The sequence below is a fragment of the Pezoporus occidentalis genome, unplaced genomic scaffold (assembly GCF_034315485.1).
Source record: "Pezoporus occidentalis ecotype Australia unplaced genomic scaffold, CSIRO_AGI_Poc_V1 ctg324, whole genome shotgun sequence".
Classification (NCBI taxonomy): domain Eukaryota; kingdom Metazoa; phylum Chordata; class Aves; order Psittaciformes; family Psittacidae; genus Pezoporus; species Pezoporus occidentalis.
Genome location: NW_026915202.1, coordinates 104,764 through 346,352, shown reverse-complemented (window position 1 = coordinate 346,352; position 241,589 = coordinate 104,764). Strand labels below are relative to the sequence as shown.

The 241,589-nt window shown below is 47.4% G+C and overlaps 14 protein-coding genes, 2 long non-coding RNA genes and 11 gene segments (V, D, J or C); 10 read left to right on the top strand and 17 right to left on the bottom strand.

Moving 5' to 3' along the window:
- Positions 1 to 3,165: 3,165 nt before the first annotated feature.
- Positions 3,166 to 5,732, top strand: LOC134168825 (olfactory receptor 6N1-like). Its single transcript, XM_062628873.1, is given in 2 exon segments — positions 3,166 to 4,328; positions 4,331 to 5,732. Coding segments are annotated over 2 exon segments (948 nt in total). The 5' UTR covers positions 3,166 to 3,544; the 3' UTR covers positions 4,495 to 5,732.
- Positions 5,733 to 9,221: 3,489 nt separating this feature from the next.
- Positions 9,222 to 11,260, top strand: DAD1 (defender against cell death 1). Its single transcript, XM_062628871.1, has 3 exons — positions 9,222 to 9,528; positions 10,385 to 10,534; positions 11,074 to 11,260. Exons 1-2 carry the CDS (start codon positions 9,288 to 9,290, stop codon positions 10,513 to 10,515), a joined length of 372 nt encoding a protein of 123 aa, XP_062484855.1. The 5' UTR covers positions 9,222 to 9,287; the 3' UTR covers positions 10,516 to 10,534; positions 11,074 to 11,260.
- Positions 11,261 to 15,192: 3,932 nt separating this feature from the next.
- On the bottom strand, positions 15,193 to 23,155 carry LOC134168810 (M1-specific T cell receptor alpha chain-like). The segment is given in 5 exon segments: positions 15,193 to 15,553; positions 16,026 to 16,131; positions 17,294 to 17,341; positions 17,771 to 18,034; positions 23,043 to 23,155. Coding segments are annotated over 5 exon segments (507 nt in total).
- A 12,766-nt stretch (positions 23,156 to 35,921) lies between these two features.
- LOC134168822 (M1-specific T cell receptor alpha chain-like) lies at positions 35,922 to 57,234 on the bottom strand. The gene is made up of 7 exons (XM_062628870.1): positions 57,164 to 57,234; positions 56,281 to 56,590; positions 39,478 to 39,533; positions 37,853 to 38,134; positions 37,675 to 37,737; positions 37,205 to 37,324; positions 35,922 to 36,582 (listed from the first exon to the last, which is right to left on the bottom strand). The coding sequence occupies exons 1-6, from the start codon at positions 57,213 to 57,215 to the stop codon at positions 37,206 to 37,208; spliced, it is 882 nt and encodes a 293-aa protein (XP_062484854.1). The 5' UTR covers positions 57,216 to 57,234; the 3' UTR covers positions 35,922 to 36,582; position 37,205.
- LOC134168813 (Ig heavy chain V region 6.96-like) lies at positions 43,788 to 45,252 on the bottom strand. The segment is given in 2 exon segments: positions 43,788 to 44,677; positions 45,038 to 45,252. Coding segments are annotated over 2 exon segments (399 nt in total).
- Positions 46,019 to 47,139, bottom strand: LOC134168819 (Ig heavy chain V region C3-like). The segment is given in 2 exon segments: positions 46,019 to 46,669; positions 47,013 to 47,139. Coding segments are annotated over 2 exon segments (390 nt in total).
- LOC134168817 (immunoglobulin heavy variable 3-11-like) lies at positions 48,302 to 49,282 on the bottom strand. The segment is given in 2 exon segments: positions 48,302 to 48,796; positions 49,194 to 49,282. Coding segments are annotated over 2 exon segments (399 nt in total).
- Positions 51,499 to 52,414, bottom strand: LOC134168818 (Ig heavy chain V region 914-like). The segment is given in 2 exon segments: positions 51,499 to 51,936; positions 52,332 to 52,414. Coding segments are annotated over 2 exon segments (396 nt in total).
- LOC134168816 (Ig heavy chain V region C3-like) lies at positions 52,996 to 53,852 on the bottom strand. The segment is given in 2 exon segments: positions 52,996 to 53,429; positions 53,783 to 53,852. Coding segments are annotated over 2 exon segments (399 nt in total).
- LOC134168814 (T cell receptor alpha variable 9-1-like) lies at positions 55,096 to 56,156 on the bottom strand. The segment is given in 2 exon segments: positions 55,096 to 55,633; positions 55,855 to 56,156. Coding segments are annotated over 2 exon segments (414 nt in total).
- Positions 57,235 to 57,991: 757 nt separating the features above from the next.
- Positions 57,992 to 58,764, bottom strand: LOC134168823 (uncharacterized). Its single transcript, XR_009966675.1, has 2 exons — positions 58,386 to 58,764; positions 57,992 to 58,287 (listed from the first exon to the last, which is right to left on the bottom strand). It is a non-coding gene; the product is annotated as an uncharacterized LOC134168823 (long non-coding RNA).
- Positions 58,765 to 58,773: 9 nt separating this feature from the next.
- On the top strand, positions 58,774 to 59,201 carry LOC134168821 (feather keratin Cos1-1/Cos1-3/Cos2-1-like). Its single transcript, XM_062628869.1, has one exon. The coding sequence runs from the start codon at positions 58,869 to 58,871 to the stop codon at positions 59,169 to 59,171; it is 303 nt and encodes a 100-aa protein (XP_062484853.1). The 5' UTR covers positions 58,774 to 58,868; the 3' UTR covers positions 59,172 to 59,201.
- A 679-nt stretch (positions 59,202 to 59,880) lies between these two features.
- Positions 59,881 to 61,009, bottom strand: LOC134168820 (T cell receptor alpha variable 1-1-like). The segment is given in 2 exon segments: positions 59,881 to 60,376; positions 60,916 to 61,009. Coding segments are annotated over 2 exon segments (375 nt in total).
- A 63-nt stretch (positions 61,010 to 61,072) lies between these two features.
- On the bottom strand, positions 61,073 to 62,384 carry LOC134168812 (immunoglobulin lambda variable 9-49-like). The segment is given in 2 exon segments: positions 61,073 to 61,642; positions 62,275 to 62,384. Coding segments are annotated over 2 exon segments (615 nt in total).
- Positions 62,385 to 65,677: 3,293 nt separating this feature from the next.
- Positions 65,678 to 66,771, bottom strand: LOC134168844 (T cell receptor alpha variable 4-like). The segment is given in 2 exon segments: positions 65,678 to 66,090; positions 66,662 to 66,771. Coding segments are annotated over 2 exon segments (465 nt in total).
- Positions 66,772 to 67,647: 876 nt separating this feature from the next.
- LOC134168809 (T cell receptor alpha variable 1-2-like) lies at positions 67,648 to 68,830 on the bottom strand. The segment is given in 2 exon segments: positions 67,648 to 68,129; positions 68,726 to 68,830. Coding segments are annotated over 2 exon segments (366 nt in total).
- A 1,605-nt stretch (positions 68,831 to 70,435) lies between these two features.
- On the top strand, positions 70,436 to 86,953 carry MPP3 (MAGUK p55 scaffold protein 3). Of its 4 annotated transcripts, none has more exons than XM_062628865.1 (19): positions 70,436 to 70,466; positions 71,534 to 71,644; positions 72,336 to 72,454; positions 72,952 to 73,029; positions 73,660 to 73,740; positions 74,238 to 74,375; positions 74,487 to 74,568; positions 74,891 to 74,976; positions 75,441 to 75,515; positions 76,271 to 76,467; positions 77,260 to 77,324; positions 78,421 to 78,441; positions 79,964 to 80,005; positions 80,717 to 80,881; positions 81,457 to 81,537; positions 82,657 to 82,750; positions 84,017 to 84,098; positions 84,798 to 84,920; positions 85,442 to 86,953. In XM_062628865.1, the coding sequence occupies exons 2-19, from the start codon at positions 71,620 to 71,622 to the stop codon at positions 85,619 to 85,621; spliced, it is 1,734 nt and encodes a 577-aa protein (XP_062484849.1). In that variant the 5' UTR covers positions 70,436 to 70,466; positions 71,534 to 71,619; the 3' UTR covers positions 85,622 to 86,953. The 4 variants fall into 4 exon arrangements, with proteins under 4 accessions (XP_062484849.1, XP_062484848.1, XP_062484847.1 ...); XM_062628864.1 differs by having other exon boundaries at positions 85,439 to 86,953; XM_062628863.1 differs by having other exon boundaries at positions 84,017 to 84,125.
- Positions 86,954 to 87,251: 298 nt separating this feature from the next.
- LOC134168808 (ras-related protein Rab-18-B-like) lies at positions 87,252 to 93,951 on the bottom strand. Its single transcript, XM_062628866.1, has 7 exons — positions 93,786 to 93,951; positions 93,656 to 93,711; positions 93,399 to 93,460; positions 91,336 to 91,408; positions 90,305 to 90,423; positions 89,389 to 89,455; positions 87,252 to 88,970 (listed from the first exon to the last, which is right to left on the bottom strand). The coding sequence occupies exons 1-7, from the start codon at positions 93,848 to 93,850 to the stop codon at positions 88,795 to 88,797; spliced, it is 618 nt and encodes a 205-aa protein (XP_062484850.1). The 5' UTR covers positions 93,851 to 93,951; the 3' UTR covers positions 87,252 to 88,794.
- Positions 93,952 to 94,039: 88 nt separating this feature from the next.
- On the top strand, positions 94,040 to 99,402 carry DUSP3 (dual specificity phosphatase 3). The gene is made up of 3 exons (XM_062628861.1): positions 94,040 to 94,229; positions 95,947 to 96,173; positions 98,128 to 99,402. The coding sequence occupies exons 1-3, from the start codon at positions 94,108 to 94,110 to the stop codon at positions 98,331 to 98,333; spliced, it is 555 nt and encodes a 184-aa protein (XP_062484845.1). The 5' UTR covers positions 94,040 to 94,107; the 3' UTR covers positions 98,334 to 99,402.
- Positions 99,403 to 101,956: 2,554 nt separating this feature from the next.
- Positions 101,957 to 108,360, top strand: SOST (sclerostin). The gene is made up of 2 exons (XM_062628859.1): positions 101,957 to 104,712; positions 107,348 to 108,360. Exons 1-2 carry the CDS (start codon positions 104,493 to 104,495, stop codon positions 107,767 to 107,769), a joined length of 642 nt encoding a protein of 213 aa, XP_062484843.1. The 5' UTR covers positions 101,957 to 104,492; the 3' UTR covers positions 107,770 to 108,360.
- Positions 108,361 to 130,491: 22,131 nt separating this feature from the next.
- Positions 130,492 to 135,134, top strand: MEOX1 (mesenchyme homeobox 1). Its single transcript, XM_062628885.1, has 3 exons — positions 130,492 to 131,224; positions 133,914 to 134,086; positions 134,912 to 135,134. Exons 1-3 carry the CDS (start codon positions 130,780 to 130,782, stop codon positions 135,032 to 135,034), a joined length of 741 nt encoding a protein of 246 aa, XP_062484869.1. The 5' UTR covers positions 130,492 to 130,779; the 3' UTR covers positions 135,035 to 135,134.
- Positions 135,135 to 152,978: 17,844 nt separating this feature from the next.
- On the top strand, positions 152,979 to 164,654 carry ETV4 (ETS variant transcription factor 4). 6 transcript variants are annotated; one of them, XM_062628846.1, is made up of 12 exons: positions 152,979 to 153,035; positions 153,109 to 153,199; positions 153,330 to 153,377; positions 156,030 to 156,083; positions 159,108 to 159,234; positions 159,784 to 159,942; positions 160,338 to 160,582; positions 161,942 to 162,016; positions 162,106 to 162,174; positions 162,531 to 162,700; positions 163,058 to 163,159; positions 163,663 to 164,654. In XM_062628846.1, exons 1-12 carry the CDS (start codon positions 152,991 to 152,993, stop codon positions 163,882 to 163,884), a joined length of 1,407 nt encoding a protein of 468 aa, XP_062484830.1. In that variant the 5' UTR covers positions 152,979 to 152,990; the 3' UTR covers positions 163,885 to 164,654. The 6 variants fall into 6 exon arrangements, with proteins under 6 accessions (XP_062484830.1, XP_062484829.1, XP_062484832.1 ...); XM_062628845.1 differs by having other exon boundaries at positions 153,106 to 153,199; XM_062628848.1 differs by lacking the exon at positions 153,330 to 153,377.
- Positions 164,655 to 166,455: 1,801 nt separating this feature from the next.
- Positions 166,456 to 178,918, bottom strand: DHX8 (DEAH-box helicase 8). The gene is made up of 23 exons (XM_062628844.1): positions 178,783 to 178,918; positions 178,397 to 178,482; positions 177,770 to 177,842; positions 177,421 to 177,506; positions 176,739 to 176,848; positions 176,328 to 176,639; positions 175,913 to 176,057; positions 175,289 to 175,492; positions 174,624 to 174,711; positions 174,215 to 174,312; positions 173,545 to 173,692; positions 172,988 to 173,169; positions 172,406 to 172,600; positions 172,019 to 172,204; positions 171,339 to 171,549; positions 170,829 to 171,010; positions 169,954 to 170,094; positions 169,507 to 169,662; positions 169,211 to 169,348; positions 168,663 to 168,791; positions 167,469 to 167,665; positions 167,197 to 167,376; positions 166,456 to 166,717 (listed from the first exon to the last, which is right to left on the bottom strand). The coding sequence occupies exons 1-23, from the start codon at positions 178,910 to 178,912 to the stop codon at positions 166,498 to 166,500; spliced, it is 3,597 nt and encodes a 1,198-aa protein (XP_062484828.1). The 5' UTR covers positions 178,913 to 178,918; the 3' UTR covers positions 166,456 to 166,497.
- Positions 178,919 to 179,617: 699 nt separating this feature from the next.
- NBR1 (NBR1 autophagy cargo receptor) lies at positions 179,618 to 196,923 on the bottom strand. Its single transcript, XM_062628843.1, has 21 exons — positions 196,756 to 196,923; positions 194,783 to 194,845; positions 193,514 to 193,532; positions 193,109 to 193,131; positions 192,382 to 192,597; positions 191,772 to 191,846; positions 190,448 to 190,665; positions 189,207 to 189,371; positions 188,524 to 188,730; positions 187,708 to 187,867; positions 186,922 to 187,209; positions 186,341 to 186,493; positions 185,837 to 185,912; positions 185,431 to 185,541; positions 184,764 to 184,952; positions 184,511 to 184,645; positions 183,900 to 184,257; positions 183,529 to 183,620; positions 182,910 to 182,988; positions 182,227 to 182,332; positions 179,618 to 181,869 (listed from the first exon to the last, which is right to left on the bottom strand). The coding sequence occupies exons 1-21, from the start codon at positions 196,912 to 196,914 to the stop codon at positions 181,693 to 181,695; spliced, it is 3,069 nt and encodes a 1,022-aa protein (XP_062484827.1). The 5' UTR covers positions 196,915 to 196,923; the 3' UTR covers positions 179,618 to 181,692.
- Positions 196,924 to 197,152: 229 nt separating this feature from the next.
- On the top strand, positions 197,153 to 217,339 carry BRCA1 (BRCA1 DNA repair associated). 5 transcript variants are annotated; one of them, XM_062628851.1, is made up of 23 exons: positions 197,153 to 197,273; positions 197,937 to 198,036; positions 198,546 to 198,599; positions 198,925 to 199,005; positions 199,500 to 199,588; positions 200,588 to 200,730; positions 201,349 to 201,457; positions 202,342 to 202,387; positions 202,866 to 203,008; positions 203,480 to 206,716; positions 207,336 to 207,421; positions 207,892 to 208,063; positions 208,507 to 208,639; positions 208,826 to 208,992; positions 209,458 to 209,783; positions 210,445 to 210,532; positions 211,670 to 211,747; positions 211,938 to 211,978; positions 212,768 to 212,851; positions 213,274 to 213,328; positions 214,484 to 214,557; positions 215,052 to 215,112; positions 216,154 to 217,339. In XM_062628851.1, the coding sequence occupies exons 2-23, from the start codon at positions 197,957 to 197,959 to the stop codon at positions 216,255 to 216,257; spliced, it is 5,451 nt and encodes a 1,816-aa protein (XP_062484835.1). In that variant the 5' UTR covers positions 197,153 to 197,273; positions 197,937 to 197,956; the 3' UTR covers positions 216,258 to 217,339. The 5 variants fall into 5 exon arrangements, with proteins under 5 accessions (XP_062484835.1, XP_062484838.1, XP_062484837.1 ...); XM_062628853.1 differs by lacking the exon at positions 197,153 to 197,273 and having other exon boundaries at positions 197,860 to 198,036; positions 201,352 to 201,457; XM_062628855.1 differs by lacking the exon at positions 197,153 to 197,273 and having other exon boundaries at positions 197,860 to 198,036; positions 203,480 to 203,635.
- Positions 217,340 to 217,376: 37 nt separating this feature from the next.
- LOC134168804 (uncharacterized) lies at positions 217,377 to 218,992 on the top strand. Its single transcript, XR_009966673.1, has 2 exons — positions 217,377 to 217,818; positions 218,409 to 218,992. It is a non-coding gene; the product is annotated as an uncharacterized LOC134168804 (long non-coding RNA).
- A 5,510-nt stretch (positions 218,993 to 224,502) lies between these two features.
- On the bottom strand, positions 224,503 to 241,221 carry RND2 (Rho family GTPase 2). Of its 2 annotated transcripts, none has more exons than XM_062628842.1 (5): positions 241,119 to 241,221; positions 239,657 to 239,744; positions 228,423 to 228,532; positions 225,461 to 225,595; positions 224,503 to 224,752 (listed from the first exon to the last, which is right to left on the bottom strand). In XM_062628842.1, the coding sequence occupies exons 1-5, from the start codon at positions 241,194 to 241,196 to the stop codon at positions 224,504 to 224,506; spliced, it is 660 nt and encodes a 219-aa protein (XP_062484826.1). In that variant the 5' UTR covers positions 241,197 to 241,221; the 3' UTR covers position 224,503. The 2 variants fall into 2 exon arrangements, with proteins under 2 accessions (XP_062484826.1, XP_062484825.1); XM_062628841.1 differs by lacking the exon at positions 241,119 to 241,221 and adding an exon at positions 239,849 to 240,042.
- Positions 241,222 to 241,589: the final 368 nt, after the last annotated feature.

Below are 241,589 nucleotides of genomic sequence, written 5' to 3'. Positions count from 1 at the left end.
ATGCTCCGGGGGATGCCAAAGAAGGAAACTTTAACAACATTTCCAAACATGTGCCATACCTATGTTCTTTTACTGTCTAGACTACAAAACTAAGAAAGAGCACGGAAGGAGGATGATATGCAGTCATTGTTCCCCCTGACAGTTCTCCCTATAGCCTTCCATTTACTGCTCTTCCTTTCCTTTTCTCCACCTCTTCTTACCTGCTCTGGCTCATGGGAGGTTAAGTTATTATGCACCCATATGTGAGGCTGTAATTCTTTGAGTGTAAAGTCCAGGTCTCCAGAATAGGACCACAAATATTAGAGGTTATACTTCTCTTCAGCCAGTAGCAGGTCCTTCCTGGCTCCCAAAACCCTGGGATGTGGCGATAACCTGGACTCACCCGATCCACCCTCAAGATCGCTAGCAGCCGCTCTATCGGTCAGCGAGTCCCCTGCTTGCAAGCCCTACCTGCCAAGGGGAACTACGCTGTGCACCAGACTTCTCTGCACACCTTACCAGCAGCCCCAGGCCACGCATACGACTTATAGGCCCCCTAAATTACACACCTAAATCCCAAGCATACCGTTTTTCCGCAGTCCACAGAGGTTGTTGTCTGCCCCCGCAGTGAGCGGACGAGGAGCAGAGCTCCTCCAGGCAAGCAGCCTGGGATGCCTAGGATGTCCACTCCTCCCCTGATCCTGCAGCCGAGCAGAGGTCTCCTGGCTGGCTCACCAAACTGATACGCAGATTGACTCCACAACTCGTTAGAGTTGTAACATAGGGATGCTTTATTCAGCGCTGAGGCGCATGGGGGCTTCTCCTCCAAAAGCATGCGCGCCCCCCTTTGCCGCTCAGTTCGTTTATATTCCTTATAATGATTACCTAAACGTGAGATTGCTTCACGCCTAATACATATGCAAAACCTATTCCCATCTAGTATTATAATTAGTTTTCTGGCATTCGTCCCATTGGTGCACCTGCGCAGTGCCTCCTGGTGGTGGTCGTTAGGGGGTCATGAGGATGAAGGCCTGTAGTTCCTCTTCATCACCGAGAGTAACCTCTTGCTTTCACGCAGACTCAGTAGGGTTTCGGCTCCTGTGCAGACCTCAGGTTCGGTACAAGCCAGTTTTATGTATCTTAAAGCAGAAACTTGCCAAGTTTGTAGATTTTGTTACCCTGGCTATCTTCTGTTCCTTTTCTGTCTAAAGGTACTGTTTGAACAAGAATGTCTTAAATATTAAGCTATGAATCTTACCTACTGCAATTCTGCCTAGCAGCTGTAACTCCTGCAATTCTGCTTCACCATTCTAGCAACTTTGACTCCTACAGTTCTGCTTCACCAAGCACAGCGACTGCTTAAGCAAGCAGGCACAATGTTAACCCTTTATTTCCCAGTATCACTTCAGTTTCTTCATGTTCTCACAGGAAGGGTTTGTTAGTCAGAGAATGACCACGTTCAGAAAGGCTGCATGTAGCTGTATGGTCCTAGAGAATGGGCTCATCCTCTTTTTATCTGTGTTGCACATGGACTTGTGTGGAGATGCTCTGTTCCTTGAGAGGCAAATTATGCCAAACACAATGACCTGAACCACTCCTCAAGAAGGCTGAAGGAGAGTTCTTAGAGCTTCATGTACTGGCACAGGCATCTGTAGAAAATGGGTAACATGAGGCATTTTCTATGGAGGTGAATTGTACACTGAGATATCTACTTTGAGTAGTGCCTATAAGATATATTTCATAGAATCATATAGTGGTTTGGGTTGGAAGGGACCTTAAATATCATCTAGTTCCTATCCCCTGCCATCTGTATGCCTGTTCAGCCAGTCAAGAAATTGCGTCCTGCACTGTCTGTCACTCTGTTGCCTATACATAGGATCTAAATAGGTATAGCGAGTTTCATTTTCTTACAAAGGCAGCTATTGCCAGTTTAGACACATTATTTCTAACCCTAACTATTCTATGATTCTATGATTATGACATGGGACAATTGAAGAGGTCTGGTAGATAAGACAGAGGACCTGGATGAGATGCTCACCATTCTGGAGTGGCAAATAAGTAGCAAAAAAACGGAAGTTAGAAGTGTTTTGTCTCCTTAACATTCTACTCTCAAGGCAGTTCTTTGACCTTCTAAAACTTTCTTATTGTCTGAAAAGAAACATTACTCTTCAGAGCCTCCCACAGCCCCAGTTTTAAATGCCTCTAGGAGAAGTGCTAAGGGAGTTATTCTGCAAATGATGAAGGGAGATGCCAGGTTTTGCTTTTTTTTCCCCAAGGGAAAAATTACATGAATCACGAATCAATCTAGAGCTTTCCAGGCATAGGGAGGCTTATTTACTGAGCAGGTAGAAGGACTGTACAAAAGATGAAGAAGGAAAGTCTCATAAGATTTCGTAACAGTCTTTGAATATGACATGGTGAAAGCCTGGTGATGTTCTGCACTACCTACACCCATCCACCAAGAAATGGGAAATGAGTGAACATGGTAAGTTATTTCAAGACCAAAAATTAAAGAGGAACAGCTGTGTTAGATGTTTCTTGGGAAACAGATAGGAGTGGGAAAGGTCATTTTACACTTCTGCATTTACAATACTTTTCTGCATCGCTTTGCCTTTTCTTAGTTTCCTTCCTTACGAAAACATCCTGGTTTAAAACATAAAAACCTCTTTCATTTTCAACTGCCTCGTGCAGAGAGAAAAACAGGTCATTTTAGTTCTTCCCCATTTCTCATAAAACTCATGAGGAAGAAAAAAAGGGTAAAAAGATACCAGGAACCATTTTCAATGAACTGAAATTAACTTTCTTTTTAAAAAATAAGGCTATAAAAAAGAGGAGTCATTATTCTGATGCTAATACAATACTGGCAAGAAAAAAAAAAGTTTTTGAAAATAAAAATGTTTGTACGTCATGTAATAAAATTGATTTTTTTTAACTTTCCTTAGCCACAGCTGATCTTTCCGAGGATCTCTGAACAGAAGAGGTGGTTTGGTTCAGATAAAAGCAAACAATAAGCAGGACTTACTTGTGCCCACTGAATATCTTTAAAACCAGCTTTATATACCAGAAAATACAGTAAACGCTGAACATTAAATACTTTTATCTTTCCAAGCTGGTAACAGGAGAAAACTTTATTACCTCCATTACTATCTACTTGGCCTCAAAACATGGTTGTTTTATGTTTGGGAAATCGTGATAAGCTGCAGTCAATAAACACTTGACTCTTACAGGAAAACGGCATCTCAAGAAATGAAACTGAAAGCCACAAGAAAATTAAACATTTCCACTGCACAAGATGCAATCTATGGTCGAAATTCAAAGCAAATACCTGTGAGTGTAGAAATTATTCTCTAAATACTCACTGCAAATTGACTTTTCCAAATCTCCAAAGAAAGTCAGGTCCCTGGCATTCACTGAGAGTGTGCAGTACCAGGCACAGATCCTTCTCATTTCACATGAAGCCTGCAAAGCAACTTCCTTTATTTTATTTTATTTTTCAACATCTGAATAATAGTTTAAAAGCAGATTAAGTTTTTATGTTAAAGACTTTACTGTAACTGTTACACTCATGAGAACAGAGCAAATGAATAAAACAGCCGTCCTGGAATTCATCATTCTAGGTTTCCAAAGTATCCCGGCAGTACAGTTTATCCTCTTCTTGATGTTTCTAGTGATCTACATTACAACTGTGTTAGGGAACCTCCTGATCATGGTGCTGGTTGTGACTGATCATCACCTTCACAATCCCATGTTCTTTTTCCTGGGGAATCTGTCATTCTTGGAGACCTGTTACACTTCCACCATCCTGCCCAGAATGCTGGCGAATTTCCTGACAAACAAGTACGTTATTTCACTTCAGGGTTGCTTTTTGCAGTACTTTTTCTTCACTGGTCTAGCAGGTGCAGAATGCTGTCTCCTGACTGTCATGTCTTATGACCGGTACATCGCGATATGCAAACCATTACATTATACAACGATAATGAATAACCGGTGCTGCCTCCAGCTAGCAAGTGTCTCTTGGGCTAGTGGGCTGTTGGCTAGTGCCACAGCCACCTCTCTGGTGCCACAGCTAACGTTCTGTGGCCCAAATGAGATCGATCATTTCTTCTGTGACTTCACACCAGTGGTAAAGCTCTCCTGCAGCGATAGCCATTGTATTGAGCTTGTAGAATTCATCTTGGCCTCCCTTTTGACACTACCCCTGTTTCTCTTGACACTCCTATCTTATGTGTACATCAGCAACACTGTCCTCAGGATCCCATCCTCCGCAGGAAGGCATAAGGCTTTTTCTACTTGTTCTTCCCACCTCACTGTGGTGACGCTTTTCTATGGGACCTTGATGGTTGTGTACTTGGTACCAAAGTCAAACAGGCTGAGAACCTCCACAAAGTGTTCTCTGTCTGCTACACGGTTCTGACTCCACTGGTCAATCCCCTCATCTACAGTTTAAGGAATAACAACATAAGGAAGGCTCTGAGGACAGCAGTGAACAAATACAGCATTTTTCATAAGGCATGAACAAGCTCTTGTCAATGATTATGTGAAACTGAAATATCAGCCTTTAGAAAACTTCTCATCTGAACCTAAAGTTGTCTTTTTTCTTGAAAAGGAGACAAAAGGAGTCATGTAAGGAAGCGCACTGGCTGCTGGACTCTTGTGGCAGCTCCTTTTATTGGACTAATTAATGTATGCCAACATCATAGAGCCATCATCATGAAATCACGGAACGGTTTGGGCTGGAAGGGACCTTAAAGCCCTGCCTCAACTCCGTGCCCCAGTGTAAATTGCAAACGGCTTAACTCACGAATTTGTGCAAAACTGGTTGAAGAACAGGAAAATCCCTCAGTGTTGTGAACAGATTCTGCCTTTAATGGTAAGCAACAAAGGGATTGATATAATTCAAGGAACCACGTCATTTTAATCTGATGAGAAAAGCCATGCTGAGATGCTTGTGCAAGCCAAGACTTAGTGCTGGATACTGTCCAAACCCCTAAAGAAAATGTGTACAAGCAATCAAAGCTGCTGTCTCAGATGATGTTATCACAGACTTGAGCACATTTCCATGTCATTCCTTCCTTCAACTCTCATAAAGATGCGCTTCTAAATCATTTTCTTTTCCTCGTAATTTCACAGGGGATCTTCCAAAGAAACACTGCATTCTTGATGGAAGCTTTCTCCAAAAAGTCAAAGTGGGATAAAAAAGCAGAAAGAATTCATGAAGAAGGGTTAGCAGGGAAAAAAAAAAAAAAAATCAAATCAAAAATAAAATCCTGACAAATGAACCCCAAACCATCCCCCCAGGAGACATGGACTGCTGGTACAGCCCCTCCCGGCTCACCCACATCAACCTACTGCCCTCCTTGGTGTTGACACTGGTGCAAGCAAGCCCCTGAGGCCCCAGCCCTGCTCCAGCTGCTGGCACACAGACCCATTTACACACAAAAACAAATCCACAAACACATATGTGTGATGTACATGCCCAGAAACCAGCCTTAGATACCCACGCAGTAGCTGCATAGGCACCATGCTGAGATACCCTATGCAGTAGCTGCCCCTTGGATCCTCCCATCTTCACTTGCCACATGCACACAGCCACACACACAGAAATGGCCCTCTCAGGTGATGTCCAGACCTCATGGGCTCTGCAGGGTTTGGCCTGGTCCTGCTTTTGAACCCTGGAATATGTCTGATACCTGGACAAATGTTACAGCCACTTCAATACCTGCTTCACAAGTCGCTTACCCTTCCCATGCAGGCTGCTGGCCTCTCCAGTTCCTGCCCACATGGGGCCCAGTGACCCTGCTTGCTGGCACTTAGACAAAACTTTAATCTTTAATCAACGTTTAACCAATCTTCCACCTCTGAGCTGCCATGTTCCTCTAGGGTTTCAACAGTTAAAGCACACTGTGCTGCAGGCCACAGAGGGCACAGACACTGGTAAAGCTGAGGTTAGGCTGTATCTTAAAGATAACACAGGTATTTCTAATCTCATTCTGTGGCTGGTTTTCTCAGGGTTTGCAGTTTTCCATCAGGAAGTGAAGTCCCACACATGTTTCTCCTCAGGCCACCCTGCTCCTTCCATTTCCCCACCTCTGACCCTTCCTTTATCCATCCCCTAATATCTTTTCTACAGCCCCTAAATATGTTTGCTGGCATCCTGTTAGAAGTCCCCTCAGACTGCCGGTGCTAAAGTTCCTCAGCCCACAAGGGGCCAAAATTAAAGGCAAAGCCATATAAGAGAAACTGCAGGTCAGAGGCTATTGCAAGACAGTGTCTCCTGCTCCTGGACAAAGCCCAAAGCCAAGGACAGCGACACAGTGCAAGGACCCTTATCATTCAGTGCTGTGGCTTGGTGTTGTCTGAAACACCTCGGTTTGGGTCTGTGCTCCTTTGATATCACATTCTCATACATCACAGCAAGCAAAGCGGTTTGCAGCTTTCTGCTTTATCTCCTGGTAAAACAGACAGTATGTGGTTAAAAGGGCCCCAGGAAGCAGATTAACCTGAATGAGATGTCATGCTGGCAGGCTCCCAGGAATGAAAAAGTGAAAGTGAAAGCCAGCAAAGACGAGAAGCAGGCATTTTCTAAGAAGGCTGGAAAATTCCCGGAGCAAGTCTTCTGGAAATGCACATTAAAGCATATGAAGGAGAGGAAAGGGAGTGGAACAGTTAACATGCAGTTAACAGTTAACATTTTACCAAGGGTAAACCAGGCCTGACCAATGTGATTGCCATCTCTAAGTATGGCACTATGGATGGGGGGAGCAGTGGCTGTCATTCACCTTGACTTTAGCAAGACTTTGACACTCTCTTCTCTCTAGGTTAGGACATTGTGCTCTGAGTGGACAACTGGGTAAGTAAAGAACAGATGGGATGATCAGGTCGCCATGTGATGACCAGGCCCAGCTGTGTCTTCAGCCATGCTCGTGCCTGTAACCTGCTGAGAACATCAGCTGGAGGGTCCTTCCACCACATCTCTTAACATTTCTATCACTTCTCCATCTCTCCATTGAGACAGCTCTTTCCAGGGTTCATGTCCTGAGGAAAGTGGAGTTCAAGGGGACCACAGTAAGAGACAGGATTTTTTTTTTTTTAATTAAGATTTTTAATTTCTTTCACGAAAAGAAGGCCCTGGAATTCTTTTCCAATGGTGATAACTAGGCCTCCTGTTTCTGTGCATAGTGAGTACAACAGGTAAAGACAGTGCTAATTAGAGAAGGCAAAAGCTTTGCACATAAAGCCTTTGACACTGCTGTGGGTGGCAGTGATGAGAGAACAGACTAGAATAAGAACTCTTATTGCCAGCACATGAATCAAACTTGGGACTCTGGCCACTCATTGCTTGACCACAAAGACACTTCTCCTCCCTCTGTCTGATCCCCACCAGGATATAAGCCAGAGTCATTGCCTTTCAAAATGTCTTCATTTCCATTCTTCGGGTCAGGCATAATTAAGATGAATGACAATCAAAAGTGATGCTGTTTGTGACTGAAACACACCTCAGAGCTCCCTAATTAGCTACACAATGCTTAAAACTCTACGGGGAGTGGCAGAATGCAGAACTCGTTTTGGCTGTCAGCAGCTTAATGAGCCCCTTGAGGAACGTGGTGCTACCTTCCTGTTGTTTGTAGCTACAACAAAACCTGGCAAGGCGCCTTCAAGAAATGACAGAGAGAAGACAGAGCAGAAAGCAAAGTTACTTGGAGTTTTAATAGAGCCCAGTGTGAGATGCAAGACCAGAAATGTCGCTGGACAATGTTTTCCCACCAGGGCTCATCAGAGCAAAACCTCACAGACTTTGCTTACAGCCAGCACAGCAATCCATAGACTGCATCAAACTTCCCCTACAGAGGTCAAACAGCAATCCTCAGCTATCAGGAAGGTGGTCCTTTCAGTCAGCAGTCCAAATACATGGCATGTGGAATGGAAACACCGTAGACCCACCTCTCCAAACCTGGAGATGCACAGGTCCTGCTCAGTCGTAACGATCGGTGAAGACGCTGTGACTGCAACACCTGATGTAGAGGGTTGACCAACGTACAGGGGGGTTGTACAAGGGGGTCATACAAGGGAGTTGTGCAAGGGGGGATAAAGGAATTTTGCCTTTTTAACAGAAAGCATTGTTTGCAAATACCTGTCAAGCTTGCCATGCAGTACCAGGACAATAGGCTATTGATAAGGGGGAGAAACAGACTGGTAAGGGGAAGGAACAGTTACTTAGTTCCAGTGAAGACCAGCTTTGTGGTTTGGACTTTGACCAGACTCCTAAAGAGCATGCATGACGGCTAGAGGTGAAAAGTTCAGGCTCGAGGAAGACTCATTTACTTCATCTTGAAGACCCCTACTCACAAGAGGAAGACTCATTTACTTCATCTTGAGACTCCTGCCCATGACCAGAGGGGGCACTGCACAGGCGCAAAGGATCTTCTAGCTCATTAAAATACGAAGCGTGGATAGGACATGAATTGTGCAACCTTATGAATATGTGCAACTTTAGAGAATAAATGTAGAGGGAAACAACACTGAGGCACGCATGCCTTTGGAGGAACTATCCCCCATGCGCTGAATAAAAGCATACCTACTTCACAACTTTAATGAGTTGTGGAGTCTATCCACGTATCACACCCACTGCTGACACATTCATGAACCACAAGCCAGGCTCCATCCTCAACCACACTGGCTCATCTCTGGAGCCAAACACATTCAGGCCTAAATGTGGCACCTCATCCTCCCTTACATTAGGCACTGAACCCCCTCCTTCTCTGCTCTGTGCGATCAAAACCATGAGGTTAATGCCTGCCCAGTACTTAGGCCTATGATGCTTCCCTCCAGGGAAGTCAAGACAGGGAAGTCAGCATCGAGGCACCAAAGGAGTCCCTTCCTGGAGAGCTGTGCATTGTACCACACTAAGCAAAGCTCTGCTGCTGCTCTTGACGGGCACAACCCTGCTCTGGGTCAGCCAAACAAGAGGTAAGGGCTTGCCAAGGTTTTTTCTAGACTCCTTTTAGCTTGAACCTATTTCAGCTTGACCTTGCTGGCGGCGGCTGCAGCCGCTCCTTGCCCATCGCATCGGGGGCTGAGCTTCGCCTCACGCCCATGGCCACCCGGGACCCGCTCCCTCCCCGCGCCATGCCTCTCGCACATGCGCACTGCGCCGGCAGCGCCTCCCAGCTCCGCCCCTTGACGGACCCGCGCCTGCGCGGCACCCTCCGGCACGGCTGCGCGCTGGGCTTGCGCCTGCGCAGTACCGCCGCGGCCCGGAATCACTGCTCGCAGCCGCTTCCGCCCACCTCAGCCGGGCCGGCGGGACCATGTCGGGCGCGGCGGGCTCCGGTGCGGCGGGCGCGGGCTCGGTGGGCTCGGTGGTGCGGCGTTTCCTGGCCGAGTACGGCAGCGGCACGCCGAGCCGCCTCAAGGTGCTGGACGCCTACCTCCTGTACGTGCTGCTCACCGGGGCGCTGCAGTTCGGCTACTGCCTCGGCGTCGGCACCTTCCCCTTCAACTCCTTCCTCAGCGGCTTCATCTCCGCCGTCGGCAGCTTCATCCTCGGTGGTCAGTGCCCGCCGTGGCCCCGCGCGGTGTTCACCGGGACCCCCTCCGCGGCAAAGCCGGAGCCCCCCGGCCGTCAGAGCGGTGCCTGGAAGTGCCCGTTTGCCTTGTAGGAAACGTAGGATTCCCTCAACCCGGCAGTCGGGGAGGTCCCATAGCACCCTCCGACACCCCTCGCTCCCCCTTGTGCTGCCGGAAGCCCCTTGGCTCCTGCCCCACAGCAGCTGTGACCCTGCAGGGGTCCTGCCCGTATGTCACTCCCAGGGTGTCCTCCCTGGCAGTCAAGGAGCCCTCCTTATTACTACTTTATATTTAGTAGTGCCCATGGTGAAATTCCAGCTCTACCAACGACTTTTTCAGGGTATTGCTCACCCATAATACTCCCCAAAACCACCGTGCACCAGTGCAACCCTCCTCAACGCACCCAGTGGAGGACACAGAGATATCCCTGTGTTCACCCCAAAACCACCTTGTGTCTGTGCAACCCTCGCCAATGCACCCAGTGGAGGACATAGAGATATCCCTGCATTTGCCCCCAAACCACCTTGCACTGGTGCAGCCCTCCTCAACACACCCAGTGGAGGACATAGAGATATCCCTGCGTTTACACTAGTCCCATCTAAGCCTGTTCTTCAGATTCGCTTGGCCCCCCTGATGGTGTAGTGCTGTGGCAGAATTGGTTGTATAAAAGCCCTGCGCAAATCCATTGCCAGTGCCCTGTTCATCTTACAGTAAAGATGGAGATACCTTTTCTTTTGGTACCCAGCTGGAACGGTGACCTAGACTGGAGTGGGCTGCCCCAGGACAACTGTGCTTCTTTTTCTGGTCACTAATCTCTTATTCCTTCTCTACCACACAGTCTGCCTCCGGATCCAGATCAACCCCCAGAACAAAGGCGAGTTCCAAGGCATTTCACCAGAGCGGGCGTTTGCTGATTTCCTCTTTGCCAACACCATCCTCCATCTCGTCGTCATCAATTTTGTTGGCTGAGCCTAGAAGAGACTCTAAGGTACTGATCCATGTGGTCACAAAAGGGGGAACCGCAGGTCACAGGACTGCAGTACTTCTGTCCCTGGGAGAGAACTAGAAAGATAGTGAATCCAGAAGGCCTAGCTCCCAGCTTTGTCTTGGCCAAGTACAGTAAAGCTTCTGGGTTAGGATTTATGGCTTTCTGGTTTCATGCGTGTACTTTTTTTTTTTTGGCTTTAATCATTTAGAAAGCAGTTTAACTAAGAGTATTATGTAGGCTCGCTCATGTTTCTCTCTTATGAGATAAATACGCTGTTCTTTGAAAGAGAGGCTTTGGAAGCTGGAAGTCCTGGGCTCTTTGGGTGAGGATTATCCTATTTGGAGGCCATGGAATGGCTGGCGTCTTAAGTCTGGAGTTTCTCAGCAGATGAGATCAGGGAGTTTGGTGCTGGAAAATGGAGGATGTGCCCTGTTGTTACTGTTGCAAGGGGCTATAAGATCATTGGGGCCTGTGGGGTATTTCCTCTCCCATTGCAGAAGCCTTGCTCACATTGCCTTTATTTCTTTCTTTCCTACCAGGTCTTGAGCTCTGATGTCAAACTTGGCATTGGGAAGTGCTGTTCCCCAGCAGAGTCTTACCTACTTCCTTGGTGGAGGAAGGAGACACAGGGCTCAAGATTTCTTTCCCTCAGACTGCCCTATGGAGGGGTCTGCTGCCTTGTTACAGTGACTGTAATCCTTTCTGTCAATAAAAACCTTTATGATACTGCAGTCTTTTCCCTATTGCTGATCAGTACAGAAGTTCTTCTGACACCTAAGTTCCCTCTCAGGCACAGCTCCCTGCCGTTTACATCTCTCCCTCCTATTCTACCCAGCAGGCTTTTTTCTGTGCCCCAGTTTCAGAGGGAAGCAGGAAACAAGTCATGGAAACTCGGTTGTCATCCACTCTTTTCATCTTCCTATTTCCTGCCCCTCCAAACCTTTGACTAGAGAATTTACTGGTGTTGCCTTCATGCATGAGGCTCTATCCTTGCTTCAGGCTTGTCCAGTTTGCTCTGCAGCAGAAGCACTGGATAGGTAAAATATATGTTGAGGCAATGTGAAAAGAAATGTTTGTCTGCTGGCACTCGGGAGATCTGATATGGGATATGGGATCTGATAGCTTCAGCCTCAGTGTTAGATTATGGCTTCTCTTCACCACCTTTTCCCTTCTAGCATTTCCAGATGTGCTGCAGCCATTAAACCTGTAAAAGTGTGAAACCTGGGGCTCCTAAGTCTCTTGCCTATTATAGGCTCTGAAGAATGAGGTATGAGGGAGCTGGGTCTTTACTGTCACGAAGGATGCTCTCTGGGTCTGGTAGGAAAAGAGAATTCATGCCAGCTCTGACAGCACCATCTCCCTCCAGCCCCAGGCATTAAGCTGGGTTTGTACTGCTGGGGAGCAGGCAGGGAACATGACAGCAGGCAGGTCTTGTAAATGAGCCACCGCGCTCTTTCCCATAAGAGAGGCCCTCAGTCAGGCGGAGCAGAGCCAGCGTGTCCACAGGAAGCAAAGCAGAGCCCCATGTCCACAAGAGGCAGAGCAGCTCCGGCTCTCCCCTTTGCCACTGCTGTTTGTGAGCTGCTAGTGCCTCCCTGTGGTTTGCGTGACTCAAGGACTCTTCTATGGCCACTTCTGCTTAAGGACTACATGGAGCCTGTGGAAAAGGGGAAAAAGTGGGGATTCTGTAGGGTTCCTTCCCCCCCAGCTAATTTTTACCAGCTTGCAATGCCACTAGTTGCCATGAACTCAGCACTAGAATGCAGGTCCCATTAGAGCTACTTCCACATGTGATTAAGTTTTCACAAGTCTGTAGATAACTTGAAGCTTTGCTCCTTACATAGACCATACTTTGGTGGCAGATGTCAGGGTCTTTTCTCCAGCAAAACCCTAGAAAGGATGCAAATTCACCTCCTACCCATAACTAGGTATTAAGGGACAGGAGCTGGTGTTGGGAAGAGGGTGGTATCTCCTTCCTTGCTAATGTGAGAGGTATCTCCTTCCTTGCTAATGTGAGAGGACTCTGGCCTGCCCCATCTTCCTCCCTTCTCTTTTGAGTGAGAAGTGAAAGGATTTTCCTGCACAGATTCACTGACTGTATAACAGGGTGCAGAGGCCTATCAGCAAATTCACAGTTCTAAGATCTCTTCCCCACCCCTTACCATGCTTTATAATGTATTTTTTCCCCTCGTTTACCCGGCCCACGCTATAGATAGCTCAATCTTTCCTGCCATGCCCAGAACAACTTCCCCCCAGAACTAAGAGCACCAGGCTGTGGGGAAGGGGCAGGAAGGGAGGGTGCCTTAACCTCATTCAATATTGGCTTGTGGCCTAACGTCTGCTGTTCTTTTCCACACGCATCTCCTCCTCCCTGCCACGTGTCACACCAGCCCTGCTCCCCTCGCCCCCCGTTTTGTGCTCCACTTTCCAGAGGAAGTGGTTTATGTGGTTGAGTGTAGAAGAGCAGCAAAAGGTGACCCAGATCTTGTTTGTGGCATCATGGAACTGGTGGTGCAGCCTCTTCCTGCCCCACCTGGGCTATCAGACCCCTTCCACATCCTGCCCTACTGTGTTGTTTCCTGCCTTTGCTTTGCACTGCAGGCTTTCTTTCTTGAAATAAACAAGAAAGAGCAAAGTGGTGATGATATCTCCACTAATATCTCTAAAGTATATTTAAACTAGACCTACAAATTCAGTGTTTTGCAGATCGTGTACTAAGAGTCACTTCAGTCAAAACATTTATCTATACACCCATTCCTCACTTGGCAAATCATATTACTGGAGTCATTGAACCTGGAAAAGGCTGAGATGTGGAAAAAGAGGCAGCACACTGTTCCTCTTTGACCATACAGCTAGGTGCAGGGTTGAAGTGCAACACAAAACATTTCAGATGGATAAAAGTAGTGAGGATGGAAACCCTCCTTCCCTGAAGGCTTCTGGAATGTGATTACTCCATTGGAAATCTGTGAAATGTAATGATTTGCTTTGTAATTCAAATCTGGTTTAGGCAGCTTCATCAAGTGACGTGACAGATCTCATCATGAGCAAAATGTAAGCTTCAAGAGCTGCCTGAAATCTCATATTTAAAGAGCTGGAGAGAAATGAGTGGCTGTTGTTTCAAGGGAGAGGCAAGAGAATGAATCCCTGAGCATCTGTACCCAGAAAGTTTGAAGAGGTCAGTAACTCTGTCACCCTGTGACCTGCTAAATTGTCAGGTGGCAGCACTGTGGCAGGAGACCAGGAAGACTATTGTGCTGTGGCAGGAATGCTGGCCTGGTTTCCACACAGGGCCGTCTCCCACGTGAAGCACCAGGGCTTTTGTCTAAAAGCATTTGAAGCATGAGCCTTTTCAAAATCAAAGTTCCTTGCAATTGCTGTGAATCCAGCAGGGTGAGAAATACCCAGGGAGGGAGAATCACCCCCATCATCCAGCAAGGCCTTCCCTGCCACTCAGTTTGGACCCTGGTGTGAGGTGTGAGCAAGGTTCAGGCTTTGCAGGAAAGGCTGTGTTTCTTACAGAGCACCCTTCTCATTTCTCCCTCCAAATGCAGCTTGCCAGTAGCAGTCTGAGCCTGGAGACACAGTCTGGACAGTTGGTGTCATTAATGCAAAGCAGGGACCTTATTCTCCAGTGATGCTTGGGAGTGGGGAACATTCAGAGGTAGGACACTTTAGCTTTCTGTGTTCTCCATAGCAGTAGGTATCTGCCTTCAAGAGCCTGGACTACTCCCCTTACTGTGGGCAAGCCATATTTTACCTTTGTCTTCACATAGCGCAAACTCTACCCTTGGAGGAGAGCTGCTTTCCACCATTCCCCACCCTCCAAGCTTCTTCTTACCCAGACACAGCAAGGATGTTCTGGGAAGAGACTCTGTAGATCCCTGCAGTGGATCCCCCTAGTCCTTGGTGGCCAAGTCAGGCTGAAGGGAAGAGTCTGCTGCCCTTTCCCTCCTTCGCCCTAAAGGCCAGGCTCATTCCTAAAGCTCATTGGAAGGGTGAAACAAGTGCCTCAAACTACAGACACAAAAGACAAACAAGTTTCTTATTTTTGATAAGAACTGTTTAATAGCAGCCAAAGGCCCAAAGAAATGCCAAAGACATCAATGTCGTTGCCAATACAATTCAACCAATAGCAGCATGTGATTTTTACATGCATGCAGTGTTTCCAAGGAGCAGAGACATGGGCAGGAAAATATTTCAGTGTGGTTTTATGCAATGATTATGAAAATACATTGGGAAATCCAAGATCATAAAATCATAGAATCCTAGAATGTTTGGGTTGGAAAGAACCTCAAGATCATCTAGTTCCATGGGCATGGGACACCTCCACCAGACCATGTCAAAGATTAGAACTAAAGAAAAAGAACAAAAGTAGTTTGTATTTTTACTAAATGCAAAGCCAAATCTTCAGCTGATTTAAATTCAGAAAATGTTAAGGCCAGATAGACCCCAAAAAGTACTAAAGCTCATTCTTTTGTTCTGTGATAATGAAGTGAGAAGTTCATTGAATTCAGGACTTTTGGGTGACCCGAGTAACTCTCCCTTTGCTTTTCAAACTGTTGCAACTGAAACTAACTGAACCCTAAGAGGTGCATACCTGAAAGCTACCAAAATATGAAAAATTCACATTCAGGTAATATTTAACTTGCAGATTTCAACAAACACCACCTCCAAACAACAGAAATCGGATGTCATTTTAACACCAGTAGGTAAGTGTGATATTTGGTAATTTATAGTTATGCCAAACTGTGCTTTATGCAAAAAGAGGCATTGTCGTGCTAAATGAATCAGGCATCTGGGGGAGGAGAATGCTGGAAATTTTAAGCTTAGGTTTGAGTAGCTTTGAAACAATGCAAATAAAGCAATTTAGATTATAATGACTGGCTGATACACAGATAGCAAGTGATATCTCTTTCAATAGGAATGCTTGTGTGCCCTCTTGCAGATGGTGCTCTGGTAAAGGTTCCTCAGCAGACTTTTTTGATACTTCAGGACTGCACCATCTAGTTACTTTCATTCCTGTAACAAAATAAAGGTGTGTTATATCATTATTTGGGATACAGCGACAAGATTGCAGACCTGAAGTGTCTAGGCAATAGAAGGAGGAGAGACACTAGACCAAAGCTAGTATATCAGGTGTAAGGTCTTAAAGTCAGTAAGCATCAAACATTCCCAGCTGGAGACTGGTCAGGGGATGAATTGAATGGATGAATGCAGACAAGAGAGGGATGCAGAAATAGAAGGGAGGGATATCTAGAAAGAAGGAAAAAGTTAAATTTGCATGTGGATAAGGAAAAGTAAATGGACTTCAGGGGTGGGCAAAAGCAATGATACGGCCAAAGGAGTGGAGGGATTTTACTGTTGGTATACAGAAAGGTGTATGCATAGACTGCATAAACACTTACTACAGAGAGAAGGAACACTCACAGCTAATGAACTGATGCAGCTGTTTTCTATCAGAGGCCTTGCCACCCCCCCCATGCATACTCACTTTTTTTTCCACACGAGTATCGTCATCAGGACGTTAAAAATTATTCCTTTCATTAAAATTATTTTCAGACCCAGCTGTGATAAAGACATCGTGTTCAGGTTCTCATCTGTAAAAGGAACGGAGGATGAAAGTCACAAGAGCACTGAGACATCCTCGCTTCCAGAAAGACTTACAAGCACTCTTAATGAAGCTGTTCTGCTTTGTATGACTGAGCCATCTAATAGGGTAGCTCCTGAGACAGTGAGTGGGACTGTCTCACACTTTAATTTCTTTCAATTGGTGTTTCAAGGGCCAGGTTTTCATTCAATAACCATTTACTCATGCAATATGCAAGTCTGCCAACCATCTAGCTGGCTTTAAATGAAGTGTTTTATAAACTCAGGATGCTGGAGGCATCCCTCTTTCTTCTCCATGAAGTTTTTTAAGATAGGCATGGGGATAACAAGTTTAATTTGATTCAAAGAACACAAAGGCTACTTGGAATTTCTATTAAGCTCAAGTTACAAAGCCATTTTCATTTGCAAATACATTGCTCTATATTGGGGAAGCAGGGAGCTGTCATCAAATAGTCATTTTATGTTTATCACACCCTGTGAAAAGACTGATCAAATCAGCCAAGTTTACTGGTGGGTGTTTCTCTGCAGTGGTGTTTTGGAAACATTTGGCTAACTGGGTTCTTTTGAGCAAGGTTTGCAAAAGCATAGCTATTCTGCAAACAGGGCAAGAGCAGATGCAGGTCAGCTCCTTTGAACTAGCAGGAGCAGCAATTGCCTGGGCCCCAGCACTGGCTAGTATACTCCCACAGCCATGAGCTGAAGGAAAGCTTTCTCAGAGGCACCATATCTTTAGTGCAACCCTGCTTCTGAGCACACACTGCAGAAACCACGTGCTTATCTTTTAGTTCATCAGGTGTTTGTGTACCCCAAAATAAAACTAACTCTTTTGAAGTCTGAAATGCAGACAGGCATCCAGTAAGGCTGACTCATATTGGTACTTTCAGTCATTACAGGATGGGGAGCAGTGTTTGGCTGGTCTTAGCAAGGGCATGTAGGCACATGCTACACCAAATTACCAGCTCAGACCTGGAAGACTACATTAACCCAATGACTTCCAGCTTTGACATTTAAAGCCTCTGGGGCTCTTTCAGAAGTTTCCAGTCAGCTTTTTGCTCCAACAGGAGTTCTGCAAACAGGAAACATTAACCAAAACTTGGGAAGCCATTTCCTTTAATCAGGACAAGCTTTACCCCTCAAATGCTGTGTACATACCTGTCCTGAATTGTAGAGACATTCCTGTAACACAAAGAGCACTGGAACCTGCAAAAAATAGCAATAAATGTAATTAATAACAGAAATGTACTTGCTTGGAAGTTCATAAAGAGAAATCTGCACTGGCTGGATTAGAGTTTCTGGCTAGTAAACCCTCCCAGAAACACATTTCTGCTGGTTTCAGGGCAAGCATAAAACATGATCCAATTAAACTTTAGTGTTCCATTAGACAGAGGAATTTCAAGCTTTATATGCTCCACAGTGTGATTTTAAGAGCTCTTTGCTGTGACGGTACCAGTCTACCAGCCCTTAATCTTGTTTCCAGCAAGGGGGAACAGAGGCAACAAGTCAACATTCCTCTAGAGTCTGGGAGCATAATGCAGCTTGCAGGGTTGGGAGATGTGAGTCCTGATCATACCACTAGCACAGAGACCAGAGTACCACTAACCCTGTACAGACATGCAACAATGCCATTACCACTTTCAGGATCTTCCCCCTCCAGTGCTCCAAATCCCTCGTGATTTGCACCACACAGCATTTCATCTTTCTTGCCCCAGTAGGTTGACAGGTAGCTGGCTTCCTGTTTGTTCTCAGGTGTTGTCACCTCCACAACAGTATTTGTCACCTTATCAGCCCAGTTAAGAGTAAGCTTTTCAGGGGAATGATCTGTGATAAGGCACATTTCCACATTCTCATCATCTTTAGAGGTCAGCCTGTAGACTGAAGGAGATGGAGTAATGTCTGAAAAAGAAGAAGAGACATTAGATGAGAATACACAGTCATACTTCCTGCTGCTTTTAGGGAAAGAAAGATGAAACCAATGAATGTTTCATCATGTTCCTCTACTTGACCGTGCAGGACAAGATTTTTTACTACATTTTCCCTCGAAGAAGAAGGGTGTGGGGAACTGAAGGCTGCAGATAGAAGACTAAGACACCTGGGGTTTATTTCTGTTTTCTTGCTTCAAATTCTGCTAGCAAGTCAGTTAGACTAGGATTTTCCACACATATCAAAACATGACCTGTGGTTAAACTCTCTTTGGCACATTTAGCTTTGTAAACTGGTACCCTCAGCATACATTTCATCTGGTCTAGCTCTTGAAGTCTGATTCTTTGAGAAGGTGCTTTCCTAAATCTTTGCTCATGAGTAATAGTAAAATGTGATGGGCATTGCATTACTCTAATGATGAACAGATGAAATATCATTGAAGGCTTACTGTTCACAACTCTTATCTTGTAGGGCTGAGAGTTTAGATTAGTATTTGCTTTGTGCCTGTTCACACACCACACTGCTAAATACTGTAGAAATACCAAGGAGTACTTAGCTCCCAGATGAAGAAGTTTCAATTTATTCCCATGGAAGAAATCTGAACTCAATCTTGGCTTTTAGAAACCGTCTCAAACCCTTATGCAAGTGTAGCCCCTACCCTGTCACTGAGATAAATGCTTTTCATTAGTTGTCAGCACCTTAAAGAAAATAGCCTGCTTCTTTATTAGCATGATGTCAGAAAAAAGCCTAATCCACAAAGCTTAAGTATTCCTTCTCTGGCCCTTCTACTGAACTGCTCTCTATCTATCCTAGTTTTACCCTGGCTTTGAGGAAGTTAATGAGGCTTCCTCTTTCCCACCTGTGCAGAATACAGGCTAATATATATTCTGACTCCTTCAACACCGTTCCCAACTCCCATCCTCCCAGTTATTGGTTTGGAAATAGATTTCAGTGATGCTTGTTAGGGAAAGGAAGACACGAGCAGATAGAAAGCTTTATGGTAGATCCCTGTATAAAATAGAGATGAACCAGGGTACATCATTGTCACGGAGTACATATATATGAAAGAAATAAGAAGGAGGAATTGATGGAGCTGTTCTGCTTCTCTCTCATAATGAGTATCATGCTTTCTGAAGAGCTACAGATCCAGCTCTCTCCAAATTACTGTGGTTTTCTCCCTTTCAATCTGTGCAATGCTTTTGCAGGCAGCTTCAGCAGCACCTATTTTGCAAAGTACTCATTCTTACTCAGAGTGGCTGCTGCCTTTGTTCTGGTACTAGAGTCTTTTTCCGATAAGGTCCTTTGCATATTTGCACCTTATGAAAGTTTTCAGCTAGTCTTGGTAAATGCCATCTATGATAACCACAGCGCTGTGACCTGTGCTTCCTGTTATTCCATCTGAATGAGTTGGCGGATGCATTGGAGGTGCTGTATCGCTATTTGTGACCTCTTCTTGTAGGAAAGACTGAGAAGGAAATCATGATACTCTGAGCTGTCCACCAAGCCTAATTTCATCTTTACTGGAGGATATCTTCCAGATGGAAGAACAAGAGCTCTTAGAATGCTATTCCTACCCACTCTACAGAGAAAGCCCACTCTGGAGACTGATTTCAGGGAGAAAGCAGTAGAAGATTGTTCCAACATCACACTGAAACCTATGCCTTTTTTCCAAACAAGCTGCAGTAGAAATCCTGAGCTGCTTTAGCACACAGCTTGTATTATGCAGATTTACATCATTCTCCACTCCCTCCAAAGCGAACTTTCTGTATCTCTGGTCAGACCGGAACTGGTGTGACAGAGATTAGATCCTCTTCCCGTTCTTCAGCCTGAGACATGAAATCCCACAACTAGAGTTAACCTGAAGCTGCTGCCCAACTCAGAGGAAATACACCTCCTTACACACTCATACAGGCTAATCTTGACCCCAGAGGTGCAACACCAGTGACTTAATGAGCACTTTAGTGATGGCTGTCCCCAGTGGAAGTTCCAAAAGGTCTGCCAGAGGTCTTTTATGGGCCCTGCATGGTTAGAGGTACTGTGCCACTAGGAGTAGCTTCATGCCTGTGACATTGTCTAAGCCAGCTCTGTGTCATGGGTTTCCTTCCAATAGTTTCATAAACTGTTAAGAGTAGGAACTAACCTGCTGATTTCTCCAGGTATGTGAACTTCTCAAGTTACCCCACTACAAGTGGGGTATACTCAGTGAGAGATACTCACAGAAAACTCCATAGTTTATTTCTTCCCGTCAAAGTTCACACACCTGGAAGAGTGGCACGGAATGGTGCACCAACACAAGCTGTCAGTTTTACATCTTGTCTCCCAGGAAAGCTCCACAGCTGGTGGAACTCCATTCATTGCTCTGCAGAGCATCTCTGCGGCTCTGCAATATCCAGCAGACACTGCAGGAACCAAGAGCTTGCCGGTGCTACGTTTTGGGAACAGCTTCTGAACTGCAGCTCGCTGCTCTCCCAGCAAACATTCACCTTGGCCCTGGGGGGACTGAAGTTTCCCCCTCAACAACTCTGTCCCAAACCTCAGCAATCTTACTTGGTATCACCACGAGCCTGGTCCCACGTCCAAAGGTAAGTTGGTAGCTATTCACAGACACTGTGTTGTTTGCCATAGCAAAAACCTGCATAACACTTCTATCCACCCCAATCTGCCCGAGTAACATTCCTCAAGGAAATCCCACCATTTTGCATGACATACTTCTAATGCATTACACCTTCCTTCCATGGCCATGGCTTATTTTTCTTCCTCCCCACACTACAGCCTCATTAAATGTGGCATTCCATGCCACAAAGAAGAGCCACAAGGCAATTCTCTTTCTACCTCCATCCTTGACAAATCCAAACCACCACCACTTATTAAAAGCTACTACAGTTTCTTTCTCATCTCTCTTCTTCTATTTCACTTACTTGTTTACCCAAGTTTTCACTTACTTTCCCCAGGATGGAGCTTTTCATTGGTCCACACTGATTAGAGAGGAAGTCTACCACTTCTTTAAAAGGAATACTAAAACCATCCCAAATAGCTCCCCTAAGCCAGTACAGTTATTTGTGAAGCTAGACCACAGGATTGTCTTTGTTGAGTCCATCTGAACATAGAGACAGCTCACCTGGCACAACAAGAAGTTTGGTTCCACTTCCCCACGTGAGTGTTTTCCATCCTCCAATATTGACACCGTGTGAGCTGTCTTTACAAAATGGGTCTCTTCCTCCAGCCACCTCAGTGGGTGCTGGAGGCCTTGGATACATTCAAGCATCTATCTGGCTCTGCAAGAACCTATAAATACCCATACAGATGTCCACACACCCTCTAGCCTCTCTTTCTCAATTAGTTTTTTTCATGTTCAAAGGCATGGGAGCAACCAGATTTCATTACATCCACCTCAGGTATCAGAGATGGGAACACCCTGCTCCTTAAGAATCAGGGAAGGCTTTATGATCCCTTGACCCAAAGCCTTGTTCTTGTTCCATACAGAGTTTCCCTTTGCCTTTTCTTATTTTTAAGGCTATCAGTAACACCTCCCTCCCATGAGAACGCTTTCCAGTATCAGGGGGACCGTGCAGCCCAAAAGTGCTGCTACACAGAGCATGGGGAAATCTGTTCCTGAAACTGCGTTTCAAGTTGCACATCCAAGTGCGAGGTTTTGTGCATGTCCAGTATCCCTGAGACTCCTCTGATTACATTCTCTGCACTAAATGAAACACTGCCCATGTTCTCCTTCCCACCTGTAACGTGACCCAGAGTAAGTATGCCTAAGAGGGCACTACGGTGAACAGCCAAGGACTATGGACAAAGCAAACACAGGAAAGATGCACACTCACTGGGTTGGACGGTCAGCCTGGTCCCGGAGCCAAAAGTCAGCTTGTAGGTGGACCCATAATCCCACAGCATTTCCTTCCATAACAAAAAGCCTCTCAAGCCACTTGAGAAGCAGCACATCTCCCTAAGCCTACACCGAGCCATGCATAGGCAGCAGCAGCAGAAGAGTGGCAGTGCTTCCCACTCACTCAGATTCTTGGGAAAGGCTCTTGGATCATATAGTCACAGTTTTCAAAGAAGGAAAGAATTTCTCTTCACACGTTTTCCCTTGCTTCTTTCCCCTGGGATGGAGCCTTTCCTCGTGTGCATTGCTTAGATAGCAAGTCAACCACTTCTTTGAGGGGAATACTAAATCCATCCCAAATTGCTCCCCAAAGCCACTACACTGTTATCTGTGAAGCTAGACCACAGGATTGTCTGTGTTGAGTCCATCCAAACACAGAGAGGAGACAGCTCACCTGGCACAACAAGAAGTTTGGTTCCACTTCCCCATGTGAGTGCATTCCATCCTCCAGTACTAACACCGTGTGAGCTGTCTTTACAAAATGGGTCTCTTCCTCCAGCCTCCTCAGTGGGTGCTGGAGGCCTTGGATACATTCAAGCATCTATCTGGCTCTGCAAGAACCTACAAATACCCATACAGATTTCCACACTACTCCTCTAGTCCCTCTTTCTCAATTACCTTTTTTCATGTTCAAGGACATGGGAGGAACCAGATTTGATTGCAGCCAGCTCAGGTATTAGAGATGGGAGCACCTTACTCCCAAAGTATCAAGGAACAATTTATGATCCCTCCCCCAGAGGCTTTTTCTTACAGGAATGACAAAAAAGGGATGGGAATAACAACACAAACCCAGTCTAGGGTGAGCTCCATCTTCAGCTGGGACTCCCTCCTTAATCTGGCTCTTGGGTCATGAGCACGGTTAAACCTGTGCTTACAAATTCCATTTTGGAGGACTGCTGTTTCTGCCTTCAGTTACACGAGGGGGGATTTCATGAATACACCATCTGAGAGACTCCTCTTCATTGTCTGCCTGGAAATAGCACCGCTGTTCTCCTTCCCTAGGAAAGGTGAGCTCGATAGAACAAGTTTATCTGCAAGGCACCCTAAGGGGCTTTTGGCAAAAGACACACAGAAAAGCTGCACACTTACAGGGCTGGACAGACAGTCTGGTCCCTGAGCCAAACGTCAGCTCGTAGTTGCCGCTATTATAATCGCACAGCATTTCCTTCCATAACAAAAACCCCAAGCCACTTTTGAAGCAGCACATGTCCCCAAGCCTTTGCCCAGCTATGCCTAGGCTAGGAGGGGCAGCAGAAGGGTGGCAGTGCTTCCCAGTCACTCAGATTAAAGTAAGCAGTGCCCATGTTCTCCCTCCCACCTGTAACGTGACCCAGACAGAGTAACTATGCCTACGAGGGCACTATGGTGCACAGTCAAGGACTATGGACAAAGGAAACACAGGAAAGATGCACACTCACTGGGTTGGACGGTCAGCCTGGTCCCGGAGCCAAAAGTCAGCTCGTAGGTGTTACCAATATTCACACAGCATTTCCTTCCATAACAAAAACCCCGCACGCCACTTTTAGAAGCAGCACATGTCCCCAAGCCTTTGTCCAGCTATGCCTGGGCTAGCAGGGGCAGCAGAAGGGTGGCAGTGCTTCCCACTCACTCAGATTCTTGGGCAATGCTCTTGGATGTCAGTATATATTCACAGCTTCCAAAGGAGGAAGGAATTTAATTTCTTTTCACAAGTTTTCCCTTGCTTCCTTTCCCTGGCATGGAGCCTTTCCTCGTGCACATTGCTTAGATAGGAAGTCAACCACTTCTTTGAGGGGAATACTAAATCCATCCCAAATTGCTCCCCAAAGCCACTACACTGTTATTTGTGAAGCTAGACCACAGGATTGTCGGTGTTGAGTCCATCTGAACACAGAGAGGAGACAGCTCACCTGGCACAACAAGAAGTTTGGTTCCACTTCCCCATGTGAGTTCTGTCCATGATCCAGCACTAACACCATGTGAGCTGTCTCCTTAATCTGGCTCTTGGGTCAAGAATGGGTCTCTTGTTTCTGCCTTCAGTTACACGAGGGGGGATTTCATGAATACACCATCTGCCTCACTCTGTTCTCCTTCCCTAGGAAAGGTGAGTGGGTGCACACAGAGGCCAGGGCTGGACAGACAGTCTGGTCCCTGGACAGGTTGATGCCACATTTCACACAGCATCATCTGGCTCATAACAAAAACCCCGCAAGCCACTTTTAGAAGCAGCACATGTCCCCAAGCCTTTGTCCAGCTATGCCTAGGCTAGGAGGGGCAGCAGAAGGGTGGCAGTGCTTCCCAGTCACTCAGATTCTTGGGAAAGGCTCTTGGATGTGAGTACACTTGCTCCTTTCCCTGGCATGGAGCCTTTCCTGGTCCACATTGCTTAGATAGGAAGTCAACCACTTCTTTGAGGGGAATACTAAATCCATAGCCAACAAGAAGTTTGGTTCCACTTCCCCATGTGAGTGCATTCCATCCTCCAGTACTCTTTCATCACTCTGGCTCTGCAAGAACCTACAAATACCCATACAGATTTCCACACTACTCCTCTAGCCCCTCTTTCTCAAACAGCTTTTTCCATTTTCAAGGACATAGGAGGAACCAGATTTGATTGCAGCCACCTCAGGTATCAGAGGTGGGAGCACCCTACTCCCAAAGTATCAAGGAACAATTTATTGCAGCCCTTTATGATCCTAGCCTCCTCAGTGGGTGCTGGAGGAACCAGATTTGATTGCTCCCAGTAGGCAATTTTTCTTCCAGAGGCTTGTTCTACAGGAAGGGCAAAAAGGGATGGGAATAACAACACAATCCCAGTCTAGGGTGAGCTCCATCTTCAGCTGGGACTCCCTCCTTAATCTGGCTCTTGGATCAAGAGCACTGTTAAACCTGTGCTTACAAATTCCATTTTGGAGGACTGCTGTTTCTGCCTTCAGTTACACGAGGGGGGATTTCATGAATACACCATCTGAGAGACTCCTCTTCATTGTCTGCCTGGAAATAGCACCGCTGTTCTCCTTCCCTAGGAAAGGTGAGCTCGATAGAACAAGTTTATCTGCAAGGCACCCTAAGGGGCTTTTGGCAAAAGGCACAAAGAAAAGCTGCACACTTACAGGGCTGGACAGACAGTCTGGTCCCTGAGCCAAACGTCAGCTGGCTGTAGCTGCTGCCATAATCACACAGCATTTCCTTCCATAACAAAAAGCCCAGCAAGCTGCTTGAAAGAGCAGCATCTGTCCCCAGGGCTCTGCCCAGCCAGGCCTTGTAGGAGAGGCAGCAGAAGGGTGACAAGAGACTGAAGGATCCCAGGGCAGGAGCAGAGGTTGCCACAATGCCCATGTGGGATGAGTCCAAGGCTGGGGACAGAACTAAGGGGCACTCCTCAACTTCCTTCCCCTGTCCCCACAGTTCCTTCAGCTTTTCCCCTGGATTGTTGTTAGAGTGGGAAATCTACCCCAGGTTGATCAAAAACCAGTCAGGTGGTGCATGTTCCATAGAGCTCACCAAGCCTGAAAAGCGTCAGGCAGTCTTGGCTTGCTCAGCAAGCACTTTCTGGGCAACACAAAGAGCCTTGTCCCGTCCCAAAGGTGCCTTTGTGGTAAGCACCATTGCTCACACTCTGCTTTCCACCACAACACGAACAGTGCAGGGATACAGGGACACTAGAACAGAAGGACCACTGGAACAACTTTAGTATGGACGGGACCTGCCTCCATCCTTTGCTGGGGTATCAGTTCTCAACAACGCATACATCCATGAGTGCCCAGGCAGAAGAGGGAATTGGGAACAGGCTTCTACAGAATCTTTGATAACAGACATAACAGACAGCACAGAAGCACAAGGCAAAGGGACATGCAGGAAAAGCAAGTCCAAGGGACACCTGGAGACCTGCACAATTCCCTTCCACGATTGGTCTCCATATAACTACTAAAAGCAAGATAAAAATTCAGCAATTCCAGTTTCCAGGACAAGTTGCTGCTTACCTGGTATCACCAAAAGCTCCATTCCCTTTCCAAAAGTGACTTGGTCTGCACTACTCACACTGTGACACATTTCATTACAAAAATGTCTGCATCAGCCCTGCACATGGCCTCAAACAGAAAGAACCTGCATTCATGCCATAGCAAGGCTCCCTGACACAATAAGCTTGAGTCCAGTGTCATTTCCTGGACAAGGGGAAAAATATTCCCAGCTCACTTGGACTTTTCAGTGCAGGGTTTCCCTTTGTCTTTTCTTATTTTTAAGGCTATCAGTGACACCTCCCTCCCATGAGAACGCTTTCCAGTATCAGGGGGACCGTGCAGCCCAAAAGTGCTGCTACACAGAGCATGGGGAAATCTGTTCCTGAAACTGCGTTTCAAGTTGCACATCCAAGTGGGAGGTTTTGTGCATGTCCAGTATCCCTGAGACTCCCCTGATTACATTCTCTGCATTAAATGAAACACTGCCCATGTTCTCCTTCCCACCTGCAATGTGACCCAGAGTAAGTATGCCTAAGAGGGCACTACGGTGAACAGCCAAGGACTATGGACAAAGCAAACACAGGAAAGATGCACACTCACTGGGTTGGACGGTCAGCCTGGTCCCGGAGCCAAAAGTCAGCTCGCCGTAGCCGCTATTATAATCCCACAGCATTTCCTCCCATAACAAAAACCTCGCGAACCACTTGAGAAGCAGCACATCTCCCTAAGCCTTTACCCAGCTATGCCTAGGCTAGCAGGGGCAGCACAGGGGTGGCAGTGCTTCCCATTCCTTCAAATTCTTGGGAAAGGCTCTTAGGTGTCAGTACATAGTCACAGCTTCCAAAGGAGGAAAAAATTTAATTGTTTTTCATAAGTTTTCCCTTGCTTCCTTTCCCTGGGATGGAGCCTTTCCTCGTGCACATTGCTTAGATAGGAAGTCAACCACTTCTTTGAGGGGAATACTAAATCCATCCCAAATTGCTCCCCAAAGCCACTACACTGTTATCTGTGAAGCTAGACCACAGGATTGTCTCTGTTGAGTCCATCTGAACACAGAGAGGAGACAGCTCACCTGGCACAACAAGAAGTTTGGTTCCACTTCCCCATGTGAGTTCTGTCCATGATCCAGCACTAACACCGTGTGAGCTGTCTTTACAAAATGGGTCTCTTCCTCCAGCCACCTCAGTGGGTGCTGGAGGCCTTGGATACATTCAAGCATCTATCTGGCTCTGCAAGAACCTATAAATACCCATACAGATTTCCACACTGCTCCTCTAGCCCCTCTTTCTCAATTACCTTTTTTCATGTTCAAAAGCATAGCAGTAACCAGATTTGATTGCAGCCACCTCAGGTGTCAGAGATGGGAACAACCAAATCCTTAAGAAGAGGGACTGCTTTATGATCCCTGCCAAAGCCTTGTAGTGCAGGAATGGTGGAAAGGGATGGGAACAACACAATCCCAGTCTAAGGTCAGATTAACCATTGAATACCACCTTTCTTTCAGACCACATTTCCATCTGCAGGTGGGGTTTGTTACTGTGCAAGATGTAAATAGAGTTATGCATTTCTACCAGCAAATTCCTTTTATTGCCAAGTCACAAAACAGCCTTGGGACATAACTTTGGGTCATGCTGCAACACGGAGGTTTAATCCGCTTACTTGGCAAGACAGCCCCTAAGGCAAAGGTGAGTTTGAGGCTGTTGTCACAAGAGCAGAGCACTTAAGGCCAATTCTGAGGGTTAGCTCCCAGCTGGTGACACCTCCACCAACGGGGCTGTACTGGCAGCCCCTTCACCTCCACCTTGGGCAGTCAGGATGCTCGCATGGAAGTGAACACTCACTGCGTTTCTGCAATGTGGGTCAGTGGTGGACAGTTTCATTTGCTTGGCTTTTGTGGGCAGCCCTCTGCTTCTGCCCATCTGCTCAGCCACAGGAGGTTCCTCCTTTCACTGTCCAACACCATGGGCAACAATCTACCTCCCTAGAGGCGTTTCACATGACTATCAGGAAACATTTTACCAAACACAAGCTGAGCCTTGCCCAAATTGCCTGGAAGTCCTAAGGTAAGGAAGAGAACTGAATCCCCTTTATGTATCCCCCATGGCTTTCCACAGTCATGCACAGGTACTGAGTACAAGCTGGTCAGTCCGTGTCTGTCTGTCCTAAATCACACCTCTATTCCAGCTGGCTGCTGGACTGTCAGCATCCTGGAGCACCATGTCCAAAGCACGTTCCCCTAAATAGCTGAACTCCACCACACGGAAACACTTTAAAGCATGACAGTACCTTGAAAGAGCACCTCTGCTCTCCTGCCCCTGTTAAAGGTGGCATGGATCTACCAGGTGCACCTACAGGCTGCTCTAGAGGACACTCAAGGGCTTTTGAAATATCAGACACGAGAAGCTGCACACTCACCAGGTTGGACGGACAGCCTGGTCCCTGAGCCAAAAGTCAGCATGTCGGAGCCACTGCCATAATCACACAGCGTTTCCTTCCATTACAAAAAGCCCCGCAAGGCACTTGAGAAGCAGCACATCTCCCCTGTACCCCCTGTACTGGCAGCCTCTGTTCCTTTGTTCACCCCAGCGAAACTGAGAGCAAGGAGGATTATTTCAGACCAAGCTAGCATGTTCCCTTAGCAAAGCCCATCACTAGATATAGCCAAACATACATGATCAAACACCCAGCCATGTCGCTGCTCTCAACCACCCCAAGAAAGGCCTCAAAGAAAGCAGAAAGCACAGGAGCAGTGTTGGACTTACATGGTCTAACAGAGAGTCTTGTTCCAGAGCCGAAGATGGGTGCATAAGCACCAGTTCCCGTGTTCACACAGCATTTCCTCTCTTTACAAAAACCTTCCCAAGCCCTTGGCAAAGCTGGGCACCCACATCCTGAGTACACATCGCTGATTGTCACTGACAGTCAGTTACATCCCCAAGTGAAGACCCCCTGGGATCAAGAGCACTGTTGGACCTATGGATACAAACTCCATTTGGAGGTCTTTTGCTCCTGCCCTGAGCCAAAGACTGTCCTGGAGGAGAGAAGGTGGCAAGTAACCCCATGGCTGAAGAACCATAAGCCCAGGAAGACTGATGCTGGGAACCTTGCTGGGCAGTGGGTAGCTTTACCCACCATGGAAGGAGACTACAATAAAGAGGTGGCACTTACTAGGGAAAACATGAAGTCGTGTCCCTTTGCCAAAGGTGAGCTTTCTGTCATTCACACAGTGGTTTTCAGCTCAACAGGAACACCAGCTCATCCACATCATTACAGAGACAGCCAGCTTGTGTTCGCATGGCCATGGCACAAAATACCTGCCCCTGAGCAAAAGGGCTCAGGACCCTACACTGTTCACCCATTGGGATGGATACTCTTTTTCTCTATTCCTCTCATGAGGACAACTGACATCAATAGAGGCTGCCCACAAAATGATTATAGCCATTGCTCCAGAACCTTCATTGAACTCTGAACATTCACTAAAGTTATTGCTCTCCATGACACGTTCAGGAGAGTACAGGCCTCCAAATAGGTATTTAGATTTATAATGCTCTTTTTTCCCCTGAGGTAAGGTCAAACGTGACCTTCAATTGCCATAGAAGGAAAGAACAATGGAATTTTAATGTCTCTTTCACAGAAAAGGGGATTAGGCTTTCCTCCCCTTACTTCTTCTGGGTTTCTACCTACCTGGTTTCACTGTCAGTTGAGTGCCACTTCCAAATGTGACTTTCCAGTCGGATGCTGAATTCACACAGTGAAACAACGACTAACAAAAACCACACACAACTTTTAGTCCAGACAAGTATATGATGCATTCTTCAAAAGAGATCAAGGGGGAAAACAGATGTCACCCGTCACACACTTCCGACTCCAAATTAGGATGTTGTTGCAGTTGCATTCCTCTGATCTTACCATAGAAATGCAGATAGAAAAGATTCTGGAAAGTATGAAGTAGAAAATCAAGCTCATTATGCTGTGAGCATAACGTAGCTGAAGGTCTTTGGGTAGCTTTGAAGTAGAACAACTTTTGCCCTAGTTAGAACAGGAGAAACTCAGCCTTGCTTTTAGATGTGAAACAGCTATTTGTTTAAAGATGTACCTGTGCCTCTCCCAGGGGTGAGTTTCCAGAAGACCCAGTTGTCCCACAGTGATGGGCAATCAGAAATTGTAACAGAAAAGAAGCAAACAGATCTAAAATAAGCAAAAGAAGCAAAGAAAACAAGCAAACAAAACTGGTAAGGAGAAGTTTCAGCCTTTAACCTTTTCTTTTAAACAACTAACAATAGTTTCTAAAACTTCTCCTGGTCTAAAGAAGGAGTTCAGGCCAATCAGCCTGAGCCTATGGACCAGACCCATAGCAGAAAGAAGCCAAGAAAAAATAAGCAGAAGGAAACCCCAAGAAAAACAGTTGAAGGTCCTATTTTCTCTTGTTTATCCCACTGGAACAAACCCAGTAAAAGTTCCAAATCTAAGCCCCAGAAGCCAGTTTCGCCTAATCTTTGACATGTTATTCATGAACACTAATCTCAGATACATTCCCCCATAGGTTTCATTCTGACTAATATGATGCTTGGCCACACAAAGGTCATTCACTAATCTTGCAGAACAATAGCAATTCCTGACCTGTTCCACGCATGCCAAAATGATAGAGAGGTTCAAAGGGAATTGTTTAGAATGTGCTCTTCTTCCCCATGCCTTTTCCTTCGTATTTGAAAGAAGCTCTTCTGTCTGTGTTTCAAGGAGGGTCTGACAAAAGACCTGAAGTTCTCTGTCTTTCCTAACCTTATTGCTAAGAGATACCTACTGGGCTTTAGCAGCAGCCTGGTTCCTCCTCCAAAGGTAGGTCTTGCTGTGTTTCCTGAATACACACTGCCAGAAGCTCCTTTACAAAATCTCCCAAGCTCTCCTGCCCATTTCAGGTTCCATGGCAGGAGACTCTGGTTACCAAAATGAAACGATGTGTGGCTGTTAAATATCTCCATAAAATAAAGGCTGGGTTGTCTCTTCTCCATCTCCTCGCAGGTTGATAGAGAGCAGTTACCAGAAGCACCTCACTCCCCAGTCCTGAACACAGCATTTCAGGGGAAATGTAACTGAGCAGTCAGAATGCCTGGCTGGGACACCTGAGCAGGATTTCACAGCAGCATAACTTCTACAGGCTCTTCTAGCTCTGTTAATGCATATTAGATAACATCTTTAAACAGGACAGAGAATTCCTGATCCTCTGAAGAGCCATTTTCTTTTCTCTCTGTTTCTTGCTCATGTATAAGTAGCCCTTGAGATACTCTTCAGAAAGGATAACTATGAGCAGAAGAAGAGTCCATTCTTACACTGTGTGCAATGGCTCTCTCTACCAAAGAATACCATGAAGCTCCAGCTGCATGAGCAATGAGACAGTTCTTTAGCTTGGGAAAGATTTGTCACAGCTCTCTGACGCTGCATGCTGACTTACACTGGTTTCATTTGGATGGAATCTCATCCTTGCTTCTTTCGGGTGAGTAGAAGCTTTCCACTGTAGCTACTGTAAGAAGGACTCTCCATAAGCTGTTACTACCAGAGCTTACAGAAACTCCACTATTTTTTCTTGCTGCTTGTCTTTACACCGTATGTTCCAGCCACACTGCCATTTCAGCCTTAGGAGCAGTAGATACGGAAGAAGATCATTATGGACTACCAATTCCAAGAACCGAGTTCTCCAGGACTTCTCAAGGTACTTTTGTTCAGATCATGCACTTACCCGATGTGATGCTGAGCCTTGTTCCTTTGCCAAACTTCAACTGGTCCTGAGCTCACACATCATTTAATTCCTTTGCAAAAACCTTTCCTCCTCTGCAATTCTACATAAACCAAGGAAACGGCAGATCTGTGATGATTTCTGGGCAGGAATGAACCAAGGTGATCCCATCCCAGGCTTACTCAACCCAGCAATGAAAATCTAGGCATATATTTGAAATCTCATTATAACATTCCCATTCTGCGAGCTACCTGGACAGGAAAATGCTTGCACCCTGACCACAAGCCTTCGTTCTTTGCTCTTCATGAAGATTTCAGATCTTTTATGCAGACTAAAATATGAGAGAACTTGCCTTTGCAGTCAAATAATTAACCATACTCCTAATGAATTGCTGTGATAGATATGAACATTTCAGCTGTTCATTGCATACAGTGTGGTCCCACATATATTTAAGTGGATTATTTGTTTAAATCAGATTTTTAGCAATACAGTGATGAAGATGTCATGAATGCAGCCCTACATAGTCCTTTTTGCACCTCATCAGGGCATAAATCACTCACTGCCTTTCAAATAGGATGCAGACCAATTCAAGTCTGTACCTGAATTAACCTACTCATTGTTACCTGAAACGTGACACATCCACTAACTGTGCAAACACAGCTGGGGAATTTCTCACTGAGGGAATAAATGACCTTTAAATCCCCAAAAGCCGAAGTTCATCACAGCATCATCAAGCTCAGGTTTTGGGATGTTCATTTCTGGCACTTACTTGGATGAACAGCCAGCCTTGTTCCCATTCCAAAAGTCACCTTTGTGTAGGCACCTACGAAGTTTCACTGTGATATAGAGCTTTACCAAAATGCTGGCAGGAGGTTTCCACTCAAAGGCAGTTTCTAGCTTTGATGTGTACAAAGGGATCTCTCCAGGTGGTTCTTCTCAAGCTTCCTAGGGCAAACATTCTCATGACAATTTGCTCCTATGAATCCCACTGCTGTGGGATCCTACCTCACCAGCCTAGCACAGATATATCGCAGAGGATAATGTAGTTGCATCTTCCTATGATAACAGCAACTGTAGAAGTCAGAAAAATTAACTGTAGCCATGAAGATGAATAAGAAATTCAAGATGTTTTCTTTGCACGTTATGAATTGTAACTATTCCTTATCCCATAGAGGCATTGGTAATTTTCATTTTAAAACAAGTCGACGATTACACACAGCAATTAAGTATTCCAAGCCGTGACAAAGCCATTGAAATGAACAGCATCTCAAAAAACAGCCATGCATTTGTCTGCTGAGAAAAGGTAACTGGCAGAAAAGTGGTAAAATAAATAATTCTGCAGTAACTCTCTTAAAATACCTGAATATGTGCAGATGTTCTTCAGAGGAGGAAGAACATTTATTCAAACACTTTTGCTTTTCTCATCAATGCAATCTTTCTTCCTGTGTCACATCCCATAGAGAGGAATGGGTAAGCAGGGTCAGCTATAAAAAAATCTGGGCATCCCTTCCAGAATATCTTAGCTAATCAGATGCACTCCAGCCAAGCAACCTCAAGCACATTTACTTGCATTTGGATACATGAGAGGTTTTCAGGCCTTTCATTTCTCTTCTATTGCACACACAGAGTGGACACCAAAGGATAAGCCATTTTGCCAGAGACTTATAGCAAGTGACCATCTCTGAGGCCAGACCTTTAACATCCACCCTCCCCATGACTGATTGCACCACTAAACTTGAGTATGTCTTGTTCAAGAGTATACCCCTTGGTATAGTCATTACTGTGACTTCAGTGGATCTAATATAGAGAAATATTCCAATGTATGGCACCCTGAACTACCAGTCTGATGAACTATTACATACACAGGTTTGTGGCAAAATTCCTGGCTAAAAGCAAAAAGGCTTACCTGTTTCCAGAAGCAGCCAGGTCCACAGCCAGAACTTGATGGCACTGGTGTGGCTTGGTCCTTCTCCAGTGAGAAACCCTTCCACAGAAGATCTCAGAGTTCAAGGGAGTAGAGAGCTTCATCAGAAGAACACAGCTTCTGACTGCCTCTCACCTGTAGCATTCCTGGATGCACCAACTTGCCCTGCAATTCCTTTATCACAGGACACCAGACTCTTTGGCACTTGTGTTCATCCATCTTCCCATCAGCCTCTTATTGCCTGAAGCCAGAAAGTTTGTGCTGCTGTTTCAGACTTCCTCCTTGTGTAGCAAGATGTCTATCCCTTGGGAGGACCCTAGTCTGCTTTAGACATAACAGCTTCTCAGAGCACAAACACATATCTTAATCCCAGCAAGACGTCTTTTGTTCAACCTAGGACCACCAAGTTTCCTGAATAATTTAGAGTTTAAGCTCCCTTAGAACCACTAATGAATTTCAAATGCAGTGCTGTCGATGTTCCCTGTATTCTACTCCATTTTTTCCTGTTTCAAATCACCTCCAACTGCCCAACTGTTTCAGCTTCCATCTTCGACTAAAGCTTCTTTGAATCTCAGTTCAACTATTCATCTTCTTTCACCTGTGCATTTCTGGCACTGGACTTTCTAAAGCCTTTATATCACATAGCAGGGGCTTTCATCTACACCTGCTGGCAAGGCAAGAAGCCAAACGAAGAGCAAAGACTTTTGATTTGTGGCATGTGCAGAGACAACGCCCAGTGCTGGGGGTAGGGGTTTGGTTGTGGTTTGGGTTGGGGTTTTGTTCGTTTGACCTCTTTACTGGATGGCGTCAAACCTAAAACGTTGTAAGCACAATAAACACTTGGACCAGCAGGGAGCAGGAGAGATCAAGGGAAGGCAGGAAGTTCACAGCAATGAGTCGGGTTTCACCAGGCACTTCTTAGTCTTTTGGGGGAACAGAACATAGAGGTCAAAAGATAGCGAGCAGAATGCAGGGATCGCTTTCTTATATTGTATTTTTAATGCTATATAAGATAACAGAAAGATTCAGTTGTACAAGCAGACGTTTAGCATTTACCATTCTCGTGTAGCTTGGTATTGTTTAGAGTAATAATAAGAAAATAATCAGTTTATCTTATTTGAAGTATCTGTAAAAGATTGGATGATGAGAAGGCGAAATAACGCCTGGTTTGCCATCTCAGTTGGCTTTCCAGTGGTCTTAAAAAACTGGCCATGGGAGTATCACTCAGGTCATGAATCCTCTAGTGATGGAGATGAAGGCTCTGGTGTCCTACACCAATGTGAATGAGTGTTTGAAACAATAGAGACCGATGTCTTTACCGGCCTGATAAATTTCTGTAGGAGTCAACATTATTCCTCCATAGCCACACATTTGGAGATCCCATTTTTTGCTTGTGATGTGTTGCAGGATTTTAGTTCTGCCAAAGCTGCAAGGCACAACCAAGGACTACTGAGGAAAATGGCATTCCTTGATTTGCAGAGACACAGAAATGGTACTGCCAGTGTGAGTCTTGCCTGGGAGACTGGGAAAGGTGTGGGGAATAAGATAAAAAGGTTCAGAGTGTCATCAGAAAATCAGGATAAAAATATTAGTGAAAGGCTCCCCCCGATATACATTATGTGGTAGAATGCACTAAATAAGCATTTTACTAGTTTGGGATTTCCATGCAAATTTCACCTATCTTCTGCATAGGGTGAAGGTCTTCCTGTAGGTATCTGAAGGGTCTGAGAGACTAACTTTACAAAACTTAACTAAACAGATCTTACTATGCACTCTGTAGAGGCTGTCTTGAAGCTAGCAGCAACTCAGTGCATGAAAAACCTTCTTCCCCCTTCAGGATGTGGTTAACTTGTTTTTCAAAACAAGAAGGAGTTAATCTTGCAGGGTGTAACTTAGTCATAAATGTTGGCAACAGCATCCTGCCTGCTGCCTGTGAGAGGAAGACGAGTTGAGGAGTGTGTGTGGTGGGGTCTTTTTGACTGCTAACCAGGCTGCTATGGAAACTATCGCTCCATCAAACTACCAGACGTTATTTCCTGTTGGCCTCTTCCTAGTATCAGTGAGTGGAAAAAAACACCGTGTTTTAGACATGCATCCCTTCTTGCTGTGATGCAAAATATCTTGCTGGGATCTCTTCAAAGTGATCTGAAAGGCCAGACCTCATTTGAATCCCGAAGTCTACAATTCATGGCCCTGCTGATGCTTTTTAATGTGCCAATCTCCACTTCATTGTACAAAGTCTACAAAATTCAATCAACAAGAAATCCAAGTTATCAAAACCATATTTCTAATCTTAGTGGTCATCAGGACAGTTGGATTTCAGTAATCATCATCCCAAATTCAGAAGAAAAAGCACAAAACAAACCACAACGTTTTGGCATAGTAAAGCTTTATTTTGGTCACTACCACAGGAACCTAAAATGCACGTGCCATACACTTTGCAGAAGAAATACAGGTTTAATAAAGAAATGCTTCTATGGTTGAACATTATCTGGTTGAAGTGAATCACTTCAGATCCAAGCCAGGTCTTCTCTTCTACACTAGAAAATTATTGTTATTAAAGCTATCTAAGAAACATTAAAGCTGCAAATAGCATCTATTGTGCCTGAACTCTCTCAACAGCAATACATCAGCTCACAGACAGTAACACAATATGCCTGTAAAAGGTGTTTTACAAGTCTATATATGTCTATAATGAGGACTGGATTTTTCAAAGCTATTGAAGTAGGTGAGATGCTTTGAATCAAAAGCTATTCAAAGGGGAGATCAAATTCTACTTAGCGAAAGAATGAGGAAAAATACGCTCTCCTCAGGCACAGAGAGAAAAGAAACAGCAAAGGTGGTTACAACTCTTAAAACTAATTCAGCTAGGCAGGATTCACCAGTATAAAATGTCTTAAGGGGAAGGTGCTGTATTGTGTTCTGGATGGTTATAGTCAGCAGATTTGACAGTGGCTGTTCATCCCATTGTGTTGCTGATACACTCTCCCTCCTGCTTGTTTTCAGGTTCCTGTTGCCTTGCTTCTTCACTGTCTGCAAGAGCAAAGTGTGGTTTAAACTACATTTAAGGCAATTGGACCTACATGCCACTGTTTCATAGCTGTCCGGATAAGACAGGTAGACTCACAAAACTTAAGCTGCAGCTATCTTTTGTGCCTCTTTGGATGCCTTAATTTAAAACTCCTGCCCCCTTCACTCTTTCCTCCACTTCCTCACACATTAGTGCTTTGGAAGCCTTGCTTTTGTCTCCTTTTTGGGGTTTCCTCCAGGCTTTGTGCTCTGCCACTTGAAACAGTCACTGAGATAACCCTGAGGAGCTTCTGGTAATACCCAACCTGCTCTCGCAAAGCAAGTTGGCTGCAGAGAAAATCTGGGGACCAGCCACCAAGGCCTGAGCTTTGGCTACAGAAAGGGGGTGTCTTCTTTGTGATTTGTGAGGGAGCTCTTTAGTTGTCGGGGGTGGTTGTTGGTCTGGGGAGGAGTTTTTTGTCATGGTTTAGGGGGGTTCCAGAAATCTACAGGAGTAACTTAAAGGAAACAGGACCAGATGGAAAGCTATCATTGCTTGTGGGGTTAGAGAGGTACACAAAGGCAAGTGGGCTTTCCTGGCATGTGCTTCCAGTATTTCTACTGGTCAAGCTGTGTGCTTCCTTACCTCAGAAAAGAAACAGCTTGATACTCATGAGTGTATTGAAGGCGATGCTTTTTGCCAGCAGGACTCTTATACCCAATACAGCCATAGAGAGCGTGTTCACTTTTTCCACTTTGGTACCTGCTTAGTGATAGAGAAAAGATGGGAGAGATCATGGTCTAGATTTGGATAGTGTGATATTGGCAGAAAATGGGGGGGGGGGAAACAAACAACAGGTAATAGTTTAAGGGAAAGAAACAGCTACAAAGGAAAAGATAGTAGAGAAACATGGCAACACCAAGGGAGGAGGATGTCTATCTAGGCTGGATTTTGCTTCCTGTTGCTTGTCTGTTACTAAACTAGCTACCTTGAAAAAGCAGGTTGTCTTTGATGAGTACGTTGTAGTCTGATTCCTCTCCCCCTGAGGAAATACATTTCCATGCATTTATTCCCCAACATAGTAATGGAATTCACAATCTATTTGGATAACTAACCTCGTGCAGAGGTGTCTGTGGTGTTGCAAACCTTCCCCATTTCTGGCTCTTCAGCGTTCTCTTCTGTAGCACAATAAAGAAAAGGAGTTATAAACATTATCTACATTTTTAAAAGGATTAAACAAGGCGTTCATATGACCCAATACAGCCAAAGCTGCACAAATGCACAGAATTGTACCTGCCAAGCTTGCGCTGGCTGTGATGGAGCTGCCGTTGAAATTTGCCGTGCAGTTCACCTCTGTGCCTTTTGTCACGCTCACCACCTTAACAGTATTGTACAACCCCTCTGATGTCAAAATGGGTGCACTCGGTTCATATGCGACTTCGTTAGAGGACATGTCCAAGATGATGTTCTTCGTATAGACATTCCTTGCCAAACAAGCTGCTTTCCCAGTGCTGTCATCTTTCAGTTTCTTTGATTTCATCAAAATGACTTGTGGGACAGAACTTTTTTGGATGTCTGTGAAAATAGACATTGTTTGGGCATGATTTGATGAAGATCTTTTAGAAATTTGGGTAATGGACTGTGAACATTTCTTTAAACCAAGAACATTTTGTTGCAGTCAATGGGCTATGTGCTAACCTTCGGCTGAGGGGAAGCAAACCTTTTCTTGTCAGCAGAGGAACCAGAGTCCTAAACTCTTTTGAAAAGGCATAAAACCTTTTACGTGAGAGACCAGAGTATCACATCAGCATTTCTGTAAGTGTCTGAAATGGCGTTTGCTCAGTCCTCAAATATTACCTTCAAATCAATGTAGACTGATGGCAAAATAACAGAATTTGGCAGTTTCCTCTGGTCTTACATTTACAACTGAAGATTCAGTGGCTGGAAAAACAGATCTTTCTTCAGAATGGTAACTTTGTATTCCATTGTCCCTTTGGAATTGGAAGTGGCCTTAAATTGTTCCAAAACAGACATTTATTCCCATGCAAGATATCCTACAGACCTGTACTAGTATTAGGCAGCACCTAAGCAAACCCCGTACCCTTCTGGAATGAGAGCAAGATGGTTTAGGCATGCAAAATTACATGGGACATTTTTGCACCCCTTTTAAGACCCCTGAAATCATCGTCACAAGTCTTAAGGTGTGCACCTGGGTATTTAGGAAAACAAAGATCAACCCAACAACCTTCCCTGCTGCCCCAGCATTCCTGCTCCCACAGGAAAGCGGGGGGTGACAGCCACCTTTTTTGTACATGATGAAATTCCAGATAAAGACAGGAGGAGCCGAGGCTTTTTAGAACCTCTACGTACCTCATCCACGTTTTCAAAGCATAGCCATTTTGGTAGCCAGTTTTCATTTATCCTAAGTGGCCTTGGGTATGCAGCAGTTGTGAAAACTGAATCCCAAGGATATTTAACCTCCTTCCTCCTCTGTCTCCATACCAGCGGAATTATTTCCCTGGTGTGGTGCCAGGGTCAAAAACTCACTTCTCATATCAGAGAGTTAAAGATCTGTCTCAAAACCTCTCTCCACTGCCACTGAACTCTGCATTCCTGCCCAAAATGAGGCAGTGAAAACCCACTGGAGGACAGGACACTTCACACCGGGCTCTCAGAGTGCTATCCAGCCTGGGATATGAGGATCATGGAGCAATAGTGATGTACAGAAGCAGCCCAGTTGTCCCTGTGAAGTCTTCCTAAGCAGATACAAGCTGAGGATTTAGCTTGAAGCCCCGGCCGGAGCGATTGCACTCTAGAGATTATTGCAGCAGAAAATTCTTACAGCGAACCCAAACCATCAGATTCTTTCCCCACCTTAATTTTAACATAGATTTTAGAAATAAAATCCTGTTACTTACTTGGTTCAACCGTGAGCGTGGTACCACTTCCAAACACGAGCTTATGTAAGCCCACACTGGTGATACGTCCGTCAATAACTACCTCTTCCCCGTAGCATTTGAAAGTGGTGTAAAAACAGAAGATAAAAAGCCAGCTATTTGTCCTACTTACCCACGTGTGCAACCCCAAAAGGGTATCCAGAGCCACATTTTCTTCCAAACACGGAAAGGGAAAAACAATCATTGAATAGTTCAGTGATTTCAAAAAGCTTGACTGAGCAAAACGTTCCCAAGTTCTTCCTTCTCTTTTCGAAACCCCGTGAGCTCTGTATTCCCAAGAGAAATAGAAATATTGAAATAATGTTATGTATGTCTCCTGAACGATTTCAGTCACCCATGTCCTTTCTTCTCCTAGATATATTGCCTTTTTTCCTTCTCTGGGTACTTGTACAGAGCCCTGTGTTGTTTATACCACCGTGGTACTCCACGTCCCAGACACAGTGATACGTATCATAACAAAAACTACCTCTTCCTTCTTTTTCACTGCGCAGATTACAGAGGCAGTCATATGACTTCTCTAGTGGTTTCTGAGCCATATGAAGGAACATGAGATGGCTTTCAAAGAATGGTTGAAAATAGTACCCAAAAGGTTGAATTATAAGTGAAAACATGGGGATTACGTGAGGCATCTGGAAAGCCTCATGGAGTTAAGCTGGACAGAAAGCAGGAAAGAAAAATCAGTACTTTTAGTGCTATCCCAAAGCATTTATGAAGCTGCTTCTGGGCTGCAGGAAGCTGTCCACTTTTTCACCTTGCGTTTGGTTTCAGTGCTCAGGAGCATGAGAGATGTACCTTATCTGGTCTCTTTGAGTTGGTGTGTGGTGGTGATTTGGTGCCTTTGTGTCTTTGTGCTGTTTTAACCACGATGAGAACGTAGGCAAAATGATTGCTCTTTGTTAAGTAAAAGCACTGCACTCCTGGAAGTGGCTATTAAAGAGTAAAGGAATTGTTGCAGGTTGATCAAATCCTCCGTTGTTCGACACTGTACGGCACCGTGTTTCCACCTTCAGGAGAAGCGAGTGAGACAGTTTTGTGTGGTGGCTCAGGCTTTTTCAATCACTGTGGTACGTAGTACACACCATGGTAGCCAGTTTTACAAAAACATTTGGTTTTTCTCAGTGGCAGGTGGTGTCTTCTCTTTCCTGTCCTTTGAAGAGCTGGATTTTACTTTCCATCTATGCTGCTCTACTTCTGAACTCTCCAGCACTGATGCAGAGAGGTTGCTATACACTAAAAATAACATTATCAGCATCGCTTTTTCTGGCAGATAGGGTAGTGTTAATCTCTCACTAAAATATTGCCCATACTGGTCAAAAAGAAATAGTGTTCCCATTGAGTTGTTAGAGCTGCTCGCACTTAAAGGTTTGTCTTCTAAGAAACATCAAGAGAGTTAGGGTGAACTATTTTTCTGCCAGTCATTAACTTTCAGTTTAGTTTCATTCCACACTTTCTAACTCTTCCTGGACATTCAACTATTTATCAAGGCCGATTTCATGCTGAATAAAAGTCAGTACATGTTTATGAATGGCTCAGAAGCGATTCTGGTTTAGCTGATGGTGGTTTAAGAGAATCTGTCTTGCTGTGTTACAGTTCCTTATTTACTCAGGAATTTGATTTTTAATATTTCTTGAGTGCCCTTTTTATAAGGGTCTTGGGAGGTTTTTCATGGTTATGTGCACCACTTTTTCTCAGTTTCTTTGATCCTGTGAACTAGATTATTTGAGTTGGCTTGGGACTTCTGATTCATCTATATGTGCCTTTAACTGATTTTGAAGGTGGGGAACATTCAGTTGATTAACTAAAGTTGTTTTTTTAACTGTTTTTTATCTTACTTTAATGACTTTGATTAATGGCTACCTGGAATTGTGGAGGAGTTTCTGAACCCTCAAATCCAGTTCCAAGACACAAAAGGAAATAGCATTAACTCATCCTGCACACAAATCTGTGTGCCTCCATGTCGCATTACTCAGTATTTTTATTTGCATTACTGTTTTTACCAAATACAAAGGTATATTTCTCATTTTTAATCACTGTTTTTATTCCTGCTGCTGTATTTTCCAGTGTTAACACAGACATGTTCATCTGCTGTTCCCTTTATTGTATCAAATTATTTTCTCCTCCTTATTGACTCGCTCTTCCAAGAAACTTGCAGCTGGCTGATGTGATACTTCCAGTCTCTTGAGCTGTTGGCAGGACAAAAAGAAGCTCTAAATACCTCCTGCAAAAGACCTGGGTACTTCTCCCACACCCTTTCCAGTGAGACTGCATCCTCCTTGTCACTGAGATCTCAGATGCAGTTAAACAGCCTTTTTTCATTCCGGTGGCCACAGAAACACACCTGCCTTCACAGCCTCGCACAAACCACACACTTGGATTTGGTTGGTTTAAAAGTTGAGCTCTGCCTTTGGTTTTTCTTTCTCTGACCTGGTCCACCCCCCAAAAAAAGAATTGCAGAAGGTGCTCCAATACGGCCAGTGATGAATTAGAACATTTGGGCTATCAGTGTTCCACAAGATGATACTGAACATAGAATCATAGAATAGTTAGGGCTGGAAAGGACCTTAAGATCATTCAGTTCCAAGCCCCTGCCATGGGCAGGGACACCTCACACTAAACCATCCCACCCAAGGATTTATCCAACCTGGCCTTGAACACTGCCAGGGATGGAGCATTCACAACCTCCCTGGGCAGCCCATTCCAGTGCCTCACCACCCTAACAGTAAAGAATTGTGTCCTTCAGTTCTGCTTCAGAGGAAAAAGTCTCCCTTTCTTCTAGAGAAGTGTCCTGTCATAGTGGGAACTGGTGGAAACAGCCAAACTTGTTTCCAAAGGTGAAGAGGTTTCAGACTGTGAGAGGCCTGAGGTTTGGCTTGAAGCATGGGAAGAAAGGTAGCAGAAGCTTAACCCCTATCCTATACAGCTCCAAGGCCCAATCTGGGACCCTGACAGCAGGTATGTGTTAAAGCCCAGGTGGATTTCGTGTCTCTGTGTGAACGGCACAGAAGTAGCGGGCAGAGTCCTGAGGCTGCAAGGCACGCAGGGACAGAGATGACTTGGATTGCGAATTGTCCCAGGATGTTGTGGCTCGACCTTCCACCGCTGCTGCGTACTCTGCAGCACCCAATGACCACGAAAGGGACACCCACTCGAGCCTGCCTCCGGGCGCCTGACGGTACCACCGAAAGGGGTAATTCTCGAAGTTGAGGCCGTATCCGCGGCAGGAGAGGAGCACGGAGTCCCCGGGCGCTCGCAGCCCTCCGCCGGTCTCCTCCAGCCTGAAGCGCGCCCACATCCCGGTGGATGGAGAGCGCAGGCAGCAGAGCAGGGGGCAACCCCGACCGGAAGCCGTTCGCCCGCTCCCCCCGGCGCCCCACTCCCCGGCACAGCGACCGCCGCCACCCCACTGTCCCCCGGCAAAGCCCCGCCACCACAGCAGTGCCCGCCTGCCCTTCTCGGAGCTGAGCCGCGCCTGATGCCGACACCGGGGCCACGGCACGAAACCTTCCCTCTGCCTTCGGTCTTCCTTCCCCTTCTCTTCCCACCTCTTCCCTTCCCTCTGCTTTTCCTCCGCCAGTCCTGTCCCTCTCCTCTTCCCCAGCCCCGGGCTCGCTGCCCTCCCCGCCGGCCCTCACCTGCCGACCCCAAGGCCAACGCCAAGGCCAGCAGCCACGGGCCCAGCACGGGGACCATCACGGGCGAGCCGGAGAGGAGCCGAGCGGAGTCGGGCTCTGGACCTCTCCTGCCCGCTCCGCCTCCTCGGCCCCTCACCGGGCAGCGCCGCCGCCTCTGCCCGCCCCCAACAGACCCGCCCCGGCCCGGGTGACAGCACAGGGTGTGAGACATGGCCAGAGCAGGTCCTGCTCACCTCTCCCCAGCTCCTCTCTGCCCACACATCCGCTCTGCTCAGGTTTCACACATCTCTGGGCCGCTGACAGCACCCAGACACAATGAGACTCCCCCCGGCTCTGATCCCAGGCACAGCCTGCTCACTGACTTGCCACGGAGACGGGCTGTGACCCCTGCGAACAGGCAGGAGGGGACAGCTGAAGAGGAGGAAGCTGATGTTGTTCAGACGCGCCCCAAGTATCTCCCACTGTGGTCCCTGCAGGGAGCAGTAATAGAGCGCGCTGTCCTCCAGCTCCAGCCCAGAGATGAAGAGTGTCCCAGAGCTGTCATCAGCCTGGCAGGAAAACCTCTTGCGAAAAAAAGGGGCTGTGTGGCTATAGGAGCCTCCCCGGCCTTTACTCTGCAGCAAGTACTGCAGGGGTCCACCCGGACGTTGCCGATACCAGGCCACGTAAACATAAGAGGCATTGGAGCTGTAAGTACATCTTAAGGTCCCGGTATTCCCTGCCTGCCACCGCCCTGCAGACACTGTCGCTTGGATCTCATCGCTCTGAAATGCAACTGAAAAAAAAACAAAGCAGGGGTATTCAGTTAGTGCTTTGCTCTCACTGACACAAGAAAAAGGCCCACAAAAGGGTCAACTGAAGGGGGCAATCGTTGCCAGACAACGAAGTTGCCGAAGTCCAAGAGCTTTGAGTACCCCAGAGAAGAAGGGGGCCAAGGGAAGAAGGAAAGGCACAGAGACTGGCTGGGTGACAAGGAATATTCTGAAACCCTCCACAGGATTCACTGCATCTGGGACTCAGGAGATGGGAAATGGCAGTGCTGGAAAAGGAGCTCTTGCTGGAAAGCCACGACCACCATGATGTGCACAGATGGCTCTCCCCTGCACCTCTCTCCCTGGAGCAGGCCTGTGATGCCACAGCCCACGACTCCACTCAGCTTGTGCACCCTGGAGGGGCCCCAGCAGCTTTCTGTTAAAGCTCAGCTTGATTTATTATCTCCGTGTAAACGGCACAGAAGTAGCGAGCAGAGTCCTGAGGCTGCAGGGCGTGCAGGGACAGAGATGATTCAAGCTCTGAACTGTCCCGGGAGACGTTAGCTCGACTCTCCACGGACTGCGCAAATTTACTGACTGAAGAATCAAAGCTGGTGATGGACACCCACTCGATTCTGCCTCCGGGCGCCCGACGGTACCACTGAATTTCGTAATCCTCGAAGGTGAAGCCAATTGCCCGACAGGAGAGGAGCACGGAGTCCCCGGGCGCTCGCAGCCCTCCGCCGGTCTCTTCCAGCCTGAGCTGCGCCCACAGCCCTGCGGATGCAGAGCGCAGGCAGCCGGGCAGGGCGCAACCACGACCCGAGGCGTTCACCCGCCGGGCCGGCGCCCCCACCCCGACACAGCGACCGCCGCCACCCTCCTCTGTCCCGGCAAAGCCCCGAGCCCAGGGCAATGCCCCGCCTGCCCTCCTCGGGGCTGAGCCGCGCCTGATGCCGACACAGGGGCCGCGACTGCGGGACGAAACCTTCCCTCTGCCTTCCCTTCCCTGCTCTTCCCTCAGTTCCCTTCCCTTCTCTCTGCTTTCCCTTCTCCAATCTTGCCCGTCCCCGTTCTTTCCCTGTCCCTCTTCCTTCCCCAGCCCCGCGCCCGCTGCCCTCCCCGACCGGCGCTCACCTGCCGACCCCAAGGCCAAGGCCAGGGCCAGCCGCCACAGCCCCAGCCCGGGCACCATCATGCGGGAGCCGGAGAGGAGCCGAGCGGAGACGCGCTAGAGCCCGCTCCTGCCGGCCAAGCAGCCTCGGCCCCTCACCGGGGCAGCGCCCACGCCTCTACCCGCCTCCAACAGACCCGCCCCGGACCGGCCCCCCGGTGCCGCGGCCGGAGAAGTGAGGGGGATATTGCGGGAAGGGTGGCGGTGCCCAGGAGGAGCGCTGCGTCCCGACGGAGGCTCCCGGCCCTCGACGTTTGGAGTTACGGTTTTTCTCTTCGCCTGTAGGCCCGAGGAAGGCCGGCTTTCCAGGGAATGGCCAAACAGCTGCCTGCGAATGGGAAGTAGGGAATGAATTCTTTACTTGGCTTGTGCGTGCTTTTTCTTAACCTGTTAAACCGTCTTGATCTAAACCTACGATTTTCTTTTACCCTTCCAGTTCTCTCCCCCATCCTGCTCGGGGCATTTAGTGAGCACCTCTATAGTGCTTATCTATCGGGGATCACCCACAATGGAAGGGGAAAACTGCTACCTGGGAACGATGCAAAGTACCAGACATGCTGGAGGCTGCTCAGCTGGAAAGGCTCTAAGGCTCCTAGTGGAGACCAAGTTGAACATGTCAGCAATGTGACCTTATGGCTTTATTGGGTTTACATGGCAAGGGTTGTGAAGCCAAGCAGGCGGCAAGTATCTGCGCAAGAACACGGCTGCCCATGTCAGACATGGGTGATCAGCCAGCTCAGATTGGTCCATTGCTGGCCAAAGTTAAGCCAACCAGCTAAGCTGGCAGTGCCTTTGTGGAAGCATATTTGCAACAGGTAAAAAGTACTGCACAGCATCTGTGAGGGAAAAAACAATCCAGACACCAAGGTCCGTAAACGAGGTTGAGAAGATGCTCCAGGTGACAGAGCACAGATTCTCCTGCAGCCTGTGAATGGTGAAACAGATTGTCCCGCTGCAGCCCATGGAGGACCCTGTGCGTGTAAGCTGGATATACCCTGAAAGAACCCGGTGCACTTAAAGAGCCCAGGGAAGAGCAGGCTTTCAGGAAGGATCTGTGGCCTTTGAGTGGTCCACACTGGAGCAGTCTGTTTCTGAACGACTGTATCCCATGGGGAGGTACCACAATGTTCATAAAGGACTGTATACTGTGGGAGGGAAGTGACAGCACCTCAATCCAAGAGAATTGCTCTAAGCCTCACACCCCCTCCTCGACTATGGCAACTCTCTAAAAATTGGGCTGGGCGCAGCAGGTTTATGTTAAAGCTCAGCTGCTTTTCCTGATTCCGTGTGTACAGCGCAAAAGTAGCGGGCAGAGTCCTGAGGCTGCAGGGCACGCAGGGACAGATATGCCTCAGACCGGGAATTGTCCCGGGAGACAGTGGCTCGACCTTCCACCGCTGCTGCGTATTCCGCGCTATCCGAGTAGCCTCTCGAGAAGGACACCCACTCGAGTCTGCCTCCGGGCGCCCGACGGTACCACAGAAGCTCATAACTTCCAAAGCGGAAGCCGTATCCGCGGCACGAGAGGAGCACGGAGTCCCCGGGCGCTCGCAGCCCTCCGCCGGCCTCCTCCAGCCTGAGCTGCGCCCACACCCCTGTGGACGGAGAGCGCAGGCAGCCGGGCAGAGCGCAGCCCCGACCCGAGGCGTTCACCCCGACACAGCGACCGCCGCCACCCTCCTCTCCCCGCAAAGCCCAGCGCCCGGGGCAGTGCCCGGGACTGAGTCGCCCCTGATGCCGACACAGGGGCCAACATCGCCGGATGCAACCTACCCTCTGCGTTCCCACTCCTTCTCGTCTTTTGTTCTCCTCTCCCTCTGCCTTCCCTTCCCACCTCTATTTTCCCTCTGCCTTCCTTTCTCCAAAGCTCTTTCCCCATCCCTTCCCTGTCCCTATTCCCCAGTCCTGGGCTCGCTGCCTTCCCCGCCCGGCGCTCACCTGCCAGCCCCAAGGCCAATGCCAGCAGCCACGGCCCTAGTTCGGGCACCATCACGCGGAGCCGAATTGGATCCGAGAGAAGCGGAGAGGGGCACGGGCCCGATCCTGCCCGCCCCGCTGCCTCGGCTCCTCGCTAGGCAGCGCTGATGACTCTGCCCGCCCCCAGCAGACCCGCCCCACGGTACCGCGGCCCCTTCGCGGCAGTTGAGGGGAGAGGAGAGAAGGGAGCTCCGGGAGGGTCGCACGTACAGGAGGAGCGCGGCGCCCCTGCAGACGGAGGCTCCCGGCCCTCGAGGTTTGGAGTTACCGCTTTTGTCCTCCCCGTAGGCGCGAGGAAGGCCGGCTTTCCTGGCAACGGCCAAACACCTGCCTGCGAATGGCAAGTAGGGAATCAATTCCTTTTCCTTCACCTATTAAACCCTCTTGATCTAAACCTACAGCTTTTCTTTCGCCCTTCCAGTTCTCTCCCCCGTCCTGTTGAGTGGGCATTGAGCGAGTGCCTCTATGGTGCTTAGCTGCCTGTCGGGGCTCACCCACAATGGGAGGGAAGGAACTGTGTCACGTGAAAGGGGGAGATTTTCTCAACCTCTACTGCTCGATCTATCAGTGCCCCAGGAAAGCAGAGACCCTTGTGCCCAACCAGGCTCAAAGCATCCTTAATAAAGTGTTCTGTTAACTCAGTCCTTCATGGGTGCCAGCAGTCTCCTGCAGCGGGTAACATCAGGCGGGCAGACCCACTGAGGTGTCCCCCCGATGCTGCCTGTGCGTTTCCCTGAACCAGCCAGTCGAATCGGCCTCCGATCTAGCAGGACTGATCCTTGAAGGGTCTCTGTAATGGGACACAGACTGGCTGGGGATATCTTGGCTTTCTTTGGGTGCTAATGGACATTATCAAACACCAGCGGCTGAGAAAATCACTCCCCCTTTCACGTGACAGCCCTGAAGCAGGTGGAAGAGACTAGAGATCCAGAGCCACAGAGCCCCATGACAGGAGCTTGGAACTATGGAGAGCCCATTTTGTAACAGGTTTATCCCGAAGGACTGCAGCCCTTGGGAAGAAACCGCCCGGGAGCATTTTCTGAAGGCCTGCTGACCACGGGAGGGAGGATGTAAGAATAGAGATGAAGTGTGATCAATTTACCCCCAACCAATCGTCCCTGTGCCACCTGGAGAGAGGATGTAAGGAGTGAAGCTAAAGGGGAAGAAGGGAGGATGCATGAGGACAAGGTGGATTTAGTTTTCGCTCTGCTTTATTCTGCTGCTCACATTTCTGCTTTTATTTTGGCATGTTTCCTTCATTATGCAAGAAAGGACAGGAATCCCTGTGATGAACAATGATAGTCCCTCACTCCCTGCCAACAGCCCTGAGCTCTCACTCGATGTTGCAGCACTCACTCGTCCCACACCTTTTGCACCCCGAGCGGGCTCAGCAGCTTTCTGTTAAAGCTCAGCTGCTTTTCCTGTCTCTGTGCGAGGAAGTAGGGTACAGAAGTAGCGAGCAGAGTCCTGAGGCTGCAGGGCACGCAGGAACAGATATGCTTCAGACCGGGAATTGTCCCGGGAGACATTAGCTCGACTCTGCACGGACTCCACAAATTTAGTGACTGAAGAATCAAACTTGATGTAGGACACCCACTCGGGTCTGCCTCCGGGTGCCTGGCGGTACCACCGAATGCTATATTCCTCGAACCTAAAGCCGTATCCGCGGCAGGAGAGGAGCACGGAGTCCCCGGGCGCTCGCAGCCCTCCGCCGGTCTCCTCCAGCCTGAGCTGCGCCCACATCCCTGTGGATGGAGAGTGCAGGCAGCCGAGCAGGGCACATCCTCGGCACGAAGCCGTTCACCCGCCGCCCGGCGTCCCCGCAACGGCACAGCGACCGCTGCCACCTTCCTCTGTCCCGGCAAAGCCCCGAGCCCGGATCAAAGCCCCGCCTGCCCTCCTTTAGCTGAGCCGCTCCAGAGGCGGATAAAAGGGCCACGACGGTGGGAGGAAACCTTTCCTCTGCCTTCCCTCTCCTTCTCTTCGTTCTTTCCCTCCTTTTCCTCTCCCTCTGCTTTCCATCTTTCCGCTTCCATTCCCTTCTCTGTTCCTTTCCTTTGACAATCCTCTGTCCCCGTCCCTTCCCAGTCACTCTCCCCTTCTCCAGCCCTGAGCTTCCTGCCATCCCCGCCAGGTGCTCACCTGACGTCCCTAAGGCCAAGGCCAGCAGCCAAGGACCCAGCACGGGCACCATCATTCGGGAGCCGGAGAGGATCCGAGCAGAGCCGGGCACGGACCGAATCCTGCCCCCAACCCCGCCGCCTCGAACCGCCCCACAGACCCACCCGGGACCGGCCCCCCGGTGCCACAGCCTCTTTGCAGCACGAGAAGGAGAGGGACGGGGTGGGTAGCAGGGCACAGGAGGAGTGCGGTGCCTCGGCAGACGGAGGCTCCCGGCCCTCAACGTTCGGAGTTACGGCTTTTGTCTTCACCCGTAGGCGCGAGGAAGGCCGGCTTTCCTGGAAATGGCCAAACACCTGCCTGCGAATGGCAAGTAGGGAATCAATTCCACAGTTTTCCTTCACCTATTAAACCCTCTTGATCTAAATCTAGGACCTTCTTTTACCCTTCCAGTTCTCTCCCCCGTCCTGCTGAGGGGACATTGAGCGAGTGCCTCTGTGGTGCTTAGCTGCCTGTCAGGGCTCACCCACAATGGGAGGGAAGGAACTGTCACATGAAAGGGGGAGATTTTCTCAACCTCTACTGCTCGATCTATCAGTGCACCAGGAAAGCAGAGACCCTTGCGCCCAACCAGGCTCAAAGCATCCTTAATAAAGTGCTCTGTTGAGTCAGTCCTTCATGGGCGCCAGCAATCACTGGCAGCGGGTAACAAACGGGTAGATCCAACGAGGGGACCCCCTGATGCTGCCTGCGTGTTTCCTTGAAACAGCCGAATCTCCCTCGAATCCATTGGGACTGTTGGGTGAAGGGTCTCTATAACGAGACACTGACTGGTTGATCACACAGGTCTCGACTTTGGGTGCTCATGGACAAAAACACCAGATTGAGAAAATCTCTCCCTCTTTCACGTGACAGCCCTGAAGATGGTGAAGAAAACAGAGCCCCATGATAGCATCGGGACTGTGGACAGCCCATGTTGGAACATGTTTATCCCGAAGGACTGCAGCCCTTGGGAAGAAACCACCCGGGAGCAATTTGTGTAGGCCTGATGACCAGGGGGAGGAGGACATAAGGGTAGAAATGAAGTCACTGACGTACCCAACCCATCACCCGTGTGCCAGCTGGAGAGAGGAGGTGGATCAGTCAGGAGTGAAGCTAAATGTAGGGAGGATGAGGACAACGTGGATTTAGTTTTCACTTTCTGCTCCTCACATTCTTTTTAGTATAGGATCCATTTCCTTCAGTGTGCAAGAGAGGACAGGAATCCCTGTGATGAACAATGATGGTCCCTCACTCCCTGCCAACAGCCCTGAGCTCTCCCTCATCGATGTTGCAGCACTCACCCGTCTCACAGTTTTTGCACCCTGGGCGGGCTCCACGTTTCTGTTAAAGCTCAGCTGCTTTTCCTGTCTCTGTGGGCCGTACTGTGCAGAAGTAGCGAGCAGAGTCCTGAGGCTGCAGGGCACGCAGGAACAGATATGCTTCAGACCGGGAATTGTCCCGGGAGACATTAGCTCGACTCTGCACGGACTCCACAAATTTAGTGACTGAAGAATCAAAGGCGATGTAGGACACCCACTCGGGTCTGCCTCCGGGTGCCTGGCGGTACCACCGAATGCCATATTCCTCGAACCTAAAGCCGTATCCGCGGCAGGAGAGGAGCACGGAGTCCCCGGGCGCTCGCAGCCCTCCGCCGGTCTCCTCCAGCCTGAGCTGCGCCCACACCCCTGTGGATGGAGAGTGCAGGCAGCCGGGCACGGCGTAACCCCGACCCGAGGCCGTTCGCCCGCCGCCCCGGCGTCCATACCCCGGCAGAGCGACCGCCGCCACCTTCCTCTCTCCCGGCAAAGCCCAGGCCCCGGCACAGGGCCCCGCCTGTCCTCCTTTAACTGAGCCGCTCCAGCGGCCGGCAATAGTGCCACGACGGTGGGAGGAAACCTTTGCCTTCCCTCTCCTTCTCTTCTCCCCTTCCCTCCTTTTCCTCTCCCTCTGCTTTCCATCTTTCCGCTTCTCTTCCGTTCACTTCCCTCTTCCCTTCGCCAGTCCTGTCTGTCCCCATCCCTTCCCTGTCCCTCTCCCCTTCTCGCTGCCCTCCCCTCCAGGCGCTCACCTGCCAGCCCCAAAGCCAAGGCCAGCAGCCACGGACCCAGCGCGGGCACCATCATGCGGGAGCCGGAGAGGATCCGAGCGGAGCCGGGCACGGAACGAATCCTGCCTGCCCCGCTGCCTCTGCCCGCCCCCAACAGACCCGCCCCGGCGGTACCGCGGCCCCTTCGCAGAACAAGGAGAGGAGATATCGCGGGGTGGGTGCGGAAATAGGAAGGCCGCTGCGTCGCGGGAAAAGGATGCTCCTGGCGCTCGACGTTGCAGCACTCACCCGTCCCACAGCTTTTGCACCCTGGGCGGGCTCAGCACGTTTCTGTTAAAGCTCAGCTGCTTTTCCTGTCTCCGTGTGAATATACTGTGCAGAAGTAGCGAGCAGAGTCCTGAGGCTGCAGGGCACTCAGGAACAGGGATGACACAGACCGGGAATTGTCCCGGGAGACATTAGCTCGACTCTGCACGGACTGCGCAAATTTAGTGACTGAAGAATCAAAGCTGATGTAGGACACCCACTCGGGTCTGTCTCCGGGTGCCTGACGGTACCACAAAATGGTATATACCCGGAACTGAAATCCGTATCCGCGGCAGGAGAGGAGCACGGAGTCCCCGGGCGCTCGCAGCCCTCCGCCGGTCTCCTCCAGCCTGAGCTGCGCCCACACCCCTGTGGATGGAGAGTGCAGGCAGCCGGGCAGGGCGCAACCACGACCCGACGCCGTTTACCCGCCGCCCCGGCATTCCCACCCCGACACAGAGATCGCCGCCACCCTCCTCTGTCCCGGCAATGCCCAGCACCCGGGACAGGACCCTGCCTGACAGCTTCGGGGCTGAGTCGCGCCACCTGCCGATAACGGGGCCGCGACCGCGGGTCGAAACCTTCCCTCTGCCTTCCCTTCCCTTGTATTCCTTCTTTCCACTTTCCTTCTGCCTTCCCTTTTCATCTCTTCCATTCTCCACTGCCTTTTTGCCAATCCTTGTCTCCATCCTTTCCCTGTCCGTCTATTCTTCCCCCTGTCCTCTCCAGCTCCGCGCTTGCTGCCCTGCCCGACCGGCTCTCACCTGCCGAAGCCAAGGCCAAGGCTAAGGCCAGCAGCCACGGACCCAGCGCGGCCACCATCATGCGGAAGCCAGAACAGAGACGAGCCCGTCTCCTGCCCACCCCGCCGCCTTGCCCCCCCTCCAACAGACCCTCCCGGGACCGGGCCACCGGTGCCGCGGCCCCGTTGCAGTATGACAAGGGGAGGGACGGGGTGGGTAGTACGGCACAGGAAGAGCACGGCCCCCTGGTAAAAGGAGGCTCCCTACCCTCGACGTTTGACGTTACCGCTTTTCTCCTCCCCCGTAGGCGCGGGGAAGGCCGGCTTTCCTGGAAATGGCCAAACACCTGCCTGCGATTGGGAAGTAGGGAATGAATTCCTTTATTTTTCCTTCACAAACCCTCGATCTAAACCTCCTTTTCTTTTACCCTTCCGGTTCTCTCCCCCGTCCTGCTGAGGGGACATTGAGTGCCTCTATGGTGCTTAGCTGCCTGTCAGGGCTCACCCATAATGGGAGGGGAAGGAACTGTGTCGCGTGAAAGATTTTCTCAACCTCTACTGCTCGATCTGTCAGTGCCCCAGGAGAGCAGAGACCCTTGTGCCCAACCAGGCTCAAACTGTCCTTCATGGGCGCCTGCAGTGTGAAACTGTGCAAGACAGGACAGGAATCCCTGTGATGAACTCCCTGCCAACAGCCCTGAGCTTCCCCTCATCGATGTTGCGGCACTCACTCGCCCCACAGCTTTTGCACCCAGGACGGGCTCAGCACGTTTCTGTTAAAGCTCAGCTGCTTTTCCTGTCTCCGTGTGAGGAAGCACGGCGCAGAAGTAGCGAGCAGAGTCCTGAGGCTGCAGGGCACGCAGGAACAGATATGCTTCAGACCGGGAATTGTCCCGGGAGACAGTGGCTCGACCTTCCACCGCTGCTGCATATGTCGTGGAAGTCGAGGAGGGATTGATGAAAGACACCCACTCGAGTCTACCTCCGGGTGCCTGACGGTACCACAGAACGAAGTAAGTCCCGAAGTTGAAGCCGTATCCGAGGCAGGAGAGGCGCACGGAGTCCCCGGGGGCTCGCAGCCCTCCGCCGGTCTCCTCCAGCCTGAGCTGCGCCCACACCCCTGTGGATGGAGAGTGCAGGCAGCCGGGCAGGGCGCAACCCCGACCCGAGGCGGTTCCCCGATCCCCGGCGCTCCCGCCCTAGCACAGCGACCGCCATCACCCTCCTCACTCCCAGCAAAGCCCAGCGCTAGGGCCCAGGGATCTGCCTGCCCTCCTCGGGGCTGAGCCTCCCCTGACGCCGATACCGGGACCACGACCACGGACGCAACCTTCCCTCTGCCTTCCCCCTTCCTCTCCTTCACTTTGCCTTCCCCTTTCCTGTCTTCCCTTCGGTAGTCCTGTCCCTGTCTCTTTCTCTTCCCTCTCCCCTTTCCCAGCCCCTGGATCGCTGCCCTCCCCATCTGGCTCTCACCTGCCGGCCCCAATGCCAAGGCCAGGAGCCACGGGCCCAGCGCGGGCACCATCATGCGGGATCCGAAGAGCAGCTGAGCGAGGACGCACTCTTGCCCGGTCCTGCCCGCCCCGCCTCCTTGCCCCTCGCCATGGCAGCACCGACGCCTCTGCCCGCCTCCAACAGATTCGCCCCGGACCGGCCCCCGGTGCCGCGGCCCCTTTGCGCCCGGACAAGGGGTTTGGGGATATCGCAGGGAGGGCCGCGGGGCACAGGAGGAGCGCTTCCCCCCGGGCAGACGGCGGCTCCCGGTCCTGATCTCCCACCACCGCTGCAGCCCTGTCCCGGCCCTGCCAAGCCCTGCCGAAGGGGGTCGGGCTCCATCCACCCCAACCCGCCCTGGCCCCGCTCCCATTCGCTGCTCGCGGGGACAAATGAGTGCGGAAACAACCTTCCGCAGCCTTGTCGCCTTGCCCCACACTCCTTTCTGCCGCTGTGAGGTCCCCCTTCCTTCTGCCATTGCAGCCCCTTCGAGCTGCAGTTCATCCAAGGTCTTGCAACTTACTATTCTTTGTTTCGTGCTTGGCCATAAAGCTGTCCTGTGTGTGATCAGTAACTTGGCATTCTGTCTTCCGTGCTTTCTACGCAGAGGTGGACAGCTGGAGATGCTGCTAGAGATTTGACGGGGCTGCAGGGATCTGCTGGGGCTCTCAGGAGCTGAATCTCCTTGTCAGCCTTCTCAGGATGGTTACTAATCCCATGGACATCAGGGTCCACGAAGCTAGAACTGCTTCATCTTCAGCTTTCTGCATATTTGCCCTGCCTGTACCCTTGTCACCCCTGTCTCTCATCACACTATTCTTCAGTTAGAGCCCTGTTACCCCCTTGTTACAACTCTAAACCCAAGAGCCGAGTTGAAGGTAGTTGGAATTGCCAGGTCATTTTCACTATGCTTGCTTTAGCTTTTCCAGAGTAGACTTTCTGCTGACTGGGATGTATGTGGGAGGATATCTAACCATATGCAACACAGAGAAGGATATCCTGCGTAGTGCTGAAGGCATTAAGGTAAAAGCTCCTTTCCTGTACCTTGGCTACAAGAGGAGCAAGAGGAGGGCCTGTGGTCCATCAGGTAGCTGTGCCAAGGGCTAGGGCTGGGTTGAGACCTCAGAACACTGTCACCCCAGCAGACTGGGGTGTGCAGTATCAGGTGTTGGACAAACCAAGAGCAGGTAAGGAGTGATGCTGCAGGTTAAGTCCAGGGAATGTCGATCATTTCCTTTAGAAGTGTTGGTTTCTGTGTGAGGAAAGTTGTGTCCCCGCTGATCTGCACAGTCCCATGATCCTGTGTTTCTAAGTCCCTGGTCTGAATACCCCTGCTTAGATGGGGGCCTTTGACAAAAGTAGGGAGTAATTGGGCTGGGAGATGTTGGAAAGGTTAATGTAAGGAGAGGATCATTTCAGGGACAAAAGCACTGCCAAGGCTGGAAGACGCAGAGGTTCACCCCTCCTATGCTGTTCTTCGCAATGCAGATTTTGCACGAGTGGAAATGTGGCTTAGTTTAATGTGGTACTTCAGAGCACAGTAATAAATCGCAGTGTCCTCAAAAGAGACATTTGCTATTTCTAAGGGGGCTGTTTTATTTTTGTAGACCACCACAGAGAACTGGCCACTGCGGAACTTGTCATTCCCTGAATCTTTAAATGCTTGTAGGAGAAATTTCAAGGCTTCCCCCGGGAGCTGGCGGTACCAGAAGAAGTTCAGACCGCTGCCACTGTCCTCGATGGTGGACTGGCAGGGCAGAACCACTCGCTGCCCAACTGTGGCTGACACATTGGAGAGGAATTGCTTCGGGGGGTTACCTCCAACAAGACCTGCAAAACAGAAATGTGTCTGCAGAGCAGCTTGCTTCCTTCTCTCTTGCTTTGTGTTTAAGGCTGTTTGCTCCACACCTTTCCTTTTTCCAAGGGAAATTTCAGATATCTACTTCCACCACCCCTCTGCATTACTGCCTGACCTCATCTTGTCAGCACATAGCTGTGCACAGCCTACTAAAAACTGTGGGAGACGATAGGAAGCACATGAATATACTCACCTGTCTGGATTAGCAGGACACATGCTGGCAAAGCCATGGTGAAGATCATTTTTCCCAGCTCCGGAATCCCTGTCCCTCGGAAGATGCTTAACACACTAGAGAGCAAGGCACAATGAAATCGCTGCTTCCTGAAGAGTGTGCCAGAGTGTGTGTGACAGTCACACCTCTGCTGTGAGGAGGGCAAGAATGAGGCCCATTCGCCTTTGTTTTCGCGGCATAGAGTGGACAGTCTCGGTGCCTTCCTGGGTTCCTGCCCGGAGCTTGGCTCCGGAGCCGCGTGCGGGGGATGCAGCGGGGCACGAAAGGGGGGTCCGATGCCGGTACCGGGCGGAGCAGCAGCGCCACCTCCCGGGCCCGGGCGCCGCTGTCCGCGCCCCCGACACACACGCCCGGCCCCGCCCGCGGCGGTTTTTGCTCGGCCGCCGCCCCGGCTCCTCTCTCCGTGCTTGCTGGGCGCAGTAGTACACCGCCGCGTCCCGGAGCCGGGGCCCAGAGAGCCACAGCACGTTGGACCGGCGATCTGCCGCCACCGAGAGCCGCCCCGGCGGGTCCAGCAGCGCTTTGGAGCCTTGAAGAGCGCTCACGAGGAATGCGGGGCCTCGGCCCGGGACCTGACGGTACCAATGGATGAACTCGTAACGCCCTAGGTTGGGGTGTGAGCAGTTGATGCTGATGCCGGTGCCCTCGGTGGTCTCTGCCCACGGGTCCTGCTGCACCTGGGCTCTCCCCACAGCAGCTGCCAACACATAAGGAAAGGAGAAACGTTGTCAAAGATCACTGAGATCCGATTTTCCCACAGGGTTAGCAAGAGTGGCAGTGAGAGACCAGATGGGGACACGTGCCCATCAACAGGGATGGAGTGATCCCGGCATGGGTGGGAAAAATACACATGGAGAGAGAGAGGATGAAAGGTGCATGGGTGGGTGGATGGAGGGAGAGAAGGGACGGGGGAGTTGAGGGTGCCTACAGTGAAGGATGGAGGGCTGAAATCCGAAGGAGAATAAATGCTGAATGCAGAAGGGGGTGAGAAGATGGAATAAATACAGCGTGCAGGAAATCAAACTTCTGCCCAGAGCTGTGAAAGAAGGGGAGAAATGGGGGACGTAGTGGAGTAGGAAGAGGGTAGGAAGTGGGGGACGTGGTGGAGTAGGAAGAGGAGACTCGGAGGGTTTGCAAAGGGGGACGAGGGGTGTCAGAGAGGCAGGGAGGGGGAAGGAGGCGTGGAAGGAGCGGGAGAGGTTGGCGCTGGGCTCCCCGCGGAAGAGCCCGGGCACAAACCGGCCCCGCCACCGCCGCCAGCCCCGCGCACCCAGGAGCACCGCGGCCAGCCCCGCCAGCGCCGCCGCCCGGCACCGCCGCATCCCGCCGCTCCGCCGCCCGCGTCCTCCCTGCCCGCTGCAGCCCCGGCTCCGGGCTCCCGGCTCCTCCTCTCCGCCACCTCCGCCCCTTCTCTCGTCCCCTCCCCGCCGCCAGCTCCGCCCCGGGGCTGGGTCCTGCGTCGGCTTTGCTGGGGGTCTGAGCCGGCCTGAGGGTGCTCAGCGCCTGTGCGCGGGCAGAAGGGGGTCTTCGGGGAGAGGGACTGCCCCCTCTTCCAGCAAGGACGCCCATCAGGAACCAGCTTCCACCGCTGCAGGAGATGGAGCAGCTTCTCGGAGCTGTTTCCCAGCGTGGGGGCTGCAAACACCAGCCACGGATTTCCTGCGCAGGGCAGAGAGAAGGCTGAGCTCCTGCCTTCCCTTGCCCCTCTGCAGTCCCAGCGCAGTGCCTAGAAATTCTCTTGTGGCAGAGGGAGTGTGAGGAGTCCTGTGCCCATCGGCACGCAGGGCTCAGGAAGGCCAGGGCCGCTGTGGAATCACAGAAAGCAGGTCGGGAGGGACCTCCAGGGGCTGCTCGGAACAGATATCGTTAGATCAGGTTGCCCAAGGTCACATTCACTCCAGCCTTGAGCATCTCCCATTACTGACATTGCACAACCTCCCTGGGAAACGTTTTCTCATCATGTGGAATGACCACAAACGCTCTGACCCTGGAAACCTGCTGCTCTGTCCTGCTAATGGGCAGAACAGTGGAGCGTGTCCTCACTATGAGCAGGACATTTCCTCCTGATGAGGGGCACACAAGGACACAGACACACAGCTCATGCACATCAGTGTAGAATTATGTACCAATTCTTTTCCAGTGTGTACTCAGACATGCATGTGGCACATCCTCATAGCCAGGAACCCTTGGGCTTCCTTCCTGCCGAGAATGGCTGGAGCTTCTTCCTGAGAAACTCGAGTGACCCAGACTAATGTCACTGGCCTTCTAAGGACGCATCCAGCACTTGAGCTAAGTCTTCTGCCAGGACTGCTGCATTCCTGACTCAGAAATCCCAAGGCCTTTCATGCCTGTGCTCAGAAGAAGCCTTCATTGGGAAACAGGCATGGCCCAAACCTGGAAATGAAAAGGCAGCAGTGTTGGAAACCAAAGCACAGCCCATATCATTAGCTGCAATGGTTTGCATCAAGATGAGCTTGTCAGATAATTGTTACCTCTGCAAAGGCACCTCTGGTCCTGCGGCAGTGATGGGCAGATATAAAAGGCAGGCCAGGTCCCTGCTCTCTCATCCACTTCTCTTGCCTCCTCCTCCTTGAGAACCAGGTGAGTCTGAAGCCCCTTGTCCTCCTCCTAAAAGCGCGGTCTATCCTCAGTGAAACTCTCAGCTGATGTTAGCCTTATCCTGTGCTGGGGCTTGCAGCGTTGTGCATAGATGAGAGAAGTGGGGAGAATGTCTGCCTAGAGAAAGGCTGGGAAGTGGCTGAAGGGGCTTTTGGTTTACAAATTCCAAGAGACCCTCCCTGTCCCAGGCTGCTCTATATCGGCAATGGAGACCCTGTGGCACCTGGCGCAGCTTCCAGCTGCCCGCTCCTTATTGGCTCTTTGCCACAGGAAAGCCAGGCTGCTCCTCATCCACCCTTGTGCTCATCCTCTGCTTGCCCCTGCCCTGTGTCCAGGTGAAGCTCCAACACCCAGACATGTCCTGCTACAACCCGTGCGTGCCCTGCCAGCCCTGCGGCCCGACCCCGCTGGCCAACAGCTGCAATGAGTGCTGTGTCAGGCAGTGCCAGAGCTCCACTGTTGTCATCGAGCCTCCTGCTGTGGTGGTGACCCTGCCCGGCCCCATCCTCAGCTCCTTCCCTCAGAACACCATTGTGGGCTCCTCCACCTCCGCTGCCATTGGCAGCATCCTCAGCTGCGGTGGAGTGCCCATCAACTCCGGGGGCTTCGACCTCTCTGGCATTTCCCGACGCTATGGTGGCAGGAGGTACCTCCTCTGATAAACGTGCTGGGAGAGCCCCGGGAGACATCTGCAGGAACTCAGGGCATGGTGCTGGATAGAGGATCGATCTTCTGGATGTTTTCAACACAGCTGAATGAGCTTTCCTTTCTCTCCCTTCTCCACAGCCAAGAACCGCAGACTCTTGGCTTTCCCCAGGGATCCCTGCACTGGTGCCCTCCACTCGGTCTTTGTTTCCCTCTTTTAACTCATTAAAGTTCTGCTTCACTGGCAAGCCTGGCCTCCTTGTGGTCCTTCCCCTGTGAGAGCTGCTGTTTCACCCTTCCTTCAATATGCTGTCACAGAGGCACTGTGTTGGCTCAGCTTTTGGCAGCAGGCTGTCTTGGAGCCGGCTATTACTGGCTGTTATCTTCTCACAGAAGCCAATCCAGCAGCCCCTTCAGTACCTGTACCTTGCCAGGTAAACCAACACACTATCGTGTGCAGAAACTGGCACAGAGGAACCTTGGCTGCAAGGCAAACTCAGCCACCTCTCGAATAACAGAAGAGGCAGCCGAAAGCTCCCTCTTGCTGCAGGCTGTTCCAGCACTGGTATGCAAAGCACCAGGACAAAAAATGCCAGCACAAAGACGCAGGAATATTCACAGTGTACCCACATCATTTTCAGCTGCTTTCTAAAGTGTTGGTCCTGTGTTTTTTCAAGAGGGTATGTCTAGAGACAGGTTCACGACTACGTCACTTATGTCCTAGTCTCAATGATTGTAAAATAAAAATTCCCTACTGTACGCTGCTGCAAATCTGGCATGTCCAGGACACAGAGTCCCTTGCTGCCATAGGAGCTCATCTCTGTGACACCACCCCCTGTTTAGGACCTGGGGATAATCAAAGATCCCCCCAAGACAAACCCTGCCTCCCTGAGTTATTGCACAGCTGGGGCAGCTGCCTGCACCACGGTGTCTTGCCCAGCACAGAGGTACAAGGCACTGTCGGAGAGCTCGACCTCCTGCAGCTTCAGGAGGCTGTATTTCCCTGTGGTGTTCAGCAGCGTGCTGAAACGGCCGCTCTGCCTGGGGCCAGCAACTGCCTGATACGAGATGAGCTGTGGGGCTTGGTCTTTCTTTTGCTGGTACCAAGCCAAACCTTGAAAGTTGGACGCCTGGTATGTGCAAGTTGTTTGAAAGGTTTCTCTCTCCTTTACTGTGACTTGTCCTTCTTGCTGGGTGAGTGTGATCTGCCCCATGGTGCCTGCAAGAAAGGAAAGGTCAGCAGCTCTGCAGGGAAAGGCTCCAGGAAGCAAAGAAGGAATGGATACAAACCCAGCTGGTGAAAGCTCCCTTCCCCTTGCCCGCCAGGAAAACACTGATGCCTGGGGATGCAAAGAGGAAGAGCAATTTTGGGCAAAATGGGACACCCTATTAATGTGAGATAACTGCAAAGTGCCTGGGGCATCTTGGACAAGATCTGCTACCTTGTGTTGGAAAGGGAGAAATGTGGGACTGCAGAGCTGGATTTGATCTGCTATGGTGACAGCAAGTGAATAGGAAGAGATAGGCAGAGAGATGAAGGGGAGAGAAAAGCAGGAGCAGTAGCATATCTCTCTGTACTAATCTTGTTTCCAATAGGAATGGCATCTGGAGAGAACGTGCAAAACCACAAATGGGAGGTGATGCTTCCCAGCTTTTTTCCCGTTATTCAAGAGTAGTTCTTGGCATGACCCTGATAAAGCAGGCAAGGGTTCCCTGGGGAGAGGAAGAGGCAAGTGCTTACAGAAGGGCAGGACTTACCTTGCAGTTGCCCCAAGAAAACAGTGAGGATGAGATATCCGAGTTGCATGCTGAGATCAACCTGCCTGTTTGCTGTCACAAAACCAGCTCCCAGCCCCGAGACGAGAGAGCTGCCGGGAACGGCTCTGTTGGGGCAGCAAAGAGAAGCGGGGAAGCGTTGTTGCTCAGCCGCCTGGGAGCAACGCCTCTCCCGCAGATGCCCCAGGACAGATGAACACTGCCGTGCAGCAGTGCAGGCTCTCTGGCTCCGGAGCCGCTTGCGGGGGATGCAGCGGGGCACGAAAGGGGGGGCCTCGACGGGTCCGATGGCGGTGCCGGGCGGAGCAGCAGCGCCCCCTCGCGGGCCCGGGCGCCGCTGTCCGCGCCCCCGACACACACGCCCGGCCCCGCCCGCGGCGGTTTTTGCTCGGCCGCAGCCCCGGCTCCTCTCTCCGTGCTTGCTGGGCGCAGTAGTACACCGCCGCGTCCCGGAGCCGGGGCCCAGAGAGCCACAGCACGTTGGACCGGCGATCTGCCGCCACCGAGAGCCGCCCCGGCGGGTCCAGCAGCACTTTGGAGCCTTGAAGAGCGCTTACGAGGAATGCGGGGCCACGGCCCGGGACCTGACGGTACCAATGGATGAAGTCGTTTAACTGTCTATTGGGGTGTGAGCAGTTGATGCTGATGCCGGTGCCCTCGGTGGTCTCTGCCCACGGGTCCTGCTGCACCTGGGCTCTGCCCACAGCTGCTGCCGACAGGAGAAGGAAAGGACAAACGTTGTCAAAGATCACCGAGATTCGATTTTCTCAGAGAAAGGATTAGCAAGAGTGGCAGTGAGACAGAGCCGGACCAGAACAGCTGGAACACGTGAACGTCAACAGAGATGGAGAATAAAGAATGAACAGGGGTTGTGTGGCTGCAGGGTGTAACTGTGGAATGCAGGAAACCAAAGTTGTGCCTCCAGAAGCAAAGGAAGCAACGAGGGGTTTTAGAGCAGGAAGAGGAGCTTAGAATGGCAGATATAGGGAGAGATGTGTCATAAACTGACGGGATGAATGGATAAAGGGCAGATCAGGAGGGTGTATTACAGGTCAGGACAGAGGGCTGTATTCAGGGCAATAAGCTCTGAATGCAGCCGTGAAGGAGATGGTGCATGGAAAAGCAGGCGCACATGCAAGCAGGCTCGTAGCGACAGAGGCAGCGGAGAAATAGGGCGAGTAGGAAGAGGGGACTCGGAGGGTTTGCAAAGGGGGACGAGGGGTGTCAGAGAGGCAGGGAGGGGGAAGGAGGCGTGGAAGGAGCGGGAGAGGTTGGCGCTGGGCTCCCCGCGGAAGAGCCCGGGCACAAACCGGCCCCGCCACCGCCGCCAGCCCCGCGCACCCAGGAGCACCGCGGCCAGCCCCGCCAGCGCCGCCGCCCGGCACCGCCGCATCCCGCCGCTCCGCCGCCCGCGTCCTCCCTGCCCGCTGCAGCCCCGGCTCCGGGCTCCCGGCTCCTCCTCTCCGCCACCTCCGCCCCTTCTCTCGTCCCCTCCCCGCCGCCAGCTCCGCCCCGGGGCTGGGTCCTGCGTCGGCTTTGCCGGGGGTCTGAGCCGGCCTGAGGGTGCTCAGCGGCTGTGCGCGGGCAGAAGGGGGTCTCCTGCCAAAGGGGTTCCCCTAATCAGGCAGCACTGTCCTCGCAGCCTGGTACCTCTTGGGAGCACGTGCACAAACTCGTGTTTTGTATCATTAAAAGCTTCAGCTGAAATCTGATTTGTGTAAGACTCCGGGGACTTGAATATTTGCACTGAGGGATTTGACTCTGTGACGCTGTCGGTGGAGGTCCCTGAATATGTCAGATGAATCACCCTGCAAGCTGGTGACTGTCCAGGACATGGACACGCTCGATGGGCACAAGGGTCTCGTCATTCCTGGGACACTGATAGGCTGGTGAAATATAAACGGTTCGAGGATCCCCCCCTTGTAGTTTGTTGGAATGCAGGACGAATATGGACAAGAAGGACAAGCACTCCACAATCCTTTAGATATAAACCTTTGACCAAGTCTAAGACCAAGGCTGGCTCCAGGTGCACCCAGCCCCTCTAACATCTGAGGATCAGCTGGAAAGCAAAGGGGTCTTTTCTGAACCTTGTGACTCAACAGAAGGGTCTCTCTAACACATCTTGTCCACCAGCTTAAGGTGATCACACGATCCATGACACTGAGGTGCCCCATGCAAACGCTCCCAGGGTTGGTGCTAGTGGCAGTGTCCAGAAGGCATCGGCTCCTAACGCATCTTTGCAGACTCCTTGTAGAACAGCTCACGATGGTGGAGCTCTGTCCAAGATATTTTTTAATTAAAGCACCAGCATGTGTTTAATCTGCCTGAAGGGGTAACAGACCTTTCCCTTTCCCTACTGTAGGCTGCTGCAAGTCTTACATGTCCAGGACACACAGACCCTTGGTGACAGAGGAGCTCATCTGTACGACACCGCTCCCTGTTTAAGAGCTGAGGATGATCATAGATCTCCCCTCCAGCTCCCCTTAGTAGAGCATCAGGAGCCCAGGGGCTTGGCCGTAAAGTTCATTTTTATGTTGGTGTCTTGGCTTACTCGTTTCCGACACAGAGGTCTGGGGTCTGGCTTCATCTACCTCATGAGTGTGGTTTCCTGTTGTGTGTTTCTTCCTTGCACAGCTGGGGCAGCTGCCTGCACCAGAGTGTCTTGCTCAGCACAGAGGTACAAGGCACTGTCGGAGAGCTCGACCTCCTGCAGCTTCAGGAGGCTGTATTTCCCTGTGGTGTTCAGCAGCGTGCTGAAACGGCCGCTCTGCTTATGGCCAGCAACTGCCTGATACGAGATGAGCTGTGGGGCTTGGTCTTTCTTCTGCTGGTACCAAGCTAAGCCGTAAAAGTTAGCGCTCTGGTAAGTGCAGGTGGTCTGGAAGGTTTCTTTCTCCTTTACTGTGACTTCTTGCTGGGTGAGAGTGATCTGCCCCATGGTGCCTGGAAGAAAGCAGGAATGCCTGCACCACGGTGTCTTGCCCAGCACAGGGTGGACACAACCTCGGGCAACACAGTCTGTTGTGAGGCATCCCTTCCTGCAGCTTCAGGAGGCTGTCCTTTCCCTTGTGATGTTCAGCAGCGTGCTCTGAGATGCAAAACAAGAGCAGCTGCAAAGTATTGGTGGACAAAGGTCCCTGTCCCTGTTCTCCAGCTAAGCCACATTGATGGGAACAGCAACACAATGTTTTGGGACAGGAGGTTGAGACCTCAGCTCACTGTGGATCCGACAGCACAAAAATGCCAATTACCCCCGAAAGGGATACCCTGGTATGTTTCAGCAAGTTGTTTGAAAGGTCTCTCTCTCATGCTGCCTGCAGTGACTGGTCCTCCTGTGCTGGGGACACCTCCAGCAGTGTGAGGGGCATGGTGCCTGCAAGAGGCAAGGGAGAAGAGTCAGCAGCTCTGCATCAGGAGAGGAAGGCTTCTCTGTCTCATCTTTTCTATGTCAGCTATATCAGAAGGAATGAATACAAAACCACCTGTGTGAGCTGATGTTTCCAACATGTGCCCATCTTCCCTGCAAGGAAAACAGGGTCTTTGATGCCTGGGGAATGCTTACCCAGCGGTTTCCTCAGGAAGGCAGCAATTTTGAGGTACCCAAGGAGCATGGGACACTTCCTGCATGTGTGACAGAGACTCAGAAACCCACACGTCCCCACCAGGATAGCGGAGCTGTCAGAAATGACTCTACAAAGGGAACAACGAATGATATGGGGAGGGGTAAATGCTGCTGCTGAGCACAGCTGAAATGCCTGTGCTGTGGTCTTGTCTCCTCCAGTAATGACACATCTTGCTTCTGCAGATGCCACCTTCTGCCATTCCACTGCGAGTCCGTCCTTAGCTGATGCCTGTGTCCTCTCCCACCACCCTCAAACCCTTTTCTGGAACAGGTCTGAGACCTCCACACCCACCCTATGGCAACCATCGGCGTGACCTTGCTCTTGTCAGACTTTGGGATTATTTTACTTGTAAAGGAGATTACCCAGACCTGCTGCAATAGGCATGGTGTCCAGCTTTGATTTTGCCTCATGCACACCCATTTTGTGTGAACAGGCTCAATGTCCAAAACCAGACCCTGGAGCTTGGACCCCAACAGACCCTCTCTTTTTCCTGTAATGAGAACACGATCAGTTGAACTACTTCTGCCCAACCCACAGAAGCCCCAGAGCTTTCTGCTGACACAAAATCCACCAGCGATGGCTAGTGCCTTTTACCTTCTTAGCAGTGGGCTCTCAAAGACTTGCCTAAAGTTGTCAGGGCACAGAGGCAGGGAGCTGGGCAGTGGGATCCTGATGCTCAGCGTGTGGAGTGAGGCTGTGCTTCCTCCTGTGCCTGTCTCTGCCTGAGGGTGTATTAGTGCCTGCGTGTTTGCATTTATGTGTGCATTTGCAACTGCACACGGGACAGGGAGTGTCTGCTAGTGTGTGTGAACAAGTGCATTTCTGTGTGCCTATTCTGCACGTTTGTGAACACGTATTTGCAGGTGAGCAAGTATGTGTGTTGTGTGCGTTTCCTTCTGGGCATTGTACTGCTGGCGGCCTTTACAGAGGAGACAGTGGATGCCGCGTTCGCCAGAAAGCTCCGAGCCCGTCCTGGAGAACCAAGAAGAGCCTTTTAGGAAGCACCCGACTCCCCTCCCTGCCCTGCCGAACCCGTCCCGAGCGGGGCCCTTTGCTGCGCCCAGGAGCACAGACCCACAGCAGTCACCGAGGAGAAACGGTGCTGAGCCCACACAAGGGCACTAAAGGCACCTGGGGCGCCGCCTGGGGGCCCCGACGGCTCTGTCCCACCCCTCCGACACACGCACCCGGCCCCGCCCGCGGGGGTTCGTGCTCTGCCGCAGACCCGGCTTCCATCTCCGTGTCTCGTGGGCGCAGTAGTACACCGCCGAGTCCCGGAGCCGGGGCCCAGAGAGCCACAGGACGCTGAACCGGCGTTTTGCCGCCACCGAGAGCCGCCCCGGCGGGTCCAGCAGCACTTTGGAGCCTTGAAGAACGCTCACGAGGAATGCGGGGCCACGGCCCGGGAGCTGACGGTACCAATAGATGAACTCGTAAAGCCCTATGTTGGGGTGTGAGCAGTTGATGCTGATGCCGGTGCCCTCGGTGGTCTCTGCCCACGGGTCCTGCTGCACCTGGGCTCTGCCCAGAGCCGCTGCCGACACAAGGAAAGGACAAACGTTGTCAAAGATCACCGAGATCCGATTTTCTCAAAGGGTTAGCAAGAGTGGCAGCGAGACAGAGCCGGACTGATACAGATGGGGACAGGACCCATCAACAGGGATGGAGAGTGATCCCTCCATGGGTGGGAATTTGAAATGGACACACGGAGAGAGAGGATGAAAGTCAGGTGCATGGGTGGGTGGATGGAGAGCGAGAGAGGGGACGGGGGAGTTGAGGGTGCCTACAGTGAAGGATGGAGGGCTGAAATCCGAAGGAGAATAAATGCTGAATGCAGAAGGGGGTGAGAAGATGGAATAAATGCGGCGTGCAGGAAATCAAACTTGTGCCCAGAGCTGTGAAAGAAGGGGAGAAATGGGGGACGTAGTGGAGTAGGAAGAGGGTAGGAAGTGGGGACTCGGAGGGTTTGCAAAGGGGGACGAGGGGTGTCAGAGAGGCAGGGAGGGGGAAGGAGGCGTGGAAGGAGCGGGAGAGGTTGGCGCTGGGCTCCCCGCGGAAGAGCCCGGGCACAAACCGGCCCCGCCACCGCCGCCAGCCCCGCGCACCCAGGAGCACCGCGGCCAGCCCCGCCAGCGCCGCCGCCCGGCACCGCCGCATCCCGCCGCTCCGCCGCCCGCGTCCTCCCTGCCCGCTGCAGCCCCGGCTCCGGGCTCCCGGCTCCTCCTCTCCGCCACCTCCGCCCCTTCTCTCGTCCCCTCCCCGCCGCCAGCTCCGCCCCGGGGCTGGGTCCTGCGTCGGCTTTGCTGGGGGTCTGAGCCGGCCTGAGGGTGCTCAGCGGCTGTGCGCGGGCAGAAGGGGGTCTCCTGCCAAAGGGGTTCCCCTAATCAGGCAGCACTGTCCTCGCAGCCTGGTACCTCTTGGGAGCACGTGCACAAACTCGTGTTTTGTATCATTAAAAGCTTCAGCTGAAATCTGATTTGTGTAAGACTCTGGAGACTTGAATATTTGCACTGAGGGATTTGACTCTGTGACGCTGCCGGTGGAGGTCCCTGAATATGTCAGATGAATCACCCTGCAAGTTGGTGACTGTCCAGGACATGGACACGCTCGATGGGCACAAGGGTCTCGTCATTCCTGGGACACTGATAGGCTGGTGAAATATAAAGTGTTCAAGGATCCCCCCCTTGTAGTTTGTTGGAATGCAGGACGAATATGGACAAGAAGGACAAGCACTCCACAATCCTTTAGATATAAACCTTTGACCAAGTCTAAGACCAAGGTTGGCTCCAGGTGCACCCAGCCCCTCTAACATCTGAGGATCAGCTGGAAAGCAAAGGGGTCTTTTCTGAACCTTGTGACTCAACAGAAGGGTTTCTCTAACACATCTTGTCCACCAGCTTAAGGCAACCACGCAATCCATGACGCTGAGGTGCCCCATGCAAACGCTCCCAGGATTGGTGCTAGTGGCAGTGTCCAGAAGGAAGTGGTGCCAAATGCATCTTTGCAGACTCCTTGTAGAACAGCTCACGATGATGGACCCCTTTCCAATATATTTTCTATATTTTTATTTAATAAAGCACCAGCATGTGTTTAATCTGCCTGAATGGGTCACAAAAATTTCCTTACTGTGTCCTGCTGCAAGTCTGGCATGTCCCAGATGTGGAGTCCCTTGCTGCCAGAGGAGCTCATCACTACACCACCACTCTCTTTAGCAGCTGAAGATGATCGTAGATCCTCCCCTCAACCCCTCCCTGTGTTATTGCACAGCTGAGGCATCTCCCTGCACCACGGTGTCTTGCCCAGCACAGAGGTACAAGGCACTGTCAGAGAGCTCGACCTCCTGCAGCTTCAGGAGGCTGTATTTCCCTGTGGTGTTCAGCAGAGTGGTGAAACGGCCGCTCTGCCTGGGGCCAGCAAGTGCCTGATACGAGATGAGCTGTGGGGCTTGGTCTTTCCTTTGCTGGTACCAAAGCAAGGCATCAAAGCTGGCACTCTGGTAAGTGCAGGTGGTCTGGAAAGTGTCTCTCTCCTTTACTGTGACTTGTCCTTCTTGCTGAGTCTGTCCCATTGTTCCTGGAAGAAAAGAGGAGGCAGTGACTGTGCAGGGAAGTCCTCCAAGGTGCAAAACAAGAGTGGCTGAAAAGTGTTGGAAGAGAAGGGTCCCTGTGTAACACAATGTCTTGGGACAGGAGATTAAGACCTCAGCTCAGTGTGGATCTCACAGCACAATAACATCAATTATTCCCCAAAGGGATACAGCTCAGAGGAGAGCTCTCTCATAGGAGAGCTGTGCTTCCATGCACGTCTTTGGTCTCCACTCTCATGCTGCCTGCAGTCTCCAGGGACAGCTGCCTGCAGTGCCTGGCCCTCCTGTGCTGGCTCCAGGACACCTCCAGCAGTGTGAGGGGCAGAGCAGCAGCGAGAGGCAGAGGGAGATGGAGAGTTGACAAGAAGGGCTCTAAGCTGATCAGGAGAGGAGATGATGCTTCTCTGTCTCATCTTTTCTCTGTCAGCTATATCAGCATCTTGAGCAAGAATCTACAAAACCACCTGTGTGAGCTGATGTTTCCAACATGTGCCCATCGAGAGCTCCTCCCTGCAAGGAACTGTTGGGGTGAGGGTCTTTGGGAAGAAGAGGAATCATCCCGTCAGTCAAAGCCAATGCTTACCCAGCGGTTTCCTCAGGAAGGCAGCAAGGATGAGGTACCCAAGGAGCATGCTGAGACCAAGCTTCCTGCATGTGTGAGAGAGACTCAGAAACCCACACGTCCCCACCAGGATAGCGGAGCTGTCGGAAATGACTCTACAAAGGGAACAACGAATGATATGGGGAGGGATAAATGCTGCCGCTGACCACAGCTGAAATGCCTGTGCTGTGGTCTTGTCTCCTCCAGTAATGACACATCTTGCTTCTGCAGACGCCACCTTCTGCCATTCCACTGCGAGTCCGTCCTTAGCTGATGCCTGTGTCCTCTCCCACCACGCCCACGCGCTTATCTGACTTGGTCTCTCCTGGATCCTACACGGTGTAAAGCCCCAAGCTCTTGGCAGCTCACACCAAGGCTCTCCAGCTCTCTCAGACCTTATGTTCAACAACCCCAAACCCTGCAGGCACCGAGTGACCCCCTGCAGTACAGAGTTTTGGTCACAGGATAGCAGCAGCGAGCCCTCCCAGTCCTGCAAGGCTTCCCATCCAGGGCTTGACTATGCTTTTGTGACTTGAACCCTTGGCTGCGTTGCCATAAAGACTGCAAAAACACCTTTTAATTCATCCCTCCCCTCAAAAAAAGAAAAACCAAAACCAGGCACAAAATGAGAAAAACTTCCCCAAGCGGCATCTCATTACTTCGGTAACAGCCGTTTACATCGCGGCTAAACCCCTAAAAAATAAAGGGAGCACAGAACAAGTGCAAAACCCAAACAGTCGCAGCCCCCGCAGCCCCTGTTCCGCAGGCTGCGGAGGATGGTGCCACGTCTCTTGCTTGCCCTCTGCTCTTCTTTGACCCTCTTCTATTGCCGTGCTGAGACGGCCGCCCCAGGGCACTCACTGTCCTCGGTCCCTGCCCACACCTTCTCTCCCCACCCGAGACCCCGTCCGTGCGTGCTCCAATGCCCCCCTCTTGGGATGGATCCCTCTATAAACAGAGGCAGAAAGCCGCCGCGGTGTTCTTCCAAGGCTTCCAATGGCACAGCACACCCAGCTGGGAGAAGCAGGTGCCTGTGCTGACCCGCTCCCCCCTGTACATTCAGCAAAGGAAGCTATGGATGCCGGGGGCCAGGATCAGCCAAGCGGGCTCCCGGCGCGGACCCGGCCGGGCTGGAGGGAGAGATGGAAGGAGGGAGGGATGGAGGGAGGGATGGAAGGAAGGAGGGATGGAAGGATGGAAGGAGAGAGGGATGGAAGGAGGCAGGGATGGAAGGAGGGAGGGATGGAAGGATGGAAAAAGGGAGGGATGGAAGGAGGGAAGGAGGGGGGGATGAAAGAAGGGAGGGATGGAAGAAGGGGGGGATGAAAGGAGGGAGGGATGGAAGAAGGGAGGGATGGAAGGAGGGAGGGATGGAAGGATGGAAAGAGGGAGGGGTGGAAGGAGGGAAGGGGGGGGTGAAAGGAGGGAGGGGTGGAAGAAGGGAGGGATGGAAGGGGGCTGGGATGGAAGGATGGAAAGAGGGAGGGGTGGAAGGAGGGGGGGATGAAAGGAGGGAGGGATGGAAGAAGGGAGGGATGGAAGGAGGGGGGGATTAAGGAGGGAGGGCTGCAAGGAGGAAGGGCTGGAAGGAGGGAGGCGGTGCGTAGAGCGGCTCCCAGGGCGCATGGGCGAGGGATGCTGCAGGCTGCCGGGACGCGGGCGCCGAGGAGCTGCTCTGCGACCCGCAGCACCCACGGGTCCGCACTCGGGCTCGTAGCCGCAGGTAACGGTTCCCGGGCGGCAGCGCTGCTCCCGACGCGCGGAGCGGCTCCGTGCCTGCAGAGGACCGGCCCGGCGCCATTACGCAGGCGGGCGGGGCTGGGCCGGGCGCTGATGCTGCCTTCGAGGCGCGGGCCCCGATGGGGTGGGAGCCCGCGGGGCCGCTGGGGTTCACCGGGGGTTTCCGACCCAGGCCTCGGGCTGTGCTTGGCAGAAGCCCTCCGAGCGGCGGAGATGGGGCCGGAAAGGTGCCCGCAGAGCCCGGCCGCGCCTGGGGAAGCAGCGCTGGAAGCGGACGGGGGTGCGGGAGGTGCGGGGCGGGCCGGGCCGTAACCTCGCTCCGTGCCCGTCGCGCCTGCGGCTGGGTAGTGAGGAGGATCGGCCGCGCTTGCCTTGCCGCCGGTGGCCGAGCTCGGTGGAGAGCACGGAAAGGTCTCTGCGGAGCGGGGGAGCCCTGCCTGGCAAGGAGCATCCTTCACTGCCTGTATCGCAGTGACAAGAGAAAACAGCGATAAAAGCATCTAAAGGAATTCCTGGGTGTCGGAAGTAGCCTTATGTTGTAGCATCCTTAGTACCTGTGACCAAGGTTAACATTCCTATTAGCTCTAATGATTTGCATGTAATTGTAGCGTGGTCTGCATCAGAATGCCAGAGGGGTGTAAATGCCTTCGAGGCGTGCTTTTAGGAAGCCCCAGAACATCCTGTCATGGCAGCATCTTTCTGCTCTGTGTCTGTGCTTGTGGTGGTTTATTGGTGCTTTTAGATGTCCATTCTGTTTTCTGGCTTTTGAGACAGTTACTTGGGCCTTCTAAAACTGGCTGTCGTGAGAACAGAATAGGCAAGCTTGTGCTCTCTGCAGCATTGGCTTCACCCAAGATACCATCTGGTTATTAGATAACAGCATTTTTGTGTGCTTATTTGCATAGCAGAGCAACTGCAGGGCTCTTCCTGATTCAGGGTAAACTGAACACTTGAGAGAAAGATGTACTAGGAATTTTCTAGTTTCACATGCTTGCCATTTTTGTTTTGAGTTTTGTGCTTGAGTTCAGGTATTACCTTTGCTCATTTCAGGGCTGCCTCTGAATCACAGTCCAGAAAGAAGAAACAATCAAGTTGACTGAAGTTGAGCGGTTGTCTCGGGGATTAAGAACGAGGCCATGCCAGTGCTTTCGGAGGACTCAGGTAACTGATCTGCATGCTTTCCCCAGGCGGGTGACTGAAACCTTGTGTATGTGTTTAGCACAGGAAATTAATTGGAGTTAATTAAAATAGCATTAAGATAGTTCAAGGAGACTTCTTAGTAACTGCCTGAAAGAACACAAGGAAGGTGCAGTATAAAAGGTGGAAATGAGTAAAGCTAGTTCAGGAAGTGCCTAGTTTTATGACAACTCTGTGGAGCCCCTGGATATATGCAAGTAGGCAGGCTCCTATGGGTAACCTTGGACCTCTCGGTATAACACTGGCTTCTGCGCCTGCTTATTAAAGATCAGCCCTTATGTCTCTGCTGCTTGCTGTGCCTCTTCTTCATATTTTCAGAATAGGTGTTGTTAAGCTTCGTTAATATTCTTCCTTTCAGCTTCAAAAACCAGGGATTCGGTTTAAGGCTTGCTAGCCAGCTTCTCCAGTGTGCTACCCAGGGTGGGGTCATAGCTGCTGCTGATACTGAGTTTTAAAGCAGGAGTGACTTTGAGTCTCCCGCATCCAAATGCACTCTAAAATTCATGGAGAGAATAGCTAAAAAAGCAGAATTTAGCTGCTTCTTCCTTCCCCCCCTCGCAAACTAAGCTGGTTGTGTTATGTGATGTCTGCAATAGGAGATCCTGTGAGCCATGCTGTCTACAAAGCTTCTCTTCTGTGCTCAATTTACATTTAGGATTGCATGAAACTTTGGCCCTTTTGACGTCTCAGCTTAGACCAGATTCAAATCATAAAGAGGAAATGGGATTCCTTAGGGATGTCTTCAGTGAAAAGAGTCTCAACTACCTGATGAAGGTAAATGTTCACGTATGAGCATGTGTGCCTTAGGTTACTTATTCTCTGTTCCCTTGATTGATCAACTGTTTACGATGCTAAAGCTCTCTGGTTTTTATTTTAGGAAATCTGTGCTGACCAAAGCATGCAAAAGCACAAACATTAAGAACATTCACTAACATTTAACATATCTTATTTGGAAAAAAACCACCACATTTCTGCCTGGATTGCCACAATGCAGATCCAGTGCCCTGTATCTAAAAAGCAGTGTGAAATGGCTTTGTTTTTAACTTTACACTGCTGAGGTCTGAACAGATTCTCTGGCTGTCTGTGAAACTTAACGTGAGCAAAAACAAAACTAAAGGACTTCTAAACAAACCAAAATAACCCCAAGAGAGGGGGTTCTGACACTTACCTCAGAAAAATTCTATTCCTTAAGTATCAAACTGTTCCAGTGGAGGTATATTCAGGAAGTTTTGTATCTCTCTGTAGTAATACACTTGAATAATCTTTTCCAGATTCATGAAAAACTCCGTCATTATGAAAGGCAGAGTCCAACTCCTGTTTTACACAGTGCAGCAGGATTAGTTGAAGATGTGAGTAAAAGTTTTTATCTCCTAATTTTCCTATTATCTAAGCCAGCTTTTCTAACGAATCGAAGCTTTGGATTGTGCTACGTGGGGATGTATTTCTCATCTTCCCCAGATCCTTGGAATCTGTTGGCTAGTTTCACTCATGATTGATCAAGGAAATGAGAGCTGAAAAGTATGTCATTAAACGTCCAGTGAAGACAGACCCACAACAGAAGAGTGTTATTAATGGCCTTCATAAAGGAGAGGCTGAAGAAAGCATTCCATCCTTTCCTGACAATAGACTATCCCAGCTAAGCATTCAGTCTTAAACCCATTCAGACTTAAACCCTTTACCCAAGCAGCATTGCTGTTCACCTAGAATGGTTTGGGTTGGAAGGGACCTTGCAGCCTAACCATGGGCAGGGCCACCATTCACTAACTCACATTGCTCACAGCCCTGTGGAACCTGACTTCAAACGTGTCCAGCGGTGGGCCATCCACACCTCTGGATCCAGCATCTCCCCCCCCTCAAAGCTGTGATCGGTGCATGCTGCTTTGAAGGATGACAGAAGTTAGCAACACCAGAAACACTTGCAAATATCTGATCTCCTTTGATGGGCTCCTTTAATTTTGTGGTTAATTTTTATTTTAAAGGTAATAGAAGAATTGCAGACTGCACCAGTGAATCACGAAGAAAAAGAGCTGCTTCAGTTGCTGTCAACACCGCATCTCAGGGTAAAAACCCACCAGAGACCTCCATCTGATCAAATGTTTTCTATTTGGAGAAATGACATTGCAGAGTCCCCAAGAGAAAGGAAAAAACCTCCTGCAGGCTGTAGTTCTATTCCACTGTGACTTGTTGCAGAGGCTTTAGGATGCAAAGGGGATTGAGAAGACACAGGGTAGGCCCTTCATGCATAATGCACGTAACTGTCTTCCCTCCTCCCCTTAATATTTCTGAGGGAGCAGAAAAGCAGAGGATACCGCTTCTCAACCTCTGTTCTGTGAGCTTAGTTATGAGTTGTTATTGCCCAGATTTGCTTCAAATATCAACATACACCAAAATCTAGTTCACATGATGGGTAAGATAATTGCTACATCTTTTTTTGTGTTTGTGTTTATGGTGGGAGTGGGAAGGGGGAAGATTAACTTTGCGGTAATGTTGGGAACAGGAGAACTGGAAACTGCAATATGACCCCTTTACATTACTGTTTCTTATTTCCTTTATGCAGGCAATGCTTTTAGTACATGACACCGTAGCACAGAAGAACTTTGACCCTGTCCTTCCACCTCTGCCTGATAACTTTGATGATGATTTTGATGAGGAATCGGTGAAAATTGTTCGCCTAGTGAAAAACCAAGAACCCTTGGTATATATAACATAACCTAGCTCTAGTCATAGAGCTCTGTTGTGCAAAAGCGTTGCTGTGAGTATGGAAGAGATCCTTGAAGATGATGCCAAATAGCCTGCTTTATTTCAGGGAGCTACCATCAGAAGAGATGAGCACACAGGAGCTGTGATTGTCGCCAGGATCATGCGAGGAGGTGCAGCTGATCGCAGCGGTAAATTGCTGAACAAAAGGGGACTGAAAATTGCATTTGTAAAGATTTTTAACATTTTCAAGCTTTTGCATGACACATGTACCATATGCACATAGCCAGCACGATAATCTCTTGCTAAATCTGCATGAAAACAAAATGCCATGTGGAATAAGGGCAAGAGACTTCAGAACGTGTTGCAAATGAGGCACTTAGCTCTAATAGGAAACCCATTAAGCTGGGGAAGGGAGGAGAGGAGGTACATGCTGTTGCCTTAGACTGGACATCAGAGGAGTGGTGCTTTCCATTCTGTAGACTTATTTTAATTTACCAACCATCTTTTCAGGTCTTGTCCATGTTGGAGATGAACTAAGAGAAGTCAATGGTATTACTGTGCTTCACAAACGACCGGAAGAAATAAGTCAGATTTTGGTCTGCACTGATTTTCATTTCAAGACCTTTTGTGTTGGGGTGCTGTAGTAATTACAATAGGCAATGGAATTTAAGCAAGAGTTTAAAGTATGTATAGAGCTAAAAGATGCAATCCCTGCTTGTCTTTTGTGTTAAGTTTTTCTTTTCCCGGTATATTAGTCTTTTCCTTTTGACTTCAGAAATGTGTCATGCTAAAAGTCACAGCATGCCCTGTGAACTGTAATCCAGAAATTAATGCAGGTCCGAATGTGTTCTAGCCGAGTAGTTACTGTGGATGTCTCCACGTGAAGGATTTGTGGGACATCGCAGTAGTCTCTGTAGTGAAGTTAAAGAGTGGATTATGTTGGCCAGTCTAATTTCTGACAAGAAGAGAAAGATGCTAGCTCTAAACTGGAACTTGAATAGTCTGATTTGTGTCCTCGTGCTACTTTCAGAATAATAAAAGCCATTTCCCTCTTTTTCAGGCTCAGTCTCAGGGATCAATAACACTAAAAATAATTCCAGCCATCAAAGAAGAAGATCGTCTAAAAGACAGCAAGGTACCCAGCGTAGTGAAATACTGAGGCATGCCTTTCCATATTCACACGCTTCTGGCACCTCTGTAAATGCAGGATTCCTGCTGTTTCAGTGAGGAGTGTCACAGACACGTGGTTGAACGAAAAAGATAGTAGAGCAGTTCCTTGTTGTAAAATGCAGTGCCCTTTTATTCAGTGGAATTACTCAGATGACTTCTCTCCATCACCTGGGCACATGTTCTATCCATTGCATGTCTGAGATCCAGCCCCTTGGTTTTGTTCGTGTGATCAAAATTGGTGTTTTAGAGAGCTGCTCTCTGCCCATTACCTCTGGGCATGTTGCTGCTTGCTTGAGTCGAAACAGACCTACCTGCAGACCTAGCTGCACGTTCCCCCTCCCGCTGCAAACATCAACACACACCTGACTGCTTCATTTGCCCTCCTTGATCAGCAATGACTTCTTGCTCAACCTTACAGGATTGCTCTGTCAGTCTCCATTTCTACTTCTCTGCTCTCAGTTGCTGATATTTTCCTTGAAGCCATATATGTTCCAGAATGCCAGTACAAAATGACTGGGCATGTGCTTGAAAATTAGGTTCTTTTTCTGCACAAGAGAGTAGGTCCAAATGCAGATGCAGCTTGGTAGATTTCGGTGGTTTTGAGTACCATAAAGCATACAGGAGAGATGAAGAGTAAATGTAGTTAGTAATGTAAGCACTAGGTAAGCTTTTAAAGGCAGCTTTCTCCAAACCAGGACAATGTGTTGCTTTCTTTTAAAGGTGTTCATGAGGGCACTTTTCTGCTATAATCCCAATGAAGACAGAGCTATTCCTTGCCAGGAGGCTGGGCTGCCATTTAAGAGAAGACACGTCCTAGAAGTTGTAAGCCAAGATGATCCCACGTGGTGGCAAGCAAAGCGTGTTGGCGATACCAACCTGAGAGCAGGCTTGATCCCCTCAAAACAGTTCCAAGAAAGGTTTGTTCATGAAGATTACAAATGGTGTCACACTGATTTGCTGCTGCTGCTTTTTTTCCACGGGACACAAAAGGCAGGATCATGCCAGGGGGAATAGCAGAGGCTTAGAGGAAAGTGCTAAAAAGCTCCATCTTCTCCACCTGCATAATAAACTTCCTAGCTTTCCTCACGTAGGTTGCCATTGACTTACGCTTTGTAGGATGAAGACAGAAGCACCTGCTAAACAAACATATATGGAATGAAATGTGGAATAGCAGTCTCTGACTCTCTTGGTTTTTGAAGACACTGTATTTCAGACTCGTACTTTCACAGAATGGTTAAGGTTGGAAAGGACCTTTAGGATCGTCCAGTTCCAATCCTCCTGCCATGGGCAGGGACACCTTCCCCTAAATCAGGTTGTTCAAAGTCCTGTCCAGACAGGAATTTTGCCCATCCTTTATAAGCATGGCAACTAGGGGTTGGACTCTCAACAAGAATGGAATGGAATAGTGGGGGGTTTAATCTGCCAAAAGAGATTGGGTTGGGGAGAAGGGAATAGAAAAAGAGTGCCATTGCTAAAAGTAACATGCTGTTGATTTCTGTGCTCTGAGGCATGAAAGTGTTTTAGAATCTTCTCTCTCAGGCATGGGTTTAAAACCAAAAGTCTTTTAAAATGTTGAATCAGAGACATTTTATATTTTGACAGGAAAAGCACTATTTGGTTCGCTATTTTCACTGCTCTAGGTAGAAGATGCTATAAATTCTTCATCATTCTGAGCTTATGTGACTAAAATGGAATTCTCTTCTCTTTAGACGACTGATTTACAGAAGAACAATAGGCACCCTGCCCAATCCGAGGACTGTGAAGAAACCAGTATGTAAGTCTGTCCTTGAGTGATGTCTTAGTCGATACCAACCTCTCAGTATTTCTCTGCTATTTTAGTAATGATATGTTTGAATGCATCTTGCGTAATCTGCCATGGATTCCATGCAGGGATAGAAGCTGCTACTTGAGAGGATTTGGGTTTGAGCTTTATTCAGTGTTGCTAGCGCCTGTTGTTTTCACAAAACACAGCTGTCCATCTCTTCCTCCTTTCAGGACCATGAGGCCTTACACATTGGTTAGATGCTTTAAAATTTGCCAGTGTTCAAGTGTTTTCTATGGTTTGAAACTTGAAGGCTGCAAAAGCAACCCAATGCATGAGCTGACTGTGAGCTCATAGGAAAATAAAGTGTAGCTTTAAGGCAGATGAAAACCACTGGAGCATTTCAGCCTTAGTGTAACAGAGCTGGTCTTAAGTAGGCTTTAAAGTGATTCTTGTTTATAGCTCTCAACCATCTGTCAGCGAATAAATAGCACAACAATGCTGCTTGTGATGGAATTACTAGTCAGTGATGGAAGGCAGAAGACATTTGGGATTATCCCAGCACATAATGTTCATGTTGCTCTTGGGTATTTCAGCATGGCTATTATTGATGGGTGGGGAAACCCTGTGACTCCCTGAAGCCAGATATTGTGCTAGGAATACCATGTAGACTAGGAATATGGAAATTGTCCCTCCTCAGTAATAGAAGTGACTTTCTGTTCACTTAGATGTGCCATACATGGCACTTCTTGTGAGAAAATACAGGTATTCTTATGCTACAATGAGGGACGATGCTCAACCAAGCATCAAAATAGCATTACTGATTTAAATGAAGCTTTTCCAAATGATTTTCCATTGCATTCAGTGTTAGGAAGCATGCAGTGAGGACTGCTACTTAGGCTGTTTCTCAGACACTTGCAAGACAATGAAGCTGATAGCTGGTTATAATACTGAATTTTAGTACAAAAGTCTTCAGTGGATAAGGGTACATCACTGCATTTCTTTTGAGACAGAAAAGCCCATTAAGCAAATCATTCCTTCTAATTTTATTCAATCATTTGCCAGTCTTTTAATATCATCCCAACTCTGCCTTTCATGCTAACTACAGATGATCAGTCTTCTGATAAAGGTAGGTACTCTCCTAACTCATTTTCTCTACGAATATAAATGACCAGTGCATTTTCTAAGACACTCAGTAAGCAAAGGGAATAGTGGATAGAGCTTGTTCCAACAGCAGTTTCTTCCTGAGTTAATACTTCATTTAGTTTGGATTGATGACCGAGGTAATGGTAACTTCCAAACATACTTCTGATTGGAGAGAAAAGATTTGTGTCTTCTGATATGCATTTGCACATTCTGGGTTTCCGAGTGAGGTTGAAAGAGTTGCAACTTAAATGCAGCCTTTGTGTTGCTATATTTTTAAAAGAATAAGGAAATACTGGAGTTGAACACTTCTGAGCACCTGTATCAATCCAAATTGGTTTTTCTTCGCTGTTCGTTTGGACTGTGTTATTTCATTATAAGCAACTGCTTTCAGAACTGTGTTATTTTCATTGTAAGCATTTCATTTATTGTTTTTTCTGTGTTGTTTTCATGATGAACCTCTGTGTTGGGCTCAGGCATTTTATCACCTTTCCAAATAGCAAGCATTTTCAATTGAATTCTGCGCGCTGTGATTTCTTTCACGCTCCACCTGCTTCTTGAGAGTAATACTCCCAAGTAACAGCTCTGATCTTAGCTCTGGAGAGCTGTATATTGCTACTAGTGTCTGCTGTTAGCGTTGGCATTGCTTGATCGCACACCTGTGTGCAATGACCTGGCTTGGTGCATTTAGTTACAGGTTTAAACTGCACATATATTTGCCTGTGGCTCCTCCTTACAATGAGTAGAGAGAGCTCTGGGGATATTAGAGCACACAGGTGCCTGTATTTTAACAAGACAGGCAGCCCCCTTTCAGGAAGTAGCAGAACTTGGTATTTGGTTGGTTGCAATATAGTGTTTTGCAGCTAAGGAGCATGTTCTATTTGGCATGTTTTAGGGGCCCTGCAGGTGGTTGTAGCTTGAGGAGGGGTAGGTTGGCTTTTTCCTTAACATCGATTTGCATCTTATTTTACATCCATGCACATGACAAAAGCATCAAAGCTTTACCTTTGAAATAAAGCATTAATGCGCAGTGGTAATTTACCTTCGTCAAGATGGAAGGTGTTCAGAGCTCGTATTTCAGTCATCTCTGCTTCCCCCTTTTTAAGCTCCAATGAGATTAAAATGTCGCTATTCTTGCACAATCATACCCATTTAGAAAGTCATACCTGAAAGAAAAAAGCTTTGTGTGTGGACTCTTCTTTTTCACTCAAGTCTGAATACTCCTGTAGCAGCAGCACTGATCAAACAGAATGAATATTGAAGAGAATACCATAAATAACAAGGTGTAATTTTGTGTAATATTGACATCAAGGATGTTTTTCACATACAAGCCATGAGCCAAGGCAATTTATTATCATTAATATCGGTGTAGGAAAAGTGTGTGCATATAACGCAGGATAGAAACCTTCTCCTTCCCTCAGCAAGAAGGCAGGCTCGTATCGCAGGCACTGGTTAAGGTATCTCACTCTCCTTTTTTACCTCCCCCTCCCCTGCTTTTTCATTGACAGAAGACTGTGACTGCGAAGGATATTTCAATGGCCAGTACATAGGTGAGAAACCAGAATCCCTTTTTCCTCTCCTTCCTTTTTCCCTGCATCGCCCCTGCCCCCGTAAAGGAAAGATAAAAGAAAAGAGCACATGGTAAAATAACCTCTGGGTTATTTACATGAGAGTCAGTTGCCCAGATGTTCATAAACTAGATTAGCTCTGTGCAGACTGGACTGTGCATAGCCAACAATTGGCAAATCAAAGTGGTATGAAGGGGGTTTTATTATAGATGGAGTGCTTGGTTTTCTACCTGCTATGCATATTTTTCGTCTCTATAATTAGCACATAGGCACTGATGTGATTATTTTAAGAAACTCATTCAAAGACAGAGTAACTTCTGGCTGAACAAGCTTGAAAAGTGGAGACATGGTTCTTCAAGGATGCTGGCGAGGGACTCTTCATCAGGCACCACAGCGACAGGACAAGGGATGATGGGTTTAAAGTGAAACAGGGGAAGTTTAGGTTAGATCTAAGGAAGAAGTTCTTCCCTGTGAGGCTGGTGAGGTACTGGAAGAGGGTCCCCAAAGAAGTGGTAAATGCTCCATCCCTGGCAGTGTTCAAGGCCAGGTTGGACAGACCCTTGGGCGACATGGTCTAGTGTGAGGCATCCCTGCCCATGGCAGGGGGTTGGAACTGGGTGATCTTAAGGTCCTTTGCAACCCAAACCAGTCTATGATTCTATGGTTGAAGATACCTTTTGTTTTTCTCTACAGCTGGCTTACGCAGGAGCTTTAGATTAAGTCGTAAAGAGAAGGAGAACAATGTGAATGAAGGAAAGCAAGCAGAGCAGACAGACACAGCAGAGTTCCTGACTTATGAAGAGGTCACAAAATACCAGCAGCAGCCTGGTGAACAGCAGAGGCTGGTGGTTTTGATTGGTAAGATGCAGAATTGAGTCAAAATCTTTCATATATCTCCCTTTTCCCTTCTAAGAGGAACCCAAAACTAAACACCTAAAGGTTTGTGTTTAGTTTGAGGTTTCTGATGGGAGGTTGTTTTGAGGCTTTTCTGGTTTTGGTCAGAAGTTCTTTTCTTTTAAATGATATTAAAAAAGCCCACAAAAACCGCTGAGCAAAAAAGGCAAAACTCAACCACACTCACTAAATCTTCCTAAAATAATGATGCTCATTTTTGTGACTCATTTTCTATTGGTTCTCACCCAAACATGTGCATGCTTACGCTAGAAATCAAGGGTATCTCCTTAAACCGACTGCTAAGATTACAGCTTCCCTGATTTGGTGCCTGCCAAGTGTTTGTCCAACACTTGTTCAAGGGGGTTCAGTTTGTTTCTTGTATTCTTAAAGCAGAATGTGGCCGCTCATGAGGTCTCTCATGCACAGGTTTCTTCAAGCATGCTGCTGCATCAAACTGTTTGTGTGAGATCGATCGATCTTGTTCTCTTTGCAGTATTTCATTCCACACAGGAACGTGTCAGTCACTTCTATTTTGTTAGGTTGCCTGGGGGCCAGATTAAGTGAACTCAAGCAGAAGGTCGTGTCAGAGAACCCGCAGGAGTATGGTGTGGCAGTTCCACGTGAGTAACATTGACTGGCTTTTGTGTGTCACTGCTTTATTCCATAGGTTCATTGGAATTCTGTCAGCTCAGTTGTTATTTTGTGGGTGTTTTCCCAAGTGAACAGATTGCATTTTTTTGTAGCGTCCGTTAAAAGAATTAGAAACTGAATACAGGAAGAAAAAAAGATTGTAAATTGCAAAAAGAACTCATTTGGAAGACTGGTAACTTAAGATTCAGCCCAAACAGTCCGTGTCTTTAAAAGAGGATGGTTTTTCTTTAGCATATCACACCAGCTAAACTTTACAGAGAGGGGGAAAAGGGAAGGCGGGGAGTAGACAGCAATAACCCATGTCAGAAGTTCTACAAGATTTGCAGTTGTTGCTCAGTATATGTAGGCTAAGAAGCCAATCACAGTGGGAGAGAAAGCAGTGATCCTGCTCTGGAGTTTTGTGGCCAGGCTTACACAAATAATCCATCAATCTTTGTGTCCCACATCGAAAAATTCACCTTGAGGGCACTGTTTCCATGTCACTCCAGACATTTCAATAGCTGTCTGCCAGGCAGGCAGGCAGTGGTAGAGCTCAGGGATAATGGTTAGCTGTATTTAAATAGGTACACAAAAAAATAGCAGACCTCACTTTTATGGCCAGGCAGAGGTGCGTGGAATGCTCCCCAAAGCTTTTCCTGCTCCAGTTATTGAAAGAAATGACATCAAAAGGGAAGGGACACACAGAATTCTGCAAGTTCCACAGTCATGTGGGAAAGAGGCACTCGAAATTCAGAGGCAGGATAATAGAACTTCATGTATTTCCTCTTTTTATTGTCCAAGTTTCAAAGGAAATGAGTCCAATATTCCAAAGAGTTAAGAGGTACTGTTCACTATAGGTTACACTCTGCTGCTTCTACCAGGTTAAGACGTGTGCCTCCTAATTTTGTGTTAGTTGTAACATGCTTGGGAGCAAAGCAGCTTCATTTTTGGTCTTAGAATTTGATTCATATTTTATGTTAACTTGCATTTGCCAGCGTGCAGCTGCCTTGTTTGTGGTCATGAAAATACGACTGGAACTAAACCAGAGAAGATACAGCTGTTGGCAAAGGCTGACCTGTCTCCCATGTCTCGCTTCCATTCTCTTCTAGATACAACCAGGTCAAAGAAAAGTCATGAGAAAGAGGGAGTAGAATACAATTTTGTCTCTAAGCAATCCTTTGAGACAGATGTGCAGCAAAACAAGTGAGTTAACTTTAAAAAACTGGCATAATTGACTGTATTTCAAACCCATTGCTAGTGAAATATTACATCATGTGAATACCTACATCAGGTGTAAAGTTGGACTTCACTGCATTAGGAGGGTTCAGCTTTCCAAGTAAAAAGCTCTTTGTTCAGTCTGGACTTAGCGTTAACTTAGAAATGTAGTAAAAAGCAATTCAGAAATAACAGAGGACAAGTTCAGCTCTGGGCCCCTCACTACAAGAGAGACATTGAGGTGCTGGTGTGGGTCCAAAGAAGGGCAACGGAGCTGGTGCAGGGCCTGGAGCACAAGTGTGATGGGGAACGGCTGAGGGGCCTGGGGGGGGTTTAGTATGGGGAAGAGAAGGCTCAGGGGGTCCTTATTGCTCTCTACAACTGCCTGACAGGAGGATGGAGTGGGGTGGGGTCAGTCTGTTCTCCCCAGTAACAGGTGACAGGACAAGAGGAACCGGCCTCAAGCTGCACCAGGGCAGGTTTAGATGGAGCTGAGGAACAATTCCTTCCCCAAAGGGTGCTCAGGCATTGGAACAGGCTGCCCAGGGCAGGGCTGCAGTCACCATCCCTGCAAGTGTTCACACACCCTCAGTGCCATGGGTTAGTGGTGGCCTTGGCAGTGGTGGAGTAAACGTTGGACTTACTTAATGACATTGAGGATCTTTTCCAACCTCGTTCATTCTATGATTCTAAGTAGGAGGATCATAAGTTAGAATTTAAGCCTGCATATCCTAAGTAGTATTGGTCAGAATTGAATCTAGTGGAGGTAGCATACACTTAGCTGGGCTTACTTGGAACCCATTGTACTGAATGGAGATAAAGTTTTATTCCTAAGTCCACTTTAAAGCATCTTGTAGGCTGAATCTGTAGTATGAAGGACTTTCTGTAAGATTGAGTGTTTCCTGAAAGTACAGATTCTTTTGGCTTCCATCTTCTGGCTTTCCAGAAGATGGAAAAATTGGAGTCCATTTCCTTGCCAGCTTTGTTCTGTTTTCTATGGGAAACATCCTCTTTCTTCTATTAGGCTTGAACATCAGTGAACTAAAGTAATGCAGGTTCTTCCCGTATCTGTCAGCAGTGCTGATAAGCTCTCAATGACATGGGAAGACTATTGCTACTAAGCAACCACAGAAAGAAAACACACACTACCCCCCCCCCCCATTTGACTACTGTGACTTCAGGAAACAGCTGTTATCTAATGTTTAAGTTCAGTATTTGTTGTGGATGCTATTTAAAAATGTATTGCCTTTTTAGATTTGTGGAACATGGAGAATACAAGGAAAATCTGTATGGTACCAGTCTTGAGGCAATCCGGTCCGTGATGGCCAAAAAGAAGGTTTGTTTGGTGGATGTGGTACCTGAAGTAAGTTCTACAGCTTATTTTAAAGAAAGCAAGCATTTCTTAGTAGGCTGCAAGCTTGAGTAACTGATGCTGGTCACTATCTGTGGCTACTTGCCCTGCAAAGAACAATGATGCTCTTGGGACTTGTGTTTCTAACACGTGGCCTGGTTGCTAGCGAAGTGGAATAGGGCTCTTGAGAAAGAGCAGTGCAGGGTTTCCAGCTCTTAAATGCCCATTGCTATAGCCTTGATGACACTTTTCAATAAAGTAAGTTCTCGCTGTGGGATTTTTCCCTTGCTGTAGGAGAAATGTGCATCACCTCCTAACCTGTTCCAAGTCCTAGAGAAAATACTGAGAGCATGGATAAGTATTTTGTTCTTGTTCATCCCTACCGCCTCAGAAGCATTACTGGGGTTGTAAGCAGTGCCAGTGTACCTACTCTTAATCCTTCCATACTGGGAGTTAATCTTTGACATTTTGATTCAGATTTTGTGCTCCAGGAAACATATGTACTCCTGTAAGCTAGGCAGGACGCTGACATTAGCCTGTCTTTAGAAGAGGCAAAGATCATTGTGCTCAGCTGTATAGGACACAGGACTTTGCAGTGTGTACCAGTGAAACTGTTGAACCCAGTTTGAGTAGGCTTTGACAGATAACAGAAAACATCTGATAACAAAAGGTATCTGTTCACAGGCAGTAAAGCACTTGAGGACTCCTGAGTTTAAGCCTTATGTTATCTTTGTGAAGCCTCTTGTTCCAGAAAAGAAGAAACATGTCCTAAAGTCTCCCATGTCAGAAGAAATCTCAGTTCCTCTTGTAAGTATTCCAACTTTCATCTCTTCTTTCTAGATATGAAAGAAGTATTTGAGCTAGCATGTGTCTGATGTGGAAGGCCTCCTCTTCTGCGAGAGTGAGAGTGGGGCACTAAGTGGGTCTTAAGATGGACCTTAGAATGAGATATTTGACTCCCTTGTAACTTAACTATAAGCAACATGAAGCAAAGCATCCACATGGATTTGTGTACATCAGTCTGGGCTGCAGCAGGAGAAGCTGCTACTGAACTCAGGTAAACTAAGAATCATTTTACATTTCTGATGAGCAGTCCCATCAAATGGTAAGGGCAGCCACCTACTCCCAACACCTCCAGAGTGACCCTGTGTATCAGGTGCACTCAAAGTGCAGTGTATGGATGTCTTACAAGGACCAAACCGAGCCTGACTGCAAACTGGTGCTGTGTAAATGGGAACAAAAATACTGGAAGTGTGTAATGTCATTACTTTGGGTAATTAAAAAGACATGCTCGAAATTTCATACCATCTTCTCATGTTGATTAGCAGGATGAAGAACAGCAGGAAATTATTAATTCAGCAGCATTCATTGAAGAGCAGTATGGCCATTTAATTGACACTGTACTGGTGAAAGAAGATCTCCAGAGCGCTTGTAATCAGCTGAAAACTGTGTTAGAGAAACTAAACAAGGATTCATTTTGGGTGCCAGTCAACTGGGTTAGGTCATAGCTTGTTATCATCTGTTTAAGGCAAAGACACTATAAAAATGTCTTGTAAATACATGGATTAGAAAAGGGGACTATGTCAAATTCACCTCAAAACTGCTGGTCTGTCTAGAAGTTAATACATATAGACTGTATCGGGAAGAACTCAAAGTCAGAAGCAGACACTGCCTTCCTAAATGAGAATCTTGCATAACAGATGCTAACACTCAGCCTGAACAGTGCAGTAAAATATTGGAGTGACTTTTAGACTGTAAATAGTGCATTTTGTACAGTGAAGTTTCACCGAGGGCCCTACACTTCCAAACCATTTAAGCAGTGCTAGGGCACCAACCAGTGGAATCTTCAGCCTTTGGACACAAATTCTGTAGCAAGAGTTAAGATACTTTTCAGGAACCACTACGCCTACAGAACACAGTGCTTCAGGGATGGAGGGATGTCCTTTGGAGAGTGCTTACACAGTTACTGGTCACTCAGAAGTTCAATTGGCTGTCAGGCCAGCAGAAAATGCTTCCCTTCACTCAGGATCATTAATTGCAAATCCTCTCCCATTAGGCATTAAAACTAGGCCAGTTCTACAAGTTGTAGGTATCCTAGTGCCTGGGGGGGGTTATGTCAATCCCACATTGCCTCCAAGTTGTCTTGCACAGGTATGCTCATCCCAGTCTCTTCCTACTGCCACAGGACAAATGTTAAAACAACCTGTGAACACCCCTGTGTGACTGGGCAGCTCATAACCCAGAGACATTTTTTAGTCTACATGAGAATAACTGCATGTGACTTAAAACAGGACTTTTAAGAAGCCTATTTTCTACAAGACATCTTTGCAGATGCCACCTGATGGGATACCACCTTGACAACAACATAGCAGCTCCAAAAAGGGCAATATAAGGAGGCTGAAGTACAAAGTAAATGAGCAACTGGCCCAAATCATCATACTTCCAGCATTTATGACTGTTCCAAATCAATTAAAGACGTCTAGTTGGCTCCATCAAGTCCTGAAGAAGAAATCTTAATCGTGAAGAGGACTTTGTCTATATTTCAGGAGATTTGAATATACAGCATTTTTAGATGGGTGTTAAGAAAAGGCAGAGAGATGATTCTGGAAGCACCTAAGCTTTATTTGAAAACTGGATATTGTACAGGTATGTGTTAGTTGAAACTAGTTCCTGTTTTCCACTGCCTGCTGAGATCTAACCTTTCCCGTGTACCATGCCCCTTAACAAAACCTTTTGGTGCACCAGTCTCTTTCCTTGCATCTTAACAGTATGCTGTTATTCTTGTTCCACTGCATTTAGCAAAACCAACAATGTTGCATATTAAAAGCACTTTTCTTACATACCAGTCTTGCTGAATCTACATTAATCCTAGCCCAAGCAGTTGTGTAGAACAGTCACCAGTATCCATCTTCTCCAGATGCATACCCTGGCCCCTTTGATGCACTGAGGTTGCCATTGCTACAAGAACAAGCACTTCTCACAATCAGATACCTGCTCTGGCTCGACAGCACACAGCTGGTGTCAGACTGGTAGCCTCAGCAAATGCACAAGAACTCCTTCACATGGGGGTGACCCATCACTCCTGCTATTCCCTCTCTCCAGCCCTATAATGTGGCTGACAAGAGAGACACTGTCAAGTATATGACAAATGTACCTTTATCCTGTGAAAAACTGAGGGTAATATTTTATTTAAATAGCAGCACTTCAAACTAAGTGGTTTGATGAAACTATGAAATGGACAGATTGATCTCACTGTACATCTGTATTGCAGATTACAAGCATTTTTTTTATAGTCTGCAAGAAAAACATGTTGTTTAGAGGATACAGATTTAATTTAAAGAACACCAAGTAAGATACTGTCTAGGGGTCAGAATTCACTAATAGCAAGGTTGCTTCTAACATCTTAGAATATTCCAAATGACTAGCAGTAAAGAAGTTAATTTGTATGCTTTATGATCTAACATAGTCAAGTAATAGAAATCTGCATTGAGAGAAGTGAGGCAAATGACATACGGTGCTACACCTGAAGTTACAATACCTGAAAAGATATTAAAATACAGCATTGCTATTAAAAGTGAACTGAAATACTCGTTGTTAGTTTTTTAAGTGTATGCAGATAAGCTGTGTGGATGTACAAAGGCAGGTACTAACTCAAGATAGTGGCAGAAACACTGGTTTTGTTAATGAGGTTTGAAATAAAGGATGGCAAGAGGCTCTGTATTACATGCAAAAGATTGCAGGTAACTAAGATGAGCTTCAGTTGTAGGCAGAGGAAGAGAACACATTCAATGCTCCTATTTATTCTAAAGTGCTAGGAAGAAGGTACATGCAGATGATTGTTCGGAAGACATGATTCCAGTCTTGCCAATGCTGAGTCCCTGCTGCATTAGCCATGCCTGGTAAGGAGAAAAAACCTTGAGAAGAGATTTTTGAAGACAGTCTGAATGCAAATTTACTTTAATCCCAAGACGTTGGCAGTAGTGCCTAAGGTCTAAGTCAAAGTACTTGAACTCCTCTCCCTGTCTTGCCCACACCTAAAATGTACATAGTCTTTCATAATTCTTTTTTATGGTTTGTAGTATTGAAGGATGAGTCTTGGTTAACATCTACAGGGGTCTTCCTGTATCTGAAACTGATACAGGCTGTATCTGAAACTGCAGTTTTTCTGTTCTAACTTGACATCGTATATTGAACTGGGGACGTGTAGCAATTTAAACTGCTTAAAGCCATGTGAAATAGGGAAACAATGCTCAGGGTGGCTCCTGTTAACTACATTTAAGGGAACTTGGGTGCCTAAAAGACTCCCATACCATTCTGGGAAAGGAAAGCTTTTCAATAATCCTCCAAAATGGAATACTACCTTACTTTATGGCAAGGCAGGAATTTCAGAAAGAGTCCATGTTGAATGCCATCCAGCAAGAGCACAATACTCTTAAGAACTGTGACTTCATAGTGAAAAACCTGATAGTTACCAGAAAAATACCTGGAGATCTCAGTTGTGCAGCAGGGAAAGAGAAAGGGCATTTTGTTAACAAAGAGTATTTTGCTCATCAGTTTGGGGTTTGGATCCACTCAGCTGGTGACAGGTCAAACAAGGCACAAACTAGTGCTTGGAACCACTGCTCCCACCCTGCTTTAACAAGAAAATCCCTTCCTTGAGGCAGAACAGCCACCTGTGAAGTTAAGCAAGTGGACAGTACGCAGCACAAAAGCTTTTATCCCGCTGTGCTGAGGATCCTGTCAGCTGCATTCGCTGCTTCTCCGCATTCCTACCCCAAACATCTGGGGTCTGCAGGATCTTTATGGCCAGTTCCTCAAAGGCATGTTGCACCCCATCCTGTGTCTTGGCACTGGTCTCTAGTTGAGGGGGAAGAAAACAAAAATGAGGAGAATTCCACTTTGTAAGAAGGTCTTTTGGGACCAGAGAAAAGAGGGTTTTTAATGATTGAACCTTCTCTCCATTCTCTCTTAAAGGCACACTTAAATTGAAGGTGACAAACAGAAATGCATCCCAGTCTGAAGCACCACATGAAAACAATTCCACAGCTCCACTTTCTCTCCATAATGGAGAAACAGAAATTGTTCTAAGCTTGTGATAGTAAATCTACAAGACAATTACTCCCTAACTAGACCAGGAAACAAAGATTGCAGGAGGAGTTGCATGTTTTCCCCATGGCATTTCAGTTGCTTCTGGAAATATTTTCAAGCTTCACTTCACACTTAGCAATACCAAACTAAACAGCAGTGTGCAAGGGTTTGGCAGAGAGCTACATACCTATAAAAAGCAGGGAGCGTTTCCTAGCAAACTGGAGTCCTTCTCTTCTCTCTACTTCACGATCAGGCTGCAGAGATGAAGAACATGACTAAAATAAGCCACACCTGCCACTTTTAGGAAGTCCCTGGAAGAGCACCGCTGGAGAAGGGAGGCTTTGTTGAAAGGAAAAGTCTCTAAACCCATGTAATAATCACAATCTTCCCACTCTACAGACAGCTTACTGCTAGGCAGGCTGTTAGGGGTTCAAACTGAACAGCAGCAACATCACATCAGTTGGAAATTAATGTGTTGCTATCTTCTCAATCAACTAGCAGGAAAATACTTGCCAGAAAGAGGCATATTAGATCTGAGAACTGGCAGATGTGGAAGGGGGAAGAAGGGAACCTAGTTCAGGATACCACACAGGAAGCCTCTTGTAGTAGTAAAGCAAAAGTGAAACATCTCATTATGTAACAGACACCTAAGTTATGTCAAAACACCCAAGAAACATGCAGCAACCAGTGCACCTCACACCTACAGAGATAAATACAGCCATCTGAAGAGCTGAATTCTCCTTCCCCACCACCTGTCCAAACCAGAGCCTGGTCAAAAAGAAAGCAGCAGTTGGGTTGCTTGTTGTGCTGCAGTTACATTCAGTGTGATACAGCAGTTCTTAGGTAGAACCTCACACTTTCTTAACAGAATCTCTCATCAACTGCATCTCCCCAGGTGATTTTCCTTCAAATCTTTTAAGATTTGCTTCTAAAACGACACAGTAAGTGGAGTCTGCCCAACCTAGCTCCCTCATTTATAGCAGCATCACCTCCTAACACAACAGGTTTGTTAGTTTCAGCACTTATCTCACATTTATACTCTATAATGACTGAGTGCAAGTGGAAGAGTGCAAGAGAGCAAGCAAAAGCATTTTTAAACTGACCTTATCAGTTTTATTGCCAACTAACATCTTCACGGTGCTGTTTTTGGACGTATATACTTCCAGCTCATTCAGCCAGCTGTCTAGTCCTGTGAATGTGTCTTTTCTTGTAACATCATACACTGGTAACAGAGGAGAAGGAGCTTAACTGCTGTAGAATCCTGGTATTATTTTTTTACTTGATTACAGCAGAACTTAGCCCCTCCTAGCTAACTAGCGCCCCCCAAAAGCAGTATTAAGGAATTCCAGAAGATGCATCAATCATACCCTCTTCCCAGAGCTGGAACACATTGGAACAACATCACTAAGGATTTAAGAACACGAGCATTTCTGCAATAGATCTGTGACTGGAAATCACACTTACCAGTTGTCATCTTATACATGTTACTAGTTCTGAACTGGGCCACAAATGCTTTAAAATAGGTATTTTGTCACCTCATTTCCTGTGTCATTACAGGCATTGCACTACTGCTAAAAACACATATTCGGAGTAAAAAGTAACTTTTGGTCACTGGTAACTGCACTGATTTGATCACTAAGGTTTAAAAAGCTGTACCCCAGTTGGAAAGAATATTTTGTAGAGCAAGGTCTTCAGCCTTCCCAAAACCAGAGAATAAGAATCCCTTCTTTTCCTGAACGGTGCTGTTGCTCAGAAGGGACTGACTAGGCATCCATTACTTGTGCTACAAACCTCATGCCTTACAATCACATCAATAGTTTCAGGGGGGTAAAACCAACACAAACCCCAATGTACCTGATTAGAAGAAACTCCCTGAAGCAGGAAGTACAAAGCTGATAACTCACCCAGGCTGCAATGTGCCATCTCTGTATTTTAAAGTGTTTCGAAGCAGCATTACTTCCTGCCAGTGGTTTTGCATGCTGTGTTTGTGTTAATGATGTAGTGATGTGGTAAAAGCCACAATCACAAGCGTTCCTCTGACTCTCAACCAACCTCTTTTTGCAAAGATATGCACATACGTAGTAATAAAGACCACGCTTTTTGCAATCATGTTTTATTTCCATATACCTCCTACCTAAAACAACCCCTTGAGCTCCTCGGTAATAACTGGCAGTCAGTGTTCTAAAGCGCTCCTGTCCTGCTGTGTCCTACAGGGGGAAAAAGGAAAATAAAAAAGACACCACCACACACAAAACCAAATATATTTACAACAAAAAAGGTATTTTAAACTACTCAAGATATACAAAGTTAATTTTATCCTCAGCAAAAAGGATAACCATAAGACAACAGAGAGAGGGAAGCAGACAGGAAACAGCAACAGCAAGCACATGAGGGAGGGTAGAAATGTATAGAAAGGACTTCACTGAAGGTTAAGGTGATGAGCACAGACATGAAAGTCAACGGGACTACAGTGAAATATGTGAAAGGTTATTGCTGCAAGCCAAGCAGCAAGGCTTCATCAGTCAACAATGAGCTGAACAAAATAAGGTGAAGAATAACTGGTTTTCTAGTGACAAGACACTGCAGGAAAGGAGACACAGTGAATCCAAAGAGCTCCCTTTGCTCCTCCACAGCAGGAAAGGAGAATCCAGTTAGAAAGAACTACTTCAAGTCTGCCAAGAGTCTAAGCAGGTAAGTTTTAAATCAGCAGTCCCATTCGATTGCTGCTGCAGGATGGCACATGCACTCTCACCATCTTTATATAGCTCCCAAGCGCAACATGAAATTCAAAAACTCAGAACAAGAAGGAGGCAGAAGAATTACACAAGTTTTACCAAAGAAATTTATTTAAGTTTCTGTACAGACTGCAATACAGACTAACAGCTATATTGTAACATACTACTGATTGGTTAAAAAAGAAACTAAAATTAGCAATATAGGTATTTCATTTGTTTCATCATTACTAAAGAGACTGTATTATCAGGAACCTATGCACACAAGGGCACTAAAGCAGAAGCCTCTTTTTCACTTTGATGTGCTCTACATGCATTAAAAGTTTCGCACTGGTTTCCCCCACTCCCCATGAGCAGCTTCTCCGGATGCTGTTACACTCTGCTGCAAAAGTGCCCTTCCCAGTTACACAACTTGTGCAAGTTCTGGCCTTGCTTTTGATTTCATAGCAAGCAGATGCACCCTTGTATGATTATCAGGGCAAACATACCTTGGTTATTTTCAGCAAGGCCTCTGATCTGTGTGCAGCATGTTCAGAACACAGCCAATACTTATACTCACTGGCTACAGCAAGTGTGACTTTACCACTCCTGCTCTGCATTCTGCACACAAAGTGTGAATGAATAAAAGAATATAATCCAAGTTCTTGCACTTCTATTACTGTTGTTAATAGCAGGCTAAGGCACATTTCTGCTCACTTTACAGTAGTCACACTTACTTAATCGGTAATAGTGTGCTCTTTCTTAAATACCTATGACCATACACATACAATCTCATCCTTCTAGGGCTCTTTCATCCCATTCAGAACAAATGTGATGCTTTAATATTATAAATAACCCTGATCATACAGCTGCAATTTGATTTCCCATTTCGCAGGTGCTGGAAATACAGCTTCGGGAAGTTCAGGACAAATGCTCAAGTCTCCCACTAAGTCCGACCCGGCCTTTAAATAGTTCAGGACTGAGTGTGTTTTCTTTTTCCATAGTTTTAACCAAAATAAAGCATCTGGACTGTTTCTGGTGTAACATACCCAGAGCTGCTGCACAGCCCCTGCAGGCAATCATGCACTTCATCGCCCTGAACATCACTTTTCTGCAGTTTACCCGACTTCAGCGCTGTCAATCCAGAGAGCACTCCTGGGTCACACAGGCATGAAGTGCCTGCCTTTCCTGCAAGGCTCTTAACAGAGGCTCTGAGTAACCCACTTGTGTAACAGCAGGAACACGCAGTCACGATCTCTACCAGAACTGATGCCACAAACGTGGAGGAAGGCAGCATTTAGAGTTGTTTGGAATGAAGCCTGTCTGTAGCTACACTCGTACGGTCATGGCAAGGCATTCTGCGCGCATTTGCATCATCACAACACAATCTCAACATGCAAAAGAGTTTAGCGGAGGCCAAAAGAAGCTGGAGGAGTTTTTACATCTGCCAAGAGCAGAACCTATCCCTCTCTGGGACAAAACCTACCCATATCGCAAGCTGCACTGCCCGGCCGTCTATCACCATTTTCTTCACTCTAAAATCAACACCTAAGACGTAGCAGAACGGAATGAAGGCCTGTAAGAACGAACCGGCTCATGCCGCCCCCCACCCCTCGCCCCTGCCTGCGCCCGGTCCCGGCTCCCCCCTTCCCCGCTGCCTCTCGCCGAAGGGACCCAACCCAAACCAAGCGGAAACACTCCCGGTTTGAAGGGGCGGAGGAACGGGAGGGGACCCGGACTCACTGATGGTGGGTTTCAGGCTCGGCTCAAACGCGCCGTCAGCGAACCGCAGCAGGAGGCTGTGGGGAAATGAACCCGAGAGCTCAGCGCGGTGCCGAGAGCGCTCCTCCCGCCCGGCCCGCGCCCGCAGCACCTGGACTTCCCCACGGCGCTGTCCCCGATCAGAAGCAGCTTCAGGGTGAGGCCTGCAGCGTCCATCCCCTGCGCTGCCCGGGGCCGGGGCCGGGTCCGCCCGCGGCCGAGGGGCGCCGGAGCCGCTGGGCCGGCGCTACCGAAGCCCCGCAGGCGGATGAAGCGGCTGCGCTGCTCTGGGGTAGGCCCCGGCGGGCACCGCGACCAGAACCACCGGCCGCGGCTCCGCCTATGAGGGCGGAGCTGGGCGGGCACGAGTCGCTGCGCCGGGGCGGGGGGGGGACACCTCCGGGTGGCCGGCGGGGAGCGGCTTGGGCCCGGCCATGTCGGATTACCGGATCTCGGTGGAGGAGCTGAACGATCTCCTGGCCAACGGCAGCGGCTGCTACAGCCTCCCCAGCGCGCACAGCAACGAGGTGGTGCCGCGCATCCACGTGGGGAACGCGTGAGTGCGCCGGGCCGAGGCGGGCGGCTCGCGGCAGGCGAGGCTGGCCCCGGCGGAGGACGGGCCCGGGTCTGGGAGGCCCTGAGCGCGGAGGGCCGGGTTGGGGCCGCGCACGGTCGTGAGGGGCAGGGAGCGCACCGAGGAGCGGCCCGAACGGGAGCCGGGGTCGGAGGAGGAGGAGGAGGAGGAGGCCCTCGGGCTGCTGCGCGGAGCCTGGGCAGCCCGAAGGCCCCGAGTGCTGGGCCGCTGTCAGCAGGACCCCCGCGGCTGCAAGGCCCGAGCTGCCGATGGCTCGGAAATGTCCCCTGCTGAAATGTCCCAAATCTAAGCTAAAATCACGGCGAAACAAGGTTAAAACTAGTTAAGTAGCTGCGGAATGAAACGGCTGCGCAGTTGGGTCAGGACCGGGCTTTTTGCTGCTCCTGATGTTTCTTACCCCTGCTAACAAGCTGTGGTGATTCACACAGAAAAGGGAGGGGGCACAGGATGGCATGAGGTGTATGCACCATATCGTCTGCAGAAACCCAGTCACAGCACTGGTGTAGATGAGTGGAGTGAGCTGGAACATGGAGAACAAGCAAAGTAGCTATGCAGGTGTTAGATCTTGGTTTAACCATGGTCAGAATTACCCAAAGGAAGCAAGACTGTAACAGGAGCCTCCCCCCCCCCCGAATCTCCTCTCTTTTAGTTTAAAACCATTACCCCTTGTCCTGATGTTACCATTTGGTGGTGTTAGCATTTCAACATTGAACGTGATGCAGCTGGAATGAAATGTTAAAGAGTGGGAGAGATCCAAGAACTGTTTGGAAAGGGAGAAGAAAAAGGCATACAAATCCTCCCCTTTTCACTTCTAGCTGTGTAAGAAAATAATCTATAAAATCTACACAACTCATTCACTGGGAATGAGTTTGCCTCCAGGGGAGCCAGATTTAATCACAATTCCAGGACATGAGTTCCTATTGTTCCTGAGCAGTATATGTACCAATCTATATACTATTACTTAAGCTGTATACTCGCCCTGCTAAGAATAGGAACTCGCAGCTGAATTAATACATTTTGTTTTGGCCTTGCACTGTAGGATTTACTTTTGTGTTGCAAGCAGGATCCCCCCGGACACTGATACTTGTCCCCTGGCACAGATGATGTCCTGCCAGATGGAAAATCTGTCAACATTTGTTTGGGTAATGAAGTCTTTACAAATATTTGTCTCATTGCCATAGTTGTTTGGCACAGACAGCAGAAAATGCAGAAGCTTCAGTCATGCATAAGGATTCATCTGCTTACACTACAGTTTAAGGGGTGAAGAGTCATTAGGAGAAAAGGAACGCTCCAGATGTTCATTTAGCTTGTGTAGATAACAGTTAACTCTACTGGGCTTTCTGTAATCTGCAGGATTTTCCTACTTTGGTCAGCATTTTAGGTTCAGAAAGAGTTACATTTTTATGCCATATTAAGGTCTAACAGATTAAGTTTCATGTGTGCTCTGCTCAGTTGTCAGCCAAGAAAGAAGCATTTTCTCATGCACAGCTGATGACCATGGCTCTAAATAGTTCTGTGAATTTATAATCTGTATCTGATCGCTTCTGGGCACAGTATATTTAGCATCTGTTAACAGAAAAAGCTGAGGTTTTGCTTATCAATACCTTATGGGGACATCATAAATACTGAGATGATTCACCAAGTTCTAATTGTTTTCTTGACACTTTTTATCATACAGGTACGTAGCCAAGAACATTATGAAGCTGCAGCATCTGGGGATAACCCATATTCTGAATGCAGCAGAGGGGAAGTCATTCATGCATGTGAACACCAATGCAGAGTTCTATGAAGGCACAGGCATCAGATACCATGGGATTAAAGCTAATGACACGCAAGAGTTTAACCTCAGTCGCTATTTTGAGGAGGCAGCTGATTTTATTGAGAAAGCACTTTCCCAGAAGGATGGTAAGGCAGACTGCAATATCTTGCTGTCCTGTTTTCTGGCTACTGCATATGTTTCCTGGCAACTTCTTTTACTGTTTAAAATGGCTCTTTGCTCAGATTATCAGCTGAACAACCAAGTCAGGAATTCAGATCAAGGCTCTGTATCAAGACACCAGAATACATAATAAGACATCAGAATCTTCTGTCTTTACATGTAGATCTCCAGCATATGACAGATGGAAGTCTGTCGCTGTAGAGGTGACTTGGAAGCTGTTGTGTCCCGTAATGGTGCTTTTCTTGGAAGGTGTTACCTTATTTTTCCATAGAAGTGGTGGATCACATGCACAGTCAATTTTTAGGAAAAACATTCAGGACCTGGAAGTTGTTTTAGGATATTGGGAATTACAAATTAAAGGCAAAAGTGATAAAAGTAATGCATTGCTGAAGGGTGGTTACAACCTGTTTTTCTTCCAAATGTACAGTAAGGGTAGAGATTGGTGATGGTGACCTTTTTATTCCTGCAGGATTGCAGAAAGGCTGGAGATGAGATTTGCAATGTTGATTGCCACATTTCTCTCCTGTGTGTTTCCTCAGAGCAGAAACCTCAGGACATAGTGCAGTGGGCCAGATGGTGTTTGTTCTATTTCAGTATACAAGTTATTTCTACATAAGCTTAATTTCTTTCTTGCTTCATGACTGAACATAAAAAGGGAGGAACAAGAAATCCCACAGTTCTCTTAAGTTCTTTCTCTGAAATGGGCAAAGGGAATACACAAGATGGAGAACCTCCAGTTTGGTGGAGCACTGTAACTCACTGGAACAGGTTGCAGAAGGAAAGAAGAGTTTAACACTGCTATGACTGTCTCTGCTCAGTTTGATCTAAACACTTGTAGAGGCAATCTGAATTTACAGTACCATTTCTGTTTGCTGATTCTTTCAGTCTCAGTAGTTGTCTACCATGCCTGCCACTGTGTTCTTATGGTGGTACACAAAGAGGATTGTGTAGCTAGGTGATGCTGGAGCCAGTTTTAAGGTTAACTTGCTATTGTACTTGGATAGTTTTGTTTGATGCTGAAATGTAGAGTAAGGATAGTGAAGTGAAGAGGGATGCTGTAGCATTTCCCTTCAGATTCATTTAGCTTTCTAGTTGCTTGAAGTTCTAAGACACTGCCTTCACAGAGCTAGAAACCCTTTTGCTTCTGATCATTTACAGAGGGGAAGTCAATTCTCTTGCACATATGTGACCAAGAGTCTCTAAATCTTGCTAGTTTAGCACTAGAGGCTCTCAAGAGCTGCTGAGAATGCATTGTTTTAGCTATTGTAACGTGCTATTGGTGAGAAATTTGCCTTGAGCTGAGAAGCCTCTGCAGCTCAAGGCAAATGTGATAACAGGTTTTCTGTTGCTGGGGTTCAAAGCAAGTTATGGTTATGATTCTAGAGTGTGTGTATAGTTCATCAGTTCTCGTCTCAGATTTACCCTGGAGAGTAGCCCGGGGCCATATCTCCCATTGCATTTGAAAAGGGGAAAATTTTGTGTCTGGAACAGCAGGTCAAAGAGGAAGCAGCTGAGAAGCAGAGTAAAGTCGAGTTAGATGTCCTAAAGGGAGTACTGCCCTGCTTTATTATTGTTGGTTATGGTGCTGGGTGGAGAATGGATTAAGAGCAGCCCTGAGGAGAAGGACTTGGGGATGTTATTTGATGAGAAGCTCCTCATGACCGTGCAGTGTGCACTTGCAGCCAAGACCTGTGTGCTGGGCTGCATCAAAACGAGTGTGGACATCAGGTCAAGGTAGGTGATCCTCTCCCTCTATTCTGCTCTCGTGAGACAAACAGGACGAACATCAGTGAGGTTAAATGATTTGAGAGGAGTATCCATAAATCATAAATATTAATGTGCATTGTATCCTAACTATTTCATGTTGCTTTTCAAACCTGTATTCCAGAATAACCCAAATTATGACCTGTCTTCCTGCAGGACAAGTGTTTGTGCATTGCCGTGAGGGCTACAGCCGTTCTCCTACCCTGGTTATTGCCTACCTCATGCTTCGCCAGAACATGGATGTCAAGACTGCGCTGTGCACGGTCCGGCAGAAGCGAGAGATTGGCCCCAATGATGGCTTTCTAAGGCAGCTTTGCCAGCTCAATGAGCGCTTGGTGAAGGAGGGCAAACTGAAGCCCTAGAACTGGGCACTGGAGTATTTTTTGAAGTTTCTCAGAGGATGTCTTAGATGCTTTAGATTCTCAACCCCCAAGCACCAAGCTCAATCATTTCCTGTGAGGGAGACAGAATTCCTGCTCTTGGCTAGTGAAACTCTGGGTCTGTCTTTCAAGGAGGCACAAAACTGTGTCACTGTCCTGAGCTGTTGCAATGAGGAAGTGTTTTTAGAGGGGTAACTGCAGTGATAGCTGTCTTCTCACATATGCCAGAGCCCCCTGCAGACTCTGTTGCATCTGTGGTTTGCATTGGCATTGAGTGTGATTCATTTAAGCCTTGTCTTACATCCCACCAGAGCACCATTTTATGAGAGCCCCAACACATCACTCACTTTTAATTAAAGTACTGTATTTTCTAAAGCTTCTTTTTCATGCACACAGTGCCTAAAGTTTGAGTGTAGGAGCTTCAAGGAATGGAGAAGCATATATATATAAATACACAGAAGCACTTGCTTGTAAAATGAAGTCTATGCAGTGTTGTGTTTAGTGTGGATTTACGCAATACACAGTGTGTGTTAGTAAAGCCATTCAGAGCCCAATCTTGAGGCACACTATTTCCAAGAGTATTTGTACCTCTTGCTCTGGTGATTGACAAGAAATAGTTGATATTAAATGCTCTTTTATTTTTGTTTTGAAGTTGTACTAGAAAACAAAGTCAAGAGCAAATGTTGAGGAAAAAACTTGAGCAAGGAATTAAAAATGGTTTATATTTGGGAGTGCTTGTACTGAATGTGTGATAAAGTCCTGAGTGGCAGAATATAATGGCTCCCAAGGCTTGTGTGGAATTACAGTTTCTCTCTCCCTTCTTCCCTATCACTGTTCATTAACATAGGATAGAATGACCACATATGCAGATTACTTCCAGTAGGGCAGTACAGCTGTGCCTACAAAGCAGTTTGCAGAAGTACACTCAGGAGTTCTTGGGTTGCTTGCATGGTGTGATTAAATAGAAATGAGCATTGTTCCGTACGACACTGAATAGGAAACATTTCCTTTGTGTTTAAATAAATGATGTCTTCATTCTGTTTGACATAAAGTTGAAACGAGTCATTGCAATGTTAGGAGAGGGAGCTTTGTTTATGGTATGCCTGATGGTGTGTAGGTGTGTACCTGGGAGTTAGAGCACAGTATTAATGCAAAAGGCCTTCTCTGCAAACTCAGAGTTGTTGGTTAAACTAACAGAACTTGAGATATATCTGTTCCTTTTTTATCTGTGTTTTAACGTGGTTCTAGATTAGAAATCTTACCACTATCTTAAGCAAACACTGTTGTATTGGTAACATGTAAGATCAGATCTACTTTTGTATATTCAGTTCGCTAATCAAAAAATCACAAAGGACGTACACTGTTTTGCTTCTGGTTGTTGGGGTTGTGTGGGTTGGGAGGGGGTGGGGGGGGGCAGGTGGGAATGATGGGAGGGAATCCTGAATAGCTATATAACTTCTTTGAAGTTAAACTCCAGAAGTGAGTATTCTGGTTGAAGACCAGGCTTATTTCTGTTCCCTTGCACAGGATGGGAACTGGCAAGTCCAGTAGCCTTTTCTTATGTGTCCTTTAAAGGGACAACTGGAGAACACTCTCCATAGTGTTTCCTTTCATCTCCCTACAATCAGTATTTAGTGCTTGCTTTGAATCAAGATGGTTCAGTAGTGAGGAGCAGTAAGTAGTTTCATTGGCTAATTACATACCCATACATCAGTATTACATAGTCATACACTGTTAGATCCCATTATATCAGTATTAAGTGAATAGCTTCTCTTTCTATGTTGTCTCACACCATGTATTCCTGATACCTCTCTGCACTACAGGGAGAAAAAAGAGCTTCACAAGCATGTACTTTGACCTGTTACTTAAGAAGTCAAAAATTCCAGTCCATTAAAAAGCCAAGAACGCAGTAGGCATCAGACTTCTGTTGCTCTTCCATAGGTTGTAAGAAGGCTGATAGTTGTCAGATTAAACCAGAACACTTTAGTAAGTGGAGTCTCTTTACCTGTTTTTGTAAGAAATCCTGACAAATCAAGACATACAGGAATTTGTTCTCATATTCAAGATACTCTTTGAATTCATAGGACACTGCTCACTTCTGATGGGAACTTCAGTGCTAATGTGGCCCATTTAGCTTAGCGTGACAGAAATGATTTAACAAATGTTTTGTAGTAGGAGAGCGGAGAGAAATAAGACAGTGCTATAAATTGATCTGACAATTGAGCTGTAAGATGGTATGTCCTATTCTGAGTTACTGATGGGTGACTCAGTAATGAAACCATTCCTAGCTCTGCTTTTAGAGTAGGCTAAAAATAGTTTAGAATGTCAGTCCCCCGCTCCATTAATGGACCATAGGCTGCCTCTTTTATCTTGCTGTTTGAGTACAGTAATGTTTCAAATTCTTCTTGCCTATTTTAGCTTGCCAAGAAGAGACTGTATGCTTCGAATCCGTTGTCATATGCTCTATACTTCTAAATCTCTTTTTTTGATTGTAGAATGAAAGCTTGTATAAAATGGGAATGAGAACTTTCTTTCCAGCTAATACAAAACCAGGAAAGTACTGGAAGAAATGCACCTTTTTTGACCTTCTGAAGTGTGAGATGTTCCTTACAAACATGCTAATTGGGGAAGGTATTTCTTCAAATCACTATTGATTGCAACACTACATTTTTGGAGTTGAAACCTCTTGGTTATAGCTAAGATAGTGTGATGTGTTTATCCTGAAGAGCGGTGTGGTGCTTCTTGGGTAAATAGCAGTCTGGAGAATGGATGGAGTTTCTGTGAGATATGCATTTATCATAGACGAAATGTGTCTACCATGTAAAATCCAGCACAATGAAGGAAAAAGCAATAGCTTAGGGGTTTTGTACTTGAGAGTTAGTGAAGTTGGAGAGTGGGAAGAGTGGAAGTGAGAAGCTATTCGCATTGCATAACAAGTTTACAAAGAGGAACCTCCGGATAGATCAAATGATGATATATGTAAAACTAAATTCACCTTCTACTCAGGCTGAACTAAATCTTTCTTGGCCTTTCCATAAGCACAGGAGAGAAGTTTGTAACTAAAAGTTAAGATTCAAAGCAAAACCCGTGTTTTCTGGGTGCTTTCTTTGTCCTTTGGTCTTGCAGCTGAGATTGCAACGTTGACAACAAGAGTAGGAGCTAGCATGAAGCTCTGAACCACAGGTATTGACAGAACACACATAAGAGAATGTTGGAATGTGTCCCTGCTGAAAAATGAATATTCCATGAAGTTTCAAACTTAGAATGAGTAGCATCCGAATGCAGGATGTTTTTAGCACAGAGGGACTGTCTCATGGAATCTCAGTACAGCGCAGAGGCTTCTTCTAAAACGACTTTCTGGGCTTTGCCAGTGAGTAAAACCAAAACTAGAATAAGCCTGAGAGGTCTCTTCTAAGGATTTGTCCATGAGAATTAGCGTCCTGTTCATTTTGCAAATAAATCCTGAAAATGAATTAAGCTGTTGTGGGGTTTTGTAATTTCACTATGCCAAGGTTCCTGGCTGGCTGACTCACCAGATGGAGCTGTAGGCTTGTTATTCTTCTCCAGATAGTCATCGTTCCATCCCTGAACAATGCTGCTGTGTAAATCTAACGTAGTCCTGTCCTATCACTGAAAAAGGCAAGCCAGCAGTATGATTTATCAGTGCATTTGCTGGGCTCTGCTGAGAGAACACCAAGATTCCATTTATTCTTGGCTACTTGGAGGAGATCGCACCATAGCGTTCTGCTTCACAAGGTAGTGCATGATTCAGCAATGAGACATAGAGCTTGCTTGGGCAAGAGTGGCTTAGCAGCAGCTTAGAACTGTTAGAGAAGCAAATAAGTTACTGTTAAACATGTCAGAAGCTGAATTCAAGTGCAGTGTGTAGATTATAAGCTGCTGGCCACAGATAAGAGCTTAAGTTCCACACATGTATTATAGGGCTTGGATTCCAAACAGCACCTTGGCCATACCCATTGGCTAGGTATGGGCAGAGGGGGTGCATAGTGAGCACCAGATGTTACAAGTGACAGAACTGATTTCAGAAACTGGTTTGTATGTTCATGCCCTTACAGTAAGGAGTACAGTGGTGCAGTGCATGCACAGCAGGACACGAGTCAGAGTCCAGAAAGCAGCAGCAACACATTCAGGCTAAATATACGATGCCAATTTGTTCCTTGTACCTGCTCCCTTGATATGTCTGGTTCCTTCTTAGAATGTGGGATTTGGATTCATTTCCTGCCTCTATTAGGCTGCCCTCCTCACCTGGGGACAAGGAGTTTTAAGCCAGAGGTTAAAGAGCTTCTGATTCTCACTTTCATAGATTTTCAGGTTATTTCTCCCAGTGGGTAATACAGGGAAGTGTTAAGACAGTTACAGAGGGGATTGTTCAAGTACTTAGAGAAGCTATGTCAAGAAAAATGTGATGTTTTATGTAACAACTGATGACTGTAAGTGCAGTTCTCTCTAGCAGGCCTATAGTGCCAATGACAGCTTTTGGAAATAGTCACTACACAGACATTAAGTGAAAAGGAATTCACAGAAACTGAGCTGAGGGATACATACAATTCCGAAGGCATTTAACTAGGGGAGTGAGCAGGTAGCAGTGGCTCAGTGGTTATCAGTGCTCCATTTTCTTCTCCTCTCCTGTTGTGCTCTTCAGCTGTACGCTGTGCCACAAGCTGTGATCTCACTTTGGACAGGGTCACTATTGGTGAATGCCAATACAATGTGGTATTCCTGTCTGACAAAAACAGTGTGTTGCATTTCTCCATGAAACAGTCATGTCTTAGATAATTTCTTATCGTCAAGGTCACCCCAAGGGAGGACGCACCTCCACTTTAACATCAGTGACACCCATTTTCCCAGGTCAGGGAAGTTGTCCGAATGGAATGCGAGCCTTAGGTAAAGAGTCTTGTAGCATTAGGGCATAGTCAGACAGTGAATCTCTTCTACATGAAGTATTTTTGTGAGGATGTATGTATGTGACAAACATTGTAATAACACACGTGGGTGTCCCTCTACTGCTGCAAGCAGTGTTGCTTGCAGTAGCTATGGTGAGCTCAGTGTAGTATCTAACCTTACTAAAACCTGAGACTCTTTCCAAGTAACATATATAGCCTGCTGTCATTTGTAAGTTACTGGAAAGTGTATGTAGTCTGAGACAAAGAAATGATGCAGCTCTTACTGCTATCATCTGATTTTTGCAAGGAAGAAGGATATCAGGGATGAGATTTTAAAACACGACACATGAATACATCTTGGGCGTAGGTGCAATGGACATAAGGGACATCAGTTCTCTCTTTTTGTTCGTTGCATCATGAATGGAAATCAATCTGGTCATGTTCTTGTGTTTGAAATAAGCAGGTGTCCTATATTCAACACTGGTGCAGAACATCAGCAGAAGCAGTAGCATGCAGTGAGAAAGAGTGCATCCGAAAGCATGATGTACAACATCCTGGCTGTTTCCCCATACTCACATATTCCAAGTAGCTTATTTTTTTTTAAGGAAAACCAAACAAACCCCTTCTCATGTTGAAAAGAAGCCTTTCCTGGTTCCTGCAGGACATTGGTGAAACAAAATGCAGAGCTCCTTGGTTTGTAAAGTGAAAAAAAAGCTACATTCTCCCACCCCCGGTAATTTGCCTGCAGAGACTGAAAAGCAGAACAGTGTACACTGAACTACAGCTTGAGATTTGCTTTGTACCGGGGCAGGAGGGGAAGAACAACAGTAAAATTACAAAGTCTGAAGAACCTTTGGAAAAGACAATAGGCAAAGATGCCAATGTGGAGGCTGGTTTTAATTATACCAGCGTTAGAAAGAAACTGCAGAGAGGCTCGTCAGCTCCCGCTTCATCCCGGTCTTGTCAGTCACCATTGTTGCCAGGCACAAAACTGGACACTTCTGAGAAGTTTTGACATAGAAGTTGTGGAATATTGTTCACTAACCCACCCCCACACACCCATTTTATTCCACACTGACAAAAGCTGAGATGAATGAGTTGTTCTCTGGCCCTTCCCACTTTGCATAGTCATTGGCTGGCTTGGTTCTAAAAGGGATTTAAAAAAGGGGAATAATGTGCCTTTGCCTGGGATCTGAGACTGTCAGGGTGCTGAAAAGCTAATCTGCGAGCTGCCACCATGCAGATCCCTTGGGCTGTGTGCTCTGTCTGTGTCTTAACACAAATGGCATTTCGATCTGTGGAAGGGTGGCAAGTGTTTAAAAATGATGCTACAGAAATCATCCCTGAGATGACTGAAAACACAGAAACACCGATGGAGCAGACTTTCAGCAACAACAACACGATGAACCAGGCAAAGCATGGAGGAAGACACATACAGCAAGCTCCAGACCCTAACGGTAAGAAAAACACCATCATTATTACAGTATTGGACCCTAATAGACAGTTTGCAAAAGAATACTTGTTCTTATCTATTTCTTATTTATTTAACATATATATTTAATTAAAACTTGCAGTGTGGATCTAATGCTGTAAGTGATAGGGAGTGATATCTACTGTAGAAGAAGTATCAATGTAAATGTTAGAAGGGATGCACTGGGGTTTACTGATGAAGAACGTGGTCTATGTATTGAACAATCCTTAGGTGCTACAATAGGCGTTCCTGCTCTGCCCATCTGCTCTCTGCAGACACAACTCCAGTATAGAAAACCTGCAGAAATGTTACTTCAATTTCTCTGGGTTTTGTGCTTGCAAGGAGGAACTATCACAGATTGACTTTCTGATGTCAGGATGGGGTGATGGGTTGACACTGGAGATAATATACATTCTTAATCTTTAGAAAGAGTGGCACTAGTGATGCCAAAGATCACACAGCAGAAATGGTACACGGAGGCTGTGTTCAGCTAGAGGAGAAGTGCTGCTCACTGCCCTTTGCCCACAGCCAGGTCCCAGCAACCAGAAAAGCTGCTACAGAGAGTTAAAACACTCCCAAGGGGAATTCTTGCCCAAGTGAATTGGAGGAACTTTATTTTGCAGAGGTGTGCAATCTTGGAATCAGTTTGGCTACTTTAACAGCACACATTGGCACTGCATTTCCCCAAATACATAACATTTGCAATGATGCAAAACACAAGCTTTGTGAGGAGAGATGGAAGATGAGGAGTTGGCACCAAACAGGGAAAGGTAGTTTTAAAGAAGTGGCTTACTGGCAAACAGGACAACCCTGGTCCTCCAGATTGACACGTGCCTACCAAACACAGAGAGCAACAAGATCGAGTTTCCACTATTGTGCACTGCAGAGCTAGCCTTCTGCTTCCAAGGACAACTGGAAGGGAATCATGGTTTTCTGCTGTCATAGCATTAACAGTATTTTAAAAGCAGGTTTTGAGAGAGTAACTTTACAAAGATCTTAAATGCCTAAAAGGGGGGAGCAATCTGCTGCTCACAGCAGCCCTGGCAACCACCAGGTCAAGCAGGTTGGTTGTGTTGTTACAGCTGAATACCTTCATTCTTTAGCCTCTTACCACTCTGACATCAGTGGGGGTGGAAATCTGTCCCACTGATATGTGCATTTACTTAAGCAAGAGAAGGTGGAGGAGCCTGTGCAGGTATTCAAGATATGAAATGGTTTTATTTTAATGTCTTTAATACAAGAAATCAAGAAAATGATGCAAAGTAGCCCAGTCTTCCCAGGACACATGAGTTTGCACCAGACCATGAATACTCTTGCAGTATTGCACTGACAGAGGACAGGACATATATGCTGTCACTAATAGAGTCAGAATTCTCTCTTGATCTACCAAGGAGGGGACCACCTTGTGAACAGCAAGGAGAATGAGCCTAACAGACACAGCCTTCTATTTGTAACGTGACCTTTGAGGATTTGCACCACAAGTAGCATTCCTGAGTTAAACTATCCTGTTGGCTAAGAGCAGAACGTTAACGTGAGCGTATCTGGTGAAGTTCTTTGACAAACACCTTCAGAAATCAAAGTATGTGTCCTCCAGACAAGTCAATTAGCCAAGCAGGTCACCTGGCAAAAGAGATGCCTTCAGAATAAGCCTGTTCCTACAATTCCCTACAATTGGAAAGTTCTTCTAAAGCCTTAATGTTAAAAAACTCTTGTATTTCCCAATGTTTCATTTGCCTGTATCTGTTGAGGAAAAGGGGGAAAAACCACTATAAGATTCCTAATCAGTCTGAAGGTGCCTCTAGCTGTCTGAAGGAAACTATGTGGGATATGTAGAATCATAGAATAGTTCGGGTTGGAAAGGACCTTAAGATCATGCAGTTCCAACCCCCTGCCATGGGCAGGGACACCTCACATTAAACCATCTCACCCAAGGCTTCATCCTACCTGGCCTTGAACAGTGCCAGGGATGGAGCATTCACAACCTCCCTGGGCAACCCATTCCAGTGCCTCAGCACCCTCGCAGGAAAGAATTTCCTCCTTAGATCCAATCTAAACTTAGATTGGGATTATCACAGAGTGCAGTAAACACAGAAAACCTAATGCCAGAAGAGTGGGAATCCCTCAGCACTGTTGTTACCTGCTCTTCTCTGGCACACACTATAGTGGTTGAAAATCACTTAAGGAGCACTTAACTTGTTACACAACAGATTTAAAACTGGAGTCAACCTCTGAAGCCAAGAGAGTTAAAGTAGAGCAATGAGGGGAGGTTTTGCCCCCAGGTAAATGAAGCCAGGAGAATCCCATCCAGATTTGCCATGAAGTAGCCGCGGCTGCAGGGGTTTCACTTCAGAAGCTCTGCTGCCCGCATGCACAAGTCTGAGCTGGAATTTACCCAGTGACGAGGATTTCAGTCATCAATTCGTACACTGCTAGTCAAGGGGCTCATAACTAAATAGCTGAATCTTCCAAAGCTGCCGGGGTGATCTGGAGTTACTCTTCCCCTTCAGGATGCGCAGCTTGTGTCTAGCTCCGAGCCAGGTTACCTGTGCCACAAACACCAAAGTGCTTTCTCAAGGGTGGGGAGAAAAGGAGTCCGTAATGAAAGTGTTTCTCGTTTGCAGACGCTTCCGACTTCAGCTGCAGGGAGATGCGCACCACCCGCTACGTCACAGAGGGGCCCTGCCGCAGCATCAAGCCCGTCAAGGAACTGGTGTGCTCTGGTCAGTGTGTCCCCTCGCATCTCCTGCCCAACTCCATCGGCAGAGGGAAGTGGTGGCGGCAGAACTCCCTGGATTATCGCTGCATCCCCGCGCACACGCGCACGCAGCGCATCCAGATGGCCTGTCCTGAGGAAGAGACTCGGACTTACAAATTCCGAGCTGTCACGTCCTGCAAGTGCAAGCGCTACACTCGCTACCACAACCAGTCCGAGCTGAAGGACTTTGGGAAGGAGCCTGCCAGGCCTCAGAAGAACAAGAAGCCCCGTCTCTCCAGGGCGAGGAGCAGCAAATCGAACCAGCATGAGTTAGAAAACGCTTATTAGAAGGCGGCTCCGAGCGGTACAGCCTGGCAGCTCTGGATATCTGACGAGACATCGACTGGCACTCACAGGCCACAGCATCACGTTCTGACTGCAGTAGGTTTTAATTCCTTCTGCTAAGCGGGGTCAAAGGCTCACACAGTGAAAAACCTGTCCGACTGTAGCAGCTACGGTGTGATAAAGGAACGAGATAAACTGAGCTGGAGGTAGCAACACCTAAATTCAGTCTGAGAGGAGAGGTACACCTTGGAGGTCCTGTGGCTTGTACAAGTAGGAAGGCAGAAGAAAGTGAAGCTGTTATGGTGACAATCACACTATATTAGAAGTCATTCTACTCTATGTGAAAAGAATACCGAGATCTCTTTCCCACTTCTGTAAGTGCCATGATGCAGGACAAGCATGAGATTAGGCAGCACCAGGAAAGCTACCACTCTCTGAGTTGTAGGAAGTTAGTGATAGCAGGGATTTCCACAGTGATGGTGCCTGAAGTCAAGTTGTCAGGATGTCAGATGCCCTCATGACCCAGTTGTCTCCTCCAAAACACAGAAATCAAACAATGATGCTCATGTTCTCAAAAGTGTGACAAATCTGTTTCATACTGTAGGATAGAGAGATTGAAAACTGAGATTTGACAACTAAAACCACAGAATCATGGAATGGTTGGGGTTGGAATGGACCTTAAAGCTCACCCAGTTCCAACCCCCTGCCACGGGCAGGGACACCTCACACTGGAGCAGCTTGCTCCAAGCCCCTGTGTCCAACCTGGCCTTGGACACTGCCAGGGATGGGGCAGCCACAGCTTCTCTGGGCACCCTGTGCCAGGGCCTCACTCTCATAGCAAAGTTTTTTTCTTACTGTCTAATGTACATCTGCCCTCTTTCAGCTTGAAGCCATTTCCCCTTGTCCTGTCACTCCATGTCCCTGTAAAAAGTCCCTCTTGTAGCCCCCCCTTAAGATATTGAAAGGCCACGATAAGGTTTGTGTTAGGGACAATGGTTTGGTTTAGGAACCATTAAACAAACTCTACTAAGTGGAGGGGGATTTATGAAAGGATGCTCCTCTCAAACCATTTAACCTCACTGTTGTTTGTCCCCTGAACAGCTAACAATGTGTAGGATTGAACATAAAAGGTACTGATTATTCCTTATTTCCTAGAATACAACTGACTTTAGCATGACCTTAGATGTACCAATTTACATTTTCTATTCTATGGAGTTTGGGTTATCTGGCCACACACTTTCTAGTGCTGAGACTGTGTAAGCCAAGTTCTGGGAGTAAGGTGCTGGTTAAAAGTGAGCCTCTGCTAATCTTAAAGTCATTAATTCCTCTAGAAAAGTCTTTGGTATGTGCAACATTAAGTCCTTAGCTTGACAGCAACTTTCCCTTTGTGTTTTTACAATAAAGAATAGTATTAGAAAGTGAATCATCACATGCTGTATCTATCCTGTAGAAGTGCTAAGCCTAGTATCAGATGAACACAGTTTGGGATGAAGCCAGTTCCTCACTGTTCTTATTTTCTATGTAGAGTTTATGATGAAATCATATAAGCTATGGAAGTTTGCAATGTTGTTAGATTTTATGCGGGACCAGAGCCTAGAGATGGAAGGTGTTGGTTCACAGAGGGAATTACGTATTTATTTTGTCCTCAGATAATTTATACAATGTTTTTCCTTGTAGACAATGAGAAGTAAAATCGCTTTAAAAATAATAGGCTGTTCTTTTTTCATTTCAAATACACTGTTAATAAAGCGGAAACAATGATTAATTGCAGGAAGACTCATTGGTTTGAAACTATAGGAGCAAGCTGATTCACAACAAAGCTGGGGAATTACAGCACAGTCAGGGAGTTGCCTCCCTTTTCTGTCATAAAGTGTCAGGGTCCTTAATTCTCCACCAATCAATAACCCACGGAGCTCCAAAGAAATTCCATCCTGGAACTTCTTGCTCCAATGCAGGACGTTTCTCATGGAAAAAGTCTTTCAATATTCTCCTGTCTACTTGCCCTGGGGAATTCAGACTCAGCCCATTTCACTTTCCCTTTACTCCCAGTGCCACCTCCTGATTCATACGTTCCCACCCTGATAAAGCCACCCAAGCAAACAAGAAGTCTGTGAACTGCCCACTGAGATTGCTCCATTGCAATCTGACTGCTTCAGGCTTCTCTCACTGAAAAAGGAAGAAGCCTGGAACCCCCCCTGGCAAGTGCCAAGCAGCAGTTTGTCTGTTTGACAGTTTGATAGCGCGGACTTGTGCCCATTTTCATTTATAAGACCATATCCTGTGAGAAACAAAGACATTTTCCAATGAAGTCAAGGAAAACTGAGCTTGAGCTTGGACTGCCCATGGCATGCAGATCTTCCAGTACAGCTATGAACAGCTTTGTCAAGACAGCCATAGAGAAGGTGTCCTTGCCCTGCAATTATTTGATACCTCATATAAAACCATAATAGAAACGGCTGCCAAACCTGTGATAACATTTCCCAGACTTATCTTTGACTTTATCAATTTGGCACCCAGGGCTTCATTCGCAGAACTGAGCGCGGATACCTGCAAGTGCTTCTTAAGCAAGAAAAGCAGTTCAGCTCCTCTGCAAAGCGATTCCACGGTCTCACTGGCATCTGAACTCACTAGAATATGGGGTTTAAAGCGTTGACTGCGATAAACCAGTGAAAGCACTCACTCCACTATCTGGGACTGCACGCTGGGTGCCAGGCAAGGCTGAAGTACAGAGCCTGCTGCCTTTGGGTGAGCCCCTGACATCTTTCTCCCACATGGTTCACCTTAAAGGCATCCTTTTCAGAAACCAAACCAGTGCAGAAACCCAAACCCAAAGAAACACAGGAGCCCCCAAGCCCCACAGAGTCCCCCCACCCCAGCTCTCTTCCACAAGAAGCACCTTCTGCCATTCAGAATCCTGCAGGTTTCTGATTTACAACGTAAGGAGTGGTTCTTTGCATGTTAGAAAAGCTTTTACAACAATGCCAATGGCCAGGCAGTCCGGAGACACTGCTGCATTGCCTCTCAATGCCCATCCTGTTTAGGGGTGCTCCTCACTGGTTTCTTACCACAGGTTCCTTGCAAACACAGCATTTGGATTTTCTCTCCCCTCTAATAAAGGTGCACATGGTTTTAGCTCCCCATTAGGACACATTACTCACAGCTCTTAGTAGGGCTCTAGAAAAAGGAGATTTAGAGACTTCCTGGTCCAATAATCTATGCTGGTGTTTGCTGGAAGCATTATTGTGGCTCAAGGGATGTGGTGTGCACAAGAGATGCTCAAACTGGGGCTTGAGAATGAGCGTCTGCAGGAAATTTCAGCTTGTCTTTCATACCAAATCTCGACACTTCCAGTTCTTCCCAAAGAAGAAAGCTTGGTGCTGGACACAGAGGGAATAACTGAAACCAGAGCGACATCATAGATTGCCCTTCCCTCAGTGCAGCATTACTGAGCATAAACCACACATGGCACAGGAGCTTTCAGAGAAACAAATACTGCAAAGGCTTGGCAATGGGATGGGACCTGCTCTGCGCTCCTTTTACAGAAAGGGGGTTGGAACTAGATGATCTTAAGGTCCTTTCCAACCCTAACTATTCTATGATTGTAAGCATTAAACAGTTTTTCTCCAGGGCTATAAATTTCTCAGGCAAAAGTGAGTTTCTTCACTGTAATTTTTGCAAGAAAATAGCACAACAGAATGCAACTGAAGTGCTACTGAGCTATAAGTAGCAACAGGTCACTGAATTTGTCTTCACTTGGCTGGAGAGAGCTGCCTGTCAGCACTGGGGCAACTGCCACGACGGGCAGCCCACAGAAGAACAATCCCATTGCTCTTTTCCAGACGGGATTCATGATTTCCCCAAATCAGCTTTGAGCATTCATCCCTTTGCCCCCCATTTTTATTCCCACTTGTGCAGAGAACAAACCATGGCAGGTTCTCTGCAATGCACTCACACCAGCGAGTGTGCCGACTCTTTCTTCCACTGTCTTCTGCTATGTAAGATGAACATCCCGGCAGCACAAACAGCCACAGGGTATCCACAGAGTCCCACAGGTTTTGCATGAGGTTCAACTTTTCGATTACAGATTGCACAAGAAAGGACATAACTTTCCCCAGGGAGGCCCTAAGCCCAGCAAACACAGCGTGTGTGTGTTCTGCACCCGTGGTTGACAAAGTCAGCATTGTGAAACACAGAGGGAACAAACACGTATGTTTTTAGCCATATGACATCAACTTATAATTAGCTTCTTTCACCCGAATTAGTGCAGTATATGGGCACACAAAACAACTTTTCTATAGTAAACAAGCTCGGGAGTCTTAAATTAACATAGAATGCAGTTGTATGGAAGTTGAGTCGGGATTGAACGTACCGTGAGCTGTAACCTGAATTGTGAATACACTAAAACTGCCCCTGATAGGCAGTTCGAAATAAAGCCAGTCCAGCTTGAGTGAACTGGATGATCTTCAGGTCCTTTCCAACCCGAACCATTCTATGATTCTATTGCCAGCTCATACTGAGTTTTTCATCCACTAATACTCTAATTCAAGCTCTTCTCTGCAGGGTTGCTGGTGATCCCTGTGTGGCTCAGCCTGTACCATGGGTGGGTTTGCCTCAATCCATGTGCAGGAGCTTGCACTTGGCTTTGTTGAACTCCATGGAGTCCACACAGGCTTACCTCTCTAGCTTGGCAAGGTCCCTCTGGATGGCATCCCTTCCCTCTATAGTATCGGCCACACCACTCAGCCTGGTGCACACTTTAGTATCCAAGCTTGTAATCCCAGCCCTGCCTCTCCTTGCTGCTACCAGGGTCTGCCTGGATCATGCTGATGCCATGAACATCCCTTTTAGCCCAATGAGGTGAGGCGGTGTGTGATGTGAATCCCTTTTTCGCCACATATTGGCTACTCAGGTTCTAACTGACACATATGGGGCACTTTAGATTGGAATTGTCCCTTATGAATTTGTATAGCACCCAGATGGGGAAACATTGACCTATGCTTGGCGTCCATAACGGCAATACCATCGCTTTCACCTTTAAGGGAAGCAGCCCCAACTCCTTGACTGTTACAAGGCCAAAGTCATGCATCTCCCTCCTGAAGACTTCCACATCAGGCTGCTTGTACTGTAGTATTAACCTTCAGACTCAGGCTTTCTAGTTCATGGCTTTTTATGCAACTCCCAAACCAAGAAATACAAGTGTATTTATTCTATGGTTATCAAGCCCCTAAATTAAACAGGCATCTTGATCAATTCACCAGCAATTTAATGCTCGTGGCATGAGGTTATTTCACTGTCTTAAGAAAATAGCTCAGCTCTGGCTAAATAAATAAGTGATGTCATTCTTCATTCAAGCTACCAGATTCTTTGGTATAAAAATTTCCCTTAGGAGAGGCCTTGGGACACAGTGGCTCCTCGGAGACTATTTACATCTGTCGGATTCTCTAATCTCTTCTTCCTTCCTCCTCTCCATTTCCTTCCCTTTCCCTACAAAATGGCCAGTATTTAACTCTAATGCTCCCAGTCTGCAGGGCATGGGTTAGAACTGGGTGGTGGTTGGTTTCTTTCGTTGTTTTACTGTTGTTTTGGGGCAGGCTTTTTTAGTGGTTGTTTTCTTGTGTTTGTTTTCTGGTTGGTTTTGGTTGGGTTTTTATAACCAGGAATAAGGCTTAATTTCAGGTAATTGCTCTCCCATCAGGAGGGGTTTGCTATTTGTGGGGCCTGCTTTTTTTTTTCCCCCTGTCAAATTAGCAGGAGAAGTTAATTTTAAGGGTGATAGTTTGCTCCTAAAATTGCTCTGCAGATTAAAGGTGTGCTCGGGACCAGAAACCTTCCACTCGTGATGGGTTTCTGCACGTGGAGATACCAAAGAAGCACCATCAGGAACTCAGGGTTGAGGGGGAGAGGGGACAGACAGCTGCAGGTTTGCAATGAGCTGAGGAAATGCATGGGAAATTTCAGCCTGCTCCTCCAGCAAGATGGGCTTCTGAAGAAGTAAAGCTTCAAATCAGAGGTGCCCATGTTCCTCGAGGGCCCCAAAATAGGCTTTGTCATTTTAAAAGCTACATTTCTCTAGCATTAGTTTTTATTGACATCTCTAATATGGCCTCAGGAGCTGACAATCTGTCCAAAGGGCCGTTCTTTGGACTTGCACTTGCAACAAGAACAGAACAACGGTACTTTATGGAGAGAAAAGTGCTGATAAATGCATCGTTCAATCATAGAATTAGGGTTGGAAGTTAAGATCGCCTAGTTCCAACCCCCTGCCATGGGCAGGGAGCATAGCCCAGTGGCAGGAATTCATGTGTAGGATATCCTTCGTGGGAAAACTGTCAGAACTTTGGAATTCAAGCACTGTATCCTCAAACATGTCCTTCTCCTAGGTGGAATGCTGCCTAAGATGTGAGGGTTTTAGCTAGTTCTCCATTATTTTGGGATACTTCAAGCTCAAAGTGACCATCAGGTGTGCGCTGCTTGAGCTTACTGAAGCAGAAAGCCTGAAGAGAGTCTCCTGGTCCTTTTGAAACGATAATGATTAATAACTGTTATTTACAGCACTGGGTGTTTGTCTACCTTATTTGTGTGGCAAATGCAGACAGAAGGCATCACACTCTGCATTAGGTGACTGGATTCACAGCAGGCTGTTCTTACACAACAGAACATTCAAAAGGGGCTCTAAATAATACCCTAAGACTTCATTCAGCAACCAAGCTGGTGAGAAATAGGGTATATATTAAGTTCTGAGTAACGGAGCAGTATGTAGACATACTTAACTCCAAGTAGGACATACATGAAGGATATAGATTGGAAAGAAACAAATGAAAACAGAGCAGGATAAATGCATTGCAATCGTGGGCAATGGATTTTTTTAAGGGAGAAAAGCTGGAATGGGTGTTACACCCCTGCCATGAGTCCATTCTGTTCTGAGCACAGCCTCGAGTTCTGGCTCTGCTTGGTGTTCTGTAGCGAAATTACAATATCTGGTTAGAGAAAAATAAAGGCCAACAAATCTTTTCCTTTGATCCTCAGTTAAAGCAGAGCGAGAAAATCCCTTTATGGTTGGTTAATAGTTCATGGGGCTGAAACTGTTGTTGTAGCACGATCTGTGGGAAAAACACAGGAGAAACATTTCCTGCAGAAGGAATGCTGCAGTTTAATTACCACACATCGCCTGAGAGAGGATTTCAATTTATAGGGCCCTGTGTTCAGGCAGTTACTAGGTAGCCAGCTTGTACTGGAATATTGATGCTTCAGTCTAATCTCTGCTGTGCCAGAGAACAGTGGAGGGGCCTCATTCTCATGATGGGATAGAAGGAATGCTGCACATTTCTTAGGTCTTATCATGGTGCACATTGCTATGGCCTGCAGTTTAATTAATAACTGTCGACGTCTTGTCATTTATCATTGCCAAAAGCGGAGGTGAGGACCCTGCCACATGCATGCTGTACAAATAAATTAAAGCCGTCTCAACCCGTCTCCAGGGTTATCTGCTGTCAGTCACTCGTGTTGTCCTTCCTGCGCTTCAAAGACTTGCAGCTTATCTTGCTCTCGGGCCCGGGCAGCTATTTATATCGTGTAAACCAAAACCAGATGCACGGGCAAGCCTGGTGGAGAACCAAGCCCAGCTGATGTTGCTGCAGAGGGTTCGCAATAAGACGTTTGCTATGAGGTCTGAAATGCACATCAAGGAAGAACGCTTCAGGAGCAAAGGCATGCGTAGGGATTGGTCATTGAGAGAGTGGGGAAATGCTGCAGTCAGATACTGGTGGTGGTGTAAGCTTTTTCACTGACTTCAAAAGGCGTTAGAGCAGTACCTTCATTTCCTGTGACACAGCTAAATGCTCAGTAGTTCACTATAGAATGGTTCTGGGAGCTAGGCAGGATTTTGGTTCTAACAGTCAAGCAGGAAAACTTCCTCTTTGTGAATCTGGATTCCTGGAGGTGCTTTATAGGGAAGACCGATTCCAACCGGAACGAGCAGGTGGACGTAGGTGGAGGGGCAGTGCGACCCGCTGCCAGACGCAACCCGCTTTGGGAAATAGAAATAAGCTGTTCAGTAGAGGTGCAGCTCCATCCGCAGGGGCACAGTTTGCAAGGGGCTCACGTACGCAGAGAAACAAGCCCCCCACGGATACTACTGACGCTAAAAACCCCAATTAAAGGAACTCTGGTTACTCTGTACAGTAAACTGAATGGTGAGAAATGTTCATGGTAATGTGTGGGTGCAGACAGAGCTTCCTGTGCCTGCTGAAGCAAATGGGGGAGCATCTCTGCTTTGGTTTCTGGTTTTGGAGATATGTTTGACTGACTTTGAGGGACCTGCATCATTCCTGGCTATTGAAGGCCAGTATTAAGTGCTGGAAACTGCCAGAACCTTCCTTCCAGAAGGCAGGTGAGGCTGCCTTTAAAGAACCATATGAAGCTGTGACTCACTAAAGTACTTGTTAAAGCCTCCAGCCTGAGTCAGGTCACACTTCCACTGACATGAGGAAAACAGTTAAGCAAATTGTGGGATATGGCAGTGTGGCCACACCGAGTATCCCAGCTCTTTCCTTGTACTGCTTTCATGTGGGGGTTGACCCTACAGACAGGAGAGTTCCCGGAGCACCGGGTAACACCTGGTTTTCATGCACAAGCTGTGCATCACTGCATGCAGATTTGTAATGAAGAACATGAGGAACGCGGTCGGACGGGCACTGCATACAGGGAAGTGCAAAGAAGAAGATCCTGCCCCAGAGCCTGTGAATGTCACCCATTTAAAACGTCAAAAGGACAAAAAGTGACAGGCATAAGGCAGACCAGAAAGACAGAGACCTGTCACACGCCATCCCTAGCAGGGGCCCATGGCAGAACTAATACTCAGGGGTCAAACGGCTGAACCAACCATGAGAGCGTTCTAATAATGCGATCTGGTGGTAATTATGGCTCCTTCTGGCCACAGTAAATTGCCCTGTTTGGCTGAAGGCAAGCTGAAATAGCATGTTGTGCATGCTGCAGGAAATGAGCTCAGGATATACAAAGCCTCAGTCTGGAGGTGATAAGTAAGGGCCCAACAAATTAATCTCATCAGCTGCATTCAGCCCTGGGCGCTGCTCTGTGCCAGGCCACAGTGTGTGGGCTGGAGGCTATATTTTCAGTTGTCTGACTGAAACAGGTAGTTTGAATTACCATGATCCGAATGTTCTATTCTGTGCTGTCTGCACTGGAGATTGTTCTTGCTGAAACGGGAAGCATTATCATGTCATATTTTACAGGCAGGGAGACAAATCATTATGCTGACAGCTTACTTGGGGCAATATGTTTGGAATTATTCACTCTGGAAGTCTAATTAAGTGCATTTCTTGTTTTCCTTAGACTTCTCCTCTTTAACGGCAGGCATCTTTAGGAATAATTGTAATTGAGTTATTTACGATGCCGTTCCAAATGCACCAGGTTCTACAGTCTATCCTTCAATTGCATTCCTCACGATATAGAATAGAATCAGAGAATAGTTCGGGTTGGAAAGGACCTTAAGATCATCACGTTCCAACCCCCGTGCCGTGGGCAGGGACACCTCACACTAAACCATCTCACCCAAGGCCTCGTTTATTATGAAGTCCTTGCAAGATCAGGAATCACATCGAAGTGGAATGGTGCCTTAGGCACCCTTTAGCAGATAGCTTGCTATTAAATAAGGAAGGGGGAAAAAAAGAACACTAGAACACATTAATTTCTAGAGAACAGCCCCCCCCCCCCCCCATCTGAAAGCAGCACATCGATCTTTCCAAAACATGCAGGTAAATTTTGCTCTCTTCAAGCCCTAATTACTGTGCTGGCCCCACACTCTGAGTGGGTTTCTAATTGGTTGCATTTATTTGCAAAGCCTCTACTGCACAGTGATAAATATAATCGCACTGGTGGCTAATTCGATGGAGTTTTGGGGGGTGAGAGGGGAGAGTAATTTCATGGTAAACCATAATTACCAGTACAAGTAGTACCTTCATTGCCAGTCCAATCTGAGAGGGAAGCTGAGGCTCACATCAGCCTAATTCGAATTCTACTTGTTCATAAGAAATAAGTGGCAATTGCTAATTGCGTGTAGCCAAGTTATTTTCAATTGGGAACAATTTAGCAATGTGAATTTAAGGTCAGTTTGGGTTTAATTTTGGCCATTTCCTACTTGAATTAGGCTGAAAGTCAGAGAGCTGAACAGAGCAGACATCTGAGTTTTCCAGGTCTTCTACTGCTATTAGCTTTCAGTGGCAAAAGAGAGGACTTAAAGCAGCCTATTGCTCTGTGTTGAGCTCTTTTGACAATCTAGTTCCAGCTATAGGGGCAATGCATAGCAAACGTGGTCCTAAATGAATTGCCTCCAGCTGTAGGGTAACTCAATCACCATATGGAAATCTACTTTTGACTTTCAGGTCCCCTGTTTCTCAACTTTCCTAATGAAAACACCCTCCTTCCCAAGTTATTTGGATCATTGATGGCCAGAAACCATGAGTTCCCGTTGACTCCAAGAAAACAGAGGGATTACCACTACGATATACTCAGAACTTGACTCCAGCTGTATATTCAATATGTGTTTAATCACAAGGGATAATATGAGCAGATTGTCCACACTTTTCCTCCACAGTTCACTGACCTAAATACCTGAGACATTCTCTCTAGGAACAACACTAGCCAGCAATGGGAATATTGAGTTAGACCTATAAATTCATTCTAACTGCCAATTGAGACACATGGTCAGCTGATTTGGGAATTAGACCACAAAAATTCAGTCAAAGGTTTTTCATTTCAAGTGAACCTTCCCCTTCTATTATCTATTGAGTACGTGCAGGGACTAGGTTTGTTAAGCATGGCAGGTATAGTAGTAGTGGCTTTACGAGTCCCCTAAAAAACTATGGGTAAGAAGCAACTGTGGGAATTAGACCAAAATGCACATTGTGGCATCAACCTGAAGCATTGCAGTCTTTTTAATGAGTAATGTTAACAGCCAGACTGACTGACCAAAAGACAAGTCCCTTCTCCAAGTCCTCCCCAAAGAGCTGGCCTTAGGATAATCTAGAACCTTTAATGTATTAACATGCTACTCTTGACAAGAGTAAGAGAGTTCTGGTTTGTAAGCAGATCCAAATATATGGCAGACACAGGAAGACATAAGCATCAGGGCGTTTAAACCTGCCAGCAGCAGTATATACTCCTAGCTGCACCTAATCACAGCATAATACATGCTCTGGAGTGGATGGATCAGTAGCTCTTTTTGCCCCATTTTTAGCTCTTTTTATTGCCATTTGGAACCCTTCAGAGAGAAATGGAAGAATTCCTTGGTTTTTTTTTAGATAAGCTTCTGTTCTCATGGCTTCTAGGCAAATACCTCCTTCTTTGCAAGAGGGCTTAGGGCCCTGGGAACCCAGCGAGGGGCATGTGGAAGAGCTGCTCACAGTCTTTCTTACCAAGCTAAAAATCACTTTTTCTATCAATCAAACCCTACATGAGGCCTCCTTCAACTCGCAGGCTCCTCACCTTTGTGTTATGATCCTGCTAGTCACTGTCATGGCAACCGCAGAAGCCATTCCAGCAGGGAAAACTGCCTTGGCGATGGGGAGGGGGGCCTGTGGGCTGGGAGTTATGGTCCAAGGGATCGCAGGGCAGGGGTGAGGAAGGAGCCAGCACAGTGGCAGCTTTGCATGGAAACTGCCATGTCAGTAAAGTAAAAAGTAAGTAAAAAACCCCCCTAAACCAAACCAAACCAAACTAAACCAAACTAAACCCCAAAACCAACCTGGCCAGTACAGTAGTTTCCTTGACAATGAATCGGGATGCACAGAGAGCCCTTCTGGCTGCTACTAATAGGAAAGACTGCACAACGATGCCATCCTTACCCTTCCAGAAGTGGTACCCTGCTCGTTACACAAGCACCTACTGCTGATGGTCCCCACGTACGCTTTGGAGACCCCTCAAAGACATTTGTGCCCTTCACCACATTCCTCCAACTGCCTAAGAAAGAGCAGATCATCATCCCGGAAAGCTCGCATCCCTAACTGGGAGTCTACTCAAAGTCCTGATTTAGGTGAGGCTTTCACCAGGCTCTTCCTGACACTACAGAATGCAGCTGCACTTGGATTTTTTGCATCTTGTTTTGGTTGCCCAAGCTTCTATTTACTTGTCCTTCTCTTCTGAAGCTCCTAAGAACCAAAGATAGCTTTAAACCATAGAAAATACACGTTCTTCAATGTCTGGGGACTTTCACGTGAAAATGTCTTCAGGAAAAGAGAGGTTTTCTCTCTTAAGTAACCTCTTCACAGCAGTCTCTATAGATAATGCTGCCTCATTTATCTTCATTCTTACAGCCAGGCTTAAATAATTCTGCCCTTTTGCCCACAGAGGACTGACAGCAACAACTGTAAAGTACCTGATTAAGCAGCCCAAGTGCCCTACAGAAAAAACTCATTTCATCTTTTGGAACACATTAACTGCAGTTTCTTGATTTCTGCTTAGAGAATCACTGCCAACAGGAGGAGAGTGTCCATAATGTCTCATTTTGATGAGTTGCAGCAGTAGGACTGATCAAAGCCTCCCAAGACTTTTATAGCTTCTGCTATAGATAGGTCTATTAGATGGTCCTTTATAGATGATATTAAACTTAGAGCATTTTGGCAACATTTGATGCAGTTTGTCTGTGTCAGATTCTGCAGCAATAAAAATCAACTCAGCTCCACTCTAAGCTTTTAAAAGCTTTTGCTTTCCATTGCGAAAGGTGAACCTTTGAACCGCAGAGTGTGGTTGTTTCATTTTTCCATAAGAAGGCTAAAGCTTCCAGCTCTGGAAAACAATCATTTATCTGGAGCTAAACAGGTTTCTTCAGCCTGAGCTGGACCCTCCTCCCTCTATCAAATTCAATATTGATTCATTCCCTTAGTGGCTGATTGCAATGTGCTGTCCCTTGGTCATTTCCTGTTCTGGCTCATCTCCTGCAATTGCTTAGTAGCTCTTCTCTGGTTTAATATGGGTTTTTTGTTCTAAACTGCCATGCATCTTTATCCTATGTATTTCTATACTATAGCATCATTCTGTACTATATCTTCTATACTATGTACTAGAGCATCATTATCCTGTGCACTTCTGCCTCTTCAGCATGTCAGGCACTGCATGTGAATAGTTAGTGTGTGTGTGAACACATTCGACCTCAGTTTCCCTGATCTTATGCACACATAAAAGTTACATGGCTTTTTTTTTTTGGGGGGGGGACGGGACACAATTGCTCAACATGTAAAAAACACGTCATCCACTAGAAACATCTTAATTTGCTTTTTCATCCATAGAACTAAGCAGAGCAAGACGTGTAGTGCTCAAGACAATGTGAAAATCGAGTTTTGCCCCCCTAAACCATAATGGTACCTCCTGATTCACAGTGGGAACCACAGCGCCTCACGGTCTTCGAGCAAAGGACCACGGGAGCGGTTGTCGTGGTCACCTTCTAGCAATGGGCTTTGCTCCTCAGACACGTTTCTCCCACAGTGGCGACAGTCCAATGACAAGACAAAAACCAGCTTCTTCCCTTACTCCCAGGCAACAATCTGGCAAACGCACTCATCATTTGCCTGGAATGCGTAAGCCATAAACGTAAACCCCAGTGAGGAGACAGCCATGAGGCAAAGGTTGTAGCTGGGGAGAGAGGAGCATGAATTCAGCAAGCCTTGTGGCCACGCAGGACTCAATGAGGCCAAACGTGCGCCAGCTCCTGAGCTTGCCCTTGTTGGCCTGTTGCAAAACCAAGCCTTCGCTTTGAGTAGCCCAGGAGAATTGTCCTGTCTGAAGCTGTGATTTCCCCTCACCCTTTGCCACTGGTGCCTGAACTGGTTTGACTTTGCTAAACTGAACATAAAGCATCGACCTTTCCTAAATGATTTGGTCCAGCTGGGAATTTATTAACCACTTCATATGCTTAGGTGTGGACTTCTTCCATGCAAAGGTGATCCTCCCTGGTTTTCCTTAGCACTCAATGCACGCTCCCCAGCTCTCAACCGCAGGCTCAACAAGCAGATCTTGCCAGTGGGTCTACAGAACGGACACTGCAAAACGACAGGGGAATGCTCACATCCACATCCACCCAACTGTGGAGAGCTGCAACAACGCAGTGATTTTTTTAATGTGGAAAAGAATAATGGAGCTGCTTGATAAAGCACCTGCAAACTTCTGTTCTATTTTATTTACTTATTTTTCAGTGCAAGGAGGGGAGGGGGAAGGCAGCATTTTATTTAAACCTTAGCTACAACTTGCCAGTTAAGTAGGGCCGATTTAGGAAGACTTGCAAGTAGACATCTCCACCTCGTGGAATGAAATGGGAGTATCTTTAGAAACGTTCTGAAATGCTCTTCTATGCAAAGGCAACACGTCAAATTCGCCTTTGTAAGTTATGTTCCAAGGGAAACTGTACTTGTCAGGGCGTGCTCATGTGAAAAGGCAGGAGGGAAGAAGGTTGTATAGAAAAATGGCCATGTATATGTGTGTTACGGTGCATCATATAACATAAACGTGCTGCACTCGCCCTTTCTATATGCGAAGATTCATACTTTGCACATCATGAAGAGATTTCTCATAGGTTTAAAGCGTTCTTGTCTTGTAAGTATTTCTTTTGATTAAAACCAAAATCTTTAAGAACCAAAATCTTTTAAGAATCGTTTCTATTAGAAGGGACCTCAAAGCTCCTCCAGCTCCAACCCCTGCCCCGGGCAGGGACCCTTTCCATAGAGCAGCTTGCTCCAAGCCCCTGTGTCCAACCTGGCCTTGAACACTGCCAGGGATGGGGCAGCCACAGCTTCTCTGGGCACCCTGTGCCAGCGCCTCAGCACCCTCACAGGGAAGAGCTTCTGCCTAAGAGCTCAGCTCAGTCTCCCCTCGGGCAGGTTAAAGCCATTCCCCTTGGCCTGTCCCTAAGGCCTTTGTCCAAAGCCTCTCTCCAGGTTTCTTGTCTGAACACAGCAGAGCAGTGCCCAAATCAAGATGAAAATACAGGTCTTAGGAGTCGATTCACGAACCACATTGTATCTTTAGAAACAAAAATGTCTAGCAGCTGGTATGAGGACTTTGTGGTTTGACACACTTCTAAGTAGGTATCGAGCAAGGGATGTGGGAAGCTTTAGACTACACCCAGTCTCCAAGTCTATAATCACTGCATTTTGCTTTCACTTCCACCGATGGGATAGCGGCTTGCAAATACTACTGGAAAACAGACGATTCAAAAGGAGTTATCAACAAAATTATCAAATCCCCATTTTTCTCAGTCAGTCTCTTTCAAACACACCATCCCCATGTGAGAGGAAAGGCTGTAGGAGGAGCCTTCTCCCAGTTTTCTACCTGATAGTCTAAAAATAGGAAAAATCAAACAGTCTTTTCATTCTGCTTAAGACACTTCCTCTGAATTTCATTTCGAAAGCACTCATTTGGAAAGAACCTCTTGGAGGAGAGGTTGTCAGGCAACGGAACAAAGGCAGCATGGTTCAAGCTTTGCCTACAGACAAAAACCACCAAGAGGAAGGTCAGGACCCAACCTCTACTCTCGCAAGCAGACACGACCCGCATCCATCAGGGGCTTGATTTCCAGCTGCAGCTCTGCTCAGTGGAAATGTCCTTACACGGGCCACAGAACTTCCGAAGATCGGGAATTGGTGCTCGGCCCCATGGAAGCCGCAGGTTCATTGCTTTTTCAAAGGCTGCCACAAGAGGGGAATACTCACCCACTAATAGCGGGGAGAAGAGCGTTTAAATCGAACCGCCACAGATCCTCATCGCTCCAGCTCTAAAGTGTAAGGCGATATAATACAATAGCTGCGATGTGTCCGATGGTTTCAGCAGAATTCCCTAACGCACTGACAAATGGTAATGACTGAACTTTAATTAACATGTAAGATACCATGAGACATTCAAGGCCAGGTTGGATGAGGCTTGGAGCAACCTGGTCTAGCGTCCCTGCTTATGGCAGGGGGTTGGAACTGGATGAGCTTTAAGCTGCCTTCAAACCCAGTTCAGTCTGTGAGTCTATGATTCTTAATACCAGAATTAGAATCATAGAATCATAGAATAGTTTGGGTTGGAAAGGACCTTAAGATCATCCAGTTCCAACCCCCCTGCCATGGGCAGGGACACCTCACACTAAACCATCTCACCCAAGGCTTCGTCCAACCTGGCCTTGAGCACCACCAGGGATGGAGCATTCACAACCTCCCTGGGCAACCCATTCCAGTGCCTCAGCACCCTCAAAGGAAAGAATTTCCTCCTTAGATCCAATCTAAACTTCCCCTGTTTCAGTTTTAACCCGTTACCCCTTGTCCTGTCCCTGCAGTCCCTCATGAAGAGCCTGATGCTGGCCTCTTCAAAACTAGAAACATCTTGTGACTATACTCAAAATAATAAAAATTTGAATACTTTTTTAATTTAGGCAAATTAAAAAAGTAAGTAAATAATGTCAATGTCCATAACAGTCCTTCAGCATAGAAATGAATCCTGGCTCCCCTGGAAATCTTTTCCAGAGTTCTCATTTAACTGCAGTTAGTTCAGCTGGCCCCAATGAAAGAGATCACGTAGTGCCAGGATAAAAGCAGCAGCAAAGGATCGTCTCAAGAAAAACAGTGCAGAAGTCTTGGCACTGAAGAAGTTTAAGAGCTTATTACTTGGCAGATAACCCTGTGACTCGATTGATTGGGATCTCCAGAAACAGATGGGATTCTTACTACAACAAGAACTCAACGTGAAAACGTTGCTCTCTGTCCCACCTCAAGACACATGAAGCACACACTCAAGTATGAGTGCAGATCTGTTAATCTGGACCCACAGAAAGGGTTTGGGAAGGTTTAATGTTCCGTTCCTATCTGCTCCTTGGGGATGCCACGGTTCCTGTTTCTTTCGTGTGGTCTGATGAAAACAACAGATGAGTTTTACAGCCTGCCAAAAGCTGAGCTAATTCTGGATCTTTCACAGTGTTTGCCCATCAAGTTCTTTAACCATTCCTTTGCTGATCCCCAAAAGTATTCTGGATTTAATAGAAAGCTTCTGGTGCTTTGGACCTTGTTCAGGACATTCAGCCCTTCACGAACTAGCCACAACAGCATGCACAATGGAAAGACAGGACTCATGATAAAAGGACGATTTATCAAAGCTATTGGCAAATGATCTTTCCTGTCTGAAGGATTAATGTTGTCGTTGAGGCACTGCTTGCTTTTATGACCTGCCAAGGAAAGGATATTCCTCATCTTTACAGGGCGCTGCGCCTCAAATCCAGAAAAAGAACCTGAAAGAGGAGACAGACAAGCAAGGAATACAGAAGTTGGGGTCCAGACTTGCAGGCAAAGATCTCTTCTCCCTTTGCACAGCTTAGGACACCGCTGCCGAAACAAGTGAACATACTTTGCGCCTCCTGCAATTGTCAAGCCTCAGGATAAGGATGTATGCTTACCTATTTTTCATTATATTCATTTCTTAACAGTAAATAGAAACCAAAGACAATGTCTTAAGCAAACGGCACAAGAAAATCCCAGTTAAGTGGGAACAGATCCAAGGCACGAGAAGAAGGTGAACACATCTGCCTACCCTAGGTTTTACTGCACTGTTCCTCAGTTTCAATGACAGCAGCACCACCAATTGAGAGCTACCTGTCAAGTTTTTAGGCAAGAGACATTGTCAGTGTCTCTGCCAGAGGTTCTTTCTCCACATTGCTTGCTTGTCTTCTGCACACTCCAGTTTCTTCTCGTCTACTTACAGGGTTAGAATTAGGTAGGATTAGCAACTACTTCAGTGGGAGGAACAGGGATACTAGTTTTATCCTGGAGCAGGGAAAACCAAACTGAGTAAGACAGAGATAGAGCTCATTTATTCAATGGAATTATTGCAGATGGAACTATGTTTTCCTGCAAGCAAAACCACTCAATCCGCTTAACCCAAGACGGCCATCATACGCTATTAACTCCTATCACAGCTTTCACTTAAAGCCCAAACCCCTCGTTTTAGTGAACACAGTGATGAAACCAGCTTAAAAACCAAAATAGGACACAAAGAAAAAACTCACACAAAAAAAACCAACAAAACTAAATGACCTTTCAAACAAGAAGTGTTAAAAATGACAGACTCTGCGTGCACTGTGGGATGGGATTGAGCAGTTGCCAGCTAATGTTTCTTCCTTTTACTATTCCTGCAACCTTAAAGCTAGCTGCCCCTTTCGTCTGCTTCCTCTTCTACTGCTTTCTGTCCTAAGATAAATTACCATGTGTCTCTGCACACATCTTGATGTTTCCTGTACCTGAAGCGGGTTCTTTTCACTCCTGCAAACCCATCAAATTTAATGAATACCGGAAATGTTGACTTAGTGCTAAGAGAAAGGTTAGCATTGCATTACAAGTCCTTGTGGTGGGGATGCCAGGTCCCCATCGGCAGAGCTGGTCACACCCTGGGTCTCACTGAAATACCAGATGAGACTGTGGAAGGAAGACAGCTTTTCATAGTTGTGCTCAGTGGTTTGACTGCACAGCTTCTGTCAAGCTAATAAAGGTTATACCAACACCTCCAGTCTTATAGGGAATCTTCCTGCTAAGGTTCAGAGAGAGCTTATTCATGAAGCAAGTTTGCAAAACGCCCCTGAAAATGAACTTCAGAGATGCTGAGTATTATGATCCATTCTTTAACATGCAAAAGCTGCCCAGCAGATGAGGCAAACCCAGGGCCAGCTCCAGTCTTTTATTTAGACTCCCCATCCTTCCTCTTTCCTGCCAGTGCCAACACATTGTTTTAGCTACACAGCATCATGAAAGCAGGACAAATATGACATTGCCATATGAGCAGTCCTACATATGAGAACAGTGCAGGAGGAGTAGCTCAGTGAACAGGCAACAACACATTTCCTCACATTGCAATCACTTGTGTGACAGAAGATGACTTCCTAATGGAATATTGAACTGTCTCCAGGAGCATCTGCTGTGCCAATGAGTGTAATCTCGTACTGCTATCAGTGCACTTACCAGAGGGGCTTTGCTGATACAGCAGCTTCAGGCAGCAGTATTAATGTTTTCTCATCTCTGTCTCTGAATGTCTTGTTGCAATGGCTTTTAGCCTCACATCACATTCATTCTTTAAGGCCATGCTGCTGTTCAACAGATACACAACTTTTGGTATAGGGGAACACATCTCACACAGAATCTGTTGGAAGCTGGGTTTCATGATCTGCAGGTCCCTTCAGGAATTATTCTCCCTTCTCCACTAAAACCACCAACAATCCCAGGTTGGTGCCAGTGAATATTAATTCCTAACACTGCAGCTGAGAGAGAATTCACAGCACCAGAAACATGGTTAAGAAGCTGCAGTGATTGACTTAGAGGAAATATTAAGGGTCTGAAATACATCTGGCTTGTGTTTAAGATGGCTTAGCACAGATAACACAGACTTTTAAAACATGCTGGAATAATCACTCTGCACCTGCACAGTGCCAATGTGTCAGCTCGAATAATGAGATGGAGGCAGTAAAAGCGAGAGCTGAGTCTATACACGAGGAAAGAGCAAAGAACTGGCTTCCCAAAGGGAAAGTGGAAGACTGAAACTGCAGCAAGTACTCAGGGCTGGGCAGTACCCTAGAAAAGGACACTGGCACAAGGTGCCCCATCCCTGGCAGTGTTCAAGGCCAGGTTGGACACAGGGGCTTGGAGCAAGCTGCTCCAGTGGAAGGGGTCCCTGCTGTGGCAGGGGTTGGAACTCGATGGGCTTCAACCCAAAGCATTCCCTGATTCTATGGAAATGTCTAATAGAGAAAAATAAAACAGCCCTACCTATAGGGAGAGCAAGTAACCCAATAAACTGACTCTAACCTCTAACTAACTTCTACCTTCTGCAACTAAGCAGCAGCTGCCTGGATTTAGTAGTGGCTGTTTGCTGCTCTCCAGCTTCCCTTCATCAGTGCTAACATGACAATACGGTTAACAACGAAGGTTCTGCCATGTAGGAGGAATTCCCCAGGCTTGGCCCAGTACCCGCACGGAGGAAAACTCCCCCAGTTGCTTCAGTTGCACACATGGCAGGTCAGAGGGTGGCACTGCTTCGGATTTGTTAGAAACACACGGTTCCTTTGTAACGAAGGCTGTTGTTCCTTTGCACTTTAGTAGCTCATACAGCTTCAAGGAGACCATGGTGCCTGGAGCCTCTCCATGATGTGTGCAAGCTTTCCTTAAGCAAGGCAAGCATCCAGCCAGCGTGGGGAAGCGAAGGCTTCCTTTGCCTTGCGAACAGGGTAAGATCTGGCGTCTAAGAAATCATTTTGCATCTGAGGTGCAAACGCACCAGACAGTTGCAGCGGGGCAGGTGCAGCAGAGTGAGACCAGGGCTCCTGCCCCACAGAGCCCCCGTGTTCCAAGAAACGGCACGAGCAGGAAGGTGATTGAGAAGAGGACCCCGTTCGAGTGGGCTGAGGTTGGTCAGGGCTGTCTTTGTTGTGAAATAACATTGCCTTGCCAGAAAAAGGGGGAGGAAGCCATGGCACAAGTTTTGTCCTTTCGCCCTCATGAGGTCCTGCAAATTACACTGCAAGGTCTCAGGGTGGGCCAGACCTCAGATGGCTGAGAAATGCTTTCCAAGGAATGAGCTGATAGGAAAGCTCAGAGATAAAACTCCGCTTTCCAGCCTCCAGCTTGCTCTGGGAGCATTCATCACCACAACCGATCTCCACCCATGCCATTCTTTCCTACCCAGCACAGGGCTTGACTGAAGAGATGTTGACTTTACAAAGGTTAAAGGTGGCTGCCTCAACCAACAAATGGGATTTAGCAAGAGGGAAGGGTTGTTGTTCTTTCTTCTTTCAGGAATGAAGTGTCAGGAAGATGCAGAGGTCAAACAGGCCCCTGCTGAGCGCTGAGCGACAGCACCAGCTGTGGAGGGTGCTGGAGTGATGCAAGACCCGAGGGTTCTCACATTTGGGAGGGGAATGGCATCTCCTTTTCCCACGTCTGAAGTCCGAGGAATAACAGAGAGAGCTCCATTGGGAAAACAGGGCCCAAGCAGTTTGGAAAGCAAAGTGATGGGCAAGAATCGAGTCATGCCCTACAGCCAGACCTCTGGCTCAGAACTCATGGAGATTCCCAGATGGGAGCCTGAAGCGACCACTAGCCTAAGGGTCAACCCTCCCTTCCCTTCTACCCCCCCCACCAGGTATACGTGCAAGGACATTAAGGTTTGTATAACTACCTAGGTCATTTTGTAGTCTGAATGTAGGACAGCGCTGGGCTTGGGTTCCTACAAACCCCCAATAACCTGCGTGACTGAAACGAGTGTTACACACATGACAACACCCACACGCAGGCTGTGAATGAGATGCTTTGCATTGACAGAAAGTTCTGGACTCTGACTTCAATTCTGGCACATTTGAAGTATTCCTGAATTCATTATAAACTGCTCTTCCAGAAGAAGAGCTGCCTGCCTGGGAGCTTTCCCCCTGCCAGGAAGTAGGAAATAGGTTTGGGTGTCTATTCTCTAATACAACGCAGCAGCAGATTGAAGTGTTTAGGAGACTTTTTCCCTAGAGGATTAATGAGGTGTCAGAGGTTTAGGGTTTTGCAAGAAAGTCAAGGTTCACGCGATAGAACAGAAAGATCTGGACTAAACGCACCTGATTTCTTAGGCTGAGCTCAAAGAACCAACAGCCACATCAGGGTAAGCACAAATCCCCCCTAACCCCACCAGTTCCTTGAAATTCGGAATTACACAGAAGCCAAGTAGAGAGGTGTCACTGAAGGCCCTGGGACAAATGAAGGCTCTGGGTCCATCTGCTGCATGCCTGCGCCTGTGAGAGACCGCAAAGCCCAGCACAAATGGTGGGAGAGGGGAAAGATGAGCACACAACGTACAGCAGGGCCCAGTGGAGACAGTACTGGCAATGGCTGCAAGCAGATCATGGCGAAATGGAAGACCTGCACACGTGAGTTGTCATTAAAACCATGGAGAACAGCCCTGCAGCAGCCCTGGCATAGCAGGGTTTGGTCACTGCCAGCTGCCTCGTTGCTGTGAGGAAGGGATTGAGAACACGCTCCCTGTTGATGTGTTTTTGGGATAACTCTGGGGTCGAGGAATCTGCTTTCTGTTAGGAAAACCCATAAAACTTTCAACAAATGATGAAAAACATATCTTCCATTGGCATAAAAGCAGATTTCCTTGCAGGAAGGGGTGGCATATTGAAACCCCCCTGGAAAGCAGAATACAGGAAGAATAACTGCCACTGGCAGCAAACTCCAGCTCCCAGCAAATACATGTGTTACAAAGCTAACAAAACAAATTGACTCAAGACCTCGTGTGTGTGCACAAGCCAGCTTTAATGCTATTTTCAGCTTAAGATTGGGCCTCAAATTGTCTGTAATCGATGAAGTCCTTTCTGACTTCCATTTCCCACTTTAGTTGGTGTCTGTTGAATCCTGTGTTAGGGCTTTTTCCAAAGCCAAGACTTGGGGGATTTTGTTAACAGTGCAATAAAAATGACTTCCTAGTGTCAGAGGGGAACTTTAAAGCTTTTTTTTTTGTGTGCTGCTCTTTTCTTTAAAAAAAAAAGCAAAAAAAGCACAGACATTGTTTCTTTAAAAGGCTCCATCTGCAAATCCCATTAGATGTGCATATAAGGTTTCGGATGATTAATAGTTGCTGCTTGGCTTTGGTTGGAGGACCTGGGTGCATGTACATTAACCCCTCCCTCCCCTCTCTCACATTTCACTTCACAAACTGTTTAAAAGTGTTTCCCTCATGTCCAGAGCCTCACAAGGAAGGAAGCTCCAGGCCTTGGGAAGCGGTTCAGAGCAATCACTGCCCACACCTGGTTACTGTTCTCCAGTCAGGACAATGAAGACATTCAGAAGAGTTCCCATTCTGCAGCAGCCTAAAGCCCCCAGCGAACCTCTTGTTTAGGGATGAGATCTGTTCTGTAAGGTTTGGAAGATTTCCCTTTTGCTCCTTTGCTGATTTTGAAGCCTGAGCTATAAGCGGTCACCAGCACCGGTGTGGGAACAGGACTGGAAGCACATGGATCCCACCAGCAGCAGCTGCATGCGCGCTCCCCAGCCTCCTGCCCCGCTCTGGGGGTGCCTGCGGAGCACCCACATGGATGTGACCCCGGCGTCAGGGCTGAACCACTACCCCCCAGCATCCTTCTCCTTCCATCAAAAGTCAGATTTCGCTGCTTACCCCGATTTCGCAACCTCCTGCCTGGTCACTGCTCCCCACAGCTTCCCGCACGAGGAGCGGACATTCGTGGAGCAGCATCCCTCTTTCCAACACTCTGACTGGCATTTTGCAGCAACCGAAGCCAGAAGACGACTGAAGCCAGGACTGGCTTCTGGGGAGTCAGAAGGCAGCAGCCCAAATGTAGTGAGTGCAGCAGTGGGGATGAGTGAAGATGATGAGGTACCAGTAAATACTACAAATGAGACTGAGAACAAGGCATCGAAAAGGAAAAAGGAGAACTCAGGTAGGTGATACGAAATCAGGGTTGTGGGATAGCACAAGCTGGACAGGAGAGCATCTGTAGGATCAGGCATTAAGAAATAAAGCTGATGAGGAAAACCCTTGGTAAGTCTTGACTGGGGAAGCTTACACAATAACACTGAGACTAAATGGCTTATTCTGTGATGACCTCTGGTGTTTGTATTCCACTCCTGCAGATCTTGTGTAGTGAACCAGGCATTTCACCCCCCCCCCAGCACAAGGCACATTTGCTGTAACTAAACAGGAACCGCATGGCATGTGTACACTGAGCTGGAAGTCCTAGGATGGGGAGCTATGTATTGCATACCTGCCATTTGTCCAAGCGTAAGGAAGCAGCAGTCAAAGAGCAAAGATCTCTCACCTTGAGCTGCCTGTGCTGGCTGGAAATGTTGTAGTAGGGTTTTGACATCTCACTTGATAGTAAGAAATACAAGATGTGAAGGCTCCCTTCAGAGAGAAATTCTGGTTTGGTCTAAATATGCAATGCTTTTCAACTCAAAAGACCTACAAAAGGTTTCCCCATCAGGACGATGCCCAGCAAGACAGAAAACATAGACCATTTTCATTGTGTCATCCTAACTAGCAAAAGGCACTCTACAGAGTCACAAGCAATCATTTCATAGTTAGAGAAACCCCTGATTTGCTGCTCTCTCAAATGAAGATATGTGAAATATGCACAAAATTGCTTTCTCCTAAGGAAGCTGTTAAAAATTAATAGGCTTATATACATCCATTTGCTACAATATTCATTTACAAGCTGCAGCATCCTTTTTCCCACAGCACTGCTATGAAGTGGGGAACATATTCCAGTATCCCCATTTTACAGGTAGAGAGCACGGTGATAAAAGTATTTATCTATTTATTTCTTTATAGGTTTTATGGGTTGGCTACAGACCAGCAGCCTTTCCCCCCCCTTTCATTTCTCCAGGTGTTTTCTTTGGAAACCCAGCTTTGCCAAATTGAAGTTCATTTTTTCCACAACGTAAACGTAAAGAAGTTTAGAAAATAAATAATCAAAGTGAGTGATGCTTTTGTTAAAGCATTTGCAAGTCATAGGGAAACGGTGATTTCAGTGTGCTCAGATTAGAGGGATAGCCTTACTCTTAAAGAGACTGATTTCAAAGCACGTCTCCCTGTTTTAAGTAGAAGACAAATGTTGCTTCTATTCTCTATTACCAGCACCCCCAGAGTTTCTTGTCATACTTGCTGCTGTCCCATATACTTTTCATTATAGGGGAGCTGTAAGCAATGACATCACTGACAGGTCCAGTGTTTCCTGCCTTCTAGCAAGTGGTGCTGTCTGTACACGTTATTACTTGAGCGAACGCAGAACAATGAAAACATCCCAAAGGGGATTCCATGGCTTTGCATTTCACTCCTTTCCTTGCTTACTGAGCAGCAGACAGAATTATTTGATATCCCTCCTGCAAGCTTTTCCTTCCTTCTGTCCCCAGACAGAATAGAAGGGGAAAGTCTGAGCAATTTCATTGTGGTTTCTTTCACTTTTACAGCTGTTCCAGAGCTGCAGCTGGACATAGCACATACTGACTGGTTGCTCTAAGTAGAAGATAAGTCTTTTCTCTCCTCCTGATAATCTTCCTAGATACCCAGGACCTTCTCCTCGGAGACTAGGCTAGTAAAGAAAAATGCCTTGAAATCACTTCATGACAAACCCTACAATATAAACTATTCCCTTTTAGCTGGTGCCTGATCCACTACAAGTTTCCCTGAGCCACAATATAGACACAGCATTACCATGATCTGTACCAGTGCATGCAAAACCCAGTGAGGGCTTTGGAACGTGGCTCTGCAGTGTTCTGAGAACAGTCTAAACCAAACCCATTTCTCAAATAAGCAGGATGTTATAAAAGCAAGGAAAAAGCTTGTCAATCTTTAAAACTTCCTTGGAAGCACGGGTACAGTAAAACCATGCAAAGAACGGCTTTCTCATGGCAATAACAACAGTTGCATCTGCTACAAGTACTTGTGGGTAAACACGCACACAACCTTCCCCTCCTCTACTGTTTAGATGCCATATTCAGTCTTGACTTCACAGGCTCACCAAGTGACCTGAAGGTAGAAGTTAACCTTGTGCTGGCCCTTCCAGCTGCCTCTGCTGTCCATCCCCAGGCATTAACGTTTCCAAACAGAACTTCAGCCAAGTTTGTTGGACTTGTCCTCATTCGTGCTTGTGTTACCATGTACCTGAAGTCCTCAGCTCTCCAAATAGAGTACTGTAACACATCATAGAATTCTGGCAGCTTTCTTTTATGGGAATGAAACAGTACGGAAACAATACAAAAAGTGCTGGCTTTGCTGTCTGTGGCATGGGAGATCAAGGGAGAGTGATAACATGGATGTAAGGAATGAGAGTTAAAACATGGGGAAGGAAACTATTTTGGTGCAATGATAGCAAGAAATGAGAGCTTCTTTCCCATAGCTGCTCATTTCTGACCTCACAGACCCAGGCAAGCTCTGAGAGCACCTCATTCTGTGCTGTCCCAAGGCTGACAACAGCGATAAGCCATGCTGAGCTTGAGAGGGCACATACAAGCTTCTTAGAACCTCCACTGAGCATCTCCATTAGTAGTTAAGCTCAGAGCTCAGCAGTACACAAGTCCACACAGATCGGTGCAGCTTTAAATGACACAGTGTATGTGCTTGCCTCTTAGACACCCAGAATTCAAGCAGCAAGGCAGAACCAAGCAGCAAATCCCGGAAGGAAAGGACAGCTTTCACAAAGGAGCAGCTCCGGGAGCTGGAAGCTGAATTTGCCCACCATAACTACTTGACAAGGCTCAGGAGATACGAGATTGCTGTGAACCTGGATCTCACCGAAAGACAAGTAATGGATGAACCCCTGCCTCCCCAGCTTCTTCATTCCCCCCCCCCCCCAGTTTCTCCCTAAAGCTAAAGCAGATCTGTTACTCTACAGTGGACTCTTGCAATGGCACAGAGCAATTCTAATACAAAGCCTCCATGTTCTTTTAAAACACATTTGTCACAATTTTCCATAATAACAAATGTAATTCTGCTTTATCTAACTAAAGACGCATTTGGGAATAACCGATATCTACCAAGCTGTTGTTTCCCAACACTCCTTGGTACATATCGAGGCTTACAGATGGAGTATGGATATCACCTTAGACTGCAGTTACAAGGAAGTTATTAGAATGATACATATCTGATACATGCACTCTGCCTGGGCAGAAGTATTTTGAGGGGATAAAGGAAGACAAAATTACAGAGTTCTGGAGAGATATTTCTGTTCTCTCATTGTGATCTCGGGGTTTCCTCATCCAAGCTTAGGGAACAATTTAGGAGTTGCTCAAGACTATCCACATCACAGTTCCTGAAGCATTAGATTGGACAGGCTAGATGTTAAAAGACATGAGATGCACTGTGCCCATTGGATGGACACGTCTAGTTGACATAAGGACAGATTCTAGGCAAAGCACTTACACTACCTCTGTGGGTCTCAGGGAAACATCTGCCTGGAAGGATTGCTCCTGCCTTTGTTAGATGGATTACCTCAACTTGTGAGGTTCCTTGCACCTTTTCTTCCAGAATCCCACAAAAGATCTCTCTATGAATACATACATGTGTGCATAGGTCTGCTTATACAGCTGAGATTGAGGCAATAAGTAATCATTTCCTTTTTATCCCTCAGGTCAAAGTATGGTTTCAAAACAGAAGGATGAAGTGGAAACGTGTTAAAGGTGGGCAACAAGTGTCCCCACACGAACATGACACGGAAGATGCGGACTCTGCTGCCTCCCCCAGCTCTGACTAGTCCTTGCAGCGACGAGAGGGAAGCATGGAGAAAGACAGTGATCAGAAAGTGGATGCAACACTGCTCTGGTTCAGCCACACGAGATGATCCCACCTGCAAAACCTGCGGCCGTGAGCCTTTAACAGGTACATGATGCTACAGAGGCAGTTAAAGAACACAATGGAAAAAAGCCAAAGGGAGGACATGATTCTGAGCTTGTCTGAACTGACTCAACTCTGTAGAACTGTCTTGCTACCAATGATGTGTCTTCATAATAAAAGCTAACAAACACTGAATATGAACCAGGCATCGCGTTGTGTAGGCTCTCAAGCACTCAGAAGATACAGGCTATCAGTCAGTGAGTGGTCACACCTCTCCATTCTGCATTTGGACTCGATCAGGCACCTTTTCCTCATGCCTTACTTTAAAAGAAATAGACACTTTGGTATCATGCAAATCAAATTGAACACCTGTAGGTAGGTAGTGAGATTACAACATAAAAACGAACCCAAATCTGTGCAGAATTCTGCTTACCAGTTTCAGAAGAGGTGGCTTTCACATTGATGCTCCAAGAGGAGAAGTGCCCTGCTGATGCAGCCTGGACAGGGACATTTCTTCCATTCTCACTGGAAACCCTGAAATTAAATTGCTAATCTGACTTGCAAATGTCTTTTCCAATAAACCAAACCCTGACAGCTGTAACCAGCTGTCCCAGCAGAGATTAAGCCCTGTCACTGTTTTGTTTCCAACATTTCCATCTACTTAACTAAAGGAAAACTCCTTTTCAGTGCTGCATTTCTTTCAGATTCACGGAATCTCTCTGTAAATCCGTGGTTTTCTTTGTGAATTCAGGATTGTCGGGAGAAGCAGAAAAATGTTATCGGTGGTGATTTAAGTGACTTTACTGTCTACAAATTCTTGTTCCATTTTTCATGGGAGACAAAACTTGCCTCCAAATAAACACGTACATGGGTATAGTTAAGTTACGTATTAAACCATCTGTTAATCTGGGTATTATGTGGATTTACACTCATTACTTACTGTCTACTAGATCAGTATCCGGACTGATGAAATGCAGTTGTGGGACCAGTGTAGCCCTTGAGAAGTGTGTGTGTGTGGGGGGGAAACGGCATCACTGATGTCTCACAGGGCCTCTGCACATCCTACACTGAGAGCACAGCATGGATGCAAACATGGAAATCCTGTGTGTGCATTCACAGAGGGGTATTCCCATTGCTTCTCACACAGATATTCAAGCACTGTTAACCCTGAAAGTTCCACCTGCCTCCCTGCAAAAAAACCATGCACGTTGTCACCATAAGCTTAAATGGATGCTACACTTACTAATCGGTTAAAATGATGAGAAGTATGCATGGCCTCTCTCTGAGCTGCCCACATCTCTTCAGTTGAGGGAAACACTACCCTCCATTTCCTCCCGGGTCATCTCTGTGTGACTGGTGTGATACTTCAATGGGAGGTCTTGCAGACAGGGAGTTATGGCCGGATCCCAGTTACTCCAGCAGTAATAAGATGAGGTATACTATGGCAGAGTACTGTTACTTGGGTTACAAAGCTGATGTTAAGAGTAGGTTAATAGCCCACTGTTCGGGTTACATAAAATGAGCTGGCTAAAAGTACTGCCTGTGCACAGATAAGAACAAGCTACAGTTTACTGTAATTTTAAGAGCAGAAAATGACTTGGTCTAAATGGCTCTGCTTAAACCTTGGTGCCTTCTGATTAAGCTGCTGACTAAATTCACTAGTTTAGGTCTTGGCAAACACTGAAGAGAGCTGATTTTGTGAAGAACACTGCTGCAAGCTCAGACATCCTACCCTCATCTCGAAGAGCACAGAACACTGTGGGGTAGGAGTTATTTGTTACTCGTTTCCTTCGTAGCTCTTAAGCCAATTAACTGAAATCTGTTCATCACCCCACTGCCTCCTCCCCACCGTGGTTAGAAAGCCTGCAAGCTGCAGAAGCAGCTTATTTTGTGATGAAAACTTTTGGGCTCCTGGCTACCAACATAAATCAAAATCAGCTCCTCACCCTGAAAGCAGGCGAATAAACCTCCCCTGCCAAGGAAGCTGTCAGTGGTAGCATATGCTGGGTGATGAGAAAATGAACATGAGCTGGCTTCAGTGTGCACTTGCAGCCCAGAAAGCAACCTTATCCTGGGCTGCATCAAAAGCAGCGTGACCAGCAGGTCATGCAGGTGATCCTGCCCCTCTGCTCTGCTCTTGTGAGACCTCACCTGGAGCATTGTGTGCAGTTCTGGTGTCCTCAACATAAAAAGGACATGGAACTGTTGGAACAAGTCCAGAGGAGGCCACGAGGATGCTCAGGGGCTGGAGCACCTCCTGTATGGAGACAGGCTGAGGAAGTTGGGGCTGTTCAGCCTGGAGAAGAGAAGCTGTGTGGAGACCTCAGAGCAGCTTCCAGTATCTGAAGGGAGCCTATAGGGATGCTGGGGAGGGACTCTTCATTAGGGACTGCAGTGACAGGAGAAGGGGTGATGGGTTAAAACTTAAACAAGGGAAGTTTAGATTGGATATAAGGAAGCAGCTCTTTACTGTGAGGGTGGTGAGGCACTGGAATGGGTTGCCCAGAGAGGTTGTGAATGCTCCATCCCTGGCAGTGTTCAAGGCCAGGTTGGATGAAGCCTTGGGTGCCATGGTTTAGTGTGAGGTGTCCCTGCCCATGGCAGGGGGTTGGAACTGGATGCTCTTAAGGTCCTTTCCAACCTGAACTATTCTATGATTCTATATCGCATCCTAATTCACTTAAAAGCTGATCAATGGGATCTCAGTCCATACCTGTAACTACAGCTCCTAAAGAGCTCGTGATCTGGCTTTCGAGGAATAAGGTACGAGTCACCTGCGAGACCACTGCAGGCTTAGGCAGTTTCTGCATGAAACCATGTGCTTAATTCTAGGACTTGTGCTTTGCAATGAAACCTTTCACTCCTGGCATCAAAGCATTTGACCCCTGAACCTGCGGTGCCAAGAATCTTCCAGGCCAAGTCTTGTCTAGGGGCAAAATCTCTGCCCTGCAGTTATTTGCTACAGAAACACCCAGGAGGCTTAATGCTCCTCAGAGAAGGGAAGTGAGAACCTGGGGATGCCCAGCAACGCTTCCCATGCCTGCTTCTCAGTGCATAATCGGAGCACGCAACCACACAACCATCCACGTACCGTCAGCCAGGGCTGTCGGGTAGCACATACAGGCTACTTAGACACGTTCCCAAGAACTCCACGCTGTGCTATCAGATAGCCACAAAATAAATGTAAGTAAAAGAATGGCAATTATGAAGGGCACCTGTGAGAAGACCTGGCTGCTTCTCTTTCTATATCTGATGAGCTGGAGGAGCACTTTGTCAAAAATGCTGAAATGTAGGATGAATTTCACAAAAAATAACCCCTTCTCACTAAAAACCACTGGGGGTTCTTCAGAGAAAAGCAGTTCAAGTGGTGGTTCAAGCCCTTCTGGTGACCCACAACCGCTACAGAACGTTGCAGCACACTGTTTCAACCGTCCTGAGCGTAAAGAGGTTGTTTCAGGAGCAGTTACCCAAACCGAGGGTAGGTACCAGTGGGAGCTTTCCCACAGCCTGGCCTCTCCTCATTAGTCAGTGTTACTCTGTGTGCTGGCAGCCTCTATTTGTTGCTGTGGTAAGGTGGGTCTTTGGAGGTGCACCAGCAATGCTAGCCCAAACTCCTGTGGCAGGAAACGGTCTGGATGAGGCCTGACAAGGCAGCCATGTGATGGAGAGGAGTCCCACAGGATATGGCTGTGCTCTGTCAGACGTTATTTCAGGGTACATCTCGGCCAAGACACAATCTCAACGTTTCAGTGCAGAGTTATTGTTTCAGCTGTTGCATACTTGGTTTCTGCATGCCCTTTGTCATCAAGCTGGTGTTGGGTGAAAGGGTGCCCCAGGTAGCATGGATAGATATCCCATATAGTTTAGAATACCCTAGCTTTTACTGTCAGATCCAACAGCCCCTAGAAGGATGGGTTACAAGGATGCTGGAGAGGGGCTCTTCATCAGGGACTGTAGTGATAGGACAAGGGGTGATGGGTGTAAACTGAAACAGGGGAAGTTCAGGTTAGATATAAGGAAGGTTTTCCCTGTGAGGGTGCTGAGGCACTGGCACAGGTTGCAGAAGAAGTTGTAAATGCTCCATCCTTCAGTGCCAGGTTGGACAGTCTTGGGTGACATGACCCAGCGTGATGCATCCCTGCCCATGGCAGGGGGGTTGGAACTGGATGATCTTAAGGTCCTTTCCAACCCAAACTATTCTACGAGTCTATGATGCTAATTCAAAGCTCTCACTTTCTACCTCCTTAGACCGAATACAGTAATATCCTCCAGGGTCTAGGGAAGCAACACCAAACATTACTCTCTACTGAGATGCTGCTCTGCTGTAGGAACAGACTGTCAATGTAATGCAGAAGCAAAAGCTAGCCTACCATTTTCCTCCTTTCACTGGATACCCTTCTCACATGGCCTGAAAAGCCTGATGTTTTGCTAAGGAGCACGAGGGCTAACACACCCCACAGGGCAGAGAAACAGACTTCCGTGGAAGCTGGGGAAGTGCTCAGCTGGAAATCTCGGGAAGAACGAGCAGAGAATTCCCAGCATTTCACAAAGGAAAAACCCCATTGGAAGTCCTGCTGCCTCCTGAAGGTCTGCAGAGCTGCTGCCCTGTGTCACGGAGCATCACGTTTCACCTGACACACCGGTCTGTGGGCAGCTTGAGAGTCTGCACGTGTAGAACACCGGGGAGACACGCGAAGCCCTCACGGAGGGCATTGTGCCTGCTGCTGAGCTCACACGCAGCCGCTGGAGCTTTACAAAGAGAGCAGTGGAAGTTCGGAGCTTGCGGTTAGCAGTGATTAGGTTTTTAGGCAGAGTGGACCCTTATTACCAACACAACAGCCATGGCCTTGAGGGTGGCCAGAGCTCCACCTGATCACCGTTAGCTCACCCAAAACAGACTTCCTCCCCCTCTTGGAAGAGCTCCCATGCTTCCACCTTCCAATTGCCTTTCATACCCCAGCCACCAGGACACAACCCATCTCTTCCCACTCACGCATGGAGGAGGTCTGGGGGCACAGAGATGCCGTACCGCTCCCTGCTTGGCACACATCCCCACTGACACAGGGTGCTGCAGGGAACCCAGCCGCACCCCCAGCACAGAGGTGGGGTGCTCGGCAGCTACCGAAGGTGCTCATTTCTCCTCCGAGCTCCCACTCTGTCACGAGCTAACGAGGAGCATCCTGAACCCCCCCCACTATGCACAGTGCTAACGATGGGGGTGCACGCTGCGACTAAGGGAGCAGAGCCTGCCGTTCACACTGTCTGGAAAACAAAAGAGCCCTTTTAGCGAGCGTCTCACAGGCAGAGACTGTGAACGGGTCGTGTTCTACGCGAGCAAAGCTTACAGATGCCCCTGCCAGGAGAACTTCCTAGGCGCAGAGGCAAGCACACACCGGGCGGATGAGGGCAGCTTACAGAAGGGACACGCAGTTTGTCAGCTACCAGACTTTCTCCCCCCTCCCCACCTCTTGCAGAGCTCAGATTGAGTTTCACCAGCCACTATCTCATATTTTGGATAATTCCCTTCCCTCGAGGGAAGCGCACAGCCCCTTCAAGAAATGTTGTATGTCTGTGCTAGTGACTGGGCTCTGAACGCTGGATCCGGGCAGCGCTTCCAGGCAGATGGACAGGAAATCCATTTTCTCCCAGTGATTACAGTAGAAGGGCTTCTGTCTGACTGGAACTTGCCTGGTGCGGCTGTAAAATAATCCCAGCATCAGGCTATCACCTTTCAGGCTGTACTTGTGAATTACGGTGGGGTGATTTCCACTGCAGCCCTGGGGATGGGCAGCTGCCTGCGGAGCTCTGCGGCTTCTTCCCCCCCTCCCTCCAATGCCACCTTGTTTTAATTTCTACACCAAGGAAGGGTTTTCACACAGGACCAGACTTTTCCACCTCTATTCCCTCCCTCTCTATATATATTTTAAATAACTTCTACACAAGGGTAAGCAGCCGGTTGTCTGGAAGCTCCCCTGGGAACAGTTTGCAAAGAGATAACAGGAGTGAGTAACGGAGAGGATGGTGACTTCACCCCGTGGAGGTTTGAGTCATGTTTCTCTCTTTCCTTTAGAAAGAGTAAAACATCTCTCAGAGCTCCCTCAGTCATGCTCATTCTGTATTTCTGGATTTTAACCCTTTTCTATGCATCCACCCTTTCCATTCTATGTTTCTCTCAGGAGAGATGAGCGAGTGATGTAACTGATGAGGATCTGGGCACAGTTTCCCCCATTCAGTAAAAGAAGAGTCTATCAGATCTAATTTCATCACTCCATCCACTTTCCTCAGCTGGGGGGGGGCAGACCTCTGGTGCCAGTACCGTGATCACTTACAAATGTGGCCAGGGAATTCTTTTCCAAGGAAAAGTATAATTCTCCATGATAACAATTCACAATCGTTTCTGCCTGAAGCTAATTGAAAAGGAAATTCTGGATACAAACACATCCAATACCCCATGCATTCCACCAAGGAAACGACAAAGTGCAAAGTAAGGCTTCCTATTGAAGAGGACGAGCAGCGTGGGCTTGTGTCTGGGCTGAGGCAAAGCAAAGTTCTTTAAAGTATCACCTTCTAAAGTAAATCTGGTAGAGAACGAACCGATGAGAGGAGAAATCCCCTGTCCCAGTGAAACATTTCAGGCACATCTCCGCCTTGTTTATTTGCAGAAGAGAGCGCAGACACAACTGGGGTATGTTTTACATTACACAGCATAAGGGTTTGGGGCGTTCCTGTCTGCACTGAAGACATGTTTATACTGTTAGGTTCCATTATGAATCTGTTTAATATCCTGTGAATGCTCAGGGTCCTTTGCGCAGTGCAGGCAGGAAGCCTTTAATGCACATACTGAGAAGACATTTCCAACCATTCAAGCATCAGATAAATATGCATGGAAAACCAAGGCATTTTACTGCAGTAACTAAATGCTTCTTGTGCTTTTGCAAGATTTCTTAGAGAGCAAACCCCCCAGTTCTAGCAGAGTTGTTCATAAAGCTCCAGGAAAGCCATAAAGGAAAGAAACTCAGTGGAAGACAGGCTAAGTCTTAACATACCCTTTGCATGTTAACTGGGCAGCCATCAACGGTATAAAACTTAACTGCTGGATTCCACACTTAGGAGGGAGCTACCAGCAATGTGCCCTGGCAGCCAGGAGGCAAACTACATCCTGGGTGCATCCAACACAGCAGAATCAGCTGCTCAAAAGAGGTGGTTATCCCACTGTAGTCAGCACTGGTGAGGCCTCATCTTGAATACTATGTGCAGTTCTGGGCCCCAGTTTGTGGATGTTAGGGTGCTAGAACTGCCAACAGCAAAGCTGGTGACAGGGCAGGAAGGTTTCTCCTATGAGCAGCAGCTTTGGTCTTGTCTGCTTTGGAGATAAGGAGGCTGATGGGTGACCTCATGGCTCTCTATAGCTTCCTGAGGAGAGGATGTTGAGAGAGAGGTGCTGATCTCCCTGGGATGCAGGGACAGGGTGCCTAGGAATGGTTCAACGCTGCAGCAGGAGAGGTTCAGACTTGACAGTAGGAAACATTTCTTTACCAAGAGTGTGGTCAAACACCGGAATAGGCTTCCTAGAACTGTGGTCAATGTTGTCAGTGCTTAAGAGACATCTGGACCATGCCCTTAATAATATACTTTAACTCCTAGTCAGCCCTGAACTGAACTATTCTATTCTAGTTGGAGTCGCTTTGACATCTTTTACATACGTGAAGAATATAACTCACCATTTGGAAAACAAGGGTAATAGTGTTGGGGTTGGAAGATGTGCCTAACTTCAAATATGAAACTTGGCTGGAATTTTCACTTTCCTTCCCAGTTGCTAAGGCCAACTTGACCAGCATTATTTTTAGGAGAAAAATGAGCTCCTCTCCCTGCTCTAAGTTCATTGTGTCTCTGCCAGAATCAAGATGAGAAGATGCCAAGAAAAAGGATGAGCTCATTGCATTTAACGGTATGAGGATTCACAAATATAAACTGCATTACTCTATGCAGACGCAGGCAATGGTATGTAATAGGGTTTTAAAGGCAGGCAATTTTGATTAGAAATGAAAAGAATATGTTGTATTCTGCAGGTGTAAAACTGGCTGCTGATGTAGAGAGTGCATTTCTTGCAGTACTAAATGACTTACCATACCATTTTAAAGGAGAAGGGATCTAGGAAATTCCTCCTGCTCATGGTCAGAGAACTGCTCTGATTGCCCTTCCATAGGGGTGGAATTTCTGATTATTCACCATTATTTTATTGTTTCTGCTCTTTTATGACCCCACATTAAATGAACAAGAGAAACATTATTGGGAATACAACACAGTGAAGTACAGCAACGAGTCATTTGGATTTTCCTGTTCAAATCCCAGGTATAAATCTCAGCCTCTGGAATGATGCATTCAGCACCCTTTCCACGCCTGCTGGATTCCAGGTTGCATTGAGCTCGGGAAGTTCTTATTCCAGAGAACAATGAGTCCTGCTCAGTGAGGCTGTACTAGTCCAGAGGAACCTCTCAAAGCTGAGAGATCTATGAACCATCACCTCACCAGCCAGGCATCCCCTAAGCAAACCGGGGCACAGACTCTTGCATAAGCCCCATGCAGTCTTTTCACTGTGTTGCATAAAAATACAGGAGTCTTCAACAGGGAAAGGCAGCTCAGATGTCTACAAGAGACATCCCAGGTCACAGCATGTCAGACTTGTTGGCTGGACTTTTGCACAGGGCTTGGGCAGGTACAACGACATCATTTCATGCAAGATAGGTAACACCAGGTGTCAAAGATTGCCTCATTCTCTGTGTGACCAAAATGGAAATAAAACCTAAAGATACATCATTTCCCTGCGTCCTTATGAAAATCCTTAAGCTCCTCTGCCAAGTATCCCATGGCCTCTCTTTGGAAAGCAATAGGACCCATTCCATCTCCTCCCGCAGCATCACCGCATCACAGTGCTCTGTGACTTCCCCAGTGGTGTCTGCTTCAGTGTCTCACTGACACAAAATGACCTAATTTGTTATGGCTGGTAAAAACCGAAAGAAATGAAATCCAGGGCATGCAGTTAATCAGGGTCAGGTTGAGATGATTTATGATCTGAGGAATGTACTGACTGCCGACGCTATCATCCCACCAACAGCATCAACCGGGCTCAGCAGCATTTGGAATCAAATCAAGCCCGGGATTTTCCAGCAAATGGGAACTAGCCCAGGTAAGACCTCAGGAAGAATGCAGAGTAATGAGCAGAGGAGGGTGCATTTGCTCTATAAAGCCAGGCACCTTCTCTCCGCACACCGTCAAGCACTTCACCTTCAAGTCCTGATTTATCATGATTCAGAGGAAAGATGTTGCCAGGAACAGGTCCATGCCAAGAAAATTTCATCTGTCTGGAATCTGACAGGAAAAACTGGAGATTTCAGAGGGAGGTGGGATTTGTCCTGGTTAAAGAGTCTCCAGCGTCCCTGTGTTCACTCAGACGGCTCCTGTCAGCCAGCCAGGCTCACTGAAAAACAGTGTCGAATGGGGTTTCATCTCTCAAGAACCTTGAGCTGATCCCAAGTCAGCAGGCTGTGCAGTGTAACCATGACCCTAAAGAGCAGGAGCCTTCAGCAGGTTCCCCCCTGCCTTTTGCCTATATCTTAAATCAACATCCTTCTGTTCTCTGTGGGTTGGTTAAAAGGATTACAGACGAGTTACTCGATTTTCAAGTCCAAGGGACTTTAACACACTTCAGAAGTTAAATACCACATGAAAATAGGTTCATTCAATACCGATTTCCTCTGGAAAGAATTCACTGGGGTTTATTTCCCTTGGTATGGCTCTGCTGCTCCATTCTTGCTCCCTTTGCATACGGCTCTTAACTGCGCAAGATGCAGCCATTCGTGAGCCCAGTGAAATCTGTGCCTGAACACCACCTCCAGGCATACCCTTTTGCCCTCCAGTACCAAAAGGTACTTTAACAAGCTTGGAAAGCCCAGCAAGGAGCCTGAATCTTACAGTCAATCCTGGAAACGTCGTATTTCAGCAAACACACAGCACTGCTGCTGAAGCAACCACAAATGGCTATGCCTCGTCACGTCAAGGAGGAAAGGTACGTGCAAGGCTGACGATGACCAGGTCTTGTAAACACCATGGGATGCTATTCAAATTACTCCATCTCGTGCTCAAGGTTCCTCCAGACATTAGTGAAGTTTTAACCTTAATGTGTTCTACGAAGGCCTGGAAAGACGTGGTATATTGAGTCTGTAAGCTGGCCTGTGTACTGCTCTTCTAAAAGCCCAGAAAGGAAGCAGTTGTCTCCTGACTGTGTTATTGCTGAGACCCAGGGGCTGGTTCCTGCCTTTTTCATTGTTTTGGATTAGGTTTTTTTAATCTCCATTTGTCGTGGGTTAAATCCAATGGCAACAAAGCCCCACGCAGCCACTCACTTGCTCCCCCTTCAGTGGGAGACGATCAGCAGGGTCAAAGTGAGATAAAGACAGTTTAATGAGTAAAGCAAAAGCTGCACATGCAAACCAAGAGCAATAAGGAGCTCCTTCACCACTTGCCATTGGCAGGCTGGTGTTCTGCCATCTCCTGGAAAGCAGGGCTCCATCACATATCATGCCTACTTGGGAAGACAAACAGCATCGCTGCCGTACATCCCACTCCTGCCTTCTGCCCCCAGCTTTAAATGCTGAGCATGACACCAATGGCAGAGGAAAGGAAGGGGAGAAAGAAAAATGGTTGCAAGCCCAGAACTAGATGATCTTAAGGTCCTTTCCAACCCTAACTATTCTATGGTTCTCTGCTAAGTGGTGGTTGGAAGAAGCCTCTGTAGGATGCTGTGCTTCTTATTCAACCCAATCTTGCTGACACATACCTTCACCTGCTGGCTAAATGGAAAGTGCATTCACCCTTCACCTTCCTATGCCCTAAGAGGGTCTTTGCATATTATTCCACAGGGATAGGAGCCCAAAACATGTAAAGCTCCTTAGAAAATGAATTACCACTGTGGAGAGGGTGGAGTTGTGATGCAAAATGCTTTATAAGCAGCCTACACTGAATCATCTATGCTATATCTCAGTGGCTTCATCTAAAGGCACATGCTAAAGGAGCAAAAAGAACCTAAGATTGAGACACACTCTGGTCCCACTGGAAGCCCAGAGTGCTCCAGTTCCAGCACAGGGAAAACTAGGAATGTAACTTCATCCTTATAAATCTTTCTGACTCGCTATCATCTGCAGAGCTGTCAGTGGATGCAGAGTGTGGCAGCAACTACATTTGGCAGTGCTCTTTGCTACCTGCAGTTTAACTCCCAACCAAGCAGACTGCAATAACACGGGGTATTTATTCAGCTGTGCCTCTCTTGTGGATCCTGGGGAGAAAAGATATGTTCTGGCCTCATTAATCACTTCACCCTTTGCTGGAGCAAATAAGAGTAGCCACAGGGGGTTGTCTTTGCTCGGGAGGTTCTGCAATGCATGGGGTTTGCTGAAAGAGGCACCTTCACTAAAAGAACACAAAGTTCCTTCACTGGAAGGAGGGGGAGATGGTCTGCGGTGACTACAGATGATAAAGGGAGCGCGGAATAGGGTTAAGCAGTGGTGCAAACAATTCCTTTCTGTCCCTCCCAACAGGTCAAGCACCATCTCGGCTGGAATACCCTGTGCTGCACCCAAGGTAGGAAGTGTTTGTTACCCTACAGACGTTGGAAAGAGCATGCATCAGCTACTCCCTGCTCCTGCCTGATCTGTGGCAGAGGAGCAAGGATGTACTCCCAGGCTGCAAAAGCTTCTGGGCTTCACAGGTTTGGGTGTGGATTTGTTTGTTCCCTGCTCTGAACTGCTTATCTTCCTTCACAAGGCGCAGGGCAGTGCTCCTTTCCACAAAGACCTCTTTGCAGGCAAGGGCAGTATGGAGTCCTGTTCTTCAAGCACACGATGGCTTCACTTCTCAGACCACCACAGGTGCCAGAAGTTAGGAGAGAACCATGGCATCTTTGAGCCTCAGCTGCTGTTCAATGACTGGGATGTATTGGTACTGTACTGGTCGGGGCCACTACAGCTCCGAGAGGCAGGTGAGAGAAGCTGACTCAGCCTTTGATAGGAACCACCAGCCCTGACCCCACTGTGGCTGGAAGACTTTGAAAGCTAAAGAAGTATTTTTCCTTTGTCCAAGTACGCAAAAGGATTAAACACCAAGGGATGAGGGGGAAGTGTGTACAGAGTGATGCTCCAGAGCAACCTAATGGTCTGCCGTGTTGCTAATGTTAGACATCAGCTTTGCCAGGCCCTCTACTCCATAACTTCAGCAGCTTTCAGGCACATTTATGCTGACTTAAAATGGCTTATAAGGAGCTAATTTTAAGTTGTTTTCATATAAAACACATTCTATTTGTATATCTTTAGGGTTTGAGGGTACCATACACCAGTGTGTCTGCATGAACCCCATCCCATCCGAGGTTCCATTCAGAAAATGTGCTGTAAATGGATGACTCGCTTCTTCCCCTCACTAAGCACCAAGTCCTCCCTATGAAGCCTACTTGGCCCAACACCAGGCCTAACAGCCAATAAAGACAACAAGCTCAATACCTGATAAAGCAGGGTCCTCTTTTCAGCCTTTCAGAACCGGGGGGTTTAACATAATGGCTACTACAGGAAGACAAATCTCAGCTCCCTCAGCTCTGTGACCTCCCAGTCCCAAGGCAGCATCTTCAGAAGGTTAAGTTCTCTCAGGTTGTAATTCTATGCATTTTCCTTACTGCTTTTAGAAAGAGCAGAGGTTACACATGGTTTCCACTCCATCTCCTGGTGTTTACAAGCTTTCTCCCCCCCACTCCTTCCCCTTTCTGCTTACATGTAATAAAAACCTCAGAGGCAGCAAGGCAAGAGAAAAGCAAAAAGGGTTTCGTGTCCCCGGGGGCAGATTTGCTGTATTATTTGCAAGACTTTTAAAATGGAAAATGTGGAAACAGCTTTGGCTGATACTTCTGCTTCCACGAGGATGTTCTTGGCTTCTTTACAGTGATTCATGTGCAAGAATAAAGTCTGTATTGATTGATTGAGAGCTATCTCTGGGTAACTGATTTTCCTACATACCTGGCTTGTTTTGCATCGCTGGGTTTCTCTTCATCTTTATGTAATGAGCAGGGATGGCAGACCATGTAGCACCTGGTGAAAGTATTTTACACGTTAATGAGCCCAGTTAGTCTTAGCTGGAATGTCATGCACAGCACAATCCGAATGATTCTGTTTTCAGGAGCTCTGCATCTTCAAGATGCTTTGCCCAGTTTTGTTCTGGTTTCCTCACGTTCCCAGGACCGTCAGATCCCTGTTTAGTTTCTGACAGAACAGAGCAATTTCCTGAGAAGAGGCAGTAGGAAGGCACAGATCCTGGTTTTTGTCTTCTAGCCTTAACAATCAATCAATACTGTGCAAAGCTGGGCAACGGAAACTGATTCAGGGACCAGAGAATCCTATGAGAAATGGATTTCTTGGGTCTGTCAGATTCCTCTTCTGTCCTATCCTAGGCTCAGGATGCCCCGCCGGTTACCAGGGCTCTGACTGGCTCCTTCAGCACAAAAAAGATGAGCTGTAACCATAGGTATGCTGTGAACCGACAGCGTGGCAGGGAGGGAAAGCGCTTCAAGCTCCTGCCAGATGAGCCTCTCACTAGAGCAGCGCTCTCCGTTATCGCCACACTGCCGGGGACCCCTCAATTCCCTGCCGGGAACTTCGCAGCTGAGTGAAAGCCCCATCGGCTGCCCCGGGATTCCTGCTCCAGCCCTGCCCTTCCCTTCCCTTCCCAGCCCGCAGCCACCTCCTGCCATCGGGTGGACGAGGCCGGCGGGCGCTGGGCTGCCTGCAGTGCCCTCTCCTGGGCTGCAGCAGCACGGAGGGCCCTGTTTGGCACGGCAGCATTCGCAGGGTTAAAAGGCTGCTCTCAGTTTTGTGGCTCCTTTCCAAAAGGTTTCAGTTAACACCAAAGGTCTCCTTATAGCTCGCTCGCTTTAATAGATTTTTCCCATTGACTTCTCACTTTATAGACTATCATTTCCTTTCCTGCAGGGGAGCTATTTTCTGGGTCACTGATCCAGCCAACTTAAAAGGGATTTCATTGATTGGGTTTTATTGGTGGTTACTTTAACCATAATGGGATAAGTTGCTAGTACCTGCTAACACCTACGTGTCTCGCTTTGGTACCCTGGCTCCGTACCTCTACAAGTGAAATCTGGGTTCCTCTCCCCTGCCTTGATTGAGGGCCTGCTAACTACTAGCACCTCCTTACTACCTCAGTTGCTTTTGTCCTTCTTCACTTCAGTACAGCAAGTAAGTTGCATGGCCAAGTGTTGCTGACAAAATCCTCTACTTGTTGAATGTGGCACCTTCTTCCAGTTGTGTCTGCTTATCTCTGATCATCCCTACAGTCACACAAATACCCCCAACTGCCACGAGGAAAGCTAAATATAACACTGCAGCATCAGGCCTTGGAAGCTGAAGAGAATGACAGGGGATTTCTTTGTACTCCCTGTCTCTTTGCAGGACACAGGGAAAGGGACTCGGGGGTAGCAGGCTGCTGCTCACTCCCATTTCCCTAAAAGTCCCTTTCTTGGCACTTTCTCTCCATACATCCTGAGCAGATATTTCTCTATTTGCTCCCACAACGGCCCTGGTACATTATAGCCGCATGACAATCAATTAACTGCTCACTCTATCACAATAAAGCAGCCACCCATCCTTATATAACTCTTTTTAATTGTTTTCTTACATTATAACGTTTTGCTAAACTTATTCTGCCATAACTTACATAGTTTAATTTCTCAAAGTGCTAATAATCTAATTGCTTCCTTCCTGCAGACAAAGTGCCGGAGCCATTTTCTCTCATTTCAGAGCATTATAAAAAGTAGCTGGCATGAATACCTAAAAGGGGCAGTTTATTCACAAGACCTTAGAGAGAACTGCTTTCTCCAGAGTGTCTGTGTTAAGCCTCAGGCAGCCATAAAGAAACCTACCCAGACACTTCCTTGCACTCTGGGACCATCTTTCCCATAGAAAATCACTTTGAGATTAGAAGCGTGGCAAGGCTCCTAAGCAGAGTTCTATGGGCTAGTGGAGCTCTCCTGCCATGTCAGAGAATCATAGAACAGTTAGGGCTGGAAAGGACCTTAAGATCATCTATTTGCAACCCCCCTGCTTGAAATGAAGCAATGACATTGGAATTAGAAGTAAGTAATTCCTGCTACCACAGATCCTCTTGCAGACTGCAGGAAGAGGCTGAAAAGAAGCAATCTTTGCCATTTAGGCTTGAGGAAAAGAGCGTACCAGCAGAAAGACATTCCGTGCATTTCAAACCTTGATTAATAACCTCTGCCTGCAATTCACAATTCCCGAGTCTCCTGTTTCTAGGAAGATGGATTAACTACCCCAGAGCTGGGTTTGAGCTTCTTTGGGCACAACCTTTCTTTGCTACGTTCACGTTACTAAACTATACTATGAAGAACAGCCACAATACCCCAAAACGCTCCGTGATGGACACATTAGGAAGGGGATTGCAGAGCAGTCTGCAAGTTGCCAAGTGAGAACTCACGTTTTCTGTTTCTGTGCAACGGAGTGGCTGGGCTGATTTCATGTCTAATGTTAAGAAACCCGAGTTCTTCATCCAGCTGTTTCTTTACTGTCACTTTTCTAAAGGCTATAGGTCTGCTCATGCTTCATTCATGCACACAGAACTTTGGGGGGGGGGGGGGGGTTAGCTTTCACACTGACATTTTCTAAGGCATTTGTTCCTGTTTCTGTCAGGATCTATCACCAGCAGCTTTATATTGCACTAACCATCGCTGGTGCGAACTGGGCTTCCTCAACCCAGTACAATAGATGAAGCAGTTACACCTTGGGGGTGGACACAAGAAGGGGGAGAGAGGTTAGACACACAACTCAATTGGTAACTAAGGAAAATAAGCTGTAAACCCAGGGAAGAAACATTTTAGGCAGCGTGGATTACAGTGGTGGAATAAATCTATTGCTAATACCCCATAAGAAAGAACCAGTTCCCCCCTGGTTTGTGTATCACTTCTGAACTCTTCACACGCTCTATACTTTAAGAAAAAAAGGTAATAGAAGGCAATTAATCACCCTGCATGTTAATTGCTGAGCCTGCAAAGGGAAACTCGGGAATCATAGTCCCAAAACTGATTAGTCAGCCTCTGAAAACAAACATGACACATTCACACAACAAGCCCATGAGGAACAGAGAAGAAATTATCAAACAAGTGATGTAATTTGCCACCTGTAATTTTTGACTGACCTTTTACCCATCCTGAATATTCCCTGGTAGGAAGCCAGCAGCTTTCCGGGAAGCTCAGCCTTCTCTCTTCTCTCATACCCTGTTTATAAACTCTTCATCCTCCAAATCATTCTGATCTTGTGAAACCAGAAGAGAGAATTCATATAGATCCCTGAGAAAAGCACAGAACACAGAAAGGAGCAGGTAAGCAGGCAAACTAATTTAAAACATGATTTATTCCCCAGGGCCATTGCTGTCATCAAGGGATAAATCAGAGACAGGCCTTACTTGTGATCAGCAGCATCAGTTTCACCTTGGATATGTAACTCATCATCAATACCAGCTGTGATTGATCTCTTGAATGTGCATCTGGGTGTAAACATCCTGAGAGCACGTTCTCATTCTGCCACCACAGACAGGTCAGGACTGTGTTTCAATTGGGTTTCCTGATGGAGTGGGAGTCCTGGGAATGCTGGGGCTGGCAGAAAGATCAAAATATATATGGACTAGGTCATTACAGATGTTATTCTGCATAACAGACATCCCTTTCCTAGCGAGCACATCAGTCTGTCACACTGGTGATGCCAGCTATAGAGAAAATGTCCAAAATGTACAGCTCCTTTTAGTCTTGAGGATAACTTTCCCTTTTCCATCTTTTTCTCTCGAGTGTCTAGCTCTCTTCCCGGAGATGGCATTCCATGAACTATTGTCTTCTCATCACCGGGTCCCAACTATTTCTGATATTTTTTGTAGGATAAGTAGGCTCAATAAATGTTAAATGGGACCATGGAACTTAAAGGAGGGATTTGAAAGAATGGCAGGACACACTGGTATGCACAAAAGCAAACCCACTTTTGTGCTGTGCAAATTCCAGGAGTAGGTTTTGATTTTGTATTTTTGTCCCTCAAGAGAATAAACCTGATTTTGACAGCCAGGGCTTTCGTTATTTTCAGTCCAGAGGAACGAGCGAGGTTTTTTCCTCTAAATCTTGTTGAAAGTTCAATAACTTCCCCAGAACAGAACCGAATGTACCTGAAGCTTTGAAATGACTGCAATGTGCGTGAGAAACAGCAAACCTGATCGTGTGCCGCGCTGGGTGGGCGTCTGGAAGGGCAGGCTGAGCGCAGCCGGAGCGCCTTCGCAGCCTCTCGTCAATGAACTTCGAGAGGGTTTTTTTATGAATGGGAGCTCCGCCATTGAATGAACACCAGGGCGCTGCGCTCCGATTGGCCCCGAAGGCTAAACTCCGCCCCCTGTTCCCGGGGGGCGAGGGCCAGCGGGAGCGGGGATTGGCGGGCGTGCCCCAGCCTTGAGCTTCATTCATAAATTCGCTGGAACAAAGGAGTGGGCGAGCCGCGGCTGCGATGGGCCAATGGGAGGCCGCCCCCGGGCCCCGCAGCGGTCTCACGGCCCAGAGGGGCGGGGCCATGCCGGGCTCCGCGTGGGCTGCGAGCAGCCGCCGGTGAGGGACGGGCACCGGCACCGGGACCGGGACCCGGCCGCAGCTGACGAGCTCGGTCCCTCCTCGGAGCCCAGGTTTCGGCAGCCGCGGACGCCGGGAGCCTGGGGGAGCCGTGCCGGGATCGCTGCCCCCCGAGCGCGGCAGGCAGGGACCAGCCCGGCGCACGGGCGGCGGGATGAAGGCGTACCTGGACCAGCGGGTGCCGTTCACGCTCCCGCAGGTGAGCGGGGAGAGGTCGGGGGTAGAGGCGCGGGACCCCTCTGGCCGGGTCTGATCCGCTCCTCCCGCAGCAGCCTCCGGGCCAGGCGGCTCCCGGCGGAGCTCTCATGGGCGTTGGGAAGAGAGCCGCGGATCCGGGCTTGCTGCCGCCGCAGGATTCGGAAGGTAAGGGGGAGCGGGAGGGGATGGTGACAGTGAAGGGGAAGCCGAGTGGGCGAGGAGCGGGTTCCCTGCCCCTTGGTTCCGCCGGGCCTCCCCAGCGCTCCGCTGAGGAAACCTCTCGCTTTCCGCGCAGAGCTCTTCCAGGACCTGGGCAGGCTCCAGGAGACCTGGCTCACAGAAGGTAGGTACTTCCCTCGCTCCCTTCTGTCTGTCTCTTGCCGCTCCTGTGCTCTGTTTGCCCGGCTTCCTGCTGTAAGCGCTTTATCGAGGCTTGCCAGCCTCTGGCTTGTGAGAACCAGGAGGCGTGAATCGCGCTATGGTGCAGGGTGTTTGTTCGTGAATGGAACTTGGCAGCTGGCCACTTATTTCCCTGGTTACGGTTTTCGCTTCAGGCTACTTGTAACTGGTTCTTTTTCGTGCTAATTTCATAAAATCAGAGTCTGGTTTGGGTTGGAAGGGACCTCTTTGAAAGGGACGTTCCTGGAACTGACCCACTGCTCAGTTTGGTGTCTGAATTGTTCCGCCGTTTGACTTCAAGAAAGAGCAAACTTCAAATCCCAGGAAGTCCCATTAATGCAAAGTGAAACCGTTTTTACACCGTGCACTGAATTTGCTTAATTCCAGTGCTACGAATGATCGGTTTTGATTTGATTAATCACATTTAAACCAGATCCTCAAGCACAGACTCTTGCTTAACACAAAAGTGCTTATTACGATGTAGGAGCTTAACAAATATTTCACAATGATACTATAAAAATACACATACTGGTGAAAAAGGGGGTTTTAAGTCTCCAAAAAGGTTTTTGTCGATTAAGGGGGGGAAAAAAAACCTAAAATCAGATGGTTTATGTTCATTTCAAGCTGAAATGATGCTGATCAGGCAGCGGTCAGGACTGGGAGGGTTGGAAGGATGCAAGAGGAATTACCTGGAGGCTGTTCAGGATTGAAACACTTGCCTAACTTGCATCAGGGCTGAAAAATGAGTCGCTGCTCATGTCCTAGATCTCTTGAATGTGCACACAGGCTTGAGACTGGTTTCTCTTAACTACTCAACAATCTGGAGCTGCTGAGAAGAGACGTTTGCTTCAGAACTGATTTCTAATGGTTGGTAATATTTTTAGCTCACTAATCTAAATAATTCGCATAGAATCGCTTACAATACTATTGCCAGTAGCAGGGTGTTTGGAGAAGGAATTCACAAGTATCCTGGGGTGAAGGGAAGGTCACACATGGTCCCATAGAACTGCACAGAAAGAGGGAATCTGCTGCTATACATGATCACTAAATGTTCATGAAACCCTATTGCATGAGTGTGCTTAGAATATAAGAATAGATATATATATGTAAGTATAAATGCAGGTTTGGGGAAAGCAAGAAAATGTCTATCTGTATTGCAACTATATGAAGTAGATAATGAATATTGTGGGTTGGAACTAGACCATCTTTAAGGTCCCTTTCAACCAAAATCATTCTATGATAGTATAAAAACACATATTTTCTCCTGCAACTTGGCCTTGTAGCCTTCTACTCCAGCACTGCAAGTAGCACTGTGCAGCAGTGGGGCTGTGTGCTCTCACTCCAGCCATTCAAATCCACTGCCCGTTGTTAATGCGGTGTTATTCCCTAAGGTTTATTTTTGGCATGTCTTGTCTAGCTTAGCTTCAAGTGACTGAGATTAGTGGGTTTCCATTGTCCATGTCCTTTGACTACATCACCTTTGCTTTAGAGCTGAGGGAGTGCACGCTGCAACATCCCAAACCCTCGGTTGCTCTGTTCTGTACCAGCATTTCTTTCAGCGGTGCTTTGTGAGAGGTTTTGTGAAATATCAACTGCTCCAGGCTGTCCCCTGCAGTAAAAGGGATGGAAAAGTAATTGTTAGAAGTAATGAAATACTCTAACACAACGCGTGCTGTGGTTAAGGTTCTCCCCACAGGTTCTCCCAAGGCACACCCCAAAGCTTAGGTCTTTACCACATCAGTTGCTGCCTCTGGATAAGGGAGCACAGCTCAGGAGGTGGACTGAGGCCACCTGCTCTACTGGAAGGTGTCCCTGCACATGGCATGGGGTTGGAACTGGGTGAGCTTTAAGGTCCCTTCCAACACAAACCATTCTATGCTAATGTTGCTAACTGTTTCCCTGCTCACCGCATCCAGTAGCATCTCGTTCCAAAGGGATCGGCTGCTCTAAGGGCAATGAGGCCTCTGCAGATTTTCAGATGTCTTTGTTAGACAGTCTTTGACACATTCAAACGTCTCAGACCTTGCTGTTATTCTTGGACTTGTCCTAACAATGCTGTCCATGGGGCAGATGCCTCAGAATAAGCTTTACTGCGCTGATACGTGGGGAAAGAACAACTGGTTGCTGTCAGGTCCTCTTTGACTACACCAGCATTTCCCATTGCAAACCACACACGCTATTAACATTATACACACTATTCACCATCTCCCCTTCCTGCTACCAGATATTCTTTTTGTTCTTCTGAAATGTTCTCCTGCAAATGTATTAGTTGGTGGCTGCTTTTCCTATGCTAAATGCTTTAAAAATCCCTGTGTGGTTTGTTTCTAATGCAAACTGTGAACCCTGAGCTGATAAACTTGCTGTTGTCCTTATTTCCAAGGCAAGGGAGAAAGAAGCTGGCAGATTTAAGGGGCAAATCTGCAGGCAAAAGAACGGTACTCATTAATCCCCAAGGGAAACTCGCCTTAGTCACTAAAGTGCATCCCAGCAGAAAGCTCGGATCTTTCCTGCATAGGCTTATTTCTGCCTTACTGTTAATTACACCATACAAAGTGCCAAATCTAATTCTCCTCTCCCTCTCTCCCTCCCCTGGCAGCTCAGGTTCCAGACAGCGATGAGCAATTTGTGCCTGACTTTCATTCAGAAAACTGTAAGTAGCACGGGGGTGATCACACACCTCAGGGCAGGCTACACTGCAACCAAACCCATAAATGCAAGGCACGGGCATTGAGGCTGAAGTACTCATCTGACTTCTGTGTTGTCGTGGAACAGGTTGTTGTGATGGTGACAAAAACAACCCCCATGCTAACCGTCCACATCTGCACAATGCAAAAGTATCTTTGTGTGGTGGTAGCTGCACAGTCCCTTATGCACAGTGGTTTCAAGGGATAATGTGTTTTAGTTGGGGTAGGTGTGAAGAATTAGGCCTCCCTGAACAGCTGTGGAAATGCGTCGCCGTGACAATCAGATGTTAGATTTGTGCTATTCCTCCTCCCAAAGCAAAATAAATCAGCACGGAATGGTGGTGCTGTGACCCCTGCAGGTGCTTTTGGGGGGCTCTGCTCACCTGCGGGGCCCCTGCCTGAGCATCCGCTGCCAGCGTGGCCTCTGTGAGACAGCGGTCCTGTCTGCTGCGGGAGGACACAGTATCCCTGGAGATGTGCTTGCTGGCTTGCTCGCTCTCTGTTCTTACGAACAGATTGCATGTGCTCACACAGGAGTGCACAAATGTGTGCTCTGAGAGCTGGGCAAAGCATTCAGGTTACAACGGAGCTGAACCTTGCACACAAAGGCCGTGCAGCTCTTTCTGCTTTCCTCCCGCTGGCCCTGCAGCACAGCCAGGTTTGCTCTCTGAGTCATGTATCTTGTTTCTTCCTCTTTTTGACCCAGAACTGAGGAGAGGGTTGGTCCAGTGTAGCACATTGAATGAATGAATGAATGAATGAGCCAGTTGTAATGCAATAGCCTGTTCCAGCTAATAGGGGCCGGAAAGAATTGGCTGCTCCTAGCACAGCCAGCTTCTTGACACTTCAATGGAGTGCAGTGTACTGGGCAAAGCAGTTTGGTTTTGTCCAGCCCTCCTTCCCCCCCCATCAGGCTCAGCTGACACATCATCACTTTTAGATGGGTTCTATGCATTTGCTTAAGCCATCCACTGGAGAGAGCTGCTGCAGACAGGAAGGGAATGGATGCCGCAGACATAGCAAGACCCTTTTGTCTTTGGACCCTTGCGTGGGCCTGGGGTGTTAGCACCAATGCAGGGGGGTCACATCTGGGGTACAGAATCCAGCACTCACCTGCAGCAGCTTGGGCAGTGCCAAGAGCTGTTTGTGCCAAAACTGATGTTCAGTGGCAGCCCTGGGAGCAGCCATGGGAGCCACTTCTCCCTCAGAAGCTGCCACAAACAATCCGAGGCTCCGGTATCGTATGAGTTCACTTGTTCCTCTTGCTCCTGTCAAGCTGGCTGGATCCCTTTGGATGCTGGCAGGGTGTAAGGATGGGCTATTCCAACACCAGCTGAAACCAAAGCAGGCAAAAGGAGTCAGGTTGGGGTTGGTTTTCCCCTCTTGCTGAGGAAGCTAATTCTGGAGAGGGGTGTCTGCGATAGAAAGTGGCCTTAATCCCCTGTGCCTAGAGACAGCAGCCATCCCTCCAGCTGTCCCAATAGCCACTTGCTGCAGCACTTCAGAAGGGACGATGTGTCCTTGTGTGAGGGAGAGCTGGCTTGAGGCTGGCTGGTGCACACAGAGCTCGGGTCAGTCCTGAAGCTAACGCAGTGAAAGGATGAGGTCGGGCTGCTTCTTGCCATCCTGAAAACAATCCTCACAGCTCTGAACATCCCAGGCTCTGTCAGCGGCATCGCGTCGGCTCGAAGAGGTGGGAGGGATCTCCTGGGGAAGGACTGCAGCTTATGGGAAGTTCACAGTTTTGATGGGCAGGGAGGTTTGAAGAACCAGCCTAGACCCAGGTACCTTCCTGCGGTCACTTTTCTTCCCTTCCTAAGTGTCAGCGAGCTCCTAAGAGCATCAGCAGAGCCCAGGGGCAAAGGCAGAAGATGCTTGACCGTGTCCTTCCACCGGGATCAGCTTCTCTGAGGAACTCGTGAAGGCAGTTTTGCTCCCTGCTGGATTTAATCAAGCATGAAAAGGAACAATACCCACATCCTACTTCCTGGTGCTGTAAACTGCAACCCGCATTTGTTATTCATGAAACCCTAACCAGCCCGAAGATCCCTTCTTGTTTGCATTAGGCCACGAGCATGAACCGCCGGGCTGGAAACGCAAAGAAACCCTTTTCCTTTGTGCCTGGGTTGTCCCTGATGTTTCGGCTGAGCAGAGCAGTTCAGGGATTCCCCCAGTCCCACACTGAGGGTTATTGGACTGTCAGCATAGAAGAGGTTTAACACAAGGAAACCTGTATTAGGAAATGACACGGGGAGCTGCAAAGTACCCACTGGCAGCCTCCTGCCCGGGACGCACCAGTATTAACCTGGTACAACTGATGACATTAGGTATTGAGAGGCCTGGAAGCTGCTCTTCCACCTCTGAGGGATATCACAGTGAAAGCAAGGACATGGAAGTCAGACTTCTGGGTTTCACTTGTATTGTATTGCAATAGGATGCAATACAAGCAATAGTATTTATTTTCGCTCAGAAAACCTTCAGGTTTTCAGCTGTGTCTACAAACCCCTGACATTTATTGTCTACTGGACAAGCAAAACTATCAGGGTATCATACTAGTGCATTATCATTGAAGGCTACGTGGTGATGCTACTCCCAAGACATGCTCACCAGGGATGCACTGGGCTTGATGCAAAGCAAAACTTGGCTTTTATGTGGTTAAAACAGAGTATGTGCAAACTGTCCCAGCCTGTGCAGCTCAGGAAATACCCACTTCAAATCCCTTCTGGAATGATCGCAGAGCACGTTAGCACTTACCTTCGATTTGCTCTTGTAAGGTTGGTGTATCACACAAATCCTCCTGAACTGAGGGCAGAGCTCAGGTGCATCCAGCAATCACTTGTGCCTATTGCTGTTCCTCTGAGCCACCTGAACAAGCACAGGGTGGTGGAATCTCAACTGACTTTTCCTGGCTGATAGATGTAAATGTAAGCGTATTGCTCTCTCTGTACCCAAGCAAAGTCTCAACCTGGTCTCTCATTTCTCTCCTACAGTAGCTTTTCACAGTCCTCCTGCTAAGATTAAACAGGAGCCACAGAGTCCCTCCTCGGACCCCACGCTGTCCTGCACCCATAAGCAGCCATTCCAGTACCCCAAGGGCGAGCAGTGCCTTTACACCAGGTAACACAGCTTACACAGGGGAGGTGGCAGGAGCTGCTCTGAACTCAAGCACTACTGCATCAGCTAATAAAGAGGTGTTATGAGAACAGTCTGGTCTGTCTGCTGGGTAAGGGCAGCGCACACGTGCTGCAGGGGGTCAGCTCACGGCAGCCTGCTCATACTTCCATGTATTGCACTGCATAGGGCAGACCTGTTTAGGGTAGATCTGGGCTCACCTCTTTTTTCTCTTCCCCGGTGCCGTTCCTCAGCTCCTCTGATGCTGAGAGCATCTCTCATGTGCCTTTCTCTCCCCACTGCCTTCCAGACTCTGTCCCACAAGGAGCTCCCTGACACCGTTGCCCACAGTCCCAGCTGCTTGCCTGAGTTTTAATACGGGTTCTTCAGCACAGACACATCCAGTGTTCTCTTTGAAGGGTTATTGCTATCGGTTATTGCATGGGGCAACCAGAAAGGAAGGAGTTTATGCCGGGGGGTTTTGGCCTGGGAGGCAGCACAGAGGGGCAGTGTCTGCGTGAGAACTGTAATGCTCCAACATCTGTTTGTCCCCAGTGCCTATGATCAACCCAGACAAGTTGGAATCAAGTCCCCCAACCCAGGAACCCCGCTGCAGTCACCATTTCAACCGTTCCCTAGACAGGACAGAAGCTTCCTCACCCCTGCGGGGCCACCGCATCCCACATCCAGCTGTGGATACTCCAACGAGAACAGGTGAGTTACTGCCAGGAGGAGGCAGGCACTGGGAAGAAGGGTTTCCACCTCCATGCCTGAGGGAGGGAGGGGCTGCAGCATCCAGGTTCAGGCGCTCAGCTTCCAGCCATCACGGCATCCCCCCCATCCAAAGTACCTGGGACGCAACACTGCTGCCTAGGGCTTGAAGAAGTCTGCAAGCCTAAGCCTGTCAGGTTCTGCAGGCCATGGGCTCTGTAGCTGCCATGGCAAACCTCTTTCACGAGGGTCCCTTCCTTGCCCCAGCCACACGTGCAGCTCCTGGAGCCCTTGTAACAGGCTGAGGCCGAGTTTCTGTCCCTCAACCAGCCCTGCCCCGGGGCCAAGATCAGAGGGGCCAAGCAAGCAGCCAGCCCGTGTCCTCTCCCCTCTTCTAGCTCTGTGTACCAGCCACCTGTGGAGACGTGCTGCTCCTTCCCCTCCTCCCAGGGCACAGCCCAGGAAGACCCTATTGCCTACCAGCGCCAGATGTCTGAGCCCTGCCTCCCATACCCTCATCAGGGCCTCAAACGGGAGTACCAGGACCTGCGGTACGAGCAAGGCAGCCAGGTGGGCAGCGGCAGCCAGTACCCAGCAGCTCTGGTGATCAAGCAGGAGCAGGCGGACTACGTGTACGACTCAGGTAGGATGAACTGGCTCTTTCTGACTGCGTAAAGCTGGCATCAGTGGGGGTGAGCAAGCTCCTGGGTGAACACCCGTGGCTGATGGCTTTGGAACGCTACTCCAGCATCCTCAGGCACGTGTGTGGTCTGGGAGACAGGCTGAGCACAAGAGAAAAGGGTTGCAATTCTGGAAACCTCTCTCTAAGACACCTCTAAGAGGATTGGGTGATCCTCTTATCTTCCCACAAGGGAGAAGTCTTATTTCAGCAGACCTGTCCATCAGACCCTGACATCACAGCACCCTCTTCCAGAGGGAACGTTACTTGTGGTCTCCTTCTCCATTGTGAAGTGTTTTCTTTAGCAGAACTGAATAGATAAGTCAAAAGCTCCTATGAGGGTACAGAATCCACCACTGTGGTTATGCTGATACTACACGTTCACCGGGTCTTTCTGTCCAGACAGGGCAAGCAAATGTGCAAACCCAGAAGCATGCTGTTTGTGAGGGTAGTTTATGACTGTAATAACACCCAGCCTCAGCCCAGAGTAGCCTTTGCCCTTAGCATCAGCAAAACGTCTGCTGCAAGCACTAGCTGTACACAGGAGTCCGAGGGAAATGGAAGGTAAATCTTTCCAAAGCCCCCAGTCACAGCTCATGGCTCAGGTGGGAATGAAAACCAGGTTTGAAACAGAAAGCCAAGATTCAGAATACACAAGATACAGAAGACAGGCCCTGCAGCGCTCGTGCGCAGAGACCATGAGAAGACTTGCTGCTTGTTCTCAAACTCAGCCTATCCTTTCCTTTATGTTTTCTGAGCTCTTTGTGAGCATATGATGTGAAAAGAGACAGGGAGACTGAAGACATCTGCAGTCACAGTTGTGGCTGCAGGAAACATTCAGATGCTGCTACAAGTGAGGTCTACTACAGCGTAAGACCACCAAGAAAGCAAAGTGATGCTGCTACTCTCCATTAACATGATGGTAGTACTCCCGGGGGAAGGTACTGCCTTCTCACCTGTGGAAACAGCAGCAGAGCGTGGTTATCTTAAACTCAGGTAAGGGAGAGGTGTCATAGAAACTTAGCCCATCATCCAAGGTTTTGGATGGAGCGTGCATGGGTGACTGATCCTGGCTCCTCTGAAGGACATCATGGGATAGTACTACGGAAACATATGACTGGGATTCATGCTTGGAAGTGGGATGAAGACGAGGTTGTGGTGGGATGGCTGAGACATGAAACGTTCTCAGTCTGCCACTACCCTTTCAGGAGGGCCTTAGGAGGACGTTGGTTAGAAAGCAGCGTTTACCTGCCCGCCTCTGGAGACCAAGCTCCTTCTGCTCCTGTACTTCTTAATGAAACAAGTTCATTACTTGCTCTGTAGATGTTCCTGGCTGTCCTTCCATGTACATAAATGTGGAGAGTTACCCGAGCCATCCAAACACAGAAGATGCATTAGGTAAGAACCTCAGTGACTGTTGTCTTTCCCCTGTATTGCATTGCCCTCTGTACTACCTCTACGACTGCCTCTGTTGCTTCCTCTTTCAGGCTGCAGCTATGACAAGCAGATGAGGTCCTTCACTGATGATGTCTGCGTTGTTCCAGAAAGATTTGAAGGTTGGGAAAAGAATGGCTTGGAGTTTGGGTGACAGATGGGGTTATCCAGCAACTCTGCCAACTGCTTACCCACTGTCTGCATAGCTGGGTACACTGTGTTCCTGCAGGGGTGGTAGCTGGGGTTCAGACCTGCCTCTGGGAGATCCCATTTCTTGAGCTCTTTGAACAGCAAAGAGGCCTTTTACCATAAGTAGCTTCATTGTGAGGCTCTCCAGAGCTCCTCGGGGCAGAGCTGCTGGTGAATCGGCTGCTCTGCTGTGCTTGAACTGGAATATTCCAGTTGTGAAACGTGCTTTGTGTTTGGTAACTGCCTTTGCAGCATCACCTGAGCAACACCCGCTTCGTTCTCTCCGCAGGAGACATCAAGCAGGAAGCTGGAGGGTACCGGGAAGGGCCCCCATACCAGCGACGGGGATCTCTCCAGCTCTGGCAATTCCTTGTGGCTTTGTTAGATGATCCAACCAATTCCCACTTCATTGCCTGGACTGGTAGAGGGATGGAGTTCAAGCTCATTGAGCCGGAAGAGGTGAAACCATCAAAGCAGTTAGCTTCTCTACAGGCTCGGGGGAAGCAGCCCCTGCTCCTGAGGCTGGAAGTTCCTCTGCCCTGGGAAGGCTCCTGCCTACCAGTGGTACCTTCAGTCAGGTGCTGACAGCAAATGGGCTCTGTAGTGGGAAGGAGAAAGATTTACATCACACAGGGTTCTTCAGTTCGAGTCCTACCCTTCTTGTTGGAAAGCTGCTAAGTAATTAGTTTGAATCTATTACTGTGTGCTTGTATGTGTTGTGGTACCATTCCTCACAAGAGAATCTGCTGGATAATGTTCTTTTGCCTTTGGGTTGGGTTCATGGACATTCATGCACGTGGTTGCTTTATTCTACAGGTAGCCAGGCTGTGGGGTATCCAAAAGAACCGTCCGGCCATGAACTATGACAAGCTGAGCCGATCCCTTCGCTACTACTATGAGAAGGGCATCATGCAGAAGGTCAGTTTGCAAACAGATGTGGGGTTTATGCCTTTAATGATGCTTTTCATGTTTGAGATAGGAAGTCTTTCTTCTTCTGTACCCGGCTGCAGTCAGGAGAGTTGGCATTTGTGCAGCTGCAAGGATGGATAATCAGTCTAGACTTCCAGCTGGTGAGCGAAATGCTGCTTGGGGTTGGTGCTCTGTGGCAGGGATGGTGTCTTCCAGATCCAGAGCACTGGAGAGGATAGCTGTGAGTGTAATCATGTCCAGTAGAGTCCAGCCAGGCTCTGCGGATGCTGTTGCTACCTGGACAGAGTCAGCTGGCAGCAGCCCATTGCCCAAGGGCTGTGTCAGGGGAGCCCAGAGCAGCAGGAAGACAGCACCAGGGGTAGTTTAAAACTCCGACAGGTTCCAGGGTGATGTGCTGGAGCAGGCAGAGGGGTTGCAAACCTCTCTGCTGCCTCGGAGCACTGCGTGGTGCTGCCTGGGCGCCTGCAGCATCCATCCCTTCTCCCCTGCAGGTGGCCGGGGAGCGCTACGTGTACAAGTTCGTGTGTGAACCCGAAGCCTTGTTCTCTCTGGCCTTCCCTGATAACCAGCGGCCAGCTCTGAAGGCAGAGCTGGACAGGCAGGTCAGTGAGGAGGACACGGTGCCTCTGTCCCACCTGGATGAGAATGCTGCTTACCTGCCAGACCTTGGGAGCCTCCCTGCACAGCTTTACAGCAAGGGCTACACATACTAGCACCGCCGGGAACACACTCTGCCACCTTTGCTTGTGTGTAGTAGAAGTCTGGGTAGTGTTCAATCAGTATAAGCAGTTTTCCAGGTCAGCCTGGGGTGGCACTGAACTATGGATACCTGCTTTGGTCAGGAAAAGCGTTCAGGTACACGTGGGTAAGCACCTGACAGGGCTCTTGTGTGCTTGTGGCAAGCCCCTCATATTGATCAGGATGGGGCTCAGTCTCAGTGAAGCAGACGTCCGAGCAGCAGAGCTGCCATCCCCCAGGGCTCTCTTACAGGTACAAGGATGCTGCAGTGCTGCTGCTGCCTCCATTCCTCCCCTGCACCTCTGTATAACCTGTCCTCAGTAAGGGCTGTCTCTGACCTACGTGGACTCACCTCTGCAAGGCCAGGCCTGTCTTCTTCCCAGGATGGCTGCAATGCAGCGCTCACAGATCATACACCTTCCCTGGGACCTGCTTTGTGGGGATGGGGAGCACTTGCCCTGTACATGCATAGTCCTGCCTTGTCACCTCCTTGCTCACAACGCTTAATGCCCGGGCTGTCTGAGCAGGGCAGCTGGAGGCACTGGCCAGGACTGCGTTACCAATCCTGCCCCTGTGGCAGCTTGTAGCAGAAATCCTCTATATTGATTGAAAGCCTCATTTCCCTCTCAGCCTCTCCCCCTGCATGGCTGATGCCAACCCTCTTAGCCTTGTCCCTGGGTATAAGGGCCAGGAAAGGCAGCTCCCTCCCCTTCTCAGGCCAGGGACTCAGAGCAGCCTTCTACACCTTTGCTTGCCCCCTGCAATCCAGAGACTTGGTGTTCTGGCACCTGCCATCCCGCCTGCCCTGCTGAGCACTTCCTCTGGTGTCCCAGAAGCGAGGGTGAAGGGGAACCCTGCCATTGGTATAAGCTGCCTTTACTATTTATGAGTGTAAAAAATGCTGTAATTAATAAATTGGTTTATGGCTTTGGCCAAGTGCAACTTCATTCAGCCCCTGCCGGGTCCTCCCTTCCCTTCTGAGCTTGCTTTGCCTGGCTCCTCAGCAGCTTTGGGTAGCCCAGGCAGAGAGCTCAGGGGTGCCTGGTTACTTCTGAACCGTGGTGGAGTTCAAGAAACAAACACAAGCAGTCCTACAGCCAGCACTGAATGATCACAACGGAACATTGGCACTTCCTGCTGTACCTGGTGGCAGGGGAACATCCCCGGAGCCAGGAGCAAGGGCAGTACCACCACAAGTCCTTCTCTTTCTTGTATTAAGAGCAAACAGTTGGGTTTTGATGTGCGCATATACATGGAAACATGTGAGGTATTCTGCTGTGACTGTGGTGCTTGTGACAACCAGCTGATGTGTGGACACCGGCCACAGAGACTGAGCCATTCAGATCCACACCTCCCCAAGCAGAATGACCTTCTAGTTCTGTTTCACTTTATGAAGATCTAAAAGCATGAAAAAGCTCAGGGCATTTATACAACGTAATAAACCAGTATATACAACATCCCTGCCCACCTCTGTACACAGGCTTCCAATGGAACTATTTGTCAATGTGAAACATTCTCCAGTCCACAGAGTGTAGAATCTACTCACCAATGATTTTAGCAAATGTCCCAGCTTTAGAAAGAAAAGGAGAAAAAGAAAGATGGGGTCAAATCTGCAGCTCTGAAGTCAAGTTAAGTTTCATCTGCTTGCAACAGGAACAGTAATTCACAGATGCTTCAGCAGCCGCAGCACACTCTGGACAGTCAACTCCTGTTTAACCAAGGAACTGTTATGCAATGTTTCATAGACATGTGAGCTGTAAGAGCCCATTCAAGCCAAAACCCAACAGCTGTGAAGTCACCAAGCACTGCAAGTGGAAATAAAACACATGACGCATTGTAGGGAAAGGCGAAACATCTGTAAGCACTTATGCTCACAGACAGAGCCGTGCTGCAGAGTGGATGTGGTTAATTACTGCTCAATACATCAGCCTTCAGCACACAGAACATGGTGATGAAGGATAAGACCTGCAGTCTGACCTGTGCCATTGGCCAAGTAGGACTGACATCCTAGCTGTGTTTCAAGGGATCATTTCTGCCTTATCCCAAAGGCACAGATACTAAATATCTCACCACAGATGGCTTGCATAAGAGACAGTTACAGTGAACAGGAAAATGCATAAAATAGGAAAAATGGAGACCAAGCAGCTCCTCCAAACCAGCCACTGTACAGGAGTGTGAGCAGAAATAAATCCCTTTGTGCAGGGTAAAGAAATAAACGATTCCAGCCCACATTTTTCTGCTCATTCAGAACACAGGCTGGAGAACAACTGTTTTCTACTCACTACCCTTTTGCTGTTGCTCAGCTCAGTGCCCAGACTGCAGAGTCTTGGGGTTTTCTCTCTTAAAAGGAGAAGGATTAAGGAACAATGGTTCAAGAAGCATTTCAGAACACTGAGAAGACCCAGGACATTAGCCATGCAGCTACGGAACCCGAAGGGCAGCTGACATTAACACACATCGCCCCCTTGTGTTTTTGCTCTGAAAAGACTTATTTCCTGTTCATGGTGGAATTCAACCTCAACCAAAGGTTGAGTACTGAAAGGACTCTTTGCAACAGTCAACAGTGAAAGTTCCTGAGGGAAGCAGGCTCATCGCCGCCTGAATGCACGTGATATCCTCCAGGCATTGGGCTCCTCGTAGCGGTTGTAGAGGGGTTCCAGTCGCTGCTGCTTTTTCTGCTTGCTCAGCTTGGTTGGATCAGAAACCTTGAAGAAAGCTGGTGCAAATTCCACCAGCCAGCGAGGATCAATAGTTGTCACTTCACGCATATACTCCTTGGTGGTCAGCACCAGTTCATGATACACCACCCTGTAAATAGGGACAGTGACTTTGGAACTCAGTTTTTCCAAACAAGAGACAAAAGGCAAAGGCTGGAGTATCTAAGCTTGCCCCTTTATCTCCCTTTCACCCTCCTTCAGCATAAGGCTCCTTATGCTTCAGAAGAACACTCCAGAAGAACTATCTTCTTTTTCCCCTCCTAGTTCACAACTACTCTTCAGTACAGAGCTGCTTCATTCCTCTTAAAATGAGTTTCCTCTCTACCACCTCCCTAACACTCAGTGTTTTAAACTCACTTCCACAATACAAAAACACAGAACTGCAGGCTTCAGGCCTGTCCTTGGCTCAAAAAGTCCATCTCGCCTCTGCACAGGCACTAATTTTAACTGCAGAAAGAGCTAGAAAGCAGCAGCCTATACTTTGATCTGTACCCTACAAGTAGTGCACACCACAAGCTTTTAACTTACAAAGTCTGAACTGAAACAGAAAATGACATGACGTTGCCTTACCATTCTGGCTGCCTGTTGAAGAGAGCACTGGATGGGTGGATATAGACTACTTGTTGATCAATTAGTGTCCGATAGCCTTCCTGGGGATCCTTCTTTGCTGCATTTCGGAAGAAGCCACTACAGATGGCTTTCTGGACCCGAACTGTTGCCTTGCCACAGGATACCACATCCAGCTTGTGCCTGCCAGGCAAGAGTTAGAAAGAAAATGAGAGTTGGTCAAGTCTAACCATCAAGAAAGCAAAGTCACCACTTGTGCTTCGTGCCATGCTCACCTGTCCATAATGCCCAGCATCTGCTTGCGGATGTCCTGGGCTCTGCGTAAGGATCGGGCCTGGATAAAGTTTTCATAGCACCAGGGATTTGAAAACTTATTGTTCTTCCAGGAATTGTAGACAGCCAGTAGAGTGAGGTGGTCCCCTTCTGTCTGATGGAACTTGGCTTTCTTTTGATCAGCAAGTGCTTGTTTATCCTAATATATAAAATAGTTATCAATCAGCATCAAGACAATCCCCGTGCAACATTGAAGGACATGGGCTCCTTGTCACTCCTACCCTGACATTTTAAGTCTACCAAGAAACAGGTGATGTAAGACTGAGAAAACAATATCTGGAGTGGTGAGTGGCTAAGCACCAAAGAGATGAGAATCTGAAGGTCACTGGCTCTCACTAGGCCAAAACCATGCCTGTATGAAAGGAAAGCCCAGAACTGTTCTTGCCAAAGAGAGACCCCAGTAGACTTTCCCAAAGTCTTTCCCATGGGTGACAAGGGAGCATCAGAAAAGATGAAGGGCCTAAGTGGCTCACGCATACAGCAGGAAGTCTTTGCATGCACTGAACTAGCTATTTTTTCACCACTCTAAAAGCAACCTCAATTATTCATCATCAAAGGAGCTGAAGCAGCAGCTCCGACCCTGCTCGCCTACCCACCTCTCCCCACTTCTCCAATGTGCAGATAAAACATTCAAACACTGTGGCTACCCAGATCAAAACAGAAGTTAGACTCAACTGCAGCAGTTCATCATAATGAAGAAATAATGCATTCAAGAAGAGTCTGCTCCTGAGAAATCCTACCACAGCACAGGCTGCTACTTGCTGACTTAGAAGAAATCAGCATAGGGTAGGACAGCCATGATAAAAGTGTACTCTGAAATCTGAAAATTACCAGAGCATTTTGAACCCCAGAGCTCAAGTTGGTTTAAGGTTGATTTAAGGTGTAAGGCTGGTTTAAGGCTGTACGTGTTTAGCAGGAAACACAAAAGAGAATGTGAGATTTCTAACTTCCATCTTCCCATCTGTAAAGAAACAACCGGCATCCACAGCTACAGGATGTTTAACCAAAAGGTACACTGGAAATGTAACGAATGAGCAAATAGTCTGACAAAGCTGCAGATTTATTGTGTCAAATATGCTCACTCTGGAGGCAGGCACAGAAAACCCACGCAAACAGTAACACTGCTGGTTCCTTACCTTTGGCCTGTAGAACACGTTCTGTACAGACAGCATGGAGACTATTGTCAACATCTCTTCGCTGCATCCCAGATGTACAGACATGATCAACATCTTACACAGCATAGGCTCCAAGGGGAATTCCGCCATCTGCAAGAAACCTGTTTCAAGATACCCTGCAATATCTCAGAAAAACCCTGAGTTCCCCCAGTGCAACAGAGAGCACTGGCCCTTTCTTCCATGCTTCCTTTCCAAAGCAGTGTGCTTTACCCAGAACAACTTTACTCAACACGAACCAAATTATTTCTCTATATTCACTATCCCAATACTTACAGGGAATTTTTAGATATTAATAAAAGTAATCCTATGAATAAGGAGAAATAATAGCTGCTCCTTAAACAGCAAATGGTACATTAACTATGGTAAGTGAAAAGCTACCCATAAAACACATGAGAATAATAGCAAAAGGAAATCAATAGTGCTAGGCAAGTCCTTAGACAACTACTCTCATGTCACCCCCTGAATATTTACAGCCCTAACAGTGCTAAGGAGTATTCTCTTTTGCCTACCCTGCGCCCAAGTCGAGTGAGCAGTCCCTCATCGTCCAGGGCTCCCAGAGTGTACAGCTGCTCCATGGCAGTTATGAGAGTTTCCATTGGGGGAGCATCCATAAAGTCAAAGGAGAGCAAATCATTGATTCCCATGGCCTGAGCAGAGGGAGTGAAGAAAACCCAAGTTAAAGCACTGAGAAGGAAGACACCAAACTCCAGCCACAGCCACAACACCACTGAACAGCGAGGCAGACACTTGTTTCTTGAAATGCTTATGATCACATTGGCTTGCTCCAAGCTGATGAAATACCAACCTTCAGGGAAAGTACTGTACTGGCCAAATTTGTTCTCTGGATTTCAGGCACGTTAGTGGTTAGCATTTCGTCGCGATAAGCACGCTCTGTATATAGCCTATAGCATTTTCCTGGTCCTGTTCTCCCAGCCCTTCCTGCTCGCTGCTTTGCTTGAGCCTAAAGGGAACACGGCATCTCAGTGATCAAAAACAGGCACAGGTGAACACAAGACAAATAAAATGATCAACTACTCACAGTTTTACTTGTATTAATAGGAAGAGATTTCCAATACAAGCCAGGAAAGTATGTATTCCTTAGGCACAGCCTAAAGGAATCTCAGAGAGTTATCAAAAACATGGCTTTGTTATTGCCTCACTTTGCTTTCATGTCTTCGTGTGCCACATCATCATGAAACACATAACCAGCAGGGTTAAAAAAGGATAAAGAAATCAAACACAGAATGCCTACCTGCGAGATTGGTGTAACAACCAGCTGGTCAATTCCAGTCTTGGAGTTATAAACCTTCTGCTTCACAAAGCCAGGATCAACAACGTAATATATTCCATCAATAGTCAAAGATGTCTCAGCGATATTAGTGGCGATGACAACCTGCAAACAACAGTGTGATTCAGCAGCAGTTCTGTGTCTGGTTGCCAAGCCAACCTTGCTGCTCAACTTAAACAACCCATTCTATGTGATACAGTTTGTTATAAGTGCAGCTACTGTCATTTATCATCTAAAGGAGAAAGGTGTTCACAGAAGAACAGAAAGGAGCATTACCTATAATCAAAGAAGGACAAGTTTCAAGTGTATCTACATTTGGTTTGCATTTGTGTAATATGGGAAAAAGCATGATATAATCCATAATTAAAACCAAGTGAAAGATCATTGTAAGTTTGCAAAGACACTGCACTGACTACAGAGAGAATTCCTGCCTATCACTCACAGTCCATATTTAGAGAAGAATCTTCCAGAGAGTATTCCTCTAGTTATTCACTGTTTGGTAGGAAATTTACAACTATCCAATGGGAATTGCATATAGATTTCACTGAAGTTCATCCCTCTTATATGCAGCATTAAAAAGCAGACTGAGAACATTCCAGAGGTTTGTTGCACCAGAGGTTTCTATACACATTTTCAAAGGCTTAGAGAACACGTACAGGTATGTACACATGCCTATACACATGCAAAAACATGCTCTAAGCTACATGTAAGCCACCTCTTCTTCAAAACTACATTACTTTGTCTGAAGCCGTAATTAACAATCAGAAGATCAGCAGTGGAATACACCCCAGTATTAAAATACATCAGCAGAAACTGAAGCCACACAGAGCTGAACTTACCTTTCTGCTTCCCGGTGGGGCAGGGTCAAAGATCCTGGTTTGCATTTCACTGGGTAAAGCTGAATAGACTGGTAGGATAATTAACTCTGGAACATCAGGTCCTAGAGATTTCATCCTCTCATAGAGGATTTCACAGGCAGTGTCAATCTCTTCCTGACCAGTCAGAAACACCAAAATGTCACCTACACAGGAAGTAAAGTACAACATCCACAGAATCAATACTGTGCAGTACAACTCCTGCATGACCACATTTCCATCCCTCACCTTTTCGATTCAAAGCAGAATATGCCCAACTCTTGGCTAGCCCTTGTGCAACAACTTAGCCAGAAGCAACTTACTTCAGTCTTTCACCCAATTTTCTCAGCATTTACTGTATTTTCAAACAACAGAGGATAGTGCTGAGAGCATTTTTCTCATGTTACTAATACATGATCCATGACTTAAAGAAAGACCTTGCTTATAGATTAGTGACTCTGAAACACCAATAACCCTAGACCACTCTCTACTCACCTGGGGGCTCTGTCAAATGGATCTGCATTACTGTAATCAAACTGGCATCCAAATAATCTGTCTCTGGCTCTTTCGTGTACAGGATTTCCACTGGGTACGTTCTGCCAGGAATGGTGAAGATTGGTGCTTCATAGAAATACTGAGAGAACTTCACAGCATCCAGTGTTGCTGATGTCACGATCAGCTTCATATCCTGCCGCTTCTGCACTGTCTGCAGTGGCACAGAACATTCTCAAGTTATTTAATGCCTTTGGGACTATCAACCTATGGCACTTAAGCCGAGAAATATGACCAGTAAAAGCAGGTTTAAGGTCTGAGTAGAGGAACAGGTCATTGCAGTATCCAGAATTTCGAAACAAACCATCCTCTAAGGTGACATTTCAAACCTACTGCAGAGAGCCTTTGTCAGACAAGGAAAAATCACAGCAAGAACACTCCTCTGCTCATCCATCATTACAAACATCCTGGACTGCCAATTCTTATTGTTTCTGCTGAGTTTCGCTTAGTGTCTTCACACAGAGGCTCATCTTATGAAAGTTTGGACTACAAACCCTTTTGAGCATTTGCTTTGCTTCAGAAGAGACTCTTAGAGCACAGGAATGACTTGCGTGCCTTTTCCTGTGAGCTCCTACATTGCATAAAGAGGACGCTGAAGCAATAAATATCAAATGCTGCATTACCTTCTTCAGGAGTCCAAAGAGCACATCTGTGTGTATGGTCCTCTCATGGGCTTCATCCAGCATGATAATAGCATACTGGGTCAGATCAGGATCTATCAAACACTCCCTCAGTAACATACCATCTGTCATGTATTTGATAACAGTTTCAGGGCTAGTGCAGTCTTCAAATCGAATGGTGTAGCCAACCTAGAAAGAGGAGTTGCACAGAAACTGAAGCTTCAGAATTAAGCTCTTAGCACTATTAATTCCCAGTTTGATTATTCTTAAAGCTCACTGTACTACCTACACAGGCAGACACACATGGGCACAAGCAAGCTAGCTCTAGGACTGATTTTTTCTCCTTTTCCTCATGCTTATTTTGACATGATCTTCAGCATGGAAACTCACCTCTTGTCCCAAGCAGCAACCAAATTCCTCTGACACCCTCTTCGCAACAGACATTGCAGCCACTCTGCGAGGCTGAGTACATCCAATCTTTCCTCTCGATGTATACCCTGCCTCTGCCAGGTACTGGGTGATCTGGGTTGTTTTCCCAGATCCTGTCTCTCCAATAACAATCAGGATCTGGTTGTCATGCACAGCCTAGAAAAGGTCGTAAGAGACACACTTGTCAAAATTCATGAACAAAACACAAACCAAACCAACCCAATACAGTGTATGTGGGACTAGACTGAGACCTGCTGCTGAACCAGACAAAAATCACACACATGCTCTTACTGATCAAGTCAGCAAACTGCTTAAGCATTCATCCCCTGCCAACATGATGCTACATGTGTTCACTTTTGACTTACACTCAATAGATTCGTGGATGTTTGTTAAAATATGCAGATACATAATCCTTTACAACAATTATTCCAAGCTACAGCTCTGCACTTAAATTGATCAACTGGCTATTCACATGACAACAAGCCAAACCAAGATTTGATGTTACTGCTTGCTCAAACACGAACGCTGTCCCAAGAGCCTTACTTGTATCAGCTGCTCCTTCAGTCTGAAGATTGGGAGACTCTCTCTCTGCTCAATGATGGAAAGCTGGGTCTTCTTACCATAAGAAGCTTTGTTACCACCAAATGCATGTTTCTTCCACTCTGGGATATCATTTGGCATCATTCCAATACCTCGCATGTTTGCAGCTATTTGTCTTCCATCCACTAGGAAAGAAATAATCTCACCATTACATCTAGCTTCACACAGCAGAGACCCTCATGATCCTCCTCCTGTTATCCATCACCCATGCCTTCTATACTTGTGGATTTAAGTATTTAAGTTCCTACATGCATACCCCCACTATTACATTAATCCCCATATAAAAAAACATGCTTCACCACCCAGCACACCTTTCATGGACAGCACGATACACCTGTACATTTCCATTGACATTCCCGTTGCCACTTTAGTGGAAAAGAGTTTCTCCTTTGCCTCACTTGACAAGCGAAGCAGACAAACACAGCATCAAGACACTGCTTCTGGGTTGCTCAACTGTCACAAACACAGCACAGTTCACACTTCCACATATTCAGGCATACCATCAGGGAGAGGATCCACCCAGTGTGTGTTGAGCCCCATTGGGATGGAATCCATCTCTGCTTCTCTCTGGGCTTGTTTAAGTTCTCGTCTTTCTTTAGCTAAAGCGCTCTGCATCATTGCGGCCTGGGACAAGGAACCATCCGGATTCTGGAAAGCAAGAAAGAAGTTAAGATTTCAAGCACTCCCACTTCTTCAATTCTCTGTCACCACTGGCCTTTAGAACCTTTAAAACATGTTAAACTTTTTATCTATTTAACTTCCAGAATGTCTCCATTAACATGGTTTCATGAATGTCCATGGTTATGACTAATACGCAGCATTCCTACACTGTTGAGTCAGAAGGATTATGGGACAGCCAAAGAAAAATGAGTATAGCTAGACCATCTTCTACTTTCAGAGGGTAAGAAAAAGCACAGCAGAGAAAGAATGTTCTAACACACTTATGTGAAATGGTTGCTGCTGCAGTCTAATACGCATTTGGGTTCTATTATTTCACTTCACTGTCACCAGTTAAATAAGAATCCAGCTTTGTAAGTAAAGAAAGTATCTTCAGTTCAGTGACCATGTTTTTCTGGGCTCTCAGTAATGTCCAGCTGGAAAACTGGTTGTTAAACTCCCAAATATTTAATTGAATCAAGTACACTGGATTTAGCCCTGGATATCTCTTACCTTTACTATCTTGATCGGACTCATATCCATGCTCTGTTTAGTATGACCTCGAAGGAACGGTGGCTCTTCCTCAACTAACTCAATCTCCAGGTCCTCATCTGAAATCCAAGTGACATTTGTTAAACATCTTTCAGGTACATAAAAGCACCTCCTCAAACCATGCTTTAAGGGTATTCTGGGTTATGATGTACTTAAAAGGTTTGTGGAAACAGCACAAATAAGAATGCACAGACAAGACACATAAAAATGGCACTAATAATAAGGCTAGAGCAATCCTAGTTCCAGATGTTTAAGATCACAACAAACTGTGAGATCTTTCACATTCACTTATATCATTAGCTCTTTCGGAATCAAAACACATCCAGAAACACAAGGAATTTACAACAGTAAGACTATTTGGAAATGGTACCTTCTTCATCATCAACTTTAGGGAGAATCCCAGTCTCCTCATCAAAGTCAGGAAATTCTTCCTTGGAAAGCACATTAGCTGCAATCATCTGGGAACAGAATAAGCATAACATGAATTTGCCCCCATGAACAAACACAACTCATGTCTATGAGGTCTCAGTTCTAATGCAATTAGAAGATTTGTAAAGCAGGAACAAGAGAATGTTGTGATTGCAGAACAAAGGAATGGTCCAAGGGCTGAAGCACCTCTGGAAACAGGCGGAGAGAGCTGGGCTTGTTCAGCCTAAAGAAGAGAAGGCTCCAGGGAGAACTTAGAGCAACTCCCAGTGCCTAAAGGGAGTAACAGGAAACCTGGAGAGGGGCTTCTGACAAGAGCCTGTAGGGACAGGCCAAGGGGAATGGCTTTAACCTGCCCGAGGGGAGACTGAGATGAGCTCTTAGGCAGAAGCTCTTCCCTGTGAGGGTGCTGAGGCGCTGGCACAGGGTGCCCAGAGAAGCTGCGGCTGCCCCATCCCTGGCAGTGTTCAAGGCCAGGCTGGAAGGGGCTTGAAAAAACCTGCTCTAGTGGAAGGTGTCCCTGCCCACAGCAAGGGGTTGGAACTGGATGAGCTTTAAGGTGCTTCCCAACCCAAACCATTCTGAGATCCTATGAATACAAGAACACACCTGTTTTATTTCCCATTTCTCTGGGTCTGAAATCCGGGTGAGGCGCTTCCGTTCAAGGCTGTCATCCTCCACCTCTGGGGCATTCACCAGGGACAGATGACTGGGTCTGTCTGGGTTTCTCATAGATGTTTCTTCATTGGTTTCTCCAACCAGGTTTCTCCTCCGGTTTGGATTCAAGTCTTCCCCAGTGTCTTGATCAACATCCTACATCAGATTGATTGATCAGTCTATTTATACTGCACTTCTTATCTTTTAACATTAGGGCTTCCTCTAACACAAGAGAAAAAGGTGAGTACATTTCTCAGAGTACTGCCAACACCAGCCCAGACACAGAAAATGTTAGTTTCTCATACTAGAAAAGGAAGACAAACAGCAACAACTTCAGGTTTGCTGCCACTTAGCTACCACAGCAAGTCAAAAACTTGTTAGGAACATGACATCACAAGACTCTATAGGAAATGAGTAAGAAGTAATAGGCCACAAATATGGAAGAGTAGCTCAATGTTTTTTAACTCCTCCTTGAGGGGTTATGCATTAGTTTTCATCAAAAAGAGCTAAAAATGGCAAAAAGAGGGATTCTGGCACCACAAACTTATTATAAGCACTACAGAATGTCTTCCATACCTTCATGCTCAGGCTGGTTTTGGATCCAGTAAAGGATAAGACTTTAACTTTTACTCTTTGTCCTTTGCTCACCACATCAGCAACATTGGCAACACGTCCTTCTCTTCGAAGCTCTGAGATGTGGACCAAGCCCTCCCAACGCTTCCTGCAGGTGAAGCAGAGGGGCCCGAGATGTCATAAATTATTACTCTGACAGTCCTAAAGATCATTCAGAGTCCGCATTATTTTGCTGTCACCTGACTGTGCATGTTCATAAACTAGCTTTTGTAAGAACATTCTCCACTGAGAGAAATAAACCTTCATCCTGGCATCAACCCCAGCATTCCTTACTGCAGCCTTAGAACCTCTAAGATGCTGAAAGGAAAAGGAATTCGCATGGAACAGTACCAGATTTATTATGAACAGCAGAAAGTACCTTAGTCCTTCCAGTTGCACAAAACATCCAAATTGCATTATACTTGTGACTTTGCCATTGTAGATGTCCCCGATGGCAGGCTCCTCAGGTGGGGGACGGTCAATGTGTTTGTCTCTCCATCTCTCATTGCTCCTCTCAACGTATCTGTCTCGATCTTTACGGTCCCTACTTGGACTCCGAGTTCTGCTCCTTGACCTGTATCTGGATTTTCCCCTGTTCCTGTCCCGAGTTCTAGAACGAGACCTAGAGCGAGACCTGTGCCTTCGCCTCCTGTCCCTGCTACGACTCCGGCTCCTCCTCCTCTTCTTTGCCCTGAGAAGCAAACAGAACATATTTGCAGTGAAATCCCACATAAGAACAGGAAACACCAACTGCCAATACCCACTCCCCAGACACATGCTAGAAACCTACCGGTGGTCACTGCTCCTCTGCTTGCCTTGCCTGTCCGCACTGGGCATCAGAGCTTCAAGTTCTTTAAGTGCATCAGCTGCCACTTTTACGTCATCTTCATCTAGCATAGTCTGTGAGAACAGAGAACTGGTCTGTAAGAAGGCTGATAATCAGTCTACAGAAGGAATAACCACTCACATGGCTATTTAGAAGGCATGTAAGAGGAAAAAAGATCAGACATAATACATGTTCTAGGGGAATAAGAGTAGTAAAGCTACAATTCTGCTTTTATACAAAAAGCTTTTGACTCAATACATCAAATTATTACAGAAATATAACATGCAAATCCCTTGGAGCATTTGAATGGCCAAAATGTGCATCTAGTTTGCAATCCATCATGAGTTTGAGCACTATGTAAGAACGGATTCAACTATAACTTCCATGTCACAAGAGCCCCATCTTCCAGATATCCTGCAAAACAGCTTCCACGTGGCAACTGCTGGAACAACCATTCTTGGAAACTATAAGCAACAGTATTAACCTTCTGCTGCTTCTGCATTTCATTTCTCACAATCCGCTTCTCTCCATGCATCAGCAAGAAACACACTAACATAAAAAAACCCTGAGACAACTTAAAACTAAGAGAAACATAATCATAAATAATGTTTTCATAGACAAAGGAAATCTATAAGCATGACCTTACCCTGATATTGGGATTGTCTGGCCTGCAAAGAGCTGGAAACAATTCCTTCAGCTTTTCCTTCTCTGACTTGGGTTTGACAACTGCGTCTGAGAAAAACCAAAATCAAAATAGAGGAGCTTGAGCCTTCTGTTTCACAGTGAATCTGTGAAAGACATGAATACTTCCAACAGCACGCTCAGGGTGGTTTTAGAGCCTAAACAGATTTGCTAATCTACTGCTAACAACAGAGAGCCTCCCACTCCACAGTAAGATACAAAGCCTTGCAAGCCTAGAGCAGTAACTACACCAGTTGCCCCAAGCATGGCCAGAATCTAGAAGACCACCAAGCAAGAGTTTTGGTTTTCCATACCTTTGCTCGCAGAGGATTTTGGTGGGGGCCGCATGGTCTGTATGAGACGGAGCAAGTTACTAATAAGGGAATCCTGAAAAATGGAATAAAATACTTTAGTCTAAAGCACGACTGCAACCCTGGCTTCCATTCTGAGAAAGCACCAGTGAGGGCTTATCGGCACCACAGACAAAGGGCAATTCTGAAGATTCAGGTTCATTTTTAAAATGTATCACTGGACACATCCTAAAAACATGTAATAAGCTGAATCTGAGAACTATTCTGATCATTCCCTTTAAGTGACTTTTCTACTTTCAATCACCTTTGTGATCACCTACTTAATCCAACCACACTCATTCCATGTAAGTATAAAAACACTTACAGCAACATTTACGTTCATGGAAAGCTGCTTTTCCATATTTTATATACTCAAGGAAACAAACAGAACCCTTTGCAAAGACTACACAAGCTTTTAAACAGGAGGGAGAGGGGGGCCTGGCCGAGGCAGGAATCCCCAACTGCTAAACAGGAGTTTTCCAACTGAAAACAACAACTAGACATTAATCCCACCCCCTTCTCTTTAAAAGAAGCTTTATGAGATAAAGCTGGCCAAGGAGAACGCGTAAGTAACGCTCGGCTCTCACTCACAGTGAACTCGGCACCATTCTTCAGCAGAACTGCTTTAAACGTCTCAAACGTGGTATTTTTCTCAGCGAGGTTTATCACAAACTCGGCTACGAGGAAAACACAGGGAGGAAATGAGGAGCAATAACTGCGAGGCCGTGGAAGCGCCTCACGCTGGGGTAAGAAGCTGCTCCGCGGCTCTACCTCCACCCGGGGCAGCCGCAGCGCTGCTTCCCCCCCCCAGCAGCGGCTCCCTCCCTGCGGCAGCAGCCCCGCCAGAAGCATTTCCTCGCCCTCACGCCCGCCGTTTTGTGAGGTAAAACCCCCCTTTTCTTCCCCAATTCGGAAGCCCCTCCGCAAAGCGCACGCGCGGCCGCCAGGAGCGGCTCCAACAGCCCCGGCCGCCTCACCCAGGTCCTTGTCGTTGATGCCCAGGTGATTGTCCAGCTCCGTGCACACCTTGGACACGAGCGACAGGTACTCGAGCTGAGCGAGCTCCTCCACCGCCAGCTCCGCCATGGCCGCGCCGCACTTCCGCATCCGGGCCGCGGCTCCGGAAGCGTCATGGAGACGGAGTGGGCGTGGCCTCTCGGTGCTATGGGGCGTGGCCTCTCGGTGCTATGGGGCGTGGCCTCTCGGTGCTATGGGGCGTGTCTGTGTGACGGCGTTTGGGGGGGGGGGGAAGCCCCCGGGGCATCCCCGTGCCCCCCAACAGCCCCACGTCACCCTTGTGCTCCTGCCCCCGAGCTGGATCAGGTCTGCTGGGGGGGGGTCCCCATAGCGCAGCAGACAGGGAGATTCCCAGCCCAGCACATGGAGGGGTTCTCGGCTCAGGAGTACAGTGAAGCCGGGTCATGGGGAGCTTCCCCTCACCAGCACCCCCAAGCCCTTCGCCTCAGGGCTGCCCCATCCACTCGCCCCATAGCTGTGCTTATGTTTGTCCCAAGCCAGGGGCAGGACGCTGCTGAACTTGATGTGGTTCATTCCTTCCCGTCACAGCTGTGTCTTCCCTTAAGGTCTTCTCCCACCAAGCCTCCCATTTCCCCTCCGTGCCCATATACCTGCTGATTAAGAAGCTGCTCCATCACTGAGCCAGCCAAGGCACAGGCTTCTGAGCACTCTGGCCAGCACCCCTACCCACAGGCCAAGAGGCCTGGTGTAAGGGCAGAGGAAAAGGGGCTCTGTCCCGGCTCCCCCTCACCATGGTTGACATTGAAGGCGCTCACCCCAAATAAGATACAGAGGTCACATCTGCACTAGAGAATATATTATAAATTATACCATGCATCCATTAACAAAATATACAAAGCCAACAGAGAGATCTCTATCTTAAGCCTGAGCATTCATTGTCTAAACCCTACTAAAAATTAACATATGGAAAAACAGCATTTCACACTTCACATTTCACTCTGCCATGAAATGCTCCTCCCCAAATGCTGTAGTGCTTCATTCATTTACAGAACACTTCAACAGGCCAAGTATGAAGGTACACACATAAAGAGCACACGTCCTGCTGGGCACTCCAGATCAAAGCAGATAATCACTCCATGCTCCAAAACATCATCAGCTACTGCTCTTCCTCCACATCCTTCCTCCTCATTCTTGAGTAGGCAGCAAACAGTATGCATAAGTGCAGGTGAGAAAAACACCAGTAGTTCCAAGTTACAGAATGATCTTTACCTGGTCCCAGCAGACAGTTGTACTGGTGTACAGAGATGGGAAACACTGCAAAATAGTTCTACTGTATCTCAAAATAAACATTTAAGAGTATCTCCCCCACAATCTATAAAAATAGGTTTAAAACAAAAATGGTATGATACATTTTATTTTCTTCACTTATTTTAATCATCTGTCTAAGGGTATTATGTCTTTTAAAAACTTACTACTACTGATCACCTGGCCAGCCACAATCCTGATCGTGCTTCATCTACAGTGTGACACAACAAGAACATCTTGATTGGAAGTAGCAGTAATATAAAGTAGTTTAGGATCAATGTTGTTTTTCTGCAGCAAGGAAAAGTCTGCTTGAAAGCAAGAACGTAGCCAGCACTGCTGTCACCTCCAGAGGGACCAGACTGAGGAGTTACCTCCAGGTACACCACTGCACAGCAGTGTATATTGCTGGTCTCCTGTGCTGCTTCAGAATCAAACCTCTCAACACATTTAGAAGAGGTCCAAATTAAATATGGGCATTTAAACCAAAATCTTGTGAGCAAAATGGATCCTACAGACACATCTGTGGAAACACAGGAGCACCTAGAACCACCACAGGATACCACACCCATAAAACTGCTTCGGTTAATGCCTTGTTCCAACTGAAACACAAGTCACACAGTCCCTGCCTCAAGCACTCTTCCTGTTCCTAAACGTCACCAGAATTTGTACTCCAGTTCAGCTCTGGGTTTCTACACTTTCCTCAATTCTTCTATGTGGTATTAAACATGAGAGGTGTGCATTACCCTGAAAGAAAGACTTAACATTTCTACAACAAGCCTGTAAAAGATTCTTCCAAAGGCCTTTCCTTCCCTCACATTCCACTTTAACAAAACATTTTATGTAAGCTATATTTTCCCCTAGGAGATATGCTTTGTGCTATCAGTACTAGAGCTGGTTCTATTGCTGCTGGTAAATTCACTCTCCTGCTTCATGCTGCTACATTCTGGTATTCTTAGTTTAAGAGTGATTCCACTTTCAGACTTTTCAGAAGTTGTTTGATGCTTTAAGATGGCTTTTGTGTCTGAGCAATCTTGTTCTCTAGAAATCATTTGTAAGGTTTAAGTCTGTCGCATTACTATCATGCACTGGACAAATCAATTACTACATCGTATCAGAAGGAACAACTTGCTAGTTGTGGGCATCTCTTGTAAATTAGGCAAGACTACTTTGTACAGCAGCGTTTTACATTGGTTGCTAGTCCAAAGCTTCTTAAAAGTCAACAAAACAAGTTTCCAGCTGCCTAAACAAGAAACATCCTACATGTGATAAGAGCGGAAGTTCTCATCCAGGTGGAAGTTTAAGGAATTCTACAGGGTTCCCTGATAAAAGGATTTGGTATGAAATTAGAGACTTACAAAGCTACTCATGAGGTCTAACTGTGAGGTCCAAATCAAAGGTGAAATCCTGGTCTCCAATTCTTAAGATGCTGTGACAAGCACTGTTTGACATTTCCATGAGAAAAACAAAAAGTCAAAAGCTCAAAGAAAAGCCAAAGTTGTAGTCACAGCTCCAAAGAGAACACAGCTGAGGCACAGCCTGCTACTGCTGGGGTGTTCTGGGAGAGTTTACCCAATGAAGAAGACTCTTCCCTCCACCAGGAAGGTTCAGCACCTACCACTGTACCAGTCACTGTTTCCAAGCTGAAGCAATTCAGTTACCACTTGAACCATGTTATTGTTATGTTTCTTCAGCAGTCGGAGGTTTAACTGCCTATCACAGAACCCCATCTCACACAGACTGGAAAGAAGAGTGGCAGTTTGCTCTTCTGTAGCTGCAGAGTGCTGGAAACGAAAGGCAGATAAGCTATAAAAAGAGTTTTTCCCATTTGAAGCATTACTCTGGAATATAATTAAAGCACAGAGATCCTTTTGTCCACAATTAAGCTGTTGATATTCACTGTTTACTTGCAAAAAGGTGAATTACTACTCTTCCATGAGGCTGCAAGAGACATGTCCCCATAGTATGGATTTCCCTGCCTCCTCATGAAGCAGCATATTTCAAAAGGATGCCACTGAGCTGAACATTCTACTGTTGCATGAAGTCCTATATACAATCTCAATACATGCATGAAACATACACCTATAACTTTAAGGTTGGCATTCCATGAAACTCCCCTAGCATACAGGAAAGATATTTACCTGTTCTATAGTGGGTGGTCCAGCAAACAATGCTTTGTAGGCAGAAGCAGCAACCGACAAAGCACCTTTAACAAGTTCTCCTGCAATGCTGCTTCCTTGAGGGTATCTGCAGAGAAAGAAATCAGCCATTACTTCAGGGTCAATAAAGTATGTGTTTCATGTGAAATGCAAGGCTCTTCCCTGTTGATGTGCCAATGGAGACTTAGTTCTTGGGGAGAGAAAAAAACCTATGATCCAGAGGAATTACTGCTGTCTGGGGACTAACCTATATGACACATCCGTTCAGGTCAGAGTAGCTTCAAGTTACTTAATATGCCACTCAGTGTTTTCTCTTACTCTTCCAGTGTCAGTATCTTCAGGTGCCTAACGGAGGTGACTTATAAAAATCACCATTTTAAGAATCCCAAGATAGTCAACAAAAAATCCAGACTTCTAGAACAGTTCAGTCTGACCTCTTCATACGCTTCTACCTGCCACCTCTACATCCTTTACCCTCGTGCCTAAGTAGACACCAAGATCTTACGCCAATACAGTATTCTGCAATTCAGCATAAGCTTCCTTAAAAAAGTGAGGCCTTTCTGGAAAACACTAAGTGAAACCAGTATTTTTAACTAGGTGTCTAATTTAGCAAATTTAGCAGTTCTTAGTTTAGAACAGTATGTGTGAAGTCACAGCTTCATTACCTTGGGTATTCAGAGCACTTCCGTTTACTAGCTAGAAATCCAGAAGATCCTGGTCCATGACTGTCTTCACCACTGGGTTCTGGAAGAGGAAGAAGCAAGTATCATTATCAACATGTCCAGTAAGTGTGAAGCCGAAGAGACACAATATGCAGATAAATGGAAAGGAGTGGTATTCAATCCAAAATTAACACTTTCTACATTTAGTTTTCCAGATTCTAATTGAATTCTCACTGCAGTCAAAACAAGCAAAAGTTTCAGAAGTCACTTGGCTGTTAAGTCGTGGGTGTTTACTTCAACATGAGACAAACCTGAGCTCTCAGTGACTGTAACAGCAGCTTAAATATACAGCTCATTAGTTCCAGAGCAAGCTAATTTTCCAGGTATCTACAAACACTTCCAAGTCCCATCCTACCATTTCTTCACTGAGCCACAAACCCAATTCTTTCTTTATTCAAATCTTCTACATAGTAAATTTTCAGCAGCCAGAGGAAAAAAACAAACCCCAATCATTACTTGGTAGATTCTGCTCTCAAGAATAACAAGGTACCCAATGCAATACTTGGCATAAGGAATAGGTGATAACAATAGGATGCATCCTTCATAAAAGCACTGTCAGTACCTTCTCTTATTTGATTATGAGTGGAGGAGAGATTCTCTGAAGCTGGTAGGTTTAGTTCTTGGAAGATATGATCCTGAGGAGATGCAAGATTCCTGAGAACATAAGGCAAAAAAAAACACCCTGCTTTTACTACTTTCATTCTACATGTAGACAGGCAGATAAGTCAAGATCAACAGACGAAAGAAGTTTCCCATGCCTCTTGCACCCCCCTCAGCAGTGAGTACAGGCTATGTAAAAAGATGCAGGATTTATCTCCAGTGCGAGATAAAAATGTTTGTTACAACTATTTCTGTTTGGACACTCAAGCACAACACCTGCAGACTCTACAGCAACATTAATGTAACCACTTTGTTCCTGTCTGAGAAGCATACCTTTGTGTCTGGGTTGAGGTGTCTGCAGCCTCTGGGGTTAACGGTTCGGCGGCCAGTGTTTGTGAGGTTGTCAACATATCAGTGACACTGTGGACCTGTGGCTGGCTTCCCCCTTCTGGGTTCTCTGCTCCTGTTTCAGGTTCTCCTGTCTTCTCCAAACTGGGCTGGGAAAGAGCTGAACTATACATAGACTCCCCTAAAGGACGGCTGGTGTCAAAGCACTCGGGGAGAATAATGATATAATCCTCTGATGAAGCAGAGGAGCCCTGACTTTGAACATCATCCTTATCTTCAACATCATTGGAACTGCCAGTATCACTACAGGGACCTGCTCTCTCATCAGGTAGTGGTAGGTCCCCTAACAGAGGAAAAAAATAAAGAAGGAAAGTAGAATATTAACAACTGTCTGTTTTGTATGGCTAGCACAAGGTCAGTATTGTCTTGGAAATTTCACTGATTTTTTTAAGCAGAAGTTAAACCAGCTGCTTGTACCAAGTACTGACACCCATTTCCTGATGTCCTAGAACAGCATCAGATGGTTTTAGATCTCATTTTCTTTTGTTTAGCCCTTTTTACAGCTTTATCTTGAAAATCAAACCTGTTTTACTTACCACAGTCATTTTCCGTTATTGCCTCTGACTGATGAATCTTTGCTTCCTTTTTGAAAGTGGAATTAGCTTTGATCCCAGAAGATTCTTCATTTATTGTATTACAACTGAAGGTGTCTTGCAGAGTTTGTGAAGAGTCTAATAGAACAAGCAAGAAAAGCAAAGCAGTATCACCACCTGCAGAGCAGAGCCATTTGCAGCCAATAGCTGACTGCACAACAGTAAAGCCACAGAAAGCAGCAGAGACAGAACTTACTCTGGAGAACTTTCTTCTTCTGGGGGGGCTTATGGTCAGGTGCAGCATCCAGGGTTAGGGAACGAATGACAGTTTCACACACAAACTGAGTCCCACTCATGTCTTCCTCCCCTTCCTCCTGATTCAATGGATGTTCAGCTTTTGCTTTCACCAGACAAGTACCTGCAGGAAAGCAGGCTTCCCTCACTCCTTCCACAGGGAAACAAGAAGTTATTCTAATACCACTTCAAGGAAATGTTAAGTGCAAGAAGGATTTTTTTAGGCTCAGCAAGGCTAACACTGACCCTGTGTTAGTGCTTTTCAGAAACTGAAAGATTTTGGAATTCAGTTCAAGTTGAATGTGACAGTGACTGGGAAGCATGGGGGCTACACCCAGCATGTTTGAGTATAACCCACTCTATACAGGGCAAACTGCTCATTCTCCCAACAATTCTAGTGGTTAAACAAGTGAAGGGAAACATTTGTATTTCTGAATTCTGCATGTATTATGCTCCAACTTCTACAATCAGAGAACAGCATCAGACCACATGTTTATAAGGCAAACAACTGCTTTGGTTTTCCACAGAAGACAGGAGTTGGAGCTCCCTTTAGACACTGTCTGCTGACTGCACACAAGTGACAATATCCTCCTCCCCTCACGCCCAAGCTCCCCGGGACTCCTGCTTACCAGGCACTGGTTTAAATCCACTCCCCTCATTCTCCTCCTCTATCTGACCTAAACCAGGCTTCTCCACCAAGGGGCTATCATGTGGCAAAGGGGACATGCAGGGAGTCATGTCTGAAAAACAAAAGTAGCAAAGAGAGTAGGAACCTTCCTTCCTCCAGGTGGCAACCTTACAAGAAGCGATCTTCTTCCAAGACAGAAGAAACTCAGTTATCTTACACAAGATCAGTTAGTGAAGTCAATCACTAACTTTGCAGTACACCAGCACTAGGTGAGCAAAGAAAACAGCAGCCTTCAAGTTCTGGAATCTTACGGTCTTGGGACTGTGAAGCTGAAAACAAGCCAAGACTGAAAACTACAAAGCATAAACTGTCTGTGCTAGATAGCACACAGACTATGAGAACCTTACCAACAGGAGTATTGTGTGGCACTCGCTCCAACTCCTGCACAATGTTAATGTCCAACAGCTCAAAGGATAACAAGTCCTATGAAAAGAAACACCAGAGTTCTCATCAGCAAACCCCGAATGAAATCCTACACTGTACTTCCCAGCACCAAATCCCATTAACTTACAAAGAACTCACTTTGTTACTCAGCATGATCTCCAGACAGAGGCAGTTTTCCCATAACATCCACATCATAGAACGTGGCAAGCAACCGAGGGGAGCAAGAGGCCCCTCCCTTGTCAGGGGCCAGAGAAAGACCCCACTGACTCTTAAGTCTGTCCCTTCCACACAGTGACAGTCCCAAATACCAAGCTAAGAAAGTAGCTCTGCAAACGCAATATATACTTCCTGAAAATACAGTGGCTCTTTCAGATTTCAGAAGGTTTTTGCTCTTACAGACATTTATATACCTAGAGATCAAGCCAAGGGTGCTTTGCTTTATCTCTATGCGTATTTAAGCACTTTACCTGCGCAGTGAGGAGGTCAACAGATGGAATATAAAATTCTCTCTCACTTGGGAGATTTTTGACCTTTAAAGGAATAGTTGGCAGAGGTATTTCAACCTGCTCCATGATATCACCCATTACTTGAGCACCTGCTTCTGTCTTAAAGGAAACATCCTGCAAAAGGAAAAAACAGTGATGTCCCAGAAGCACCTCATGCAGCAGATAAAACAAGTTACATGAAACATAAAGCCTGAATTTTGTGTGTAAGAACACAAGTAACTTGAAAGATATTTTAATCAACTCATTTTAGAGCCAAGAGAACAACATCTAACATAAAGAGAATTCTGCAGTGTTTCAGTTCAGTCAAAGGACTGGACAAGTATCTGCAACAGACTGATAACTAATCACATGCCTGTCAAAAAGAACTTTACATAGAAGTTCTGCTTCTTTTCTATTAAAGATACAAGTTAGAAGCAAACAGCTAAAAGAATTCCATGGAAATCAATATAGCTAGGAACACTATGCCACTGCACTAAACAAGACATATTGCTCCTTCTCCTAAGCAATCCAGAACCACCCCAAACACTTGATGAGCTACTTGCCTTTTTGGTGCTGGTAGCTTTAGCTTTCTGGCAGGAGTCAGGATCCTTTCCATTGCTTTCTAGAAATTCAGCAGCTGGGGAAGGATCCACAACAATACTGCACCAGATCCTGGGCCCAAACTGTTCTCCTCTGTGTGACAATCTCCAGTGAGAAGTGTAAGTTCCTTCTATATTAGGAGCTACGAACTCAACTGAAACAGTTCCTACTTGTCCTGAGGGAAGGGATGGCACCAACACATCTTTTTTTTCAGAAGATGCCAAAGTCAGGTTTCCCCACATCAGTTTCAACTGAAACATACAATAGGAAAAGCAAAAGTTAACTTCACAAACTTCTCTACATACTGAGCAGGAAGGAGCACTCAAAGTTTCTCTTCTGAAAGACCTTGCAGATACCCGCATGGAGAAGAGAGGCTGCTAGTAAACATTCTCACATTAGTCACTATCACCACAAAGTAAGATTATAGCCCTATTTTTCAACATGAATGCCCTCACTCACAGAAGAAAGGCTTTTTGAAGTCAGAAAAGCAACGCATGTTGTAAACAAGGCTGAAGTGTAACACAACAGCACTGGAAGGCATGTTCAGGGATGTTAATTGCTTTCCTCCTGTAGTCTGCAGTTGTAAAGAGTACCCAGACAGCTTCTCATCTCACAATTTCTACCTTGTGAGTTAAGAAGCCTAATGAAATCCTAAACAGGCTCTGACAGAGAATTCAATTCCTAATGCATGCAAATACTACCTTCAAGAACTATTTTAGTGTGTAGAAGTAATAGCAAAAGCAGGATACCTTCGTGTCTGAGCTCCATTCCACACTGCCAGTATTCTTCATTCGCCAGTGTTTGATAAACTTTGTTCCTGGTTTCAAGCGAGTCCCATCTGGCAAATTCTCATCCACAAATACTGCACTTAGTGTTGGGACAACTGCTTGGAAGGGTTGAATAGGACTCCTGGGATTGGGGGAAGAAACAAACAGAAAATACACCAAAAACCCACCCAAATTGAGAAAGCCATTCAGCTATTCACTGGCTAAGAACAGAGGAGGCCATTTAGCTCAACTCCTCCTGCTATCTCTAGAGGTGTTGTAAATTCTGACATTGCAGCTACTGTTTTCAGCTGAAGTCTAAACACAGTTTTACAGCTGTACATTCCTAAAACCCAAGGGGATAGGAAATGTAAAAGCTGCTCATGAGCCCCAGCCTAAGACCACAGAACAAGAAACTAAGAGTACTGCACATGAGCACACACCATGTACTTTAATCCAAAGACAATACAGCAGGAAGATAGACTGACAGTAACATTCCTTTACACCATATGCACATGCCTGGGATATATGTATTCCCAGGCACTCCCTTTGCTCCTTGGTCTGCATCAATAGGTATGTTTCTGGGAATAACCACCAGCTGGGCTTTTAATTCTCCTACTCTCCTCCCAGGTAAAACCAGTAAGAACACTCCACCTTGCCAATTCCACCGAGACAAAATTCTCACAGGGTCCACTGACAAATAACACTTTCACATAAGCTCCTGCTGTTACTTTAAATTGGTCTCATCACAAAAGCTCAGGCAGCACAACTAAGAAATGCTCAGCTAACAACATCTCTTACAGGAAGGTGTTGGGTTGGAGACTCTCAGATTTCAGAGTAGGTGAGCCACTTGTTTCCAGTACATGGACAGAGTTCCACAGATGAATCTTCCTATGCAATTTGAGCTGCTTTTTCAGCTCTCGGACCTCTGCTTTTCGCTGTTTCTTCTCTGCTCGTAATCTTTGCTTTTCTGCCTTCAGAAATCTTTTGTCCATCTGTTTCTGGAGCCTGCAGAGAGAATAAGCCACGTTGTTACAATACATTAAGCTGATTAGAATTCAGCTCTAGCCAACACAGCTTTAGTCTCCAAGGGAACACTTCAGGAAATGCCTCATACTTCTAGACTGGATACCAGATGATTTTAAAAAAACATCTTCATAGTTGCTTGTGAAGATATTTTGAATGGCTTCAGTGAAAGAACAAATTTGAAGGCAGATTAGAGTATGCTCAAAGAAAAAGCAAGCTCTCAGAGGTTGCTGCCCACCTATGACAACACTCTGTCTTTTCTACTTCGTTATTAAAAATGCTGTAAGATTCATGACTTAGGCCACTTGTAAGTCTACAGCTATTTTCTGCTACTCACAATGAAGTCCAAGTACAATTTCCATTTCTCATTATCACTAAATCTACACTAAAAGCTGAACATCAACCGCACTTTGATATCAGGATAAACCTGCCAGGTATTGAGAGGTGCCACCACTTACCTAACTTGCTCCAGAGTAGTAGGCAGGCGAGGGGAGAACTCTGCAAGGCTGTAATTCTCAGCAACACATAGCACAGGTCTTCGCAGCTTCAGCAAGACATGATTAGGATCATGTGCATATGTTCCTGCTTCACACTGTTCACAGATATTGTAGGCTGGGCAAAGGCTGCAAAGCAGAAGATGCAGAAGGTTACCAAGAAGCAAAGAATTAATGCACAGAAAAAGACACTGAAGGATAAGTAAGCCTTAAATTTCTGCAGAGCAACAATTCTGTAACATGCTACCATTGGAAGCAGTGCCTGAGGGAAACAGAAGCTGGTTTTCTCACTTATACATCAATATTTGGAGCCATCTGGAATACATAGATCTCTCTTCCTGGCAAAACTGCAATATAGCTCCCACTTCCTTCTTCAATACACATTGAAAAAAAAAAAAAAAAATCAATGTTTCCTTTAGCACAAGTGATTAACAATTGTTGCTATGAAGGATAAAACATTCTACTGAAATTCAATGTCAGAAACAGCATCATATTTCTGAAAACAGAGAATAAGTCAACCGAAGCATTCAGGGATGCAAAGCAGATTGGTCCTGCAGGACTGGTAAAAAACAGACCGGCATTTCCTGCCAGCAAGGAAAACAAACATCCAAAGAAAACCTCCTACTGGCATTCCATTCACTGCTGCTGCCTAGTCCTAAAGTGCTGACCTCTACAGCAACTGCCTCATTCAAATAAAACCCTCACTTCTGACACCTCACTTAAGACACTTGTCAGAACCTATTTCATGGTATTAAACTGACAACAGTGAGATCATTAACGAGAGACATGACCTGCCTTAGCTTCACTGAGTGACGGAACTAGCAGACTATTGTACAGTGGTGGATGCAAGTTTTGCCCTTTTTTGTTTGCTTTTCTGTTTAGTTAACTGAACAGAACATTTTCCTTACCATCACTGCATGTTATATGCAAAAAAGCTAATGAGTGTTTGAGAATATAGCACGTGTTATTAAAGTTCTCTCATTGTTTTAAAGATCACATTTTCACAAAACAGTATTAATCTTGTTCTTATGCAGATAAGGTCTAGTCACAACAGAGCACATAAGCTCTTTGAGACACATATTACACAATCTGAGATGTACAGCATGCTGCAGCTTAGAAACCTAGAGATCTACAACAGCAAGGCAGCTTCTCGGTCTCACTCCCATGTCAGGTTTCCCACACTCCCATCTCTCATCATATTCTACCTGCACTGGTAACGAACTCCGATGATCCGGGCCTGGCAGTTGCAGCAGGAGATGAGCCAGTCACACTGGTTGCCATCCTCTGACTGGCTCTCTGACACTGAGGGTTCTGCTGTAATAGTGCTCTCTGGAAAGTCTGGAAGCTGATTCTGCTGAGCAAGCTTCTCATACAGCTTCTGCTCCAGCTTCTCAACAGTTTCCTTAACGACTTGCTCCCTAAACTGGAAACCAAGTAGTCAGGAATAAAACCCACCTACGCAGCTTCAAAAGTTAGATTACACTGTCCCAAGTCTCCCAATACATAAACCATAAAGCAGCTCATAATCCACTTCCCATCCCCCCAGCACATTCCAGATGAAATTAAACAAGCATCACATTCCTCAAAGGGGATCTGGGTTTTAGAAAATACCAGCTCAGAGCTTTTAACGAGAAAAATTCAGAAATCCTATACTGCTGCTGACAACATTCAGGTTCTTCCATAGCTTCACACAAGGGGAAGGAAACCAACTGCTGAGGCATTAACCCCAACAAACCCTGGAGTCACTAGCATTAGGTCTGGTCCACCAGGGATGTTTTAAATACAGCCACTAAGTCCCCCATCTTTTATTTGTATGAAAAGGTGGCAAAGGAAGGGAGACTGAGAAAAAAGCTTAAATAAAAATGCACATACTATTGTATACTGCACCTTTTAGTTTCAAGAACTCACTGGCTAATTTATTCTAAGCATTCATATCTAACTGTCTCTCAGTTATGATTATTGGCCGTTCAAAACAAGTTAACACCCACAATTTATTAACCTACAGGGTATATTCAATGGTCTCCTCAAAGTATTTTCTTAAACTGAACAATCAAGAAAAGCAAGGTCATCAAAAGCTCTACTCCAAGTTTAGGAACTAAGTATCATCCTCCTGAAACTGGTCAAACCAGAGCATCCAACAGCAACACTGTATTTCATGCTCTCTCTCATCACAAGTGAAGCTCCTACAGCTACCAGGAGCACAACAAGGATTCTATCATGGGAGCTACTTTTAAACCTGCACTCAAACCCATCAAGTGCATAAACCAAACAATCCACTCTGCACAAGAAGTGGCACATAAACTCTTTTTAAGGTAACAGCTACACTGTACAGCCATATAGACATTTACCTTCCATTTATCACAAAAGCAAAAGGATTAAATGCCTAAATGCCCTTTAAGATTCCTAGTCACAAGTGCTGAGAGCAAGTGTGATCAGATGAATAGAGTCTGCCATCACAGGGATCTTTTCTACCCATAGCCTCTTATGTATTCCTTTAAGAATACTAAATTCATGAGAAAATACACTTACTGTTTCCAGGTAGCTAGTAAACCATTCTGGAGGTTTTTCATTTGTTCTTCCTGTTCTACTGTGATTTAAATTTCGCTGGGGAAAGAAAACCCACAAAAATAGTTCACCAACCTCAAGTATACAAAGCTGCAAAACCCCTCACCCCAGCAAGTCAAACACTTGGGAACAGCTCTTACGTGGCTTTAGAAAAAAAGAGATCTCAAGTTATTTGGAAAACAGTGGGAAAGCAACACAACAACCCCCTGACATTCTCCTGAGAGATTTCTGCATTGTTAGCATTTAAGTGTAATTCTGCATCAATGCCAAAGAAACCAAGTCAAGCAGAAGTTACCAGATGGCAATCAGGCTTCAGGAGACCAATTGCTTTGTTTATCAAAACACTTCAGAATGGTCAACATGAAAGCAGCTGTATTTCGAAATGCAGCATCAAAATATCTTGAAGACATTCAAACACTTTCCCAAGCTACAATGGGTGCAGCTAGCTGAAAATGAAGACCAGCTTCCGATCTCAGATTTCATGCATGGGTAAAGATGACAATCAGCCTATAAAGAGACTTACACTTATGAGTTCTTTGTTTTAATGCATACATAATTCAGCTCTGCCTCCTACCTGAGCTGCCAGCTCTTCATTTTTTAAGTCTTCCTCTAACCCCTGAGCCAGCACAGAATAGTGCAAAGGAAGGTTCTTCTCATCTTTAAGGGGTGCCAACTTTTCTGTTCCAGTTTTCCCATGTGGTTGCAGAGAACAAGAATATGAAGCTCCTCTCAGAGAAGAGTTTTCTTCATACACATTCATCTGAAGCTGATTTCCTTGTTTAACTGCAATCTAAATAAACAGTATAGAAAAATCACCATATTTACTGCACTTACAACCAACACAGAAAATCCTGTAAAATACAGCACCACACTACACTGGAAAGGTTGGTGAAAGACTGACACCCAAACCAAAGGAAAATCCAGTGAAATGCCAAGGCCCAGTCAGCTATGTTTGATATTCTGTTCTGCTTTTCTTAAAGGCTACCAATATGCTTATTAAAAAGTTGATTATAAGCAAAAGGAGGAAAATGCAGACATTACTGCAGGAATTTTTCACTCTACAATAAAGCTGCTCACATGAGCAATAAACAACAGACATTCTGCCCCGGAGCTTACAGCAAGCTGTAATTTATGCTTATTTTGAAATTATTAGCAGATTTGAGGAAAGAGCTGAAAGCATTAACACAGCACAGCTGACATGTAAAGGAAAGTGATTTGTCTCTGTAAAATTAACCAATTCCAATTGCAGAAGGATGAATATGTTGGAAACCAAAATCCAAAGAGTCAAAGAAAGCATTTACCTTCAGAGCTTCCTCGTATTCCTCTAAAGAAAAAAAAAAGGAAAGAAATGTGAATTTTCCCTGTCTCAAGCAGCATAGAAGCTTAGCACACAGTATTTTGGAACCCCTACATTAAGGAGCACCTCCCATACCTTGTGTAAACCCTTTTACTAGGGCTACTAGAAGCTGTACATACAGCAACAAGCAAACATATTCTAACAGCCAAGAGATTTTACATTCCATTAATTCAGTCATTTCCAATTTGGTCCTACGGATTGAAACCTCCTTCCCTCAGGAAGCATTTGATGCCCAAGCATACACATAACCTAGAAATCAAAGAGGAATCCTTCTCAGCTGCTTCTCCAGAAACACCAACAACAGCTGGGGTCTGGTTACCAATTTCACTCCAGTAAAGTAGCAGCTCACCTTTGCTGTTCACAGAGACCTGCAAAGAGAAATAACAGTAATAGACATGAATGTATTTCTACAATTCTCTGAACATTAACATGCTTTCTGAACAAATGTACCCACTCCTTCAGGTATTTGTTACTGCTGCCACCTTTAACCATTCCTCAACGTTGTGGTGCTCTGGAGCAGAGCATGTTCTTCATTAGATCTGTGCACTAAGAAAGGACTCTGCACCTACTAGCAGCCAGAATAAGCATGATCTCACCTACTGGCAGTAAGCTGGCACTAGTACTGCTATACAAGTAACAGAGAGGGGGGACCCAGTTACTTTTAATGCCCAGCTGTAAAGCGTTTCATGATTTAGATACAAGCCCAACCCATCATCTACAGGTGCTCATTTATCCATTCTGCACACAGAAGTTACTAATACAAGAAGCTATTTAATCACTACAGCATTGCATGATTCACCCTATTGGTATTTTAAAAACCTTTTTAACAGATGCATCTATATCCTTATAGAGATACAGGCTGGAAAACAAGGGGACAACCTTTCCCTGAAGTGTTTCTGGAAGTATCTTGACATTTCCCCTTTGGGGAAAAAGAAATAAAAACACAGATCCCATCTCTGCAATTTAGCAGAGCTGCAAACCAAGTAATGGAACACAGAGTTTACAACAGTTACATTCTGTTCCAGAGCTACATTCTTCTTTAGATAACCAGAAAGAATATGAAAGGGTGAGGTTATGCCAAGCAGGAAGTTACTCAACAGAGACAACCAGAAGTAACCAATTTGTTTTCTGAGTCAGTAATCTGCTTGGAGATTACAGCATTTGCATAAAACAAGCAGAGGATTTGAGTACACCAGATCACCGAGCTGAACATATGCTCATGACGGGGGACCTACATTTTTCAGAGGCAAGAACAGATTGAAAAGACAGGGCTTTCTCATGGCTGTAAGCACCGTTACCACCACTTTATTCACGTCAAATGACAAAGAACAATTCCCCAACAGAAGCATTTCTCCTCAGAGCACACAGAATCACTGGCTGTTTCTATGGATGGATGGGATGGAAAAAAAGAAAGGCAGCAGCTTCTAAAAAAGCATTTTAAATAAGTATGCTACATTATGAGTGAAGCCACAAAGCTAACAGCTATTTTCTTATCAAAGGTGCAAAAAAACCCCCACCTCTGATGCATAAGATACATTCCTGAAGGACCCACTACAAATTATCAAGAGGCAGGAAGGTTCATGCCACTGCTGGGATGGTGGAGTAGAAGGTATTTTACCTCATCACTATCCTCATCAATGTATTTGATCTGAATGTTGTCCAGGTCAAATGAAACTTTAACCTGTAAGGAAAAAGGAGGACAAAACCAGTGAGACACAATGAGATACGACTACAGGTGTTTTCAGTTAACCATGATTAAGGCTTTAACCCTCCAGACCTCCCTTCAGTTTCTCCATCGAAATAAACACTGTCCTACAAAACCCATTCTGGAGCTGAACAACTCCTCCCAAGGCCTCCAACCTTGACTAACTCCTATAATGAAAAGAAAAAGCTCTATTTCTTTCATGCTTCCCCCTTCCCAGTTAATCTTTACCCCCGGAACACGCTCAGGGTTAGGAGCTCAAGCATGCCAAAGGCGCCTAAAGCCAGCAATCCCAACTCTGACATTCCAAAGCATCAAGAGGGCAGCTCATGCAGGCGATCAGTCTCAAATGAGCCATAAACAAAGGCACTTTTCACCCCCACCCCCCCATGTCGAATAACAGCCTTGGAGGCTCACGTACATTTGGGTATCATTTACCTACCAAGTTGGACTTTTCTCCATGGAAACTCTCTCTGAAAGCCTGATATATTTGACACATGCTCTGCTAGCCTGGGCCTCACATAAGAACACCATCAGCCTTAGAAGGCAGCAGATGGTTGAGACCTACATAGCACTTCAAGGCCATAGCTATGTACATTCTGCAATGAACGTGCTACACATGGGTTCTTCCAGTGGTACATCCCAAATTAATTTGGGAGTGCAGCAAGAGAAACAACTCAAGTTGTCAAGAAGAAATCATGGTCTGCATCTACACTGGCTAGTACCATAGACTGTTCCCTTGAAACTTAAAGTAAAACCAGAGATTGGGTCATCCCTTAGGAACAACAGACGTTCACTAATGTACTAAAACACAGGCAACAGTTTAGCAGATTCTATCTTGAAACAGTAATTCACACAGCAAAGTGCACAGACACCCCATGGTACCACGACAAACATCACTGTCAGGGAACACCACACCTTGCACAAACACATCCTCAATCTTAACAGCAACGCTTTGCTTACAGAGCAATCTGCAAGCAGGGTTCTGACCAGCTCAGCCATTCCTGCAGGGTCTATTTGCCAGCACTTCAGTATTTAAGCCTGACCTACCACCTCTTCCAGAAGAGTGAAATACAGCGAGTGAAGACGATGAGGCTCAAGGTTTGAATGAGTAATTCACAATGCAAGAACCACCTACAAGGTACACTGGAACATATTAGCTACATGCCAAGAACTGAAAGAGAGAAAACAAAACACTGCCAAGATCTCTTAAGATGTAACTTTTCAAACTCTGCAGCTTCATTATAACCAAAGGAATCCTTATTACATCCTTATTATAAAGGAATCACAACCTCAGCCAATACAGGCCTTTTCACTAACACTACAAAGGAAACCAAACAGGACCTCTTCAAGATACCAAATACATGACACACAGACCTCCATAAGCAACTGTCTACACACACATGACCCAGTAACAGTTATTTCCAGATTAGCACACACAAGGCACCAGGAAGCAAGAAACCAAAAGCCTGGCAGTGTCTCGGTACCCAGAGAGCAAAGATCACCCTCCGGAAACTGTTCTGTAAGTACCAAAAGGGTGTTATTTCACCAGATCTACTTCCATGAGGAAAAGAACGGGAGTAAGAAGACCAAATACAGGAGTACAATGCCAAGAATCCGTAACTGTGGAGAAGAGCACAGAGCTCGCAGGGAAAAAACAAGTGACCCGTAAAGAGCTTTACGCAAAAAAAAGGCTCCAAAACACTCCCAAGTACGCAATAAATACAAAAGTTAACGTGAACGCCAAGAGCAAAACTGAGGCCGCAGCACAAAAAGCACCAGCCTGTGGAACGGGGAACATGGCCCCGGCAGCCGAGAGCGAAGGCGCTGGGACCCCGAAGCGGCGCGAACACCCGCAGCTCGCACGGCCGCGGCCCCAGGGCGCTCACCATGGCCTCCACGTCGGCCCACGTCGTGAGCGCCGGATCCGACACGAGGAAGCTGCGGGTGTCGCCGCGGCAGGTGACGCGGAGCTCCACCGGCGGCTCCATGCCGTGCTCCCCGGGCACCGAGCCGCACGCCGTCCGCCGGCCCGACGACCCTAACATGGCGACCCGAGCGCGGCCAGCCTCCCGCCCTCCGCGCCACGCTAATGGCTGTTTCTCCTGCCACTCATCCTCCTCGACACTCTGATTGGCTGGTAGCGGGGAGAGGGCGGGGCCATGCGCTGCGGGACCACAACAACAAACAGACCGGGGGGGGGGACACGCACTTCCGAGGCGGCGCCGCAGCTCCCATAATGCAGCGCGCTAGGACGAAGCACCTGAGGCGGGGCAGAGGGGAGAGCAGCTGAGCCAATCAGCTTTGCGCTGCGCCGCTCCGCCCCGCCCCGGGGCCGGGAAGGAGCTAATAAGAGAATGTTTTGCTCCCACGCGCAGTGGACTCTGGCATGGGATTGGCTGTTCAGGTGCTGTGGCGTCACGGAGTGGCGGAAAGGGCGCGAAATGCGCCGCTGTGGGGCGGCTCCTGAGGCGGGTGGCGGAGCGGCTCCGGGGAGCGGCGGGGCCTTGCTCGTGGCTCGGCAGCGGCCCCCTGGGCCGCACCGGCGGGGCCCGCCTCTCCCTGCGGCCGAGGGACGGTGCGGGCCGGGAGACCGGAGCGAGGCGAGCAAAGTGCTGGGCCGCTTCGCTTGGGCCTGCTGAGAGCCCTCTGCGAGGGACCCGGCCCTGCTCCCGCCGCAGCGTAAAGGTCAAGCGGGTTTTGTTTGTGTTCAGGGCTCGTGGTACTCGCGGTACGGCCTCACTTGTGCTGGTCGGGGTCGGGAGCTCCCAGGGTTCTTTCATGAGTACGGCTGCTTCCTCCTTTGCATCCTTTTCCACAGAGAAAGCTTTGGGGTTTTGCTGTTCTGCTTAGGTGTGTTCGCGCGTCTGTGAACTCGTCCTGTTTGTTGCTTTGACTGCAAGAGACTTGACAGGTTTTAACTGAGCAAGAACTACACAGATGCTGTAAAGCCTTGCTCAAGAAATAGCAGCCAAGCGTTCAGTACTGTGTTATAGAAGAGTCAAGGTACAAAACATTGTTCATGGGATGCAACAAATCAGAAACAAAGCTGTTTACTTCTTTTCTGTAGAATATTTCCGGCTGTGAAAGATGGACTTCTCAGCGATTGCTGTTGGAGATGTGCAAAATGTGCTTTCTGCTATGCAGAAGAACTTGGAGTGCCCAATATGGTATGTCAGGAGAATAACATGAATCTGTGTTGCTACGGTTTGAGGCTTTTGTTTTTCTCTTTCTTTCTTTTCAAATGCTTTGGAAGATTAATGGGTTATCAGAAAATAAAGAGAATTGAATTTTAAGAGTCCTGTGGGCTCCTGAACTCACAAGAACTGCGCTGTCCTTCGCTCTTGCCGCAGGAGGTCAGTGTTGAAAAAGGTGTTGGTGTTCTAACACCAAGTTTCCTGCCCTGCTGAACTGGCAGTTTATGAAAATGCAGTCTTTCTGCCAGTGGCAGACAAAGACTGAGAAGAGCTGGTAGATCCATGTGTATCTCATAATAACAGTATTTGTTACCATACCTGGTTTTCAAGTGAAAAACTGTCAAATGTTTCCTAATTCTCTTCCCCACCATGATTTTTTTCTTCTTAAGATCAGGCAAGTGACTATTTCTGAATCTTCTTTTGCTGTTCCTGGTTTACATGTAACTTTGTGCTCTTGTTCTCCTTCATTTTTCTCTTTGTAGCTTGGAGGTGATGAAAGAGCCGGTCTCAACAAAATGCGATCACATATTCTGCAGGTAGGATTGAAAGCTTGCGATGGCAATGCTTGGCCCATCTGTTCTTAAATCTCAAAATAGATTTGTTTAGTGCTAATGTGGTTTGTGTTTTGATAATGTAGTGTGTAGCTGTTTGAGGGGGAAAATCCATTCTGAATGAGAAACAACTGCAGTTTTATATGTGTCAAACACAACTGATTAATTTGTCAGAACACCAGATCAAAAACCCAGGCATTCAACTTGATAATGAAGGGTTTCTACTAAGTGCTGTATGGATAGGATCAGGTGTAAAACAAATGAAATTCTTCCCTTTTGTTGCCATCATGATTATTCTCTTTTCCACCAGGTTCTGCATGTTCAAACTCCTCAGCAGAAAGAAGAAAGGTGTGACAGAGTGTCCACTGTGTAAGACTGAAGTTACCAAAAGGTAACTTCATCTTTTCAATTGGGCTTGAGGATAAGAAGTTTCAACTCAAACTAAAAGTTAGTCATTGTCCTAAAAATGCCTGAAATAATCAAGAAAAGATGTTTTTTCTTAAGGTAGCTGTTACCTTCTAAAGGAGTAACTCTTACTGCCTTCCCCCAGTATAAACCCATTTCAGGTTTATATGCAGGTGAAGACACTGTTCTTAGCAAATGTTTGCACTGTCAAGGGTAGGCTGTGTTACTGTTCAGTCATTACAAGTGGTTTCTGTGTGCTAAACCTACACAAGGAAAACTATGACATCTTCATTTTGTGATAGTTTTAATTCCTACAGTAAGAGTTGGTTTGGGGAATCGTGTTGTTATTCTTTGGTATCAATTTCTCATTGTCCCATTTTCCACTTTGGAGTTTTACTCCTTTTTTGTTCAGCCAGAATTCTAGGAGAACTGTTACCATACATTTGTCTTAAAACAATTTCTATGGTAATGTTATTTCAGAAGTCTGAGAGAAAATTCCAGATTTAAGCAGCTAATTGAAGGATTGTTGGAAACTATCCATGCGTTTGAGCTTGACACTGGAGTAAAATGTAAGTTGTATCATCATTATTTGCAGGGTATCTCATTTCCTGTGCAGTTTTCAATATGGGAAGAACTAGCAAAAGTTGTTTTTTTTTCTTGGATGTAGAAGCATATGTTCCGTTAATTTTCCATCATTTTTCTACAACAACCTCTTGCACAGCGTAAAGGGGTTTTACTGTGCATTTGATGACTGACCAATCTTATTTTCAGTTCCTGAAATATGGTTGAATGTGTATCAAATAATCTTTAGAAATGTGTGGCAAAATCCTGTTCTTGATTATCATACAATCATCAAATCCTAGAATGGTTTGGATTGAAGGGACCTTAAGTCTCATCCAGTTCCAACCTTCTGCCACAGGCAGGGACACCTTCCACTTGAACAGCTTGCTCCAAGTCCCATCCAACCTGCCCTTGAACACTAACAGGGATGGGACAGCCACAGCTTCTCTGGGCACCCTGTGCCAGCACCTCAGCACTCTCACGGGGAGAGCGTCTGCCTAAGAGCTCGTCTCGGTCTCTACTCTGGCAGGTTAACACCATTCCCCCTTGTCCTGTCCCTACAGGCCCTTGTCCAAAGCCCCTCTTCAGGTTTCTTGTTTTCAAGATGCTGTTGGGGCAAGTGGTGGGTTGTGGGGTTTGGTTTGTTTCTTCCTTATCAATATATTTCGCTGTAAAAAAGAGACTTTCCAAATTCTTTTCAACTTGTTCAGTCGTTCTAAAATGACCAGTGGTAGATCCTGGTTTTGCTGGATTATCCATAGTAGCAAAACTGCTTGGCAAAGTTCTTTGGTGAGATCAAGATTTTACTTAATACTTGAAGAGAACTCCTAAACAACAGTCAGACCACCAATTCAATTGGATTTCTTTCTCTGATAGCTATATTTTAGCTGTATGTATGCTGGTTGTATCTGCTCTGTTTAAGATTGCTCAATTAATATATAATACCTGTAGTCATGCTCAGTGTAAGGAAATATTTTTGCTTTTTATTTCTTATTGCCATTTTTCAGTTTTAAACAGTCGTCACTTTCCTAAACCATCCACAGAAGCCACTGCTGCTGAGTTCCCATGCAAAGAGGGTTCTGTCATCCAAAGTAAGGGCTTCAGGAACAGGAAAAGTACTAAAGAAAATGGACAAGAAAACTGCACCTTGGTATTATATTTTTTTCACCCATTTTCTTGTGGATTTCACAGTGTTTTATTTGGAATGTGTATGTGTGCGTGTATATAAATGAATGGAATAGGAGAATTTGCTTTGTTTTCAAATCACTCTTTGACTTGAATATTATTTCAGGCAAGGACATCTAAATATTTTTGTCTTCCTAACCTACTTTCAAAAGTTTTTTGCATGAAATGACCTGAACTTAAAGAAAATACTGCCAGAAAATACTCTGTTACCCAAAGCTTTTTCATACTCCTATTTAATGAGCTCTAAATATTAGTAGGCTTTTCAGTGGTAGGACCACAACTATGTCTTAAGACTTCTTAAGCCATTACCAACCCAGTGTGATTGCTGCAGGTAGGAGTTTTTTCATGGTACATTGATTTCTAGTCTCAGCTGCTTACTACTGAATAGAATGTTAATCCAATAAGTTATATGTATTGGATTTTTGTATAGAAACTGCCAGTTTAAATACTTAGTTCATGTATATATATATATATATACACATATATATAAGCCCCCCACCCGCTGTAGCTTAAGTAACCTCCACTTATTTTATGAAAAAAACCTACTGTTATAACTAACTGCTCCTTTCTATTCTCCTGTCAGCAGGAAGCTAATGTGGATACACAGCTTACAGATAGTAGGGTCAAAAGGAGGTCCCTAAGAAACAAACCCCAGAAGTGTGGCTCTCAAAAAGGGATTTACATAGAGTTTGGTAAGAGCTGTTGTTGATTTACGGTAGTTGGGCTTACGTATAGTGCCTGCAAAGTAATGAAAGGCAGTGAGGTTCCAAGTCTTTATAAACACGTATTTCTCCTTAACACCCAAAATAAGGATGAAGGGACAAATTGTGACAAATCCAAATTGGTACATCAAAGGGCTTTTTCCATAATTTATTCTGTTGTAGGAAATAATGCTGCTATAGTAAACCTTTAAGGCTCAGTGTACAAGATCCAAAGAAGATGCTTACAGATGTGAAGAAAGTTGTTATAACTAATGGTAACTGTTGTTGTCTAAAGAATATTTTGTCACCAGTGCTTGAGGCTGTAGTCAATAACCAGAAGTAAACCTGAAATCTAATTAAGGAAAGAATATTTCCTTTCTCTCTCTCCTAGCTGGTGCTGACTGCTGTGAGAAACTGCTGTGCATAGTTCATTCTCTCCCTGTTCCTTCAGGGAAGGAATTCCTCCTTCTAACAGCCGGTGTTCATCGCTTCTCTCTTCCTTACCGCTTCTGTCACCATCAGGCAGAGGACCCAAAGCAGATACTCAAATATATTGCTCTGTCTTCCAGTTCAAAATTCTAAATACTAGTGGCTATTTCATGTAGAAATGCAGAAATTGGAAACTTAACTCTTAGCTAACTAACCCTTACTAGCTGTCTGTTACCAGTCACTCTAAACAATTTTATGCTGGAGCCATGTGGATATTTATATGTAGAAATTATTATAATGAGGTTAAAATACTATAGAATTTAACTTGATTTGTCTTATCAAAGTTGCAAGCATCTACCTCTAGAAGGAACTAAGCTAAACATTGTTTGTGGCAAGTCATCTTTCTCCAAATCATTTCAACCAGATAACAGCTGATTTGGTTTTAGGCTCCGATTCATCTGAAGAAGTTTTTAAAGAGTCAAGCAATACTGGGTAAGTAACAGTGATTCAGGAATTCATATTTTCTAAAGATGTAGTCTCATTTCTATGTTTTCATTTCTTAGCACAGGACTAAGAGCATTCTTAACCTGACAAGTGATTTTCAACTTTCAGAGGCACTAGGGCAGAATGGGTGGCTGACTCCCAGCAGTTTGTCATATAATATGCTTTAAAGCTGGTTTATAAATGTTCTATTGCTCACCCAGACATTAAATCTTCAAGAGAAGAGCATGTCTCCTGTGCTTTTGAGTGTCAGTATTGACACTCAAAAGCATAGGTTCATGAAGGAGAGAGGATCTTTCAAAGAAACGGCCCAAAACTCTGAAGGGATCTAGTTGTGGTGAGTGTCAGTCATGCAGTCTGGCTTCTCCAAAAACTGCTTCAGAGAGCAAAAAGGGAAGAATAAGTATCATCTTCTATTATGTCTATTGTTTCTTTCTCTGTCATAAAAGTAGATTTCCCTTCCCAACAGCTTAAAAGACAAAGAGGCACTTCAGATTTCAGCTCAAGAGAAGTTAGAAGAACTTCAGAGTGCTGAGATGGAGAATGAATATTCTCCCAATACACAGCGTGACAAGCTGGCTGCTGAAGAAGTAATTCTACCAAATGTCATAGGTGTGTTCATTATTTTGGTTGCAAAAATGATTAAAAGCTTGAAAGAAAAGACCACAAAGTAACATTTTGATTTCACATTATTAAATGTGTACTTGCAGTCTTGTCTGTTGCAGTTTTGATGCCTGCAGCTAGTGACACCATAATACAAGACTGTACCTGTAGACTAAATACTTAAAATGTGAATATTTTAAGTATATATACAGGAACAGAAGAGGGGGAGAAAGGACCTTAATCAAATTGCAAAATTACTCTATTCTCCATCAGCCATATTATGCCTTTTAATACTGGCTGCTAATTCATGTAAGAAGTTGGATGAACATCTTCTCTCTAGAGGGAGATGAGTGCAGCATAATATTCTGGTTTGGGGGAAATAAAAAGAGTTCTTTTAAAACACAGTAACCATTAAGTGTGTTCTTGTGCCTCTGCTTGTAAAATAGGGTTTAATAATTTCTAATACCTCTGAATCTTCAGGTGAAAGTAATTCCTCAAAGGAAGTCTTGAGCAAGAAAAGCACTCAGAACATCACTGAATGCGCCCAAGCTGGCCAAGTGACTATGACTGAATACCAGAGTTCTCCTTTCAGTGTTCTTCCTGGAGACCTCCTCACGGAGCAGTGTGACACAATAGGTAATGCCAGTCCCTTAAGGAGTGGGGACACATCTTTCTTTAAGAACACAGAAGAAATGGATGCAGAGCAAACTCAGTACGACAGTAAAAGCAAAGAGTTTGACTTAAAAGATAGCTCAGCGAGCAGGTTGGATAAAAGCAAGGAAATAGATGTTGCACAAAGTGTGGAAGCTGTGGGAATGGATGAACCTGAGAATGATTCTTCCCATGAGAAAGAACTTCCTCTGGAGAAACTGCTTCAGCCAGAGCCGCCTCACTGTGCTGCCCTGAATCCAGTTTCCAAGAAGAGACTGAAGAGAAGCATTCAGAAAGTCAATGAATGGTTTTCAAAAAGCAACGAGATTCTCTCTTCCAGTTCTTCCCAGGGTGATTCTACTGGAGCAGCTGACATTTCAGGGGACAGAGATGCATGTTTCTCAGATAAAGATTCCTGTATTTCAGAGAAGACTGACCCTATGGTGGATTGTGTGGAAATTGCAGTGGTGGAAGGAAATGAGAGATCATCAAAACAAACAGCAGATAGCATCAAAGATAAAATATTTGGGAAAACGTACAGGAGAGAGAGGAAATCAAATCCCTCTGTTATCTTCAGAGACATTTTACCTCCTGCAAAAAAGGAAGATGTGGCTGCTGATAAATTATTGGATCATTCAGGGAAAGACAGACTAAAGCGAAAAAGGAGGATTCCCCGTGTCCTGCAGCCTGAGGATTTCATCAGGAAAAAAGATGAAGAGGCAAATGTGTCCCCTCAAAGTGTTAACTGGTGCCTTGGAGATGCTGAAAAGAAAAGATGTGATGAAAGTTCTGCTGTTCATGAGGGTCAGCTCTCTGAGAATCGGGAGGATAATACACTGGCAGAACTTGAGGAACCAGGGGGATCTGTATGGAAAACAGCTACTGAAAAGGTGCCTGGCAAGCACAGTGCTGGGGAGCTAAAACTGAGTGACTGTGATCAGAAAAGCACCAAGAAAAGTTCTGCAGCAAAAAGATGCAGGCATTCTACTAGATCTGTGTGTGCCCTACAGTTAGTAGTGGATAGAAACTCTGATTCTGCTGACCCGGCTGAGCCACAGATCGATAGCTACCCAAGCAGTGAAGAACCCAGGAAAGCTGATTCTGAGCAACGACAAGTCAGGCGCAGCAGGAGGCTGCAGTTACTTTCTGAAGAAATGACAAAAGAGACAGGAAAAGGAGTTGAAATGAAGGAAGCAAGAAAGTATGACAGTGATCATGAAGGGGCTAACTTTAGAGTCCAAGCAAATGCATTAGTTCACACTTCTGCTTGCAAAGACCGGGATGAGCCCTGGGGTATGTCGAGTTCCAAATCACTTACTAATCTGAAGGGTGGTGATCTGGAAGCAAATGAAATACAGATTAGTCTAAAGAATTCATCTAATACTGCAGAAAGTGCTAAAGCTGTCTTCAGTCCTGCATCTTCCTGTCAGCATTCAACTTGTAGTTCCTTTGTGCCTGATACAGGTTCTCAAGAAGGTGAAGTTCAAGGTAGCCCTCTTCTACAGTTTCCTTCAACAGCTGTTGTGCAGACTGCTTCCCACCCGACTGAAGAGATGACTGAATCATGTACTGGACGTGATACGCCAAATGTTCCAGGGGACTTGAGAGCTGAAAGGTTGCCAATGGCTGAAAATGGTTTGGAATTGACCAAGGATGCTGAAGGGAGTGAGTTGGACGTATCATTTGTGCAAAATATATTCAGGCATTCAAAACGCCTGTCATTCAGCCTTCATTCCATCCCCAAGAAGGTGTGTGCAGTAGAAGATACTGCTTCTGAAACTTCTAAGACACCATGCACTGAGCAGGTAGAAAATAAGCAGAGCAGCTATTTAAAACCAGGAAACCTAAAAGGAGAGGAAACAACTGCTGGAAGCTTGAGTCGGGTTTGTGAGGAAGAGAAAGATGTTTCACAGGTTGCAAATCAAGGGACTCTGACACCGATAAGGATGGGCACTGCTGGCACTGAAGTCAAAAGCAGATTGCAAGGAGGGCAAGGGAAGGAAGAGACATTGTCAACTGGCACAGGAATAAAAAGGAAGTTGAGACAGAATCCAATTAAAAGTAATGTAAGGCAAAGTGATCAGGCTGATACGAGAACTGATAAAAACACAGACAGAGAAACATGCTTCAATTCAGAGAACAGTCAAGCAGGAAAGGCCAAAGTTGCTGATGACAAAGGACCAATAGAACCTTTTCACTCTGGCTCAATGATTTGTCCTGCACCTTGTCAGCAAAGGGCTGCTGAATTCAGCTGTGAAGTCACTGGGGAAAAAAGTAGCAAAAGAGAAAGCAAACCAGTAAAGGAGAATGAAGAAGGAGCAAGCCAGGCTGCTAGCACAGGGATGCCAAAGTTTTCACTTACAGAAGCTTCAGAAGAATCTTGTAAAAGGAATAGTGATTTTACATGTTTGTCTGAAACGCCTGATGGCTTACTGTGCTCTGATGATGAGATTGGAGAGAACATCAGCTTTTCTGCAGCTCATGGGAGAGAGAGATCTGCTGTGTTTGCAAAAGGAGGTGACAATGCTCTGGAGCAAGAACTACACAATAGAAGTGGTAGTTCTAAGTCAGGATCTCAACGTATTCAAAGACCTCGAAGAAGAGCACAGAAACTGCAATCTTCAGATGAAGAATCTAGTGAGGATGAAGATTTACCATGTTTTCAGGCACTAATATCTGGCAAATCAGTGAGCACACCTTTGCAAAGCCGTAAACCAGCAACGTCTGTGGTAGAGGTTTCAGCGAGTCCCATCACGTTGCCTCACCCTGGAAGTCACAAGGACTATAACATGCAGAAGATGCCTGAAGCTGCCGTAAGCAATGAATGCGTTTCCCCAAGCCAGGAGTCCGAATGCTCTGTCAACTTATTTTCTTCCCAATCCAACATGTCTGAAGAATTAGTTGAAGCAGCACAAGAGCTCAAGATTCCTTCAGGACAAGCTCATACATCTAAACAAGTGACAGAGAGTAAAGAAACTTTCCAAAGTGGTAATGGAGGGCTGAAGAGAAGCAAACCTAGCTCCAAAGATGAGCGCCAAGAAGACGCAAGCATGGCAGCAAACCTAGGTACAAACCAAGGTTTCTATCTCTGCAGCTGTGTGTGTCATGTCATTGCACCTAGGTGTTTGACAGGAGCTTAGTTCTGTGGTTATGTGGTTCTTGAGTGTATCAGCCCTGAGCAATCGACCAAAAAACCCTCAGGGGGTTATTCCCTGAAAATTAAGTTCTTCCAATATTCTTTGTTCAGAGCAAAAATGAGTAGAGTGGGCACTGGAGACCAGGCTGAGTCTGGCTGGAACTGATGTTTGTGTGAAATGCCCATTTCTTCCTGTAATGTGATAGCCATAAAGCCCACAAAGTTGTTTCCCCTCCTGAAATGTTTGTTGAACTTGACTCTAGCATTCTGTAGTGCTTATTTTTACCTTACAGCTTCCATAAGTAGCTGTGACTCTCCCATTGCTATTGAAACACTTGGAGTTCTATTTACTTTGCCATATGTGTGCCATGATGTTCTTTGAAATGTTCAGTTAAAGTAGGTCTGTGATTTTAACTCCAGCGTTTTCAAAACTTGTCACTTTGTCATGATAGTTAAGAGTTGGCTACAGGGGCTGTGTGGTAAGAGCCATGATTGTTGGGTTGGTTTGATGTGGATTTTATAACAGATTTTTCTTCTATGTTCTTCAAGGTGAAGCATCTGCATACGACAGTGAAACAAGTAATGTAGAGGATTTGTGTGAACCATTTTCTCAGGGTGAAATCCTCACTACACAGGTAAGTGAGGTTTTGCACTAAATTGGAGAACTGTTTTGTCTTGGAGCTACATTGCTCCCTGATGTAGCTCCACTGACAGGGATTCTATGCTATGCCTGGGCTGGATGGAATGGTGGCTGTGTGGTTTGATGGGGAGCTTTTAGGTTTGTTGTGTGATGGGGTTTTCTGTCTGGTTGAGGTTATTTTACTGATTCAGTAAAAAGAAGTTCCACATGGTGTCAGTGCTGAAGCTAGGAATGTATCCAGTGCTGTGTCAACTACTTTATCCTATAGGGTGAAAGTTTTAGGTTTTCAAAAGGATCCCCGAAGCCCTGAGCTGCTTTCATGGGAAGGTGTACATGGCATGCTTTTAATAGAGGGTATTGGAATTTTTGAGAGAGAAAGTAATGAAATAAGAATTAAATACTTTATTCCTTTTAAACGGTCTTTGGGGCTTTCAGGAATGATGCCACATTGTGTATCCTTTGCAGCAGAAGAATATAATGCAAAATAACCTAAAGAAACTTCAGCAAGAAATGGCTGTACTTGAGGCAGTGCTGAAGCAGCATGGAAGTCAGGACTGTGAATTTTTACCTGTCCATGGGGAACTGTCACATTCCAGCAGTGAAGGAACGCCTGGAATGGAACAGATGAGACAAGGAGGTAAATAGCAGTGAAAACCTTTCCTAGCTTTCTCACAAACAGTTGGGATTAGAGTTCTTGATGGTTTGATACAAATTACAGGCATCTTTAGCTAGCAAATAAATGCCTCTACTGCTTGTGAAGAGAGATACAGGAATGTGTTGAGGGATTCATAAACTGCACTAAATAGCGTAGATTTGCCTTTGGCCTTTTTTATGTGCTACATTTTCCACATGATATGAAGCTGAGCATCTTAGTTTCCAAGATGCTTTAATAAATAAAATATGGTTTAGTTGTTAGCCTGTTTCAGATGGATTTGTACTTTGTGTAGCTTTCTGTTTCTGGACTCTTCCCTCTCTGAAGTGAATCTGGACAGAGATTTTTAGAGGGTTTTTGGCTTCTTATCTGAACAGCTAAGAATCGTTGCTTTTATTTTGCTTATTTAAGAATTATTTTTCTTCCAGGGGCAGAGTCAACCTCAGAAGTCAGTTTTGAAAATGACAGAGGCAGCAATTCAAAGGGATTTTCAGCCAATGATTTCCATGTCTTGCCAAGTGATTCTCTCAACAGCGAAATCAAAGAGCAAGGGAAAGAAAGGTAGGTGGTTTGGGTTTCCTTTGTGTTGGTAGAGGGGAGAGGTGTTATTTCTAGTCTGGTAGTTTAACAAAATTGGGGGGTGAGGAAAAACCTTGACATTTTTGAGCCCTTGCCATAACTCAGCTGTGATGCTTAAAAGAGTAACAACAAAGAAAACCCTATTAAAACCAATTTCCCTCTCTGAAGGTCTCCAGAATTGTTCCTTCCATCTTCTAAATGCCATTTGTTGAAGAGACCAGATTTGGAGCAAGTTCTTCAGTGTGACAGTGCTCTACAGAACAAAGCTGCTTTGGGAAAGACTAAACCTATGCAGGAAGTGGTACAGGAGCATAGTCAGCATCAGCTTACATCAGGTAACATTGAAGATGGATCCAGTACATTTTGATTTCTGCTTTTTCCTGCTTTGTAACAGTTTTTCTATACCAGCAAGACGCAACTTTTTGTTATAAATCAAGGATTATAATTTATGTATTCCTGGCCAATTTAAAAAGATGTTAGTTCTTGTTTAGTTGGGTTTGTTTTGTAGCCCAACTGTAGCTGCACATCAGGGTGGGGTTGGACAACATTTGTACAGTAATGGGAGTGATTCCCACATTTAAATTAGTACTTCTTGACAGATACACTACTAAAAGTTCCACAGGTCTTGTGTCTCAGCTGTAGATCGGGCAAAAGTAATGATGGAGGCAAAGGTGAAGTAATACACAAATAAGGAGAGGAAGTGACTGCAGCGTTTAAACTTCAAGACTGAGCAACAGCCTTCCCCCATTACTAAAAGGAAGACAAAATTGTTTCAAGAAGTAATTTTTCTTTTCCTTTAGAAAATGCAGATGAGCAGAAATGTGGGACCAGGTCAAGCAGTGCATCTGTCTTATCAAATCTCTCTGGAAATGTGACCAAGAGTTCAAATAACTCTTCCTCCTCTGTAAGACTTCTTAACCCTCGAACTGCAGAAGCAACAAATAGTTCTGTAGTGACTCAGAAAACTAATAAAAGCTGTGCTCAAGAAAGCAAGTCAAAAAGAAGCGTGTGTTTTCCTCTATCTGCTCTGCACAATGCAGCTGGGAAGGAAAATCTTACAAGTCCAGTTGTGACTAACAGGAAAGCAATGTCAATTGTGGCATCAGGCCTGAGTCAAAGTGAACATGTAAGTATATTCAAGAAGTTTGAGATCACTTGTTAAGCATTCCTGATTGTTATAGTCCTCAACATAAAGAGAAAATGGGAAGTATAATGGAAACTAATCTTACAGGACCTGCAGATTAGAAATACAGAAACTCGGGTCAAACCTTTTCTCTCCTAAAAATCTGAGAATGCTTCCTGTAAATGGCACAGTTCAGCTTAGTGAAATTTGAACTTTTTAAATGAATGCCTGTGGGAAAATCCACTTATTCCAAATGAAGAGGATTTCACTTCTAGAAAGCCTTGTGGCTTGGAAGGGAGGGGGCTTGCGGTTGGTTCCCTGAACGTTCTCAGATGCTGCTTAATTACCCAAATTCTGAACCAAAGTGAGATTTTCTGTAATTAATCAATTCTGAGTTGCTAATAAACCTCTTTCATTAATAAACCTCCATGTCCAGGAGGATATGGCTCTTGGTTTAGAAACTACTGCCCCAGAGCTCTTTGCTTTAGCCCTTTGAATGGTGCCAAAGTTATTGACTTGTGGAGAAATGTATGTTCTGTGTGCCAACACAAATAAATCTAGGACTTTAAAGTAACTCTCTTACTATGTTGTACTCCAATAAACTGGAGTAGTTGGGGGTTTTAATCTGTTTTGCTAACTATTTATTTTCTTAACTACTTTTCAGTTGGTGGTCCAGAAGTTTGTGAGAAAAACTCAGAGCACTTTATCTAATCATGTTACTGAAGGAACCACCCACGTCATAATGAAAACAGGTTTGTTGGGAGCTATGCGAACTAATCCTGGATATATACACTGTAGAATGTTAACTCTAAGCTAACCAACAAGAAAGACAGCTCAGCAGTACATCTGAGTAAGCTTGAGGAGAAGGTATTGTTTCAATAGAAGTAGAAAACTGGAAGTGGAACTTTGCTGTGTGTATAACTGCTGGTAGTTGATAGCGAAGTTGTGCTTCCATAGGAACAAAGCAGCACTGTTTCATCCTAACTAGTATTTGTGTGCTTAGTTAAGGTACTTAAGTTGGGTTTTGCTCTTTGGTAGAGCTCCAGAATCCTATTATTAGAAGTTGGAAGGAACTTGGTACAATACTACAGTTGTACATTTGACAAATGTATTCTGAAACAGCATTATGTTGACCTGAGCAAAGCTAAGCATCAATCGGGAAAATTAAGTTACTTTATTGCTGCATCTAGGCATAGCTTTTAACCAATGTTTTAAAAAGCAAGCTATTTTGAGCCAAATCTGGATGTGGGGATGTTCTATGCTATGCTTGCATTTTGCTTTGTAGAAGCACTTGTAACTGGCTCATATTTAGATACAATCTGTCACATAAGCCTTTCTTGCTTTTGAAAACCAACAGAGGAAAGGAGCCAGAAATTACAGTTACTCCAAATATATGAACTCAATTTTTGCCCTTTTCTTCAGGAAGAGTATGATAAACATCATGACCATATGCTTTTGGAGAGGTATATGGGTTTGTCTTCATACAAATTCAAATAGGATAAACTGCCTCTTGAAGTTGTACTTGTCCTGGTAGAGTAAAAGATGATCTTATGTGGCTAGTCATCTAAACGTTCCTGCCAACATTAGCACTGAATCCTACAGTTGCTGTTCTCTCTCAGCTAATATTTGTGCTTGTTTTGCCTTTTGTCTTTGCTGAATGACAAAAATAGAGTTCAGAAGTTGTGCATGTGATTTGCTTCCATTCATCTCCTTCTGTTTAGTAGAATCAGGGCCCGAGAATCTGGGAATGTTTCTATAGATGGTTTTGATATTCTGCTGCTGCACTTAGCAAAAAACTTTTGCTTTTAGGTACAAATAACCTGAGCTGTTTTGAGTTTTTTTTCACTATTGGCAAGCTGAAAGAACTCTTTCTCTTTTTTGCTCTGCAGATAAGGAGCTGGTGTGTGAACGGACACTGAAATACTTCCTGGGTATTGCAGCAAGAAAATGGGTGGTTAGTTATCAGTGTGAGTATAACTTGGTTTGGAGCTGAGTGGTCTCTGCCCTTCTGCCAGAAATGTACTCTTCACTTGTTCCATAAAAGGATCTCTTCATGTCTGTTCATGTTGCAGCATTTCTTTTAAGTACTTTAAAATCAAACTGTTAGCAGTGGAAGAACAATAAAATGACTTGTTCTGTTCTGATCTTTTTCTTTAGGGGTAATTCAGTCCTTTGAAGAAGGAAGGATATTGAATGAGGTAGGTCTTTTAGCTTAAGAGTGAAATCTCAAATGCCTAATGCTATCACATTGAGAGATCTCTTAGAGTAACCTCAGATATTGTCTATATATTTAATATATGGAAATCTGGCTTTGTAAACCTTAGCATATGCTAAGACCAAAAGCCACACTTGGGCTATGTGTCTTCATTGTTACTGAAGGTATATTGGGTCCTTAACAGTTTTTTGGAACAAGTTAGGCATATTTTTTTCTAAGTGATGGATGACAGCCTAGAGGAAAAGATCTATTGTTTGTTAAAGGAAATACTGTCGGGACAGAGCTACACACATAGTTTTGGTTTATTTTTAAACTTTAAAATACCCAACTGAAAATTCATTCCAGCATTTACTGCCTCTCCTGGTAGCAATGGTTTATTTGCTATGACCGTGACTTAGGTGGATTTTTGTATTCTTGGGTGGTATTTGGATTTTCATTCTCTAGTACATGTTTTTGGAGAATGTGATAGTGACCCAGGATGGATTTCATGTGTCTAATGAGCAGGCATGCCACTTTCAGGTAGAAAATCCATATGCCCTTTTGGCAAGCCAAGAAGAAAAGCCTTGGCCCCAATAAGGCCCTAGGAAGGGGTATTAAAAGCCCTCCTGTGCTTGGGTGAAAAGGGGAAGTTGTTACTACAGCATTGACTGGAAGTGCTAGAACATGGGACACACTCTCACAGAAGCAAGGAGAAGAGCCTTCAGTTATCATAGATCATAGATTTAATTATAATTATAATGAAGATCCAAACTTTTTGTTTGTTATGTTGCAGGAGAACTTTGAAGTTAGAGGAGATGTAATCAATGGGAGAAACCACCAAGGTCCTAAGAGGGCTAGGCAGTCTCTGACTAAAAAGGTATGAGCATGTTGGGGATGAAAACCCTGTCCTGCTGTGATTGTTACAGATATGTGGCTATGCCAGCTGAACATATAGAACCTTTTCCCATTTCTCTGCTGTTCTCTATACAGAGAGTTGTACATGTTCATCATTTCTAGAGATGAAAGTGAGGTCTGTCAGCAGCAGAGGAGATAAGGTCCTGGCTCACTCTGCTTAGAGTGAATGCTACCCTTTTTATAACTGGTTTAGGACAGCACAGGTTTTGGGAGTTGAAACAGGGGGACTCATGAAGTTTTGTAGGTTACAAAGAGCTTCAGATCTGCTTTGTGGAACAGTGATAGCTTGATAACCTGTCCGAGAAGTGCAGTGAAACAAGCACGTGAAGTGTTGTCCTTTAAAGACACCATATGTACTCTGTTAACATGTTCCTTGTTTTTCAGATCTTTGAAGACTTTGAGATCTGTTGCTATGGCCCTTTCACTGATATGACTACAGGTGTGTCAGTTGAGTGGAATTAAACTCTTAGTATAAGAAATATTTGGAAGGGGGTTGTGGCCATTCACCAGAGGTTTATATTTGACCTCTTCTTGGATGCTTTTGTCCTTCTTACTCTGACATTTTCAAAACGCCTCCATGAGGCAGAGGTAAAGAACTTTACCCAGTTCTATCTCCAGGTAGAACAAAGTGGTGTTCTCTTCTATTTGGCTGTCCTCAGAGAACTGCTCTGGCAATTTCACTCTATTTCAAAGTAGGCCTTTTATCTAGTTTCTAGCGGTGAAGGAACAGCATGAATATCATGCTGTCTGGCAGTTGCTTTACATGCTATTGAACTTGTATTTAAGCATTTTTTTCCTTCTTAGTTAACATTTTTCTAGCAAAACCTACCTAAGTATCATTTTTGTACAGTTGACACATCCTCAGTGTAATCTTCTCTAGAAGCAGATGTTAAAACTGAAACACACAACAAAGCACAAGCTTCTATGCAAAGCAAAAGCTGCTTTTTGTTAAACCTGAAAATTTCAGCTCGAATTTTGTTACCTAAAAATATTTGTACCTCTCTTCCCATTTTTGGAGCTTATTCAGCAGTTCCTTTCTGATTTGTCCCATTTAACTTCATTTTTGACTGGGTAAAATATCCTCACATCTCTTGACATTTACAGTAATTACTGCAGAGGATGCAGTGCTTTCACCTGCTGCAGTGATCATCAGTTCTGGCTCTTAGACTTGAGAGTGTTATTTCTCTTCTTCACTATCACTTCAACAGATTGGTGAAATTAAACACTTTAACTACTTCTGTTAATGAGAGAGAATTGCAGTTCTGACTTCTGGGTTTGAATTTGAATTTCATGGTTTACATCCTTATGATAAAAGGAAATAAATTGTGAGTGACTTTCTCTTTGGTTTGTGCATGTGCTGTTGTGCTGCATCAGGGGTTTGGTTTTGTTTAGTCCTGACTTAGGGAAGAGAGTGAGTTGTTATTCCTCAGCAGGCTAGAATCTGAAGGGACTTATTCTCTACTAAGGCTTAAATTTCTTTCAAATTATGGTTGTTTATATCTTGGAACAAAGACATGAGGGCTTAGGGAAAAGTATCAGTTTCAATGTGATAGAAAACATTGAAGTAATAGGCTGTTTGTCTGATTTTCTTCAGAACATCTCGAATGGATGGTGGAGCTTTGTGGTGCCTCTGTCGTGAAGCAGCTTCATCTGTTCACACACCCTCCAGTAAGTGTTACTGAATGTTACGCTTGACATTGTGAAGAGTCTATAGCTGTGTAATATACAACATGTTGAAAGATTACATGGCCTTAGTGGGCTTGTCAAAGGCTAATATATACAGGTATGGTAGAGAAGTGGCTGCACAGTGATGCCAAACTGCACAGCAACAGTTCTTATATTCTAGGCTCTGGTCACTGTATTGGAACACAGGCAAACTTGGAGAGGAAAACTGATCAGAGCACTCTCTGAAACCAGCACTGAGCCTCACTTTCTAGCACAAAAACCCTTCAGTGCTTAGTCACAGAAAATCACAGAAATCACAGACAATTCTTAAGAACTTGCATCTCTCTCCCTTGACTACCAGTTCTTCAAGTCCTCTCTGAAGTGATGTGCTGAAGCAGAGTTAGCCCAGTTATCACTCTCTGCAGATGGGTGTAAGAGTCATTTAATGACACACAGATAACAGCAGCAGTTTGTATTTTCCTGTCTTGCAATCCTAGAATTCTACTGCTGTCGTGGTTGTGCAGCCAGATGCTTGGATGGAAAACACAGATTATAGAGGTAAAACAACTGTCGTGGACGTTTTATGGTACACATTGAGTGTCTTCCTGGTCTCGGCCCTTTTAATAGTTAAGCATCAGAGAGGTTTGTAGAGGAATTGAAATAAAATCCTGCTGTATCTAGAGATGGAGGTATGTCCCGGAAAGCTCTGGAAGAGCAAGGTATATTATCTCAAGAATCAGCACTAGATAGGTCTTAAGGTAGCCTGGCAGGCAAATCCTGTTCTTGGCTCAGCAGCAGTCTTACAGAAACTTTTCTCATTGGAGATAGCTTCTAAAAGGTGGAAGCGTGCCCTTGGAGCCTCAGACAGGACAAGATTCTCTTGGTCTGGAAAGAGTATGAAACTGCAGAGCAGGAGCTGCAGAGCAGGATGTAGCTTTGCCTTTTTATTTTTGTTATTATTTTTCTACTCTTTTAATCAAAATGCTCCAGAGAAACCATCAGACTTTGCCGGTGCAAGTGTTCCAGAGTGACTTCTGCATGAAAGAGTGGGAGTTATGGGATGAATGGGAGCTAGTTAGGCTACAGCGAAGCTCAACAAAAAAGAGAAGCAGGAAGATGATGTATTTCCATCACTATTTCCATGGCACTGGGGAAAAATGAGAAAATAAAGATCCTGAACTGGTGAAGCACAGGCAGGGAGCACTTCAGTGATTTTCTGTTGCTTCTCTCCATGAGACTTGTTGCTCATCACATACTCAGTATGTTTGAGTAGACAGGACCTGAGGCTCTGTCACCAATCCTCAATGAAAAGATAGCAAGGGCTGCACTCTTTGCTGTTGGTATGTATTCTGTGGTGTTCACATCTTCCTGCCTCACCATTTGCCCAGCAGCTGCTCTTTGGAGCAGCACTATTACCTGCATTGTTTACAGGAGTCGTAGTGCCACATCACTGGTTTGAGACTTGGGGTGTTTTTATCAAGGCCTTTAAAATGTCCATGATAAAGCAAATAGCTTAATCTGAAAGACATCAATAAGTTTACCTTCAGCTTGCTTTGACTCACTGATAACAGATTTATGGTTTGTGTCTTTGTCTTACAGCAATCCAGCAAAAGGACAAGGTTGCCATGGTGACTCGCGAGTGGGTACTAGACAGTGTTGCTTGCTATGAGTGCCAGGAGTTTGATGCTTACCTTGTGTCCTAAGGCTGAGCTGCATTTCTTCCAGCTCAGAAATCCTCATCAGTGCTGATGGCTTGGTAATTATTTAAGGACTGGAAATTTGAAGTCACTTACGCAGAGATTATGTGTATGTAATGGTCTTGTTAAGAGTAAGATAACTACATTTGTATTAACAATAAAGTTACTTGAACAACATTACCATATAAAGATGGAATTACCCACTGTTCTTTAAAGATTAACATTTCCAATTTTAAAATAGTCGTTTAAATTAATGGAAAACAGATTTGAAAAGTTAGAAACTGTAGAATGTGGCCTCCTCAGAGAAATGGTCAAGTATTATTTACCATTGCAGTAAATTCTGGTTTCTTACCTGAGGACATCTTGGAGACAGTCATTTAAAAGAGTAATATTGATCTCAGGGCTTGAATGAAAACATATTTCCACTCCCAAGTAACCATCTTTTCATTTTGCATGAACGCCCTGAATAAGGGTGTATACTGATATGATGGAATGCTGTTTTGTGATTACTGATGTGTCAGCTGGGTTAATCTCAGGCCAGGGATTATAGTTGTGTTGAAAACTATACAAACAGCTTCTCTTGTATAGAGAAGTGACAACTTGCCCTAACCAGGGAAATTATCACCAAGTACAGGAAAACAGCACTTGATTCTCAACATAAACCAAGCCCTAAAACCACCAGCCTTTACCAGTGTTGTGTCAGTCTTATTTCTGAGAAGTGTATGAGGCACCAATGGAGAGGTAACAAACAGATGCACTTTAGTATCCCAGTGACCTATAATAAGCCCTTTAAGAAGCTACTTCTTAATAACCCCTGCCTGCAAAATGAGGCTGCAAAGAAAATAAATTTGCTTTCTTATGGCTGAAAATACATTGCTTGATTCTGTTGCTAAGCAGTTCCCCTCACAGATGATCTTGGACTTCAAAGCAGAAAGAGAACCTGTTTCCAGAAAGTTGTTGTTTAAAGAAAAATGTAGCTAAGTTCAGAGAACTGTTCAGTGCTGGAATGCTGCTGGGTTGTCTTGGGAAGTAGAGAAAGCCTGTTGAGAAATACTGAATGCTCAAAGGAAATAAAATGAGTTTGGAAAGTGATTTCCTTATTTATTCAGTTTGTGGTGTAAATGAGGTGAATACAAAACGTATCTGGAGTCAGCCTCCTGCAAGTGGGGATTGACTGGAGGAGGCCAGAAATGTAAATTACAATTTGGGGGCTGGAATCAGAGCCGTATTTTCCATTGACCTGAGAAGCCAATGTGTTATCAAGTGTCCTGCAGTTGCCAAGTGGAAGCAAATGCTCTCTTAATGAGGCATTGCTCCTGGTAGTGTAAGTGCTGGAAGCATTTGTTCAGTTGCCATACCTCACTGTTTGCTTCTGTGTGACAATATTTCTTAACTATTGAGGCTGTTGTACCAGCTTCCCCTTCAGAGTGATGCTTCTCTTATCTCTAGAGCCCACATTGCTTGAGGGGTTGTTATGTTGTTGCTGGAATGATGCCTGGGACATTGCCCTTCCTCCTTGGAGGTGACTGGATCTGTGGAAACCCTGTTTCTGATAAAGCAGCTATCTGTGAATTCCTGGAGTAATCTGTGTCTCATAAAGATGTGAATGAAGGGGAAGGGTTTGAGGGCCATGTTTCCAGAGAAGTAGGTGGTTTAGTGGGAGCTGATGTGGCCCTGATCAAATCCATATTGACTTCTCTAATCTGCCTTTCAGCTTCAGTAAGAAAGCCCAGCACTTGGAGCTTCACAGCCACTCTGTGGATTGGAAATGCCATTTTATACATGAGGGTCAAGCTGCAGTTCCTCCCTGTTTGCTCATGTGCAGCTTCATGGCACCTCACCTCAGAGGCTTCCGACCCTGGGAATGCAGTTCTGAGACGTGCCTAGGCCATGCTGTGCCTTTTACAGTAGTTACCTCAGGGTAACAAGTAGCAGAATCAATCGCCATGAAAGGACTAGGCAGGTAGTTAAAGCAGCTGCATACAGCTATCCTAGTCAGCAGCATGTGCCTTTTATACTATTCCCTAAAGTGAGGGAAGAAAAGAAGTATAGGCTGGTGGTGGTTGGAGGTTTGCCTGAGGCGCTGCCAGCAGGCAAGTGCTGTATTTGTAATTAGAACTGCTCTGCTTTTGTAAATTAACAGGAGCTTTTCTGGAGCAGGGTCAGCTTCCGAGGAACCTGAGCTCTGTTGCTGCTCAGTGTGCATACCCCTCTGCTGCTGGAGGCATCCCAGCCCTAGCAGTGTCTGTTTGCCAGACCAACTGCTGCTGCCCTGCAAAAGGAGACTGGCAAGAGCTTGCCTGTGGCTTGGGATGGTAGGGATTTGCTCAGCAAGGGTATCTTGCAACAACTTCATTCTGTGGCTTCTCTGTGGGTGCCTTAACATTGAAATAGTGCTCCTTTGAATTCTGTAAGGTTGGGCATGTTTTGGTACCTGGCCTACCACTGGTGAGTGACTACTGCATAGCTTTTTGCTGAAGTAGTTTACTCTTTAAAATCCTCCCTCTACATTTGGATCCATACACAGAGAGTTATTTCCTTGCAGATCTGAAGCCATTTATAAGGAAGCAGCTTATTCAGGGATGCAATTAGAGCACTTGTCTGACTCATTACTAGAGCTAATGGTAAATCAAAGAAATATTCAGTCTGTACCTATAATTATTCTGGGGGATCTGCTGGAATGTCTCATCTTGGGTCCGGTTTTATGTTGCTGATATTGTGAATAAAAACCTTGTGCACAATCTGTAGTGAGCCATCATGGTAGAAAATGCCCACGAGCTCACCTGCTTCACAGACCAGATGATGCGAGCTGGGGCTAAGCACTGAAGGGCTTCATCCTCTCCCTATGTTGTCCTGGGTATTTGCTGTCTCTCCTTTAGAATCTCAGCTGTGATCCCAACACTGCAGAAGCACTGTTCAGACCCTGCAGGGTTTGTGCAGGGATGCTTTAGTGCAAGTTGCACTATGTGCCTTTCTTTGCTGTGTATTAAATGTATTACCAGGAGGTTACAGAACTAGAGGAGGCTGGTCCAGTTGCTCTCAAGTCAAACACACATTAGACTCATTCTTCTCTATGCAGGTTCACCTCTATTTGAAAGGATGTGCTATTTGTTATGTGCCTACCACCAACTTAGGCTTGAAAAGCATCAGTTCTTGAGAGCTGCTGAGCACAGGGTTATTCATCTTTTAATTCCTAATCTTATTTTTGCTAGGGTCACTGAATTGGTGGCAGTTTTGTGTGGTGTGTCCTGCAGATAATACCCCCCTTGAGAGCTGCAGGGGAGGCGAGAGAAGGCTGAGCTGATTCTACCCTCGCCAAGCAACCAGACATGCATCTGTGCAAGTGTGTGCTGGCAATGCTAATGCAGCTGCTCCGCTGTACAGCACCAGCTCCTTGTTTTGCTGCTCACCAGCAGCAGCTCTCTAGAAACCACTGACCCTTTCTTGATCTTCAGCTCGCTCTGGCAACCAGGCTCCGGGGTTGCTGTTTCCCTGCACGGTACCAGAGCAAGTACAAGGTTTCCTGCTGCTGTACATGAAAAGCAGGAGCTGGGAATGGGGCTGGGTGTGGGGAAAGCCCTCCACAGGTGAACAGGTAAAGATGTGGGCTTACACCTGAGCTGCAGAGCGGTTCTTCAGATCCCCACAATTACAGAGGATTGTAACAAAAACAGCTGTAAAAGGCAAGGCAGAGCCGCAGTGCTGGGGGGCACCGTGCAGGGAGGCACAGTTCACTTTCTCATGCTTCCAGCTGGTAAAATCTGGAAACCAACATCTTTACATGAGATGCCTCTAACTGATCCTGAAAATGGAGGCAGAAGGCTGGGAAAGGACAGCCACTGACTGGAATTATGTCAGCTCTATGCGATACAGGTGAGCTTTTTCTTGCAACAACATGTCCTGGACATACTTCTTGGTCTTGAACTTAAGTAGAAAACTCTTCAGTTCTTGTGATGGGACGGAAATGTGCTCCTGCGAGATGGTTTTCCTAAGGCAAAGAGGTTGCCAACTGTTTAAAAGGGTTTTCCTTTCTCTGAAGTACCCAGAACTTACCATGAAGCTGATAACTCCAAATGAACTGTGTGCAGAGCAGCCGCACCTAGAGCTAACCGCTGGGAGCACCGGGGGCAAAGGAGACAGAGACAGAAGTGCCTGATGAGGTGCTGGAGCCATCTCTGCTGCAGACCACAGCATGGTGTAGAGGTGCCTACGTGGGCCTGAAGGAAAAGGCAACTGCAGCGCCACAGCCTGGTTCAACAGCCTGCAGCATAGACAGAGCCCATGTACCACAAAGAGGGCTACTAGCAGTCAGTCATGAAGTACCCATGCAGGAGCCACGCTTCAATCTCAGTTCCAATGTGAAAGCAACAGGCCAGGCTTGTTCCACTACCTGGATGTCAACAAGCTGACTCAAAGAGGAGGAGGAAACTTCAGCTGTGTCTTGCGCATCCTTATCTTTCCTATCTGCCTTTGTGCCTCCCCTTCCGCCTTTCTATGGCGATAAAGCAAGAGCCAAGAATACATTTGTGCAGCACAGGCCATAGCAAGAGGCTCAGGGAGGAGGTTCTGTTTATGAGCCTCCCCAGCCGAGGCCTGGCCCGCTGGTACCTGCAGAAAAAGTCTGTTTCATCACCTGTGTTAATATTCAGGCCATGAAGTCATCAGCATTTGTCTTTATTCCTTTATAGAAATGGAACAAGCTTCCCAGAGCACTGCTGCTGCTGACAGCACATTCCCTCGAGGCCCTTCCTGGGAGAAGCATTTGCCAGTTTGCATGCATACATTTCAATGAATTACAATGGGCTGATTGATGAAATGCAATCAGATGATTAATTGACAGTTGTAGAAATCAGCCGGGGTCAGAGGAAACACATGGCAAAGGCACGTGGTTCACTTACAATTCCAGTTTCACCTTGGATCAGGGGTTCTCGGTCACTTCTTAGATACAGAGGGGTTTAGCACTGAAAACCAAAGCAGAGCCAGGAACCCCAGTGTCTCCTCTGTGCTTCTCCTGGCCTCTGATCCATGCTCTGAGCCTGGCATCTCTTTTCCACATTATCCGTTTGCCATGACTGTGAGGGGTTAATGGTGCTGCTTAGGGCTGAGCACAGTTCCTGTGTTCATCTCTTCCCATCCGTGCACAGGCACAAACCGCAGCACTGACACTGCTCCGGTGTTCTGATGGCTCTGCTGCAGTGTCACACCAGGCTGTGTCCTCATGCATCTGCCTTCCTCCCTGTGGCACCTCCTGGTGCTCTTTCTAATCCTCTGGGCACAAAATAGCTGAAACCAGTCCCAGGCTTAGTATCCACTTCAGTGGTAGCTGGAGAATGTTGCCGAGGTAGGGATAGGCTCATCTAAAGGGCATGAGCAGCCTGGTAGGGTTGTCTGAGGGTCTAACCTTTCAGTAATGCGTGTCTGTGTCCTCACCAACACAGCTTGGACTCGTGTCCAGATTCCCCCTGGAAATCTGTGCTCCGGTGTGCTGAGAGGTGGGGACTGCTCCAGGCTGCTTTTGGCCAGAGCAGCGAGATTGCTGCAAAGAGCTGGCAAATGCCAAGTGATGCTGGGGCCACAGGAGACGTGAGTGAGGTGGGTAAACCCCACTCAGGGAGGGCACAAAACCACACAGGACCTGGGAGGCCCAGTTCTTGCACCTTTGTTTTGCTTCTGTTGCTTGAGTGACCCCTCATGAGTCCAGCCCTGGTGTCAGACCTCACCCTCCCCAAACCCCTCCTCCTGCAGCAGAGCATCGCAACCGGTCCTGCTGCTTGCATCCTTCCTCAGAAGCTGAGGGCTTCAGGGCATGCTGATGGGGCACCATCCCTGCAGGAGCAGCTGGTGCAGAGCTCTCCTGGGGGAGATGTGGCCTTTAAGAGGGTTACCAGGGTACCACACTCAGGAGCAGACTGTTTCCTGCCATGATGCAGACTGAAGGGGCTCTGTCCCACCCAGCTAGCTGCTCACCCGGCCCCATGGAGACAGAATGTTTTCCGAGGCAGGACACCTGCACTGGCAAGTGTTGCTCATAGATTTTTCTGTAGGCAGTAATTAGAGGCCTCGAGCCCTCCCCACTTGTCTTTTATGTGTCAGTTCCACCTCTTCCATCTGCACGGTTTTGTTCCTCTCCTCTCTGCGCTGACTCATCTGCCACAGGCAGCCCATGTGTGTGGAGCCTCCTCGTGTCCCATGCCTGTGAGCTGGAGATGGGCACTGCACCAGGACGGGCACCGTGTTGAGCTGCCATTCAGCAGCACAGAGAGAGCTGAGAGTTCCCACCATGTAAGCCAGATCTAGCACTCAGTTGAGCAAGAGCTCTTGAGGCTGTGATTTAGACCAGAAGCTACTGGTAGTGATTGGAGTCATTCACTCAGGGGGACCTGATTCCCTCCATTGGCGATGCAGGAGTCGAGGGTACCCCTTCCCCTAAGCTAACACCCAGCCCCACCAGCCCACTGTAATGAACGGTGCTCATGCAGCCCACTGCCTCTGAGCTGTGGGGCTTGATCCACACACACTGTGTGTTTCCTCTGGCCTCGACAGCACAGTGTGCCAGTGTGCTGTGTGTGCCCGCACCAGCGCAGCATCCAGCACGGCACAAACAGCTCCCTGAACTGAAGATGGGGATGCTTGAGGCCCTCCTGCACAGCTCCACGTTCCTCCTGCCTGATACCTCCAACCTAGAGGCATATTAGGCACCAGGTGCACCATAGATGGAAGCAGCAGAGAACTGAGTGCTTGCTGCTAGGTTTGAAGGAGCACCAGCATCCTTCGTTCTCTGCATTTCTCGGTGGCTGTGAAAAGACAAGCTGCAGTGTGAAAGCTGCAATCATCCCCCTAAGGCAGGCACAGACAACCTGCAAAGGCTCCACAGCATCTGAGGATTCAGGATGGAGGAAGGTTATTCAAGGCAGGTGCTTCAGCCTCCAAATGAATATATACAGCAAGTCCTCTGCTCTTCTTTCAGGTGTGTGAGTGTATTTCAAGAGCTAGAGAGATGCATTAGGCCACAAGTAGCAGTTGGGCAGCAAGACATCGTGAGAGGATGCCTGATCATGAGAGGATGCCTGGTTCTGGCTATGACAAATGAACAGAGTCAAGAGCTGTGCATTTTCCAACCAGGTTTATTTGCTTTCTGAACCCACTGACACAGCTGGACCTGGCAATGGAGCAGATTCTTTATTCCTTAAAGTGTCTACGTGACGTGAAGTCAAGGCGAACACTGTAGTCAAAGGCATTTAGAGAGGACAGCAGCAGAAGCGATGGGAGCTGTGGGAGGAGGCTTCCAGCAGGCAGGAGGGGAACGAGCACCTTCCCTCCCACAGCCACAGTGGGGACAGGGTGCAGATAGGCGTGTAATCCTTTCGGTTACCTGGACCAGACAAACACAGCACCATGCAACACAAGCTGCAGCTGGGAATGGGTGGAGAGCAGGATATGGATGGTTACTGCAGTCTGCTGCCTCAGAAGCGGGGCAGGAGCAGGCTGATGAGTGAGCAGGCTGTCAGCAGCAGGGACACCAGCTCCCGAGCGGCATTTGCTTGCTGAAAGGGAACCACAGTTCACGGGATGCAGCTACTGGGAGAGACCTCTCCCCTGGAGCCAGATCCACTCTGCTGCATTTCAGATGGAGCTCAAGTACCTAAAATAGCATGAAAAGAGCCACCTACCTACAGCAGGAGGTGGGCTACTGCGGTCTCTTGTTGGGTTAAGGTTCCTTCCCAGGACATCCCATCCCTCCCAGCTCCGGCCCAGACCTGCACCTTCCATGGGGATTTGCTGTCCAGCCTAGCTCAAGGCAGCACCACCTCAAACATCATTTCTCTTCTGAAGGAAGGTTGGAAGAACACCTTCTGATTGCACGCTGCTGCTGGCACCACCACCCATCTCCCACCCTCCAGCCCAGGTCCCGCACAGCCCCACGCTGCACACAGGCACAGAGGCTGGGCCATGGGAACAGGAGGGGTGGCACACACACACACACACACAGGATCACTCCCTTTCACCCAGCACCTGAATACTCCTCTGCCAAGTGGCTCCTTCACCCCAAGCAATCCACGCAACAGCAGCCAACCCACAAGTCTCCATGGTGAGGGGCAACTTGTGTCCCCCCCCTGTTTGCAGCTGGGACCTTTGCTCAGCCCTAGGGACTTGAGAGAAAGGCTTTGGAAAGGCAGGCTGGCCACGCAGCCTCGCCTCCGGCAGTCCCTGTACAAAACGGACAGCACACAGACGCTATTTACAGCCGGGGTTCACATGATGGAGCAGCTCTTGGCGCGCTCTTTCCTCATCTCCGTGTCGCTCAGTAAGTCCGTCCTGCCGGGCATCTGTGACGCCCGCTTCAGTCCCCGCTTCGAGTTGCTGCGCTTCAAGTTCTTGTGCACCCTGTTGACGGAGGCCAGCGTGGTCACGTGGAACACATCCCGCACGCTGTTCTCGGACACCTTGGAGGAGCACTCCGCATAAGCCACGGCCCCGATCTGCCGCGCCAGCGCGCTGCCCTGCGCTCCGGAGGGAAGAGGGAACGGGTTAGGACGGCGGCGCTCCGCAAGAGCATCCTTTCACGGCAGGGGCAGCCCCGTCAGAGCGCCCTCATCGCCTCGCTAAAGGGCTGTGAGAGCACCAGATGTGAGGGTGGGCTCCCCAGCAGTGTCCCCAAGCGCCTGTCACCAAGGCAGGGCCAGCCCTGCAGCAGGGTCCTGGAGAACCCTGCTTACTGGGGCAGGTACCTGGGAGCTGCTGTGCTCAGTGTGGAGCCAGGCACAGAGCAACCCAAGGCGCACCCAGTACTGGGGCTGCAGCCAGCCCCTAGACACTGCTGGGTCCACTGAGAGCCACAGCACATCCCAGCCCGCCCGGTTCTGGTTTCCCCATCCCCAGCAGGGCTCCCCAGCAGCAGTCACTCGGAGCTGAAGGAGCTGCAGGAGCACAACGCTCCCCTTTAGCCAGTCCAACTTGTCGAATCAGGCATCTCCACCGCATCCAAGGGATGCAGCTCCTAACAAGGAGGCTGTTGTGCAGAGCACCAGGAATAGGTCAACAGCTGCCAGAGCTGGGGACAAGTGCTGTAAGCATGAGCAGCTCAGCGCCCACGAGCCAGTGTAAACCAGCTTCAGACCAAGACCCGGGCACGGGGGTCATCTGCTGCTGAGCTTCCCTATCCAGTAGGTCCTGCAGCCCAGTGCGAGCGGGGCGGGCGCTGAACGTACCTGCTCGTGTGTGACAGGGATGAGGCGCTGCTTGGAGAGCTCCCGCAGCGTGTTCAGGTCCGTCCGCATGTCCAGCTTGCAGCCCACCAGCACGATCTTTGCATTGGGGCAGAACTCCTGAGTCTCCCCTTGCCACTGCAGGGGGGGACAAGGGGGAGAAGGCGCTCAGGGGTGAGATGCTTGAAGAGCACACGGTCACGGGGAGCTCTTTGCTCAGCACACCCACCATCTGCTTGTTATGTGGAGCCACGTGTTAAAGACATTACAATATTCGGGGCATAACCACAGCCAGGGAGATGGAGAATTGAAGCAATGGCAGGAGAAGGCCACATCAAACGTTCACTTCCTTCGCACCAATGGCTCCTTTCAGAGCTCCAAAACTTAATGCCCAATTTGCAGCTAAGTGGCCGCAGCAGTAAATCAAGCCATCACCTATGACCTCCCCCAGGGCAGACCCCATGAGCCTGTCAACACCCTGCTTCCTTATGTAGTGTTTCTAAAGGAGGAGGCAGATGATAAATGGAGGTTAGCCCTGGCTAAAGATGTCACTTGGAAACAGCAGTTCCCTGCTGCACTGACTGATGGTTAAGCACATGCCCTAGGCAATTAGAAGGGGAAAGAAAACCAAGCCCACAGCCCAGCGTCCCTGAGCTGGTGGGGAGAGGCAGTGCCAAGAAGGACCCAAGTTTCATCCAACCAATATCAGACCAAAGCAACTGCAAAACACCAGGAGATGGGCTCAAGTGTCTTCACCATGAACCCAAATCCCCCGCTCCATCCACCGGGACTCACACACCCCCCCAGCACATGGGCAGCACAGCTTCGGGCGTCAAGAGCCAAGACGGCCGCAAGAAGAGGAGGATGCGGTTCTTTCGGAGCAGGAACTCAAGCACCCTCATGTCCCTGAAGGATGGAAACTCCCAAAGGGACTGAGCTACGGGGTCTGTTCTCAGCAGGCAGAGGTCAGGGCTCTCTGTGATGATCCAGGCTCCCTGTCTATGGGGAGAGATGCCACCCTCCGCTCGCATGATTGACTCTTGAGGGAGCCAAAGATTTGCTGCGCTATGGAGCCCTGTGAGGAGGGCACCACCCCACAGAAACCTGCTTTGTGTGCAGAGAAGAGCTGCTTGTTTGCCTTCTCCTTCCCTCCAAGTGTGCACGCTGCACAGGCAGCCCGGGCATCACAAGGGCAGCAAGAAGAATAAAGATTTCCTCCGCTGAATTAGTGTTTCTGCCTAAGGCTTGCATAGGGAGCGTTATTTTCCTTCTTCGCCTGATACCAAAAGCTAAAACCCATTCCAACTTCATGGTGTCTTAGGAATTCTCCTCGCCTTCATAGGCTGCACCAAAGGAAACAACTCAGAGGCACTGAAGAAATCCCCTGTCAATTAGGTTTTACTTTAAGTCACCGTATCAAAAAGACATTGCCTAACAGCACCCAAAGCATCCGCACGGGGAAGACCACGCACTGAGCAACGCGGACTCCAATGAAGAGCGTGAAGAAAGACCTAAATAAACCCCAACCCCGGCTAATTCTTGATGGGTTCGCATCTCATTAAGGTACAAGGGATTTGCTTGCATTATTATTCTGCTGACTGCCAAGCTGAGCTGTGAATTCTTTCAGTCCACACGAAACGCCTCCTTCCACCCAGCACGCTCAGCACCCCAGCTCAGGAACGAACACTGAGCCATTGACAGAGTTATCTGAGGGGTCTTTGTCCCCTCCCCAGGACACTTGGGAGACACAGACCCACTTCCCAGTGACTGAATAAGAGGCACTTGCTCCAGCACAACGTCTGGCAAGCCGTGGAGAGGCCGAAGGGGGCAGTGGGCACAATGGGACTGGTTCGGACAGCGGCCGCCCAGCCCAGCAGCCCGAACAGCCTCAGCATCCCTGCTCTGTGGTGCTTGTCACGCCTCGGTGTCTCAGAGAGCCTCACAAACGAGATGCCAGACAAAACTCCCCCCTGGCAAAGGAGACAGCGCCAGCGAGCGCTCTGCAGCTCTGCCGGGAGCTCACCGAAACCACGGCTCCCTGCGTTCCATGGGAGGAAGCAGGGTACAGACAGACCAAGGGATGCGAGCGGCCGGGGGGCAGTGGGGCTCTCTGGGACCCGCTGCCTGGAGGTATCTGCTGCCCTGGAAGGGGCTAACCTTCATGCCACCGCAGAGCATGGCCACTGAGCTCTGCGAGGGCAGACGATGCTCAGGGCCCCATGGGCCAGCCAGCCCAGTGGCACTGTGCCACCTCGTTTTATTCATTCACAGCTGAGATTCAGTGCCACAGCTCTGAACCCTTCCTGTTGTCAAGCTATAGGGAAGTGACTGATGCCTTCCTTACTGCGCAGACGCTGAGCTGAGGGGACAGCCGAAAAGCTGAGCTCTCTGCTTGCATGGAAATGGCACCAGAGGCCACTTCTCAACTGCTGCAAGCGACCCAGAGCATACCCATTGGTGGTTACGCTAAAAAGGGATGCACAACAGCTTCCAAGGTCTTCATGAAAAGCAGAACAAATGCCCTACACTTCTCTGTCCACACATTTGTAGGTATGCGTACACACGGATCTCCCCCTCTCCATGCTGCAAGCTCCCATTCACTGGGCTCCTTTCATATGGAAATATCGGCTTCCTGCACAGACCATGGAGGGATCAGCAGCAGCATCCTCATCCGAGCACAACCATCCTCACCTGAGCACAACCACCCTCATCTGAGCACAGTCATCCTCATCCGAGCACAACCACCCTCACCCCAGCACAACCACCCTCACCCGAGCACAACCACCCTCACCCCAGCACAACCACCCTCACCCCAGCACAACCATCTTCATCTGAGCACAACCACCCTCACCCCAGGACCTTAACCCCAGCCAAGGCTTTTAGCCCTGGTGGCGGTCCCAGGAAGCAGGACTGGTGCTGCTGCAGAGGACCCATCTCAGCAGGCAGAAGCACGCCGGGCACTCACCTTCTTGAGCACGCTGTCGAGGGTCTCCGGGCGGCTGATGTCAAAGCAGATGAGCACAGCATCCGAGTCTGGGTAGGCCAAGGGACGGACGTTATCGTAGTATGCTGAGCCTGAGGAGAGGAGCAGCCGGTGAGCAGAACATCCCCCCCCACTGATGCTGCTGCCTGAAGGGGCAGGCTGGGACCCTCAGCCCCCTGCCAGGCACTGCAGACACTGCCATAGGGTGCAAACTGCTCTGCCAAGAGCCAGAGGATGTTGAGCCTTCGTTAGGCGCTGTTTGGTTCTGCAGAGGACGTGGTCCCTTCGTTTAGGTGTGGAAGTCAGAGGGTTTGGGCTCTCGCATTTATCCCTTTGCAGAGTGGAAATAAAGGCAAGGTTTGCATCTCTCTCCCACCCTAACAAACATCTGGCAAGGAAGAAGCGATGGAGTTGTGATGCCAGAGCATGCTGAGATGCCAGAGCTTGGAAGGGCTGCAAGGCTGGAGAGCAGCACGCGCCTCTCCACCACTGCTATTGTACATAAAGATCCTATTGTCATGCAGTTACTGCACTACTGATGGTGGAAAAGTGCAGCTGAGAGAAGACAGGGAACGCTGTGCTATTTTTTATCCTCTCTAGCTATCTTTATACACGAGAGCTTGCTCACACGGATGGTGAGAATTGAAGGCAAGTATAAAAAGAACTGCCTTGTACTCTGGATTTGTGCTGGTAACAGATTCTTTCTGGTCCATAAAAGATGTGCCAGGTTTGGGTGAGCAAGCTGTAAATGGGAGGGGATGACTCTGTATTCTGCAGGATTTCTCCGTGAGCAGGCAGAAAGCCCAGCCTGAATCCTGCCCAGCTTCTGCCCCACGCACACCTTCAAGGACCATTCCAGGCATTCAGGTCATTGCCCCACCGTGATGCTGTTTGAAGTGTGCAACTGCAGATGCCTCCGTCGACAGCAACGGAGCAATCGGCTCATTGCTTTGGGTTTGTATTGGGCTTTACAATGGGCTTCAGCTTCCTGGAGGGATGAGAAGCAGATGTTTGTTTCTGCCGAGGGGAAGCAGAGACACCAGAGTCCTTGTTGGCTCTGCTCCTCCCAAAGGATCGCCCACCCCAAGGCCAAGGAAACCGGACGCACTTCCTGCCACGGCCCCTTGGGATGCCCTTTCCCACCCTGGGAAGAGGTGGAGCACCCAGGCGAGGTGTCAGGGGGCTCCTTGAGGAAATACGGATGATGGTGGCTGATGTACCCCAGGAATCTGCCTGGGATAAGCATGGGAGCGCTGGTCCTCCGTGGGAGCTCCCACCCTGGCTCTTGTCTGCACAGGGGCTCACAACTGCATCCAGCACAGCAAAGCATGCCACGTGCCCTGCAAACACCCCAGATACCTCTGCAGAGGGGAGCAGAGCCGCACAGGGCAGGCTGAGGGCTGCTTTGTGTCTCCCCAAGCCCTGCCCAGCTCCAGAGCGTTTGGATCCACAGCAAAACCAGCTACCGGTATCTCCAGACACCACACTGCCGCCAGCGCCCAGGAGCAAAGGCACCCGGCACATCCCTGCTCCCATATGAGAAGCCACAGCGTGGGTCTCTGCCCCTGCAAAGTCACCGGGAAGAGCAGCAGCTGGGATGCAGCACAGAAGGAGCAGACCCTGACCTCTGCAGCTCGCAGCCGTCTTCCTAGAGGGAAAGTCACGTTCCCTGCATGGAAAGCAGCCAGGCCCTGCGGCGCCCTGCCTGGCTCCGAGGACAGGGGATGCGGGCTGGTACCCAGCGAGGTGACCCCCGCATCCCCAGGCCCAGCGATCTCTGACCCCGCTTCAGGCTCAAGCTGCTCCCGAGCGTGACGAGCAGAGCTGGCACCGGGGAGCTGCTGCCTCGCACCCTGCTGCAGCAGAGCAAGGTGACCCAGCTGCCCTGCAGGCAGCACCCAGCTTGGCAGGGCTCTGAACCGAGCTCTCAGCCTCCTGCCTGGGGCGCCTTTACCGGACGGGATGCGAGATCCAGCGCTGATCTGATGCGCTTGGATTTGCCGAGCCCTTTATCTCTCCCCAGCGCACATAAGGGGATCTGCCGGCAGACAGGGGCCCCAGCGCACGCTGCAGGAAAGCATTCCCACACACATCCTCTCCCTGCAGCTCCTCGGCTTTACATAAACACTGCAGATAAATCTGCCCCCTCCCAGCCCAGGAATGCTCCTTTTGTAGAGGTGGTGCTGGCTCCATTGAGCGCAGACATTGCCACAGCAAACTGTATCATAGCAACCTGCTGCTCCCTCAGCAGCCAGCCAGCTCCTCGGCACAGAGCCCTCTGCCGCCCTGCAGAGCCACCCTGCCATCCCCACCCCGGTGCCAGCAATGGTGCCAGCATCCGACCTGGGATTTGATGCTTCTGGGTCTTTACTGAATCGGGAAATTCCTTTGGGGAGATTATTCCTGCAGGTTTTGCATCTGTTACTTTTCCATTGAGAACAACAGCTAAAAACAGAGCCACCCCAAAACACAGAAGCCTCCAAAGGCCCCAGTGCCCTCAGCTCCAGGTCTGCAGTTCTGTTGCTTCTGAGCACTTGACACCTCTCAGATCCTCCAAGCAAGACCCCGCAGAGGCACTTCCGAATACACAGGAAGCCGAGAGCCAACCTTCCTCCCCTGCATGAGTCACCCTCCCACTTGGCACCCGGGTTTGCGAGAAGCAGACCCTAGGAGCATCTGTTTGTGATCAGATTGGAGCAACCAAACCCCAGCTTAAACACAAACCCACGCAGTTGTAGTCTGAAAGCCAGGGCGGGTGCAGCAGGAGCAGCTCCTCTTTCCCGTCAGCTGGCAGCTCCTCAATGCCTGGCACTGCCACTCAGAGATGCCACTCACGGGCAGGGGACTGAAAGGAGCTGTTTCATCTCTACCAGCACAGCGTTAATCTGCATTTGTTCCCTATTAGCTGTCCTCAGAGATAATGAGCCTCCTCCCATGGGCACCCTCCTTCCAACAATAGCATATTGCAAACCAGGAAAGCGAATACGCATGCAGAGCCATGCTCTGCTCCGTGAGGGGCTCCTGCAGCCCCAGCCAGCTCTGGCTTGGAACAGAGACGAGCACTGCCAAGCCCTACGTTTTTCAGCATTGCACTTGCCTTGCAGGGCTCGCTGTGAACGCTCCCCATAGAGCCAGCGATGCTGGGGCACATGCTGCTTTCTGCGGGGACAGCCAAGAGCATCCTTCACAGAGCGAAGCAGAAATACATCCCAGCTTTATGGGGTGCTGCATCAACAAGCCCAGATTGCTCCAGGTTACCCCCCTGTGCAGCAATGCCGGGAGCAGTGGCTTCAGAGGCTACATGGGATGTCTTCTTTGCTAGGCAAATCCCATTGCCAGCTCAGCCAGGTCTTTGTCCTCTGCCAAGGTGCAGCTCCCTTGGTATCCTCTCCCCGTGCATGGCAAGAAGCCTGCACAACCTCTCAGCCAGCATCAGACACAAGACTACCTCCTCCACTTCCATGGGGCCAAATCACCCTTCACTGAGCTTCACCAGCCATATGGCCCTCCAGTGCTTCCCAGGCAGGGCTCAGGTCCTTGGGAGCTGCTCAGCACCAGCACACATGCTCAGGGTCTCCTGAGGTGACGCAGGGCTTTCTGGAGCTCAATTCACAGCTTTTCAGTCGTAAGAGAAATTCATCTGAGCAACTGCTTACTAGCAGCAAAGGCCCTGCATGCAGAGGCACAGCTCGGAGCCCCCTTCCCACCTCCCCACGCTGGGCAGCTGCAGCAGAGCTCTGATGTGTGAGGAGGATGCTCACATTCAATCACTGCACTCTTTCCACACCTGAGTGCTCCAGACCCGGGTAATATTACATGAGGTGGCAATGAACACCGTTACTCGTTCCTCTGCCACGGCAGATGATGATGAAGGTGTTAATAACATATTTCATTTATATCACACCATTAAGATGGAAAAGGAGACCTCTGCGCAATTCCCAGGGCAGGAACAGCCCACGCGGCTGCTCCGGGATGGGGCTGCAGCTTCTGGTGGGTGCCCCCATCCTTCACCCGGCCCCAGTGAGGAGCTGAGCTCCAGGGCTCCCCAGTGCAGGCAGTGCAGCACAGTGGGGCCGGTCCCCATGGAGAGCCCGCAGGAATCTCAGCTGCCATCCGGGCCATCCAGGATGCTCCAGAGCTCCCGCTTCCTCTGCGGCTGCAACCAGAGGGCACAGAGTCATCCGAAAACACTTCCCACTGCTAGAACAGGGGAAATGGGTGCAGGGAAACAATGGCAGAGTCTACAGCAGAGGGAGAGGAGGAATTCAGCCCCAGGGAACACTGGAGATCAGAGTTAAACAGCCCCAAAGGTCATGCCCGGTCCCTTTATCTTCCTGGGACAGACTATGAAAGGCATTTCCCTTCACCCAAGTGGACAAGCAGCTCCCCACGGCACACAGGCACGGGCAGCGCTGCGGATACAGGGCCCTGCCTGAATGCTTTAGTTGCCTTTAGAAAGGCAGAAGGCAAGGCTTGAAAGAGAATGGCTCTGCATGCCTGGCACATGGCAGAGCAGGGTATGCAAATGCCCTCCTCATTCCCTGCGTCATCAGTGCTGATGGGCCCTACAAACAGGAGGCCAAGCCACAAGCCACTGCAGCCTTCCACACTGCAATAGATGCACATCAGGGAGACAAAGATCTGAAGCACCCCGTGTCCAGAGCCCGGCTTTACCCTCGGTGTGAAACCAGACCCTCTCTTGGGAAAGCAAACCAGAAGGTTTCTTTGTCTAAAGATTGATGATCTGCTGCAATACTGCTGAGCACCCTGCAGGTCCCAGCTCAGCCGGGGCTCAGAGGCAGATTAAAGATCCCCAATACCCCCGCTGATTATTGGCCAGAAGGGGAGGAAAAAGCAGATCCCACTGGTATAAAACACATTTGTGACACGGATAGTGCTCATTAGAGGCCAGCTTGGAAGAGGGACAAGTGGCAGAGACAGGAATTAAAACACCAAAGCACCGGTGACAGAGACACTGGCAGTGACAGGCTCTGGTTGTACCGAGTCCAAAACCAAGGCATCCAGCAAAGCTGGAGGGAGGGAGGGAGCAGCAGAGGGAACTGCAGCTACCCCTGGTGCAGGCACAGCCATTGGCCCTGGGATGTGTAGAAGCGTCTCTCACGGCTGGACCATGGCATTTCTCTTGCCCAGCATCCCTGCAAACCCCTCAAGTGTAGGGAAGGAGGACGTTGCTCCATGCCATGGAGCAGGCAATTGCCTAGGAAATGCATGAGTGAAACAACTGCTCCTCACCTTGGACAAGCAACCTCTGCTCCCAGTTCCTACAGTGCGTATATGAAAATGAGTACGCTCCCAAACAGCCCAGCTGGCACGGATGCAGGATGGACATGACCAGGATGAAGGGAACGGTATTAGCACGGCATTCCCAGGCCCCTCTCCAGAGCTTATTACTGGAAACCTGTCACTCAGGAGGAGGCTGTTCTGCTGGATTCACTGGCAGAGGAATCCCCAGCCCAGGCAGGCACAGGGTCCTTCTGCCTCATCCGGATCCTGTGCCCTATCTCACACAGGTTCATAGAATCCCAGACCGGTTTGGGCTGGAAGGGAGCTTAAAGCTCCTCCAGCTCCAACCGCTGCCACGGGCAGGGACCCCTTCCACTGGAGCAGCTTGCTCCAAGCCCCTGTGCCCAACCTGGCCTTGAGCACTGCCAGGGATGGGGCAGCCACAGCTTCTCTGGGCACCCTGTGCCAGCGCCTCAGCACCCTCCCAGGGAAGAGCTTCTGCCTAAGAGCTCAGCTCAGTCTCCCCTCTTCTACCTTCAGGTTCAGAGGAGCTTGCTCAGATGCAAACCTCGCTCTGGCAACGGGAGGAAGCTCTGGAAGCTCCTTGAGGAAGTCCCCGCTGCCATCTCTGGGGCTGCACAGGCAGCCTGAGCAGCTCACCCAGGCTTCACACACGCATGCTGGAAGCCATGCCTGCGACAGCGGGCAAGGGAGACTAACGGGAGCCAGAAGCCCCTTCCTGGCCCTCTTATCATTGCCACAACCTGCCTGTCACCCTTTCTCTGGGTACAGCCAGCCCGAGGAGTGGCAGCCGATTCCCAGAGCACAGCTTTGGCTCTGGGGAACGCATCCGAGGGCTGCACAAACACAATTATCTTTATGCAAGGTTGCATGTTCCAGGTCTGCTGTGCGTAAGCAGCAGACCCCTCCCTGCCTGCTCAGCTACCAGATAAGGCTTCTCCCCGCAGCAAAGGCTGGGCCTGTGCGCTCCTGAAGTTTAATCCGGAGGAGATGCAATCTGCAGGATGTGGGGCAAGATGAAAGCTGTGCCCCTGTCCTCAGCGCCCATGGCACCGGGGGGATGCTGCCCGGTCCTTCACAGCTCTCCCGTCCAGTGCATCCCAAAGCACACTGGCACAGCTTGGTGGGGCAGGAGCAGCATCCCTGGCACAACACGGGGTGAAGGCGATTGGAAAGGCAAGTCAGCACAAGCAGAGGCCAGGGTGTGACTGCGCTGCTCCAGGGAGTTTCTGCAGGTCTCTGTGTGCGCGACCGCCTCGATAAGAAGCTTCCACTTACCCTAAACATGCAGTAAATCAGCGTTAAAGCAGCCCCAGGAGCCACAGGGCAGCCAGGCTGACAGAAGGAATAGGGAGAGCACAGCAGTGCTGCCCTTGCGCATGGGAGAACACGGATCAGCTCTGTGCTGCGGGAAAGGGGCTGCATCAGAGCCGGGGGCCAACCCCAACCCAAGTCAGCCCATTCCTGCCTCCAAGTTGGCACTATGGCCCCGCTCCTCAGCCTCTCCCACGACACCCCACGGAGGCTGAGCCTCCCGCATCCGTAAGGGAGAAAGGAGGATGCAGCAGCCTCCGCCTGAGCCCCACTCCCTGCCCAGGGACTGTCCCGTCCTGGATTCTCAGGCACATCCTCCACCCACTCCAGCACGAGCATTGCCTCTGCTGCAGCTCTTTGAGCCTGGTTACTGACCCGCCTGAGAACGTGACCCGGCTGCACGTATTTTTAGGTTTAACTACGTACTTGTGCTGAGGCAGAACACAACGCCGCCGGTTTCGGGCTCCCAGCCTCAACCCGGAGCATGGGAGGAGCTATTTTGGTATGGAAAGGGCAGCTCCGCATGTTTTCTCTGCCTCAGAGTGCAAGTGCCATTGAACTCTTCCCCAAGAGAGAACTCGCTCTTGCACACTGGAAGAGGCAGCCATGGCAATCCCCCAGCCCCGCGCTGGGAATCCAGGCACAGCCCCAGCATCCATGGAGATGCCGTTGCTAAACTCAGCCCCTTTCAGCTCTAATCTAATCAACATTCCTGGGTAGTTCCCCTAAAGAAGGATCTGTTATCACAGTCTGGAGGTTCCCACACGGGCCCTACGAAGGCAGATTGTTTGCTGAGTACAGGCAAAGAGGGAGGTGGAGGGGGATTTGCGACTCGCTGTGTTATTCTTGACTTGAAAGCACATCTGCTCGAGAGACAGAAGCTCTGGCAAAGGCCTGGCAGCCGTGCAAGTCCCCTGTTGTGAGCTGCAGCACGGGGGGGAGCAAGGCAGCGCTGCTGAACCCATGGGCACTGCTGTCTGCAGCGGCACAGGCTGGGGTAGACGCTGTGGCTCTTGGCAGCAGTGCATCCTGCTGGTCCACAAAAGGACAGGAACGGCCCCTCCAGCAGCTTTCCAAGGCAACGGTGATAGTGTGCAAGGCACAACGGCCAGGCCTGGTGTCCGTTTCCCCCTGAGCCACTGGCACAGATGCCCCTACCAGAACCGGGCAGCTCTACCCTGCATCAGGATCTGCATCAGCGAAGCAGCTACATGGCCTCAGGTCCCATCACTGCCCTGCCTGCCTGCACTTTGAGGACACAGGAGGTGGACAAGAGCCTCTGGGCACATAGGGCCATGAACCAAAAGCACAGAACTGAGCCCAGGCTGCCATGCAGAGAGCAGCTTCGTCCCCATCATTACTGGAAACAAACCAAACCCCCACCCAGGTAGAGGGCAAAGCCCCAGACCTGCCAGCTCTGGTGCTGGAGCACCCTGGCCGTGCCCATCGCTCCCCAGCAAGGCCTGGAGCTGTGGCAGCGCATCCATGGGCAATGCCTGAGTCCCCCTGGGAAGAGCTGGTCCCTGGGAAGGAGAGAGCTCAGGAGCACTGGATGCTGGCTGAGCACCGCAGCAGCTCTGCTCCGACCACAGCAGGACAGACCCGCAGGCACCCCCCGATCCCACAGGGAACGCAGGCACTGCATGGTGAAAACCTACCCGCCCAGGGCACACCTGCTGGTAACTGCTCTCCCTTTTACACCTCTGAAGCAGAGAAATGAAACTCGCCTACTCCTTGTAAAGCATCGCTGGTGATCAAACCCATCCATCCTCCCTCCACCTGGCCGCCAGGATGAAAGCCCTTCCTGACAGGGCTGGGACCAGCACTGCGGGTCTGGGAGGCACCCAGCCCTTTGGGAGCAGCACTCCCAAGCCACCAGGCATGCTGTCAAACAGGAGTTTCACCCTGCCACAAGATCCCGGCACCGTGCGGCTTCTGCACTGAGCGCATTTGGCCAACAGGCAACAAAGAAAGAATTTACCAGAGCAGGAGGAGCAGCAAAGCACCGCGTCCCCTGTAAGGCTTGGAGCAAAAACCCTATCCATCCTGTATGGCTTTTCAAGGAAAACAGAGCCATTTGGGAGCCTTTCAGTTCTCCATCGCTTCTGTCCACCCTATGGCAGCATTTCTCTAACCAGATTTACTGCTGCTAATGTCAGAGCCTGCATTTGCCACTTAGGAGGGGCACATTCAGCCTGAAAGGTGCATTTTCCAACGCACCTCTATCAGCCCCAGGGAGCAGACAGCATTCCTGTTTGTACAGGGATCAGCAGCAGGACTCCAGGCAGGCCACGGCCACGCTTGGTCCCAAGGAAGGGAGTTTTCCAGGCAGCCTGTCCTTGCCCCAGCACTGCTGCTGGACGATGCTCAGCTCACCCTGCACAGCTTCCAGAGCCTCCAACCGCCTCCACAACCATGGGGCAGGAGGAACTGAAATGAATTAACTCATAGCCAGCTCCTCTGCCCTGGCCTGGTTGCTGGAGGAGCCCCTCAGCTCCAGTCACCCAGCTAAGAGGTGGCAAGTGTTTAAACAGTGAAACCAGGGTGATCTTGACAAGAGGGGGGAGCAGTTTCCCAGCACCTCCCTTCCTGCTCTTGCTGGGATGGAATTTATCGTGAACAAGAAGCCCCTGGGTGCAAAGCTGCTTAAAACAGACAGGAGGTAGCACAGGGACAAGGGAAAGCTCACCCCAGCGCCTGCCATCCTGCGTGAGGAGGGCAACGAGCTCCTCAGCTCAGCTGGTTCGCTGTTGTGCCAAAGTTCTTTTACCAAAGCTCCTGTTCACAAGTGTCTCCAAAGGGTATCAAGGGCAGCTTGCCAGACTACAGCTGAAAACCCCAGGTTGATTATGAGGGTGCATTGCTTTGCGTGACCATCAAGTGAAGAACTGGCCCCTACGTACTTCAAATCAAAACTACAACAGAAGGGAACTTATCTGGAAAACTACATCAAAGCTGTTAAAAAGGTCTTACACTTTTCCATGAGGAGAAGGGAGAAAATCAAAGTCCATTTTATATTGGCTGTAGGGACAAATATTAGACAAACTTACGTCTTCTGTTGACTTTCGTGAGAGCATCGGATGCAGGTATCAGATACTCCTACACAGCTTTCAAGACTTTCTATCATAGCCTTTTCTTTGACATTTGTAAGATCAAAGCCAAGCATTCTGGAGAATTCCTGAAAAGCAGACAAGTCATCACACGCGCTTCGGCACGCTCACTCGGGGAAGTTTATCATGCCAAGTAGACACCTGGAGCAAAGCCACCCTAACAAAGATGCCCCTCGCAGCCCCTTTGGCAGGCTGCAGAAGCCCCCACAGCCATGGGGCATGGCCCCAATGGGGTCACCCTCAATCCCATGCACCCCGATAGCACTCACCCCACTGGGGCAGCTCCAGCTTCTGCGGGCAGGCCCTGGGGGACCAGGGTGGCTTCGCTGTTCCCGTGGGACTTCACACAGACACCAGCCCAGCACCATAACGACTCCCAAGTCGCAGCCAGCGCTCTGCACTTCAGGCACAGCTCCCAGTCAAATGCTGGGAGCCAACGCTTCATCCACAGCCCCAGCACCCAAAGCTGCCCTAAGAGCCAGCATCTTTGTGGCTCGCATCCCAGCACACATCGTGTGGGCAAAGCAAAAGACCTCTTTTCGTTTCAGGGAATAAAAAGCAGCAAAAAGCAAGATCTCATGGGTCAGGAAGGCCCAGAGCAGACTCAAACACATTTTAGATGTTAGAGCTGGTCCAAGCCTCAGTAAAGCCGCTACTCCAGGTAAAGCTGTGTGCATACTACAGCTGTAATTTGATGGATGTAAGATCACAGCAAGGAATTTGAGTACAAGAGCCAAGAAAGTCCTAGGTCACGTTTTAATTTGCTATTGCTGTTGGACATTGAGAGGACATAAGGACTCCAGAAATTACAGGGAAAGATCATCAGCAAGTCTCTGATGCACATACATTCAGCTGCACCATGTGTATAGGACAGCCTAAAAAGCTTGTCAGGGGCAAATCAAAAAGCGCACGTGAACTTTGCTGGATGCCAGCATCTTTATTAGCTTTGCATCAAGCACTTTGTTTGCAACTCCCTTGCCCCATCCCTGGACGGGGTTTGGAGCAAGCTGGTCCAGTGGAAGGGGTCCCTGCCTGTGTCACGGGGTTGGAACTCGATGAGCTTTAAGGTCCCTTCCAAACCAAACCGTTGTGCGATTCGATTAAATTTGCCCCTCCATACAAAGCAGCACGAAGTTTTTGGGAAGGGTCCCGATGGGCTGAGGCTGCTGCGACGAAGGCTTCATGCAGAATCACAACAGGACGCGAAGAGGCAAAACCAAACCGGACCAAAACCCGGCGAGGAACCACAGGCGCTCCGCGGCAGAGGGCAGTGAAGGGCAGCGCATTCCTCCCCACGGCGAGGGCTCTCCTCGGGCTGCGCCTCGCCCCCCACCCGGTGCATCCTTGCGCGGACACGGATGGAGCCGCTCCGCCGCGGATGCGGCACCGGAGCCTCCCCAGCGCTGCGGCGGGGGCTACCCGGGCCCCAGGCGGGGGCTCGCAGGCTCAAGAAGGGGGAAGACCCCGTCCCGGTCCCACCGCATCACCACCACCACCACCAACCACCCCGCGCATCCCCCGGCCCACCTGAGGTGTCCCACATGTTGAGCTCGGTGCGCTGCTTGTCGATCTCGAAGCTGGCCGTGTAGTTCTCGAAGACGGTGGGCACGTAGCTCTGGGGGGGGGGACGGAGGGAGAGCAGAGGTGAGCAGAGGTGAGCCCAGCCGAGCCAAACCGAGCCCGAGCCCGGCCCCGCCGCGCCCGCCCGGCCGCGCACACCTCGGGGTAGCAGTCCTTGGCGAAGACGTGCAGCAGCGCGGTCTTGCCGCACTGCGTGTCCCCCACCACCACGATCTTGCAGCGCGCCAGGTGCCCCTCCATGGTGCGGGACCGCGCCGCCCGCGCCGCCGCTTTACCGGGACGGCCCCGGCCTGGCCGCGCCCCCGGACCCAGCAGCACCAACCAGGCGCGGAGCGGAGCCGGCGCTGGGCAGGGATGCGCCGCCTCCCCCCCCCCTCCCCGCTCTCCACCCTCCAAGCCCCCCCCCCCCAGGCTCGGAGCAGGGGCCAGAGCCGGGGGTCGGGCACTGCCCCGAGGGGGCTCCCCGCGTCCGGCACCTCCCGCAGCACCGCGGAGGCCCCGAGCTGCGCGCACCGGCCCCGCGCTGCCGACGGCTGCGGGAGGGTCCGGCGCGGGCACAGCGGACACCGAGGGGCCGCGATCGCTCCGGTTCCTGCGCGGGAGCTGCCCCGTCCCCCCGTGGCACTGCGCAAGGAAGGGGGCTCGGCGGAACGGGACCTGCCGGCATTTTGTCCCGCTCTCCCCTGATGCTGGCAGGGTCCGTGTGGAGGCTGCACCAGCCGGGGCCCCCCTCACGGCTCTGTGCACGGGGAGCAGCACCTTGTGCCTTCCATCCCCCCAGGTCCCGGCAGTGCGGCTGGAAATCAGAGCCAGCCATTGGAAGTCGAAGCATTGAGAAAGCAAAGGCTCCTGTAGTTACTGCTGCTGCTTTGCTGGCCACGCTGCAGGGAGATTTACCATAATAGCAAACTTTCATTTGCCAGAAACAAGCTGTCACAAAATGCAGTGAAAACAAAGAAAACCAAGCAAGTCTTACGGAACGGAAACTGAAATGTTTTGGCAGTGAAAACTGGGTTTATTAATGGACTGAGGGGGCAGTTTGTTTCTGTGGAAATCACAGTCTCTTTTCATGTATAAATACTGGTGCTGCGCCTGGAGCCGGGATGAGGAACGCCCGCGGACACGGGGCAGGGCACTGGGCCATGGAGGCACCCTGTGTCTTCCAGCACTGCTTTGTTTTCTGCTGGGACACATCAACCAGGGCCAGTGTGCACTTCGTGGAACTGCCCCGTGTCTTGGGGCCAAGTGCAGGCGGGGCTGGAGGTGTGTCCTGAGCACATCCAGCTGGTCAAACGAGAACTCAGGCCCCCCACATCCATCCTATCATCACATACCAGACAAGAGCTAAGACAAGACCAGACATGACAGAGGGCTAAGGCTGCCCTGGGATCATGGTAGTGTAGCTCACCCAGTCTGACTCCTGCATTATATGGGCCAGGAAACTATTGTCAGTCGATTCCGACTTCCGTGCGTGTTGCTGCCGCATCTCTGTGCCTCCCAGCCTTGCCTTAAGCAATGCGATGAGTAACTGTCACATGCTTGTTTCCTTCCACCCTCCCCAGGGAAAGAAGCTTGTGCTGCACTGTGTCATGTTTTGTAAAGCCCTGTAGGGTTTTTCGCCTTCTTGTCTGTGTGTGTGTGTGTCACCCAGCTCTTCTGTGGAGAAACAAGAAAAGTTCATTGTGCTTGAGACTGTGGGTAAAGGAGTGCCTGGTGGCCATCACTGTCACCTGGAACAAGCTGCTCCCCTGGACAACACCCTTTCTTGGGAAAGCTTTTCACTGTGCTTCTCAAAAGGAATTGGTGTTTCGCTTCCAACCAACAGATTATTGTGACCCTGCTTCAGAGGAAGCAGGAAACTCTCTGTAGTGAATCATAG

Excerpts from the sequence above, each read along its gene's own strand:
- MEOX1 (XM_062628885.1), top strand. The coding sequence starts at position 130,780 with ATGGATCCCACCAGCAGCAGCTGCATGCGCGCTCCCCAGCCTCCTGCC. Across the intron at positions 131,225-133,913 it reads AAGGAAAAAGGAGAACTCAG|ACACCCAGAATTCAAGCAGC; the intron begins GTAGGTGATACG and ends CTTGCCTCTTAG. Across the intron at positions 134,087-134,911 it reads TGGATCTCACCGAAAGACAA|GTCAAAGTATGGTTTCAAAA; the intron begins GTAATGGATGAA and ends TTTATCCCTCAG.
- LOC134168808 (XM_062628866.1), bottom strand. The coding sequence starts at position 93,850 with ATGGACGCTGCAGGCCTCACCCTGAAGCTGCTTCTGATCGGGGACAGC. Across the intron at positions 93,461-93,655 it reads GAGCCTGAAACCCACCATCA|GTGTTGATTTTAGAGTGAAG; the intron begins GTGAGTCCGGGT and ends GCTACGTCTTAG. Across the intron at positions 88,971-89,388 it reads ACGCTCCCTGCTTTTTATAG|AGACCAGTGCCAAGACACAG; the intron begins GTATGTAGCTCT and ends CCCCTCAACTAG.
- LOC134168821 (XM_062628869.1), top strand. The coding sequence starts at position 58,869 with ATGTCCTGCTACAACCCGTGCGTGCCCTGCCAGCCCTGCGGCCCGACC.
- LOC134168822 (XM_062628870.1), bottom strand. The coding sequence starts at position 57,215 with ATGCGGCGGTGCCGGGCGGCGGCGCTGGCGGGGCTGGCCGCGGTGCTC. Across the intron at positions 56,591-57,163 it reads GCTGGCCGCGGTGCTCCTGG|CTGCTGTGGGGAGAGCCCAG; the intron begins GTGCGCGGGGCT and ends ATGTGTTGGCAG. Across the intron at positions 37,738-37,852 it reads AGCCAGCGCAAGCTTGGCAG|AAGAGAACGCTGAAGAGCCA; the intron begins GTACAATTCTGT and ends ATTGTGCTACAG.
- DAD1 (XM_062628871.1), top strand. The coding sequence starts at position 9,288 with ATGTCGGGCGCGGCGGGCTCCGGTGCGGCGGGCGCGGGCTCGGTGGGC. Across the intron at positions 9,529-10,384 it reads CGGCAGCTTCATCCTCGGTG|TCTGCCTCCGGATCCAGATC; the intron begins GTCAGTGCCCGC and ends TCTACCACACAG.
- DHX8 (XM_062628844.1), bottom strand. The coding sequence starts at position 178,912 with ATGCGGAAGTGCGGCGCGGCCATGGCGGAGCTGGCGGTGGAGGAGCTC. Across the intron at positions 177,507-177,769 it reads AAAATCCTCTGCGAGCAAAG|ACGCAGTTGTCAAACCCAAG; the intron begins GTATGGAAAACC and ends GGTTTTTCTCAG. Across the intron at positions 169,349-169,506 it reads GTACAGTACTTTCCCTGAAG|GCCATGGGAATCAATGATTT; the intron begins GTTGGTATTTCA and ends CCCTCTGCTCAG.
- SOST (XM_062628859.1), top strand. The coding sequence starts at position 104,493 with ATGCAGATCCCTTGGGCTGTGTGCTCTGTCTGTGTCTTAACACAAATG. Across the intron at positions 104,713-107,347 it reads GCAAGCTCCAGACCCTAACG|ACGCTTCCGACTTCAGCTGC; the intron begins GTAAGAAAAACA and ends TCTCGTTTGCAG.
- NBR1 (XM_062628843.1), bottom strand. The coding sequence starts at position 196,914 with ATGTTAGGGTCGTCGGGCCGGCGGACGGCGTGCGGCTCGGTGCCCGGG. Across the intron at positions 194,846-196,755 it reads GGGCCGACGTGGAGGCCATG|GTTAAAGTTTCATTTGACCT; the intron begins GTGAGCGCCCTG and ends TTTTCCTTACAG. Across the intron at positions 188,731-189,206 it reads ACTACTCTGGAGCAAGTTAG|GCTCCAGAAACAGATGGACA; the intron begins GTAAGTGGTGGC and ends TTCTCTCTGCAG.
- RND2 (XM_062628841.1), bottom strand. The coding sequence starts at position 239,950 with ATGGAGGGGCACCTGGCGCGCTGCAAGATCGTGGTGGTGGGGGACACG. Across the intron at positions 239,745-239,848 it reads CCAAGGACTGCTACCCCGAG|AGCTACGTGCCCACCGTCTT; the intron begins GTGTGCGCGGCC and ends CCCCCCCCCCAG. Across the intron at positions 224,753-225,460 it reads TCCCTGTCACACACGAGCAG|GGCAGCGCGCTGGCGCGGCA; the intron begins GTACGTTCAGCG and ends TCCGGAGCGCAG.
- BRCA1 (XM_062628851.1), top strand. The coding sequence starts at position 197,957 with ATGGACTTCTCAGCGATTGCTGTTGGAGATGTGCAAAATGTGCTTTCT. Across the intron at positions 206,717-207,335 it reads AAGCATGGCAGCAAACCTAG|GTGAAGCATCTGCATACGAC; the intron begins GTACAAACCAAG and ends ATGTTCTTCAAG. Across the intron at positions 208,993-209,457 it reads TCAGCATCAGCTTACATCAG|AAAATGCAGATGAGCAGAAA; the intron begins GTAACATTGAAG and ends CTTTTCCTTTAG.
- MPP3 (XM_062628862.1), top strand. The coding sequence starts at position 71,620 with ATGCCAGTGCTTTCGGAGGACTCAG. Across the intron at positions 77,325-78,420 it reads GACTGTGAAGAAACCAGTAT|ATGATCAGTCTTCTGATAAA; the intron begins GTAAGTCTGTCC and ends TGCTAACTACAG. Across the intron at positions 84,921-85,438 it reads AAGAAATCTCAGTTCCTCTT|CAGGATGAAGAACAGCAGGA; the intron begins GTAAGTATTCCA and ends CATGTTGATTAG.
- DUSP3 (XM_062628861.1), top strand. The coding sequence starts at position 94,108 with ATGTCGGATTACCGGATCTCGGTGGAGGAGCTGAACGATCTCCTGGCC. Across the intron at positions 94,230-95,946 it reads CGCATCCACGTGGGGAACGC|GTACGTAGCCAAGAACATTA; the intron begins GTGAGTGCGCCG and ends TTTATCATACAG. Across the intron at positions 96,174-98,127 it reads AGCACTTTCCCAGAAGGATG|GACAAGTGTTTGTGCATTGC; the intron begins GTAAGGCAGACT and ends GTCTTCCTGCAG.
- ETV4 (XM_062628845.1), top strand. The coding sequence starts at position 152,991 with ATGAAGGCGTACCTGGACCAGCGGGTGCCGTTCACGCTCCCGCAG. Across the intron at positions 153,378-156,029 it reads GGAGACCTGGCTCACAGAAG|CTCAGGTTCCAGACAGCGAT; the intron begins GTAGGTACTTCC and ends CTCCCCTGGCAG. Across the intron at positions 160,583-161,941 it reads GGACTACGTGTACGACTCAG|ATGTTCCTGGCTGTCCTTCC; the intron begins GTAGGATGAACT and ends CTTGCTCTGTAG.